The sequence below is a fragment of the Aricia agestis genome, chromosome Z, assembly GCF_905147365.1.
Source record: "Aricia agestis chromosome Z, ilAriAges1.1, whole genome shotgun sequence".
Taxonomy (NCBI): domain Eukaryota; kingdom Metazoa; phylum Arthropoda; class Insecta; order Lepidoptera; family Lycaenidae; genus Aricia; species Aricia agestis.
In genome coordinates this window covers 2,843,049-3,131,406 of record NC_056428.1, presented here as the reverse complement: position 1 = coordinate 3,131,406, position 288,358 = coordinate 2,843,049, and the positions used below count along the sequence as shown (strand labels likewise).

The 288,358-nt window shown below is 37.0% G+C and overlaps 3 protein-coding genes across 4 annotated transcripts; 1 reads left to right on the top strand and 2 right to left on the bottom strand.

Moving 5' to 3' along the window:
* Window positions 1-57,826: 57,826 nt before the first annotated feature.
* Window positions 57,827-225,037, bottom strand: LOC121739379 (mitochondrial cardiolipin hydrolase-like). Its single transcript, XM_042131817.1, has 8 exons — window positions 224,449-225,037; window positions 223,696-224,018; window positions 223,519-223,590; window positions 219,791-220,056; window positions 145,486-145,521; window positions 90,343-90,375; window positions 63,877-63,913; window positions 57,827-58,625 (listed from the first exon to the last, which is right to left on the bottom strand). Exons 1-3 carry the CDS (start codon window positions 224,894-224,896, stop codon window positions 223,570-223,572), a joined length of 792 nt encoding a protein of 263 aa, XP_041987751.1. The 5' UTR covers window positions 224,897-225,037; the 3' UTR covers window positions 57,827-58,625; window positions 63,877-63,913; window positions 90,343-90,375; window positions 145,486-145,521; window positions 219,791-220,056; window positions 223,519-223,569.
* A 478-nt stretch (window positions 225,038-225,515) lies between these two features.
* LOC121739381 lies at window positions 225,516-284,262 on the top strand. Its single transcript, XM_042131821.1, has 36 exons — window positions 225,516-225,649; window positions 225,681-226,105; window positions 231,099-231,266; window positions 231,622-231,679; window positions 232,222-232,444; window positions 233,225-233,433; window positions 234,600-234,748; window positions 235,132-235,303; window positions 236,018-236,108; window positions 237,195-237,363; window positions 238,094-238,163; window positions 238,978-239,110; window positions 239,560-239,669; window positions 241,321-241,437; window positions 241,792-241,991; window positions 243,007-243,140; window positions 244,037-244,188; window positions 245,148-245,296; window positions 245,946-246,156; window positions 249,146-249,308; window positions 250,936-251,131; window positions 260,795-260,903; window positions 262,724-262,855; window positions 263,158-263,345; window positions 264,813-264,966; window positions 269,339-269,513; window positions 270,141-270,324; window positions 271,655-271,748; window positions 271,956-272,017; window positions 272,890-273,091; window positions 274,960-275,138; window positions 275,783-276,064; window positions 276,370-276,575; window positions 276,889-277,053; window positions 277,361-277,527; window positions 283,954-284,262. Exons 2-36 carry the CDS (start codon window positions 225,741-225,743, stop codon window positions 284,032-284,034), a joined length of 5,619 nt encoding a protein of 1,872 aa, XP_041987755.1. The 5' UTR covers window positions 225,516-225,649; window positions 225,681-225,740; the 3' UTR covers window positions 284,035-284,262.
* Window positions 250,521-257,696, bottom strand: LOC121739380 (glycine cleavage system H protein-like). 2 transcript variants are annotated; one of them, XM_042131818.1, is made up of 2 exons: window positions 256,775-257,412; window positions 250,521-250,536 (listed from the first exon to the last, which is right to left on the bottom strand). In XM_042131818.1, the coding sequence occupies exon 1, from the start codon at window positions 257,285-257,287 to the stop codon at window positions 256,775-256,777; it is 513 nt and encodes a 170-aa protein (XP_041987752.1). In that variant the 5' UTR covers window positions 257,288-257,412; the 3' UTR covers window positions 250,521-250,536. The 2 variants fall into 2 exon arrangements, with proteins under 2 accessions (XP_041987752.1, XP_041987753.1); XM_042131819.1 differs by lacking the exon at window positions 250,521-250,536 and adding an exon at window positions 257,617-257,696 and having other exon boundaries at window positions 256,430-257,289.
* Window positions 284,263-288,358: the final 4,096 nt, after the last annotated feature.

Here is a 288,358-nt window from a genome sequence, read left to right as displayed (position 1 = left end):
ATTATTAATTTATTTCACTCCAACTTATAGCGTACTTATGAATTTTAATATAAGGTGTTAATATTTATACTTTTGAAGGGTCTTTTTCAGGGTCAATACTATCATCATCATCAATATAGCCCACTATAGGCTTTATCAGGGCGAGCGAAGCAAGCCCTAATAATTAGTACTTAACCTGAGCACTTTTGTGGTACACTTTACGGAAAAACTATTACGCTTACTGATTTGTTATTTAACATAGTATTTTTGTGTTGTGTTATCATCGGTCAGTCAAGGTTTGGTAACTATTAAAATATAAAAAAAAAACTGCTCGGCTTTTAGAGCTAATAATACAAATAAGGTTTTCAGAAGTCGTGGTTGTCAACTAAAAATCTTGATTTAATTTGATGATGTGTTTTAATTTTAATTTAATTTCTTCTTAGAAATGCGGCCAATAGGAGTTAAAAGGAAGATAGGCTACAACGTACATAATAATTATGTCAAACCTTAATTACTGTCCCAAATAACCCAAAACTAGAGCAGTACAGGACACGTCAAATAAATTATTGTAATGTTATAGCGTATACGAATCGTACAAAGCATTACATTTGAAATCATGAAACGTTCAGTGTTTACATCTTAATTTGGGTTTCTAGACGCTGTGAATATTTACTTAGTCTAGAATCTAGATATTGAGTTTTATCTTTGAAGGCCCATCTCCAGCCTACCTAGCATACACCAACGAGATATCTCACTCTCGAGATAATTAAATTTTGACTTAATTTTGACATAATGTCAAAATCTCGACATTATCTCGAACAAACTCTATAAAAATTTGTTATCTCGATGATAGATCTACGCGAGAAAAAATGTTTGTCATGCTAGGGTCAATAGAGATGAAGAGACAAACCATCAAACATCGAGAAAACATGTAGAGTGAGATATCTCGTTGGCGTATGCTAGGTGGGCAGGTCGGAAGAATATTCGACGTCGAATGTAGGCACTAGGCACTAGGCAATCGTAGGCGAATAGGCCCTTCTACAAGTTTCAAATGGTTTGTGTTTTTGGGGCCACGTGAGCCGCATTAGCTTTTCCCGTCATCTTTGATTGACGATTGTATTGTCAAAGTGCCATTGTCAATATTTAGATGACGCAGAGATAATCTTGTCAACATAATTTAAATAATGATGTACGGTTGTTACTCGTAAAAAATATTTTATGTAGCACACTGAAGTAGTTCATATTTAACGAGTTTGTATGTCTCATTGTTTCATATTTGATGACGACATAGTGTATGAAAAAAAAATCTCCAGCTGAACCTGCTTTTTTTTGGAAGTCGGTTAAAAAGTTCAGGCGAGGATTCGCTTAATTGCGTATAAAACGTCTGGCTTTTGAAGTTTTGACAAATCAAATCATAATTTATTAGAATACTATTTTATGGTTTAGTCATAAAGTTAATATACCTAGCGGAATAGAGCAACAATCTCCAGCTGTCAAACGAGACCGATATTGGTTTCATCTGTGTGTAAAAATATGTGTACGTATACACTTACACAAGCATGATTGAACATGATTTCTTTGAGACTAAATCGCCGACTGGACGTCAAAAAATGAGTGCAGCTGTCAATTCAATTCAATTCAATTCAATTCATTTATTTATTTGCTCTAAAAGTGTAATACAGTAGGTGGTAATGATGTTCTTATAGTCTAACACTTTTAGCTATATTATAAAATGTCATGTATCACACGTCTCTTTTTACCACGCAGTGTTACTGATAGTGACATCTCTCTTGCTCAGGCCTTTGTTTCTCTATTCCACTATCCGCTATCGATCCTGTTCTGAAACTGTATTAACCTATAGTAATAATATTAAAATAATCGATTAGTTAAATGGTAGTTAACTATAGAACTTTAATGTCCCTATCTGTTGCTAATGGCCAGTCTTGTACCGTAGCGAAATTTAACGCTCTATGACTACAAAATATATGAAATGGTTAGACTATTAAAAATGTGAAAGTAACAAAAAACATATTATGCCGACAATATAGGTACGGCTAGCAGACATGACTTATCCTTACAGCAGTATTGTTATGTCTCACTAATTTAAATTATATAAGTACGTAAAAATTATTGCATTCAAAATAATAATTATGTTTTGTCGCTATGTTAAAATGAATCCATGATCGACCAATAAAAGCGATTGCGAATTTATTCGTCTATGATCGCGCATAGTCGATGTGCTAGCGACAACTTCACAATCATGGTCAACCATTATAGCCGAACGTGGAGTCCTTTTAACATGATCTACATAAATAATTATACTATCAGAAAAGTTGATTCATAGGCAAATGGCGCGAGCGGACCTATGTAGTCAGTAGTTTGGTCGACTTAAGTGATGTGTCAAACCCAGCTGACAGATCACGGCTTACTTTGAATTGACACAATCCCATCCCATCAAATGACGTAGGACCGTCGACTGTCTAGTGCCTATGAATTATGAAACAACTTATTCGATGGTACATACCTGTATGCTAGTTTTTGCGACTCTACAACGGTAGTGTACCAAATGCCTACGCAAAAACTAAACCATCGCTCGGACTATGATAAGATCAGATCAGGTGGGCTTCAATCATCCAGCGCTTAGACTCATCTGTCAACGTCATTATCTAGAGAAAAAGCGACAGCAAAAAACATATAATATTTAACCGACTTTTTGCTTATTAAATCTGTAATAGTGTGTTTAGGCTGATTGAAAGTTTGCTCTCTTTTTATTATTAGTCGTGTTTTTTTTCCCTCACAAATACTTAAGTCGTAGGAGTGAAGCATTAAATTATAAAACACTTTTGCATTTTAGTTTATCAATAAAATAATTTATAATTAGGATAAGGAATGCATATGACTAAAAATATAATCCTACTCATCCTAATCCTAATGTATGATTTGAATATAATTTTACCATGATGCATCACTATGTATCATGGTAAAGTTATATTCAAATCATACATTAGAATTTGTTATTTATTTTTAAATGGTATTTCAAACATTTTCAGTGACAAAAAAAACTCGCGTACTTATGTAAGGAATTTTCCGGGACCTGTATATTTTCCCTCAAAAAAATTAACGTGCTTCCCCTGGCCTGCGCTATAACTGTTCCAAATCATAAAGAAATACGTTCAAACAAACTATTTCGATTTATAATACATATTATGTATACTTATATAAATTATACGTTTTACCTTATACATAAAGGTAATAGGCGCTTGTTAGCTGTTTTTGTTTACGCCTCATGAGAAGTATGTGCCGGAACGAATATATATTATTATTTGGGCTATTTTGTTGTACACGTATACAGGTATACGATTTAATTGAAATATATAAACAGTTTTGTTAATCCAAACTAATATTTTATCTTACGAGAGTTTTTCTGTGTTGATTTTCATCAACACAGAAAAACATATAACATACATACATATAAAAATCTTCATACCCTTTCGGGTATGAAGATTTTTATATGGAGAATGGCCGACCTACTGCCCGCCAATTGTGTTTTTCCGCGTTCACGAATATTTTTTCAAAAATGGATAGCTAACATCAATACAAACAAAAAATAATTTTGGACAAAACCGCGTAAAGTGTCACATTTCGAAGATTTAAGCTGCCAAAGTTACAATATCAATTGGTAGGTCGGCCAAAATCTTCATACCCCTTTGTTGAGATTACATAAACTCCCGTAAGCACCCGACAGTTCACATTGTGACTGATTGTGAAAAAAATATGGTTTTCTCAATACCTAGTCTAAAATCTTCCATAATATTAATTAAAGAGGAAGAGGCAAAGAGATAGACAGCAAAAAGGACAGATGGAGAGACATACACAAATATAAAATATTAGTAAATACTTGTCTTAAATTTTAAACCATATCATGCCATTTCAAAACATATCTACTTAAATGACTCAAGCAACTACCTGAAAAGTCCCTATCCCTTTCTCTCTTAAGTGAGAGTAGTTAATGAGATTGGACGTGACATACCAACATATTGCACCAGCTCATTAGGAGTGAGGTCTAATCCTTGCGACACGTCCATTACTCTAATCTAGCCGCTGACCTTTAAGTCTAAATTATAGTCTGAGCTAGAAAAACTAGTCTTTGTCTAAATCTAAAGATAAGGGTATCTTAAACCTTTTTTTTTGTTTATAAGTTGCAATAAATCTTGCTCTTTTTTAAGTGCAAAAAGTGCTTTCGGTTTCAGTTGTATATCACACAATAGTTTTGTGGCAACAGGCAAAGTGTCATAAGTATAATTGATGATGGATTCAAAAATCCTAATACAAAGAGTTTTTTTTCTTTTAATATAATTAAGTTCTAACTGCCACATATATCGCCTGATGGAAAGAGGTCTTGAAATGACTGAAATGAGCTCTAAATGCCGGGTAAATCTTGAAAGGAAAGCTTAAATTTAAATGTCAATTTGGGAGGTCTGTAGTGACTTCTAAATGAGAGCATTTTGATGTACGTATCCTACATCCCGAGCCTTAAGGCATCTTTACAGGCATGCAAAACGCATGGGGATTGGGGATGAAGGAGACATGGCTAAAAGTTAGTAACTGAACTCTTTCTTTTCGGTAGATAATTTATTATTATCAGGCTATTTCGTGGGGTATTTATTGTAAATAATTTATTTGGTATAATTAATAGAAACTGCCAAGCACCTGTCTAATAGTGTGTGTGCAATACAAAACTCTCCATTATTACTTTTATACGGACGTAATAGTCTAGTGGGGCGCATAATCCGACACGACTGGCGAGAGATCAGGCGCAGGGCCGACTATTTACATGCCCATCCGACGCATGGATCATATTCTCATCAAACAATCAGGTGATCAGCCTGACTAACTAGCGCCAAAACCTTATTAAAATTATTGGACTTCATGAACTCAATTTAAAATATTGATTACAGAGATATACCAGAATTACTACAAGGTATATTAAGTCTAATTTTAAATTAGTTCCGATCACTTATATATTAATATTAAATCGTCCTGTTTCGTCAGTGTCTTGTTAGTTATGCAAGGTTTTGAATTATCTATTTCTTAATAAATTGATTAACTACAATTTTAATGATCAACATTAATAATTATGATGCAGTATTTTATTAGTCACAAAGCGAAAAATAGACTTACCGCATTATACCACTTCGCAACAAATTATTATGTAACTTTTCGGTAAACTTATTAATAAATCTTCTTCTTCTTCTTTTTGATAATGGCTAAGGAGCCATTTTAATTTATTAATATCCTTAAATTATTAATATCACCAAGGGGTGATATTAATAAATTAAGGACTAACGGCGACCCATTTCTTTATTATATTATGTAACTATACAATCTAAAATATACAGATATATTATAAATACAAACTTTAAATATAAAACTATAAAAAGAAAAACTTGCCCAAGTCGTCCCCATCTGGCAGAGTGCCCAGCAAGCTGACAGCATTGCCACGTTGGATGGCAATTGCTATCCGCTGTGCTAGGTAGCTCCCAGCTCTGGGGTCTCGGGTGGCTTCAACAAGCTTCTTAGATATTCCTCTAAAAAGCTTATGTGCCCCCGGACCCCATGCGCCTAGAGTTTCCACCCCAAACGGTTCAAATATAAGATCTCCGCTGAGGTTCTCATATTTGCGCCGCTTGAAGTTCTCTGCTTGGTTTGCGGCTGCGCCCGCACAGCTCGAGGTGCTCTGAATATGGGACGAGGCGAGTGTGTCGACACAAGTAGCGTCCCACATAAGGGCTCGACCCACATTCTAGGGGACCAGGGTCATTCCATCGGGTCTCTTGTCGTCGTCACGCGCCAAACCGGAGGGCTTGTCACTGCCGGCGTGCCAGTATCGCTGGCACGCCGGCAGTGACAAGAGCCCGACGAATGAGGTCATTCATTTGTTTTTAGATGGTAGTGCCTGCAGCCAAGCTCCCGACTCCCACATCTCCACGGCCAAAAGTCGAGACCGTTCTACGGCGCTGGTAGACGTGTTAAACAGTTTATTACGCACCAGTTCGCAGATGGGCTCGTCCCAGAGCCTTTGGGAAGATGTGTTCTTGGGGAACTCGCTGCCGGCACTAGCAATGTCCCAGGCATCCTTGGTCTCGTCCGCAAAGGGAATGACGAATGGGCAAGATGAGGGCTCTAAAATTTTGGCTATTACTGCGCGATTTGCGTGGACCGAGGACAAGAACGCCGGTAAAGCTGTGTCTGATGTTTTTCGTATTCCCAGGCCACCGAACCTTACTGGTAGTGTAGCTTAGGTCCAGGAACGTTCATCAAATTTTATGTTTAAAATAATTGTGGAAAGCGTATGCTTTAGGGTGTCATCTAAGCTATGGAGAAGTTCTGGGAACTTCCAGAGCTGACAACACCGCAAAGCATACGTTTTTTTTTTTTTTTTTAATGTGACAAGGGGGCAAACGAGCAAACGGGTCACCTGATGGAAAGCAACTGCCGTCGCCCATGGACACTCGCAGCATCAGAAGAGCTACAGGTGCGTTGCCGGCCTTTTAAGAGGGAATAGGGTAATAGGGGAGGGTAGGGATGGGAAGGGAATAGGGGAGGGTAGGGAAGGGAATAGGGTAGGGGATTGGGCCTCAGGTAAACTCACTCATTCGGCGAAACACAACGCAAGCGCTGTTTCACGTCACGTTGGTATTTCTCCGGTCGAGCCGGAAATTTTGGAACGAATAAACAATATCGAATCAGAGTAAATGCCATGTGACTGTTAATTTGGAGAAGACGATCTAAACTTTCACTAAAATTTCGTGTTTTTTCATTTATATAGTCCGGAAAAGAATCGGCTAGAACAGGTGAACCCAAGAAAAAAAGTGCACTCTTCTCAATCACTGATAATTCTGGGGCGACGGCCTTGAAACTGGATATTATCTCATCTCTATCCCCACAATCATCAGGGACAAAAAGCTCACACTTCCCCAGGTTCAAATCTAGGCCTATAATTTTGAATTCGCGAATCAGAGTCTGAAAATCCGAAAGAACTGTAGATGCGTCGCTGGCAAGGGTCCCGTCATCTAGATACCACACGTTGAATTTGGAATTTAGGAGTTCGATGACCGGGTGAATAGCTACACTGAAAATTGCTGGACCTAGAGGGTCGCCCTGTTGACAGCCAACTTCAGACTGGATTAAATGGTTCTGGTAAATGAGTTTAGTGGGATCTCGGTAGCACTGTAACATGAAGGGTAAAATGGTGGGGGCTTTGGTTTTTATCTGTGTTAACATGGCGACCCTGTTTACAGAATTAAAAGCGTTTGTAACATCCACCTTTAAGTATATACTATTTTTTGAATTGAACATGAGTGCGAAAAGAGTGAACGGCTGCCTCACAGCCACCTTTGCAGGCGAAACCAAGTTGCTTGGGTTGGAAATATGATGACAGAGATTTTATGGACCTGCAGGCTATCTTGGCAGTGAGGCGCCGGTATGTTGAGCCGACAGCGATCGGTCGAATGCCACCATCTCTCTTCCTCAGCGCAAAGAGGTTTGCTCCATACAGGATGTCTACGATATCTGAAGCAACCTCACCACGAAGCATGAGGTTGCACAAATTCGTGACCTCCTGCAGGAGTTTCTCTCCGGCATCCCCACAGCAACCGCTGGTGAGGTCCTTCAGATGCTGAGAGGTGATACCGTGGAGACCACCTGCTGAACCCGGAGGAAAAGACATGATGGCTCCACGAACACTGTCGACTGTCGTTTGAAGAGGTGGTGTTCCGTCATGGGCGTCAGAAATGTGTTGAGAAGTCAGTTGATGGGGGTGTTTCTTTTGTAAGGCCGAAACGGTTTCTGGGGAGTTCGGAGCAATCGTGTCGCTGGAAAAGAGCAGCCGCGCAGCGCCCTTAATATCCCCCTCACTAATTTTATTTTCAACATTTTTAACAATATTATTTTTGGCTGAAGAACATAAAGGAAAATTTTGATTCAAATCAATATCAGAGGCGCAGTTCTTTTTAACACGGGAAGTGAGGGAGGTATTATTTTGGGGATCCCTAGTCACGTGAAGAGTGCGGTAGGGAAACGTCAAGAGGTTTTCCCAGGCTTGCCTCGAGTTTTCATTCACCGTTTTGTGGATAGTTTCGGCAAGCTTCTGGGCTACGGCTATTCTAGCACCCCTAGGGATCCGCCTAAGCACTGGGACAGATTGTTTTAATTTGGATATTGTTTGCCAAAAGGGTTCCCGTGCGGTAGAGTTCTGGGAAGGTGAAACTGAAGCATCCGAAGGAGAGGGGAGTAAAGGCTCCTTATGGATTTGCTTCCTTATTACCTCTGTGGATACGTAGGCCTCTCTCACTTCTGATTTAGATTTAGATTTCAAGCGGCACGATTGCATCATCAGTGGACGTCCCTGCATCTTGGCTATTGCTAAACATTTACAACTTAAAAAGAAAAACGTTCTAAAAATAGCCTGAATTAAAGCTAAAAAGAATAAAACTATACGATAATAATAGTTAAAAAACAATAAAACGATAAAACAATAAAACAAAAAAAACTAAGAAGATCAAAAGGAAACTTGAAACGGACGTCTCTTTAGGAGCGAATTTCACTTTCTGTGGCCGGACTATGAAGGGCTCCTCATGGTTTACTACTCCTGTCGAAGCAGCCAACGCGCTAATAATGTCTTGTTGCTTGAGCGTATACTTGTAAACATAATAGTTTTGTCGGTACATTTAATCTTAATACAGCTCCAAAATTTTGCTCTTCCAGCTTTCACGGAATATCCTGTCAATAGGCTCGGATAACAGCAGACTTCTTCTCGGAGTATATTATCACTTCGCAAATCGCAGTCCTTGTATTTGTATGGAGAAATTATATCGGTGCACAATGGGGTTCACATACTCACAATTTTCCCTCTTGGGGTTTGATCAATTATTATTATCGGCGGTGGAGAGAACACTTGGAAAAGTATTTTCTCCCGCTTTTATCTGAAACGTTTTGGATTTTATTAATTTATTTGAAAAGAAATTGTTGAGAAAATTTTGGTGACATGACAGGCATGACGGACTAAGTAATATTTATAATAATAATATATTTAGTACATGAATAAATGTTAATTGGATAAAAATTTTAGTGGCGTTGTGCAATTGTTTGGATGGGTAAAAACTGTTAAAGTCGCATTAGGGCACGTGACCTGAGCGAAAATTCAGTAGTTTAAAGGCAGAGTAGACCGCCAGCAGCGGAAATATAATATGTACTATGCCTCTCCTGCTATTTCCTTGTCACTTCCTTTGACACTTCAGGATTAAAATTTTCAATTAATTGAACTCAATTAAAATTTTAAAACACTTTACGTATTTTATTTTGACAGTTCTTAAAATCGATGAGCTTTTTTGTTTTCTTGTCTGTCAGTCAATGTTGCCACACTAATAAACTTTTTCAGTCCGACTCGTGAAGTCAAATTATTTTGGAAAGTGTAAAAATTATTGAAATTGCTTAATCGGTATGCGAAAACAAAATAATTGTGTTCTCTCACGGAGGTCTGGGTGCTTTCACACTTGAAGCGAGCTTACGATTGCTGTACGCATGAGTTGATTCCATTTAATAATTCGAATGCACGAAATCTAGTTAATTCGACGTCGTTAAAACATCGACGGTTCCGTACCCAAAGGGTAAAAACGGGACCCAGCTATTACTAAGACTTCGATGTCTGTCTGTCCGTCTGTCTGTCTTCAGGCTGTAACTCGATAACGGTAATCCGTAATAGCTAGAGAGTTGAAATTTTCACAGATTATGTATTTCAGTTGCCGCTATAACAACAAATACTAAAAAGAAAATAAAATAATATTCCCATAAACCAAACGTGATTTTTTTTGGGTTTTTTTGCTCTATATCAATAAAGGCAACAGGTAGGTACTTGATTTTTTTTCTAAGTCCTTAGTTATATGTGTACTTTAGTATTTAATAATAATACTAAAATAAAATAAAAAAATAAGGGGGGCTCCCATATAAAATTTTTGGCCTTATTTTGCTCTGTATCGCTAAGTAACCCTTAGTGCGTGAGTCCGACTCGCACTTGGCTGATTTTTTATTTAAATATAAACAGCGTTGAAAATTGCATTGAAAAACTTTTAAAAAGTTGAAGCTTGAAGCAACGAAACGTAATTATTGTTAATATTTTGTCTATCTTTTACTCAAAGTCAAAGTAATACGTCTCTTACTTTCATATTTATTTATAAAAATATGTCTGCTTATCTGGTTCATATTTTGAGTCCCGAGAAAATACAAAGGATAGTTCTTTCGCCGCAAAATACACTTTTTCCATTCAATAAACTATCGCGAAAAAATAAGTTTCAAGCATACATCTGGTTAACACTAAAACGCATCAAGTGTGAAGGTACATAAACGAGTTAAACGCTCTTATTACGTATCGGCTGTTGCTCCCAAATTGCCAAATTGTCTGATCATACGTTTACAAAGTCGAATTGTCTGTTTCATCATAATTACTTACTTATCAGTTAAAGTTTCATTGATTTTAACCATCGGAAACACGATAACGGCACGAATGGGCCATCACGATCAATACCACGGTCACGGTTCCTCAGAAAAAAATCGGAAAAGCATCGCAATCGGAGGAGCAAATCATAGGAGAAGGAGCAAATTATATTATTATGACGTCACAATACTGATTTTTAGGGAGCACCGAAAAAAACTTGAGATATACCATCTTAAAATAAAAGCATATACTTAATATATGCTTTTATTTTAAGATGTTGATCATCAGAGAGTCGATTTCAGGTCATTAATATTAAGGTATTATAATAATATTCGCCTGAGTTTTCAGATCAAACGATATTCAGTAATTTTTCATTGAATTTTGATCGGAACAAGCCAAGATGGCGCATATTAAACGGTACCTCGATTCTACTTTAAAAAGAAATGAAATGTTTCTGAATTAATTTGCAACAAATACTTGCAGAATGTCATATGTGTTGACTTACCACCGGTTCGGAAATTAACCCGGCGGGAATGCAACTTTGTGGTTTTGGATTAAGTACGCGTTAACCTTAAACATCATCAAAATTGTGTCATAAATCTTTTAATACCTCGATCGTGGGAATCGCAGACACAATAGATTTTCAATTGTTATGCGACAGCCGGGTGCCGCTTGGGGATTGATGGTTTGAGCGTTGATTTGAAAAGGGACTGTAGTTCTTAAGACTGAATCGACGAAGGACCAAAGCTGCATAACTACAGCATAATTCATCAAAATCGAGGTCCGGTGTCTGGACTCGGGACTGTGATACGATCGGGCGCATTATATAAATCATGTACTTGTACGAAATTTTGCGAGACGAAAACCTGTGCCTAATTACGCGGTACACAAAGATGTCTAGCTGCTGGAAGAGACACAAATTTTCGTTTTTTTTTTCGCGTATGTAATTTATGGACCCTCGAGCAATGGTTAAAGCCTTTATATCTCTATCTCTTACTCTGTCACGATAATCTTGGAGACTGAGTACATCTTTGACTAGATGACTTCAATAAACTTCATTGCGCCAAAATTCGTTAATTGCGCAGGAACCGTACATTTTTCCGGGATAAACAGTATCCTTGGATATTGTGCTTTCCCGGAATTCAAAGTGTCTCCATAAAAATTTCAGCAAAATCGGTTTGGCGGTTTGGGCGTGAAGAGGTAACATACAGACAGACACTTTCGTATTTATTATATTAGCATGGAAGTATGGATAGATAATGTCGCCATTTTTCGTCCTATATCCTGGTCGGCCACCAGCGGGCGAGCAATGCGGCCCGACCGCTCCAGATCAAATGCCCGCACAAAAAACGCATTACATCGACGATAACTGGACTGGGACGCAATTATGACATACAATTGACTTTTTACGTCGATACGTTTATGGTAAATATTGGGGTATGTGTCCAATTATCTGAAATTCATAATTTATACTGTACGTTGGTTAAAATTTATGTTTAACAGTAGTAAAAAACAGTCTTGCACTATTAATACAGTGAAAATAGCGGCAAGGTTTGTTAATGTTATTGTTATGTTTCCGCGGATTCTATCTACACTGCGCTGGTGGTTTAGGGTTAATTCAGACCGCTACGCGACGAGGCGAGGCGAGGCGCGGCGCGGCATAAATTTGTATGGACTTGACATATTTCACTTGCGTGAGACGTCTTGCGAATCTGTCAAATCCATATAAATTTAGAAATGCATATTCTACGCGTCGCGTTGCGGACTGACAGGACACCTGTTTGAATGATATGACACCTGACACGTTTTAACATTTTGAACCTCCCAAAACGGCTGAGTAATCGTTGAACATACATAAAAAAAAAGATAATACAGCCGAACGTATTACCTCCTCCTTTTTGAAGTATTCACTTCGATTACCGCTGAAAAGAACGCAAGGAATCAAGACTTTTTACAACATTCGCATAAACATGCGAAATCATATTCTCCTTACTTAAAACTAATGTTAACATGTTAACAGGTTATTGAGCTTGTTATTGTTGTGGAACCTACAACTTTTCGGTTTTATTAACCTCATAAAACTTAACTTAATCTAAAAATAAGTGAAATTCCTGGAAGCAAACCATTGAGGCCCCTTCGAATGTTTAGTTTTAACATATTATAATATAAATTATAATTAGTATTGCACCATACCGTCATGGCGTGTGCGCAATTAATAAGTCTTTCCAAAATACTTGTTCTTGGCTCGTTAAGTAGATAGAACCATATTCTAATTAAAAACTAGTTTTTCGCTATATTTTTAATATTTTGAGTTTTGTTATAAAATATTATTATCAGAAACGAAATTATTAACATATTATTGTATTTAAAGTATTCAAACAATGTTATTTCTAAAATTCACCTTTGAATATGTTTACCATAACTTTCTAATGTTTGTTCACAAATACAATAGGACACAGGATAATTTTTATCCCGGAAAAATGTACGGTAAATGAATTTGGCGCAACGGAGTTGCTGGCGTCAGCTAGTAATTTTATAAAAATACACTATACAGTACCATTTCAAAAATTAATACATTAAAGTTTTGTATTACGATAACGATGCGAGGCCATGATGAATAAATTCTATGAAAATTAAACAAATTACGTATCTTTACTTACTTTAAATACAGTTGTAGCTTGTAGCTACTACTAACTAAAAGCTTATAAGTACAATAAGCCTGTTATAAAACCTCGTAACTTTTCTCCATACATCCTTATCCCATAGTTCCAACATAGTCTAACCCAGCCTTTCCCAAAGTGGGCGATAACGCCCCATTGTGGGCGCTGAAGGTATAAAGGGCCCCCTTTATACCTTTGTGGGACCCATAAAAAATGGATGCATTTTAAATTGAAACAATGGGGGGGGCGCTCAAACATGAAAGTGGGTACCTAGTACAAAATAAGTTTGAGAAACCCCTGGTCTAGCCTTAATCGTAACAAAATATGTACGATGCGTTATGTGGAACGAGCTGTCGCCAGCAGTATTTTCGGACTAATACGACCAAACCTTCACGAAGAGAACGTATTCCCTCTTAACAGGGCTGCAACGCGCCTGCAGCTCTTCTGATGTTGCGAGTGTCCATGGGCGACGGTTGTAGTTTTCCATGGGATGACCCGGGTTTACTCATTTTCCATAATTAAAAAAAAAAGATTTCTGCAAGATTTGACCGTACTATCGGGGAAGTTGATTCCTAGGCAGATGGCGGACCTAAGTAAATTGGTCGCGTTACGCCAAACCCGTCCGACAGATCATACCACATAATCCGACCACATGACGTAGGCCCAACAACTGCCTATGAATAAACTTCGATGGTACAAAGTTGCACCAACATCTACATATTATACAGCTACCTCCAACCATAGCCTGCAGGTAATTTGCGCGATGGCGTTGCATTCCGGGGCCCCTGTCCCACGGAGCGGGGCCTTTTTTCGCGCCGGGACCAGTTTTGGGGCCGTTGACCTGGCCCCAGGAATTTGGGCTGATTTCGTTTCAGAAATCGCACTCCATTACTTTGTTTTTGCCCGCCGCATTAATAATAACTGGATCAGTGCAGACTGCAGGCGCGAACTTGAGTCAGATGCAGTGGGTTCCGTAGAGCCTTTTTTTAAGCTATTGCATAGCTTTATCGCGGGCTTTGGTGACCGAATCAAGAAATACCGTAACGTAAACAACCTAACACCTTCCACTCCGACCGTGCGGCATTGCCGCATGGTGTTTGTGTGATTAGACGGGAATGGAAAAATATCCACCGCGGCAGTTCCCGAGTATTTAATATTTTGTAGTATCGATTCAAAATTAAAATCATTTATTTTTGGTTAAATAAGAAATAACTATGGAAATAACAATATAATTAAATACATTCTATGGAAAAGTAATCTTACTTTTAGTTGGTTATTAAACTCGATTTGATCTTACAATCCTTGCCTTGTCACATTAATTTTATTCATTTATTAATGCCCGGTTTTTGAGGGTTTCTGACTGGAGTTTATCTACTCACTAACGATTTTAATTGGATAACGTTAAAAATGTTCACCAATCAACTGCTGAAAAAGCAAAAGCTGTGGAATATTTTAACTCTTATACAAAAGCCTCAGAAACCGGCAATTAGTCACCAAAAATGCTATTGTATCGTTATTTGTTAACCTACGAAATAAATATGCTTCACTGATCCATAAACAACATAAAATATTCTTACATAAACACGGAACACCCCTATCGAAATTGGTATAATGCTCGTAAATCGTGGAGTTCCCACGGCGGCGGCGCTCGCGCTGCGTCAGGGGCCCACTTAATTCAGTCGTGTAAACTTGTCAATCGCCCATACATTACAACACAATTTTGACTTCGACGGGTTATAAATTGTATCGAATCTTCTGTAGCATAAATAAAACAGTATATCAAGCGTGGTAAATCTTTCTTCTTTTTGGCTATAAAATACTTAATTACTTATTAGCTGTTGGTAATTCTTAGTGAATAGTGACATAAATGGAAAATTACTTTAGTCTTTAGAACAAAAGAAAGGCAAACGTAAGAACTAATCAAATTCATTTTTGCGTATATAAGAGCTATAGTGGAAATCGACGTATTTTTGCGAGAGGAAACCAATTTACAAGTGTTAGTTTTCTGATGATGTAAGTATGTATTTTTATTTTATAATAATACGATAATCACTGATCTGACAATAAAACATTTATTGACACCGATGGCTACAAAAACACCTTGGTGAAAGTATATTATTTTAATTGAGAAAAAAATACTTTCAACTGTACTTATTGCTATTTGCTAGTGCAACAATTTACTAGTCTTTAGAAAAAAACTGAATTGAGAACTTGCTTATGACTGCACTAAAATACTTATTTGACGTACCGCGTTTCTCTCCTGCGTCAGTTCTGCGAAATGCCCCCGGCGCAGCGCGGCGCGGCGCGGTACGTTTATATTATAGTGTAATGAGCGCCTTCACCGAAAACCGATGCACTCAGAACAAGTACGAAATATGGGAAGTAATTAAAAGTGCTGGTAACTGGGCAGGAGCCAGAGCAAAGGGTTTAAGTTCAAAAATGCTCTTTTACAGGCATTTATTTAGGTTAATTTACGTCCCATGTAGGCGGAGTTTTCTTGTATTGAAGATTTTGCTGTTAAACATACGAAACTTTAATTCTGAGTCTTTGTTTGTGATAGAGAAAGAAAAAAAAACAGAAATAATAATATTATTACTTAATTAATTTATTTCTAAAAATAATATTTTTCGTGTTTAGCCTTATAACCTGTTTTACAGGTAATGTTTTTAATACTAGTATTAAAAACACTACCTGTAAAACATTACAACCTGTTTCAAAAATCAACTTTGAATAACTTTCGCAAATTCTCACAATTTCATTCATAAAGTTCCCAAGCGTTACAAAAATATTTAATCGGTTTATCGAGACCGAAAAGTAAACGTCTGAGCCGATTATGTCATATTATCATAAGTCGATTCCTGCTAAAAAGAAATCTCGAAAATTTCTCGAGTGAAAGGACCTCTTACTTTATCGAGATCACAACTTTGCAACACGGTAATACATATTCTAAAACTATTTAATTAACGTATGAGTCATGTGTGCAAGTGACAGCGACATTATAATTAAATAAACTATTAGATAGCGCCCGTAGTACTACTAATATAATATATTCTGTGCCGTAACTCCGTTGTGCATGGGTCTGACAAAATTCGTCAATCGCGCGGGAACCTTTTCGCGCGGGAATATTTTCAACGCAAAAACTGTGCTATAAAGGGAAGAGACAATAGACATAGTCCTTTCCTAGGACTTAAAGTATCTGCATACTATTAATATGGATATGGATTTGTTGAAAAAAATCTATTGAAAAAGCTTTAGAATCTACCAGAGCAAATTTAAGAAAAGACTCAGATGGTGGGAACGTTGGAAACTGGAAAGGACATAGGCTACTTTTAGTTTTCGGGGCAAATGTACGGCTCCTGCGAGTAATTCTTTTGCTTGCAAAGTAAGAGGCAACATCTTTTATTTCAAATCAGCTTTTATAAAATCGATAACGTGTCTAATTAAATCAATAGCCTTTAGTAATTCGATTTTAAAAAAGTAAAACACCATAAACAAACAGTATTGACTTATGGCAGCAGCTTCTTCGATTTAAAATTTCAAATTTAGAATCGCTCGGGTGTAAAATCTGATGTTTTTTTTTAAATCGAATATGATAATGGCATTAACGGCAGCAGGCGGAGCGTGGCTTTACGGGTGATCGGGGCGCCGGGAAAAAAAACTGTTTATACCAGTGTCTAATGCACGCAACGTCTGTGCCTATGCCTAGTCTATGTTTTTTTGGGGTCCTGTCAAAAAAAGTAAAATAATACCAGATGCATTCGGTCAAAAAGTAAGATCAAGGTTTGAGCCAAGTTTCTCTACATTCCTCCAAATGCTAGTGCATGTCTACTTGTCTGTGTGCTCTACAATGTCAATTTTTATGAAGTCTACATCTTAGTCAAAATGTTATGGGTCAGGGGTCTTGTCATTTTTTTTGCATTCGCTACCACAGTTCGCTACCTTTCTGAGATTTATCTGGCTTAAATTAGAGCTTTTTTCTATGGCCGAGGAAAATGTTGTAAAGACGCTATTTCTTACTTGGTCGTGAGTCCAAAAATCGCACTTTAGAATCATGACATGACTCTAAAGTGCGATTTTTGGAGGAACTATTTTAAGCTCTACGTTACTCAAGAGTGAGAGGCATCTGTCGCATCGCGTCTCGCTTCAGCATTCCAAATTCGAAATTCAAACTTAATTACTGTGGGATGCAAATATATGGCGCCTTCTGTAATTAGTTTAGCCGCACCAACGGTTAATCTTAACAATTAATGGTTTAGCTATAGGAAAAGAAAAAACTTTGACATTACCTAATGGCGCGCCGGTTATGGTATTACCATGCTAATGTAAGGCAAAAAATAAATATAGTTTTAGATTAAGATATGTATCCAACCAGAAACGCTAAAAAGGTTACTCATTACGACATTAGTATGCAAGCGCATAATTTGTTTATTTTTTCATTTGCGCAGTCGGATAAACGTTAGATTATCGTTTATAGGTTTTTACGGTAACTGGAAATGTGATACAATGTTGTTTAGTGTTTACTGTGTAGCGATAAAATTGAAGTTATAATTTGTTATCTTAATAAATATGCTTATATGCTATCTAATGTTATTTTCAGTGAACAATTATTTTCTGACGCCTAATCCAGAAATCGTATTTGAAAGTATAATCACAAAAGACATACTTAATTCTGTCAACTCTGGTATAGTTGATTATAAAATATGCTCTCTCTAAGTATAGGATAGATATTGAGGGCTAGTAGATTTTAATTAATTAGAACTAAAACTAGTTTCTAAAGTTTTTTAAAAGGAGGTTACCTATGCAACAGCATTCTTGATTCAAAAACAGGGTATAAGATGTAACTTGTAAATCAATAATAAAGTAATAAAATTATATTATCTTGGAATATATTCCAATGTATTTTTGATTAAAACACGGTAAAAATAAAACTTGAGAGGTGTCAGGGACACCCGAATGGAACGAAGTTATTTCTTATGTTCAAAAAATTATTAAAAAACCCCATCTTCTGACGCCCAGGAATACTAATAACGAGTCGCTGTTTATTCACAAAAAACGCCATCTAGTTGACGCACAGGAATATTATCAACGCCCTCTGCTTCTACTGTGAAGGTACTAATAAAAAAGTGTCGTTACATCTTTTTCAGCCTAGCCCAAGGCTAGTTAAGGAACTACGTTCCAATCACGGACGTAGTTCCAATATAAAATGTGAAAATTGGTCTTAAGAGGATACACCAGGGGCTAGAGTAATGAAAAAGTACGTGTAATATCTATTATAGCTGTCTTTTTTTTATTATGAAAGAAGGGGGCAAACGGGTTACCTGATGGAAAGCAACTTCCGTCGCCCATGGACACTCGCAGCATCAGAAGAGCTGAAGGTGCGTTGCCGGCCTTTTAAAAGGGAATAGGGTAATAGGGGAGGGTAGGGATGGGAAGGGAAGGAAATAGGGGAGGATAGGGAAGGGAATTGGGCCTCCGGTAAACTCACTCACTCGGAGGAAACACAGCGCAAGCGCTGTTTCACGCCGCTTTTTTGTGAGAACGTGATATTTCTCCGGTCAAGCCGGCCCATTCGTGCCGAAGTATGGCTCTCCCACGTATTAACTTACGACTTACTTACGCCCTCCCTTCCTTACCTCAAGTCTATACCGCAGAACGCGATAGAGACAACTGCAGAAAATCAACGATTCGTTGTCCCCTGATTCCTTCTCCAAAACTTAACCGATTTAAGTACTTTTTTCATTAAAGATTAAAGAAAGGCTTGAGCTGTGTTCCTATGTTTTTTTTTTTTGTATAATCTAGCCAAATCTATTTTCTGGATGTTTGAACACAGCGGAAAATCTGGCCATTTTTTGGGTTTTTAAACGGTCATAGGTATCTTATTTAATAATTAAATTATGAAAAAAAAAGAAAACATAGGGACATTGTATTAGTGGCCGTAGATATTCAGGAAAAAAATCATAACTCTACTAGCATTATCCAGGGAGGAAACAGGGGACAACGTTTGTATGGAAAAAAGGGCGGCGTGGACTCCTTTTAATGAATGTAACAGTACTGACATGGCATATTATATTCAAGTGCCGGCCGAAACTTCGTAATGAGATGTAAAGGTGCGTTGCCATGGCAACGGTAAGGGCGAGTACACACTGAGTAGGGTCTAATAAGCCCGAATACAAAGGGTATATATTCTGTCTTCCTTTAAAACTCTTCATAGATGAAAATGTTACACAGTAGGTACAAACATACATCAGAACCGAATCTCAAAAATGAATTAAAATATTATCCATCGCTTTCAACAATTTTATCGAATTTTAGCATGCTACATAAAGATAAAGTAGTATTTTTTATTTTATTTCCATACTTTTTATAAAGCTGCTAAAAAACTAGAGTTCAAAGTTTAACGTCAACTTTGTACCCTGTACAGCTTTGTAATCTTTATAACATAATACTGACTACTAAAATGTACTGGCAACTAAAAATCATTGTAACCTCTTAGACCTCACAAGTAGCAATGTACCTTGTGGTTTGGTGATTTCTCTGCAACCACTACACCAATGACCACATTTCCCATGGATTTAATAGCCAATACCACGGCTCAATGTCTAGTAAAGTAAGGGATAGGAATGAAAGGGATAAGGAAGGATTTTAATATCTATGGACGCTTCACACCACGTCAGTCTGGCCCCGTGCTAAGTACCTAAAGGACTTGTGTTACAGGTACCAGACAACGCAAATATATTTAATACTTTTATACTATACATATATTTAAGATTTTTATTATATCATACACATATTTGGTCGCTGCTAAGCATTAGTTTCTTAACCCACTTTTTTTTTGTTGTAAAATTTTGAATGCAGTCTTGTTCTAAATCATCTACAGAACATAACTGCATTCATAACTCAATACGTAATTTTTGTGTGGGTTAGTACACGAATGCTTAACAGCGTCCATTATTTTAATACACATCCAGACTCGGGAACATTGAAAACTTTTTGTTCCGTCGGCGGGATTCGAACCCGCGACCTCCGGCTTGAGCTACCGACGCGCTCACCACAGAGCCACAGAGGATGCTTAAAGTGCATCTTATATGGCTCAAAATATAATAATATTTTATGTAAAGCAGCTTTAGTATATTTTGCAAATAATATTCGCTATTATATATTGTACTTATACGTCGACCCGGTGAACTTAGTAGTAGTTATGTCTATTGTGGTATAATACTTCCCTGGTCTTCCACGAATATTTCGAGCCTAAAATTAGTCAAATCGGAAACGGAGACTAAAAAGAAATAATTTTAATTGATAAGCCTTATTTTTCAATAAGTACTTGCTTTGTCTAGCCAAAAAAAAAACATTTTGTTCTTGAAAGTCTTCACCCGTTGTGAGTTGTATGAGTACTTTAGGGCAGGGGTCACCAATTAGTTTCGCTCGAGGTCCATTTTAAGGAATGAAATGACCTTCGCGGTCCGCACATTTTATAAAAAATATTTTTTAAACAAGGATAATTACAGAAATTACAAATGTATTTATTTACACAGCAATGAAAAAAGTGATAATTTTTGTTGCTAATTATCTGTCTGAAATTTGAAGTGAAATTGGTGCAATTAAACGAAGTTCATATTCGAAAATGTTTGGTCGGTGGTCCGCACACAATGGGTCGGCGGCCGCCATTTAGTGACCCCTGCTTGAGGATGTGTATGGGTCCCTTATGTAGAGTTAACTGTTAAAGTACCATCGCTGTAAGGGACTTTTTGTGATTAGTATGGACAAGCGTGAAGCGCCCGAGCGTCAGGAATTTCCCCATGTAACAACAGTTTAAAAAAGTTACTCTTTGAGCGCTACTACTTTCACAGTAAACTTTGATACGGGGGATACTTACAAACCCTTAAGTATTATGACTTAGTTTTGTTACACCTTGTATATATTATGCGGTGATAAATATTAATTCAAAACTAGCTAATGCTAAAGGCACATTTGGCAGAAAATTCTAACAAACGGAACACATTTTGCTAATACACAATTACAAAGCTTCATGTTTATAGGCCAAGATAGTTAAAAGACCTTATAACCATTAAGGACCCCAAACCACATACAAAATTATCGTTTACTTATCATAAAAATTTTCACGTTTTAACTTTTTATTTTAAGAATCCGATTAGAATTTGTGTAATTTTCGTAATGAAATTTTCCTGCTGGCGATATTTGAACCGTTGGCAGATAAGAACGAGGAAAACATAATTACATCTTAATATAGTATTACTCGTTAGTAAATAGTAGTACATAATATATTGTTCTTGTTACTATGCTGTATTCGACGAAACATGGCGGTAAAGGTCATGGACCTTAGAGTCTAGACTCTAGGCGCTAAATGAAAAACACTCTTATAAAGATGTCTTTAGCATATCACTTCGAACTCATAAAAAGTTGGAGATTATCATTCTAAGAGTTACTTAGAGAATTTCCGATAAATCTGCAATAATCTACATAGATTATTTCACATTTCAGTTCGAAATGATGTGCTTCATATCCAGGTCACATCGAGTATGAAAAAAAACTGTACGCCGCGGCGCTCTGGTGCGCCGTGGAAAGGCAAGAGGGGCGCCGTGAGTCGATCCTCCATCATTATCCGAAACCACAAATCCATACTAATATTATAAATGCGAAAGTATATCTGTCTGTCTGTCTGTCTATCTGTCTCGCTTTCACGCCAAAACTACTGAACCGATTGCAATGAAATTTTGTACACAGTTATTCTAGAGTCTGAGAAAGGACATAGGCTACATTTTGATGTGGGAAAATATCTTATTTCCATGAAAATATCGATGAAAATTAATTCGCATTGCGCGTGGCCAGCGCTCATCCCGGGGGTCCTGGGATCGAGTCCCGCAGGCGGAATAAAAAGTTTTCAATGATCCTGGGTCTTGGATGTGTATTAAAATAATATTTCAAAAATCTTAAATATATTTTATGTATAATATTATAAAAAATCCAGAAATATATCGATGCAATGAACATTTTAGTTCTAATACGATTCAACAGATGGCGTTTTATTTTTTACTTTATTGTAACATAGAACTAATCATACTTATTAGTTATTATGTTTTTGTTTATAGTTTTTAATACGTTAGAATATTATGTTTAATAATATTATCACTTGGTATAATAATAATCAATCTATCTTATCTTATAGAACTCCTACTGCATTTCTAATATATGTGACAAGTTGACAACAGAAGGCGCTCTAAAATAAAGGAGTTCGAGTGTACCGTGTTGGCCTATATTCCATCCAGAAAATATATCAATGCAATCAACATTTTAATTCTAATATATGAAAACAGATGGCGTATTATCTTTTACTTAAATATATTTTATGTATAATATTATAAAAAATCCAGAAATATATTGATGCAATGAACATTTTAGTTCTAATACGATTCAATAGATGGCGTTTTATTTTTTACTTCATTGTGACATAGAACTTATCATACTTATTAGTTACTAGCTGTTGCCCGCGACTTCTTCCGCGTGAACTTTAGTTTATAGCGCGCGGTGTCAACAAAACTTGTGTTAAATTTTAAAACTTTTTAAAACCCTGGTAAATGGTACCCCTCTTAGGGCCGTGCTACACCGGAATGGCAGCGCTGAAAGTGCTCGCCTCGCCGCTGCGATTTGATTAATTAAGGGCCGCGCTACATTCCGGTGTAGCGCGGCCCTTAATTAATCAAAATACCCAAAAACAGCTGTGCAGTGTGCACATAATCTATACTAATATTATAAATGCGAAAGTATCTCTGTCTGTCTGTCAGTCTCGCTTTCACGCCAAACGCCAAAACTACCGAACCGATTGTAATGAAATTTTGTATACAGATAGTCTAAAGCCTGATAAAGGACATAGGCTACTTTTTTACTGGAAAAAAGGGTTGTCAGGGGTTGAAAATGCGTAAATTTGTTCAAATTAAGTTAGTTCCAAAAATTCATAATAGATGGCACCGTGCGTCTTCTACATCGCGCTGACGCTTGCTCAAAAGTCTTTCTATAAGAGATGGTATCACCTTACATTTAAGTTTCAACCTGGGTTTGCCCTGCGATAACGCGGGGATTTACCCCCTAAAAATAGTCTCTTTCACGCACCAGGGCTGTAACCCGGTGCGTCTCTAATCACGGAACTTCACATGTAGAGGGGCTTAGCCCCTGGCCATGTTTCCCCACCCTGGCCCACATCTAGGGCCAGGTGTGAGATGACATACACGAATTTAAGTTTCGATTTTTTTCTATTGTTATATCTATTCTACGGTATTAAATAACTCAGTACTATATCTGTGCAGTGACGTAACCTTAAACCTATCAATGATAAATAGTTTATGGGTAAAGTTGTGTAATTGGGGGGCTAAATAAGCTTTAAAATTTGGCATAAAATATAAAGTTTAATATAAAAAATGAAATACTTATTGTGTGCACCACGGCCGTAGCTAGGGGAAGGGGGGCATTGTGGGGCAATGCCGGGACCTTAAAAATACCAAAACCAAAGAAAATCAATCAATTATGTTTTTTTTTTACTTCCGCCCTACCTGTAACCAATGCTGCCCCTACCTCAAATCTGACTTTAGCTACAGCCCTGGTGTGCACACTGCACAGCTGTATTTTTTTTAAAAAAGCTTTTTATAAAACCTTTTGACCAGGGTTTTTTTATAAAAGCTTTTGACACCAATTTTGTTGAAAAATATTGGGAAAGCCTGATTGTCAATCGCGGTTTATATAGAAAATGACAAGTTTTTTTGACAGGGAGTCAATGACCGCTACCGTCTCGATTCCCCGAGTACACCTTAATTACCCATTTGCACCTATTTGTTAAAATTATTTTATATTAAACTTATAAATACTTTCGTACCTTCGCGTATAATTATTAATACCACGACGTTGCCACATCTTTATGAATAAAACTATGTCGTCGTATATTCTAATAATTAAAAAATCGGTAACAATGCAGAAAACTATTTAAATGTATGTTATGCTTATAAAAAGAATATTTTTAAGAATATAATATTTAACGCAGTAACTCAAAATAAGAGCAAGATTTTCAAATGAATCCGAAATGCTTCCATTTTCAAAACATGCGTCAAAATCGGAGGCATGCATTTCACCATGATTTCACATGATTTCACCTGTACCTACTCAGTGCTCAAGAGTCAAGCCGCAAATTAAAAAAAAATCTTCCGTCCCTTTCTACAACGATCGAGGAAGCGAGACAGAGAATTTTGGCACGCTATCAGTCAAACTTGGTGTGAATTTTAAATATTGGGGTTTGATTTTTTTCCCGCCTTAATTATGGCAGACTGAATTATGTACGCGCGAATTTTATTATTAATCGTGTTTTTTGTTTTGTAATTAAGATTGGCCGATATAAGGAGGCAGGTAGATTTAATTTATTGTCTATGGTCTAAAAGAGTTTGAATGGTTGTAACAACATACAAATTGTTTCTATTTCTACACTACACTCATTTCCTAAATTGGCTACTTATTAATACCGACGTAATTATTTATTCACCATTCAAACGGAATTTAAATTAAAATGTAGAACGTACACTATACATAAAAGAACCCTTATAGTTTCGGTCTGTCCGTCTGACCGTCCGTCTGTCTATCCGCGGTTTTAGTCAGAGACTATAGGGCCTACAAAGCCGTAATTTGGCATAAATGCACATGGCATATATAATCTTAAAAAAATATATTTACGGTACCTCCCCTACACATACGAGGTTGATTTTTTTTTCGCGTCTACCTTTAAAAAAGGTTTTTTAAAAATTTTATGTGTATGTATTCAGAAATCATTTTCCGATTTAGGTATGCATTTGTGAAGTACATAATATTAAGTTTAAAAGTGGAAAAAATCGACCAGTCCTTCCTTCTACCAGCTAAATGGTTGCTTCTGAAAATGTGAGAAAAATCACGGAAGAAGCAAATATGCTGAATTTAAAAGGAAAACTACCACGGCTAAGAAGGCTTCATAAGTTATTGAGTAATAGTGGATCAAATAAAAAAAAAATGTATTCGTAGGAGTACTAAGGAACTTTTTCGTTCAAATTCCTTTGAACGTAACTGAGATGATGTTGTTAGTAACTGTAAAAAAACATTAAAAATGTGCATTCATTGACCATACAAAAATTATCAAAAACGTGGCCCGACACGCGCTTGGCCGGTTTTTTTTTACATTTTAATAATATGGTTAAGAATTACATTTAAGTTCTATTACATTGCAATCATGCCTCAATACAATTTTCAGTCATGTTTAAGTTACCTCCTAAAATCTGAAGTAATCAGTAGCAAATACCACTCGCTCGAACCCTCTTTTTGTGCGTCGGTCAATATAGTTTTTGTTAGTGGGTGGCTGGGTGAAAGAACTCCGAACTAAAATAAAACTAATCTTCTGATCTCATCACCTCACTATTTCTGTGAGGCTTCGGACTTTGACTAATCAATGGGTGACTATTTTCACAGATTAGGTCCGACCTATGCTTGGAAAAATCTAGATTCTAATGTTCAGATACGAGCTTAAGCGATAGAGCTTTTAATCATTTGAAGTGGCTTGCAAATTGCAATTAAAAATGATTTAAGAAAGCTGCTTTAGACCTTAGGATTTAATTTCATCATCATCATTTTTGACAGACTAATCCCCAATTTCACCAACGACTGTTAAAGTTAACGCTCGAATTAGTATCACGTTACCTCTTTCATTTTTCTTATGAATGAAAGAGAAGACATGACATTTTAACAAGCTGATAACACTAACAGACGTTGGTGAAATTGGGGCTAAATCTGATCTGCAATATTTATTTTAGCCATAGTGCGGACTGTGGATTGCGGAACCTAATAAAAAAAGTATGTACTAGCGCTAGCACGGCAACCAGTAGAAATGCGAAAGTATGGACAAACTTGTATGGTGCCGTTCCGATCTTTACTGCGGCTAATCACGACCGACAAAAATTCAATTAAAATGCCACTTTATGACAGACTATATGTCATAAAGTAGGATGTTATTTGAATTTTTAGTACTATATTCTGTCATAAAGTAGCATTTGAATTGAATTTTTCGGAACGAAAAAAGATCGGATCGGCACCTTAAGTTTATCTCCACAGTTTGTGACTATAGTTTATCATAAAGTGACATTTTAATTGAATTTTTCCGAACGATGTTCCACTTTAAGTTTATTTCCACCATAATATCTCCACAGTTTGTCTAAACTTTCGCATTTTCACTGGTCGTCGTGCTAGGACTACAGGAATGGGCATCCTTTTCTATGCCGCTCCGCGCCGGCGGTCTACCCGCTCTTTATTACGAGTTTTCGATCAGGTCACGTGTCCATTTTAACATTCTGCACCCATCCCTAGAAAGTAAACGACGCCGCTAAAGAACATTTTTGCTCCAAAAAAACGTTCGACTTTCGAAAATTTTTAAATATACTTAATCAAAAGAGATTGGCATTCGGGCCATGCCCAAACCAGATCACAAAAAGCGGATCATAAGAATCAAAATTTTAACGATGAAAAATCGGCCAAGTGCGAGACACGAAGAGTTCCGTACCGTTGTAGAGCGGAAGTAGGCGAAAAGTTGTGTTTTTGTATGAGAAACACAAAATATTATATACTTACTTACTTAATTAAGGATTTTGTGAATATGTCAAGTGCCTACACGTTGCCATTATTGATGACAAGCCAAAAAAAACATCACTGAACTAAGGAAAACAAATATACAAAAAAAAATGTAGCTTATTTAGTCCCCTGTACAAAGTGCTAAATATTTTACATAAAAATAAATAACATTTCCATTTGTGAGAAAAATAAAAAACGCTCTCAAATTTCTTCATACATTTTCACCCTATCAAGAACGCGACGAGCGTCGTAACCGCCACTGTACAAGGCGCACTGATATGAATGTTATCTTAATGTCATTAACGTCGATATTCGTACTGACAGACATCGACCTGCAAATTTTTATAATAATTTTTACGATAGCGTTTTTAAATACTTACCTACTTATTTTATTTAGTTTTTAGTATTTGTTGTTAAAGCGGCAACAGAAATGGAGAATTTATAAAAAGTTCAGAAGTCTATCTATAGCGGTTCTTGAGATACAGCCTGGAGACAGACAGACAGACAGCGAAGTCTTAGTTAATAGTTAGAGGGTTCCATTTTTACCCTTTGGGTACGGAACCCTAAAAAATGGAGTGCAGTAACGAGGTCCTTCGGCTGGTCCAATTACAGCCCGGTGAAGAATGGCCCGCGAATGTGCTCTCATTAAAATTAGCGCTCGTACGGTGTCCACTTACCGAGTGTTGTGCATACGATGGAGTTGGGTGCGCGTTAAAATTTTCTTAAATATGGCCGAATATCAAGCGGCTAGTAAAATGTGACAAGTATAATTATGTACTATCAGAGAAGTTGATTCATAGGACCTACGTATTTTAATCACGTTTATTAAACCCAACTGACAGATGACGACTTATATTAAGTTGACATAATTCGTACAAATGACGTAGTCCATCAACTGCCTCAATTTCTTCGATGGTACAAAAAATAGCAATTAGAATAATTGATGATAAAGATCTGCAGGGTGGTTTTATATCTTGAGAGTGTGACAGCGATGCAACAGGCGAAAATTGAATAAAAATTGTAAAAAAATCCATAAAATCGTCTTTTCTATCGGTCTAAAGAGAAATAATCCTTTGCATTGAATTGTGAAAACTATAGAAAAACTAATATTTTCTTTCAGTGGCGTAAAAATATTCGTCGAAGTTACAAATAAGAGAAATACTTTACTTATTACACATTTAACACAATACAGATTCACAACTTTACAAAACCGCTTATCATCACAACTCCAAATTCAAATCAATACACGCCATCTTGGAAAATGGGGAGTTTATCAAAGTAATAACCGTTCATTATCTAAAAATAATCCGACGACGCGTCCATTAACCGCGCCGACGAGTTTAGAGCTGTCACATGTCCCATACAGTAACGTTTAGAAGATTTAATGTTTGTATACTTAAGGGCTTTTTCTTGTCGAAAATTGCTCGCAACAGGTGATTTGGAATTAATTAAATGTGTCAGATTACTTCTAGAGGCGTACCTACTGGTTATCTTTGGATATCTATGGTTAGATTAGGAAATTTAGGTAGATTAAAGATATTATTAATAGATTATTGTATTTTAACTTTTCAACCAAATAATAAAGCATATTTACGTATTTCTAATATATATTAGTATAATACAATTTTCATCTAATCCATTATCAAAAATCTACCAGAAGTCATTAATATTAAATTTATAAGCTCACCGCTATATTTAGTGCACAGCCTGTGGTCCGCCGAAATACCTGCTCCGGTTATCGACCCTGTCCTTTAACGTGATTGATCTCTTTCGCGATACCCAGTACCTTGTACCTGGTACTCACTGCTTTGTACCTTGTATGTGGTGCCCATTGGGTACCTAGTGTCTTATAATACCTTGTACCTACCAAGTATAAAACCTACTTACTACAGTCTAAATGTAATTAATATCTTCTACACTGGTTTCAGTTTCATTGAAACCAGGCTACACAGGAGCGACTTTACAGTGCCCAAGAGTGTGCGCAGTACACTAGAGCGCACTCTTTCGTTTACTCCCATAGCCTAGTGGGACGGATGACCCGACCCGACGTGAGAACTTTCCGACGATCGTGAATCAGGGGGCAGGACATATTAGACCAGTAGATAGTACTTAGAACGATACAATGCAGCTTTCTAATTCTTATGACTCAAAGTATTTTGCATACTCGCTTAATTGTAGATGTTACTAAGTGTCACATACACTCTTACTCATGTCTTTGGGAGGCCTAAAAGCAATTAGAAATACTCTACAAAAGAAATTTTGAATTACTGGCTATCGCATATTGGTATCTAGACCAAAAATTGACCTGGTAGCGTAGCCAGAACATAGTTACATATTACTTATTAGTAATATTATTGATTTAAAAAACTAATGCCCAATATCTGATTTTTACAGGAGTTTTTTTAACGTCCAAATGTTAACCAATCTACAACACTATTAAAAGGATGTCCTCCCAATTTACCCCAAATAACGTTCCTTTATGACGTAATAACTTAAGTAAGTAGAAGATGCCTTTTGATAGGTCCTAACTCCTATCGTCATCAATCATCATTATTATGTTAAAGTATCTGTTTCATCAATCATCATACACATACACTAAATATTATAAAGTAGCCACAATAATTCTAATCCATTTAGAATTTCTGGTTTGTAAGAAATGATCAAAATATTTCGTAGAATCTCCCCGAAGCGGAAAAACATTCAAAATGGCGCACGAGTAGCCTAGTCGTCCAACAAAATCTCATCCTAGTGGGACGAGTTTAATAGATGAATAAAATTAAAAACATATCCAGAAACTCGTCCAACTGTTATTGCTTTCTAATAAAAAAACATTGAAATTGGGTTGCCAAAGAAATAAATAGCTTTAACAATTGGTCGCATTTACAGACTGAATGATATGTAGGTATGTTATCTTTATTGTAATACAATAAACTGCGATCATTTTAATTTTTCTGACATTTTCTATTTAATTAAAGTTAATCAATAATAATTAAAGGCCTCTGAGCACAGCTATTAGAATACTTGCTTAACTTTTCTTTTTTCTGAAAGATAATATTTTATGTATAATTATATGCGTCCGGAAACTCGTCCCACTAGGACAAAATTTAGTTGGACGAGCGACTACACTACTCGGGAGCACAATAACTATTTAAAACTTAAACAAACTATTTTAGACAAACTATTATCATGTACGTGTAACGACTTGTTAAATTTCTTCCCCATTTACAACTCTATTATTAAAGCACTAGAGTTCTAAATTAATGCCGCCCTAAATTAGTTCAAAGAACCTACTCCCACTGTTTTCGTTTTTTGCTGAGCATATTTTGATAATGATGTATCGCTATAATGAATACATCCTGTCAGTACAATTCGGCACAAAACGTAGGATTTGTGGCACGCGAAAGTAACATTAATAGAAATATCAAACGAAATCTGTACCCACTTTTTGTTCACTATAATCTGTTTTATATCAGCAATATTACTGTATGAATGTCTTAATTAATGTTCCTTAAGAGGGCGACTAATTAAAAAAATTTCGCCGACGACGAAAAGACGACGCGTATTCATCGCCAAATTAGTTTTTTCTCAATTACTCCATAAACATATACAACATTTTAAAAATCCGCTAGGTCAGTTTCTCAATGATAGAATTTTATACAATGTGTTACAATATTAACTTATTTCAATGCACGGTTATGGCAATAAATGAAAAATTCGTGAAAATTAGATGCATCTTTATGATTTTTTTCTGTCGACTATCGAGAAAATTTCAAGATATGGTTGTTTTGATCAGATCGAATTCTTGGAAATATTATAATGTAGTATCTAATTTTAGCAAATGAAACAATTCGGGGCTTATTTTCAAGTATAAGGGCCTGTTTCACCACTTCCTAATAAGGCTGAAACTTTTTAATCGGGACTTAACGCGACTTATTTAAGTAGTAATGTTAGTATTTCCTAATAAGGCTATCCACCAATTAACTTGACAGATCAAGTTATGGATAATCTGACAAAAAAGTTGTGAATAGCCTATTAGACACTTTATCAGAAAGTGGCGAAACCCTTAATAATAAAAATACATAATATTAGCATACTAGCTGCTATAATAATAACTATACTTACAATTGGAAATCGGAACATACATACTTAAAATTATAAACTAGATGTCCTGCGCGGCTTCGCCCGCGTATATTAGGAATTTATAAAAACCGTAAATTTTTCCATGAAAAATAGCTATACTCACTTCACGTGGTCTACTCTATATATGTACATATTATGTGCCAAATATTGCCATAAAAATTGCTCCAGTAGTTCGTGAGATAAACCCTCTCTAATATTTCCCCCGTTTTTCCCACATTTTCCTGAGTTTCTTCGGTCGTATTAGTCTTAGCGTGATATATAGCCTATAGCCTTACTCGATAAATGAGCTATGTAACACTGAAATTAGAAATAAGTTTTGAAATCGGATCTGTAGTTCCTGAGATAAGCGCGTTCAAGCAAACATACTCTTCAGGTTTATAATATTATTAACGCCTCCGTGGTCTAGTGGTACAGAGCGCGGCTCTTGACTCGGAGGTCGTGGGTTCGATTCCCGCGTTGGAAACATGTTATTTCCAAGTTTGGTTAGGACAATGCAGGCTGATTACCTGATTGTCTGACAAGTAAGATGATCCATGCGTCGGATGGGCATGTAAAAAGTCGGTCCCGCGCCTGATCTCTCGCCAGTCGTGTCGGTCGTCCGTCCCACTGGGTTATGAGAGTAAAAGGAATAGAGAGTGCTCTTGTATACTGCGCACACACTTGGGCACTATAAAATTACTCCTGCGTAGCTGGCCTGGCTTCAATGAAACCGGCCACCGTCACCGAAACCGGTGTGGGAGCTATTATTAAGTATAGATTTTTTTAAATTATCGCTTGACAAACTCGAGTCTCGATCTAAAAGACTATGAAAAGTACCAATAACAGGCTCATAATCGTGGGACGATGCATGGTATAATATGGTAGTGATGATGATGATGATGAATGTAATTTGCATAGTAGCATATGCTTTCCGTTCTTAAAACAACGCCGAAACTCCCAAACTTGTATCTATAAAGAATCAGGAGTTCTCTCAGCACCTTCTGAACCACGGTATACCAGGTATATCTCGGTGCAAAATCTTACTTGTTGGTAGCATATGCTTAGAATACTTTTCACGAAACCGAAGTCACCACATGTTTCCCTATAAATTTTGAGGAGTTCCCCCGATTACTTATGGATCCTTCATCAGATCACCACTTTTGTGAATATAATACCAAATTGGGATGATACCCTATATACCAAAAGAAAAATTTTGAAAATCGATTAACAAACGGCGGAGTAATCGTTGAACATAAGAAAATGAACATAACACCTCCCCCATTTTGAAAGTCGGTTAAAATTGTAGCCTATGTGTTATTCTGATGTATAAGCTATATTATTGTACAGTTTCATTTAAATCCGTTTAGTAGTTTTTGCGTGAAAGAGTAACAAACATCCATACATCCACACATCCACACATCCATACATCTATACATCCAAACAAACTTTCGCCTTTATAATATTAGTAGGATGCGAAAGTGTGTCTGTCTGTCTGTCCGTCTGTCAGTCTGTTACCTCTTCACGCTCAAAACGCTGAACCGATTTTGCTGAAATTTGGCGTGGAGATACTTTGAGTCCCGGGAAAGGATACAGGATACTTTTTATCCCGGTAAAATGTACCGTACATTTTACCGGGATAAAAAGTATCCTGCGCGATAAACGAATTGACGTAACGGAGTTGTGGGCGTCATCTAGTTAAAGATAACTCTGTTACGGCTTATGACTCTTATGAGTTTTGACTTAAAACTTAAAAATATATAAGTATCCACGCCAAATTTCAGCAAAATCAGTTCAGCGGCTTGAGCGTGAAGAGGTAATAATTAGATAATTAGATTAATTAATTATTTAAAAAAGTTATGAAGGAAAAGTCCGAAAAAGGTTGTAAAAAAAATCTAAATGATACTCTTCTAAGCCACACGAAGATCTAGATCGTGATCGATAAAAGATCGAAACGCAGACAAAAAACTAAAAGCTCTCTCGCCTACTCCAGGTATTTTTTATAGCCTAGCCTAGATGTGTCATACGGTTTTTATCCGAGATGAATAAATTAACTACATATTAGTTTGATGATTGAAATCCGTTATGACTGTGAAGTTAAGCGGCTGTTACATTCAATCTGCGTTAAGATTTAAGGCTCCGCATATTGGGAGGCCGATCCGATCGAACTGACCGCATGCTGAACTAGAATAATTTTGAGCACTTCTGACCGGTCTTTCTGACATGATGATTTACCCTCCCTCCGTCTTACGAATTTTTAATCTGGTCATAAATAAAAAAAAGAAAGTGTACAAACGCCACTCAAGAAATTTTACTTTGAAAGAAGCAATTACATTATAGTATGTGCTAAAAATATAGGCCATCTTATCTTAGGTATTATAATATATCTTATCTATGTGGAGTGCGGGAAATGGCGGAAAATCCTCTCACGTCAGAGATACCTAGAGTCAATAACTTCAGCATGACAAATTCTAGCCTACTTGGCTAAATTAACTTGGTTTTATCTTATCGTCTACCGAATTTTAGCCTACTTCACCTGAAGAACCGTACTAATTTATTACAACTGTCTAATATAAAATGATGAAAGAAAGCTATAATATTATGCCTACATACCTACTATCTACATAATCTTATAATAAATTATAGGATCTTTATTCATAATTAATTATTCATCGTAAGTGGGGATCTGAGCTTTGCTAGAAAAAAAAACTGAGGTGGTGGTTTCCCAGCAAAAAGACCTAGATAGATTTTTTTCTCCCTCAAAACTAATTATGTAAATAATAAATATACAAATTTTCTAGTTTATAACATAAATACTAAGCTGTTACTAGGGGCACAAATTTTTCTAACAAAGACAAATATGACGTATGCTAAGATAAAAATATACCTTTGGCTATATGAAAGACACGTACGGCCTCTTATTTTCGTATTTTTTTCACTTTTAAATTAACAGACAGCTCTAATATGCGTAAATAAATAGATAAAATTTTCATGAATAGAAGTTTCTTTGTTACCAAGAGCCGATGCCAAAAAGCTGACCGATAAGCAGGCAGTCACTCATCAGCTGCCAACGGCGGTCGGTGACCCCCAAAAGTAAATAAAAACCATGTCATGTCACAACTCCTTCGCTCTACGTCAAAAGATCAAAGATTAGGAGTTAATTACGACTACTTTTATCTGTGCGCTGAAAATAGTAATATATGATTTATTATGTTCTTCGCATTGAACGTAACACTGCATATTAGCAGTGATACAATAGGCTAGTAAAAAACCGGCCAAGTGCGAGTTGGACTCGCCCATGAAGGGTTCCGCAGAAGCAATAAGGTTTATTTCTATGAATTTAAAAGGTTTTTGATTTATTTTTATATTTCAGTTGATTTAATGGAAGTTAAATTAAGGTTTACCATTTATGAATTATGATGTATAAAAAAACTACTTGCTAGATCTCGTTCAAACCAATTTTCGTTGGTAGTTTTTATAGTAATGTATATCATATATTTTTTTTTGAATTATCATGCCACTCCTTTAGAAGTTAGAAAGGGGGGGGACACACATTTTACCACTTTGGAAGAGTCTCTCGCGCATACTATTTAGGTTACTAACTCAGTGATTAACTCACAAAATGTACGATACAGAATAGGCCAGTAGGTTAGAAGAAAATCAGGTTTGTAACGTGGGAGAGCCATGCTTCGGCACGAATCGTGGGCCGTGGTATTTTCTCGACCGGAAAAATACCACGGGCTTACAGAAAACCGGAGTGAAATAGCGTTAGCGCTGTGTTTCGCCGAGTGAGTGAGTTCACCGGAGGCCCAATCCCCTACCCTTTTCCCTTCCCTACCCTCCCCTAATCCCTTCCCTACCTTCCCCTAATACCCTATTCCCTCTTAAAAGGCCGGCAACGCACCTGCAGCTTTTCTAATGCTGCGAGTGTCCAAGGGCGACGGAAGTTGCTTTCCATCAGGTGACCCGCTTGCTCGTTTGCCCCCTTATTACATAAAAAAATGATATTAGAAACCTCAATATTATTTTTGAAAACCTATCCATAGATACCCACACGCATTGGTTAGATATTTTTTTATGTTTCAGTTGTATCTATGGGGATCCCTAAAATTTTTAATATTTTTTCCATTTTTGTATCAAATTCTTAATGCGGTTCACAGACTACATCTACTTACCAAGTTTCAATAGTATAGCTCTTATAGTTTCGGAGAAAAGTGGCTGTGACATACGGACGGACAGACAGACAGACAGACAGACATGACGAATCTATAAGGGTTCCGTTTTGGCTACGGAACCCTAAAAAAGCCTTATTTAATATGTCCCTTAAGCGGGACTCAAAGTATATCTATAGCAAATTTCAGCAAAATCGGTTCAGCGGTTTGGGCGTGAAGAGGTAACAGACAGACAGACACACTTTCGCGACAGTTCGTCGCAGTCTGCAGAGTTTTATAATATGGCGGCATAATATTATGTTCGAATGACGAACTGGCTAGGCTTGGGGCCGAGAGTCTCATATATGGTCCAGAACCAGTCTGTAGTATAACTCCCAGTACCACAAAGCAAGTGCTCAAGGAATGGGGTCACAGACTATGCAGGAAGCAATGAGCTGAGACTCCTGGCCTTGAACACTCCAAGGCACTAATTCCTGACTTCAACAAGAAACAATCAGAATTAATGCTCACCTTGGGTAGGAACCAATTAAGAATCCTTACCAGAAGCCTAACTGGGCACTGCAAACTCAACAAACACCTAAACAGAATGGGTATTTGTAGCATCACGACTTGCAGATTCTGTGAGGAGGAGGATGAACCTATTCACCTATTCACCTTCTCCTCGACTGCCCTGCTCTACTACAGAGCAGGAACAGGCACCTTGGTCGCCACGAATACTCCTCCACAGAGGAAATTCGTGAGACCAACTCCAACCAATTGTTCAATTTATGAGCAGTATTGGGTTGGGGATGATACTCTAGTGTGAAGGAGTCACAATAGATCCTCATGGGTCGCAGTTACGTCAGGGCTACAGCGACCTGCCTTCTTTTAAAAAAAAAATAATAATAATATGTTCTTGGCCAAGAGCAAAAGTAGTCTTGTCGGTCGGTTAAGGCATCAGCTAATTTAAGCGATTCAGAACGTTTTGAATAATTGTATGCTCATACATTGAGTTCATACAGCTATCCTCTATCGGTTGTATCACGGGGAGTGCTCTGAGAAATTGTTCGGAATCATAATCACCTGCAACTTTTCGCCATCGTCCCACTCGAAAAATATACCATCCTCATCACCTTGATAAGCGGCAGTCTTCCACCGTGCGTTTCTCGCGTAACTTTCTGACGAGCACTGTAAAACTCTGAAATAAGCTGTCACCAGCAGTATTCGACCTGCAAACCTTCAAGAAGAGAGCGTATTCATTCTTGAAAGGCCGGCAACGCACCTGCAGCTCTTCTGATGTTGCGAGTGCCCATGGGCAGTTGCTTTCCATCAGGTGACCCGTTAGCTCGTTTGCCCCCTTATTTCATTAAAAAAACTATTGATTTTGTATGTAATTTGTATGATTGTATTATTTATCGGCCGCCGTTAACGTGGCGTGACGAAACGCGGCACCGGCGAGGGAAAAATGTTGGTCTGTTTATCATTTTCTTTTATTTATAGTTTTGGGTTAGTCGTTTGTTTTACTAATTTCAGTTCATAATTTAATTTATTGAGTCATTATTTTCGGAGTTATGATGTATGATTCGTAACTTCTTGGAACTTTGTTGTTTTGTAACAGAACGAAATAGTTTTTTGTCTTTCCGCGAAGAACGTGCAATATTTGTATTTAATATTAGGATACACTGCACATTTTATAAATTTATCTTTAAATACAAGTCTGAAAGATTCCTTTAAGTATATGGTGTTGTGCATAATTGCGTACTATCAACGTCAGCCAGTAACGTGCAACACCGTCAAATAAGACGGGCACAAATTCACACGCGTATAAATTACGTAGTTCAGCTATCGATGTGGTCACCGCCAATGTGTCTAAGCACTTTCAGGCTTCCAGGCAGGCTAAGAAAGAGTCTAAAAAAAAGGATTTATTGCGCGAACTAAATCACAAGCAATAGCTCTATAATTTCTAGTACAGCTTTATGTCTATATCAACTAAAGGCTCAATGAAGTCGTTAGACGCAAGAAAAGCGTCCAAGTAGGGCGAAAACCTATCACACCCAAACCGGTACAGGGGAAAGCAGATAGAGCCCACAATGGCATTGTTACCAGTCATTATTAGTACCAGTCATTGGTACCAGTTACTGGTATGACTAATCCCATGTCGGATTTGGTGCGATCAAAAGCGCCGACTAGTAACAAGTTGCAGAAAGTTTCGATGGAAACAATAATTATTATTGGGATTCTCTCTAATATTGGAAATTGTTTAATTAATATGATTTAATTTTTTTACGTATTAGAATATACAGGGTGTAACAAAAACAAGTGATAATACTTTAGGGTGTTTACGTGTTCCTTGTAAAGAGTTCACTGTGAAAGTAGCAGCGCTGAAAGACCAAAATTTTTTTTCACTTTTGTATGGGGAAACTCGTGACGCTCGGGCCCTTGCCCATACAAAAGTGAAAAAAAATGTTCGTCTTTCAGAGCTGCTACTTTCACAGTGAACTCTCTACAAGGAACATGTACACACCCTAAAGTATTATCACTAGTTTTTGTTACACACTGTATAAGTGGAATCTCGGAATCGGCTTCAACGATTTCCATGAAATTTAGTATACATGGGGTTTCGGTTGGGGTGATAAATCGATCTAGCTAGGAATCATTTTTAGAAAAATGTCACTTTATTCGTGTTTTATCGAATACCGAGCAAAGCTCGGTCAAATAGCTAGTGTTATTTAATAAAAATACATAATAATTAGCTTCGCTTGAAATAAATTAACTGACAAAGTGAGTATAAAATAAACAATGGCATATAAAAATAAAGCTGATACATTTTTCTCCAAAATTTCATAAATAGAAATCTGTGTCTCGAATTTTATGTAAATTCAATGCCTGTTAAAATACATTTTTCATATTGCAACTGTTCTTTCATCTAACCATTTACACCAATATCAATATTATCTCAAACTTTTAATGTTTTTGCCTCAATGATATTCTATTGTTTTGCCTGACCTTTTGAATCATAATATTGTATAAACAATACCCACCTGATATTCTAATCATATTATTTGTATAACGTATACTTTATAAGACAAATAATTATAATGAGAATACCCTATTAGCCACAGCCCACAATAAAACGTGTAAATTTCCTTTCATCAGATAACGAAATCCCATAACTTTAAATATAATTACAATTATTATTAGTATCAGGAGGTTTATAGCTTCCTGCACATTTGAATAACTATTGAATTCCGTTAAAACCACTTTAATAAATTATTATGAATGTGGGGTTAATTTTATACAAGAAAATTTTCTTTCCGAATCAAGCGTTTTGCTTGGGTTGTTTCTTTAATTCTCGCTTGGTTTTGCTAGGTTGAAGTGTCTAAGAAAACTATTAGGTACACGCTTTAAAGTTTAAAGCATGATGTGAACGTTAAAGTTTTAACCAACCATGGTGAAAAGCGCGAAATTACACGGCTCCTTAGGAATGAGACGCTAGACCAAGGGTGGCCAACCTTTTCGACACTTGGGCCGAAATTCGAAAGTAGAATTTTACCCCGGGCCGCACTACCAAATTTTATGTGTACTCGTATTTTTCCTATTAGAACTTAGTTATAGAGCTTTGATTTTAAGAGTAAAAGAAAATAAGTATTTGTTTGCTTTTTATACTAGGTATAATAAGATGATTTTAGTATTAACTTTTTTTACTTTAAAAAAATGTGCTCGGCTCCGCGGGCCACAAGGTAACAAACGGCGCATTTGGCTTACGGGCCGCGTGTTGGCCACCCTTGCGCTAGACCGTCTCGCTTCCAAATCCTATAATACACTCAATGGAAACAAAAGCTATTGCCTACAAATTGATTATACAAGGTGTAACAAACTAAGGGATAATACTTTAGGGTGTGTACATGTGTTCCTAACATACAGTTCACTGTGAAAGTAGCAGCGCTGAAGGATGTGTATGAGCAAGCGCCTCCGCTTCATAAGTTTTGTTACACCTTGTAATATACAAGATTGTGTCGTTTAAAGTATAGGAAATTATCAATTGTTTTAGACGATAAACCTTAGGCCAACATCCCTTTAGATCCAGTTTCATAATGGCATATTATTATCAGCCGCTTTCAACATGTGATCTAGTTATCAGTTACATGGTAGGCTAGACCGGGCTAGACCCAGGCTGGACGCGGATAACATCTAGCCTAGCTCTCTAGTCTCTACATTCCAATTAAGCCAAATACGTATGTTAGAGCTTTATCTATATATTAATACGTGAGCCAAAAACTTTGTAACCCTTTTTACGAAAAACGGGGAAACGTAGGTGAATGAAATTTTGCACAGTTATAGTTTACATGGTGAAGGAGTGCATCGAGCTAATATTATTTTGAAATTATGCTTTTATCGTACATTTTTTTTAACAAATAAAACATTACACATACTACAACACACACACTAGGAAAAATGACAGATTTTTGAGTGTCAAGCCTATACATACGAATCATAATCTTTTATTTATGGTTGAAGTCTGTTGACAACAAGGTGACAAACTCAAAATGGATTATGGTTTTTTTTATTGAATCTTAGATACTATTAGACAATACTTACACGGCCAGTCTGAGATCAGCTGAGTCCCTAGAGACAAGAGTTGAAAAAATATGATGAAGTCAATATTTTTTTAATAAAATATAGATAGTAGTCCTAATAAATGTTGTTGAAACTAAGGTCGAATTCGACCATTGGGCGATCTCTAGTCATTATAGATGTATGTAGCAAAGTCGATCATCAAATTATAGCTTGTATAAAAAGTACTTTAAAGTTTAAACTATACTCCGCATAATTATATATATGTATATATATATATAGTATATATATATATATATATATATATATATATATATATATATATATATATATATATATATATATATATATATATATATATATATATATTATATATATATATATATATATATATATATATATATATATATATATATTTCCACCCCGGAGTTGATATTGCGTCCTACATGGCGGTTTTTACCGATGATATTGCGTCCGACTGACTTGTTGCATCCTGTATACGGACGCAAGATTGACCATCTCTCAAATTCAGCCAGAAGTAGTGTTAAGGTTAGTACAATGGCTGGGTGAAATATTGGCATGGACGTTGTTTTGTCACCGGAGTGCTTTTCGGCGTATTTCTTAGTTCCGCTATTTGGCGCGCGAATTTTGGAGGTCGCTACTGTGCGCCGTATATCGGTGGCGTATATTCGATACTTTGTTTACGTATAACACGCCGATAATGTGGATTCCTGTATATAATAAAGTTTTTATCAATTCTAATGTGTGATTTAATTACGTCCAACAAAACGACATCGTCCCAGAGGAGACGCGGGGGTGACAGAGGCGAGGGGGCGGAGTTCGCACGCGACATGCAAGGGCATGTTTTTGTTTATATTTTTTGCCGGCCAGCGCGGACGTAATGATGCTTGTGGTATAAATATTGTGTAGTGGGGCGAATATTTGAGAGAGACTAAATTCATGTCTTCAAAGTTGGGTTCACAACGCCTTCGTAAATTTGATGTAACATTACACATTTCAATGTCTAATTAACTTACAAAAATGCTGCTAAAACTATTTGAAAGTAGAGTTAATATTTCAAAAGTTATTATAAAAAAAAGTACCAAATTATGAAATTTTTGCGTGTCGTTTCGATACTGCCGCTTACAATTTATTATTTATAAAAAAAAATGAGCTAGAAAGGATTAAAAATTTAATGTTAATTTGAAGATAAAGAAGAGAAGAATCCGATACCAACAAATAACACATCAACTTACATTAAATAACTAAAAATTATATTTTTAAAATGTTCATAAAATTCGCGTCATTGTCCTGCGCATTGTTTGTTTTGAATGCCTTGCCGATATACTCAACGTGACGGGTTGAAACCTATTTTGCGATAAAATCTGCTGGCTCACTTTATTTGATCGCAGTGCTTTGGTGTGGATAGAGGTCTTCGTTTTATGCTCTCTCTCTCTCTTTGAAATACATTCTACAAAAATTTCCAAATAAGACGTCATTTACATTTCTCGACTGTGCCAACATTTGTCTGTTTTTCACTACTTTTTTTATACCAAGTTATAAAGGCCCGCAACATTTCTAAGTTCTTAATAATTTTCTTTATATCAATACTTAATTATAAACGAATTTAGTGAATTCCTCATTTTCCTGAACGTCTTTTTCCTGAATAGCCCTAAAAACATAATGACGATCATTCAGAATAATGATTAAATCTGTAACTGTATTTCAGGAAAACAGGAACAAATATATCGAATCGATGCAATGTCGATATTACAATTAGGTAGTTATTTGACACATTTTCGAAAAATAGTAGTAGAATAGTAAGAAAAGTAGTAAAAATGTTATCTACACTTCAATATTATAAAGCAGGAGAGGTTGTTTGTTTGTTTGAACGCGTTAATCTCAGGAACTACTAGTCCGATTTGAAAAATTCTTTCAGTGTTAGATAGCCCATTTATCGAGGAAGGCTATAAGCAATATTTTATCACGCTAAGAATAATAGAAGCGAAGAAATAGAGGAAAATGTGGAAAAAACAGAGGGAAATTATTTGAAAGGGCTTATTTGAACGCGCTTATCTCAGGAACTACTGGTCCGATTTGAAAAATTCTTTCAGTGTTAGATTGTCGTGTCAATGGTTGTCGTGATTGATGTAGATCGTTTTTTTTAAAAGAAGTGATTTTAAAAACTATTTTAAAGACAAAATAAAATGGCCTTGGCCGTCGACCCATTTTGTAATACAAAAAAATGTTTTAATTGTGGTGCAACGACCAAGAATAATATCAATATTATTACAAATAATTTTGTTCTACCTATGAAACGAAAGAACATAAAATCGCTTTATAAATCTTCATTTTTCTGGTGCAGCATATTTATTTACAAATAAATATGCAATTTACGATCATTATCCTGACGTCCAGTGTCCTGTTTGTTGTTGAACTGTTTATATACTTACCTGTCTAAAAGTATTTTGGATCGATTGTATTAACTACTATGTCCCTACCTACATACCTACCTGTATACCTACGTATATGATTTTCTTTGATAAGTACTTACCTATTGTATATTTTAAACAAAAGCCCATCAGTGAGTGAGTTTAGACTGCGAATTGGGTTGGGACTAATGTATTTTTAAATATCTATACTTACTAATATTGTAGAGACGAAATATTTAATCGTTTGCTTATTACTATTTAACTTACGAGTTACGAGACTACTGAACCAATTTAAATAATTCTTTCGCTATTAGAAAGCCACGGCAATGAGAAAATAGCCCAAAGTGCATCGAAACTCAACGTCAAGTGGTTACCGGGTCACGGGCTAGGCTGTACACTGTACAGTGTTCTGAGATTTTTTTTAAATCTTGACTTTGTTCATTCATAAATCGACACCCTTGACAAGATTTATAGTAACTGTGATGGCATACTTATAATAATAATAATGTACTTTTATTCAGCTCGATAACATAAAAACCTTAATCTAGACAATTACAACATGCAAATTATTTTATTTTCAATGGTTTTTTATATTAGAATGTTAAGATCGCAACCGGCAGCTTAGCTAGGTTACAGTATAACCTGTGTTAAAGCCACCGGACCCTTTCCCAACTACTGATCGCATATCGCTGATTTTACATTTCAGGCAATTAAAATTAGATTACAAATCAAATCAATGTTTAAAATTAATCAAACTTGATACAATAAACGGGGGCGGTGGTTACTCGCGTCCGTAGGAATTACCTTTTACTACCCTACACGTGTCCCCCGGGTGGTGCTAAACGAGTAACAACGCCGAGTCTCAGGCGGCGGATATGATAACCTGACTCCTAGGCAGTAGTGGCCTTGAGGACTAAATACCCTCAAAAAGTCTAGCGCGGAAAGCAACGGGAAACTACCGCGACTATAATCCCAAGAAAACCACCATGATTAAGAACGCCACCAGAGATAATATGATGTCATGCGACCCGACTAACGCTCGGCGCCAGCTTGGTTCCGGGCCGACTGGTGTGAAATTGGCTACCGGCTGCAGTTGGAAACATAACATCTTACTCTAGCAAACTAACACCCAAGGGAAGGGCAATAACAATAGGAACCTGGAATGTCCGTGGACTTTTAAGGCCAGGAAAAATCGAAGTTGTTGAAGCGGAGATGGAGCGCTATAATCTGGCTATACTAGGATTGAGTGAGACCCATGTCAAAGATAACGGATACCACATCACACCTGAAGGAAATATGGTAATCTACTCTGACATGCAAGACAATAGTTTTAGTGGTGTGGGCTTCATAGTTGTTAGCTGGCTACGAGACAAGGTATTGGGGTATAATACCATCAACAATAGAATTATATCCTTAAAAATTACAGCCCATCCACACCCAATTAACCTTGTACAGGTCTATGCGCCGACCACTGCAGCCACCGAAGAAGAGATGGAGGAATTTTACCACGAGCTAGAATTAACCTGCAAAGCGTTACCAAAGAAGGAATGTACTATCATCCTGGGAGACTTTAATGCTAAGATAGGGCACACTGATAATGATCAACACCTAAGGAATGTTATTGGGGAATACGGCTTAGGAGCCCGCAACAGTCGAGGTGAGATGTTGTTAGAGTTTTGCATTGAAAAAGGACTATTCGTAACTAACACGGCATATAAACAACATCCAAGACGCTTATGGACATGGCGATCGCCAACAGGTCATAAAAATCAGATTGACTTCATATTAATCAGCAGCAGATGGAAGTCGTGCATAACTCTCTCAAAGACTTTTCCGGGTGCAGATTGTGGCAGCGACCATCAGCTGTTAATAGCTCAATACAGAGTCCGCCTCAAAGTAGTTTCAAAGCCTCCACCATCCAAAAATATTCTTCTAACACAAGAAGCGAAAGCTTTTGAGGACACACTACAAACTCGACTGGACAGTGAAACGTATTGCCCATTTGACTCAGCCAATACATCATGGAATCAGCTTAAGGCCGCATTAGAAGAGACAACTAGAACAATCACAAATGGACGGAAAGTAAAACACCCTAGATCTGAGTGGATGACCACTTGGGAGGCAATCGCACAAAGAAAGGCTCTAAAGACTGGAGGAATTCGTTCAAAGGAAGAACAACAGCGATACTCTGAACTTGACTCACCAGTACAGCGTCTCTGTAGACATGACAAGAATGCATATATCAATTCTATATGTAGAGATATACAAACACACTCTGATACCCTACATCCAAGAGACATGTTCCAAAAGGTAAAAATTCTCACACGGGAACGAAAATCAAAATCTTGGAACATAGAAGATGAAAAGGGTAACCTGATTTTAGACAAGAACCAAGTGATGACAAGATGGAGGAACTACTGCCAAGACCTGTACAAATATGACGCTGATGAACCTGACACTAGATTAGATTTTACAGATAAAGAACCCGACATCGTTCTCCATGAAGTAGAAGCAGCTATAAATAAGCTCAAAACAAAAGCTTGCGGTGGAGATGGTATACAGGCACAAGTGCTTAAGAGCTTGTGTAAGTCTGGAATCAGAGTAATGCATTCAATATGTCTTAAAGTATGGAGAACAGGACAGTGGCCAGACGATTGGACAGAATCTCTCGTGATACCACTACATAAGAAAGGGTCGACTAAAAAGTGTGGAAATTATCGGACCATCTCACTAATTTCACACGCCAGTAAGATTCTTATCCATGTTATAAACAACAGATTGGCACACTATATAACTAGACAGATATCCAAAGAGCAGGCGGGATTCGTAAAGGGCAGGGGTACCCGAGAACAAATCCTAAACATCCGTCAGCTGATAGAAAAGAGCAGAGAATTCAATGTCCCAATAGTACTCTGTTTTGTGGATTACGCTAAGGCCTTTGACTGCATCGTCTGGTCCAAAATGCTGGAGGTGATGAGAGAGTTGGGCGTCCCCGATCATCTCATATTTTTGGTACAAAACCTCTATCTGGAAGGTCGATCAAGGGTGCGATTAGACAATGATCTGTCAGAGCCGTTTGCTACAGAACGTGGTGTCAGACAGGGTTGCATCCTCTCTCCACAGCTGTTCAACCTCGTAGGCGAATATATAATGCGTCGAGTGTTGGAAGATTGGGAGGATGGTATTAAAATTAACGGATACCTTCTCAACAACCTAAGGTTCGCTGACGACACCACGCTTATAAGTACTTGCGAAGTGAAACTTGCTGAACTTCTAGCGCGGCTCGAAAAGATTAGTCGAGACTTTGGCCTCCAAATCAATCGCAATAAAACCAAACTGATGTACGTCGATAAGCTGAACCAAATACAAAAGACATCCTTACTACAAGATCTGCAACCCGTAGAGGAGTTTGTCTACCTGGGATCGTTGATTAGCAACAATGGTAACTGCGAGAGGCTCAGTCCGACGGGCTCAGATGGCTAAATCTGCGGTTGGGCGCTTAGAAAAGATATGGAAGAATAAGAACATCTATAGTAGCACAAAAATAATACTAATGCGTTCCCTAATCTTTTCAATATTTTTATATGCCTCCGAGACATGGACACTAAAAGCACGTACTCGAGCTAAGATTGACGCTTTTGAAATGTGGTGCTGGCGTAAAATGCTCGACATCCCTTGGACCGCACACCGGACCAACACGTCTATACTTCAGCAACTCAAAATTACCACCAGCCTGTCCACGCTTTGTCTAGAACGATCACTTGCCTTTTTTGGCCACATAGCCCGCCGGGAGCCTAATAATCTTGAGAGTCTCATACTAGCTGGGCAATTAGAGGGGAAAAGAGGCAGAGGCAGAGTGGCTACACGATGGACAGACGCGATTGTCAAGGCTGCTGACTGCACGTTCCAGGAGGCATTTCATCAGGCCAAAAATAGAGACAAGTGGAGAGCCCTATCCCAAAAAGCAAATTTTGGTGGTCACGTCCCTCAGCCATGAGGAGACGACTAGGAAGAAGAAGATACAATAAACAATACAAAAAACGATCGAAACGATCTACATCAATCACGACAACCATGATTGACTATGACTATCATAGCACAGAACGCAACGTCGCGTCGTGTTTGTTTACGCGCGCGCGTTAACCAACTACTTACGAAAAAATTTATTATTATTGTGAACTTGTATTATAATCAAATACCGTCCTCTTTTTGTACAAAACAAATAAATAGAAATAATAGGTACTATTATAGATAATAACCATAATTTAAATTTACAAAGTATATATATTGTTGTGTAATTTTTGTGTAGTTGTGTAATTTTTTGAGATTTTGGACTGTTTTATCTTATTTTTGATAGGTACGTTAATAATTTTTTAAACGTTTTTATTTTTCTTTTCGACGCCTAAAGGGCCTTTTTTTGAGACTTTGTACTGATAGTATGTCTGATATGTGATTCTTCAGGTTAATATTTTTCTAAGCATTTTTGTTTTATTTTTTTAACGCCTAAACGGCTAATAACGAATTTCAATTTGTTAAATTTTATCAACTTGTCACGTGGGCAGAGCCACGATTGAAAACTAGTATTGCTTACATACACAAGTTAACTATAGTCAATGTCACAGTAAATTAGCCTCTCAACTGGTCGTTCTTAAAATTGTTAATTTCTTAAATTACTTTTATGTTCCTATTTCGGTGTATTTGATTTGTCCGACACTTTGATTATTATGACTATGGGTTTATTATTGTACCTACTTGATTTTAAACAATAAAACTTAAAAATACCTACTACCGAAACAATTGTTTTATTTTGTGTTCATACTTAAGTTCAGAAGAAACACGCTCACATGATGTCTGCTACAGTGACATAAACGAAAATCTTCTTTTTTCCCTTCAACGGCTTCAAAACTTATGTATTCGTTTTATTTTTGGCCTTCGAAAGTTTGACCATGTTTCTAATTAATATCGATCTCAGCTCGAATGGCTCCCGATCAAGTTGCGTCGAAACTCTCACATACTTCACTTACTGTACAACATCCTTTTTAGTCCTTCTACTCCTAACTACCTCAAAGTAAAATTCAATTTCCTCGGTCATGACAATCCTATACTTCGCTCTGCAAACAAACTGACTCTTGCGTTTCCTTCTCACAATACTTCATTCTACGATTCTTCTTTCACCATCTCCGCTATTCGTCTCTGGAATTCCTTGCCCGATTTTATAAAAAAAGTCCTTGTAAAACTCTTGGTGTTTTTTGTACAATTATTTTAATGTTCTTTTATTTTTTATAATGTAGGTTTTTAATGTAATGTAGGTAATTATATCAACATGTCTTTTTTAACCTTATTATATCTGTGTAAATTTGTGTAGTTCATTTGGCTATTTTATTATGTGTAATATATTGTATTTAGTGTATGTGTATATGTGTGTATATGTATGTATGTATGTGTGTATTTTTTTTTTCTTTGTTTAAGTTTAGTACTTTAACATTATTTTCTGCCACCATATTTTGGTTGCCTGGAAGAAACCGCTGAAAGCGGTAAGGCCGCCTATTTGCTATGTTCCTTGCCTAATGTTGTTTTTGTTATTTTATATAGTTTATAATGCAAATAAAGAATTTATAAATAAATAAATAAAATGATCATATCTATCATAATTATCCTTAATATTTTTTAGTTAGCCTAGCGGAGTTACCTAATTATAATTTAAAATTTAATTAATCTATGTAATATAGGGATAACTTGTTTTTAATGTCTGTTATGTACTCCAAGTTATAGAAATAAGTATTTCATTTTAATCGACTTCATAAAGAGGGATGATTCTCTATTTATACATACATATCGTCACTCCTGTCCTCATTGGGGTAGACAGAGACCACATCACGCAATGAATTTATTGGGATCTATTATATAGGTACCTATGTATGTATCGATATAACATATAAGGTTAGGAGGAAGCAACAAACTCAACAGTTTATGGCGTACATACAAAAATAATATACGGTACCGATATAATCTCAAATATAGTAAGGAGTCATTTAATTAGTAGAATGCATGGAATTAATATAGTACAATATACGGTATCAATATAACCATACATTTAAATGGATGTAGGAAAAACGATTAAATGCATGGAACGAATACAAAAATATACAATGTGTCACATGATTTCCATCGCGAACGGAAGCAAAAAACCAGCGAGAATTATTTCAAATTGAATATCTAATTTTCGTACGTAAACAAAATTTCTCGTCGACAATAGAATTCACATGACAGCAATGTAACTATATTCGCACGAATAACAATTAAAAAGTCATTGGAAATGGTAGACGCCATAGGGTTCGACTTTGAAAAGACGCAACAAGTCTTCGGCGATTTAAATATATATATATATATATATATATATATATATATATATATATATATATATATATATATATATATATATATATATATATATATATATATATATATATATATATATATATATATATATATATATATATATATATATATATTATTTTTTTTATGAAATAAGGGGGCAAACGAGCAAACGGGTCGCCTGATGGAAAGCAACTGCCGTCGCCCATGGACACTCGCAACATCAGAAGAGCTGCAGGTGCGTTGCCGGCCTTTTAAGAGGGAATACGCTCTTTTCTTGAAGGTTTGCAGGTCGTAGGTATAGGTCCGGAAATACTGCTGGTGACAGTTTGTTCTAGAGTTTTACAGACATGTGGTTAAAAGCAGCCTAAGTGTTTAAAGCTTAAACTCTGCTCGAATTCATTTTGATTTGATTAAATGCTAAATAAAAAATATGATACTTAATTTGGTAGGATTGTACCCGCTAATAATGGTCTTTCTTTACTTTAGATTAAATTAAATTAAAAGCTAAACTCTTGCCCACTTTAAGTAAGTATACAATTCCATCGAAAACTGTTTGGTAGTTTATGCTTATTAAGCTGTTAAGCTTTAAAAGTAATAGAAAATCGATACAGTTAAATAGCTATAATTATACTTACTTTCCCCACTAAAACAAACTCTCTCTTATATAATTAATAATTATCGCTTTTAAGAAACGACTCTGTCTTGTTAGTTGTTACATGATGGATTTTTAACCCCCGACAAAAAAGAGGGGTGTTAAAATAAGTTTGACGTGTCTGTCTGTCGATCTGTCTGTCTGCCTGTCTGTCTGTGGCATCGTAGCATCCAAACGGGTGGACCGATTTTGATCTAGTTTTTTTTTGTTTGAAAGCTGACTTAATTGAGAGTGTTCTTAGCTACAGTTCATCATCATTAGCCTGCTCCGTGCTGAAAAATCGCGGTTCATCTGGTTCGTGAAGGGCCGATTAGCAACTTGCAGTCGTTTGGTGGGCTTAATTGCATTCTAGTTCGTGACATTTATGAATAATTACACATTAATGGAAAGTTGACCTGCTGCTGCAGCATCACCTGGATTCTATAGGAGCCGAGCTCCATATGAACCCAAAGTGGAGGTTTCATGTTTGGACTCATATTGACGGCTTCATCCAAAAGGACATTCCTAGATGGTATTCATTGGGATATAATATGATCCTGTTGATAAGAATTATTCTGCACTATAAGTTATAACCAACACAAATTTAAAAAGCATGAAATAAAATTAAATTTAGAAATTAAAATTAAAAAACCCCCGCCAAACAACTTTAAAAAGTAATGAAATAATAATATATTTTACTGACTTTAAGTTTAAATAATTCCTAAGTGTAAAGTGATATTTTGGTCATAATAATTGTTGTCAAGGTGTGTCGGGGGACCGCTAATGTAGATGTTTGATTTCACATAACATTATAGTTAGTATAGGGTCAGTTTTCAGCGAACCAAATCGAGACAATCAGTGACATGGCGATACAAAATGCAAAAGACACTGTTGGCGGTCCCCCGACACACTGTGACAACAATTATGGACTAAAATATCACTTTACACTTAGGAATTATTTGAACTTAAAGTCAGATAAATATATTATTATTTCATTACGTTTTAAAGTTCTTTGGCGGGTTTTTTTTTTAATTTCTAAATTTAATTTTATACATAATAGTTGTTACATTACATTTCATTCTTTACACAATATTATCTATTTGTATAAGAAATGTTTAAGTATAGCAGGATGCAAAAAAGAGCTCACAGATCGCCTGATGGAGAAACGCAACATATGAGTCGCAAAGTCAAAAGCGTTGTCGATTTTCAAAGAGCAGTAAATTCTTGAAAGTCTCGTGTTGCTTATACAAGGTGTAACAAAACTAAGTGATAATACTAATTCAGGGTGTGTATGTGTTCCTAGTCTTTCAGCGCTGCTATATTTCACAGAGAACTTTTTACAAGGAACACGTACACACCCTGAAGTATTATCGCTTAGTTTTGTACAGCCTGTATATCTTTCTCCGTAGTCAATTAAGCAAACTTTGTCTAATCTACATCAAAATCTGATTAGTCCTTTCAAAAGTTAATTTAATCCAGAGATTGAAGCAAATATTTTCATTTTGTGTTATTTAGGTGGATTAAAATATAATCGAAAAGACCACCAACTTCTTAATATTTTATATCGACCATTAAATAAAATAATGTTAATTCCATTATCTTTATATGATAAATATATAATAAGGTGGTTTATAATGGTTTATAATTAAAGTTGTCCACCAGAGCGAATCAAAAGTAATTTATATTAAACCCTTTTAATCTTAAAATTATACACATTATACAAATCAAATTGAACCAAAACCATAATTTACACTTTAAATAAACAGACAAAAAATACAGGTTATAATACACAACATAATAAACTTTGTGGCTAAAATTGTGCGGTAACCGTACATTTTCCGGGATGAAAACTATACTTTCCTGGTGTTCAAAGTATCTTCAAAGTAAAAAGAGCCAACAGACGCACATCGCAATTTTAATAGTACGGATTTTTATGACTATTGTAAAAATCATAGTAAATTTGTAACCATATTATTTTAACTATTGACTAGACATTCTAAAAAGAAGTTTATAGCTATGTGATATGCAGCCCTTTGTCTGCCATCAGATAATAAAGTTATATTATGATCTGTACCAAATTACATTAAAATCGGTCCAATAGTTCATGAGATTAGGCATTAGGGCGTTCAAGCAAACAAACTGTACACTGTACAAATGTACAACTTTATATCTATAATATTAGTATAGATTATTACAGACAAACAATATCAGTGTCCACTTTCCCTTGTACAATATTATACGTAATTTGATACCAGCTAGACGGCAAATTGTGTATCAGTTTAGATAGTAGAAGGACCACTCCATACAAATTATTCAATGCACCGTATATTACCTACCTACTATTCCGTATATTTTCTACAGTTGAACACACATTATACATATCCCACACTTTTTACCTTGAGGCCAAAAAGTATTTTTTTTTCAGTAACATTAATTTATCCATTACAAGAAAATTTTTGCGGAGAGCTTGCGTTTACCATCATAAAGATAGCTTCAAAATTCCTTACCAGTTTCGGGGTTTTGACCCCTAAAATTTTGGGATTCTGGGGTAGACCGTAGATAATCATGCTAGGTCTTACCATAGAAACAACAAGCAAATAGCACAAAAACTCGTGATCTCAAGTTTTTTATGAATGCACAGATTTTATGTTTGAAGTATCGTTTCTGTTAGCTATCAACTAATCTATGTCCATTTAGTGCTTTGTTAGGCACTAACTAGTAATTACTTGATACATTAGGTTGTTATATGAAATAGTTTTGACAGTTCTTAGATTTGTAACCTAGCATTGCGTGCTTAAGTCTAGATCAGGGTTTCTCAAAGTGAAAAAGAACCCCTAGAGGTTCGCCATTTGGGGTTCGCGACAAAATTTACGTAATGGTGGCAACAGGGGTCATTATTAGAAATGTCCGTAGATGAAACTCTTCAATCTGATTTCAAAAGGATGTCTTTGATAGATTTTTGGGCAGTTAGACAGGCAGAGTATTTCGAACTGTCACGCAAAGCGGTGAATTACCTTTTACCTTTGCTACAACATACTTATATGAGAGTGGGTTTTCAAAGCTAATCATGATAAAAACTAATTATACAGAAATCGACTTTATACCGAGTCAGTATTAAGGTTGAAATTGACCAAAATACTCTTAAACTTGAATGCATTTTCGACAAGATATTTCTTGTCGCAAATGAATATGATCGGTGTGCTTATTAGCACACCAATCATATTCATGAAAGACATTTCTTTTGCCACTTTATGTGTTATCATTTATTCAAATAAAAACCTTATTTTCTTCAACAGTCTATTTTATGGGAGGATTTCATTACTTAGTAAGGGGTTCGTTGTCACCTGGAAATTTTAACAGAGGTTCGTGGAGCCGAAAGTTTGAGAAACCCTGGTCTAGATAATCTATTGCATTACTATTGTCTATAATAAGTACTTAAACCGGTATAAAAGACATGAGAAAGTTTGGCTAGACATTTGTTACTCAACTACAGCATAGCAATAACTTGTGCTAGCTGATGCCCGCAACTCCGTTGCGCCAAAATTCGTTTAACGCGCGGGAACCGTGCACTTTTACGAGATAAAAAGTATCCTATGTCCTTTGCCGAGACTCAAAGTATCTCCATACCAAATTTCAGCAAAATCGGTCCAGCGGTTTGGGTTTGAAGGTAACAGGTAGGCAGACACACTTTTTAATATTTATATGGATGGAAGAACGTACATGATTATTTATTTCTAGACAGCTTAATTTAAATCGCTACTGTTCACGCTTAAACTGCTGACCTGAGCTGAAATTCGTTATATAATGGGCGTATTTATAATACTTATAGCAAAATGTACGTTGCGATTCCCACGGGATAGATGAACCTCTACACAAATCAAGTTGCATGCAATATCTTGTTGCCTGATACAAAATACCACTTTACATAATGCTAGTATTATGTAGTTGGATGACGTAGAACAAAGTACGACCTTTCGTTTATGGCAATACTTCTTTTTCCCTAAAGGTCCTTCCAATAAGCCGATACTTGTTAAAGTCAATAATTTGGAGTCCAAAAGGAGAGGGAAGGTGCGCCGGCGCATAAAGCGGGTGATCGACCTACGAGCAAAATACGTCTGTAAGTAGTACATCATTGCAATACCATGAGTTATAATATGTCGTGAAAACAGAATTGGGGGTTCTCTATCTTCATTCAAACCCTCAATTAAGTAGAACTTACACACTTTTCGACAAGTCCAAAGCATTTTAGTGAGCAATTTGACGGTTTTATGGATGGACGTCATTGGGTGTTTTGAAACGCGCGTTAGGCGCGCGCTTTGCTTCAATAGAATCCGGGGTTCTCAAAACGTGCGATAGGAAAGCACGCGCCTAACGCGCGCTTGAAAACGCCCAATTTGTACCGGACTTAGGCTTTCAACATTTACACCAGTCGCCACAGTCCACGCATGCGAACTGTTTAAAGCTTATTATAAGTAGCCTTATAATGTTATTAAGATATAACTTCTATGCATCCTCATTCTTACCACGTCGTACTACACGCAGCGAACGTACATAAAGCCTGCAGCATCTCCGGAATATGAGATGCGAACATAAAGTTAATATACCTAGCGGAATAGAGCAACAATCTCGAACTGTCAAACGAAACCGTAATTAGTTTCATCTGTGTGTAAAAATATGTGTACGTATCAGCGTTGCCAGATTTTTTTTGTGCCAAGTCGGGACTTTGGAACTTTCTGAGTGAAAAAGCGGGATTCTTCAGTAAAAAGCGGGACAAAAAGTAATAAAAGGATAAGATCAAGAGTTTTTTGAATTTTTTATCTTTTTATTTGCGTTAAAATAACGTTTACGTGACAATAGCTAATGTAGCCAAAGAAAATCCACCCCTCTACCTCCCACACTCTTATCTTCGTACGTTCGGGCTTTCCCAGAAAAGCGGGACTGAGCCTGTCCCGCGCGGGACATTTAATTTTGATAAAAAAATGGGGATGTCCCGCCAAAATCGGGACGTGTGGCAACGCTGGTACGTATACACTTACACAAGCATGATTGAGCATGATTTCTATGAGATTAAATTGTCAACGTGCGGCACGTGCCGACTGAACGTCAAAAAAAAGAGTGCCGCTGCCATGTATCACACGTCTCTTTTTACCACACAGTGTTACTGATAGTGACATCTCTTTTGCTCAGGCCTTTGTTTCTCTATTCCGCTAGGTAACTTTATGGGTGCGAACCACACTGAACACTCACTAAACGACGACTGCGGCGCCGACAACAAAATGTATGAAATATCAGCGCAGACCGCAGCTCGCGTTGTTTATACATCTGGGTTTATCAGCGCTACACCGCACGCCGCCGACTGTGCGCGTACGGTCAGTGTAACACTGTGCTTATTCGCCAGTAGATCACCGTCTTTAGTCCCTCATCACAGTGTTCGCTAATTTCGCAACCGGCGGCGCAACTTTTATTTTACTTTCGCTTACGTGATAAATGATAATTTATTGGTTCATTTGACATTCCTATTTATACCCAAAATTAAACTAGGCGACGGAATATTTTGGGACATAGATTTGAGTCGTTAGATAAGCCTCGTTGAATGTTTGTTGATATGGGCGAAAATCTAAATACTTTATACGGCAAAACAACGTTTGCCGGGACAGCTAGTCTAATATATAAAATTCTCGTGTGTGTACCTATCTGTGCGCGAACTCCTCCAAAACGGCTCAACCGATTTTAATGAAACTATGTACATCGTTAGCCCTGAGAATAGGTTTTTATCTCTAGAAATAATTTATATGGCAAAACAACGTTTGGTTTGCAAGAGCGTTATGTCATTTTTTAAATCTACATTAAATCTTTACTCGCGTATTTTATATAAGCTACGTATTTATAATTATAATAATAATTAATAATGTAGGTATTGGGTAAGATAAGATTCTTTGCCATATCTAATTATTCAAATGGTAATTGCAAGTAGTAATACATTTCCTTCGCGAATAAATCACTTGTATAATTTGAGGTCACTATTGAGACTTTATCTTAACATGAATTAATATGTGTCGAGAGCGGTTACAAAATCAATCAAGTTGTTTGTGTGATGAAATTCTCTTAATAAGAACTTTCTGAAAGTTTTTAGGGTTCCGTACCCAAAGGGTAAAAACGGGACCCTATTACTAAGACTTTGTTGTCTGGCCGTCTGTCTGTCTGTCTGTCTTCAGGCTGTATCTCAAGAACTGCTATAGCTAGACTTCTGAAATTTTCACAGATTGTGTGTGCAAGAGGTAGGCACTTGAATTTTTCACACATTCTTTTGTTATGTTACATTCCTTAGTATTTAATAATAATAAAATAAAAATTTAAGGGGGGCTCCCATGCAAAAAACACCATTTTTTGCTCTGTATCGGTACGGAACCCTATGCGCCCGAGTCCGACTCGCACTTCACCGATTTTTTGTTTCTTTCTTGCGTCGACACAAAAAAGTAAAAAGCAACTGTAGGGACGATGAGAAAACGGGTCACCTGAATCCTGATGAAGAGCAAGTTCTACAGACGCTCATGGATACTCGCAACATCAGTTATAAGTGCGTTGTTGGCTTTTTAAGAGTGAATATTATGCTCTTTCTTGAAGGTTGGCAGAACGTCGTAATGATCCAAAAATACTGCAGGCGGCAGTTGATTCCAGAGTTTTATTGTGGTTAGATTCCTTTAAATCTTTCTGTTTGGCCATGATTACGAAGCTGACAAAAGCATCATATGCACTTTTAGCAGAGTTTTAGGGTCAATTCAGCAACGCGACGCGACGCGTAGATGCATTTCTAAATTTGAATGGATTTGACAGATTTGCAAGACGTCTCACGCAATTGAAATGAATCTGCGGTCTGAGTTCGTAATCGCTTAATATTGTCAGAGTAGACATAATGTTTAATTTTTTTAATTTGACGTATTATAAACGAAAATCGTCGCTAGGGTTGTTAACTTGTTACCTACGAATTTAAAACTATGACATATTCGCTGGACGTGTTCCTCTTTGATCGTATTGTTGTTTGTGTTTTGGAACATTCGATTAAAATTGTCAGAATCCAATTTTGGAATCTTTATTTTATATATTTAAAAATAAATTATATCAGCCAGCGCGAGGCACATTCCGTTCATAATCCTAGTGAAACCCGACGAATTTGACAGATATTGAAACCTGTCCCTTTCTTTGCAGTCGAACTACTGGTAGTTAAGTCTATTGTGATATTGTTTTAATCATGGGGCAAACGTAGAGTCTTAACGGCAGTTTATCATCTGCACTTTTGATTAGATCACGTCAAAACGTTAACCAACCAAAAACGCTATCGAAAAGATAAACTGCTGTCAAACTCTCAGAAAACGTGTTTATAGCAAGCGTTATTAACAGCGTCTTTGATCTAATACGTTTGACATACAATCTCTTGTAATTATATTTCATTACTTGTATATTGCTTAATCTTACCCAAAATAAATGCAACTCATTTCGCAAATCATTCAGATTAAACAGGATGCTGCATCCCCGCAACTTAAAAATCGATAATTGCGCAGGTTACAAACTATTCCATGGCGAGACCCAAAGTGTTTGCGGAGACGTTGTATATGGGTATAGACCCATCCCAATCAGTTTAGCGGTTTGAGCATCAAGAAGTAACAAACAGATTCATCAGGAAGGAATTAAAACATTAGAATTCTAAACAGTAGAACTCCCTCTATTGAACAGTCCCTTTACCTCAGATCTCACGGATATTATCGCCACGTCAGATTCGACAAACCCACGTGAGATTTCCTAAAGTAAATTTTTTAAATCAGAACAAAAATTTTAATTAAATTTAAATCAGTAATTCCAAAAATAGAATTGATGAACTATTGGAATCAGCTGTGTATTGTATTATGGGTTTGGTATTTTTATTGTTTGGCCTTTCAGTATTGTTTTAGTTTCCCTAAATGGATTAAGAAGGTGCATCACAGTCTGCACTCTGCAGTCTCTAGATTTTAGAACTTTTATTCGGATATCAACACGACGAACAAAGTCGATTTAGAGATTGCGTAGAATTCTATTGTTTGTTTTTATTAATTCCTAACACCTAGGCCCATCAACTAGATTCCTAGCAACAGATTATAAAATAATAAATAAAGAAACATTGGGAAACTCGTGATCAACAATGGTCCAACAACAAACACAGCTACGTGTGGCCGACTAGGTACATAAAACTCTATTTACTACCGACATAAACTAAAATCAGCTGCGCTCCACTGACACGACAAACGTGGCCCAATTTTAAAATACGAATAGCAACTGTACAAAGCCTAAGGATCATTCAAGTGTGACGTAAGTTCTAGAGATCTTTAAATAGGTAGATCTAAATCCCCTGTGTTGGTACTACTAATATATATTAGGCCCTGTGTATAAAAAACCGTAACATTTTTCAGTCCTATCTCGTATAAATTTTTTATTGACATTTTGGACCATGTTTGACTTGACTTTACAGTAAGTAAAGTCAATTTTACGTTGCGAAGATAAGGTACTTACCACCTAGTTTGCACCCTCCTTTCTCCAACGCATCGTAAGTTTCTTAAGACTCACGTTACGTAATACTTGAACGCTCCCAAATGTTAAGGATTAATTGGCTAGCAATAAGGAGCAATATGGCGAGGCATCTCAGCCGAACGTCTCGTCCTGGTGACAATGAACCAATTGAAAGATGACATTGGCCGACCTCACCCGCCGTGGGAATTCGGGATAATGAAACCACACTCTCGTAAGATAATATTTATTACGCACCAATCATAATTAAACATTGACAGATTGCATGATCAAATTTTTTACAACAAAAAAACTAGAATGCAATCCCGGGTATTGCCATGCAAAACTAAAACTCGAATTTAAGTGATCCGATTAAACCTAAAATCAAGTTTTATGGAGCAAGGCGCGATGATCTCTGGTACATCGTTGAAGTAAACATGATAATCAGAAATTACACAACAATAGAATCGATAACATACACATGTCAAAACTCGTCTCGCTATCAAACAAAATAAAAATATAGTCATGCACACCCGCGAGTTGATTTGATAAAATTAAATTAGGTCATGCGTTAGAAAATTTAGTAATTGTTAGTCAACATAATTCAAAATAAGTGAATAAATATAATAAAAAAAATTGAAATAGATCGCGTGAACGTATGAGGCCCCCGAAGGGAGGAGGAGCAACGACAAGCGTATTACCAGCGGTCAGAGTAGTTAAAGACTAGAGAAGCGCTCCTCCTCCTCCTTTCAAGACCTTACAAATAGTATAAATCATATATTCTTGAATATACACAAAAATCGCCCTCAATGTTACACAGTCACAGGGAAACTGTGAAATTTTAGCGTAACAACATCGTTGCGAGTAGATGATAAAACAGTATCGGCTTCAACGATAGTGTTGGCCGCAAATTTCACACATCCACTTCAAAAGGGCTAACTAAATCTACATCGTAACATAAAGGCGTGGTGGTAATTCATCAGGTGGATCGGAGACAGCGGGAGAAGCATCAGTAGAGGCTGTTGTTGAAATCTGAAACAAAGAAAACTAAATTACAAAAGTTGCTAGAAACTTTAAAATTACAAACAAAAACGTCGCAAGCTTAAGAAGTCTACCTAGGTAAAATACATTGCTGTACAATAGTTATAAATAAGCCGACAGACAAAAAATAACAATACTTAATGTACGATCATAAAAACGAAAAACTACTTTTGTTAGCCAAAAAAAATGCGAATATAGAGATCACGGCTTCGAGTACATTCAATGAGCAATTAAAAGTAAATGATATTGCAAATTTTGAAAAGCCTTTGTGGGGTCCATAATGGCGACTTGTGTTAGAGGAGATGAATATAGTCCATTCAGAGATATTTCACCTCGAAGTTCGTATGAGAGTGATCGGTATCTCGTCGGCACAAAGGTCCTGGGAGGGGTAATTTATCTCTGAATGGGCTGTAACGCGGCGCATACCGTGTACGGGCTGCGTACCAAATTCTATAATGAAATCAATGAAAGGGGAGTGTTTTATGATAAATGCTTTGACGATGACTCAGCAGAATCAGTTTTTGGGAAACGCGGAGTTGCCACGCGAACTCTTCCACTAATTATAACGTTATGGCAAACATTTCTTTAGCCTGTGGATTTGCCCGCATGAACTCTCTTTGGCGTATAATTTTGAATTATGCCAAATAATGTTAATAATAAGAAATAACCGATGCGAATATTTTAGCTCTAAAGATTTTTCAATCTGTTAATCTAACAATCAGCTTTTTAATATCTAGGGATGAAATAGACATTAAGAAGACACCTTTTTAGGGTTCCGTACCCAAAGGGTAAAAACGGGACCCTATTACTAAGACTTTGATAGACATAAATTCTGTCCGTCTGTCTGTCTCCAGGCTGTATCTCAAGAACGGTGATAGCTAGAGAGTTGAAATTTTCACGGAATATATTGTATTTTTGTTGCCGCTATAACAACAAATACTAAAATTAAAATAAAATAAATATTTAAAGTAAGTAAGTTTTTCCATATAAAAATACATTTTTTGCCTACTTTTGCTCTTAGATGGTACGGAACCCTACGTGCGCGAGTCCAACTTGAACTTAGCCAATTATTTAATATACGCTTGACTGTAGAACTTGAGACTTGCGTAGAAGGCAGTAACCAGCCAGTACCAGGTTGTTATATATTACTTATAAGTGCTTTGATTCACATTCCTTCGCTCATTACACAAAATACATAACGTCATGTAAATAAAGAAAATGAGGACGTGACAAAAATTTAATTGTTGGCACTTTATTTGAAATTATAATTACTAGATGGGGGCGTGGGAGGCGACGCGACGCGGGACGTGCTGTGAATGAGCAACGCACCGTCTCCCTGTGTACAAAATAATCGATTTTAGAACGCTCATCTAAAACGCCTCGGGGAAAGAATTAGGAATTGATTAGAACAGGGACTTGGGGTAAATATAAACCAAAGCCAAGACCACCATAATATTAACTATCCTCTTGAAATGGTACTGCTGAATTTCACATAATTTTGTGCTCAAACTGTAAGAAGGGTAAATAGTATATTATAATATGCAATATTCATGTCGATTCTACAAGCTCTGATGCCTACGCAGGAGGAAATTATTCTAATAAAATACTGTGAAAATGTTGAGACGTTCTATATTTGAAATGATTAAAAAAATTGAGGAGTAGCGACTACTATACAGCATAGATACGTTATCACAACAAATATAGAGTCGGTTATCAATCGACCTCGATTCGGCGGGCTACGATAGCGCAACAATCACTACCTTTTCTTAATCCTAGAGATATGTCGCACGTTTTCCACAAATTACGATAACGACGAACAATTTAAATTTAAAATGTAGGGGAGCTTCACACGGGAGCGGCGTACGACGCGTTTTACATTCCCATCACAAAGAAAAACTGAACATTATAATATGTATATCCAAAGACATGATAATGTAACAAGAAACGATGTTGAATAACTAGCTATGTGCAGTAAAACTTGAAAAAAAATGGTGCTTCAATAACAAGCTTTTAAATGGCAAGATGATTTTTGCTAACGTTACCGTGAAAAATGAACTTTTCCACAAAAGATTCCTTCTAGAATCTAGATAATATCTCCCAGACATTGTTCAGTCTCCAGGCTTACTTTCCAACATTTCTCAGTCAATACTGCCTGCCTGCGGACTATATCAACCGGTACATGCCTACGCGTGCAGTTTCAATGACTCGACTTTTTACTCCATCGCCCACATAATGTGAAAAACTTCTAACAGACAATGGAAGCGTTCTCAAATTGGACTGGATCAAATGCCAGTATGTAAAAACTGAACTCGTTCGACGCGACGAGGCCAAATCGAGAGATAAATTTGAAGGATTGTATTCCAATTACAAACCGTCATTAGATAATACATACAACGTTTAACAAATCCGACATGGTAAATTGATGAAAGAATTTTGTTATGATCTTGTTTGATAAAGATTTACTTGTTTAGTAATTGTAAGACGTGCCAAGAAAGCTCTTACAAATACAAGCTAAAAAAACCCTCTCAAATCGCAAACGCGTTTCGTATGAAACTCCTACTCATACAGCTAAATCCAAACGGAAAATTATGATTTTTTTCGTCAGTTTGTATACGTATATTACAAGTTTGTCCTCAATATCTGTTGATAGGGTTTTGAAACGCCGCGCGCCGCCCGCGCGTCGGAAACTTTAACAATATTCTAAAAACACTTTCAGCTTACCCAAATAGAACGAGAGACCGACTTTCGCAGCATTTTCGTTGTCGCAGAGAAAGAAATTAGTTAATCGCTTTGTAGTTTACAACTTCCAACTATAAGTAGATTGTCACATTTTAGATCACAATATGTGTACATATTAATACCAGATTGTTATTACCTTCATTTTCGTTCAACGAAGGTTACCAAATAATTATTTAGGTAACGTTTGTAAGCTAATCTAGATCAGCCTTACCAGACTATTTAAGACGAATCATTGGGGAACTGTATGACCTGACTTCTGACTCCTGACATGAGATAATAATATGAATTTTCATATATATCATTTATATTTTACAGGACTTAGAAAAGCCATAGACTGACCGTAAGTTGCAGTCGGTACCGACCGCTCAAGAACTGCTCGAGCCGTCCGTGTATTGCGATTTGCGGATAATATGAATTTAGTATGAAAACTGCAGATCGCCGTGAGGCGACCGCATTTTGCGGTCGGTTCCGACTGCAAATGCGGTCCGTCTATGGCTGGCCTTACACAAATCACAATTATTGAAATGTTACAGTCACATCATTCATACAATTAGGTAACTTCCAGTTTTTTTTACCGTGTCATTACCGCTAATAGTATATCGAAGCACCCCGTACTCAGTGGGACACGCTGTGACACAGTTTCTGGTGGCAGTACGGTCACGCGAGCGAACCTCATTATCTAGCCTATGTCAAGGACCCGTACATATTCTCATCATTTATCTGCGTCATCATCATCACTATCAAAGTCATCATGATTATCAAAATGAAAAGTAAAAAAAAATCAAATATAGAATTCTCTTTTAGCAGGTATAGTCTAAACTACCTAACATCATCATTATTATTTAATCATTATTTTGATCATCTTTATCATCATTCATCATCCTCATTATCACAAACAGCAAGGTGCAGAAAGCCTAACTTATTTTATGGAACAAAACTAAAAGGTTTACTCGAGTAAAAAACTCTACATGGACTAAAATCTAACCTAAAATAATTTAAGTTGTATTATCAAAAAGAGCGTTAAAGAAAATAGTATTTCATGAAAAGGCAGGAAAAGGAAATACAAAGCATACCGACTGGCGACTAGTTTTTCCTCCATTCATCAAACGCTTTCCATTTCCCTGGGCGTGTGATAACGGCTATCAGTGCAATAACTTAGAAAGCGTCGCAGACAGTCCGCTATATACTCGCTCTGTATGTACTCTTAGCAGTATTCAATATATTGTGTAATGTGTTCAATATATCCGACTTCCAAGAATGAAGAAGTTCTATATATAATAGTAAATAGACATTTTTTTTATTCGCACCTTTGGAAATACGCTTTTAATATTAATCGTTGTTATCATCCAAACTACAGTTTGACTTCACAATACAATGACGTTAGTCACTATTAAGTATCCTTCCTTCTCTTTCTATCAAAGTAAGAAAAGAAATCATACCTATGATTATTAAAATCATGAGATTAGAAAGTATCATTGCTTTGATTCAGATCTATATAATATTATAAATATAAATAATTTAAAGTTCTGTTAGTCTCGCTAAATCATGAGAACGGCTGAACCGATTTGGATAATTTTAGCCTTGAAATATGCGTGGAAGTCCAGGAAAGGTTTGTATTAGTAGGGAAGCGATACAAACTACATCGGGTCATCTAGTCTATTTTTAAAAAACATTCTAACGTAGAAGCTCTAAGGGCCTATTTCACTACTTCCTGATAAGTGCCGGATAGGCTATCCACAACTAGTGATGAGCAAAATCGGTCTTGCAGCCTTAGTCTTAGCAAAAAAGCAATGCAGAGACCATGACTACCCTAAAACTAATATCCTATATGTCAGATTAGTAGTGGATAGCCAGTAGATAGATAGATAGGTAGCTAGTGGTGAAGCAGGCTCTAAATCTATTAACCATTTTTCTGTTAACGTAACTTATATAAACTGTCACAATCGTTGCACATAGGAAATACGGCGGGGGCGCCAGAATTAATCTCTTATCACCGTTATCACACGCCACGATAAGATTGTCAGTGATTAGGTGAATTACCTACTCACTTTTTTTGGTGTCGTGTGTTCGTTATATTATCACACAATTTATCACTAAATGATAGTGAATCAATCAGAGTTTTTGGAACCTACCAAGAGGTCAAAATTTTAAAATTTAAAATGTAGGTCCTAAATTTTCCAATTCAGTACCTAATATAAAGCTAATATCCTAGTTAGTAGTGTCCTAGACCCTAGTACCTAAAGCCAAATATTTATATCAGCACAGTAGGTACTTTGCTAGTCTGTGACGCTCACATCACACATGGTTTCTTCTTCATTCTGATACCTCAAATCGCGAATAGATATCGTACGCGAGACCACGAGTAAGTTATGATAGCCTGTAAAATTACAATTGAAGGAAGATCGGAGATATGAATTGAACCCCGTGTTCGGAGTTGTTCCAATGACTAGATGCACTTTTTGTCTACAATGTTGATTGCATAATATAAAAATGATAAACTCACCATCATTGCGTGTGATGCCCGCCGATCCGACTCGTACCTGTAAAAATATAAAAAATATATGATCAATAAATAATAAAGATAACATAAAATATTAGGAGCCACTCAATTCTTTAGCGATTTAACGATTACCGCCAAAATATATGGCGCGTAAAATGCGCGGTTTAAAAATATTCCACGCACACACGCGTCCCATTCATTAATATTATGCACGACGCACACGCGCAAAGTGCATAATATACACGATCATTCACGCACACAAGCACACAGTGCATCGACACAGTACGCCCGAGTACTATAAACGGCGCTTCATTTTCCGACCTATATCGAGCTTGAGCGATCTCATAATCAACCGTAACAGCTTCTAATTAGTGATCAATTTCGTTTATTCATCAACTGGGTTATAGTGATAAGCGGCTTTTAATCTTAGTCTATGGTAATACAGTGTAAAATCGCGTGAAGGCGTGTTTTCAGCGCCGGGATAGCGTCCGGTCGCAGGCCGTCTACCGTGTCAGACGCGTCTATTTATAGATCACTATTAACTCGGCATTCCGCGGAGCACGGCAACAACAGACGCCGGCCGTTACTCACGACATTATTCTGTATTGTCACTATGCACATCAGACTTATCATCATCACGTCATGATCGACGTCTTTCGCTATTGAAACATTCTGTGCTATGAGAAGTAAAGTACCATCGAAGAAATTGCTTCCTAGGCAGTAAACGGACCTACGTCATTTGGTCGCCGTATGTCAATTCTGCACGGCAGTCCTGCCTTGCTACATATTATAGTATAGGGCCTTTTAAGCCGTTTTGAAGGAGTTCGCGCACAAACACTTTGACACGAGAATTTCATATGTTAGATTTTAGAAGATCTAGGTGTCCCACATAGGCGTTACGTAACGTGGCGCGAGCAGGCGCCGCGATAGCGCCATCAGCTTAGATCCAACAAGTGGGACAGTTTACATCTTTATCTATAATACCATCGAGTTAAAAACAACCTCGCGCAATACAACGCTCATGGAATAAGGCGCATCTTAAATATGTCGGGGTGTATCTTACATTACTTTATCTACAGCGCGACCGATTTAAATCCACCTCATTTGAATGACGTTTGTACGAAGATAGGCGCATATTAACACGGTCGCGTAGTAGTTACTCAACTGTGAAAACATGCCTCCCCGGCAATTCATCTTCGTTTTGGTGGGATTATGATTACTGTCTATGTAAATGTTGACTTGAGGAATGTAACATTTTGAAGCTGGAGAACATTTAACGTTTCTACTGTTACAGAACCAGGTTTAGTATTTGAACAATGACTCCTACACTAGTTTCGGTGCTCTTCCTTTTACTTACGTGACCTTTTTTACACATGGGGAAATGCTTTGCGCATCCCCGGCGGATCGGGGACATCCCGTAGGTTCTACCCACTAAAACCCCAACCCACCGCAACTACTTACGTAACCTAGTGGAATGGATGGTCGACGCGGCAGGCAAGAGATCAGGCACAGAACTGATTTTTTACATGCTCATCCGACATAATAGAAAAATGACACTTTCAAAGAAGACAAAATTAGCCTGCACTGCCCTAACCAAACTTGGAAAAAACTATTTTCCAACTGGAGAATCGAATCTACAACCACTTAATCAAGAGCCACGCTCGAAACAGTAGACCACAGAGGCATTATGCTTATCTTATATATTTAAACGAGCAATTCTTGTATCATCATCATCATCGGACTCTCGGTATCTCGGTAGGAATCTCGGTATCGGCTCCAACGATTTTCATGAAATTTAGTATATAGGGGGTTTCGGGGGCGATAAATCGATCTAGCTAGGAATCATTTTTAGAAAATGTCATTTTCATCGAATACCGAGCAAAGCTCGGTCAAATAGCTAGTTAAATTTATAGTAAGACTGGTGTATAACCCGCTTATATGCCAGGTGAAACATCACGTAAGTTATTATTAAAAATAAGTATGCAACTAGGTAAAAACAAGCTAGCAAGATCTGCCGAGTGACGATAAAGCAACACCATAACATTTACAAGATAATTATTATACAGTGCGTTTTCATAAAAAATAATTTACTTGAATAAATGACATAATACTTGTATTTCAGGTACCTATATCGTGCAACATATTATCATCGAAATCTTGCGCTAACATTTTGAGCGATGTTAAAAGTGTCTGTCTGTCTGCCGCCGCGGTCTTGAAATGGGCATGATGCTATTGTTTTGTATTATATTGTGCGAGTTTCTTACGCCGGTTCTTCTCGCCGGGTTAGTTCCCGAACCGGTGGTAGGCATCATGTAGGACTTTCTGAAAACATTTATTTTAAATTTATTCAGAAATAAAACAATTTTGATTTTGATTGCTAATTGCTATATTTATAATTGCCAAGTAAATACGACTCGTACTTTCTTTAGCGTGCAACCAAGTTACGGATTGACGACAGCGACCATTTCACAGGACCATCGTTGCGTACGTTCCCTAATGCAGTGTCAGCAGTGGAATCGCTGCCGCGCCTGTCCAAGCCGAATCGCCACAACATTTACACATTCTACAAAAATCGCCTGTGCCGTCCGAGGTCTGCGCTCGCTACAGTGCTGACAAACTATGTGTTCGCAGCTAGCGAGCATTGGCCCTCACGACTTTGAGGCTTGCGGCTTTAGCCGCATGCGGCGTAGTCAAATTGCCATTTAGACGGTCGATTTTCGCCGTGCGGCGTAAATCGTGCGGCTTCAGTAACTCGTGTAAATCCAGCATAAGAGCCAGTCCACCCGGCGCGTTGCGTCAGCGTTGTTTTACATACAACACGTTCATTGCAACAAGTCTTCGCGCAGTTAATTTTTTTTAAAGCCAAGAAGTCTAACTGTATTAATGGAAAAATCTCCATTTTTAGTGGGATTATTGCAATGCAGAGTGCAGAAACAGTTCTCGTCTCGTTAAGCTGTTCAAAAAACAACGCTTACGCTACTCCAAAACAGCATCAAACCAACACAGCCCCGGATTTTACAAAACCAACACCTATTATTTGTGATGCATTTACACCGTACAATAGGAAACAATTTTCCGAACGCCGCTGGAGCTCTCGCGGCATTTCGAACCCTATTCCCCCGTAACAAGGCACACCGGATCTGACGGTAAGTCACGGTGGTAGCCACACTAACTGTGGACATTGTCGGCGGTGGGCTGTTTATGAAATTATCAAATCAGTGTGTCTCTCATTGAGCGCGTACAATGTATTCTAATGCTTTTTATTTAGTAGCGTGTGAACTGTCTATTGAAAATCGGAACCGCAGTGGCTTAGTGGTTAAAACTTTGAGTTCTCAAGTGCAGGTTCGATAATGGATTTTTGCATAAATACTAAATGACAGTATTTTCTACTGATCCTATGCATTCGGATTTGTGAATACGGAAAACGAATTCGGAAATCGTACGCAGAAAACGTGTGTGAAACATTTTCCAAACGGAACGAATTCCGCACGTACGTTTCAAGTGCAGGCCGGCGGGTTCGCACGCGAAAAAATCGGACGATTGCACTAGTCTCACGGAATTTCAAATCCTAATTCCACATTAGGAAAACGTATACGGAAAACGTGTGCGGGCAGCCTAAGTAAATAAAAAGATTTAAAAGTAACTTTTACGTAAGTCTTACTTCCAAAAGTTAGGTCGCGGAGCAACTAGACATTCGTACATTGACCCGCCTCTACTTCCATCTCTACGTCTTGTCTCTTTCACTCGCATAATATATAATAATGCTATCGCATTTATAAATACTTAATTTAATACTGTGTAGTGTGTGTGCCTGCTTAGTGTTACTGTAACTTTTTTAACGCCCGTTTTAATTGTTTTTATATGATAAAACTGTATGGTTTATAAAAATTCCATCGGACATTTCATTGCTCGTTTTACGGTGGCAATAATATTATGTGAAAGTCTCATTTGTGCAAATCACACACACACACACACACACACACACACACACATGTACATGTTAGTAGGGTGTCGGGCAAAGTACTTGAAACGCAAAAGCAAGTAGTACTACATAATATATTATATATGTATAATGTATACATATATGTACATGTTTAGTAGGTATTGTTAAAAAAGCCCATAAACTTTGTTTCTAAACCCTTCACGTTATTGTTTGAAACCCAGAAAAAGTCTTAAGAAGTACAATATTTTGTTACGAAATTTCATCCAAATCGATTAAGCGTGAAGAGGTAAGACGTCTAGCTGACAGATTTACTCTCGAATTTATATCAGTAAGGATTACCGCATACGGCATAAAACCGACTACTTTACTAACTTCCTAGTTAACCTAGACTAGAGTTGGCCGTGCGCCCATTGCGACTTTTTGTAGCGATGCCGTCGCGAATCGCGATACTGTTGTATTTGCATCGATATAGTCGCGATGCAGTCGCTAGCTGCTAACGCGCGTTAGTAACTTATGCAGTCGTGCGCTTCATAGTCGCGCGACTGCATCGCTACTAAAAGTCGCAGTTTGCGAAGGCCCTTAAGGCTGACGTTTCACAAACTCCTAGGCAGAGTAGACAGAATGATATCCTAGGCGACCGCCTTTAGACAGTTTTTTCATCGGAATGTCGAATGTAACCCCGTCCGGTCCCACCGACCCCGCGACACGTATTACGTCAGACAATACACATTTACATAAGGGTCAATATTTTCGAGGCTGGCTGGAATGCGTGCATTCATTTACTTTAAGGTTTTGAGCCTACCCGTGTTTGGGTGTACCGTCAGTTGTTACACACACTAGAAAATACACAATCTGTGAAATTTTCAGAAGTCTAACTGTAGCGGTTCTTGAGATCTTGAGAGTTGAGATCTCGCCGATAAACCTTGGTTTGGCGAGGTTTAAATGTATTCGTTTTTAAGTTCCTTGAAATAAATAAATATAAAAAAAGATAGAGGCTGGAGACAGACAGACAGACAGAGAGATGGACGGACAGACGGGCGGACAAACAACGAAATCTTAGTAATAGGGTCCGGTTTTTACCCTTTGAGTACGGAACCCTAAAATTATACATAGAGAAACAACTATAATATTGTTAATTTGATGCACAGTTATCTTACCGTGTAGCTATTTATTTTTGAAGAGCCACCTCCTAAGTCCTAATTCAGTGATTATCAAAGTGTGCCCCGCGGAGCCCTGGGGCTCGAAAACGCCTTGTACTCCGCGAGCGATACATAAATTATTTCTACAAGTCATCAGAAGCACGAAGACAATTATTCGTTTAAAGGCTTCAATCTTTTTTTGGGATACGTCAAAAATTAACCATGAACCGTGTCCTTATTTCTAATGCTGAACTTATCATTAAGAGCCCTAAGGGCCGGGGCACAACACTGCGTTGCGACGTCGTATCGCAAAAACAACCTTCGAAAAGCAATGTTTTTTTTTTTGCGATGCGATGCCGCAACGCAGTGTTGTGGCCTGGCCCTTACCTATAAATCTTTTTACCTTGTAATACCCTAAACCTATATCTTAAACTGTCTTCTTTTCACAATAAATAGGCTCAGCAAATAATCAAAAACAAATAGAAAACGGTACCAGCTGTAAACACAAAATTAATTCAAGATCTCGTTTCGCGATCCAAAATTGACGTGAAATTGTAAACCTAGAATAATACGATTCTCGGAATAACTGTCATCAATGTACCCGGTAGACAATATAACGGTAGACAACTAGATAACAAGAAAACATCAAAATCGGTTAATTCATAACGACGATCCCTCTATCAACGTCCGTGTCGGCGCGGTGGTCTTAAAAAACGAATAAATCTCTCGATGTATAGAAAAAAACTACTTAACACTCGAGACGTCAAAATATCTCATTTGACTCATTAGAAGAGCGAGATTTACTCCCATCTTAAATACATGACTGGTTACGGACAAACAAGAAGAAAACTCTCCATACAAAACCCGCAATGTATCATCTACTTTTATATCATCAACACGATGATAAACAAAAACAGCATCACGACGCGATAGTTGTACAAAAAGTATTTGAAATCTTTGGAGCTCTTACATGTGAATATGTCAATTTGATTTGGTTACTGAGTGAGTGGTAACAGCTAGCCAATTAGCTAGTAATTGACTACATTAGTCGCTGAAAACTAAGGAAAGTGCTGTAAATGTTGTAAAATAGACTTAAAACCTCATTTAAAAGTTATAGCTCATTACAACTTGTGTAGAGTGGAGACAGACATTTGTTTAGAATTTAAATAAAGAATAAAAAAATTTGTTTAAATGCGAGGTTTTTTTAACTAAATATCTTGTTCGAAGAAACAAGAAAACATCCTACTTACTAGATTTTTTTACAGATTATTATTATTGCAGCCGACAGCCGTTGTCAAGAAACATCATGTAATGGAAGTTATTCCTTTTGTTCAACCAATTTGTTTGTCTGATGTTTTCGGCCATTGCAATTTGTGCTGCCCAGAAAGCTTTCAAGTATCCCTCGGGCACTCGTATCGGATCATTCATTATCAAAGGGTTTTATCGTTGGCAACTTTGGATCCTGGCAAGAGGCAACACAGGCTACATCCTAAGCCCTAACCTAAACCTGGATTAGGTCTTACCTCAAGATACCTTGTGACAGACAATACGGAGATATAAAACAGACCTTCTTCAATAGTTTGCATATTTTTTTTAAACGGGCAAATGGCCCACTACACATTCCCACCACTTCAACATTTGTGTCGCCAGGATCAACAGTGGTAACCAACCACGAAAACCCTTTGATATGATCTCAGGGACGCCCGAGGGACAAGCTAAATCTGTCTTGGGACCCGTTGTTAATCAGAAGAAAGGTAGGAGGAGTAGGAGAAATCCAATTTCCCTCCCCAAGCAAAGCGGGAGACAGACAAATTTCGTGACATTACTGTCCGAACAAAGGGGGAAGCACTACGGATAGTTTGCATATGATATTTGTATATTGCCAGTTTATAATAAATTTTATGCTTTCTCTACTTACTTTATAGCCATAATATCAGCTCATCGCAAACAGCCAAATAAAAACTCATACTAATTTGCTTTACAATTGCTAAAAAAACTTGGATGAGGGCTGCTCAAGATCGGGATGGTTGGCGCTCATTGGGGGTGCCTACGTTCAGTAGTGGACGGCAATAGGCTGATGATGATGATGATGATTTTCATCTTTTAAACACCGTTAAGACAAGAAGCTTACTCTGTTTAGTTCTTTAGACTTAAAGCTTGTTTTAAAATAAATTTTATTCAGTATGGAAAGGACCAGAACCAATGGAGAAATAAATATGTTTCTACATTATATACGTGGCCCCTCTTCGATGGCCTATCGACATGATTAATAAATATATAATATAATAAATAACCAATGGTGAGTGGCCTGTAGAATAGAAGTGCTGACAGATGCTAGCAACAAAATGACTTTGCTTTGACACTATCTAATTCTCTCTTATCTATTTCTAGGATGGTCCTACCAATTATAAATTTCACCAGGGGAACCATAGAAACGGTACCTCCGCACCGTCTTTTCGTGTGTAAAAAGTCTCGTTCTCGGAAGCGCTCGTGATTGAATCCCCGTCCATCGTCGGACAGATGGAAATAAAACCGATCTATTTTTTGTCAGCCGCCCGACTTATTAGTTTTTTGTCGACTATGTCCGAGACGTAATGTTATAATGTGTTCATTAAAGCTTGTTGTGACGGGCCGCATTTTTGGTACAAGTTCCCATCGCGCACTCGGTCATGAGTGTACAAGCTGTAACAAATCTAAGACTTTAGGGTGTGTAATGTGTATGACTATTTGACTCCTGTATTTAGTTCACTGTGAAAGTAGCAGAGCTGAAAGAGTATTTTTTTTAACTTTTGTATGGGAAAATTCCTGGCGCTAGGGCGCTTGAGCATACAAATCACAGAAAAATTTACTATTTCAACGCTGCTACCTTGACAGTGAACTCAATACAGTGAACTCAATACAGTGAACTCAATACAGTGAACTCAAATATACACATCCTGAAGCATTATCACTTAGTTTTGACTTTTGTTACACCCTGTATAAAATGCGGCCTTCCCCGCTGCACTTCGTCATAATGTGCGCCAAGCTTTACTCTCTCGGCGGATTTTGCGTCGATTACAAGTCTGCGGCACGATACATCACCATTCCTTATTTGGACATGGGCCATGTTTAAGTGTATTTCTTGGATTAATTCTTATAAAAGCAAGCTTTCTTAGACTTTTAACAAAATACGGACATAAAATTAAATGGAAAGCCCATCACAAATAAGTATGAAATTTATCAAAAAACGAACGAGCAAAACGCCAGATGATAAGCGATAGCCAAAGATATATAAGAAGCTTTTTTTTTTATGAAAAAAGGGGGCAAACGAGCAAACGGGTCACCTGATGGAAAGCAACTTCCGTCGCCCATGGAAACTCGCAGCATCAGAAGAGCTGCAGGTGCGTCGCCGGCCTTTTAAGAGGGAATAGGGTAATAGGGGAGGGTAGGGATGGGAAGGGAAGGGAATAGGGTAGGGGATTGGGCCCCCGGTAAACTCACTCACTCGGCGAAACACAGCTCAAGCGCTGTTTCACGCCGGTTTTCTGTGAGAACGTGGTATTTCTCCGGTCGAGCCGGCCCATTCATGCCGAAGAATGGTTCTCCCACGTATAAAATGTTCGTTACATTGAGCTAAACGTTGGATTGATTGAGCCAACCCATTCGTGCCGATGCAAAACGCTTTCATGCTTTATAAACAATATCGATTTAGTACTAAATAATAATAATCAAAAAAATCTTCCCACTCAAGATCCTCCACTTATCATAAGCATCCCCTATAAATCCTATAATTCAATAACATATCACACACACACACACAGCGCGCACTTAAAATTTAAAATCTTTAATGAGTAACCAGAGGCTCTTTTATTTGTTTTTCAAATATTATACCTGTTTTTTAAATTTAAATCTTAACTAAACTATATGTCTAAAAGAAGGAAAATATATTGGTGATCTGCAGGACAGGCTCAGCCTAGTGCAGCCGCCAAAGTTATACAATACGTGTAAAGTCTGTTATTTATTGTCTTCGTAAGTTCATATACAACTGTATTGTACTCCTAGGTCATATTATAACTACACTTTGTAACAGATGCTAAAAGTTTTAAATAAATATTATTATTATTATTATGTTGTAAACAATTCGAGTCTCGGCTATTAGCCGGATAAAAGATTCAGGTACGGGCTAATGCCAAGTAACCTGATTCTTAAGCACAGTTATGATTGTGATGAGGTGAAAGATGACGACGGGTTAAGAAATCGACGAACTATAGAGCATGTATCAATGACAATGGCTTTTTGCATTGGTATGTATGAATTTTTATGTAAATCTATTGTTTTCAGGGCAGAATGTAGAGTTTTAGGGATGACGCCGGTTGAGGATATGATAACAGGTACAATTTTAACAGTATTTTGACGCCACATTTGCTTAATCTCGTCTGCGAGGGGAATGTATTTTTGTATTTTTTCAGTATGCTTTTGTTTTAGGTTATTGGTGTTGGGGACGGCGATATCTATAAGGTATGTAGTCTTTTCAGATTTTATTGTGAGAGCTATGTCTGGCCTATTGCTGAGGATGGTTCGATCTGTGACAATGTCGCGATCCCAGTAAAGTTTAACAGAGCTGTTTTCAAGGATATTACTAGGTTTTTACTTATAGTATGGTGTATGTGTATCTATAAGGTTGTGTTTTATTGCTAGTAGTTGGTGTATTTGTTTGGCTACATTGTCATGACGATGTGTATATTCTTTGCTGGCTAAAGCGCTACATCCTCCAGTGATATGGTCTATGGTTTCGGTTGTTTGGTGACATAGTCTGCACTTATCGGTTTCTATATTTTCTTTTAGTATATATGTAGAGTAATTTCGTGTTTTGATTATTTGATCCTGTATTGCTATGAGAAAGCCTTCCGTTTCACTGTAAATATTACCTTTTGTTAGCCAGCTGAAGGATGCCTCTTGGTCTATGTGTTCTTGTTCTATCTGATGTGGGAACTTGCCATGGAGTGCTTTGCCTTTCCATTTTATTATTTTATCACTATCTTTTACTATTTTATGTTTTGGATCGAATTGGTTATTATTTAGTTTTAAAGGTGTACCTGAGTGGGGAATATTCATTAATGCATTGTGTAGTGGACTCGTATTGGCTTTAGTTAAAAAATAAGTTCTTAAGTTATGTATTTGATTATTATTATTATTATTATTATTATTATTATATAATGACAACATAAAAAGAGGTGTACTTATTATGAAACCACTCGAAAATGCGGCGATAATACGGTATCAATTTATCGACATTCGAACTGATCATTTGGAACTACCGTATCTCGCGCCGGATATCCGGGGTTCGGATCCCACGCCCGCACCACATAAAAACTTTTTTGATTCAATGTAACCTTAAAAAACCTTTCTTTGCAGTCATACACTTTTTTGGGTTATCAGATAGCAGGAACACAATGAAATTACCATAATCGACGGGCACCTACTGCCTACATACATTTTTTGCTTCGAATTTAGATCCTTCCGTCTTACGAAACCAATAAAAAGGTTACAAGTATCGCATTACTGTTTTTCGATCCGTTAAAAGGACTCGTACAGTGTCACTCCTTTTATTAACAGAGTAAACAGATAGGCTCGGTGGGATCAAATGCCAAATAATTATTTTGATTCATGCTGCCGACATTTAGTTTGATGATCTGATGACGATTATTATAATATGTATTTTTAATCACATTTAATTAAATCACATTTCCTATAAGAACTTTTATAATTTTTTTCACTTATCTACTTCAAATTATGCTCTACAATATTTACCCCCGACGAAGAAGAGAAGTTTGACGTGTCTGTCCGTCAGAAAACAAAACGGCAGCATCCAAACGGGTGGGCCGATTTTGATCTAGTTTATTTTATTTGAAAGCTGACATGATCCAAGCCTACGCGATCATGCGACTGCGAAGCGGGAGCGTCAATACAAAACACACATTTGACAAGTTGTCAAATGTGGGTTTTGTATTGACGCTCCCGCTTCGTAGTCGCGTGGTCGCGTAGGTTTGAACAAAGCATTATTCATTATCATCAGCTCGTTCACTATTAATTAATCCCTTGATAATTTATCCATTGTTATTAAGAAATAATAATATCTATGGACGCTTCACACCACGTCCGTCTGGCCCCGTGCTAAGTACCTGAAGGACTTGCGTTACGGGTACCAGATAACGGAAATATATTTAATACTTTTCAGTTTTCTGTGATACACATTATATTTAAGATTTATAACCATACACATCCATGACCCAGGAACATTAAAAACTTTTTGTTCCGTCGGCGGGATTCGATCCCGCAACTTCCGGCTAGCGTTACCAACGCGCCACCAACTGAGCCACAGAGGTCGTCTAAATATTTTATTAATTATAATATACAAATAATATAATTAATATAATAATTAATTAATAAAATAAGTAATTTATTTCTTTCAAATCATAATATTATGTAACATTCAAAAGCTTATAAATAAGAAATTGATTGAGTAAATAAAAATATCAGTCAATCAATATCTTTTAAGTATTTAAAGTTGGTATAAACATACTCTATCCTATAGCCTATCTAACAGTTTTAGTTTTGTTTTGATATTATAGAAGCAACATTACAAGCTCATTAATAACATGTATTTAGAGCGTCCCATCTATCTTCATTGTCACAACACACACCGCTGACCGCCTTCACTTCCGGTCCTAAGAAAACATCGGATATCGCCCGGCGATATTATTTACCGAACCATTATAATATAATATGACCTTTTCATTATATGCACTTTTTTCTGTTAATCTTTTGTCACTTGCTGTTTCCTCTCTATCATCTGCTAAAAAGTTTATGAAATTCGTTGCAGAAATAACAAGTAATAAAAACTTCAACACAGAAATAAATATTTAAAATTATTATCTGACGTTTCAGAACGGCATTATTCTTATTGCTTCATTTATTCATATTACTTGACTTGAAATCTCGTTTCTTTATATTCAAATTGATTCAACATTCGAGACGTAGCGTAGACGATTTCGACGGTCCGAGCCGGCTAATTTGATCAAATTACTCAAACGTGAGTGGCCGACATTAAGCGATGAGAACCTGTCAATGAGCTATCATTGTATTGATTGAAACGTCAGTGTTTTAACGATGAGAGCGAGATAGTACTTATCTTCTTTCTTTCCTTATCACACTAGCTGTTTGGAGGCGGAACGGCTGCGTATCGCCCATGCTGTATATCTAGGAGACGCCGCGAATCCGTCGCGAATCCGCCGCGTGTTCGCCACGGTTAAACCACCAATGATCTAGTGGCCACTGGCCGCTCGCAAACCGGCAGTCTGATAAAACCCAGGGGTAACAACTAACAATGACTGAATGACGCATGAAACAGCAATAGCCAGCATCTCTCTCCCTCGGAGACAAGAAAACCAAATTTCACGCTCATCAAGATCCGAGTACATGTGCCAGATACGTCGGTATTTGCCTCAATAAAATCTCAATAATCCTACCTACACGGAAACGAGTAGCGAGAAGTGAATGGTCTCAAAAAAATGGTCGCGAAGAAAGCCGATACATCTGAAATGCGCCAAACTGGTTGCGGGGCTTTCACACATGCGACGGATGCCGATTATCGTGCGTATTGTGCCTTCCCATCCTGGTGCATCCAATTTCGTAGTGCTCCCAAATTGAGAAGCACCAAGATAGTAGGACACGTCATACAATCGGATCTCGCGCTGCCCAGTCGGTTAGCAGCAGGTGAGGCACAAAAGGCCGGCCACCTGCGGCCTTCCTCCTGATTTACGAGCGCGGCGGAGAAAATCGCGCCTTTCTAAAGTACAAAAGCTCTCGGACTAGTTATGACATGTCTGCATCGGCATATTTGCGGGCAAACATCTGGTCAGTGATTTATATATGTATTTATAGAGTTTCCGCCGAGGGTAGGGGTCTTTTGGCAGTGATATTCGTCTTGATCGGTTCCGGAGTTGAAAGGACGCCGCCTGCCCAGCTGCTGGTAATAGGCATCGTCTTACAAGTCAAAGGGTTACAAAAATTTTATGCGGCAGATCAGTTGCGAGTGACGCACTGCTATGATAATATTTGGCAAACCTGGGATGCAATCAGAGAGCAAATCTTGTCAAAAAAAGGAAATACCACTGAGCATCGTCGTGTTGAACGTATGAGTATGAGGAAGCACTAAGCAGATACCTATCAGCCTCCCTACGGTTATATTTGCCTTTATCAAAATCGATTCAATAATTTTTTACAAAGACAAATACATAAGTATAAAGTTTGTGTTAGCATTGATAGCCCCAAATTACATTGTAGTGAAATGTCCTATTGTGTCATCACTCATCAAGTAAACCTAACACCCCCCACTCCAAACGGCACAGCGTTGCAGCCGTATAGTATGCGAATTACAATTGTATAAGTGGATTAAAACTGCTATGCAATAGCTTTACCGCGGCAGTCCCCGAGTGCCTCACGTATTTTATTTTTATTTATTAATTCAAAATTCGCGCAGGGACATAGTGTTTTATCTTTCGAAATGTACGGTTACCGCACTATTTGTGCTAGATGATTAGCGGTTAACATAATTCTTATGTGGTTCAGATTATTACTCGAATTACATGATATGTCATCCAAAGTGGTCGGTATTCGGGTAGTAACAGGTAGCGCGACCTTGCCGAGGACTCCCGAGTCCCGGGACACTCGACCTCGACCGTGACCTCAATCGAGGATCCCGCTCAAGTGCCTCCTTCGAGGACACCTCAAGAGCACTTTTGGGTACAATCGCGGTTTGTGCGTAGCTGTATTATGACTAAAACATTGGATGGTTATTAACGAGATAGCATGAATTTTGAAAAGGTTGTTTGTTACTCTTTCACGCAAAAACTACTAACGGATTTTAATGAAACTTTACAATAATATAGCTTATACATCAGAATAACACATAGACTACAATTTTAACCGACTTTCAAAATGGAGGAAGTGTTATGTTCGTTTTCTTATGTTTAACGACTACTCCGCCGTTTGTTAACCGATTTTCAAAATTTTTCTTTTGGTATGTAGGGTATCATTCCAATTTGGTATTATATTCACAAAAGTAATCGAGGGAATTTATGGGGAAACATGTGGTGACTTCGGTTTCGTGAGAAGTATTCTGAGCATATGCTACAAACAAGTAAGATTTTGCACCGAGGTATACCTGGTATACCGTGGTTCGGAAGGTGCTGAGAGAACTCCTGATTCTTTATAGATACTAGTTTGGGAGTTTCGGCGTTGTTTTAAGAACAGAAAGCATATCGTCGCTGCGCGTGCGATACCGCGTATGAGCAGTTGATAAATACCGCGTATCTGCTTTTTGATGATTTTACAGGAGGAAGAAAAAACTGAATATCTCAGCTATTTTGACTCGTATTATCGACTGAACTTAACAGCTAGTTCTTTGTACTTTCCTTTAGTGGTTAGTAACGTAAATTTGTTCGCAATTGGCTTAGGTTTTGTGTAAAGTCAAGTCAAAAACACTTACGCGTTTTTGTGTTAAGTAGTTACAAAATAAATAGGCTTAATATTAAAGATACGCGGTTTTGAAATCAAACAATTTAGTAAAAGGTTGCATTTTTTTATTAGAGAAATCAAATGTTTTATATTTTGTTCCACAGTAACTTAGCAAAAATATGACGTGTTAATTACCAAAATCATTTAACAATATTATCTATTCTTAATTTTTAATTGATATCCCAATTTAGGCTGATATGATGATGATGATGATCCCAATTTTTCATAGATTTTTTACTTTATCTGACAGAGATCATACTCGTAATAATCATTTAAAATAAAAAACATATATTGATATATTACATAAGTACATACTGAAGCCCTACTCTTCCATGGACCTGAAGAAAAGCACCCCCACCCGGAGCACTTGCTACTCTTCCATGGACCTGAAGAAAAGCACCCCCACCCGGAGCACTTGTTATCAGAGGGTCGAAGGTCAAAATGAGTCCGACGCTTAAATGTAGGGACCACAGCAGCTATACTCTCCAGAGTATAGCCGCCAGAATCCAGTCTATCGGAGCTTAGCTCTGTACGGTGGTTCAATATAGGCAGATTCCGTTAGTAATTTCGTAGTAATAAGGCGGACATTAGCTGGGCGGCAGCTACTCTTCACAATGTAGTGGTGAGGGTTACCAGGAGGTGCCGTACGGTCTCCTAGGCGGCAGCTACTGCCCTAGCGGGAGATCCATCGTGACAGCTGGTTACGAAGGTCTTCGCCAAGTTGCTCATCCTCGTTCCAGAGAGGACGTCACGGCCTGCAGTGGGAGTTCCGGAGGGCTTAAAGGCAAGGAAAGCAACGACGATATGCTACTATGCAAATTACATTCATCATCATCATCATCATCATCACCATATTATACCATTTCATAGTCTTTTAGATCGAGACTCGAGTATGTCAAGCGATAATTAAAAAAAATCTATACTTAATATTATAAACCTGAAGAGTATGTTTGCTTGAATGCGTTAATCTCAGAAACTACAGGTTCGATTTAAAAACTTATTTCAGTGTTAGATATCTCATTTATCGAGTAAGGCTATAGGCTATATTATATTATCACGCTAAGACTGATACGACCGAAGAAACTCAGGAAAATGTGGGAAAAACAGGGGAAATATTAGAAAGGGTTTATCTCACGAACTACTGGAGCAATTTTTATGGCAATATTTGGCACAGATATAGAGTAGACCACGTGAAAGGAGTATTTATAGCTATTTTTATTTGAAAATAGTACGGTTTCTGTGAAATTCCTAATTTACGCGGGCGAAGCCGCGCGGGACATCTAGTATCTTATATATAAAAATGGATTTTCAAATGTGTTAGTCGCGCTAAAACTCGAGAACGGCTGAACGGATTGGGCTGATTTTAGTCTCAAAATATTCGTAGAAGTCCAGGGAAGGTTTTAAACTGACACGAAGTTCACCGGGACAGCTAGTATATATATAAAAGTCTCGTGTCACAATGTTAGTCACCGTACTCCTCCGAAACGGCTTTACTGATTTTAACCAAATTTTATATGCATATTCAGTGGGTATGAGAATCGGCTACTGGGTACTTTTTATATTGATAAGTGCATTTGTTGAATAATAAAATATTACGACTCGAGACTGACGGCGACAATTCTTTGTGCGACAGGATAGCGATGGACGTTGCCATGGTGACATACTTATTAAGTCACTTCAATAAAATAATACGGGCGAAATACTTTATATGGCAAAGAAACGTTTACCGAGACAGCTAGTTTTTAGGGTTCCGTACCCAAAGGGTAAAAATTATTACCCTATTACTCTCATCAGACTGTATCTCAAGAACCGCTACAGCTACACTTTTTTCACAGATTTTCACAGATTGTGTATATCTGTTGCCGTTTTAACAAGAAATACTAAAAACAAAATAATATTAATATTTGAGGGGGGCACCCATTTTTTGGCCTTTTTTGCTCAATATCAATAATGGCAACAGGTAGGCACTTAAAAATTTCACAAAGACCTTAAATATATGTGTACTATAACAATTTATATTAATATTTAAATAAAATAAAATTTAAGGGCCTCCCATACAAAAAACACAATTTTTGGCCTATTTTTGCTCTATAACGGTACGGAAACCTTCGTGCGCGAGTACGACTCGCACTTGGCCGATTATTAAATAATAGTAAGCCATTTTGCCATTTCCACTCTTGTCTCCTTACAAACCTTTGAAGGAGTAAGGCACAAGATATTAAAGGGCCACCCATACTCGTAGTATTGGCCTACTATTGCTGCGTTAGGGTCTATAAAGATAAGACCTACGTCTATCGGCTGCCGCTTGGCGCTATAAAGATAAACTGCTAGGTACTCGGAGTCTGTCCAGTGTTAATTTACCTCGAAATCAGTACAAGAGTCAACCTTATGTCGTCGGAATAAAGGTCTTATAAGAGCTGAATTAACTCTGAACTGATGTAATGTTCTTCATATAAACATTGGCATTTCCTGTGACTATTTTCTAGACGCCTTTAAATTAGAACAGTTAACTCGACTACGAAGCGAAAAAGAAGGGTTAAGCATAAGTTAACGTTTATTTTACCGTAGACTCAAAAATTTGGTACCTTTTCGATTTAAATCGATTTATGATCGATCGATTTGACCAATCGCAAAAGATCTAGTATGGAGTATATGGACTGGTTCCTTGGAAGGCAAGCCACTATTAAAAGCCAGTTATTACCAGATAATTTACTATGGATGGAAACATTCGATCCCAGGGTAACTAAATTTTATACCACTAACCCAGTATTCCTCGACAATATCTCCCATATATATCACATCATATGTCATCGCTCATATGTCACATACGTATCATGACATGAGCGGTGTCAATAGCAGCGTCATCTGTCTGAGGTTTATTTAGGACAGTGACTTGGAGAATACGTTCTTAAGTGATTTGTTTTGTTTGAATTCATAGGGTTATTTCCATATTATGGATCTGTGGATGGATTTTTGATTCGCATTTGAGATGACGCAGGTTCGGTGCCAGGTGGTAGCGTGTTTAAATGAAACTTTTTCTACACGAACTGAGAATCTTAAGAATAATAAACATCATTGCTTGTAAAATAAAGGGAACGTTGTGAAGAAACTCTAACATGGTAAGCTGAAGATGACCTATTCATTACTTTTGGAAATAGGCGATTTTGTTAAGAAAAGTCAGTTATCAGAAAACTATGATTTAGCTTTGGTTTTGCTATTATTTTATTATAATTAAAGTTCATGTGTGAAGTCCCTGTCCTATGCACATGTCTGGCTGGCCGGTCCGTCCGGTCGCGCAGATGGCCTAAGGCCTAGGCCCTAGCGTATGCGCGTGCGCATTGCGAAGAGTACGCATACTACACATTAGTAGTTAAAGCTTGCAGATGGTAAGGTACATAGAATCTTGGAAATAAAAGATATGTAACAAAACAGGCTACCTTTGCATGCACGAAGTCCCGCGCAAGACATAGTACATAATATTGTGTAGGAATGAATTAATTACTATGTAGTATGTACAATATATTATTACTTATTAGTAAATTCCCTACCCTGTGAACTAAAATTATAACCCGTGAATATTAATAGTCGTTTCCATTCAAATATTTTAGTTAAGAGGGCGACTAACCCCAAAAATCAAACATCGTCCTTCACTCTTCACACTCACTCTTTCATATGCCAGGTGAAAAAGAACAACGCGGATTCATCGCCAAATTAGTTTTTTCTCAATAACTCGATAAATATATAACATTTTAAAAATCCGCTCGGTCGATCTCTCGACGATAGAATTTTACACAATGTGTTAAAATATTAACTTAGTTCAATGCACGGTTATGGCAGTGAATGAAAAATTCGTGAAAATTAGATGCATCTTTGTGTTTTTTTTCTATCGAGAAAATTTTAAGATATCGTGTTTTTGCTCAGATCGAATTCTCGGAAATATAATGTAGTATCTAATTTTAGAAAATGAAACAATTCAGAGCTTATTTTCAAGTACAAAAATGAATTATAAAATCGACACTTTAGGGTTAGTCGCCCCCTTAAAGCAAATGTAATTTAAATGGATTGATTGCTTGCCAACTCAATACTCGTACAACCACATAATATTTCGGTCGTATTGATCTCAGATTAGCAATATTCCGGGAACGAAACTTAATCATATTCTTAATCAGAATCTGCATCGTGTTATGAATGGGAAGTCCGTCCCGCGCAGCGATGACGTCACTTCCTAATACTTTATAGGTCTGGATGTATGACTCATACTGCGTAGTGCGTACTATATGACTAAAGGTCCCCTGTGACTTTATGTAATTTGTAATGAAAAGTCTAGACTTGAGACGCATGATAACTTAAAATTTATTATTTCAAATGATATTATTATACACAGTATACACTATACAGCATGTTTAGCTTGGTCAACATACCAAAGCGTTTATTTCTACAAGAGAACATAATAATTGAGAACATGCTAATTTCTGCATCATTAATTATGCTTCTAATTAAAAAAAAAAAACCCCGCCAAACAAATTTAAAAAGTAATGAAATAATAATATTTTACTGACTTTAAGTTTAAATAATTCCTAAGTGTAAAGTGATATTTTAGTCCATAATTGTTGTCACAGTGTGTCGGGGGACCGCCAACAGTGTCTTTTGCATTTTGTATCGCCATGTCACTGATTGTCTCGATACTATCTGGGGGCACGGGAGTGCCCCCGCCAAGATGAGCCAAGCGAAGTACGCAAGGGCACTACCTACCTTTTCTCGAAACGTTTCGTCGTATTTTTGACCCCTCGTAACTTTGGTTTGAATAATGCCAGATAGTTTAAATTTTTAAGATATAATGACATGGGTATAGTCATTAAATGCGCAAAGTTTGAATATCGTAGCTATTATACTTTAGATTTTATAGGTGTCCAAAAACCCACAATTTGGTCACTCACTCACCGATTATCAAAACTGTTAGGGTATTTCCTGAAGTCTTAGGAAGCTGAAATTTGGTATGTAACATAATATTAGTACTCAAACAACAAAAAAATTATCAAACCCAACTTAACCTATATTCGTACCATTATAGAACAAAATTAGGCAAAAATTTGTGTTTTTTGTATGGGATTTTTATTTTTAATAATTCCTTAAATATTAATTTTATTTTGCTTTTAGTATTTGTTGTTACAGCATTACATATACATAATCTGTGAAAATTTCAACTCTCAAGCTATTACCGTTCTTGAGTAACAGCCTGGAGACAGATAGACAGACAGACAGACGGACAGACAGACAGACAGACCGAAAGACAACAAAGTCTTAGTAAAATACGTTTTCACCCTTTCGGTACGTAAGATTTTGACTAATGAGTATCAGTTTTTAGATTCTCCTCGTGCGGCTGACACATTATATTATTATCAAATATTTTGCCGCGATTTAGTGTAAAATTAAGGTTTTTAGATTTAGGGCTGAGTATGTAAGGTTAGAAACTTGGCTCTACATGAGATCTCACTACTTTTTGACACGAACTATAATATTATGTTCTCATCTTGGCAACGTTTTTACATGAAAATGTTTTTGGTGGGATAATGTTTTGTGAAATCAAACATCTACATTAGCGGTCCCCCGACACACCTTGACAACAATTATGGACTAAAATATAACTTTACACTTAGGAATTATTTAAACTTAAAGTCAGTTAAATATTATTATTTCATTACTTTTTAAAGTTGTTTGGCGGGGTTTTTTTTAAATTTCTTAATTTAATTTTATTTCATGCTTTTTAAACTTGTGTTGGTTATAGTGCAAAATAATTCCTATCAACAGGATCATATTATATCCCAATGAATACCATCTAGGAATGTCCTTTTGGATGAGGCCGTCACGCGTCAATATGAGTCCAAACATGAAACCTCCACTTTGGGTTCATATGGAGCTCAGCTCCTATAGAATCCAGGTGATGCTGCAGCAGCAGCATGCAAAAATTTATTGGTTATCTACGTCTTACTAGTTGTCGCAATAAAAATGAGCCCAAACACGAAACCATTGCTCTTAGTTGGTGAGGAGCTGGGTATCCTATTGATTACCAGGTGATGCTGCAGCACCAGGTCAACTTTCTATTAATGTGTAAATATTCATGAATGTCACGACCTAGAATGCAATAAAGCCCACCAAACGACTGCAGGTTGCTAATCGGCCCTTCACGAACCAGATGAACTGCGATTTTTCAGCACGGAGCAAGCTGATGATGATGAACTAACTATAGCTAAGAACACTCTCAACTAAGTCAGCTTTCAAACAAAAAAAACTAGATCAAAATCGGTCCACCCGTTTGGATGCTACGATGCCTCAGACAGACAGACAGACAGACAGACAGACAGACAGACAGACAGACAGACAGACAGACAGACAGACAGACAGACAGACAGACAGACAGACAGACAGACAGACAGACAGACAGACAGACAGACAGACAGACAGACAGACAGACAGACAGACAGACAGACAGACAGACAGACAGACAGACAGACAGACAGACAGACAGACAGACAGACAGACAGACAGACAGACAGACAGACAGACAGACAGACAGACAGACAGACAGACAGACAGACAGACAGACAGACAGACAGACAGACAGACAGACAGACAGACAGACAGACAGACAGACAGACAGACAGACAGACAGACAGACAGACAGACAGACAGACAGACAGACAGACAGACAGACAGACAGACAGACAGACAGACAGACAGACAGACAGACAGACAGACAGACAGACAGACAGACAGACAGACAGACAGACAGACAGACAGACAGACAGACAGACAGACAGACAGACAGACAGACAGACAGACAGACAGACAGACAGACAGACAGACAGACAGACAGACAGACAGACAGACAGACAGACAGACAGACAGACAGACAGACAGACAGACAGACAGACAGACAGACAGACAGACAGACAGACAGACAGACAGACAGACAGACAGACAGACAGACAGACAGACAGACAGACAGACAGACAGACAGACAGACAGACAGACAGACAGACAGACAGACAGACAGACAGACAGACAGACAGACAGACAGACAGACAGACAGACAGACAGACAGACAGACAGACAGACAGACAGACAGACAGACAGACAGACAGACAGACAGACAGACAGACAGACAGACAGACAGACAGACAGACAGACAGACAGACAGACAGACAGACAGACAGACAGACAGACAGACAGACAGACAGACAGACAGACAGACAGACAGACAGACAGACAGACAGACAGACAGACAGACAGACAGACAGACAGACAGACAGACAGACAGACAGACAGACAGACAGACAGACAGACAGACAGACAGACAGACAGACAGACAGACAGACAGACAGACAGACAGACAGACAGACAGACAGACAGACAGACAGACAGACAGACAGACAGACAGACAGACAGACAGACAGACAGACAGACAGACAGACAGACAGACAGACAGACAGACAGACAGACAGACAGACAGACAGACAGACAGACAGACAGACAGACAGACAGACAGACAGACAGACAGACAGACAGACAGACAGACAGACAGACAGACAGACAGACAGACAGACAGACAGACAGACAGACAGACAGACAGACAGACAGACAGACAGACAGACAGACAGACAGACAGACAGACAGACAGACAGACAGACAGACAGACAGACAGACAGACAGACAGACAGACAGACAGACAGACAGACAGACAGACCGACAGACAGACCGACAGACAGACACGTCAAACTTATAACACCCCTCTTTTTTGTCGGGGGTTAAAAATAGGTCAAAAATTTTACAAGAACCGTAGCAAGAACCAATTAAATCCAACACCTTGCCTAAAGCCTAAATATCAAGCTCCTTTAAATAATAAATTAAACAAAATGAATACATAAACCAACAAAACCATAACGAAAAGACATAACCATCTGCACGCTTAAAGACAAAAATAATTATAAATCGGTCTTCTTGCATACAGGTGGCAAACTTTAAATATCAATAGTATTGCAAATTACAAGATAACTCGGAAAAAATTGATAGGCATCGCCTAATCAAGGTGCGGGTGCACCTGGTCTCTCTGCAAATCTTTTAATCTATGTTAATTACGATAACTATGGAATAAGTAATGAACAGTATGGCAATTATTTTAAAGGTATCATATAGAATTTTTATAAGCAATACATTATGCGGTCTTTTAACTTTTATCTCCATAATACAAGCGACTGGAAACGTGGAAACTGTAAAGGAACATGTCTATTGTCTATGGTTGGCCATGATCGATGCTATAGACAGATTCGTAATCATGGTAGCAATTACTGCTGTGCACCATGGCCCAATATGAATTCCCTTTAAGTCTAATGCAAATTTTAACGCAAAGCTTTCAAAAATAAGACTTATTTTAACCGAAGACTTTACATTTAAAAATATTTGTAATACACACATGAAAAAGACATCAACAAAACGAGCCCAAATCATTTCTAGCCTGTCGATAAGATATCTATTAGTCCCGTTGCCATGACAAAGTCGTAAAATGTCGTGAAAACGATTTGTATTGATACACGCTTATCGGGGCAGATAAGTCAACCCCGCGGTCACTAGATAACATAGGCTCTTCAGAATGTTTGTAAAGGGTTTGAGGATGAAGGGCCCTTCGAAGGGACAAATATGATTAGGATAGGCCAAGTATAGAGAGCTAAGGAGTTGCTATTCTGGACGCCTTTTTTGTAATTTCAATGAAAACAGTAGATTTTTATTCTATGTCAATTAAAACAGAACCTTAGGCTTGTAGTCTAGCACAGAGCGACAATTTTGTTCGAGATTGTTGGGCTGAATTGCCCTGGAAATTCCATCCTTTGCACGTGCTATGGCAATGAATGGAAGCATTTGATAATTTAACTAAATCTACCGTAGATTAATGTCACGATTAAAACTTGCCTACCTTCTTACTTCTTTCTGTTATTCCTAGTGTTCTAAAATATGTATACATCCAACAAATGCAGTCAGATACATTTAGAACTTATTCAATACAAACCTTCATACAAGCAGACAAATATCTGGGAATCCCCGCACTTTGAGATACTTATGTTCTATCTTTAAGGCGGGGATTAATCTCAATCAAAAACTATAACCTTGCACACAACCAAAGACCAAGCGTATACGCATCGCAATAAGATTCATTTTAACTTAGCATAAAACTGTAACTACTCGGGCGAATCTTCTCTATTTTTCATGTTTTTTTTAAATATGTTTGGAAATAAATATTAAGAGGAGTCCACACCGCCCTTTTTTCCATACAAACGTTGTCCCCTGTTACCTCCCTGGATAATGCTAGTAGAGTTATAATTTTTTTCCTGAATATCTACGGTCACTAATACAATGTCCCTATGTTTTCTTTTTTTTCATAATTTAATTATTAAATAAGATATGAACGTTCCAAAACCCAAATTAATGGCCAGATTTTCTGCTGTGTTTAAACGCCCAGAAAACAGATTTGGCTAGATTATACAAAAAAAAGCAAAACATAGGAACACAGCTCAAGCCTTTCTTTAATCCTTAGTGAAAAAAGTACTTTTAAGTTTTGGAGAAGGAATCAGGGGACAACGAATCGTTGATTTTCTGGATTTTCTGCAGTTGTCTCTATCGCGTTCTGCGGTATAGGCTTGAGGTAAGGGAGACAGCTATAGATATTACACGTACTTTTTATTCATTTCTCTAGCCCCTGGTGTGTCCTCTTAAGAAACAAAATTGTTCGGTTAAAGAAATTTTAATATAGATTTACTAACAATTTATTCAAATAAAATGTATAATTATCCTAGTTAATACTTATATTTCGATGAAATAGAGTTTTTTCGGAGGTGAGTTTGTAAATTAATTACAGCCAAAGTATTACGTTTTATTAAAATGTTTATAGTTTAAGGTATTTTGAATATTGTGCTTTATATCTCATATTTTTTAACACTTCGTTATTATATTGGAACTAGGTAAACCGGGAGTCACGGAATAACAAATTGGGGTTTATCCTCGCCATAAGCACTAAACACAGTATTCCTGGTTCTACTAGTAGTAGCAGAACGGAGTATAATGACCATAGTATATCCATACTTCCATACTAATACATAATATTATAAATGCGAAAGTGTGTCTGTCTGTAAGTATGTCTGTCTGTCACCTATTCACGCCCAAACGGCTGAACCAATTATGCTGAAATTTGATATGGAGATACTTTGAGCCCAGGGAAAGGACATAGGATACTTTTAATCCCGGAAAAATGTACGGTTACCATCGCGATAAACAAATTTTGGCGCAACGGAGTTGCGGGCGTCATCTAGTTTTGAGGAAGACTGCGTGTGATCCGTTAGTGATGATTTATCATTACATAGTTATTACAATATCAATTGGGAGTAACAATTTGTAGCGGGCGACGAGTTATCAGTCCAGAAGTGACAGGGTTCACCAGCTGGGTCAGTGTCGCGGTCTTATTTATGACGTACATGATACAGGGTGTTAACAAAATGCCAGAAGAGCTTGTGGCCCACTACGAGTATCACCACCACAGTTCTACATCGCGCTATCGAAGTTTTACAGGTGCGTTGATTTAAATATTACAGCTCAGCCTAAACGAAAAAACCACCTCGCTGAGTCGGCAGATCTTCCTTCATCACTCAACTCGTAGACAACTTGAATGATTCCATTGCAACCGATATTATGTGGGAATCGCAGAAAAGTAAAATATTGAATAACCTAAAAGATATGATATTGAATGTACTGTCCCTTCTTTGTGGAAATTCATGTTCAATTAAATAAATTATTTAATTAATTTAAAAATGCAAATGCCAAAGAACCATGGTTCATGACCTCAGAAAAAGCTAGAAGACTGTCGACTGAGCTGTAACTCATTCGTTTATATCCAGGGTATATAATAAGCTGGTCCTGCAGTAGTTACCATGCTGAAAAAGATTATTTTTCGTTTTTCCAGAAATGGCTCATTCCTCAAAAAATGCTCGTTTTATAAACAATGCCTTATAAACCAGCACCCTGCACTTTAAACAAGATTTGCAATTTTCACAAAAATTGCCCATTTCACAAATCTAGCCTCAATATCAGTAGTTCTTAACCGGTGGTCCGCGGATCACTGGTGGTCTCTGAAGCCATTCCATGTGGTCCGCGAAGCCATCCTAATAATACGTGAGTTGGTGAAGAGTATGCAGGCACAAAAATCACATAAAATTAAAATCTCTAACTTTTAGATTTTTGTCAAACGAAAAATGAGTAAGTACTAATTTTATAATTATTTATAGTTGTGCTTGCTTTCTTTATCAAATCACCCTTAATTTAGGTAAGATGGTCCCTCATGATTAGAAGGTTTAGAACCACCGCTCTATACCGTATATACCAGCACCCTGTATACATCTAAGCATGAAATCCTCTTCCTCATGGCCGCGATAACCCGGCTTCCTCGAACGCGGCCCCTCTGCCTGCGATATCGCGTAGATATCCCACACCCAAAACATGAATGGAAAAAACGTTATCAATGGAACAGTTGAGTCGAGGTTGGGATGTTCATCATCATTATCACCACTTAACATGTTATGTTATAGCAATGACTAGTGACACCTAGCAAGTTGTTATAAGTCCACATCTTATAGAAGAAATTTTGTAGTTCATTATATATTTTCTATAGATCAGCGGGTTTCAAACTTGTGTGGTGGAGCCCAAAAAAAAAAAGTGTCATGTACGAATTTCTGTTTCTGCGACCGAATATTTTATAGGTATTATAGAGTGAGAGCGAAATAAACTTACATTGACTCCTCGAATCGACGGCTGTTTGTTTACCTGTAAACATAACAATAATTAGGTGTCAACTTTTTCAAAACAATTAACAAACGTAGGTATACCTACGACTGGAGTCGTCAAAGACAAGGGAATGGTTCTGGCTACTTGGGGACGTGCTACGTCACAAGCTAGTGGCGAAGCATGGTTAACGAATTTAAAGCACGAGTTGGCAAGGGAAACGGATAAGAATGGAATTAAAGTAACCCCTTGCCTTTCCTTTGAAAGCTTGTTATAATGGGAGAGGCATGCATCGGCACGATTCACTTCTAGAACATAAGGTAATCTAACAATTAACTGATATAAACATACAAACAGATCAATATATCGGATATCCATTATCCACTTTCGCTACACATTCCTGCGGTAAAGGGGTCAACATATGAAACCATACATTACTGTCTCCGCCGCGTATATACTATATAATATTATGTACATAAGTCGCGAGTCGCGACACGCGGGCCCAGGATATAAACGCCTAATATAGTAATAGTAACAATAATGTGCGATTTAAACGGGACAATATTCTTCTGATTTATATAACACAGTACACAGTTTAGTCAAAAGTCGGTAACGTTCGCTTAAGTCCTAGATTCTAGGACTTTGGTTTACGAATATAGGACAAGTTTATGATATTGGCAATAACTATTAATATTGACTTCTATAGAGGACCGACTTTTGCGACTGATAAAGTTGAGTGGCCGCAACTTTATCAGTCGCAAAAGAACAGAGTTCAACTGGCTCTTAATAGACATTCGATTGCGATTGGCCGCCCTTATAACTGTCCCGAAAAGTTCCCACAAATCCTGGCATCATGGTCACCCTATCTCGGTGATATATTGCATAATTGATATGAACGACGACGCGACCCGACTCCGGACAAGGATCGGTTACGTCATCGTACGGAGGCGGGCAGTGGGTCCCCGACATCATCATCATCAGCCTTCCAACCTCTCGGGTATACCGAAATGGAAAATGGATGAAATTCAGAGAAAACAGAACTATTACAGAAGAACAAAGTACATTTTAGCTCTATAAACTTATAGCCCACGTACAACGAAGCGCAAAATAAAATAACACGAAAAAGTAGAGCTTTCCACCTTGCCCAATCTAACCTTTATCATTTGTACCATACAAAACCCATACTAATATTATAAATGCGAAAGTGTGTCTGTCTGTCTGTCTGTCTGTTACCTCTTTACGCGCGAACCGCTGAACCGATTTTGCTGAAATTTGGCATGGAGATATTTTGAGTCCCGAGAAAGGACATAGGATAGTTTTTATCTCGGAAAAATGTACGGTTCCCGCGCGATAAACGAATTTTGGCGCAACGGAGTTGCGGGCGTCATCTAGTTTAATATAAACTAGAGATCGCCCAATGGTCGAAATTCGACCTTAATTTCAACGACATCAGGACGACTACCTATATTTTGTAAGAAAATATTGACTTTATCATATTTTTTTCACACTTTCGCATTTATAATATTAGTATGGAGGAAGTATGGATTTTCATTTCGATAACGTTACGATTAAGTACTTCGCCGCCAATCACGTGCTGGAGCTCGTGATCTATATTTTCACTCCGCAAGATCTATTTCATCTGACGGCTATTACATGAATCAACGCTTCCACCATTCCACTTTACGACCAGCAGCCGCCAATTAGATACATCTAATGAATAATATGTTATATGTTGCACCAATGAGCAATCTATACGACACTTGTTAGAAATTAGATCAGACAAACTACTACACGATCATTTCAAAGAAAATGCATGTGTCGCATGTTATTGCATTCTATTTATAGGCAATTCGTACTAATATTACAAATACGGAAGTGTTTGTCTGTTACATATTGATACAGAGATAGTTTAGTTCCCGGAAAATGACATAGGATAGTTTTCATCGCGAAAATTGTACCACTACCGTGAAAAACGAATTGGCTAACAAAATGGCGACATCATGATGCATACTAAATGCACTCTAATAACAATCACAAACATCTGCAATGACTAAAACTTCCATGAACCCATTATACATCAGACATATAATTTACCGAGAACACCAGGACATATGGACCAAAAAGACATAAATGGTCCATAACTTTGTTCAAAAATAAAGATGACGCGATCAACTTATCAATGAAATCCCATGACGATTCTTCTTAGTGGCACAGACGCTCATTCATGTTACTCATGTCATGTGGATTGTTCGGCGGTGACTCACGGAGGCGCCTTATAATTACGACTATCGTGTGGCGTATCTGCTCAATTATCTATTCATTCTGAGTTGACAGTTTATGGAATAGTTTAAGGATCGAATATCTCATACACTGACTTCGTCCTTATCCTCTTTGCAACAAGTGAAACATTTTTCCGCAGTTTATTACTCCGTAAATTGTTACATCAAAATCACACTAACCTACAATAGAAACAAGGGCACCCCATAATCTTTGACACTCCCATCTATCTTAACATCTGCACTATCCTAGAGCCCAGTGTAGCTCATATTATTCTAACTTCAAAATTCCACAAAATGTGTAAATTCTAGTCCGTCTCCGTCTAAACTAACATAATAAGACACAGCACGGAGCACCACCTAGTGACCAACCTAACCTACATTCTAGCCTACTTCATCAATTCCACCACCAGAATTTCGACCATTCGGGAGAGGAACTCAACTGGCGGACAAGCGACACGTTAACTATATTAAACTGCCGTTATCCAACCTTTGGTACCGCCGGCAGTCATAAATATGCCACTTTTGGCCGTCAGCCGTAATTGGGTCTAGTACAAGGCCGCGAACTTGGCTAAACAGGGGCTAATTAGAGCTATGCGGCCTCCGTGGTCCAGTGGTTTGGAGCTGGGCTCTAGACTCGGAAATCGTGGGTTCGACACCCGTGGGAACGTATGTTTTCCAAGTTCGGTTAGGACAATGTAGGCAGATCACCTGATTGTCTGAGTAAGACGATCCATGTGTCGAATGATCAAGTAAATAGTCGATCCTGCACACGATCATTTAGCCAGTCGTGTCGGTCGTCCGTCCAATTTGGTTATAACATAAGAAGATACAGTGCTCTTGTGTACTGCGCACACACTTGGGCACTGTAAAATTACTCCTGCGTAACTGGCCATGGGCACTGATATCAATGAAATCGGCCACCGTCACCGAAACCGGTGTGGGAGTTATTATGCAGCCGATTTCGGTGAGCCACGCGCGGCGCATGTCAACACGATCCATTTATGTTAATTTACCTGCGAGATTTAGCCCTTATGCTGTCGATATAGGGTTGTATCAGGGGCAAAATAACAACGAACTATACTTACAACTATTTGTATGATAATGCCAGTACAAATGGTAGAACAATGACAACAGTTTGCTAATGACGTAGGGCCGGGCCAGATGACTTCATGACGCTATGTGTAGGCGGCATACTATGAACTCCGATAAACTTATCGAAAACTGCAAATTTCATTCTAATAAACACAATAAAATTAGCGAAGGGAAGGGAGAATTTTATCAAAGCACTACGCTTTCTGCAAGTAGGTACAGTCTTCATGATACGTGGTAACAGGTAACATTCAGGGAACTCTCTAAGGCTAGCCGCAAACGTACGACGATTTCCGAATCCGTATATTCGGAATTTCGTGAGACTTGCACAAACGTTCGTTTTATCACGCGCGAACGCGTCGCTTCGGCTTGCAAGTTGCACTTGAGAGTTGAGACGTATGTGCGGCAGTTAACTGCCTTAAGGTATTTGCTACTGATTCCATGCATTCGGATTTCCGAATACGTAAAACTAATTCGTATATATATATATATTCGCAATTCTTATATATATATATATATATATATACTAGATGTCCCGCGCGGCTTCGCCCGCGTAAATTAGAAATTTTACAGAATCCGTAGGTACATTTTCCCATAAAAAATATTTCCCCCGTTTTTCCCACATTTTCCTGAGTTTCTTCTGTCGTATTAGTCTTAGAGTAATAATATAATATAACCTTCTCGATAAATGATGAGTCTTACTCGATAAATGATCTATCTAACACTGAGATAAGTTTTTAAATCGGACCTGTAGTTTCTGAGATTGACGCGTTCAAGCAAACATACTCTTCAGGTTTATAATATTAGGTAGATATAGATTTTTTTTAATTATCGCTTGACAAACTCGAGTCTCGATCTAAAAGACTATGAAATGGTATAATATGGTAGTGATGATGATGATGATGATGATGAAGAATGTAATTTGCATAGTAGCATATGCTTTCTGTTCTTAAAACAACGCCGAAACTCCCAAACTATAAAGAATAAATAATAGTATCTATAAAGAATCAGGAATTCTCTCAGCACCTTCTGAACCACGGTATACCAGGTATATCTCGGTGCAAAATCTTACTTGTTGGTAGCATATGCTTAGAATACTTCTCACGAAACCGAAGTCACCATATGTTTCCCTATAAGTTTTGAGGAGTTCCCTCGATTACTTATGGATCCTTCATCAGATCACCACTTTTCTGAATATAATACCAAATTGGGATGATACCCTATATACCAAAAGAAAAATTTTGAAAATCGGTTAACAAACGGCGGAGTAATCGTTGAATATAAGAAAACGAACATAACACCTCCCCCATTTTGAAAGTCGGTTAAAATTGTAGCCTATGTGTTATTTATTTAATATTTTAATCAGCACATGAATTGAATAACAAATTTTTTTTTCAAATTAATCGTAGCACCATCTGTCAGGACAAACTAAAATTGAAATAGAATAATATTGAATGCGATGATAGCGCCGTCCGCCGGATCTAATGTAAAACATTCCAAAATCAACAACTCCTTATAAATAAGAAATTAATTGAAAAAACATTTTCCAGTAGACCAAACTGTAAATCTAAACCATTCTCGAATCTCCACGAACACACACAAAAAATTTCATCAAAATTGGTCCAGTCGTTTAGGAGGAGTTCAGTCACATACACACGCACACAAGAAATATATATATATTAAGATATATATAAGAGTTGCTCGAAATTTAGTATATAGGGGATTTCGGGGGCGATAAATCGATCTAGCTAGGAATCATTTTCAGAAAATGACTTTTTATTCGTTTTTAATCGATAATTTGGCAACTAATTGTTTTAACGACCAGTAGATGGCGTTATTAAGTAACACTTAATAACGCCATCTACTGTCTACTACAAGTCAATGAGTGTTTGCTATACCGAGCAAAGCTCGGTCATCCAGGTACTCTACTTATTAAAGTGTAATGTAGTTAATACAGTTTGTAATAAATAAATAGTAATCTAATGACTAATGATTCAAGCGAATGATTTAACTCGCCAATAATATAACGTTCAAGTAAAACAATAACACCCTATATTTGAAGGAAGGGCGGATCACTATCTAAAAATATAAAAATCTGCAGTCCTTTAACGGAAAACATCTTATTAAGCCCTACTAATACGTTAAGCTAAGACTTATGTATTCATAAAGTTCCAAAGTTTTACAATATTAATATAAAATTATCTAGAACATAACATAGCTGTACTAAAACATAAGTATTATGTATATTGTATTTAGTGTACAGTAGGCGAATACACACGTGTACATACAATTAACCTTAATCGATTTTACAACTATCAAAGCGGTTATCATTAATCAGAATTCCTAAGAAGTCCGAGCGTACGAATTCGCACGTTTTATCTGTTCATTACTAAAACGGAAATGCCAGAGGTACATTAAAAGGATTTCTCCCGAGAAATTGGCAATTCATCAAGGATTATGTTACCGAAACTGGTTTGTAATAAATTATTTAATGTTGAAAACAAATCAATCACGTAATGCTAATAAAAATTATTTGGAAATAATTAACTCTAAAATTTAAGCTCACTACGAAGCTTTATACGAAGAGCATTCATTTCCCAAAAACTATACTATATTTTACTCGGCGAAACATGGCGGTAGCGGTCATTGACCTCCTGTCAAAAACTTGTCATTTTCTATATAAACCGTGATTGACAATGACTTTGTCAGACGTTGTCAATCGCGGTTTACATAGAAAATGGCAAGTTTTAGACATTCGCCGAGTACAGTATACATAATATTATGTCATTCGTAGGACTCAAAGTATCTCCATGCCTCATTCATATCGGCTTGAGCGAGAAGACAACAGACACTAACAAACAGACAGTCAGACTTTTGTCGTGGCTGTCGTGCCCGTTCCTTTTGACTTCCCCGTCATTAGCCCCCCCGTTAGTCTTTCCCTTAGACTTCACTGTATTCAAACACCAGACTCTCCAATGTCCGAGCAACGCCAGTCCCCCTAGCAACAGTGAGCCATCCGCTAGAAAGTACGCGTGGAACTAGTATAACCCGTTCGGCGACGCGGCCCTACTGGGCCAAGGCCGGCGCCGCTTCACGAGAAACCACGTTATATCACACTGATATAATCTATACGGCGAACTCTGCTAGGAACATATAAAAATGATATAAAAATGTGTGTGATTATCCTGCTTATGCAGGGCTAAACAATGATAAGATAAGTTACTAAGTAGGTAGAATCGAGAGTACAAACGTTGTGAAGAGCCGCCACGTCATAAGCTAGTCATAAACTCATAACCATCAGACATATTCTCACTATGATATTATGTTACACAAAAATATACAAGGTGTAATAATACTTTAGGGTGAGTATGCGTTTCTTGTATTATGTATAGAGTTTGCCGTAAAAAAAGTTACTCTTTTTTATGGGCAAATACTAATTATGTTGGGATATTCCTTATCGAAACATGAGTCAAAAGTAACTTACTTCTGTAGACATTGTACTCAAACTCGTCTAAAGCTTGTACACATTGGGTACTTTAGTCGAGTTTTTAAATTTTAGTTTCAAATTTAGGAAGGAATTAAAATTCTCAACACCAGAATTTCGTCATAAAATTCATTATTATGTTGCTCGTAATATTCCATAAAATATCAATATAGGCCATTCTTTAATTAAATATTTTATTCAATTCAACCACACATAAAAAGCGGTAATAAAAATATAAATTAACATAATTTTGTATCTAGGTACATAAAAATGTACTTTATGAATTTAACATACAAAAAACTTACTTATCGATGACCAGATGCAACTCTGTTCTTTGTCGCGCGGTAACCCTACATTGTCCGGGTTAAAAACTACCCTATGTCCCTTCCGTAACTCAAAGTCTCCATACCAATTTTCACCTCAACCAGTTCAGCCAGAAGCGCACAGACAGTGTTCAGCGTGACACACAGAAAGGCAGACACACTTTCGCATTTATAATAATATTATTATCTATACATCTATACATATAAATAAAATTGGGGTGTCTGTTTGTAATATTTAAAGAACCGTTTTTTACTAAATGCATATGAATGTATATAGGGTACAGACACCAAAACAACATTTTTTTACAATTTTTGTCTGTATGTCTGTCTGTCTGTCTGTTTGTTCCGGCTAATCTCTGAAATGGCTGGAGCTATTTTGACGGGACTTTTTAGGCACATAGCTGATGTAGTAACGAATAACTTAGGCTACTTTTTAACCGACTTCCGAAAAGGAGTAGGATATATTCAACTTTTTTTATAAAGGAACCTTTTTTTATTATTATCTTTGTTATCACATTTTGCTGACGCGGACGAAGTCGCGGGCAACAGCTAGTAGTAATTAAATTATGATGCATATTGCATACGTTTTACAAGCGTAGGCGTGTTCACTACGAACGTAACTCACGTCGCCATGGGACAGTAGGCACAGGGATAGGTAGGCCCTTCTACCTTATTTAATCTTTGGTCATACTCATAAGTCATAAGCATAACTCATAACTTAGAGTTAACATGCCAATCGCTTGTGTATGGTAAAATTATTTACGACTCTGTCCGACGTGTATGATTAAAGCGCAGTTTACTAACCGAGTTATTAAGTCAACTTTACCTTGAGGACCTGAGAGAACGAGTTTTACTCAAAGAAAAAAAATCTCAAAAATGTTAGGTTTCTCAGCCCTATTGTTTTTTCTTTTTCTTAAAATTAAACGTACTTATGGAAAAACTGCCGATGCTCAAGAATTTAAAATAAGAATACACTGAACGTATAGTTTTGATGATTATAATATGTCTCTTTTATGGTAAGTATAGATTATTATGTACCTAACTCAAATTAAAAGGACGTAAGGCATTTAAGCGGTAGTCGTAACAATTCGTATAGTAAAACCACATAATATTGTTATCTTAAAAAATGTTCACAGATTGAACTGTACAAAACGTAGATAAGGATACAATAGTAGATACGCTATCTACATCACATGAGAAACACCCAAATACGACTTCTCATGATAGTTCCAGTGTAAACAGAGTTAGGATACTCCATACTAGTAATACCTAGACCAAAACCAGTTTTGTATTGTGAGAACTTTTTAATGTTGATTTGTAGGAAGTTCTCATGATGTTATAGAAATGGTGATAGCGCCAGATTGCTGCTAGTTACTGGACTCAAAACACGTTTACATATCAACATGTCCAGAATCCAGGAGCCATATACTGGAGTACGTTTACATTGACAGTGCTGATCAAGCGCGCAAACAAGTGGCACTGGCAGCCAACAGTGCATAATGTAATTTAGCAGTTTCGATGTATTATGACTGAGACTGATAATAGACACAGACGACGCCAGAGCACTTTTACGCCACCTATCGATCATTACTAGTGCAATAGACTTGACAAGCAGCGGCCAATAGCGTATCACTTAAAATCTCACATCTGGGGGCCATTGTGGGGCCATTGTGGGGCCATTAATTGAACATTGGAGGATTGAAGACGTGACTTTAAGTTGTGTAAAGATTTTTCTGTCAAATATTCTTTTCAACCTACATCATCATCGACAACTCTGCGAAATTCCACGTCCGTTTTCTTCGAGACCACTGTATCTCCTCCATTTAAGCTGCGGTTCTCCCACGGTACTAACATTAGCATGTTTCAAAGGAAGTCGGCTCCGCATATGGTCCGGACAAGCCGGAAGTCAGTATTTTTATTGGCCGCCATGTTGAGTGACTACTGTGACATCATCGCTTCTTATACATTAGGTTTAGGTACTATGGTCAAACCGTGTGACGAGATACAAGATGTCATACTGACATACAAAATTTACAAACTATAGGGCCCAGTTTCGTCAATCTTGAGTTAAAGTTAACTTTGTGTATCAAAGAAAATGTATGCCCTTTTCTTTCGCACATAATATGAGAGGCGAAGGAACAACACAATACTTAAACCAGACAGACGCAAGTGGAAAAAGGTATTTTGGCGCACTTTTTGGTAAAATACGACTTCAGAGACGGATGTTTCATACTCTATAGTCTCTACTCTGTCCTGTCATCCAAGTATCGTTTAATATCGATTACTCTTCTCTCATTCACACATAGACATAAAACCTTGTCAAACCTAAACAACCTTATCTAACCCCCCACGAAGTGTTTGTATACACAAGCCATGTAATAGTATTTGTATACGTTAACACTCAACAGTAAATACAACACTAGGTACCTAGACTACCAAGGACCTTTGACCCGGTGAGTCAGGCGGAGTGAGGCGGAGTCAGGCGGTGATTCCTCGAACGTTATTCACATCCCGCGTCGTCCGGTTACATAACAATACTCTCTATCGGCTGTTTCCCGCGACACAGCTCACTTGTAAGCCAGTGGTACTTGTAACAGACTTTGTTCTCCTCTATTCTGCCAAAGCAAAGGTTCGGATCCAAAGTCGACCCGATTAATCTGGATCCGATAAAGGCCACCTAAAGCGATCACACTCGATGTTGGACATGAGCTATCATAGACATAAATTATACCCCACTTTCGCAATCGCTTGTAATGGCAATATTCTGTGGTGATGGGTTTATTGGTCTATCATAGTCCGGGACAGCACACCAAAAGAGGAGCTGCACCATTTGGAAGTAGCTCTACTATAGCCAACTAAACAAGAGACTGTAAACTATAAAGTCTTAGCTTTGAGAACACTAAGGGCATGTTTCACCACCTTCTGATAAGTGCCGGATAGACTATCCAGTATCCACCACTTAATCAGGAAGTGGTGAAACAGGCCCTAAGTCTTATGGATTTTAACAAAAGGTGGATCCAACATCGTATACCACACGTTACGTTTCAAGAAGATTCGACAATCTGCCTAGCTTCCTGCTGATAATAATGAATAAACAATATGCTAACTCGTAAAAGGCGAATTTTCCCAGCCAACACAGCCGCGATATAATCGATTAGTATTGTGTTTGTACAGCACATTCCACCTTTATCGCGACGCTTGCCGCCAGGGCTGACACTTCATCATATGCTGTGGCTACCTCATTATAAATATCTCTGAAGCTACTCCTTAGTTCTTACTTTGGCCGTCGAAGGAAAAAACATAGTTCTTCCCTTTAACCCAAGGCTTTCCTTTATTACAGTTTCTAGGGAGAAACTAGGGTGTACCATTTTCCTCTTTAGGAACTATCCCACATTCCCAATATTACTACTCCCGAGTGTCGTTCAAGAAGTCAACTAAAACACCGACGCGATGACTGAAGCCACCTAAAACCAGTATGGACAATATTTTTTTCTGTTTCTTACCCAACGTGCGTAGTAGTCATCGTGTTTAGCATAACTTTAAATGCGTTAAATCAATAAACTAGAAATTGGCAGCCCTGCATCGGCAGCAAGTAGCAACCATAACCATCACGCTGCAGAACAATCGATTACGGCAACCGTGGCCGCCCTTGACAACGAGACGTTATGCACACGCACGTAACGAGCTATTTGGTATATATTTCGCCAACAACCTTTACCCATTTACCACAAAATTTTTACCGAGTTCCAAAAAAGGGAGGAAAAAATGAATAAGTGTATCAGACTGCGGTTTGGGGAGCACTGGGGAATCAACAAATTATTCTTTTAAATCTTAAAAAATATCAAGCAGAACATTCACCCTACCGGAAGGGATGGTCATTGGTCACGCTTATTGTTCTAAAAACTCCTACCTCGTAAGTGTATCGACTATCAAAACCTAAGCGCAAAATTTTCAGCAAAGCTCAATACTTGAGACACTTCTTCTACTTCTATTGAAAATCCCGTGCTCAGAAAGATTAAGTACAAAATCAATGTAAAGTACAATAAATTATATGAGTGAATTCAATCCATGAAGAATATGGTCATTGGCCACACAGCACGACGCCAAAGAGGCCATAATATGTTATCCTAAAACGTAGATCTAGGACAAGTATATAATTCACTCGTATATATAGGTGATAACTGTCAACACTAAATTGACGCTAGTGTTGAATGAAGGGCACAGAGTAACGACAGCAAAAATCATACACAGATAATAAATATATAATAGAGTATAATAATATTATTTTTAAATTTTGTTTGTTGCTGAGTTCGGCTTATACCTTGATGAACCCGGCTAAACAATATATGATATACAAACCAATGAGAATAAAAGACAGGAACGATAAAGTTCTAAGCCACATGGCGGGTAGATTCGACACAGAACGATGTCTTTTTAACAACCTAGAAACTCCACCCAGCTTGAGTGAGTGACAAATCGAACCTATCCGAATAGCAACACGAGCATTCTCCCACTACGCATTATGAATGAAGGGAACCAAGTACCAACAAAAACCTCACCCAACCATATACAGCCCTGCATCCTTGTGTGCGATATTAGCAAAATTGGCCAATAGCCATATTAAAATTCCAATACGGCAATTTATAGGTTCTCATAGTAACCTTGTGTCGTTTAGGAGCTGAGTCAGATAGCCTACGCCGCGCCATATAAGTTCAAATATTGGTGAACGGTACCGCTGCTTCAAATTCATTACGTCATAGTTGGTTTAAGGTAATTCGGTATGACATAATCGTGGAAAGAGTGTAGGTCCGGTGACACCCGCACAAAAGACAAGCAAGTAAATTGGCAAGCTGGCAAGCAACTCAGGGACGAGAATCATCAAGGTGCACCGGGTAACCAAAGGATTTACGTGCTTGTCAAGCTGCAGGCTCAGAATGGCCACATTAGAATAGAAATAGCTGACAGATTTTAGGAAGAACGTATTACGTAACAGATTTCCTCCTGTCACTCTGTCTATTCTACCGTGGGTAAGCGGAAAGAATTGAAATACTGGTAGATTTTAGAAACAAGTTAACAGATTTACTTTTGTCATTTTTTGTCTATTCTAGAACACACATTAATATTCAGAAAGGGATAGAAATGGTAGGTAGGGACTAGGGATGTGTGTACCTCCAGAGCTGGGGTCACCAAATGGCGGACCGCGGTCCTCATCTGGACCGCCGACCTATTGTGTGCGGACCAAGCATGTTCGAAGATGAACTTCGTCAAAAATTAATTTCGGTTTCGACGTACTTACTGATGAACATGTAGCAAAAAAGATTGTCTCTTGTCATTGATACAAACAAATACCTTTGTAATTTCCGTAATTACATTTGTTTAATATTTTTGAAAAGTGTAGACCGCGAAGGCCATTTTATTTCTTAAAACGGACCCCGAGCCAAACTAATTGGTGACCCCTGCTCTAGAGTGCTAGAGTCATCAGCGAACTAAACTATTCTCTTGCTTGCCAATCTGCTTCTTATAAATTTTGCATAAAAATGAGGCCAATAATAATATTATGCTTATGTCCTAGTATTTCTATCATGTGTTATTAATAGATTTAAAAGCACTAGTAGATTACATAAGAAAACGCCCCTGGCACATAATTTTGCTGTTTGAGGCTATTTTCGTCAAGATAACATTTCTTTCAGGCTTTTCCTTAGCTACTTTCACCTCGACTTACGTAAGCGCTAGGAGATATTGCTTAGGGAATTTATTTACGGATTTGTTATGAGTTAACTATTCTTAGTCTTTAGTTTAATAAAGGATGTAGGTTTCCTTTAATAAAGACGAAAATTTATAAATAAATACTCGGTATGCTTATCTTATGTTTTGTCTTTTTAGAACTTGTTCTAACACATGCCTCCGTTAACGGAACCTATGCCTGTCACAGCTAGCATGCATAATGCCCTTCAAGAATGCACAACAAAAAATCCAGCGAAGACGCAACGAGAAATCGGGCCATCTAGTCAGAATGATTAATGAGGTCTCGAATACCCGAGATCCTGGAATTCCTATCCGATTCCAGATTCCAGAGCTTTCCAGACATCCAGGCTCAGAATTTAGATGGAATCGTTTCCTCGTAAGCGGCAGGATGAATTTGACAAGATGAATTTCTATGCACTTTCGGTACAAGTATCGTTTAGAACAATGGATATTTAAAATACACTTTCGTATTATGAAGCTAAAGAGTTCGTATGTTAGTTTGGACAGGCTAACGTTAGGAACTACTAGTCAAAAATTTTTTTAGACTTATGTTTAAAATAACATCCCGTTGCGACCAATAAGAACAAAGAATCAGTGGAAAATGTGGAAAACAAAACAGGGAAAACCATTCTTTTTAAAATGTGGTGACGCGGACGAACTCGCGGGCAAGTCAGTAAGTATTAATTTATTATTATGTAGGTATTGTAATTTAAAGTCAGTTGGAGACAATAACAGGAGTCAGTACCAAGCAAGTGCAACATTGTAATCTGCAAATTGCAATAGCTTGGAGTAACTTTACATACTTTTTTTTTATTCTTATTTATTTTATAAGCCTTACATCCTGAAGATTAAGTCGGCTTAAGAGTTACATTTTAGTCGATTTTGAAATCAATAGTTCTGTTTATTGTTACAAAAGCGATTGACTAATATTGGTATAATAAATTAATGTGTAAATTTCGTAAAAGAATTAACATCTTTGAGCAACTCTCAAATCTGGATCTAGGTGAACTACCAAGAAGATCTATCATCTACATAACACATCCGATCTCGTCCTCGATCTCTACAAGAAAGCCTATTATGATTTACAGGTGACGAAACGTACAAACAGAACAGAAAAATAAAATTATTGTTCAAGATTTTCTGGACCTGTAACAAAGATGTAACATAGTCTAGATGCTAGACGTAAAAAGCTACGGTTAAACCCATAAGAGCTGCTTGATAACTTGACAATCGTCAAAGATAAAATGCATTTAGTCCCGTAAATATACGTGCTTGTAATCTCAGCACTGCGCTTGAGATCTAGCGAAAGCGAAACACGAGGGACTACGCTGAAAACTTTCCTGAGGAATCGTCAAAGATTTTTGCCCTAAAATGATCAAACGATATCTCTACCTCTAGATATATAGAAGACTAGATGACGCCCGCAACTCCGTTTCGTGTGGGAATTTCGTACATTTTACCGGGATAAAAAGTATCCTGTGTCCTTTCCCGGCACTCAAAGTATCTCCACGCCAAATTTGGGCAAAATCGGTTCAGCGGTTTGAGCGTGAAGAGGTAACAGACAGACAGACAGACGGACGGACGGACAGACGGACAGATGGACAGACGGACATACGGAGAGACAGACAGACAGACACACTTTCACATTTATAATATTAGTATGGATTGAGCGTTTAATTCCTCCCAATATAATGTCCCGGGTATTTCGGCCTTATCGTCAATCGTCGCGTCAAGGCGTCAGTAGTCACCCACACCGCGGCGCAAAAAGCCGGAGCGTTGCCCGCGTCGCCTTGAACTTACCACGTGCACGTACAGACAGCACCTGCACTGTGTGCCGTGTGGCTATGATAAAGTGGCTAAATTTTCCATAAAAAAGTAAATTCTCTCGGATAAGCCAGAAACTAGAAGTTACACCTTTCATGAAAGTCTCTAGAAGCATTTAGAAGTGGCACTTATCGTGGACGTCTCTGAAAGACGTAATACGCATGTTTACGCATAGCAAGCTGGTTGCTTGCCTGCAATGTGGATTGTAGAATAACAAACACCTCATCTGGAATTTTTGCGTGAAAGAAAAATAACAACAAAAATCACGTTTTTGATCAGGACGACCTTCAATCTTTTTAGGTTGTCAATAGCAAAGATTCTCACGTAAAATTTGTCGGCTTCTGACAAAACATCGTTGCTAACCGTACACCGCAAAAACACTACACCTTTGCGCGGCAAGGTGTATTAGAAATTACTGAAATTCCTATCAAGTCGGTTATAACTTATAAAAGAAACATCAATTATTATGGGTTTACATTTAATGCACCATCGATCATCTCCTAGTTAGTGCCATCGTGCTGTCAAATATCCTGACAAGATTAGCATTGCTAATCTCCGCTGGTATTGCAAACTACAATGTTGCATTCGCCCGTTTCTTGTTCTTAAGTCATTTCCATGTAGAACATCATGTTAATTCCTTAAAAGAAACATAGACAAGGAATGTTAGAGTTGGGATAAATATATAAGTAACTAGAGACCCGTGAACTTCGTATTACTTCCCCCCTTAATATAAACCTTCTCTGGACTTCCACGAAGACTTAAAGACTAGAAGTAGCCAAATCAGTTCAACAAAATTTAAATTCATTTTTATTTTACCAACGCCTTCACACCTTCTCTGTCTCTATTATTGTTATTATTAGCCGATGGCCAAAGGCCCATCTTTCCTTCTCTGTCATATGAATAAAAAAAGAAACAGCATATTTTAATCAAAGATTAACAGGCAATGAGCCCACTTTAGCTGACATTGAGTTAACTATTATGTAACCGGCCGCCAAGTTCAATGTAAACAACCAACACCATTAGCTGCACTCGGATCAATAAACCTATTATGTAAACAAACATCGAGAATCAATCATTAGAAAATGATACGCTTGCCCGGACACAGAGAAAGGAATATTCTGATAAATCACATCGTAAAAACTGGAAAGTGTGAATAGATCTCGCGTTTCGTATCACACGAAAAAAATACATTTAGGGTACTTAACTTAAGTATTGTAACTTTAGGGGAGATAATAAATATATATATATATATATCTCTATTATAATTTATAATGTGCACAGACTCCATAGTGAGACAATGTTACAAGAACAAATATTTGTTTATCAAGCAACTTTTCTAACGTATCATAGAAGGATTGTAACTAAAACTTGTGCGAGTAATTTTATTAATACAGAGGTTAGTATTTATTATTATCGTGACAAGTGTTACGCAATGATATCTGTGAAATATGCAATTGTCACGGCTAATAAGATACAGCTTAGTGACAAACGGGCAACAGGAAGAAAACACCTGTGTGAGTACCTTCTGTGAACTACCTCCCATTTTCACACTTTTGTTACGGAACCATAAAAAAGATAAGAAGAGAAACATACAGATAAATCACGTCATAAAAAATGTAAACTAGTTTTTGAATAAAACTAGTTATAATATGGGCAACATATTCTCAAGTCATTACTTTTGCTTTTCTAGAGCTTTCGGCCGAGCTTTTTGTATATTATGTATATATGTATGTTACGAGCAATTAATGTTTTAACAAGATGCCAAAAGTAGATATTTATAATTGGTTCCTAAAACATGTTTTTACGTAATTGTTATGGTTCTAGGGTTTTATGTGTGGGGGAGCAACGCACTTTTAGTTGTAGAAATTATTCTAATTCTTATTATAACCACTTGTCACGGTATGAGGGGAATCGGGGATTCGATAGAGCGTGTAACAGGTATTTAATGAACAAGGCGACGAGACGTGATGACGACGGCGACGCGACCAAACAGAAGGGTAAAGAAAAAGTTCTGCGAACCGTAAACTAAGGCCCACTACACCTCGCCACACACACACGTAACAAAACTACGCTTAACCTTATAAGTAGAGCTGTTTCTTGCATATAAGCATAGAACCAGCTTCACTTTTTTATTTGGTCTGTGAGGCGACGATTAAAATGCCTAGGTCCTTTAGAATATTCATGTTATTCCTGTACCCAACAGGTGTGTTTCGTACAAGGATGAAGGCTATTTATATCGAGGTAATAGTTACTACGATTCTTGTGGCAATTCGATAACGCTACATTACTTTTAGGGCGTCAACTCATTAAAGACAGGTCGTTTTCAAGTATTGATATTCAACGATATCAAAATACTTAGATACGACGTATGCCGTCAAAACTGTAGCTTTGGCTTTATTTGTATCCCTCGTGTTATTACTGCACTGTCGGAAGGCACACGACGGCATTCTGGAGCGAAATGTAGCGAAAAACAACGCGGTAATTAATGAATTAAACACGTCCGGCTGTTACCGTGTCCTAAGGCACACTGCTCTCAGATGAGTGACTATAGTGAGCTCACTCATTTCGAGGGTGACACATTTTCGCGCTGACGATTGTATGGAATGCCTTTTCTAACGTTCTAATTCTATGTTGATATTATAATAATTAATAACTAATAAGGTTACTTAGAAAGCAAATAATATAAGAAAACCCCAACTAGTAGCCCTGGTTAAGAACTATATGATATCTATAAGCATTAAGCAAAGATAAAAATGAATAATACATCGTATAATCTGTTATAATAGCCAAAAAACCCTTTTATATTTATCACACTTTTTTTGCAAGCTATAAGTTTCATCACATGTCAATAACACACTTATCCTGTTTCCTGCACACCTAAGCTCCTAAGCACATTTCAGCACTTTCATTTTCCCCCCTCACAGACGCGCGTGATCTAGACTGAGTCGGGCATCGAACCCGGAAGTCGGGGCAGACGCATCGCAAACACTACTAAGTACTAACACTTTTTGTGAGGCTTATCGCTCTGTCTAAACGAGATCGTAAAAGAAGTCTATGGAGATTTATATTATATTGTCCAAGTCCATCAATGCATTCAAAACCCAATAAAATAATCCGACGTAAAATCAAACAGGACAGGACCAACTTTTACCATACTCTCAGTTATTCTTTACTGTGGCCCACGTTGGCTCGAATATGTCAGCTCTACTGGATGCAATGATGTCAGGCAACATGGACTAGCCAAAAGCCTCAAGCCAATGCAAAAATGTTGATGTTTCTGACTGTGACATCATTGAGGCTCCTTAAAGCGATGGGAGAAGTTGCGGCAGAGCTGATGTGACAGGGACTTATTTTGCAACAATCTAAACCAAAATGGAAAACAAACTGAGAAGCCATTAATCATCGTATACTTGATCATGAGTCGATGAGTCAAGTAGATAATAGATCTATTATCTACTTGATGTCTCTACTTGATCTATTATCTATAGAACAGCTGACACCTATATTTGGTGGGCAGATCCCTTGGGACATGAAAGCCAACGACCCGGTTTTTTTTAACCGTTGGCCGCAGAAAATGTTGGCAAAACTTTATATTAAAACAGACGGTTCATTTCCAAGTTACCGAATATAAACAGCTACGCATTAATGCTCTGACTCATTACCAGAAATAAAAGTTCGTTTGGTATGCATCATAATTCTAGGGTTTTCAGAGCCCTAGAATCTCCAGTCCTAGCCCTAGAATACATAAAACAATAAAGTTGTTTTAATGATTTTTAGAATGAAGTATATATATATATATATATATATATATATATATATATATATATATATATATATATATATATATATATATATATATATATATATATATATATATATATATATATATATATATATAATATTCTGTGGATATACAAAAGTTTCTTGAATCTTTCGGTTCACGCATTCCATACAAACTCTGAAACTCCCAAATAAAGTTGGAACCTGGATTACCTTTTGCAAATCATCGTGACAAAAACAAAGCTGGAAAATGTTTATTTGTTTGGACATTAGAGTTTAGACATCGGCGGTACACGGTTCAGCGACTAACTTAATTAGCGTTAGGATAGGATTTACGACGCGCAAGTTTTTATGTAACACTGACAACCGAGTAATCGTATTGTCTGATCGTAAGCGATAATTCCCGATGGTCACAACCTTAATAAAATGTCTACCAAAACTGCGTTTCAGATCTTCTGATCTCACTTGGCAAATCTCAGCAATTTATAACACCAGTTTTCTAGAAAGCCATCTTTCTGCAAAGCAAAATTCGGTTATTAATTCTATTAATAACCGAACGAGACAAAGACACCAAAGTGGATTAAACTATGTCCTGTCTTATTCTTCCTTTAGGCCGATAAAGTAATACGATACTTTCCTAAAACGTGGACCTGCCGTCAATTTTGAGGATAATCTCTCAAAATCCTCGCGTGATTAATGGCCCGTGAGTAATGCTGCTAATTCCTCTAATCAGGTGGGCACCAGACACTTATAGTAGTTAACCTTGAGCGTCCACTGACTCCAGCCAGAGTATTTGTCATATCATTCCGAATAGTTCGCACATAAATTAAGGTACACGGCAAACTTTTGCCTTATCTTGGCTTTAATCGATCATTAGGTATACTCTGTGGGAGAAAAACTCAAGTTGAATCGGGGTATTCAGAGCCCCCAGAAAACCTGCCTAAAGAAGTGAAGTATCCAAGTGCCCAAAAATGATTGGAAGTACTGAAAGCCAAAAAACGCTAGGCATAACAATAAATCTATATCATAGACATAGGCCATAACTTGATGCTATGATATCGCTTAAGCACGTACTTCAGGAAGCGCAGCAACTTGCTACTAGCAAGCCAAACTTCGGAATTAGAATCATAGTCGGACGTAGTAAGTATCTCTTGGTGAAATGCAGCGTGCGGCAGTCTGGGAGGGTGCCAACGCTCAGTGCATAAAATGAGCCGTTACCTACTTGCCAGGCTTTGAAGTGCACGTTACATGAGTAGATGTTGAAAATTGTACTATATAATTTGTTTTAATTGGGTGATAGTATATCAGAGAACCCTAGCACTAAGAGGAAGAATCCAGAGGATATAATATTATTGCCTATGAGCATAGGGAATAAGGGATAAAATCAATTTGACGTCAATAACTTTTACCAACATTTTGGCTGATTGAAATTATAATCAAACTAGAGATCGCCCAATGGTCGAAATTCGACCTTGACATTAGGACTACTAGGTACCTATATTTTGTAAAAAAATATTGACTTTATAATATTTTTTTCAACTCTTGTCTCGGACTCAGCTGATCTCAGACTGGCCGTGTAAGCATTGTCTAAAAGTAGCTAAAATTCAATAAAAAAAAAACTATCCATTTTCAATTTGTCAACTTCTTGTCAACAGACTTCAACCATAAATAATGTATAGGCTTGTCATTCAAAAATCTGTCATTTTTCCTAGTGTGTGTGTTGTAGCAGGTTGTAGTGTGTGTAATGTTTTATTTGTTAAAAAATGTATAGTAAAAGCATAATTTCAAAATAATATTAGCTCGATGCACTCCTTCACCATGTAAACTATAACTGTGCAAAATTTAATTCACCGTGTCTACGTTTCCCCGTGTTTCGTCAAAAGGGATACAAAGTTTTTGGCTCACGTATTAATATATAGATATAAAACATTGAGATATAGATCACGTGAGACACATAATTAATTATAAATTATAATCCATTCAATAAATTGTAGAGCGGGTTTTATTCGATAAAGAATGTCGCAAAAGAGACAGGTTTCGTGGGACCGAACCTTTCAGAAAAGGTGAAGGGTCAAAGTGTGAACAAAACGATCCGTCTGACGTCTGACCTGTTGGCTGTTAACATCATGTTCAGTGCGCATGACTGTGCGTAGTTTCAGTCGCAGCATGACATTCCAAAACAAACTAATAACCCAGCCAAACAACCACACCAATTTGCACCCATATCACACGTTGATATTTCAAGAAAAATACCATAAGCATAAGATGCACTAAACGGGAAAAAATTAGGTAAAATAAAACGTTAAACATCGAATAGCTCGGAGTCCAGGCGCGTATTAAAACCTTAACGTAATTAACATTCGCATTACAGAAGGCAATGGAACTCTTCAAGGCTATATTTTGTGATATCTGCCTCGCGAACTCGGAACGGCCCATGTACGGATCCCGCCGAGCGAATACGGAGCCTATCGCATCGGAGTACGGTTCGGTTTCCGAAAGCGACGATCGTCAGTTGGGCCGGAGGGAGCTCCGTCGAAATTTGGGGCTCGGTCAAAGGCGCGACCTTCGCAAGGGACGCCCAGAATGCCCTTGACCGGGTCCCACGTGATGGTGCGAACTACGTACATGCACACAGCCAGCGCCCAGGTCGTTAACCGAAAAGGCAGCGCCCAATTATGACCCCTACACCATCGATCGTAGACGCGACATTCGCGTGAAAGGAAATCATAATATTCGATGAGGAAGTAGACTTCCCCTTTTACTAATGAATAGTTATCGTCACAAGGTGGTATAGGAGTGGACAGGTGAATTCGGTCCCCGGATAAGGTCACTAACTCCTAGGCCTTGGGCGAATGCGGCCACAGATCATTAATTATTACGCCGGTAACTTTGTACTCGAATTCGACAGTTTTCTTTTACTGTTTCCTGTTCCCACTGCCTACATATTTTATCGCTGAGCGTACGTAAAATTACGCAACAAACACAAATATTGATATTTATTTTATGAGTGTGGGCTCAACGAAAATTCTTTTTTCTTCAGCTTTTTCATTTTGCTTCAGCTTTTTTAAGTGGCCTCAGATGTTTTTCAAGATTAAAAATAATAAGTTAAGGTCATCTAATACTATTACCAATAGGCCACCAACCAATAGACCAATAGGCTGATTGTCCTGACCCCAAGATGTCAATATACTTAATCGGAACTTTGACATCATCATTTTTCTACTTTAACATTTTGCGTAACCCTAAAATTCGTATATTCTTTACGTTTTTGGCATCTTCAATTTCATTGTCTTCTCAACGTTAACAGACCATACTGATTACTGACACGGCGATACAATCCGACCAAACTGCGACACCTATTTTCTTCGTACTCCAACATATTGTCATATGTCCTTGGAGACCTTCGAAATTCGTGACATCATTAGGAGTCGGGCGGCGTAACTAGTCGGTGCTATCGACCGGCTCGGAATGCGCCTGCGCTGGTCTCGCGACGGTCATTTTTCAATCACCGAATCTACTTGTATATTAGGAATACGTGATCAATAAATTTACCTAAAGGTGAAGCCGGTTTGGGAGGCCGAGGAGGTCCACATGAGAAACGTCAGTTGAAGTTTGTGTCCATCTACATGTTGCGTAACAGATTCCCCTACACTAAGTACACAAGTGTTCTTAGTGTAGGGGTTGCGCATTTTGATTTGTAAACCTTGGTCCTATGATAATATTTGTGTTTAATTAGAGACAATAAAGTTTTATTTATTTATTATGAGGGAGGAGTAGGATCATAACAAATGTGATAATACATGTTACAGGTATTAAATAAACGTAATAGACGAGGGATTGGTTACAAAATCTAAATTTTGCGTGAAGTAACGCTGCCTTATGAAGATCTTGAGTCAAGTTGCAGATCCATCCAGTTGCAGACACGACCATGCCCATGACCGTGCCATTTAAAGAGCTTGCTAAAGTAATATACTATGTAGATTGTAGATGTACAACAGACAACACTGTAGTACGGGCTACAACATACAATGCTATATTTTGTGATATGACGACCTCTGTGGCTAAGTTGGTGGGCTGTTGGTAGCCTAAGCCGGGGGTAGCGGATTCGAATCCCGCCGACGGAACAAAAAAAAAAGTTTTCAAAAGTTTTTGGGTCATGGATGTGTATTAAATATGTGTATCATATAATAAAAATCTTAAATTTATATGCATATTATAAAAGTATTAAAGAATAAATATTTCCGTTGTCTGGTACCCGTAAGTCGTAACACAAGTCCTTCAGGTACTTAGCACGGGGTCAGACTGTCGTGGTGTGAAGCGTCCATAGATATTATTATTATTATTGTTAATGCATCTATCACAAGGTAATGTCAGAATCATGTTACCTGGACTCACCTTAGCAACTTTACTCCTAATTCAGTACCAACTCTCATCTCGGTCAAAGCATGACCATAACCTAACAGCCTGAACACAATTGCCCCAATCATATAAACATCGATAGTTAAACGCCATAACACAATAAATCAAATAACGAATTCCCATATAGGGAGTACGTTTAAACCACAGACGGTAAACAATTTTACCGTCCTCCGCCATATCCAACGATAATTTCCCAATTCTCTCCACTTCAATGAGCATCGACTTGACAGGGGGAGGAAAAAAGTACACAATAAAACGTCTGACACAAGCTTTACTAGGTAAGTACGGCTAGCAGAAGTTCTAGAACCGTAGGTGCTGTAACTGCTTTTATTTTAAATCAAATTCTAACGTAGCTTAGGTGTAATCTTTGACAATTAGGTAAACCCCTTTTTGTGCAGCAGTGACGAGGGTCAGATTTTCTATAGAGAGGATATTCAATACCAACCATCTTGAAAATTGAAGGCAAGCGAAGCCTTGTGGGTGTCTATAGGAATTGTAAATTGAATGCAACGCAGGAGTTACGTTTACAAGACTTTACACACAAGAGCATTCTCTCTTCTCTTGCTCAGCGTGTGAGACGGTGAACGGACACGACTGGCGAGATATCAGCCCCCGTAGACAAGTGGCAAAAAGCTAACGCTAACGCTACAAAATGTATGGATTTGACATTAGTATTCGCTAGCGAAGCGATGACTTATGTCAAATCACATACATTTTGTAGCGTTAGCGTTAGCGCTTTGCCACTTGTCTACAGGCCCTGGTATACGAGCGACTTTTCAGATCCATTAATTGTCACACAATAATGTGTAAACAGTAATACGTTTGCATCGTAACTGCAGCAACAAAATACGAGTAGGAGACTTCAGGCAGCGTTATGATCTTTTAGTATTTACTCCGTATAACAGCTAGTACATTGCCGACGTTACCTAGTGCAACAAAAACAGTAGTGTATAAAAAACCGTCTGCTTTACAATGAAGAGCGGGCAAGTATTAATTATTATCGTCGACGCGTGCGCAACAGTAAGCCGCGCGCCGCCGACACGGTTCGCCGCGTAACGACTTATACCAACATTGTTCTACTGTATCGAATGACAAAGTAACGAGTGTAATCATAGGGATAGACATACACATTGTAATTTGTAACAGGTATACGGCAGGAAATCTTCTAATGATGAAAATTGCTTAGGTTTTTTTATAAGGGGGCAAACGAGCAAACGGGTTACCTGATGGAAAGCAACTTCCGTCACCCATGGACGCTCGCAGCATCAGAAGAGCTGCAAGTGCGTGGCCGGCCTTTTAAGAGGGAATAGGGTAATAGGAGAGGGTAAGGTAGGGAAGGGAAGGGAATAGGGGAGAGTAGGGACGGGAATAGGATAGGGGATTGGGCCTCCGGTAAACTCACTCACTCGGCGAAACACAGCGCAAGCGCTGTTTCACGCCGGTTTTCTGTGAGAACTCATATGCTTTTCCTATAAGCCACTTGTATATAATTTTTTTGAAGCTATAGTTACTATAATATTTTTTTATTATTTTATTTTTAAGTAATTTATTATACACAACTGGTGCTAGTATGTTGTACTGTTGACGCATAAATGTCGTTCGTGCAAAAGGGACTGGGCACCGATCAATCCTCTTTGATGCATTAGGTGCTAGGAGAGGTACAGTAGTTTTGTGGTATCTTTTTAACATTTCATAGATGAAGATCTTTCTCACCGATAGCACATCCGCCTGCATATTATATAAGTCTGCAGATGGGTGTCTGAATAGCAAATGTAATAGAACTTTAAGAATTACCCGCTGGGCTACTTCAAGTTTTAGTAGGTGGGTTTTGCAAGCTACACCTCATGCGCATATGCAGTATCTAATGAGACACTCACACAAAGTTTGATAGGTTTGTAGAAGTAATTTTTTATTAGCAACTTGTCTTAGATTTTTAAAAATATAAACCATTTTCCTTATCCTAGTAACCATAGCATCAATATGTGAACGCCAATCAAGTTTTTCTTCTATAATTATACCTAAGTATTTAATTGAATTATTTCTAGTCAACAATGGACAATCACATGATTTTAATGAATCCACAGCAATGTTGCAAGGATATGTGTAAATAGTTAATTTAGTATTATCATTTGGCTTGGTTAGATGTGATTTGTGGAAACATAAGTATTTAGTTTTTGCAGTGTTCAGAGAAAGTAGATTGAGTTCAAGCCAATGCGTGATTCTAGCCATATTGGATTCAGCTAGCTGCAATTTGTCTGTCACCAGGCTGTATCTCAAGAACAGCGATGGCCAGATAGTTTTTATTTTCACAAATGACGTATAATTGTGTTGCAGCTATGACGAAAATACAAAAATAAAAACAAAATAAATATTTAAGAGGACAACTTAATTTTTGTGTCCTTTTTTGCTCAATGTCAATAATGCAAACCAGGTAATTTTTAATACTCTAGAAATACTCAATTTTGTTCTTACTTTAATAATAAACAATAAAATTATAACAAAATAAATATTTATGGGGTCTCCTATACAAAGAACATACTTTTTTGTCCTTTTTACTCAATGTCAATAATGGCACCAGGTGGGCAATTGAAATGTTCACAAAATACTATTTTTTTTTCTTCTTTAATAGTAGATATTAAAAAAAAATTAACACTTAAAATGAGCTCACATACGAAAATAGCAATTTTATGGCACGAAGGCTTCGTGCTCGAGACTGACTCGCACTTGACCAATTTTTTCAAGTTAACCGTTTGCTTTCGAGGTTTCTTTAACATTTTTTTCTTTGCGCTTTCTCCTTTTCTTAAGTACATTTTGTAATCTATGCTTATTTGAAGAGGTAGTTTGTTTCTCGGCAAGAAAGTCTTTTCAGTTTTTCTTTTCTTATTTAATATAAGTATTATCCTTCGGTCAAACTTGTCTTTTGTGGCAGGTGACATTATGTTTTACACTAAAATAAATAAACAAATGATTAACACACCTTAATTGTTCCCTGTTCCCTGTAAACCCTGTTGTGATAAGAGTAACGTTGCAATCAATTATTGCTTTCAGTATACCTAATTCTAAAATCACGCTTATCACAGACAGTCTAGTACTCAGATGGTATACTGTATATATATGTATATTTGGCTTTTAGTTACAGTTAGGTAATTGTATACTTAAATATAACATTTCTTATTTCACTAAGTGAGTTGAACATAATATGATAGTGCATATTTAGAGCATCGACCGTTAGATATTTGAATAAAGCGATAAGCGCCGGTTTGGAAGTCGTTTAAAAGCACTAAAACAGCTTTTAGCACTAAATTGTTGTTAAGCACTAAAAGGTGTTCAGTGTTTACTGTTTACCCTTATACAACCCCTGACTAATAAAAATATTTATACAGCAGAAACTACGAATAATAAAACTAAGCAGAAAGCATACATAGTTGTTGTTTTGTCTCAAACTTTTTAAGACAAATACCTACACCAATGCAATCTATATATTATTACGTGAGAGAAAAACTTTGTAACCCTTTTTACGAAAAATGGGGAAACGTAGGTGAATGAAATTTCGCACAGTTATAGTTTATATGGTGAAGGAGTGCATCGAGCTAATATTATTTTAAAATTATGCTTTTATCATATATATTTTAAACAAATAAAACGTTACACACACTACGACACTACTACTAGAAAAAATGACAGATTTGTGAGTGACAAGCCTATACATACGAATTATACTCTTTTATTTATGGTTGAAGTCTGTTGACAACAAGTTGACATATTGAAAATGGATTTTTTTTTTTATTAATTTAATTTTAGATACTTTTAGACAATGCTTAAACGGCCAGTCTGAGATCAGCTGAGTCCCAGAGACAAGAATTGCAAAAAAACTATGAAGAAGTCAATATTTTAACAAAATATAGGTAGTTGTCCTAATGAAGTTGCAAGTAAGGTCTAATTTCGACCATTGGGCGATCTCTAGTTTTATTAGTTATGTCAAAAAAAAGATGTAATAAAAAAGATATAATAATACGAATTTAATGGCATTGGCCTTTAAACATTGTTTAAAGTGGGCTCTAGCAAACAGCAAATACATCCGTCCTAAAAGTAGGAAATAATCAAAAAAGTTAAACGCAAGCTCTAACACCAGGGTCCCAATTCTAGTCCTTCAAATCTCGTCTCGATTCTCGCGCTGGTAAGACGGGACTCTATTAGACTGACCATTTACGTTTACCATAATAAAACGGGACGTTTTGCGTTGTTTGTATGTAAATCATATCACAAAAAACGTAGCGAAATGCATTCTCCTAATATGGACACCCTAACGGAGGTAGCCAGTATGAATATGTAGAAAGTTGCATTCCGTTCAGGTTTATTTTACTCCTGTAGAACCTTTGTGACGGGGACATAAGGATCAATTTGAGGAGGTAAAACACCCCTGAACACTGTGCACTTACGGTTGTTTACGTGCAAAGATCATCACCGGTAATTGAACTGCACTTATTAAAGAAGCAACAACCTTTAAAAACACTAAAGAGACGACAGTTGAGCCTTCTTATACCCTAAGTCTAAGACCCAGTTTCATCAAGCAATCTTAAATAAATAATGGCTTGTTAAAACAGTTAATGGCCTGTTAGAGCTATCGAGCGTTCCACCATGCCGTAATGTGGGAGAGCCATGCTTCGGCACGAATGGGCCGGCTCGACCGGAGAAATACCACGTTCTCACAGAAAACCGGCGTGAAACAGCGCTAGCGCTGTGTTTCGCCGAGTTTACCGGAGGCCCAATCCCCTACCCTATTCCCTTCCCTACCCTCCCCTATTCCCTTCCCATCCCTACCCTCCCCTATTAGTTATTACCCTATTCCCTCTTAAAAGGCCGGCAACGCACCTGCAGCTCTTCTGATGCTGCGAGTGTCCATGGGCGACGAAAGTTGCTTTCCATCAGGTGACCCGTTTGCTCGTTTGCCCCCTTATTTCATAATTAAAAAAAAATGTCATGTTAAATCACCTAACACGGTGTTAAATTTAGTTCCTGCTATGGAAGTCCGTTAAATATTTAAGAGGCTGTTATATGAGTCAAAATAACAACTTTCAAAGACAATAATATGCAATATCAATAAAAGAATCTGTTTTGACTTTCGAGTCTTTCCGCCATGTTTCCGCTACGTCCTTATTATTAATTATTTTCATAGTTATGAATAATTATTTATTTTCACTTTGTCAAAAATTCAGCCTTCGGATTTTCCTTGACATTGCAAATATACTAACTTGTATCAAAATTACCAAACCGAAATATGTAAATAAAAGTTTGTATTATGATTCATGTTTTCAGCTTTGACAGATAATAATTATTAACCTGGTAAATTAAGAAGAACTATTATAGCGTAACAAATGTATGCTATCAGTGATATTTTAATTTGGTCGCATTATCTACTATTATACTACTATGGAAAAAAGTGACACATTGCAGCAAACATGTCGTATTAATCTTGTACATTGCAATTTCGTCGCGTTATAACAAGAATGAACGAATTGATAGTTGTTCACTCGTTGTTCACTTAACATTGCATTTACTAAACCGCTGTTAATTTTTTACTGTGGGACATAAGTATTTTAACAGTCTGTTTAATTTTCTAAGCTCCGTTAAATAATGCCTCGTTAGGTATTAACAAACATAGGTTGGTGAAATTGGGTCTTAGGCTAATAGCTAGTATATGTGAGAACCTAAGTAAGACTTACTAGCCATAATCATTAGCCATTAATTAAAATTTATTATAATCATTAACATATCAGGAGCAAAATGCTCATCGAATCATACATAACATGAATATAATAAAAGAGCGCGTCACTCGAATTGAGATTCGAGGTATTCGAATTGGACTCTAGCATTTTTAAGGAAAATTTGTTATTACGATGAAAGCTTCGAAGGTTTTTCAGATTCTAGTTAGAATCTTTAGATCTTATTACCCTTAACAAAACAGTCTAAAAGTTTAACACCAACTTAATATACTTTGACTTGATGAGTTTAAAGTATAACTTTTAGACTTTTAGACAAAGCTTTGATCAATTTCAGAAAATGCCGACTTAAGAGTCCCGATGAATTTCGACAACATAACCGAGTCGTCCCGTACTAGTAACTTTGAAATGTTGTTGTACAGTTAACTTAATTCGTAACAAAAATTCACATCAAATCTATAAAACGTAAATATTATAATAAAAAATCGGCCAAGTGCGAGGTGCACTCGCGCTGCGCGCACGAGGGTTTTCGTACCATAGAGCAAAATTAGGCCAAAATTTGTATTTTCTGTATGGGGAGTCCCCCTTAATTTTTTATTTTATTTTAAAATTAGGTATTATTAAATATTAAAGTACACATATAAATAAGGACTTTGAGAAAAATTCAAGTACTTACCTACTTGTTGTCATTATTGATATAAAGTAAAAAAGGCTAAAAAAATCGCGTTTGTTGTATGGGAGCCCCCCTCAAAAATTAATTTTATTTTGATTTTAGTATTTGTTGTTATAGCAGCAACAGATATACATAATCTGTAAAATTTCAACTCTCTGGCTACTACCGTTCTTGAGTTACAGCCTGGAGACAGACAGACAGACAGACAGACAGGCGGACAGACAAAGAAGGGTCCCGTTTTTACCCTTTGGGTACGGAACCCTAAAAATGCATTTATGCACTCGCTGAACAATGTCACTCTCGAGACTAAAGCGAAGCTATTGAGAGACTATAAAATCTGAACTACTCTAGACTCTAGACCTATAACAATACATAATATTAACTAACATACGCCGCACTCAGAGACGAATATTAATAACTTAACAGTTATTAAAATATAAAGGTTTTGACATAAGCCTCATATAAATTATCTATCAAACTCTTCATCGAAGTTTAATAATTTTTAATTCATCAAGCCCCATACGGTCACCGGTGACCGAGACACAATATAAATTCTGTTGTGTCTCGTTTTTCCACGATCGAAGGGTTCCCATCAATCCCCAAGCGGCAGCCGGCTGCCGCATAACAATTGAAAATCTATTGTGTCTGCGCTACCCGCAAAGAAGGTACTACATGTGTCAATCTTAAAGCTCTCTGGCAATGCGGCTGATTGGCAGACGCTTTCCATCATACTTTCACCCCCAACCCCCTGTATGTTTCCAGTTTCCACACGTGTATGAATAACCACCCAAGTGTGAATAAGCCAGCACGTGTAGAGGGTCGGCGATGTCGTCACCCTTTGTTTGTTATACAGTTTGTTACACAGATCACCTTAATCGTTCCCGATAGGATCTGGTGATGACGGGTTTCCCGTGGACGTGATTTTGTGATAGCGTAAACACTGCAGACTGTCAAAGAAACCGCGATTTTAATCTTCGTCAATAAAACCAACTGACGAAGGAAAGAATACATTGTACCTTTAATGGAACCAAAGAGGAGTTACAATAGTAGGTGTGATGACATTAAGCAACAACAAGTCAATTTTGCAAGTCGTGTAAAAATGCTCCATATCAAATTGCCGTAGAGACAATATTTAGATAAACTACTTATATAATTAAATTATAAATTAACTCGTTTATTAAGTAATACTTTAACGATACATTTAATATAACTAGATACATATTTGCATATTAAGTACAATAATTTATTTTTCTTTTAAGAAATTAGTATCCCACCAAAACGTTAAATGTAAAAAGGAGCCAAGCAAAATATTGCATAGCCATGCAATATATCTATCGTTAAAAGTTTTCAGATCACATTCAAGCCAAGCCTTCAACTTATTTTGTAATTTAAATCAACATTCAGTGAATTTATCAATAGTTTTCTTTATTTTATAATTATTATAGTGGCTCGGCAATGAGCACAAGAAAAACAAATATAAAACTTCATATTTGGGGTAGTTCATACTCACACAAACGGCAAGCGTAAAGTGTTTTTTAGTATGTAACGACGCATGTGGACGATGGTACCCAATAAATCCAATCAGGCGCTGATTATTTCTCTAGTGCTCATTGCCAGCCACTATAATAATTATAAAATAAAGAAAACTATTGATAAATTCACTAAATGTTGATTTAAATTACAAAATAAGTTGAAGGCTTGGCTTGAATGTGATCTGAAAACTTTTAACGATACATATATTGCATGGCTATACAATATTTTGCTTGGCTCCTTTTTACATTTAATGTTTTGGTGGGATTTCATTTCTTTTTTTAATGTTTCTTTTTTTTTCAAGTCACGTTAAAACTTTTCTGTACTTAGCTTAGCAACCATTCTCTATCTCTAGGTATATATTCTAGGTCATAAAATTAATTGATAATAACAGGTAAGGTACTTCTACAAAGTACAAATTCTATGACGATAGCCCAACAACTTTTGAACTTTCAGTAGGTTATTCGCGCACCGACGATGTTACTTTCGATTGAGTATTACGACCTATTCCGGATTTTTTTAAACCATAATAATTATACTCCGCAAACAAGCGATACCGCGATATAAAGGGAGTGCTACACCCTCTATTGAGCGAGTATGGAGTGTGCATCGTAATTCGCAGTCCTGATTTCATTTATATTTTAATCGAATTTAATTATCATTGTTTCATTGTTAATTTTATTAACACTATTTTTCCTTTTGTACGTAAAATAATAATTATTAAGTCGAAATGAGAAATGAGTTAATGAGTCTAGACTTCGCTGTCTGTCTGTCGTCCGTCCGTGTGTCACGAGGCTAGATCTCGAGAACCGCAATAGCTAGATATTTTATTTTTTTTACAAATTATAAATTATGTACTTTTGTTGTCGCTATAAAAGCTAATAATGAAACAAAAGAAAATAAATGATTAATCGGGGGTCTCATACAACAAACAGGTTTTTTGCCCTTTTTTGCTCTATATCCATAATGGTAAAAGTAAGGTATTTGAAAATTTCAGAAAATACTTAATTGTATTTTCAGAAAATGTCTTTTTATTCGTGTTTTATCGATAATCGATAAACTGAAAAGTATGACTCTTCCTGACGTCTATTGGCGAATAATAATACTATTTTGTTAGCAACTAATTGTTTTATTGTTTTAACGACCAGCAGATGGCGTTATTAAGTAACACGAAGTCAATGAGTATTTGCTATACCGAGCAAAGCTCGGTCATCCAGGTACTTAGTAATAAAAAGTACATAAACTTGTGATTTAAGGGGGGCTCCCATACAAATTTACGGTACAGAACCCTATGTACGCCAGTCCGACTCGCACTTGGCCAGTTTCATAATTTTTCCTTTCATTGTGGATAACGACCTACCTTGTTGCCAAATTTCAAGGTTCTAAGTCTGCTAGAAGTATCTTAGAATTTGATGATCTGTCAGTCAGTGAGTGACAAAATGTAGTAACTTTGATCATCCGTAACTATTAAACTATTTATCGAAATGTTACATAATTTGGAGGTTAAGCTAGTTAGTTAATACTTGCTCCTAGTGACCGAAATTCTAAATCCCTAGCTTTGTTAACATCGAAGATAAAGGGGGTGTGAAAAAGCCGCGAACCGCTTCGAGAAATGTATGCTACGGCAGTGCCTTTGCTAAAAAGCTTGGCTGGAGCACTGCCGTGCTCCCAGATCGATTCTAAAAAAACTAAGTAGCTCACTTTTTCTAGAAACATTTTAGGATATGTAAGCAGTAAGCGCCATTATCAAATAACCAGTTTTCAACATTTTATTAATAGTAACGCTAACGGTACGATTTATAAACAAAAAAATGTTTAGTCAAATCAAAATTGATTTATTAAGTTATATTTAAATTTAAGACTCAATTCGAATCTTTTTATATCCGGCTAACTAATGGTTTAATCAGTGACAGTTTTATGTTTGTCCGCCTGTGTTAGATGTTCATAAAGTCATTATGGCGTTTTGTATGTTTTCTACAGCTGGTAATAATAAAAATTCGTTTATTTCAATGTCCGTTTCTAGCTTCTTCCGAAAATGTAGACATTATGAGCATAATAATAATATTATGACGAGTTGCACTTTGATTCCAAGTAAGCAAATTAAACATTGCAGTAACAAACTAAGGGTAATTTTTCCAAATTTTTGTCAAAGCGCAGAATAACTTTTTGTAGAGCTACTTTCGAACTAATTAAGAGGCTCTAATTCTATTCCTTTACAAATCATTATTCCCGTGAATAGCTTTACATCTGTACACTTATATGTTATTCAGTAAGTTAGTCATCAATAATAAGTGTTGTAATATGTTGCGCAAGCGCAGGAGGAAGTCAACGGAATTAGCCGGCGCCCGCTTTAGTCTGTCTGTATACTTGTCACAAAAAGACGACTCCACCAACTTGGAGCGCCGTCACACCGATACATACTTGTCTTGCATTTAATTGTTATTTGTTTGAGAAACAGACAGTCAGACACAAAGACAGACAAAGACGTGCATTTTTAACAGGTCTCTGTTTTCACTGAGGGTTAATAAATTATACTTTTAAAAAAAACGGTTAAAAAGCTAGAATTTGATAACAGTGTAAAGAAACTACGTGTAGATTCTTCAAAGGCGAGAATTTAGAACAATAGAGCCTACTGTTTGTATTTAACGTATTTTTATGTCTCTCTAGCGTTTGCTTCACTTGTCACAATTGACAGGTCCAGTAGACCACTTAGCAACGTCTACCACAGAGTATATTATAGAGTATGCCGACTTAGAACTGGTGTTGAAATTTTTAAATTTAACGTATTATGACGAAAATCGTCGCTAGGGTTGTTAAATTGTTACCTACGAATTTAAAACTATGACATATTCGCTGGACGTGTTCCTCTTTGGTCGTATTGTTGTTTGTGTTTTGGCACATGCGATTAAAATTATCAGAATCCAATTTTGAAATCTTTATTTTAAATATTTAAAAATAAATTATATCGGCCAGCTCGAGGCACATTCCGTCAATAATCCTAGTGAAACCCGACGAATTTGACAGACATTAAAACCTGTCCGTTTCTTTGCAGTCGAACTACTGGTAGTTATGTCTATTGTGTCTACCATCAGCAAAATGTCACTGAAAACCGCCGCAGCAAAAAAAACCTACTTACTAGGTAACTGTCTGAGTAGTGTAGGTGCCGCTGGCCGCATTTTCATATTACGGTGATTTTTAGTGAAAACGGCGATGGTCAAACGGCATTACGCGCCGGTGTAATACATACCCCGGTATAATATTTCGAGACGCAGCAACAAACACCTCCCGCTCTGTCCAAAAGCGGCGACGGCTTTAGCGCGATGTAACTGGAGATTGAACGCCATCAATTAAGACGCTCGATGTTGTTACGTAATGGAATTACTTTGTGGAATCAAGAAGGGAATCAAATACCTTTTGATGAGAACGGATGAGAAAACTTTAAGGGTGCGTTCAGAATAGCGTGACTGTGACCGGACAATTGCTTGGAAACATCTACAGAACTGAATATCTGAAATGTCACGCTCATAGTCTTAATACCTGGATACAGCTTTAGGTTCTACAGTATTTAGGCAATGTGTGGCGAGGTAGGTAATGATCTTTGAAGACAATTCATTTTAAATTGTATCAGATTTACTAATAAATCTGATGTCAAGACATTCATAATATTGATTGTACCACAAAACGTTAACCGGTCATATTATGTTCCATTTTTTAACGCAACCAATTGTTTGCGTGTCTCGACTGGCGACCAACTATTTTTCCAGATATCGAGGGTGGCCCTTAATTTGCTTTGTTAAGTTGACAACTTTTATTATTTGGCACATCTACGGAAGCCTTTTGTGAAACTGCCATAAAATTTTACAAATGGGACACAAAACGGAAGTAAATTCCGTAAGCTCTGAACATAATTGGGGGTTGACAACGACCATTATAGTTAAAGATAGGGATCACTATCCAAGGACAGGTGATAGCAAATGTCACATAAATCAGTCAGAGATGCGCATACGCATAATTGCCGTGATAAAACTATGAAGATGGTTAGATAGTCAATTATATTTGGTCCTTTTTTGTGATTATTGGACAGACGATATTCTTAATTAGTAGCAAGGGTTTTAAGTACCTTTTAATTATCTCTCCTGACAATAAAGTGATTTAGAATCACCTGTTCTGAGATTTTTTATAGAGAGTTGAAGTTCAGAGTTATTCTGAGTATTTAAAGATATTGTCACTCAAATATAATTCGGTCTAGGGGATTGGTAAGTCTCAATGTGTTGGGACTTGGGTATCTTTTAAGCCTCTAGATTCTAAATTGGTTTTTGAAGCTTTGGGCTCATGGCCTGTAGACAAGTGACAAAGCGCTAACGCTAACGCTAGCGCTACAAAATGTATGCGATTTGACATAAGTCATCGCTTCGCTAGCGAACACTAATGTCAAATCCATACATTTTGTAGCGCTAGCGTTAGCGTTAGCGTTAGCGTCAGCGTTTTGCCACTTGTCTACGGGGGCAGGTCGATTCTACTGTTTCTTAATAAGTGCCACAATTTTTAAAGTCGGTTAGAATTTCAACTCAAAGGGAAGAGGCTAGCCAAAAAACTACCTAATGTCTTTCAATCTATATACGTATTCTTTATACGTGGGAGAGCCATGCTTCGGCACGAATGGGCTGGCTCGACCGGAGAAATACCACGTTCTCACAGAAAACCGGCGTGAAACAGCGCTAGCGCTGTGTTTCGCCGGGTGAGTGAGTTTACCGGAAGCCCAATCCCCTACCCTATTCCCTTCCCATCCCTACCCTCACCTATTACCCTATTCCCTCTTAAAAGGCCGGCAACGCACCTGCAGCTCTTGTGATGCTGCGAGTGTCCATGGGCGACGGAAGTTGCTTTCCATCAGGTGACCCGTTTGCTCGTTTGCCCCCTTAATTCATAAAAAAAATCTTGCCAATTAATTGAAGTCAGAGTTCACGTTAACGTCTAAATCTCCAGCGCTAGCCTACATCGCTGTACTGGTATTCAATGAGCGTACAGTTTTTACATCTCGGCCGGCTGATCTAAATACTTCACATAATGAAGCATATCACTTTCTCTCCGATAAAAATTAAACGACAAAAGATCCGTGATAAGGCGCAGTTGTAAAGGAATAATTACCATGTCACTGTGACAGTCGGAGATGTAATGATAGGCCCGGGGCTAACGATGGTTGGACCGAGAATTTTTCGAAACGAGCAGACGGTAGGCATTAGGCAATACATCGCTTGGACACTCGCAACACAAAATAAATACTTAATTTTGAGTAGGTACTTACCTGCGTAAGTATTGTACATACGTGAGAAATTTTCGAATGTATCATCTAAGAATTTCAGAAGATAATAGGGGACTGTTAAACTTTGCAATCATCGATAATGACGCTCAGTGCATATTTAGTATTTACTAGAGATCGCCCAATGGTCGAGATTCGACCTTACTTGCAACGACATTAGGACTACTACCTATATTTTGTAAAAAATATTGACTTCATCATAGTTTTTTCAATTCTTGTCTCTGGGACTCAGCTGATCTCAGACTGGCCATTTAAGCATTATCAAAATGAAATAAAACAATAATCCATTTTCAATTTGTCAACTTGTTGTCAACAGACTTCAACCATAAATTAAAGAGTATAATTCGTTTGTATAGGCTTGTCACTCAAAAATCTGTCATTTTTCCTAGTAGTAGTGTCGTAGTGTGTGTACCGTTTTATTTGTTAAAAATATATATGATAAAAGCATAATTTTAAAATAATATTAGCTCGATGCACTCCTTCACCATATAAACTATAACTGTGCGAAATTTCATGCACCTACGTTTCCCCATTTCTCGTAAAAAGGGTTACAAAGTTTTTCTCTCACGTATTAATATATAGAATTACCGAGCATCTTGCACTTGAATTCTTTGGGAGTTCAAGGGCCAAGCTACAACCGCGAAACGGGTTCAAAGTTCTATCACACGAACTTCGAACCCCAGTTTCACGGCCTCAGATTTCAGCCGTAACATCGCGAATCCACGGCGGTGTGAAGGACGGCCGTTACCCGTCTGGTTTAGGGTCGGGTCACGGTCAACCCCCACCTCCCCCGTCTAAACCCCCCAGCCCCCTCTACAACCCCCACCCCCCCGCAGCACCCGAAGGCCCTAATCGGGTTAGAGGAAGCCTCAAAGAGCTCGCACTATACCATCACTGAGTAGATACAGTAGTAACGGCCATACTAAGGGTCCAATTTAACATTATTTAGCTTTAATTTAACGAAGTATTTCACAGAAAGTGGACGGAGTGTGAGTCAAAATATTTAAATTGCATTAAAGTTAATTAATCATTAAGTTGCCGCGAGTCAAATTATAATAATCGATAGTTTTGACAGCAAAGAAGAAATAAAAAATGAATGCAATACGAACTTATTTTTTTACATTAAACATTGAATTCAAGGTAAAAAACGTTGAATTCAAGTTAAAAGAGATTATTGGTTTTAGCATGCTTGTATATCGTAAAGTAATATTAAAAGCGTTTACAACTGAATTCAATTTCAATGTAAAAGATGTAAAAAACTTTAATTATAATAATATCTATGGACGCTTCACACCGCGTCAGTCTGGCCCCGCGCTAAGTACCTGAAGGACTTGTGTTACGGGTGCCAGACAACGGAAATATATTTAATACTTTTATACTATACATATTTAAGATTTTTTATATGATACACATGTCTTGTTTTAAAGTACCTATGTAAATCTGTATCATTAATGTAGTTGCAAATAAACTTTATTATTATTATTATATTTAATAAGCATCCATGACACAGGAACACTGAAAACTTTTATTGTTCCGTCGGTGGGATTCGAACCCACGACGCCGAAGGCTTGAGCACTGACCAAGCCCTCAACCACTGAGCCACAGAGGTCGTCGTTTGTATCTTTAGTGTTCGAGTTATAGCTTTTTGATTATTTCCACTAACAGTCTATTAATGTTATAGCATTAATAACCTAATAAATACCTTACTATAGGCAATTAGGTACCATCGAGTAGAGCGGTGGAATGTGACAGGTGTGAGAGCCACTCGTACCGCGTACGCCGACTGGCAGTAAAACCTGATGCGTCCTTTCACTCTCTGAGAGTTCAAGCTAAAAGGTATAATATAGTCGTGCTATGGAAATTGCCTTAAAACAATTAAGAGCCAGGACAGTAGGCAACTCGAAAACATGACAGCGAAATAAGAAATTAAAATTGTATTTGATTTGACACAACACATTTTGACGTGTCAATTGCGCAGTATAAAAAGTTGAAACCTACATATGACTACATTCTTGACTTGTAATAGCTGTCAATATCATCGAATCCAAGCTATCTAGAAATGTTTTGTTTCATAAATGCGCAATCTTCTCAAAAGTAACAAATACTTACCTTATTCCATTGAGATGTATAATACATATTATGTACTACCTTATTCACATGTTTCATCTCTCTCACAAAACTTCTGCAGCAATCCAACGAAACTAAAATCAAGGGACATACAAGCAAAACAGATGACACAACTATAACGGTATAGTTCAGGTTGTCCCGGTTGTTTTTTCTACCCGAATGCAACCCATCTAGTAATTTACGGTCACATTTTTTGTGTGCGACTATACCGTTACGACACACGATCCTAAAATGGGATAAAAACCCCAAATACGAGTATGAACCACCTATTAATACTGATATGTTAAAACTTTAAAGTGATAATGTCTTTTATTAGTTTACTAATCGTTGTAAAGACCGTGATACATTCTTGAGATAATATTATTTAAGTAAATTTTGGTGTGTAGTATTTTCGTTGTGTAATCTCAGGAATCATGACCACTATTGACGACCTCTGTGGCTCAGTGGTGAGCGGTAGCTCAAGCCGGGGGTCGCTGGTTCGAATCCCGCCGACGGAACAAAAAGTTTTCAATGTTCCCGGGTCTGGATGTATATTAAATATGTGTATGATATAATAAAAATCTTACATAGTATAAAAGTATTAAATATATTTCCGTTGCCTGGTACCTGTAACACAAGTCCTTTAGGTACTTAGCACGGGGCCAGACTGACGTGGTGAGAAGCGTCCATAGATATTATTATATTATAAAAAAAAATAAAAAAACTATAATATTATAGTGTGTGGGCATAAGATGATACCCGTTACTCGCGTCCAAAGTATGATACTCGACGGGCTACGGTATAGAGTAGATATATACGCTGAAATCAAGCTGAAATCATACAAATTAATAAGAATGTACTCATAATATGGACCCGAGCCACATATCACATATTAGTTCAAGTACCCGAGCCATCAAAACAGAGAGTCACCAGTAGTCCCCGTCATAGTTACTGTTATGACTTATGAGTTTGAAATGTAGTACAACGTATGTAATGTAAGCGAAGATCAGATGCTGAAGACTGCATGGCAGACTAATGCCTAGTTTTATATGCCTTTTTTGAATGAAGTTTATCTATTTACTAGCCCCTTTTGATTGGCTAACGTCAAAATATTAACCAATAAACATTGCTGTTGAAAAGTTAAACTAATCTCAAAAAGCCACAGAAACCGTGCTTTTTAGGGTTCCGTATTCCGTAGGGGTATTCATAGATCATTTTTACGATTAAGGGATCCATTTGTGAAATATGAAGTTTCAAAGCGGAAAAATATTGTTAGAGTCCAGTGTCCCCAGCTTAACGGTTGCTTCTAGAAATGTGAAAAAATTCACGGGAGTGGGAAATATGCTGAATTTAAAAGGAAAACTATCACGGCTTAGAAGTCTTCATAAGTTTTTGAGCGAATACGGCGAAGTATAAAGGAACATTTCGTTCAAATTCCTTTGAACGAAACTAAAGTGATGTTGTTACACACGTTGTAAATGTACATTCATTGACCATACAAAAATTATCAAAAACTAGCGGTATTACGGAACCCTATGTTGGGCGTGGCCCGACACACACTTGGCCGGTTTTTGATATTAATAACCTGGACGATTTTTCACAAAATATATCTTATATCTTTAAACGAGCAATTCTTGTATATATATATATATATATATATATATATATATATATATATATATAATTGGAATCTCGGAATCGGCTCCAACGATTTTCATGAAATTTAGTATATTTCGGGGGCGATAAATCGATCTAGCTAGGAATCATTTTAGGAAAATGTTATTTTATTCGTGTTTTATCGAATACCGAGCAAAGCTCGGTTACAACTTACAGCTAGTTATTTATTATCTTACCAACTGCACTTTTTATGATCCCATAAGGTAACTATTTTTAGTCGGTCTTTGCCTTAAGTTATAATATAACATGTTGGCGGAGGCGCCGCGCTTCTCAGAAGGGATTCCAATCAGGTGAATCAAATTCGCGATATCGTTGGGACGTAGAAGCTGTTATTATTTGCATATTTTCCTCCGTCCAAAGTCTCGGCTTATTCTAAGACGTAGGTGTCAACTCCGGTCTAGATTATTCGAGTTAAAATGTCTAGGTATTAGAAAAGAAAAAGTTTTCAACGGGTAATTATAATTTTAAATCTGAACTATAATTTATAGGTATTACGTAGATATCGTATTGACTGATTTTCTATGGAAATTCTTGTATCGTGCGGTACCGTAAACTGTTCCCTAATTGAAAACTTCTGTTGCCGGGATACAAAGTAGGTACTAATCGACGGATAGACAAACATACTTTCGCATTTATAATAGTAGGTATCTATTGCTTTTTAAAACTGACCCGTCGGTATCAATTATTGTACATACCATCATTGACAAGCTTTATGCTTTATTGCGTTATTTTCAAATCCATTATCCAAATACTGCCTTCTTGCCGCTGGCCATTAGGTGGTATCTCCATCAATTATTTGCGTTTCGGCGAAACATTTACGCTATCCATTAACAAATTCGTGGCTTAATACGAAATGCGCTCGGCGTTCACGACCAAAACACAATTTGGTTGCGTCCAAACCTGCAATAAAAAGTGCAACAAAAAACGCAGCAAAAAATGCGATACGAAGGCGCCAAAAAGCCGCCGCCATTCTCGGAAAAGGAATGAATGAAAAAAGTACCTCACAACAGTTCGAAGAGCCGATAACTAAAATTGTTTGAGATTTGAGCGCACCGCGTACCGGCGTACCTTTTTTGTATCGCCTATCGCTATGCAAACTGCTGAAGAAGTGGTGACTGGTGATATTCATAATATAATTTAAACGGGACAGTTTGTGAGAAAGGACAAAGTTTAACTTTAAGTTTTAACTATCAGTATGTGTGTATCAAGAAAAATTGAACGAATTTTGTTTTAGGGATTATAATATTATTCCGATTAAAGTCAACTTTTTGCCATAGCATAATATTGCTTATAATTTTCATATTCGACATTTCGGCAGAATATCATTCCATAGATGGTAAAATTAATGTTTAAATTAAATTAATCATAAAAATATAATATTAATGAACTGTTTAAGACCAGCTGGGCCATAGGGCTTTATAATTCACATCGCGTTCTCTAATCACTTTTACCCCCAAACCCGTAGATGGGACAGATGGACAGATAAGTCACATAATTAAGTCGTAACGTGTCGGATCTGTCACTACAATTAATATAGACCGCGATACGATCATAAAGTACCCCCACAAAAACTTGGGGTAAAATGATGGTCGAACTGGGAGATAGGCAGTATACTGTATACACGTCATTAAATGAATAGACTCTACACAGAACAATACCATACAGTAGTTAACTCTAGCATACTAGTTACTACCTTCCTAGTTCCTAGTCTTTCTACCATTCTATTGAGTATTTTCCAAGACAGATGTAGCTCAGAAAGTCCATGAGATCACATCAAGGGGTTTACGTGGAAATCACTGTTGATCCTGGTGAGGTCGCGATGCTTAATGTCTTTTTTTATTATTTGAAAGCAAATGACTGGGAGTTATTGTACCGTATGATACCATAGTATTGTGGTCTCTACAATCTGCTTTACATAATCTATGTCATTAATATTATTACAATAATATTATTACACACAATACAATACATTAATATCACTTCATTACAAAGAATTCGTTTGTCGCGCAGGAACCGCACATTTACCACACAAAAACTATGTCTTTTCCTGGGACTCGGAGCATCTCCTTTTTAAATTTCATCCAAATCGATTTAGACAGTTCACTGTTAACAGACAGACACATCTTCGCATAAGATATTAATATGGATTGGCACCCAAGAAACCCATAGTTAATTTTATAGGTAAGTACAGTATAATATAAAGGGCTAAAGTAGTAGGTATTTCTCGTAAAAATAAACTTCAGTAACGCGACGCCCAAGTCATTTCAAGGCCAATTATATGAATCAAGAATGCGCACAAGGAAATGTCAAAACTTTTCCACATACCCATAAAAATGTTAATTCCACACTAATTCCACATAATGTTTTATAATTTTTCGGAAATATACCTACATGTAAGTGTTAAGCGGAAAGTTTAGGACAAGTACTAGGTATGTTATGCAATAGATTATTTTGAAGTTTAATGAATGAATGATAGGTTGCTTGGAAGAAATCGCTTTATAGCGACTAGAGATCGCCCAATGGTCGAAATTCGACCTTAGTTTCAACGACATTAGGACTACTACCTATATTTTGTAAAAAATATTGACTTTATCATATTTTTTTTTCAACTCTTGTCTCTGGGACTCAGCTGATCTCAGACTGGCCGTGTAAGCATTGTCTAATAGTATCTTAGATTTAATAAAAAAAACTATAATCCATGTTGTCAACTTGTTGTCAACAGACTTCAACCATAAATAAAAGAGTATAATTCGTATGTATAGGCTTGTCACTCAAAAATCTGTCATTTCTCATGTGTGTGTGTTGTAGTGTGTGTAATGTTTTATTTGTTAAAAAATGTATGATAAAAGCATAATTTCAAAATAATATTAGTTCGATGCACTCCTTCACCATATAAACTATAACTGTGCAAAATTTCATGCACCTACGTTTCCTCATTTTTCGTAAAAAGGGTTACAAAGTTTTAAGTTCGCGTATTAATAGTATGATAAAGCCGCCTTTGTGCTCATGCTGAGTTCATGTAACTTCTTTATTATGTTTGTACATTTTGAGCACAATAAAGCATATTCATTCATTCATTCAATGAGTATGAAAGTCCTAGACCTAGAGTCTAGACTCTAGAAGATATAAAAAAAATCTGCCATTACTTTTTAGTCGGGTAAACGTTTCTCCGACACTTTCTCCTCCCGTCTCACCAAAATATATCCAGTCATTCACATGGTACCGTGCCTGAAGGAAACAGGAAGGAAACAGGGATGCACTGTAATATACTGATTACAATTCTAGACATCCTATTCAATTTCAAATCAATCTACAAAGTCTCACTCAGGTGTATTACTATTGCATAGACGTCCAGGCATTCATACCTGCATTACGGCACAACAAAAGATCACCAAATCAACTCTTATTCTTGGAATATCCAGTATGAATAGTGCATTGTCGTCTTTGTTGGTAGTCACTTTACAATGTGGCGTTTTTTTCGTCCCAATCTGGAGTCTTTTGTCGTGTAAAACAAATGCACCTGGCCCTAAAGGTGTTAGGCTTTTGTTTACTATAATTATATTACCACCTGCTCTCCCTAGGTCCTTGATGTGTACTTACGCATGCTTACTGCTTATAGTATTTCAATAGTATTAAAGTTACTTCACTTGTTCGAAGTAGGTACTATTACTACTTTAGAACAGTGTTTTTCAACATGTGGGTCGTAAGCCCCTGTGTCTCGAAGCTTCTGTAGGGTCGCCGGAGGTCGAGACTATTTCAGTAAGAACACAGTTAAGATTAAAAATATTAAGGAAATTTTTAACAGAAAAATATTATATTTTAATAAATAAAAACACACTGTAATCTGCATAGTGTGTACCCTATACACGATGAGAAAACGAAGGGTCTCGTAATATATTTTCATACCAGGTTGCAAAAAAGGTTTAAAAATACTGGAAGAAGCATTCAGTTTGAAACTAAAATTAAGGCTTTCGTACTAAGATTACATTTATTTTAATCTAAATTTTGAATCATTGGTTTTAATAAAACTTTGATACGCAAGTAAATCAAGCAGTGTCAATAATATTTAAAGGCAAATTATAAAACTTAGGTATAATAGTTTATTGTGGAACGCTTCTATTGCAAATTACAATAGCCTACCTGTATATAATATATATTATGCACCGGTAGATACGTTTAATATTCAATAAATTTAATTTTTATCTGAATATAAATAAAGCTCAATACAAGCGGTTATAATGCAACCAATTCAAAAATCACATATAAACCGCGCAATTAAAGAAAAAAATCCTTAATTTAGTCGATTATAATTTTATGTAAATCAATATTAATAGAATGCTTACATTAATGAATGAAAAATGTATAGCATGTCCGGTTCTCAGCCAAACCCTTGAGTGAATATGGGTATCTAGGTATCTAGGTACAAGGTTCTAGCCCTGTGTCAGTTTTACTTTCACCCATTACGAAATCTGAACTTAGGCACTATGATTCATTCAGGTATCCTAGGGCTAGTCATGCGTATTTTCTGAAGTTAGGTAATCGAACTAGGTTCTAAGATCTAGGTAATCACGCTAATATAACAAACGCGATAGTATGTAGGTACGTCCAGTTAAGGCTCTGTATTACCATCCATATTACTAATATTATAAACGAAAAAGTGTGTATGTCTGTGACCTCTTCACGCTAAAAACAGCTGATCCGGGAACCTCGAAATTTGAGTCTCGGACACAACATAGAATACTTTACCGGAGGCCCAATCCCCTACCCTATTCCGTTCCCTACCCTCCCCTATTCCCTTCCCTTCCCATCCCTACCCTCCCCTATTACCCTATTCTCTCTTAAAAGGACGGCAACGCACCTGCGGCTCTTCTGATGCTGCGAGTGTCCATGGGCGACGGAAGTTGCTTTCCATCAGGTGACCCGTTTGCTCGTTTGCCCCCTTATTTCATAAAAAAAAACTCTAATTTTTATCCCGGAAATATGTTCGGTTCCAGCGCCATAAACGAATTTTGGCGCAACGGAGTTGCAACTTGCAGGCGTCATCTAGTATTACTATATTAAGGGCCTGTTTCACCACTTTCTGATAAAGTGCCGAATAGGCTATTCAAAGCTTTTTTGACAGGTTCACCATACTCTATCTGTCAAGTTACGTGGTGGATAGCTGTCACTTATCAGGAAGTGGTGAAACAGGCCCTAAATCAAATACCTACTCTTCCCAAAAAATTTACGGTTCATGTAGGACACGATTAGGTTATTATACCAAAGGGTAAAACGTTATATCGTGCGAAGTTTCTAGACTTAAAATGATCCATCGATCATCGTTAAACTTGGGGTCACTACTCCACTATCACAAAATCTCAGACACTTTTTACAACATTTAAAAAAAGGTAATTTAAAACATTTAAATTAAAACATAAACGAAATCAGCACAGCTATGGGCGAGTCGTGCCATGCAACAACGGGTTCCTTAGGGTGCAAAGAAAACGAACATTTTTCTACAAAAAGTAGTCTATCCACGGAAGAGGCTATATCTGTACCAAATAACACAAAAATCGGTTCAATAGTGAAATTAGAGCATTTGAACAGACTCCTTAGCTTTATATAGTATTAGAGATAGTATATCTTAGAGGTTTTTGAGAAACCAACTTTTAGGCCACATAGAAATTTCGTACCCCATGTAAAGTCTGAATCAAATCTCATAATTATAATATCTGTGCCAAATATTATAAAAATCAATCCAGTAGTTAACGAGATAAGAGATTAGCGCGTTCAAACAAACTCTTTGAATTATAAGAGGCCTTTGAGAAACCATATTTTAAAGCCAAATAGAAATTTTGTATATCCCATGTAAAGTGTCTGTCAAATCCCATGTATGAAACGAAGGCTCGGATTTTAAGGGGTTCCGCGACAGCGGAGCCCTAAAACCTTTTAAATTTTACGCCCAAGATAAAATCAGAACGATGTTTATGATAATATGGAACATAAAATTCCTGACAGACTAAAGTACAACGTTAAAACATTTTAGTATGGCGTTATAACGAACGAACATTTGTTAGGTAAATCGGCAACTCTTAATTACCACCCGTTCAAAGTTAATTTACCTCGCAGTAAAATCAACCTGTAAAAGTACCTGTAAAATCAACCTTAGGTTTACACCATAAAGGTGCTGTTACAGGTATTATAACTTTGAACTGATAGTAAGTACGTACTTAACTCGTACACTCGGGTCTTTAAACTTGAGATTCATTCATGTCGTTTTGATTTACGTCATATTGTCATTATATGGAGTCATTGAGTCACCCAGGCTTTTTTACCCAATTTTCTATTACTTTTATTTAATTTTCTATTAATTTGTTTTGTTGTAGGTATTGTGTGTTTACAGAATGTTATCAAATTGTATCGAGTTATAAAATCTTCTAGTTCTAGTAGGTACTACACTTTTTTTGTTAAGTACATTTAAAATTTTAATTTTAATTTCACAAGGACTTTCTTTGTGTATGTTTAACTGTATGAAACTGTGAATTTTTAACTAGACACATAATTACCACATACACTATGCCGCCGCCGCCGGCAGGCTATTAGTACTTATTTAGAAAATTACTTGGTTTTTCAATAAAGATTTATTATAATAATAATAATAATTTATTGAAAGCAACAATACATCTGCTACAAAATATTTTTACAGGTACATTATATTAATTTAAGATTACAGACGTTTTAGTGCCGAGTTTCTTTGATGTCTGCACTAGGCTGAGCCTGTCCTGCAGATCACCAGAATAGTATCTTAATTAAAAATAAAAGCAAAGTTACTAAAATTATTAAATATCATTACCGCGCTGTGTTGTGTGTGTGTGTGTGTGTGTGTGTGTTTATGTGATTATTTCTATCTATTATATCTATCTTAATATTTGTTCTTTTTCGTCATAATCTAAAGCTTTCAGCCATCGCGTTACTTTTTCTTTTACTTCTTTTAATGAGCTGTTTTGTATAGTGCATTTCCTGTTTACTTTATTATATTATTATTATTTTTCGTTTTCTATTCGTAGACGAAAAACACAATTTTTTTTCATTTACTTTTTTGTCTCACTATATTAAATGTCAAAACACGCGTAAAATATTTTCACCTGCAGGCTGCACTAAATTTCTTTCAATATTTTTCAGTCATCATCATCATCAGCCTATTGCCGTCCACTGCTGAACGTAGGTTTCCCCCAATGAGCGCCAACCATCCCGATCTTGTGCAGCCCTCATCCATCCGCTGCCAGCCACTTTCTTCAAATAGTCGCGTCGGTCCACCGTGCTGCGGGACGTCCTACACTACGTTTGCCTAAGCGTGGTCTCCACTCTAACACTTGTCTGCTCCATCTACCGTCTTCCAGTCTGCAGACATGACCAGCCCACTTCAACTTCAGCGTGCTAATTCTATGAGCGATGTCGGTGACTTAAGTTCTCTGCCGAATGAATATTAGGAATTTTGTCTACCAGAGATCTATCTGATCCAGTAATAACCATGAAAAACCTAATTTACACAATGCCCAGTAAACAAGCAGGTAATAGATCTATACATAATAATATTATAAATGCGAAAGTGTACCTATCTGCCTGTCTGTCTGTTACCTCTTCACGCCCAAACCGCTTAACCGATTTTGCTGAAACTTCATATGGAGATATTTTGAGTCCCGAGAAAGGACGTAAAATACTTTTAATCCCGGTAAATGTACGCGATAAACGAATTTTGACGCAACGGGTAGCCGCGGGTGTCATCTAGTATAATATTATCTTTATCTTCTTATGTATAAAATTCTCGTGTCACAATGTTAGTTACCGTACTCCTCCGAAACGGCTTCACTGATTTTTACCAAATTTTATATGCACATTCAGTAGGTCTGAGAATTGGCTACTGGCTACTTCTACTTTTTATATTGATAAGTGCGTTAATAATTGATGAATAAATAATACCGAAATTATTACAACTCGAGACTGACGGCGACCATTGTTTGTGCGACGGGATAGCGATGGATGTTGCCATGGTTCCATACTTATTTAGTCACTTTAATAAAATAATATCCAGGGCGAAAAACTTTATATGGCAAAACAACGTTTGCCGGGACAGCCAGTATTCTATAGATTTACAACCCTGTCATCGGTCCAGTGCCTATTACTATTTCGATTATTTTTTGTGTCATTTGTGTCACTACTTGGAAGTGATATATCAGGGGTTTATGTCAGCGCAGTCGGGTGCACCGTTACCTGCGGCGTCATTGTACGTCATCGTGACGTAAGTTATGGCATGAGTCATGACTCATGACGTTTTCACGTAGATGCAGAATTTTTGAAAAATGCTTACCTACGGTGACGGGCGACGGATATAATAATATGTGTTCTACGGAAGAGTAAATCAGTCAAATTGTAAGTCAAGACTCATGACGTACGTGTACATACGACATACGTACGTCAAATGTGACGAACATCAGAAAACTACAAAAAATAAGGCATATTACTAAGAGACCGAACCAAGATTATAGATGCTCTCCGCTTCGCCAAACAACTAAAGTGGAAATGGGCAGGACATGTTGCGACATTAAATGACCAGCGCTGGACCTCAATAGTAACATCTTGGAAAGGACCTGAAGAAGATCCCCTTTTCAGAAAAAGAAAGTATGCAAACCTTACATAACTAATTGCACAAAATTATCTAATCTACTGCCACAGTCCACAGAATAGATAGTACAAGCTACTGCCAAGTTAAAAACTTGGCTTCCCAAAACCGTCTAGTATCTTAATTACCCGACAGGTGGCGTCTTGATTCCCTTAATGAGGTCTTAAATATTTGTTAATGTACCCGCAATGTGTTTTTAATACCCCGCTGCCATCTTGGGGTATTTTTTTACCCCGTTGTCCCTCGCAGGGGTCTATTAGACAGTAAATTATAGGGCCAAGGACCAGGGCAGGTGTCTTTGTGCTCTCCGCGAAGACAAAAACAAAATAAAATTTACATTAAATGACGATTTAAAGATCTCGTTGGATTTTGACAGATACAAGATGGCGCCGAGGTTATGACGTTTGCACCTATTTAAATTTGGAACGTGTTAAATAGATTTTGTTCTTAAATTAAATTCAGATTTGACAACGTTTTAAATCTTTAAAAGTTGTTTTAAGTATATGACTATGATTTGAAAATTGTCATTTTTACATTGTTTTAAATACTTGTACTTATAAGATTATTTCGTGTCAATTTTCATGTCAAACAGGCTCTGTAATCTGTTACTTGCCACGAACTTTTAAGAATGCTTAATTTGAAACAAATTCTTAATATGCTTTTAAACAGATTTTTTAAATTTTTTTAAGAAATACTGAAAATGCATTTAGTCATTAATATCGTAAGAAAGAAAGCCTAAACACCCTTTAAAACTATTTGTCCACAAAGGCCTACCTGTCGTAACTGTAACTTTTGTAAGCCGGAAATAAACCGAATGTACCTTTATAATAATCTAACACCTATCGGTCCAGTTAATAAAATGTCAAGTTACCATTATTATAGGGTTTATAGCACGTGTCCTTATAATTGATTCTGTAGATAATACGAATAAGCACCTTATGTTTAACCTAATAGAGTTCAAAATCCAACCTAAAATATTCGTATGCCCACTTGAATTAATTGCGGACTTTGTATCGATAGTAATAAAGTCTAATTCGCAGTGTTTAACAAACATTGGGGCGATCCAAATAACTGAAACCAGTAATTTATTGTAATTCGGGTCCTCATTATTTCAAAATTCGAACGCCAAACATGTTGTTTCATTATACACCGTTCAGTGTTCTTTTACGTTTGATGTGACCTTTCTTCCGTGTGTTTTAGGATCATTTTCGCATAAATCCAGTGGCATTGTCCGGATTATGTCCAATTTTTGTTTTCTACATAGGTGGTAGGGCACGTCGACATTCTATAGACTATAAGTTTGTTTAAAAACCAGTCACTTATTAATATTAACAATTAGGGATCCATAAGTTACGTGATGCACAAAAAAATCGTAACTAGACGTAATCTATAAATTTTAAATAAGAATGGAAGATGGGAGCAAGTATTTAGGCCAACACGCCGTTATTATAGGTCGATAATATCGCATGCGGTATTGCGATAATGCGTCCCGATTCCTTGCACATAGGGTTGCCATCACCCAAATTCCCTTCGCCGGTCAGGCACGACAAAATTCCCGGACGTTTGGCCGAAATGTGGTTATTTCCCCGGACACCCCGGACGACACAGTATTTACGATAATGTCTTGCCAATTTTTGCTTTTCCAACAAGAATTTGTAAAAATCTGACTAACTCAAGTCCGTGCTAGAAACCCACGTATGCTTAGCGAGTTTTTATCTTTCTTTATTGCTGCATGACTTAAAAATTAAATTTCTCTCATTAAAAGTGACTTTTCAAAAACCCGACCGGACGCACCCCGGATGCTCTTCAAATTAGGACAAATCCGGGGAAATCCGGACGGATGGCAACCCTACTTGCACACAGCTGCGTTTTTATCGTCCGATATTTTACCATTGCATCTCTCTCAGGTTACATGCAAAAAAGTCAACGCAGCGCACGCACATGCAAGGAAGACTCCAACAAGTCGTCGCGCATTCATATCCATATTATAGAAGAGTTTTTAGGACACTCTGAATACATGATACAGTCATGTAACCAGTCTCAAACTGTCGATAAAACCAAACGTCCTACAAGTTCTTTAACGTTATTGTCGCAGGTGTGTTTTTTTTTTTTTTTTTTTTTATGAGATAAGGGGGAAAACGAGCAAACGGGTCACCTGATGGAAAGCAACTTCCGTCGCCCATGGACACTCGCAGCATCAGAAGAGCTGCAGGTGCGTTGCCGGCCTTATAAGTGGGAATAGGGTAATAGGGGAGGGTAGGGATGGGAATGGAATATGGTAGGGGATTGGGCTTCCGGTAAACTCACTCACTCGGCGAAACACAGCGCAAGCGCTGTTTCACGCCGGTTTTCTGCGAGAACGTGGTATTTCTCCGGTCGAGCCAGCCCATTCGTGCCGAAGCATGGCTCTCCCAAAGTGTGTGTACGATCGTTTGCGTCCTGGATACAAAACATTCTAGAACTCATATCGGAATATCGCAGGACGGAGAAACGCAACGTCCTACTTCCATTTCGCCGTTATTATCGCAGCAGTGTGTAACTATATGGCCATCCTAATACAAAATGTACTGAAAACAGATATCGCAATAACAAATGCTATCTCAGACCAAATAAATCATTATTTTATTATCGACCTATAATAACGCGTCTGTGTGGCCTGTCTTCTCATGTGATTTACAAAATGGCTGCCTTACAAAAAAAAATCTACAACTACCCACATTTTTGTTTCAACACAAATGTCACATCATAATCAGCTCAACTTAATTAATTTTTTTTTTACTCTAAATTTAAGTTAAGAAGCCTTAAATTTTAAAAAGAAGTACTTACCAAAAAGCACTTACCGCGTACAATACTAATATTAATATTAAATGCACTATAAAGTATAATCAAGTTTACGACGTACTTAACTTTTATGGTCGAGTCTTGAACCCCGTTTGATATTAAAAATTAACAAAATTATTTGTTACTTCTCGCAGGGGTAAGTAACCCTTTCGGTAAGTCGTTACACTAGTAAATTAGGTGTGATAAATATTGTAAAAATGTATGGTTGATAAAATGTTCATTATCAATGTCCTTTGTGTTAGAAGCATTAAAATCTGTTTATTCCTGAGCCCTGGGCGTGTGATCGAATGAACAAGCAAACCTTCAAGAAGAGAGCGAATTATGTATATTATAAAATAATAACATTTGTTATGTTAGTGTTACGTTTATCATGCTATACGCAAAATAATAATTAGTATACTATACCTTATATTGTACATTTCTTTCCCTATCACTTGAACAGATTAAGTATTAAAATTAAATATGTTACTTATTCGAATACTCTATATCCAACAATAACACGCCTAATTAGTTCAAACCCCGATAAAATAGTTTTCGTGTTATTTCCCTTCCCTCATTAAAACACGAATATTAGTTATAATATAGATTAAGATTTTATGGGCATTGAAATATAATGTAATAGAACGGTAACTCATATACATTTGACTGCCCAAATATGAGTCCAGTTATGGACATAAATACGCCGTTTGGGCAACGATACGACCGACCCGAGATTGACAACAAGCTGAAAGTCCAAAGTTAAAAAAGCTCCACGAAACGCAAATGTAGTTTTTGTGGAATTCCGGTCGCTTATACTATGAGCTAAACAGGCCGGTCGCGGAGGGTGGGCCTGTGTTAGACAGATCCTGAAAACTCTCCGTTCAACGGCTGATAAGTGATGGCAAACCCGCAGGTGGTTTTAGTGGGTCGGCTGGCGCTCTCGTGATAACCATTTGATCCTCGACAAGGAATGCAGTGGTGAGGTGCCATTTGGTTGGGAAAAAAATGGCACTTCTGGTCGGCCAGTCCCACATATCCCCGGGGTGCTTCAACTTAACTGAGGCACATCCCCAACCCAGGGCACTTGTAATAAAAAAAACAAAGGTCTGCATTTCATGGCACCATTTTTTTACTGACTTACTCTTCCATAGCAGTTATTACTCGTTGATATAATATTATGGTATAATATTATTATTGAAGGTCTCGTTACGTTAATCTACTACTTATCTAATGTGCAAGGTTACAACAGTTTAACTTTAATAGTAATTGGTCCGTTAATTATATTGACTATAATATTATATTTTACTCATTATGCCATATTTTATTATAATGTGTTATACATGGTTATACGTAACGTTAAGTTTACTTAGTTATTTAAAAGTAACGGCGAAAAAATTACTTGTTATTTGCGGGGGGTAATATTATTTCCCGAAATACATATACATAATAAATACATATACGTATTAAAAATTAAACTTGACAAAGATGTAAAATTATATTACTAGATGACTTCCGCTCATTATTCAGGGATAAAAACCATCGTGTGTCCTTTCCCGGGACTCACAGTATCTTAATTCCCAGCAAAATTGGTTCAGCCTTTTGGGCGTGAAGAGGTAACAGACAGACAGATGTCGGACAGACGGACACACTTGCGCATTTATAATATTAGTATGTATTTAATAACTATTCCTACCTTGCACTTGTATACATAAGAATCCATACAAATATTATAAATGCGAAAGTGTGTCCGTGTCCGTCTGTCTGTCTTGTTACCTCTTCACGCTCAAACCGCTGTCCGATTTTGCTGAAATTTGGAATGGGGATACTTTGAGTCCCGGGAAAGGACATAGGATACCTTTTATCCCGGAAAATGTACGGTTCCCGCGCGATAAACGAGTTTTTGGCGCAACAGAGTTGCGGGCTTCATCTAGTTTAAGATAAGTCCAACAACTTAGTATGGTTAATTTTCATTAACCATTGCATTGTATAGTTAATTCTATTCTAAGTAACATTGTAATAAAATAACCTAAACTGTAAGAGACCGATAAGAGGTCGTAACACCAATAAGTATCCAAAACAATTTACTGATAAAATATGCAAGAGTTATCAGATAGGCTACGAATTCGCGTAGCAACTAACATTCTTGCAGATTTCAATGATTTGCCGAGTACAGATAGGTCGCTTCGAACATTATTGTGTGATATCTGTAGAGTTTCTACATTTCTCGATGTTTTGTTGTAGGTCTGCTGGTAGAGATCTCTTCTAGAGTGTATTCTATGTACTTTATTAATATATTATCTATCTACTTTAAGCTTGTTTAAAAAAATGTACATAATATTGTATAAATAAATAAACATTTCTCACCTTCTTTGCATTAAAAAAAATACATAATAATTTATCTTGTAAGCGTATAAGATTGAGAGCAGATGTCTTCTTATCACACTAGGCAATACTATTAGTAACGAGTGCTCAATAGCGAGTGGTCTTCATTAGCCATTAAAGCCTGTGTTACTACACAGGCTTTAATGGCTAAGCGCTCTTACAGACGAACGGCACGTGTCGGCGGCACGTGTCGGCGGCACGTGTCGGCGGCAGTCGACGGCAGTTGACGGCACGTGTCGGCGGCAGTTGACGGCAGTTGACGGCAGTTGACGGCAGTTGACGGCAGTCGACGGCAGCCGTTGACAATTTATGACGCTAGCAGGGGACCTACCACGACCTTTCCTAAAACGATCATTTGCTTTGTTGTAAGATTATAATAACATTACCGTACTCACTTTTCAAATATAATTTTACTAAGAAACAGTAAAAAATGCAAAATATTGTTAAATCCGCTGTGAAATATCAACTTTTTTGACGTTAAAGTAATTATTGCTTATCTGACAAACGGTGTCGTTAATAGAGGTGGTGGCCCCCAGTTGTGACGTACCGCCTAAAGGTAAGCGGCCACAGGTCGGTATCATACGCAACGGACGTCTCGCATCAAACGTATAATTTTTTCACAGTACTTCCGCTGAATCGGCAGCGTACGGATTATTGAATAGCCTAGTAAATAAATGCTCAAAAGGGGGTGTGAATGGAATAGTCGAAAGCAGAAATTTTGACTTAGAAACTTTGTTTGGACTACTTTGAAGATAAACATACTGTCTAGTCGGTAATCCGTACGCTGCCGATACAGTGGACGTACTGTAAAAAAAATATCCGTTTGATGGAGACGTCCGTTGCGTACGATACCGACCTGTAGACCTTTACCTTTACGTGCTACGTCACAACTGCAAGGTCGACGGCTGCCGTCGACTGCCGCCGACTGCCGCCGACACGTGCTGCCGACTGCCGTCGACTGCCGCCGACACGTGCCGTCGTCTGCCGTCAACTGCCGCCGACGCGTGCCGCCGACACGTGTTCGTTTGTAAGCGCTCTAATGGTGTTCCTAGAGTCTAGACATTCTCAGTAGTTTTATTTTAACGAGTAACGTTTAACATCGGCCCCAGTGGGACACAAGCGTTGAAGACAAGACATTCAACGCTTGCAACATCCTGTACTTACGCCAACGATTACCGTATGGCAGCGAAAAAATGTACATGCGTAGCAACATACCATTCAAAGTCTGTACGAAAATGCATCTTATATCGTCGACATAAAGGTTTCTTAAGAGGTAATATAACTGTGAATGGTCTGTAGCATCAAAAATGTCACATACTCACGTTATCAACGGTTATCGGCTACTGAACCCGGCGAACCTGAAACAGACGGAAAATCACTGAGTAAGGAGTTGAAGGGTCACGTGATAATATGGAGGTCGTCGTCAATCGAGATTTGGGGCCAATATTGTTGCACTTGAAGATAATAACATAAAAAAATTGGTTATTTAAGATATTGTTACTAAACTTCATGCGTATTATGATAAATCTATACTAATATTATAAAGCGGAAGAGTTTGTTTGTTTTAACGCGCTAATCTCAGGAACTACTGGTCCGATTAGAAAAATTCTTTCAGTGTTAGATACCTCATTTATCGAGGAAGGCTATATTTATAGGCTATATTTTGTCACGCTAAGACTAATAGGAGCGAAGAAACAGAGGAAAATGTGGAAAAAGGAGGAAAAATTATTTAAAAGAGCTTATCTCACGAACTACTGGAGCAATTTTTATGTTACATATTTGGCACAGATAAAAAGTAGACCACGTAATTCTTTACGTGGGCTATTTTTGTGGACTAATTTGTCTGCGAAATTCCTAATTTACGCGGGCGAAGCCGCATGAAACGTCTAGTAATAACATAAATAAATAAAAATAAAAATTTCTTTCTTTGTACATTTTTTTTGTACATTCTAAACAGGTCAGTATTAAAAAATAAGCATGTTATTTAAAAAAACTTGTCAGCATATCAAATTACAATCGAACCTAATTATGGATTCCTAAATTTTTCATTTCATTCATAGATTCAATCCAAAGCAAGGTTATAAATGCGAAAGGGTTTATCTTAAGAGGGCGACTAACCCCAAAAATCAAACATCGTTCTTCTCTCTTCACACTCACGCCCGTCTTTCATTTGCCAGGTGAAAAAGGACGACGCGGATTCATCGCCAAATTAGTTTTTTCTCAATAACTCGATAAATATACAACATTTTAAAAATCCGCTAGGTCGATCTCTCAATGATAGAATTTTATACAATGTGTTAAAATATTAACTTAGTTCAATACACGGTTATGGCAATAAATGAAAAATTCGTGAAAATTAGATGCATCTTTGTGATTTTTTTCTATCGAGAAAATTTTAAGATATCGTGTTTTTGCTCAGATCGAATTCTCGGAATTATATCTAATTTTAGAAAATGAAACAATTCGGGGCTTATTTTCAAGTATAAAAATGAATTATAAAATCGGCACTTTAAGGTTAGTCGCCCCCTTAATTATCTGGCGTGAATTTTAATGAAATTCGGTACACTTTGGATCACAAGAAAGATCATAGAATACTTTTAATCCTAGAAAATTGTACGATTCTCGAGCAAATTCGTTTTTTTGGCAACATTTAGTTCGAAATTAATTAGTATCGATAATACATTCCCACCGACACATCAAAACCAACGAACTCCTTTGCATAAAAACGCACAAAAAACGGCCACCGGCGAGCCCGCCGTCATCTTGGTTCAACGACCGATACAAAAACCCGACGGCCGATTGAATCGTGATGGATGGATCGGGAACCCGCTGACAATGACCCGCTGAATGGAATCTATGTGCGCAGTAGATCTGTCGATACGTGTGTCACATCTGTAACATCGGCATAAAGTTAATATACCTAGCGGAATAGAACAACAATCTCGAGCTGTCAAACGTAACCAAAATTGGTTTTCATCTGTGTGAAAAATATGTGTACGTATACACTTACACAAGCATGATTGAACATAAATTCTATGAGATTAAATTGTCAACGTGCGGCACGTGCCGACTGGACGTCAAAAAAAGAGTGCAGCTGTCATGTATCACACGTCTCTTTTTACCACGCAGTGTTACTGATAGTGACATCTCTCTTGCTCAGGTCTTTGTTTCTCTATTCCGCTAGGTATATTAACTTTATGAACACCGGTGACCGGTTCCAACCACTGAAACGGATCTTAAATAACTTCTACTAGCCCCCTAAGTTTCCAAGGTTTGGCGTTGAAGCTTCGTTGGGTTGATTTGACTTGGGTCAAAAAAATCCAACAACCTTTTTAAAGGTATGAGGTACGGAGAGTAAGAAAGTTATCCAACATTTTTGGAAGGAGTAACAGCCATTGTTAATGTGCTGTCATAACCAAAAAGTCAAAGAACTAACGTGCTAAGCTACCACGGGAACAACATTTAGGAAATGCGCAAAGCCTTATACAAAAGTTACGTCTTTAGATAATATGAAAAGAATGATACACATTTAACGATGTCTTCCGTTCACAAACCCAGCATGGGAAATAACAAAATAAAACCCAAAATGTTAATCACATTCACAATTAGACAAATATTTGGTGTTTGGACTGATAAGCCCAAAAATGGCCGGATTCGACCATGACTAATGACTGAGCAAGGAATTCGATATATTCCTTATCCTTAATAATAAATATAATATAAAAAACATCAAAACATGTTTATATGTAGGTAGTTGATATTGCCGAGTAAAGTATTTTTAGGCGCAATATAAAGTGTAAACTACCCTATGTTCCATTCCCGGAGTCAAAGTATCCATACCAAATTGGAGAAGTTTACGCTCGAAGAGGTAACAGATTAAACAGACAGACACACATTCGTATTTGTAATACTTAGGGCCTGTTTCACCACTTCCTAATAAAGTGCCGGATAGGCTATCTACCACTCTGTCTGTCGAGTTAAGTTAAGTTGTGGATAGACTATCCGGCACTAGGAAGTAGTGAAACAGGCCCTTAGCATACTTACCTTACTTAAAGTAAGTAGGTACTAGTTTTAGAAATAATTTTAGTCGGAGCTCAAAAAAGTATACCACTGTCCACTTTAAATAAGAATAAAAATTATTGCACTATAACGAAAATGGTTCGTGACAAAATTGCAACAAACAAATTAGCAAGAAACAAATGAAAATTCAAAACTAACTTAAAATAATTCTCATGCTAATTTCCCTACTTAGCTAATAATAAAGTAGCCACTTATTTAACTTCAACTTTTAGGCAAAAGTTTGAGTCAATCCATAGTTTCTATGGTTCAGTAGATAAATTACTTGCAAATTCTGTACTTTGATCGTCTGTTTCAAAATTGCCTAAAAAATAAATAATATTCGGAAAAAAATGCACCCAGTAATATAATGTAAGCAAAACTTCCAAAGCTCTGAGTTGTACTTTTTATGTGACTGTGAAAGCTTGAAAAATAATCAGGACTATAACCTCTATCATACGAAACCCTAAAATATTATCAGACGCCGAGTTCGCCGACCCGACGCGATTCGTGCCGATAATTGGCACAGGGGTGGAACGTACAAAAAGGGTTAAAAGTCCGCCAAATCGCTCCAAAATATACCTCCAAGTGATATAACGCCGATAATGGGGATATCCTCGACATCCAATGTCTCTGGATGTAGCACTTCATTTTAAAAATTTTTTAGGACACTTTGATTTCGATCAATTTTATCTTTTTGAAAACTCGGGATTTCGAAACAGGTAACACTACTCAACAAACTTTTTTTTTTCTGAGTTCTTACTATGTAATTATAATTCCTTGTTATTGGTATAATATAAATATGTAAATAAAATTTTTGGATCACATCTCATTTCCGAGATAAAGGAAATTATTCAAACATATGATTTTCTAGTAAAATCAAGCTCATCCGTTAGGTTTTTTTGATGTTTTGATTAAAAAGGGGAAGATTTCTTGGTGCAGCTGGCTTTACGCTTGTATTAAGATCCTGGAGATTCACTAATAAGGCTCCAACAGTAATCTGCTAGCATAACAGGCCCCCATCTTGGAAAAAAATTCAGCCGTATCTTCATGAAAGCGGTTCCCATGTTCATGGCTAACTGATCCCATATTTTCGGGTAAAAAGTCTAAATGCGAAGTAAGTAAATGACATAATATATGATATAACATTCCTTTTTAAGGACACAGTCCAACATCAGTTGTATTTTTGGCGAAAGTCAGCGGATTTGTTGTCACCGAGAAAATTCTTTGTCACATCAATAAAAGCTTCCCCTGCTTGTTTTTTAGTATGATTAAGAGTAAGTTGATGTAAAAGATGTATCTTCGATCAGCTTTCTTACGCCCTACCTACGAATAAGATTCGATTTTGACTTCAATTTTCACCTTACCATAGAGAAAATGGCCTAACAAAACTTTGGAAACTTGCAAGAGAAATTGTAATGCAGGACTATCTTTGTTCAAGTGTTTTACGAAAATATTCATAAAGCCTAATTTTATGTGTTACGGCAGCAAAATAATTTAATCGGACTCAACCAATTAACCAAATTTATCAATCTTATGTCTCGGTACGAGTGACTTTCGTGATGGCCAGATTTTGGCGTAAGTTCGCCAAAAATGTAACAAAATAAGTTAGGACTGCTAACATTCACGCCTATCAAATAAAAGTTCATCAAATAAACTAAAGTATAAAGTAAGTTTTGTTTGTAAAATAATCTTATTTTCGAAATACCAGCTACATAAGCATCAAAGTTACGTCTATATTACAGAAAGTTTGAATTCATATTTCTCAGTTTCTAGATGTGATATCAAAATAAAATGCCTACATATATTTATTAGTAGTCAACCTCGATATGAAATTATATGTACCAAATCAGATTTTTTTTTAGTGTTGAGTAGTGTAATTAAAAGTAAGTGTGCCTTTGCGTTTTGTAGATTTAAAGCTGTATAGCTTAGTAGCTACAATCTTAGCTCAAAAAGTTGGATATGTGTTCTGAAGTTTCAGAAAGCAATCATTAATATAATATAAATATTAATACGCGAGCGAAAAACAAACCAAAAAGTGTTGCACAATACCTATTGCTCAAACTTACAACAAAAGCTAAAGATGGTTCTGGAAGTTTTTAAAGTATGTAATAATCCTCTGTACCTATCAACTTGTAAATTGCATTTAGTAGACTGCCTGAGGACCGTGTTACATATTATTTAATGATATGCAATGACAGTCGACATTTCTAACGTGTTTTGTTGATAGAGGAGTGTGCATAAATATTATTTTGAACGCTCCCAAAATTTTCATACAAATAATACAATTTCTATAACGTCTCTATAAGTGCGACGTCCCTGTATGATACGTCGACGTCAATAAACAACGATCGCCTGCAGACCTGCATTGCGGGCGGCTTGCGGTGCGAAGTCGAATGCCGCAGACCGACATTTTAAGGACGCAGCACTCGCTTTTGAATATAACATGATAGAGCTGTTGAGAATTCATTTTGGAATGATAAAGTTCCTTTTTTGAAACAGGAAAACTGAAATTTAAAACATGGGAGCCAGAAGCTGGCAGTGTGCTCACACAGTATTACGTACACACATGTAACCAAACTACGCCTAATGTTGTCAGTATAGTCTGTATAGCTGTCACAGTGTGTTTCATGTACTAATGAACTGTTGTTTTCAGAACATATAAAAACACGATTTAAACGGTGTTTTCTATTACACACATGAACGAAACTACGCCACTTCTCCGTTTTGTACATTTATTGGTTAACTGAGTGCAGTAGCTTAGTGTGACTCACACATAAAAAAACTCACCTTATTGTGAACAATTTAATTCAATTCAATTAAAAATGTAATTATACGTTCTATGAATAGAACGTATAATTACATTTTTAATTCCGTCTGTGAGGTAGGTAGAAACATTTGACCGACGTATATGCCAATTCCCTTTCGGTCATTTACACATGGTAATGTTTGCTTTGGCTTTGTCACAGTCTGCACTGACGCAGAAGGTAACTATACACCTCGCAGTATGCAAATTAACCGTACTGACGTTAAAGGAGCACTTTATTTTTATGTACTCCGACTCTTTTTTATATTGTAAGGCTGAGAATAATGAATGGAGACTGGAGTTGACATTTGGCCATGGGGGACGACTTGGGTAACTTTGAATCGCAGGAAAATATACGGTTTCCTTAGAAGACCGTAGCGACACGGCGACGGAGTCGCAGGCAAAATATCCTAGAAGATGTGAAGCAGAGAGCTGAGCCAAAATTGAGCATTGTTTTCCCGCTCCAGTGCGATGCACCCTTCTAAATCCGTTTATTAAACATCAGAACATCATTACCATTCAAGAGTGGCAATAAAATTAAATTTTTTATGTAGAAGCCGCATCGTAAGGCCGAGGGCGAAAGGAGAGCGCATTGAACTCCGCTTCCGAGAAAAGCTAGGAGAAAAAAACAGTTTGGCAGAGGCGGCCGCCTCGAATTAGCACGGAGTTCGTGGCCGATTCGTGTGACTGTCACGTCACATTTTATGGGAAAACTATATGGCACACCATATACTGATACATTTACTGATCTTGGACGCGACTTCAAAATGGCAAAGTGGCGATGATGCTGATTATTTCGTTATAAATAGTATAACGAAATAATGTTAACATCGAATTACTGGTCTGATCAGTTTTCTATATTCTACCGATGGTCTACGCACAGCTACTCCGCGCGCGAGCTTAAGTATTCGGATGCTGGGGATCGGGAAGGGACTACCTTCGACTACCCCTTAAATGATTATTGTTAATTATATCACGAGCGATGTAAAGTGATGTGATTTTCTACTCTTGTAAGGTTTAACCTGTATACCTTACTAAAAATAACCTAAACCGAATGCGCAGATGGCTAGTGACATAAAAATTCCGACTCGCGCAGGCAGTTTTCATGCTAAGCAGCGTTTTCCACAAAATAATGCAATGACGCACGGAATACATTAGCGGAACCTGACTAACAGTTGCCACATGCCGCTCTTATTAAGGTCGCGGTAGGTTTTTGAAACGAGCGTTAGAGTTAGGTAGAACCAGTAGCACCTACTCTGGTTTTACTAGAGCTAATTCACGAAGGAAGCTTAAAACTATGCATTTATTTTATTTGTCCAGTAATGTTCTCTAATGTCAGGGAATAACTCGGTTAAGATAACAGCATTACCGTCAACTGCGAGGCAGTCCGTCAGCTGTGTTGTGGTGGTCCCAATTGCCAACATTTCCCAAGGCCATACCAGAGGCGCGGAGATCGGAAGCAAAACTGACGCCCCCCGATTTTCACCCCCGATGTTGTTGGTACTTATAGGCAGTCTAACATAACTCCCCGGGAAAGCTGGTAATGGAAAACGCTGTTACCCCCAAAAAAGTTAACATTTACCTGGTATTAATAAACATAACCAGATACAAGTACAAAAATTTGAACCCACGACTATAATTTCATTGGACGAATTAGAAAAGCAAAGCTAAACTGAAAGTGTCATTGACGTCGCTATGCGAATATTTGATAGGTTTAGGCCCGATTCGACCAAACTTGAAGTTACACGAGTATAACTAACATGAGAATAATTTTACTCCTTTAATTTACTCTAGGGTATTATCGTTTGCATTTTACCAAGTTACTCAAAGAGTATGAAATAAAATGTCAATTATAGTTAACAATGACACCGACCGTGACAGTTGAACCCTGTTGAGCAACTATTCTCAGTTTAATATTTACTCCACCAAAATAGCCCGTGCAAATATTTACTCCCGTGTAATTACCTCATTTTTGGATTAGAAGTTGGAAAAACGCAAAACCAGCTTACCCTTAGATTAGGAGACAGTTATACTCGAGTAAAATTTTACTCCAGTTTGGTCGAATCCGCCCTTAGGGTTCAGGGTCTCTGAACCCTGAGTTAGTACGTGTGTCCTTACCTTAGTGACGTCACCACCTAAATTGGCTTACCGCTGACCGATTAGTACCCCTAATCGCCTTACTAAGTTCACCAATCGGTCAAAACGATTTCGTCCAACGTTTTAGGAACACTAGTTACACTATAAATAGAATATAACAGTAGACCATCTTCATATATATGTCGTAGGATGATTTGATAAATCCGTGTTTTCGCGAAATCCCCAGAATTTTCGCGAAAATTCGATTTATCAAATCATCCTACGATGTCGTAGGATGATTTGATAAATCGAATTTTCGCGAAAATTCTAGGGATTTCGCGAAAACACGGATTTATCAAATCATCCTACGACATATACAAACATAGGCCTTGTTATAGGTTGGTAAACACATTTTGAGCGTTTATCTATCTGTATGTACTGTATGGGAAAATGCCTGGGCTCTTTGGCCATTGATGGGCATTTTGTTCATCTCTAGTCTCTACCCTGTTCTCTCTCCCCATCCAAAGGCTCTTTTTGGGCTTGGTATGAGACGACATACCTCGGCGACATACTAACCGCAACACCTCAAATTGAGCGCACGCACATATTCGCTTGATTTCAGATAATAATTAACATGGAATACCACGAGCGCGGTGCAGTAAATACATCATAAAACTTGTCTCAGTATGCTAGTTCTCAAGGACTCTGCTGAGATACTCTACTGTATGTAATTTTAACTGTTCTAGTTACACGGCTTCTCTTAGTGGTTGACCTTCGAAATTGTAGGCACGTAATAATTACATGTATGTACGGACAATGACTCTTTAAGCCTCCTACAGACAAGATCATTAACATGAATAACATACAATATGCAAAGTAATGTAAACAGCAAATTTTAACCCGGTTAAAAGAGACTTCTGTGGACCATATTATGTCCTGGTATCAAAAGCTCTGAAATAAACATTTGGTCCAAGCCCAAAAAAAAAACAAAACCGATTAATTTTAGTTGACAAAGGTGACTCGCTAAACTACAATTTTAAACCATAGGATATTTTGAGTGGATTTATTATTATTCAGAATTAAGGTGTTTCTACCTAGATCTTTAGAAGTGATTCAATCGCCTACTACTTAAAACTTTCTACTCTGTATTCCACCTTGTTTGTAAACAAGCGAACAGCAGTTTTTAGCGTGCCACAAATGTTTTATGCGTCTGGAGGTGTCGTTGCGTAAACATGTGAAATATAATGTATACGCTGACCCATTATAAGCGCTGAAACGCGTGCGAGGTCAATATTATGCGTCTTCCTCGGAGGATATATAATACTGGTGACACACAGACCCACACAATATAAATTTTTGAATAGTTAAGGTGCCCAAGGACGAACAATTTGACTGATGGCAAACCGCTAAGCTTGTTCATAGCTCCAATATCGGCTAAGTAACACTAGTAATAAGATAATTAGACTACTCGATGTAACACCGGGGCCCGGGACCCTTGGCCATAAACTAGCTATATGTCTTAAAATGTCAAAACTAGCCCAAAAAGTTCTTAGTGTAAAATACCTAATATAACCTTAACATCAACTCATCAACATTGTGTCAGTGTAAAACCAAAGTCCAAATATTAGCAAGCCCTTGTCAGACAAGCACATGCACTTAGCTTAGGGTTTTTAAAAACAAATGAACCGTTTGCCCTTTACGGCGATGAAAATAAAAGAAATGGAGCCCTCAACTTGAACCCCTAGCCCTTCCCACTGGGATTTACTCTCCTTCGTTATTGTAATTTTATCGAGTTAATTTTAGAGGTACAGACTTATCCTAAATAAATAATGTACCTAAAATAATATACAACTCGACCAAATTTTTAAGTTTTCATTAATCATTGTCGGTTGAAAAACTGAATGGAACGATTTGTGCCATAACAATGGATTTAGATAAATTGTTTCTAGGAATTGTCTTCGCTCGTGCGTTATCTATATTGGTGCAAACGCTAGTCAAGCAGATTAGCAATTACAGATCTATGAGAGGTTTCTAAAGGCAGATGACTCCGGGAAGTAGCTTGCTTGTCATGTTTCTTATCATTTGGTCCCCAATTTCGTTTTACGGCAATTCATTAACGAAATGAACAAAATCATCTATATATCCTCCGAGACTCGTTTATTAACACCAAATTGGTTCAGCGTTACGTGTAGTTGTGCCATACAGAGACACTTTCGCATTTATTAGTATGTAGTATACAGTACATTCCAAGAAAATATGATAACCATCATTAGAATTATCTTAGAACCCTCTCGCATCCTAATTCCGATCCGGTTTGTATTGTGGCCCCAATTCTAAGGCTCCAACCTTGGGGCCAGTGTGTAGCCCGCCTGAGCCGGCAAGGTCAATGTCGACAGATTGAATAATGTAATGTAGACGAAAGCGCGTCATACCGAGGCCCACTTTCTGTTTTGTTGCTTTTGTGGCAGACATCATAGCCGACAGCCGTAGGCAAATTTGCATAAAAGGTACCTAATTGGTAAGTGCGTCTCATACTAATATTATAAATGCTAAAGTGTGTTCGTCTGTCTGTCTATTGCCTCTTAACGTCGAGACCGCTGAAACGATTTTGCTGAAATGTAGTATGTAGATACTTAGGCCATTATAAATAGCCAGTACTCAAGATGCTTCTCGGTCTCAAGACACGGTTCAGGCTCTGTGATTGGTTGGCTGTCAAAATTTGGACCAATCATAGAGCCGAACCGCGTCTTGAGACCGAGAATATGCATCTTGAGTGCTGACTATTTATATCGGCCTTTGAGTCTCGGGAAAGTGTACTGTTGACGCGATAAACGAATTTTGGTGCAACGGAGTTGCGGCCGTCATCTAGTCAAAATATAAGTTTAACACTGTTGGTCCTTTAGAGCCATCTGACAATGGGAAGCAATTGTCAAAAAGTGTCAAGCAGTAGAAGACGAGATAGCAGTTATCCCGAATAGAGATGGGCACGTACCTGGGTATTTACCCATCTACCCGGTATTTACCCTCACGTACCCGGTAAATACCCGTATCTACCCAAAAGGGCGGGTAGATAAAATTCAATACTTAAGTCACAACCACCTCAAGAACGGTAATAGCTAGAGAGTTGAAATTTTCACAGATTGTGTATATCCGTTGCCACTATAAAAACAAATACTAAAATCAAAATAAAATTAATATTTAAGGGGGGCTCCCATACAACGGACGTGTTTTTTTTGGCCTTTTCTGCTATCTTATCAATAATAGCAAAATGTAGGTACTTGAATTTTTACACAGTCTTTAGATGGATGTTAACTTTAATATTTAATAATAATATTAGTATAAAATAAAAAAATTAAGAGGGGCTGCCATACAAAAAACACAAATTTTGTCCTAATTTTTCTCTATAATGGTACGGAACCCTACGTGCGCGAGTCCGACTCGCACTTGGCCGATTTTTTTTATTTACATTCTATTATTTTATTAATAATTTAAAATATTTGAAAAACCTTTAAAATATTTAAAAAATATATTAGAAAAAATATTAGAAGACCCTTGAAAATTACTTTTAAAATAGACAATGTATAAGTACCTGGTTAAAGAAATTATATAAAAAATATGTAGGTATAATTTTTTATTATTTATACATATAACACGTCCTATTTTATATAAAATCTGATTTGCTTTGATTTGCTTCTGATTTTTTTAACTTCTCATTCTGCTAGCGATCTGACTTCTAGACATTGAACTAGTCGTTTTGAATTTCTTCTTTGTACGGCACGCATCCATTGATGCGTCTATATATTTACTATTTATCTTTATTTACAGAAGATTTTGTGGGGCTCGTCTTTTTAATCTTTTGAATGTTTGGTTTGGTAGAGTTTTTATCAATTTTTTTGCCAATATATTGGGATGTCATTTTATCCTTTTACAATAGTTTTGAATGGAGTTTTTATTCGTAACATAATATGGGGCTCCAGTTATTGAACGCAGGGTTTTAGATTGGAATCGTTGTAGAATTTCTGTATTTGATGTGGAGGTTGTGCCCCACAACTGCATCCCATAGGTCCAGATGGGTTTGAGTATGCTTTTATACAAAATAAGTTTATTTTATCAGCCAGTAAAGCTTTCGTAGCTGCTTGTCTAAAGCCTTTCTTTTGTTCCATATATGTGTTCTCCATGTTAATCACCTGTCGAGATAAATTCCTAGGTATCTAACATCGTTTGACTGTGGTATTTTTATCCAATTAAGTTCTACTTCTGGACATGTTTCGTGTCTTAATGTGAAAGTTACATGGACAGATTTATTCTCGTTGGCTTTTATCCTCCAATCTTTTAACCACTATGATATTTCGTTTAAGGTTCTTTGCAATTTTGCCGATGCTCCATGGGCTGTTTGGTCTACTGCGAGGATTGCTGTGTCATCTGCGTATGTATATGTCAGAGCTTCATCAGTACTTTGAAGGTCTAATGTGTTTAGAAGGTAGAGATAAGGGCCCAATATACTGCCTTGCGGCACTCCTGCTTCGATTTCATGGAGACATGTGACACTATCTCCGTACTCAACATAGAAATATCTATAGCTGAGGTATGCGTTTAAAAAGAGGTAGAAGTTTAAGGGTGGCTTTTTACGAACTTTATACAACAGTCCAAGATGCCATAATCGATCAAAGGCCTGTGATATGTCCAGAAAAATAGTAAGATTTGCTTTCAAAAGCTTTTTGAATTTCTTCTACCAGTCTGTGTACCTGCTCCACGGTCCCATGCGCTTGGCGAAAACCGAATTGGTGATTGGGTAACAGTTTACTCGCTCTGATTTCTGGCATCATGCGTTTCAGGAAGAGTATTTCTAAGACCTTGGAGGGCACTGGCAGAAGACTTATAGGCCGGTGAGATTTTTCATCCTATGGATCTTTTTCGGGTTTGGGGATTAATATTATAATCTCTACTTTACATTGCGTGGGGACAATTTTTTTTAAATACACGCGGATTTGTGTGAGATATTTGATTCTACTTTCTGGTAGCTCTTTTAGTATTTTTGGTAAAATGTTTACGCCAATTTTCATGCTGGGGAAGATTGTTAAAGTGGTTCCCTTAAACGAGGATATACCATTGGTGACTTTTTTGTGGTGAACGCGCTGACTTGTGTTTTGGTGCGGTTAAATTAAACTGAGTTCCGTCTACTCCATTCCACCCCGAGAAATATGCGAGAAGTCACATTATCTGTACTATCATCTGCATAGAAATGAATGCCGTTGGTCTGTAACATGTCATTGATATGCTGTATGAATAGGGTAGGCGATAGCACACAGCCCTGAGGGATACCAGCGTCAACAGATAGAGTATCAGAGCATTTACCATCAACTACGACTGCTAAGAAACTTGTGACCCTCTTGCATTATTTCTTGGATGTATGGAATCTTGGATAATAGTGAAATTGTATATATCCAAACTGACAGCTAATACCCATAGTTTCAATCGCCTGAGCCAACGATGAGTTAGGTACGCCAAGAGAGCCGAGCCGAGTCTTAGTAATCCCTGAGCGTCCAAGTGTCGAAGGGGCTGGCTATTGATGATGGACTCCATCATCTTCGAGAAGGTTATAGCGATTGATCTGCTGTTGGAAGAATTGGAACGGTCACAGTTTTTAAGTATCGGGTTCTCAAAAAGCTGTCTTTCAAGAAGCCGAAACTATGTGAGTAGGATAGTTGAGCCAAAAAAGACGCGTAAAGACCGGAGCCAACTCTGAAGCACTCACTGGAGCTACTTGCACTGAGCGCTGATAAAACCGAATATCCGACATGACGCTCATACTTCGTAACCATAACCAACCATACCGGTTGGCGGTTTCCGCCCTCATCATAAAGGGTCGAGTTGGACGACATGAGGACATGTCATAAGATCGGCATTCTCTTTTGCGTTTTGAAGGAAACACAGTGCAAGCGCTGTTTCAAGCCGGTTTTTTCGGAGTCGACCCATTCGTACCGAAGAATTGCTCTCCCACGGTTAAAAGGGAAATTTTTTCTTTTAAGTAACGCACAGGCCAAGAACTTTTTATATTTGATCATTAGTTGCGTTTATACAAAAACAGTACTCATTTACATAATACATTAATTTGCATGTACATAATATATAGGTGTCAAGACTGTAAAGATGCCTCTTCACAATTGACCATACTGGCCCACTACTAGCCATCGCCATTGTGTAAACGGAGTAATGGTGTATGATGGCGGACGATTTTCAGGCGTGGCGGGCAATGGCGTGGCCTGCAGTGGGTCATCGTGACATTGTGTACTGGTGATATAAGAGACAAGATTTTGCACACGTGTTCCTCTAATAAAGTAGGCATCCACTATAATTGTATTTCACAAAATTCTTACCTCAAAGAGGTTTTATACCTTGAGGTTGTAATAGTATAGGCTCAAGGTTAGTTAGTGGAACCTTATAATTTCTTAGACACAATTACACAACAATATTTCGTATTAAGTGCCTACAATTACTAACAAATATTGAATTACGAGTACCTATGTATTTTAGAATTTTTCAAAGTTTAGCCTAAAGGAGGGATGAATGTTTTGAAATTTCGCACGCGTGTTTCCCTTAACGATGAAGGCGTCCACTAAGACGATTTACTCAATTCCCAAAACTTTATCACCATTAAAAGGCAGTATACTTTAAAGAATATTAATATCACACATACAAAACCAAAATTTAGGAAAAAAGTTCAAAAACACACCGTTACTCTTTGACATGCGGCCGGAATTCATGAAAAACATGGTTTTGTATTGCAAACATACATTAGTTTAAGACTTAAAGGGGCTTATTCGAACAGTTACGGGCTAGTGACCAAATTTGCATTATTTAATGGAGGTTTTACTAAGGATTTACTAAAAAAAAATATGTGAAAACGTACGCTGAATTATAAATACCCACCATTTTTGGGTATTTACCCAATCTACCCGGTAAATACCCAATCTACCCGGTAAATACCCAGGTGGGTACATTGGGTATTTACCCATCGCCCATCTCTAATCCCGAAGAATAAAAGTAACATAAAAAATTGAGCTTTATAATTTATCGAAGGTTAGGTAGAGCTACAGAACTGAGTGCTTAGTCAAGTTGAATTCGCAAGTTTCGATTAACGAAGTTGGATGTCAAAAATGTATGGGATTTAATGTAACGCAACCGAGATTTATAGGAAAACTTTCAGCTTTTATAAAATGACGAAAGAATTACTGCCGCAAGCTCTTAGGTTATATGTAAAGAACTTTGTGACATAAAACTCTAAACACCAAAAATACAGCGAATAATATAAACAATCCGACGCAGAACGCCATACATCAAAATGTTATCTTGCAAAAAACCACTCACAAGTACAGACCTCGTAGCATTGTGCTGAGGACGATTGTAAGTGACATTGTCTAACCTCAGCGCCAGAACAGCGATGAATATTATTACAATAAATGTTTACGACTCAATAGACGTATCATCAGGGAGGAGTTTGTGGTCTGGAGGTTAGAAGCCAAAAACCTTATTCTTATCTTTGGTTAAAAGTACGCCGAATTCTAGTCTAATAATAACTCCCACACCGGTATCGGTGACGGTGGCCGGTTTCATTGAAACCAGGCCAGTTACGCAGGAGTAATTTTATAGTGCCCAAGTGTGTGCGCAGTACACAAGAGCACTCTCTATTCCTTTTACTCTCATAACCATAAGTGGGATGCAAGACTGACACGACTGGCGAGAGATCAGGCGCAGGACCGACTTTTTACATGCCCATCCGACGCATGGATCATCTTACTCGTCAGAAAATCAGGTGATCAGCCTGCATTGTCTTAACCAAACATAGAAATAACATGTTTCCAACGCGGGAATCGAACCCACGACCTACGAGTCAGGAGCCACGCTCTTATGCACTGGACCACGGAGGCGTTCAAAATATTCTAGTCAACTACGAAGTAGAAGAAAAACCTGGGATCTCAGTTGGCTGAGGTATTATTATTATATGAACTAATGAATGATAGCGTGATTTAGAACTATGGCGCCCAAAACTTGTGCTATTACCAAAAAAAAGGATCTCCATTCCGCAACAAGCCACAAGCAAATAAACGCACACCGCCCGTTGGCATTTCCACCAGGAATGTTGCCAATAGCGGAATTGCCAAATGCAAGATGTCGGCTAGTTTTAGCTTAACCGGGCCAAGAACACCTGAAGCTATTAGCTGGCAAAGATTGATTGATGTTATTCCACCAGAGCAAGTGCAATATTTCTTGGCGAAATGCTAAAACGTGGTGATGTGGTTTTAATTTAAATGACTCTGATATGCAAGTTATGGCATACGAGCTGTTGAATGCGACTTCGTCCACTATTATAATAGCTGTACATTTTTTAACATTTAATGATTATTTCATTTTAATTTAATGATTTAACTAAAAATTAATGCAGATTACGCAATAAAAAAATATTAAAATCTTTATTTAATTGAAGTAAATTAATCATTTAACCAAGTGCTGTCATTAGACATTTTCCTAGCTTAGATAAAATCGCTAACATCGGAAATACGTGAAGCAATTTTTAAATGTCCGCCCACAAACTAAAAGTGTTGAAAGAAGCCCATTCATAACAGTTGAAAGCGGCGGCGCTCACGTTTCCGTACTTCCTAATCTTGTTAGCTTACTCGTATCCTCTTCTTTTTGATTTTCCTGTTTTGTGGCTTTGATGTATCATTTTCGGAGATCCATCATCACACAAGTCCACCTACCCACTTATTCTCGCGTAAAATATATCCAAGGGCACGATTCTTATACCTCGAAAGTCACTGTGATTTCCGAATATCTTATTAGCGTCACTTGCTGCTCGCAATACAAATGAGATTCAGGCTAATGTAAATCTATACTAATATTATAAAGAGGTAAACTTTGTTTGTTTGTTTGTTTAATTGTAATGAATAGGCTCAAAAACTACTGGACCGATTTTAAAAATTCTTTCACCATTCGAAAGCTACATTATTTACGAGTAACATCGGCTACTTTTTATTTTGGGAAATATAGGTTTCCGTAAGATATTTGAGTTTTTCGGAAACAACCAGAAAATTTACTTATTTTGCGTACGCTGCCTAAACTATAAAAGAAAGAACTTTAAAATGTTCTTAGTAAATGTAGATCTTACAAATATCTACAAAAATGTCCGCAACACACTATACCTATCTATGTCAAGTGAGGCACAACAACCATTTTTTTATTTAAAAAATCTTGATTTTTTTTTGGACTACATTTAAACGCATTTATTTCACCTATGCTAATAATCCTAATCAAAATAAATTATTTCATCGTTAAGTACGTAAGTAAGTTTATTTAAATTATATTTGGTCTTTGAATGATTAAAATTGGACGTTTGGTTTAGAAGTTATGGCGAAATTAAAATATTGCGATTTACGCCCGTTTCGAAGTGGGCGCTACCAATGCGGGGGTGCGCTCGCGGGAGAGGTATTACTTAGTATTTTTAGGGTTCCGTAGCCAAATGGCAAAAAACGTAACCCTTATAGATTCGTCATGTACATCTGTCTGTCTGTCTGTCAGTCCGTCCGTATGTCACAGCCACTTTTCTCCGAACCAATAAGAGCTATTATACTATTGAAACTTGGTGGGTAGATGTAGTCTGTGAACCGCTTTACGATTTTGATACGAAAATGGCAAAATTATTAAAAATTTTAGGGGTCCCCATAGATACAACTGAAACAAAAAAAAATATCTAATCTATGCGTGTGGGGTATCTCCATATAGGTCTTCAAAAATCATACTGAGGTTTTTAACATCATTTTTTTCTAACCTCCAAAGTGGTAAAATCTCCCCCCAGGGGGAGGTAGGGGCATGATAAGTCTAAAAAATATATATTCAATGTACATTACTACAAAAACTACCAACGAAAATTGGTTTGAACGTGATCTAGCAAGTAGTTTTTTTATACGTCATAAATGGTAAACCTTAATTTAATATAAAAATAAATCAAAAACCTCTTAATTTCATAAAAATATACCTTATTGCTGCTGCGGAACCCTTCATGGGTGAGTCCAACTCGCACTTGGCCGGTTTTTTTAATCATTTTTTTAGTGACATAGGCTATAATATATTTTATACCCGTGCGAAGCCGGGGCGGGTCGCTAGTACATATATATAATATTCAAAATGCGTGATATTAAAAACGCCCAGCCATATTTCTACTTTCTATCTACAAAGACGGATTAAAGCCCGTAAACGTCAAAAATGCCCAGATGTGCAGCATGCAAATCTATTTGTGCCACTGGTGAGTCATCGGAGTAATATTCGAAGTATGAGAATCGGGCTCCATATTATAGATCCCCGTTCCCCTTTAGTATGGGATGTTTTGGAGCTTTGCTTTTATCGGGATGGTGGAATCCTCAGAATTAGCTATCATCCGATATCTCGCCAGAGATAAGGGTGTTGTGATAGAACATTGATATGAGATATTGACTAGATAAACGCAAGTTTCATATTTTATATTTCACTCAAAAGCCATTACAGGCTGATGTCCCTGGAACGCCCGTAAGAAGAAACCGCTAAAATCATACTATAATAATATTACCTATCGTTGCGCGCGTATTTCTTATTAAATTTAAATATCCTATATTTTTCATATTAATATTAGATTAGTGCTGAATTTCATTAAATTAGTTAAACTTTAATAAAATAGTTAATTAATATTGAAAATAATAATAAAATACTTACAATTAAAGTAGTTGGAAAGTCAAACAGCAAAAAATTTGTGTCACACAAGTTGCGTGACGATTTGTTTTACAGGAATACCAACCGTAACTTAGAGCTCTTTCTGGGTTTGATTTTTTTTCGTTCAAATTTTAAACTGAAAGTACACAAATAAGGTTTAGGTACATAACCCATCTCCATTCTCCATGTCACACAGAACAAGATATTAAAAACTTTACGACGAGGAAACTTTATGACAACAAATACTTTTTAACGAATCTAATATTAAACATCGATGTGAATCTAGCACATTCGGGGCAATGTAATACAATGTTCTCGGAAGGTCGTGTTTACGCTCCCCATTTCCGCCATATCCTTTTTTTCACCCAAAACATCCGTGTATTCGCATACAAATGTACATTACAGTGAAAGGATTAACAAGTTTTTGTTGTACTCAGATCGTATCGAAGTTTTAAACCGGAACTACTTAGAATTCTTGGAATTAAGGATTATTAAAACTGTTAACAAATAATTTTGTTAGTTCAGGTGGATCGAGCGAATCCATCGAGAGAAAAGCTCCGAGGAATGGCTAAAACATACTTAAAAATCATCTTCTTTTTTAATTTGGGCCTCTATCATGAGCTCTTAAATCCATTCTCTTTACGTCCTTATACTGACTGTATAAGGACGTAAAGTGAATGGATTTAAGAGCTCATAATAGGCCCCCTGGTTAGATAATTGTACAGGATGCAAACGCTTTTTTCTTAGCGTTTAGGACGTAGTACTACATTTACTAGCTACCTTTACCGTACCTAACTACATCAAAGACGTGGATTAAGTATTCATATATTTGTATACAAATCTAAAGATAGTTAAACCTACGGTAGCCGTACATTTTCCCGCGGCCCTTCCCGAAGTAATAATAGTTTATGTCTGTGCCACTATCAAATTGTATTTTAAAAGTTGTCGTAGTAACTACCAAGTTTCCAAGGCCATACTGTATACAAACAAACAGTTATTTTACAATACTAATACAGATCATTATCGAAAATAATAATAAACGATTTAACAAGTTTTTTTATCAATAGCACCATATTGAGACAATTAAGGGTATGATTCACATGCGAGTGGAATGGGGTTTTTAATGCGTACATGTTAATTGATACACCGAATTATGATTCACCCAGTCACCCTAAAACCATAAACACTTAACATGCTAACTCAAAACATAATAATACTTAGCTTTACGCTTATTTGAAGTTTAAAAGACTTTTTTTGTATTAAAATATATTATGAATAAATAAAAAAACAAGATCGGTAACCTCTCATGGGTATTTATTGTGTTTTTATTAAGAAAGCATTTCATACCAGTTCGAAATCTATCACAATCGTAACGTCGCAGAAGAGAAGATCTTCAAAAGCTCACCAGCCATCAAAAAAATGTGATTCGGATTGCATTGCATTCAATACAATCCGTTTTATTTTCTCAATAATATTATATTACGGAGGAAATACCATATTGTACTAAAACATACATGATATTATTAGTATTTTTGATTGTACTTCTATAATATAATAATATTATATTGTAATTCACACGTTATACCATATTAAACAATAAATCCTCTAAATAAAACTCTAAACACGAGTTCATACCCATAATTGCTTCATTCAAAGACCATTAAAGCGCAAACATTTAGTTGTAAATCTGACTTGTTACAAAATATTACTTGTGCATCCGAAATTTTATTACTTACCCCTGACATGATCATAATTCCAACAACATAAGGCTTACATTCCCAGGAAAAATGACTGCTGTATTATAGTAGGGGAGCCCACAATCCTATTCGAATAGATGTTCGAGCGTCTATGTGACCTAGATTTGTAGGCTGAGTATTGGGGAAAAAATTCATCCTAAGCGCTTTTAATTTTAGCGGTTGGATAAAAAAAGAAATGCTTAAACCAGTAGTAGATAAAAATTACAATAACAAAACCCTTTTTTGAGATGAGTCCAACATAAAGTATCTGGAAAGCTTAGTTAAGAAAATATTGCGTTTTTATTTTAAAATGTCCCTCTCCATAGTTAGGGAGGGGAATAGGGGATTTCGAAACAAGCTCGAGCGTGTCAGATTAAGCTTGTATAGGCTTCCGACATGTGTCTAGTTATCATGATATATTTAAAATCTGATTTGTCAAGTCGTGGTGGGTTAAAAAAAATTATTTTCGAATATTGAAATGTCATCGGATCTGTCAGATGGGGATGTTTATTATACCCCAAAGAAGCTTCCACTGACGATTCAAATTTAAAATACATTTTATAATACATATAAAAAAATAAAGCATCATATTCCTTACTAACCTTCGCAGATATTTTATGTTGCACTAAACTAAATGATTTACTCCTTGTTGTCTAAAATCTTGTTATAATTTACCTAAATAAGCAATTTTCTGAATATATCTTCTTTTTCGTAACTTTAACATTGCTGCAATTTCTACCTATACTAGGTATTACAATTTTGTCTTTTTGTTAGCCCACTAACCAGAATAATATTATGTCATTTTGAGAAGATGATAACCGCTATTACAACACCGGCTACATAGATAAAACGAGCGCGCATGATATGACGAAATCGCATCTTGGGCTCCCCTATGTGCAAGGGCGGAGCGGTCACAAGCGAGGCGATCGACAGAGGAACATGCGGGCAGGAATTATTGTGTATTATAACAATAATAACTTCATAATGCACTGTTAATATCCCCTATTCGTTATGCTTTTAAGCTGGTGGGGTTTCGGGAGTATTCCACACGAGTTAACTGCACCAACAGTATCCAAATATTACATATTTAGTAGATAGTTAAAAATATTATCTGACATAATTCCCATTAACTAGAGATCGCTCAATGGTTGAAATTCGACCTTAGTTGCAACGACATTAGGACTACTACCTATATTTTGTAAAAATATTGACTTCATCATAGTTTTTTCAATTCTTGTCTCTGGGACTCAGCTGATCTCAGACTGGCCGTTTAAGCATTGTCTAATAGTATCTAAAATTAAATAAAAAAAAAAAACAATAATCCATTTTCAATTTGTCAACTTGTTGTCAACAGACTTCAACCATAAATAAAAGAGTATAATTCGTATGTATAGGCTTGTCACTCAAAAATCTGTCATTTTTCCTAGTAGTAGTGCCGTAGTGTATGTAACGTTTTATTTGTTAAAAATATATATGATAAAAGCATAATTTTAAAATAATATTAGCTCGATGCACTTCTTCACTATATAAACTATAACTGTGCGAAATTTCATGCACCTACATTTCCCCATTTTTCGTAAAAAGGGTTACAAAGTTTTTCTCTCACGTAATTATATATAGATTAATAGCTCATTTCATTGAAACCAGGCCAGCTACGCAGGAGTAATTTTATAGTGCCCAAGTGTGTGCGCAGTACACAAGAGCACTCTCTATTATTCCTTTACTCTCATAACCCAGTGGGACGGAAGACCGACACGACCGGCGAGAGATCAGGCGCAGGACCGACTTTTTACATGCTCATCCGACTAATGGATCATCTTACTTGTCAGACAATCAGGTGATCAGCCTGCATCGTCCTAACCAAACTTGGAAATAACAGGTTTCCAACGCGGGAATCGAACCCACGACCTCCGAGTCAAGAGCCGCGCTTTATACCACTAGACCACGGAGGCGTTCCCATTAAGACAGAACTCGAAGACCTGTATTAAGTAGGAACTTAAAAATATATTAATATGAAACGTTAATATTGTATATTCATACGAAACGTATGAATATACAAAATTAATTATAATTTTAAGCTCGAAATCACCAAAATATATTATCGATTTCGATGGCAAAATAGCACACGAGTCAAACAATAAATTATTAGATATTAATATCGTTATGGGAATGAATAACATTTAATCAAATCCCAGAAACTATAATCACAATATAAATATTATATACAGTAGACCACTTTCATAATAGACAGTGCACGCGCATTATTATTATAATGTCCTTTTCTAGGACTCAAAGAATCACCATACCAAACAGCAAAATCGGACAGACAGACAGGCAGGCAGACAGACAGACAAACAGACAGACACACTTTCGCATATTTATAATAGTAAGTATGGATTTCAGATAATTTTAAGTAACAAACATGGTATAGTATAACGAAGCGCGCACGAAACTCGAAAGATATCGCACTCATTTAATACACGACCGTTTTAAGACAGTTTTATTATTATTATTGCTGTAACAAAATACACATGCGGATGCGCACACACAAATAAATATTTTCTATTGCAATAGCCTAGTTACTAGTATCTTAAGATTATTTTCTATTTTGTCTTCAATGAGCACGAGCCCTTACTCAGTGCAGTCACAGGATAGATAATAGTACAAGGTGTAGTGCGTTTTTGACTTCAAGGACTAAGTTTCTCTACTGCATGCTATTTATATTGTGCGCATAAAAAATGCGGAACCATTTTTCCTTACCTCAATTAGGATTATTAAATTACAAATGACCCCAGATCGGGTCTACAGCAGACCCATCTGGCATCCCATACAAGACAGATGGGTGATATCGTTAGAAATCCCAAACCCCGATGTCTTTACAAATTAAAACCCATATTTTTGCGTTTTTATCACTTTTGTTTCGAACGATACTGCGTTGGGGCTTTAAACGGATTTAAAGTAAGATTTTTACCTCGGCATTTGTGAGATTCAATTACGGGTTTCTGTAAAAAATACGTTTAAATAAGCCCACCCAACACGGAAAAAGTAAGTACATACTTTTACATAAGAGTCATATATTGTCGCTCAATATTCGTCCACACTAAAGGTACAAGTTGGAAGCCGGTTGCATGAAGCGGCAGCAGACGACGTGACGTCGCGACACTACTGGTTTCTATGTATTTCTATGAATAGTGTCTCTAGCTTCGTGCCGCTAGCTGCGGAGGGTGTTTCATAGATATATTTATACATTTTTTTTTAAAACGGGCAAATGGTCCACCACACATTCCCACCACTGCAACTCCTGTGTCGCCAGGATCAACAGTGGTAGCCCGCGCGGGGGGCAGCAACCCCCCACCGGACGTCGTACGTCGGTGGAGGAATGATGCTAGAGAGACGGCTAGAGAACCCGCAAGTCAGCGTAGACTTGGTGCCGGCGATCCACCCGGTGCTCAAGGAATGGCTCGACAGGAAGACAGGAGCACTCTCGTTCCGCCTCACGCAGGTGCTGACCGGGCATGGGTGCTTCGGTCGGAACCTGTGCGAGATCGTCGGATAGGAGGAGAATACACGCTGTCACCATTGTAACGCGGACAGGGATACGGCCGATCACACCGTGACGGCCTGTTCCTCCTGGATTGAACAACGCGCGGCCCTGACGGCCGCAATCGGACCTGACATCACGCTGCCAGCATTGGTGCGAGCCTTGCTGCGCGGCGACCCGGACTGGAAAGCGGTTGAAGACTTCGCCGAATAAGTTATCTCCGCCAAAGAGGAGCCGAACGCATAAGAGAAAGGGAGGCGCTCGACCCCAGAAGACGGCCAAGGCGAAGACGTCGTGCCAACAATGGCGACCACAACGTCCCGCCATAACCGGGGTGCTCAGGGCGGCGGTATGGGGATGCCGTCGCCCATTGCACTGAGTCCCCGAGAGGGTCGCGATGCGCAGTATGCTCCTGCGCATCGCGACAAAACGCAGTGGAATGGCCTAGATTCTAGAAGCAAGCCCCCATTGGGGCCTATGCTTGGCCTGGGGAGCGAGTCAAACGCTCCCATCGAGAAGAGTCTGCAGCCCACTAAGCAGACGTCCGCTGATGAAGTGGTGGTGTCGTACAGTTCCCGCGACTTCGTCAGGAAGCGGTGGATAGGAGCACCGTAGAGTTTTAGTGGGTAGGGCCGCGGCACACACCATCTTCGCCCGCGGCGACTCCCACATATCCGCAGTGGGAGTCCCCCATCCCATGCGGAATGCGTCACAGCATTTCTCTACGTAAAAAAAAAAAGGATCAACAGTGGTAACCAACCACGAAAACCCTTTAATATATGTATATAATATGTATGTAACATAGAAACCAATAGTGTCGCTGCGACACGTCGTCTGCGGTTCCTTCATGTCGCCCGCTGCCAACCGGCACCTTCAAGCACTTTAGACAGAGCAGCTATAATATTTCCATTGAAATAGTCATGACACCCGACAGCTACAAGGTATATATTTCGACATTATGACGATTTCTGTGGAATAAAACTGCTGCAATCCATTTTTAGGTCGCATTTTAGTCAAAACAAATTTACATAAGTTACCGTAGGTACATAAAAACATAATTAGTACATATGAATAACGGTAAATCTCTTAGTATTTAAAAATAAATATAAAATCCAGGTTTATAGGCATTAGCATTTTACCTGTTTATTTTCAAACCTAACCGTTCAACTTTCATTTTATATCGTGCTGATAGTAAACCAACTTTTGATACTCGTATAATATGCAAAAAATAAAATAGCAGATGTTGCTATGGCAACACAGAAGATGCCGTGGTTAGAATAGGTAGAGGTGCAAATGCCCTAAAGATAAGACGTATTAGAAGAAAATTATATTTTCGAAGCGCGTCGCGTTGTCTAGACCTTTTAAGTAACCCTCTACAAAAACCGTGGGGTACTATAATACCCCAGACTGAAAATAATACCTTTATATAAATTACCACAAAACACACCAAAAGTAATAAAATATAATCACTCTCATTAACGGATTATCCAGTTATACGAATTCACAGAAGGCGAAATATTCGTACATTGTGGCGAACAGTCATTGAGCTAAAACAAAAATAATTGGCCACTTCCTCCCGTAATAACGTGGCAGATACCATCTACTGTCTTATTACAGGATAATTAAGTGCTGCAAACTGACTCATACACATTCACACACAAATTATGTAACGTACTCACAATACAAGTTGCATTGTAAATGAAATTAATATTTTGGAAAGAAAGTTTTAAAGTATAAACTTTGCGAAGGAACAATTTTAAACGAGCCATATCAATAACATACCTATTGAAAAGAAGACACGTAAAAATGTCTCAAAACAAATAGGAAATAATATCAGTTTCTGGCACGATATTAATACACGAGGAACCTTAAAAATTAACGAATTTTTAATTAAACAGGCTACACATGCACATTAAATTTAGCATTACGTTCACGGAGGTTATGAGTTATGACACTAATAAAAATAATTAATAAACAAAGAGGCCAATGAATTTAGGCCCACGATTTCACTAATCCAGAAAAAAAACAAAATATTACCCACAAGGGTTGGCAGCGGGGATTTTATTGACTTTTGCAAATATATTGGGGGTAAGAAATACCCCGGAGACCCTGCCGGCTCACCCCCTGTGTAATGTGGTTCAACCGGTGTAAAATACGGTTGTGCGATTATGCACCCGGGGCGTGCATAATGACGCATGGTGTTATATCGATTTATGTCATTATGCAGTGTGCATTTTATTAATATGGCGGTTAAGTATCATTTACAGCGTGTTATGACGGGGTTGTTTTATTAATTGCTTCTTTTGATTCTTCCGCACGATATCACAATATAAATAATACAGTAGTCCATCTTCGCATCAGACCGGCGGAATCAAGTGCACGCACACAATATGAGCGCGATTCGAAATAAATAGAAATATCAAAACTATGCTGGACATTGCTCGCGTGTAATTCTGTTGACCAAATTTAATTACAAGGACACGCTTGAGTTACTTTAATTTATATAAGTATTACTATGAATACAATACAAGAAAATAAATAATATTTGTAGCAATCCACCACTTTCACTGAGCTCTATAATATGTTTGTTAATTTGAACTTTGTCGTATCCATATTCCATGTAACCTATATATTATACAGTTATATTTATACAGTTTACACGTGCATGAAACTATGTACTACTGTAATTGAGCGAATTTAATTTTAAGAACACGCCTGAATTACTCTACCTACCGTACATATTTTATACTATGACATATTTAGGGGAATAAAGAATATTTAGAGCAATCCATCACCTTTACAGCACTAATATTTGTTCAAATGGAACAAAACGATCACGGCGCAATGAATTATATCAGACGGTTTACAAACGATGTACAAAGGCGAACTATTAGCGGACTAGCAGTACCCGAAGGGACGAGAAGGGAATGTGAAATCATCACACGGCCCTAAAGACTTTTACTGCGAAACACTCATCTCTTTTGGGGGAGGAGCAAGTCATTTTATACTCAAACCACCTATGACACCTTTAGGAATTTTGAACGCTCCTGACAAATAACATTTTAAACTTTATATACGTACAGTACTGAAAACAACTGCTATCTAGTGTCAAGTGTTTGTCGAAATAACAAACGCCATCACTTCTCTATTTGTTATAAGTGGAAAACTAACGTAGCATATTGTACTGTAAATACGAAAGAGGCGCAATATTTTATGTTGGACAAGCTATACTAGCGTATTTAAAGTAGGAGAGAGAGAGGGGGGGGACCCCTTCGGCACAAGTGGGTTAGCACGAGAGGTAGCCAGAGGCCTAAAATGTGTAGACTGTAGAGATTTCAGGGAGCAGGAACTGGCAAGGTTAGCTAACTTTTCTGATATTGCCTGGTAGTTTGTGCAGCCACTGATGCGACTAAAAACCGCTACTGTTCTACAATTGTTTCGATTCATCGCGACTTAAGGTGGCGCCGCATTAAAGTTTTTACTTTAATGCGATGCAATCTAAAACATATTTTGGAAGCTTAAATCACTCTCCTCTGTTGGCAAAATAGGAATCCCTTTTTTACAGATATCTTTTTGATTGATTATTCTGTGTTATAAAAGTTGACCAATCGTGTTATGCCATGAGTAATTCAAAGACAAAGACATGATAAATACTGACAATGAACTTTAATTTCTTAGCTTTAGCATTGCTGAGAAAAATCGACATCGCCACAGCCAAATTATCAAGGCGTCGCCTTAACGGGTCTATTGGTCATTAAATGCAAAAAACCCAATAACTAACACGAGTTGGACCGAAACGATCGATCGCAAATGAGCAATAAGGAAATCCACATAACTTAGTCGAAATTCTTCAAAACAGATTTAAAGTGAATCGGTCCTAAGCAGCATGATGCTTTCAAGTTGCAATTTCATTAAAACTAAACCGAGTTAACAGCATAAAGTGAATAATTTACGTCCAATATCAGGCGAATTTTGCTCATTATTGTTTATGATAATTAACTGAATAGGATGTTTTTGCAAAGGTTTAATGAAACTTGAGGAAAATGAAACGATACTGATTAAGGCGGTTAGCGCTGCGTTTATTGGAATTTATTTTCATAAATAATCGTAAAGTTTTTGAAATCATTATTATTTTGTCTGCTGTTAGCCAAAAATGGCATAGTAATCATACTTAGTTACTTATTATTAAAAGAAACCAAGAAAATGTGTTTTACTTTTTTCGAGGGTTAATGGAAGGGTTGCCGTTTCCACTTTGGCCTTCTGTGTCGAACCCTTTTCGTAAGGAATAAACATGATTAAAACTTTGTTTAAGAAAAAAATATATTTAGTTTAAATAATAATAATATAATAATATCTATGGACGCTTCACACCACGTCAGTCTGGCCCCGTGGTAAGTACCTAAAGGACTTGTGTTACGGGTACCAGACAACGGAAATATATTTAAAACTTGTATACTATACATATATATTTAAGATTTTTTTATTATATTTTTTATTTATTATATTATATATTTAAGATTATTACTATATATTATAGATATAATCCTTTTTAAGAATCACGGTTCCTGCTTTTCAAAGAAAAGTGCAATAAATGAATGATTAACTATTTTGTTCTATGATAGGCGCTAGATCTGAAGTTGTGTTAATGTTTGACATAATAACATAATCGGTTAGAACCTTTGTAGTTCCTTGCCCTTTATTTCCATAATGGATCCTGTTATCGGCAAAGTACTTTGTCATCACAAAATTGCCATAAAGGGCACCTTATCGGTCCAAATCAGCTCTTAGTGGTATTTTATGTGTAGACTGTAGCGTATTGAGCTGAGTAATCGAATTAAGGATGGTGGACGTGACTAATCATGTCCGTCATCTGCTTAAGAATCAATTTCCCTGACAGTTCAATGTCTTTTAAATTTGGAAATCCTACTACTTACTCTTTTTCGATAGTCAAAGACAGCCCTTAGAGCTTCGTTAGAGAATCGCCGATGAAAATGTATGGAATTGACATAAGCGTTCGTTAATATGAGGTTGACGTTCGACTCGTCTTATGTCAATTCCATACATTTTGATCGGCGATTCTATAACGAAGCGAAAACGAAAAAGTTTCGGCTAAATGGCCTGATTATGAAAAACCAAGAAACGATCAGACACATATCCTGATGGTACCAACATTCATTTAAAATGCTCCACCGGACTAAGCCGGAAACAATTTTTATTGTGCAGTTTTGGGACCATTATGAGACAGGGGAATTTGGTGGGTAGTTTAATAAAAAATGAGACCCTCAAGTGAGGACGCTGCAATAAAGTCCGCGACGTATTGCCCGGGGTGGGACGGACCCGGGACAGACGGACGGACGGACGAAAATGACATTGGTACCGACAGCAGAAGTGGGGATTTTGAACACATTTGATATCAGTAGAGAATAGGGGACTACTACATAAAATGTAAAATTAAGAAATTTAATAAAAAAAAACACGCTGCTCTTTTTTTTTAATTTTTGCATTGTTATTGGCTCTTAATACGTATGCTAAGTTTCAAATTAATTAGACTGGTGGAGATAGGTAAAAACCATGCTCAAAGATTCCGTTACGTACCACATGACAATTGACAGCCCAACCAAGCCCAACCTGACGTTTGAAACACGTCAAAGTTATAACTCACAAAATTTTTGTCGGGGGTATGTGGGAGAGCCATGCTTCGGCACGAATGGGCCGGCTCGACCGGAGAAATACCACGTCCTCACAGAAAACCGGCGTGAAACAGCGCTTGCACTGTGTTTCGCCGAGTGAGTGAGTTTACCGGAGGCCCAATCCCCTACCCTATTCCCTTCCCTACCCTCCCTTATTCCGTTCCCTTTCCATCCAACCTTCCCCTATTACCCTATTCCCTCTTGAAAGGCCGGCAACGCACCTGCAGCTCTTCTGATGCTGCGAGTGTCCATGGGCGACGGAAGTTGCTTTCCATCAGGTGACCTGTTTGCTCGTTTGCCCCCTTATTTCATTAAAAAAAATGGAGCAGACCATACAGCTCACAATAATTATGTATATAAATTAAAATTTATTTTAATTAATAAAACCTTACTACATACTTACTATGAATAAAAGATTATAGGTACTCGTAGGTATTTAACGTACCTACTCTTATGAGATTAGCATAATAATAAAATTTACTATATTGTGTAATCGTTGGAATAATATATGTCAGTAATATCTGACCCATTAACATACAGAAATCTGATAATTTTGTAGATAATAAGATTAAAATTACACGATTAATGTAAGTCGAAAATACTGTATGTTACATAAACATTTAAGGAATCTTTTTTACGTAACAATCTTTTTTTTTTTATGAAATAAGGGGGCAAACGAGCAAACGGGTCACCTGATGGAAAGCAACTTCCGTCGCCCATGGACACTCGCAGCATCAGAAGAGCTGCAAGTGCGTTGCCGGCCTTTTAAGAGGGAACAGGGTAATAGGGGAGGGTAAGGATGGGAAGGGAAGTGAAGGAAATAGGGGAGGGTAGGGAAGGGAATAGGGTAGGGGATTGGGCCTCCGGTAAACTCACTCACTCGGCGAAACACAGCGCAAGCGCTGTTTCACGCCGGTTTTCTGTGAGAACGTGATATTTCTCCGGTCGAGCCGGCCCATTCGTGCCGAAACATGGCTCTCCCACGTATATCTAAATTAGTATTGTTAGTACTACACTAAAATTCCAAGATTATTACCAATTCTGTAACATAGCATTTGATTTTATCTTTTTTTAAGCAACAGCTTATATCTTATATTTCTGAAAAAAAAAAGATGCAACCTTAACTTCGTTGGCGTAGGAATTTGTTTTTCGGCAAAACATTTTCCGCGGCAAAAACAACTATGTCCATTCTCGAGACTAAAAGTATCTCCAATCTCCATTCGATTTTTAAGCGTCAGGAGACAGACAGACATACTGTCGTATTAATATTACTATAGAATGTTTTGTTTACATTTCATTGAGCACGCACATGACAACCGACAAGTCGTTTCTTTTCACTGCGAAGGGTATCAGAAATTCCTAAGCCGGGGAAACCTTTATAGCTCAGTCTCCAAGGGCCCATAAAATGTTTAACAGCTCGGCCACTAGCTTAGTGGATTTTTAAAACGTTGCCACGTCAATCATTTCACCCCTTATTTTCACCCCCGGCAAGGGTTGAGGGTGAAATATTGGCGACCAATAATTGGAAAACGTACCCTTCACTTTCTCATTATGCTGTATTATTTTTTAACGTTGGAAACAATTTGGGAAGATTGAACGTCTCGTTAATATATTTTGGAATGTTTTTTAGGCTAAACAATACAAAATATAGTATGTATTGCGGCCTCGTGACCCTTGGCCTATGATGGACCAATACAAGCGATTAGGAACTTGTATAGGGGCCTATTTGTCTATGATAGTCCAAGATTGACGTCGATTGTGCATGCAATAGACAGCCAGACAAGCAAACTTTGTCATTATAATATTATTTTAAAACTTTAGTTACAAGTTTCAAATATGGAATGTGTAATTCAATGTTTCTTAGATAAGCTAATATAATACGAGCTCTAATTTTAGATAACCGTAGGTAAACAGTTTTATTAGATTCTTGTTTACGCGAGTATCATGTGATATGACATTGTGGGTCATCGTAGCATTAGGTCACCGTGACACTGTGTCCTAAAGTCTAGACATGATGATGCTAAAACCTATATTTAGATAAGTAAGTCAGTTATCCATACTAACATTATAAATGCGAAAGTGTGTCTGTCCGTCACTTCTCCACGCCCAAATGGGCATACTTTGAGTCCCGTAAAAGGGTTTGCTCTTTTCCGGAACTTTTCCGGGTCTCGGGGATAGATACTTTTAATCCCGTGAAAAGGTACGGTTCCCGTGCGATAAACGAGTTTTGGCGCAACGGAGTTACAGGCGACATCTAATAAACTGAAAAGTTGACTAAACCACACTGCACTGTGCGCTTTGCCGGACTCGAGTTACGAACTACGCCAGTTTAAAACTATAGTTTAACTTAAATCAAGATCAGTTTATCATTTTTTTAAACATAACATCCTCTATAATAAACTAAGATTCCCGGACTAATACAAATTATTATGTTGTACCTCTAAAAACGCAAAATAGTGAAAACTACAATTATTCTTCCGCTGTACACTGTACAGTGTAAAGCCAAGTTTGAAGGGCCTTTTCGACATAATCCGAATACACAGACATAGAAAATACTATTTCCCGTCCAGGCTACATTATATTAATCTCGGTTTTACTATTTAAAAAAACTACCGATGTTACACAGCATGACAAATGGTTTAATTTCCAAACGTTACGTGATTAACTTAATAATAACAGATAAAACGCCAAGAAATCAAAACTAATAATCCGAATGGTTATTTTTAATTAATAATCAGTTAACGCCCAAAAATAATAATTAAACAATGTAATAGAATAATAGACTTTGAGGATAAAAACTAGTAGCTATGGCCGAACTGAGAAAACAAACCACATAATATTATTTATAAAACACTACTACTTTTACTTTCATAAAATATAATATATATTATACTGTAGCAAAACAAAGTATTTATGGTGGAGATGAAAGAGTTTTTCTTTTGACTTCTATATTATATTTCTATGAAAATACCCCTAAGTTATAAATTAAAAACAAGTTACTCTTTCACTACTTTAACAGGGAACTCTATATTATAATCTATTTTAGATAAATTAAGTTTTGTTATACCCTCAACCTGTATAATATACGAGCTTACAAACACATGCATGAAACTACGCTACTTTGCGTTATCTATATAATACTATATACTTACTTACTATTGAGATAATGGTCTATCAACGCACAGCCCAAACCACTGGACGGATCGGGCTGAAATTTGGCATGCAGGTAGATGTTATGACGTAGGCATCCGCTAAGAAAGGATTTTGATAAATTCCAACCCTAAGGGGTTCAAATAGGGGATGAAAGTTTGTATATAATAATACTTCTTAGCGCGAGCGTAGCCGCGGGCAAAAGCTCGTAAAATATATAATCAATGTGACACAAAAAGCAAAGTATTTGAAGAATAGAAAAACCCATGGCACATAAATTTATTTTTAGCTTTAGTTTAGTTTCCTTATTATGTGTTATTACTTATGAGTTATGACAGAAAATACAGCATTATCCTCATACCTCTTAGGTGCTCATAACCTCAAAATAACTTAACACGTTTTTGAAGATTTTTGACCCCATGTTGACATAAATTATGTTACCTCTTCATATCAATTTAAGCTTTTTAGACGAAGATTTTGGAAAGGTTGTAAAACTTTTCTATGCGAATTCTGATTCAGGTAACGATATATAACTAGCAAGAAATGTTTCTATTTTTTGGCATTATTTTTGTTTGTTGAGTAGTTAATTGTATGAGTGTCTTCACTTAATTGATCTTTACACTGATGTTATTTTTTTTACTTAAATCAAGATACTGTTTTAGTATTTACCCATTGACTACAGTGTTAATCTTAGATATCACATTGTACTCGTGATTCCTTTTTTTTACATCGTCCACAAAATCAAGATTAAGGCCATTAACCTATAGATTTAATAGAACGACCGATAGACAATACATTCGCTTTAAACTGAAATAGATGCGTGCGCAAATAGCCCGTGCCTTCAACTTCAAGCGGGCACAAATTTAGACTGACATTTCGACTTCCATGAGTGAATGCACTAGGGACATGATAGGTACAAAACTGCCACTGTCACTCGTCACCTCTGCACGTTACTAGATCTCTTAACCTATGAGATTTAGATTTTTTAAATTACAATGAATTGATGGCCACCGCAATGATTGAAAATATGTACGTAGATTTTATCCAATTTGCGCAATAGGCTGTCTGCCTATTAGCTTAAGAGCCTCCGCAGACTGCAGACTTTTAGTCGGCCGATAGTTTGACCAAATTAGAGTTTCAGTAAATTATTATCGGCCGATACGAATCGTTTATATAGTGTGCGCACCTTCATATCTTCGAGCTTCGTGAGTACTGATAAATCTTTGATCAAACTATCGGCCTACTAAAAGTCTGCAGTCTGCGGGGACTCTAATGGTTATATCACTGAGACGATCAAAGACCATAGGAGTTTTTATCCCAGAAAAATGTTTAGTACTTACTGCGCGATAAAAAAATCCTACACAACTTTTTTGCGGGCAACATCTAGTCTTATAACAGAACAGTACTACCTAAGTACCTACTACTAAGTACTACCTACTTACAATTGAACAAATTTGACGCGTGTCTACCCCTCGATAGTAAATCGTTTATTTAACGTACCTACTTTAAAGGATATCGTAAAATTTTTATTGGGACAGTAACTCTGGATTTACGTTATTCACCCAACCGAACGTAATTTTATACGGTGCTTTTGAGTTACATGGAAATACAGTACTTACCGTCAACATGCTTTATGATTTTTTTACCGACTTTCAAAAAGAAAAGTAAGGTCATTCTATGCAAATGGATATAATGGATTTTTTGGCGGAATTAGGCTTTAGGAGCTGCATGTAGTAAATGTGATTTTAAGTTAATAAAATATATACAAATTGATGTAACTTACACATTATAGAATGTGCATCGCTTAATGATCATCATATACCATTAAAATTAAAAAAACACTTCATGCAGCCTCCCAACAAATATCTAGGAAAAAGAACTTTGTTAAAATCTAAACACATTTACCTCCTTGGACGTTACTACAATAAACACAAAATATTCTCATAAGTCATAAACCAAAAATGAGATCTCAACCAACTTTTCAAAATTTAAAAAAATAATCGTCTTAATCGATCAAGCGAACGCCGCCAAATTACGTGGTGGGCGAGTGGCATTTCGTGGAAGCGGAGATATTAGATCTGCAAATTGGCCGCGTTATCTTCATCCTTGTTTGTAGGGTGACCATGAGATACTTAATAATAGTTAAGACATATCTTTACTAAAGTTATTATTAAAAGCACGTATTTTGTATTTATTATGTATTGTATTTACACATAATATTTAAGCGAACGAACAAAATATCCTGCCGCAAAAACTTCCTAGAGTTTGCATTGATAAGGTTTCGTAATTGTCGCATAGGTTTTGATGAAGTCGCATTGGTTTAGATAGGTACAGAGAAGACGGGAAAGGCTACTTTTATCGCTGTCGAAGGCACGGCTCCTTCATTTTGTTTTGCGTAATACCGAACATCTAAAAAAAATCTTCAAGTTGCAACCTTCCTTTACGTATAAAAAAGTTTCAGTGCTAAGCAGAAACGGATAAAGTCGTTTCTTCCGAAATAATTAAATATTGCCCTCATGATAATATTACTTACTTATATTAAACTATTCTATATCAATTTGACATTTAATTATTATTAATGTAAAAAGTCAGTCCTGTGCCTGATCTCTCGCCATTGGTATCGGTCATCCCTTCCACTGGGCTATAAGAATAAAGGAAGAGAGATTGCACTTGTGCGCACACACTTGAACACTATATTAAGGAATAATTAACACGTAGCAGGTTTTGTTTTAATGAAATCAACCACGGTCACCAAAACCAGCGTGAGGTCCATTATTATTCCATAGTAACTACAGCAACAAACACAGCCTTATAATAATCTAGATCCAGACCATGGTCACTCCCTATTCCCTTCCGATTGTATCGCAGTATCGACCCCCCTTATCTATCACGTGCGATCGCTATACATTAGCTGTCGTCCGCAGACCGCAGGTAAACCTGGTCACCCTAGCTTGCGCCAAATTTAAAAATATATTTCCTTAAATTTCCGTAAAGACAATAAATGTCAATATTACGCGTGTACGGCAGAATGGCTTACTGTTAAACAATATAATGTCTCTCACGACGGTTTCGGAGGTGACTAATAATTTTATTGCCGAAGAATGCGCGCAGATCATAAGAGCACTCCCTTTCTTTATTTTCGTGACGCGACAAGACTAGCGAGAGATCAGGAATGACATGGATCTTACTCGTCAAGCAAGCAGGCGATCAGCTAACTGAACTAGAATTAGTCATTTTTCAACGCGGGTATCGAAACCACGTTAGTACTCGAGAGTCACTCTACCACCGTACCACAAAATCCTTGGCTTATTGGCGTATGTGATCACGGCATATGATAACTATATATATATATATACTAACTCCATGCCAAATATTATCAAAATTGCTCCAGCCGTTTAAACGTGAAGAAATCACAAACATACACACTCACAAACTCACAAACTTTCGCCTTCGTAATATTAGTATGAACATAGGTTATACGTGGGAGAGCCATGCTTCCGCACGAATGGGCCGGCTCGACCGGAGAAATACCACGTTCTCACAGAAAACCGACGTGAAACAGTGCTTGCGCTGTGTTTCGCCGAGTGAGTGAGTTTACCGGAGGCCCAATCCCCTACACTAATCCCTTCCCTACCCTCCCTTATTCCCTTCCCTTCCCATCCCTACCCTCCCCTATTACCCTATTCCCTCTCAAAAGGCCGGCAACGCACCTGCAGCTCTTATGATGCTGCGAGTGTCCATGGGCGACGGAAGTTGCTTTCCATCAGGTGACCCGTTTGCTCGTTTGCCCCCGTATTTCATTAAAAAAAAAAAACTATAGCGCAAATTACAATTTGTCTGACATCCCACTTTTTAACGTCGACTACATTAAAACTTGGTTAAGCTGAATGAATACATTTCTGTTAAGTTTGGTCGTAAAGCCTAATGTTGACTCATGGTAGCCGCTGCCAAGTTTTAGGCGTTTTAGTTTTACTTCTAAAATTAGCAGCACTATGATCAGTAAAATTGAGATCACTACGACGTAATTTAGTCGGATTAAACCCATCCAAACGTTACGATTCTAAATTCTAATGCAATAAAGCAACTTCTTTTCTTCGATTTCACCAGTTTCCTAACAAACTACAAAATGTAATTTCCCTTGAATTGTATTGAATAGTTAGAATCGGAATTCTGGTTTCATTAAAACCGGGCCAGCTAAGTAGGAGTAATTATATAGTGTCCAAGTGTGTGCGCAGTACACAAAGGCACTCCTTTTTCCGGTACTCGTGTAGCGACACGATTAGCGAGAGATGAGGCGCAGGACCATACATACGCATACTTTACACACTATTGTGACCACAAACTTACGCAAGTTTCATAGGCAATGTTGATGATTTCTGGGAAAACTCGCCACAAGATAGCTACAACATTAAGCGGCTAAAATTAGAGATGACTGATGATGCTCGCTAATTACTAGGCGCCGGCGTTTCGTAGAGGAAAATGTAAAGTCAGTGTTGCCAGCGTAACGAAAATTCCACTGAAACGAGAAGCTTATTCGCGTATCAAGCAAAAACTATTGTATTATCACGGTTATGTCCCATTAAATGAGATTAAAATACCTATATGGAACAGATATCTAGAGAACAAGCTTTTACGATGCCTACTTGATAGAAATTCTTCACTAGTTCTTAAATAAATTATGCACACTACTACCTACTACAGTGTACCTTATTTCTGCAAATAAACGATTTCTATTTCTATTTCTACGATAAAATAAAACGTTTGTTTTATTAAAATCTAAAATATCCATATTCTGATGTTAATACTCTACGTTACATTCACATGTTAGTAAGTTATATATTTATTGTATCGAAACTTATTTACCAACATTTTGGGAGACTGGTAAATGTTAGTCTGGCAACATTTTTCTAGACATCCCGCGCCCCAGTGGCCGAGATGCGCAAGCGCCGGTGTCGCAACCACGTGACGCACCCACGTGGTCACGTGACACAAGCAAACGAGCAGCGGAATCCCCTGATGATAAGACACCCAAAGTGGTCGGCTTTTTAAAATATCGCAAGACCTACAACCACTATTACTAGTCCAAGAATACAAGTATTATTATAATACTCGTACCATGTTTGCCCAAGATAAATACTTTAGTCCTCACTATAAAGACTAAGTATATAAATATATGCTGTAATCCTGAGTAATCTAGACTAAAGCCATAGAAATAGCTTAATCAAGACTTCAATATCTCAATCAAGATGAATCACAGACTGCATTGCCACTAAGTCTTAGATGTTAATTATTTTAATAACAGAGACAATATTAAAACACTCGAACAAAATCAAAATTAATCGACACAATGGGTTGGTACTAATTTAGTACCTATTTACTAATCAATTGCATTATATTCGATAATTTCGGCAATGTCAAAAATGTACGGTATTTCATATAATATCACAACGCATCGTAAGCGCCATGCCACTTAACTAATTAACTATGCGGTCCGTCAATAACTTCGCTGAAACTTGGCCTTTGCATCCGTAGTGGATGATTTATATACAGTATTTTCAGAGCGAAGTAACCACTCCTCAAATACTGTAGTGCCTGCGACAAGATTTAAATGTCCGTATGGTTGCCCAAGCATATACGGCATTCTCGCATCATAGTCGGCCTAGTCCAGAGGAAAGAACTAGTCAATGCGTCTGGAAACAACCTGCATGTGCGGGTTTCCTCACGATGTTTTCCTTCACCGTACGAGCTTCCGTATGATGTACTTGAGATCAGAAAATGTCTCATTGGTACACGCCTTTACCCGGGATCGAACCTGCACCGAAATTACCGAGTACTTAGCCATTACCCAGTTTACTAAGTACTTACACATAATTACAATAATTATGATCTCATAACGGGTATGATAATAGGAAAACTAACTTTCCGCCGCGGCGCCGCCCGTATATGCGTATAATGACCCGCATCCACAATAATTATACCCTCGCTAAATATGTTCAAGTGATTGCTGCATTAGCGTCGAGATAGGGAAATACTGTCGATTTCTGTGAACGGTAAAATATGGAAATTGGTGCAGTTTTGCTGTAGTTTACTCGCGTTTAACTTACAGGCTTGAGTCGAGTCATATCTACAATTATGTAATATCCAATTTCTGAGTTTTTACACGACAGCGTTGTTGATGGGTTTATATTTTGGCGCAAGACAATTAAAAGCCCTACTGAATAGATTAGCTTAGATCAATCCCCAGAAAACCTTAGGAATCGGGCGTAAGTTAATCAGAATCGCGATGTACGTCTGACAAGTTCATTACTTAAATTCAGTGTACCCACTCCAATTTTACCGACCTTTTATATTATTCAACTCAGAACAACTCGAATTTCAACTATATAAAACAAGATATCGTGAAAAAAAATTACAAACTTCTCGTTTTAAACAAGATGCTATTTTCGATTTGATTTTTAAGAGGATTCCACACCGCCCTTTTTTCCATACAAACGTTGTCCCCTGTTTCCTCCCTGGATAATGCTAGTAGAGTTATAATTTTTTTCCTGAATATCTACGGCCACTAATACAATGTCCCTATGTTTTCTTTTTTTTCATAATTTAATTATTAAATAAGATATGAACGTTTAAAAACCCAAAAAAATGGCCAGATTTTCCACTGTGTTCAAACGTCCAGAAAACAGATTTGGCTAGATTATACAAAAAAAGCAAAACATAGGAACACAGCTCAAGCCTTTTTTTAATCTTTAATGAAAAAAGTACTTAAATCGGTTAAGTTTTGGAGAAGGAATCAGGGGACAACGAATCGTTGATTTTCTGGATTTTCTGCAGTTGTCTCTATCGCGTTCTGCGGTATAGGCTTGAGGTAAGGGAGACAGCTATAGATATTACACGTACTTTTTTTTCATTTCTCTAGCCGCTGTTGTATCCTCTTAACAAGCAAGATAAATCGCTCGACACGATAATGAAATCTACCGTAACATAGCAATATTTCAACGAAAATAAAAAGTAGTTCAAAGCGCGAATTTAACTATACAATCTTATTTTGAACTATGGGCGATTTTCCGTAAAAACGCCTAGTTGAAAAAATATTATTATTTACATAATATTTAAATTCAAACTTTTCTTTAATATATTACAGGAAACAGGAAAATACTAAAGTTTACTGATAAAGTTTATCTATATAATATGCAAAAAACATTACCTACCGAAACTTTCAGAAACTTTGAGTTCGAGACTTAGTTGCTTACTTTGTATTTGTAAATTGTCGATGTACGGGTTCAGAAATTTGAATTTTCCAAAGGAAAAGTAACATCTGGCTTAGTATGGCTACCATAGAAATTCGTTTTGTCTACAAAAAAAAATAAACAGGGAGATAATAATAGAGATAATATAATAGTTCAACAGATTTCCTTAAATCTGTCTCTTTATCTAGAGCTTCTGTAGAAGCAGTAATTTATCTCAAGTCCCAAAAACATCATAACCCCAATAAATAAAGAAAATACTAGTACTAAATCAATTATTATACTGGCAGATAATAGAGACAAAACAACAGATTTCCTAAAAAATATGTAGTTATCTTTATCTAAAATTCTGTAGAAAGAATTATATTTAATGTAGAGTTCCACTAATATTTTGATTACAATTTACAACCCTATCGAATTAAAAAAGACGGCAAACTACTTTAATTCTCTAAAATGTAGCCTTTCAAACCCTACCGAATTAAGAAGACGGCCTAAAACATTCTACCATTTTCTCCACAACTCAGTTCTAACTACTGTTTTCCCTAAAACTTCACTTGAGTTTTCGCTACCATTATCCTCATGTCAAACGGGGATTCCTGTATAATTCGCATTTAGTATTCCGATGGGCTCCACACACGTAACCCGGTGAATTATAATCCGCTCGGTACCAGGTACTGACCACTTTCTGACTTCCTAAATATTATTAAGGATGCCAAAAAACTGACTCATTGCGCGTAAACAAAACTTTTTTTATAGAGGAAATACTATACGTGGGAGAGCCATGCCGAAATGGGCCGAAGCATGAGTCTCCCGAACCGGAGAAATACCACGTTCTCCCAGAAAACCGGCGTGAAACAGTGCTTGCGCTATGTTTTGCCGAGTGAGTGAGTTTACCGGAGGCCCAATCCCCTACCCTATTCCCTACCCTACCCTCCCCTATTACCCTATTCCCTCTTAAAAGGCCGGCAACGCACCTGCAGCTCTTCTGATGCTGCGAGTGTCCATGGGCGACAGAAGTTGCTTTCCATCAGGTGACCTGTTTGCTCGTTTGCCCCCTTATTTTATTTAAAAAAAAAGAAGTACGTAAGTTTATCAGATTATAAAAGTACATGATACAATAATAATATATACTAATAAGTAATAACTATTATAAATGCAAAAATGTGAGTCTGTCTGTTATTTCTTTACGCTTAAACTGCTGTACCGATTGAGATGAAGTTTTTGAGAGAAACGGACATAGGAGATTCGTTGATAAACGAATTTCGGGCATACAATCTCCATCTGCTTTCTGCAATGAATCCATCTGTCTATTACTATCTGTCCGAATTAAAATTTTGTGTCTCGTTTTGTGGCTTGGACCATAGTGTAATAAATCTAAATAGAGGGAACTAGCATTGCTTAGTATCTACTGACACTCATATATTACTACAAATATACGAAGAAGAATTATACTAAGTTGAAAAAATAAGAATATAATATTATTGTGTGTTTAAATAGTTTATACATAACTAGCATTAACTAACGACCCGCCCCGGCGTCGCACGGGTATAAAACATATAGCCACTGAAAAAATGATTGCAATCGATAGCCCTTTATATATTGCAATCGATAGCCCTTTTTGATAGAATTTTTATGTTATTTGGCACAGATAAAAAGTAGACCACGTGAAGGATCATACTTCACGTGGTCTACTTTTTATCTGTGCCAAATAACATAAAAATTGCTCCAGTAGTTCGAGAGAGTTCCCTTTCAAATAATTTCCGCCTTTTTTTTTCCATATTCTCCTATTAGTCTTATATAGCGTGATAAAATATAGCTTATAGACTTTCTCAATAAATAAGCTTATCTGACACTGAAAATTTTTTTACAAATCGGATCAGTAGTCCCTGAGATTAGCGCGTTCAAGTTAGCCCTTTCAAATAATTTTCCTCGTTTTTTCCACATTTTCCTCTATTTCTTCGCTCCTATTAGAATATAAATGGGCTATCTAACACTGAAAGAATCATCAAAATCCGTGGCGTAGTTTTAAATATTAAAGGGAACAAAGGGACATGAGGGAAAAAAAGCGACTTTGTTTTATAATATGTATAAATATTATATTATTATGGACTAAACTAGATGACCTGGTGAACTTCGTAATTCGTTTCACTCCCCTTAGTTCACGAATATTTCTAGGCTAAAATAAAATTAGCGAAAGCCGCTCTCGAGTTTTAGCGAAACTAAAAAAATATATTCATGTTTATTTAATTCATTTTATTTTAAATATTATACTGTATTTTATTAAAGTACCAACTCACCTGATGCAATTTAGATCTGGCAAATATAGGTATATGTGGCAAATATTATATTTCTAACTTCGCTGTCCAAATTACAATATGCTTACGTCCCTGTCCCTGACGGTCGTCATTATTTCGTCTACATACATCAGAAGATTTAGTGCAAAATGAATCATGAATTCATGACTGTTTAAAAAATTCGCTCTACTTTCAACCAAGGTTATGTACCAGTTATTGTTTTATAAACACGAAAAAACGCGTTTTGATTGTTCTTTAATCCATTTGGTGGTGGGTGATTGATGAGAGATTTTTCTGGGCTATTTTGACCTCTATTTCTATTAACAAAAGTAAGAATTCCGCCTGGCATGGAACAGGGAAAGTGACGCAACATTGTATCAGACTTGACTGGATGCCATAATATTACTCTCATGTGTGTCAATAAAAATAAAGGCATGTATTTAAATCAATATCTGTATATTCCCTTCGATCAAAATATTTGAAAGTTTCACCAAAAATACTGACTTGCACACTAATTATGCACCCTAAATAATGCGAATTCAGTATACTATTTAAAGTTATTTGCATAACTGTTTTACTGAACGAATAACTATTATTAAAATAGTATATCTAAAAATTCCTTACTTCAACAAACATACTACAACTTTTTAAAGGAAACCATCACCTAAATTACTTTTAGGAACATCATTTATTCTAAATAAAACCCAATTTAATCTGTTATGTTCATATAATAATTATGAACACATAAAAATCATCTCTTCCGCTTTATAATATTAGTATAGATTAAAAAGAGACAGGCTATAGCTGCTGTATGGTTTCGTAAGTTCAACGGCCAAATTTCTGTCTATCCGGCGATCATGTCTACTCACTATTCAGTCTTTTTGAATTAGTGATGACTGACTCATGAGGCGGCTATTGCCGACCACGCTACACCAGTTAAGGCGAGGCACCACCGCCGCGTACCGGTAGCAAATTGCCATTATCCTTTCTCAAGTCTATGTCGTTTCCTAGTCCTAGTTTTTGAGACGATGTTCGAAAATTGCACTGAAGTGATAATGTCGTCTGGTTTGGGTCGCCACAAAAACAAGGTTTGCAAGATTGCAAGTTAAGGCATATTTTTACGACGCATTTTTTATTTAGTAAATAAATTCTGATAACTCAATATCGTTTTCTAAAGAAAATAACTACAAAAACCAGTTTTTGGACTATCAAAGATTAGAAATAATCGTAGATCAAACGTAAATAATTTTATAACCGCTCGCTTTTACGATACGCGTAAAATAAGCTACATCTTAGCCATCTATTGTAAACTTAAATGAAGCAATAAAACTTTAAATTTACGTCAACTTAAACGTTATTTAAACAAACAACGTAAAGTCATTAAAATTGAAAACTTAAACATTATTTATACAAATAACATCGAGACATTAATATTGAAAGCGTGTAAAGGTACAAGTTGGAACCGAGCGACACGCGACAACTGCAGACGACGTGTCGTCGTGACAATACCTACTGGTTTCTGTGTATTTCCATGAAATACCCTCCGCAGCTAGCGACACGAAACTAGCGACATTCATAGAAATTAGAGATGTGCCGTCTAGTCGCCGAATAGTCGGTAAAGCCGACTATCCGGCCACTTTTGTAGTCGGCGATTAGTCGGCGAATAGTCGGCAAAAAGCGTTAACTATCCGGTTTTTTTATTATTTTACTATTATTAAAATTACATTTAAGAAAAACCTTCATGATTTTGAAATTAAATACATTGAGTCTGAAATTACTTGCTGAATGCTGGTAAAGAAATATCTACGACATATTTTATGAAATAATAAAAAACCGGCCAAGTGCGAGTCGGACTCGCGCACCGAGGGTTCCGACAGCTTAAAGGTATTATAGACCTGAGTATTTGGTATGAATTTCAATTTAATACCTCTACGCGTTTATGAGGAAATGGGTAGTAAGTTTAAAATTATTAAAAAAAAATATATTATGTGATGTAACTAAAAATTTATGGTTTTCGTAATTTTTCCTTTATCTATGCTATAAGACGTTGCTTCGTACCAAATTTCAAGATTCTGAGTTCACGGGAAGCACCCTGTAGGTTTTGATTCCCTTGCAAGTGTCGAAAATTTGCGGCATAAACGGCTGTATCTTTTGATTGCGTTGGCTTAGAAGTTTGATTTTTTCACAGCTTCAAGGGACAGTAGACCTGAGTAATTGATATAAATTTCAGCTTCATACCTCCACGCGTTCCTGAGAAAAAGGGTCTTGACAGACGGACAGACGGACAACAAAGTGATCCTATAAGGGTTCCGTTTTTTCCTTTTGAGGTACGGAACCCTAAAAATTGTACCAAAGTCAGAGTAGACAGAATTATAGAGTATACCGACTTAGAACTGGATGTTGAAATTTTTAAATTTGTCGTTTTATGACGAAAATCGTCGCTAGGGTTGTTAAATTGTTACCTACGAATTTAAAACTATGACATATTATTCGCTGGACGTGTTCCTCTTTGGTCGTATAGTATTGTTGTTTGTGTTTTGTCAGAATCCAATTTTGAAATCTTTATTTTAAATATTTAAAAATAAATTATATCAGCCAGCGCGAGGCACATTCCGTTCATAATCCTAGTGAAACCCGACGAATTTGACACATATTGAAACCTGTGCGTTTGTTTGCAGTCGAACTACTGATAGTTATGTCTATTGTGCCAAAGTATTATAATACTTTGGTACAGAACAACATAATCTCTACTTCAATAAACATAATATTATAAAGAAATTTATTCTTATTTGAAATTAAAATAATATAAAAGACTCGGATTTTGTATTAACAAATTAGGTAATTATTAAAGTATGATTGATGTTACATAATTGTGAATCATGATGCACAGTAAAAAATATAATATCCTGAAAACCATCAACTGTATCATGACGATCACAGGATTCGTCATCCGACACGTTTGCAGGCTGCGGCCTGCGTATACTGAGCCACCCGCGAATCAGTTGAAACCATGATCGGTTTGGCCTATTCGGCTTCTTTGCAATCGACTAAGTCGGCCAAAGTCATGATCGGCACATCTCTAATAGAAAAACATAGAAACCAGTAGTATCACGAAGACACGTCGTCTGCTGCCGCTTCATGTAGCCGGCTTCAAACTTGTACCTTTATACTCTCACATAAAGTATTGTAATCAACGTTAGACGTTATCTTAAAATAAACGTCTGTTACATAGGTTATATCTGGGAGCGTTCACCTTAATATCACTTAAGGGCCCGCCCTCGCTACCATAACTTTTATCAAACGGTCGTTGATATACCATATTTTTAGATACCCCATTTTTTATTTCAAGTAGCCTATAACCTATTTGGACGTCGTATTCTTTCTTTATAGTCATACAGATAACAGAATAAACGTAGATTGAACCTCGACATAAATAGTAATTATCTTAGTTGGCCGTTAACAATAATTGACATTTTAATCTGTAGCTTTGTAGCAGCTAATAATACTTAAGCTTTGCTTATTATGTATTTGGATCAAAAGGAATCGAAAAGTAGTATTAAAAAATTAACAGTCGCGGATTGGTCTAATATTATATTTGCCAATATAATATTATGTTCCCGAGTTTGTCAACGACTATTCCATTTAACTCTACTCAAATAATTTTATTGCAGTGCCTACAGTTTTTGTCACTCCTAGCTGTGAGAATGTTAAGGAACATTTGTATGGCGTTGACTTAGTTACCATTATTTTCCAAGTGAGGCGCTGTTTCAATCCCATAAAAATCGACAAAAAAGTGACAGTACGCCTTCAAATATTAAATGAGATCTCTCAATTTGGTACATCAATGCTCGCTGACTACTGTTTTATGGTACATGTAAAATATTAACATTCTTAATTTTTTTTAAAGATAAGTCAAACACAAAACAATACAAAGATACCTTCATATTAATTATCACATTAGAATAAGCAGTTCTTATTTAAATACTACGATATTTTAAACTTATGTTAATTAACGTTTTATGTATTAATTTAATTAAAGTAAATGATTACCTCGATTATAATAGTACCGTATTACATAATTCATATAGGGAAATAAATGAAACTATGAAATCTGATTAGCTTAAAACGCAATAAGGAAAAAGTGGAAATTGAATGAAATAAAAAATGCCATAAAAAAAGTTGAAATGAAAATTAACTTTTAATACCTAATTAAAAATTAAAAGTACACACACATAGACAATATTAATTTTTAATGGAATACAATTTGTCAATGAGTGTAAAATATTTTATTTTCTAATATTAAATTCAAAAATGTAGGTCTGTCATTCTGTTTTATTACCAATTTTGATAAAATTTCCTATTGAGATAGGTACTTAAATGCCAGGAAGGCTAGTAAGATATACTTATACTGAAAAATGTATAGAGTTCCCACAAAACTCGTAAAAGTCGTTGTTCACTCTTAAAAGACCGACAGCGTACCTCCATCTCTTCTAATGTTGCGACTTGCGAGCGTCCATGGGCGACGGTAGTTGCCTTCCATCAGGTGACCCGTTTGCTCGTTTGCCCCGTTATTTTTATTAAAAAAAATGTACGATTTCCATCCAGTATAAAATGACGACTCCCCCTTAACATCACGTAAGACGACACGGAGACGACCCGACTATTTTATTTGGAGCAAATCGCGGAATGCGGAATACCGTCGCGGTCGGAGATAGGCTATTCTCAGATAGGCTATTTATACGTCCACACGTGTAGGCCACTGTTTATCGGGGCTGAAGGTAATGATAACACCTAGGTAAGTCAAAATAGATGGGACCTTCGTATGGTAGAAACCTCAAGGCTAGTCATTAACTCACAACTCACAGATCATTTTAAGCGTGTTATAAGTCAAAGATATTTAATCAGCGGGGCTAAAATGGTCACATTTACCAATTCCTCTCAATCAATTCAGCAAATGAATCGTCAAAACTATCAAACTGGCGAATGTCAAATTAGTACGAATTGACCATTTTGAAGATTTGAAGACAGAGTGACCATTTTGCGATTAAAAAAATATGAATCATATTATGATTCGTAATTTAATTCTCCAAAGCGATCATTTCAGCCCCACTGATCATAGACATTTAATGATAACTTAATTTTAATGTAATAAACAGTTTGGACAAAAATGTACATAATATTATGTAGAGCTAGATGAGCCCACAACTATGTTGCGCCAAAATTCGTTACATCTCGGGAACCGTACAGTTTAATAAAAGTATCCTAGAGCTCGACAAGGCTTTAAATTCAAGTGGCGAAAAAAGGAACTAACGCTGCTATCATACAAAAACGTCATTTTTGACAGTTCGCCTTTACCAGCAGCGCCTCCGCCTACGTTTATTTAACGTGTTTTCCCGAGACTCAAAGTATATTATCCCCATGCAGCCGTAAATATTCTTATATTTTTTCTTTTTAAAACACTGCTACGTTGTTCCTATTTCTCTCGTTGCGAAATAATAATTTACATTGAGTAGGACGTACCGTACCTACATTCTTGTGACAAATACGAAGTGTAGTTCAAAAGTTTTAATCTAATTTCTAATGATTTGATTTGAATTGACGTCAAAGCACCTTCCGGCAAACAAACAAAAAATCGGCCAAGTGTGAGTCGGACTCGTGCATGAAGGGTTCTGTACCTCTATAGAGCGAAAGTATGCAAAAATTGTGTTTTATTTTTATTTTTTCCCTTCTATATTTATTTTATTTTTAGAATTTGTTGTTATAGCGGCAATAGAAATACACAATCTGTGAAAATTTTAGAAGTCTAGCTATAGCGGTGATTTAGTTACAGCTTGGAGACAGACAGACGGACAGACGTCGATGTCTCAGTAATAATTAAGGTCCCGTTTTTAACTTTTGGGTACGGAACGCTAAAAATTAAGTTGTTTATTACGTAATAAATTAACATTTAAGTTGCATCATACACGTTGCATTATAATTAAATAAGCAAAATTAAAGTTCAACGACACTAAATACTGCAAACTCAACTGCAGTGTAAGCGATTTAAGAAATATAAAAACAACAGTCAAGAAAATATGCAGGTAAGTATACAATTTTACTTACTGATTTGTTGATTTTGATGACGTAGTTACATAGGCTATTAAAATAATTAAGTTCCTTTTGCTACCACTACTTCTGATAAAACCAAGCAGCCCGTGTGCCGTTTAGCCATGGCCACCAACAAGCAACACCCCCAGTAAAATCACCACAAAAAGGTTCTTTCTACAGAAAAAAACATAAAGCGACAGGTAGATTGACAGAGGAAATCTGTCAATTTGTCCAATCCATCAGTATTTCTATTCCTTAGCGTCATTACAGCGGCCACGCCTTATCGCCTTACGGCCGTTCCCAATATTTGATAGCTCACATTAGACATTAGAGACATATATTTTATGTCAATTATGAGCGATTCCTATCTCTAGTAGGGCAAAACCAGAGATAGATCAAATATTGGGAATGGCCGTTATAAACCATCAAGTTAAACAAAGGACTGAGCAAGAGATGTCACTATCAGTAACACTGCGTGGTAAAAAGAGACGTGTGATACATGACAGCAGCATTTTTTTTGATCAATTTACATTGTACCCACTCAAAGATCTATAATTTACTTATCATTCAGCAACTCTTCAAATCCACTACTTAAATATTCAAGTTAAACAATAGTTTCGCTGAATAGTCTATCTTAATCACTACCTGTATTTTCCGATCTCAAACAATCGGGAAAAATCTATCCTCTGGGAGGGAATCGCTTTTCGTTATCACTTATCGTGCACTTTATTCTGTTTACCTTTTCAATTACCTGAGAGCGTTGAGGTAATTTATGTTTCAGAATATAGATAGAACCCTCTTATATTAAGTACGAAGATTTTGTTTGAATAGGCTCCTAAAGACTAAGTCTGGATTGATTACACTTTTATTAAAAATCTTTTTAATAAGAGTTTTTTGCGATTCTGTTTTCAATAAAGACGAATGTTCCATTCTGTCTTCACGTTTAGACCAGTAAATTACTTCACATGTGCCTAGTGCCTACTGACTATAGAAACTATAGCTCGTAAACGTTTCCTATAATAGTGCATCTTCACTAGTGATTTAGTTAGTATGACGCAATTACTCGAGTGTTAGGGAGTTGTTTTAGAGCAGACATTAGCACCGCAGTTAGCGCCAACAGAAAACTAAACCGTAAGCCCGTCGTTAAACGTCTTTACAATATAAATTGCTTACTAAATCCTAACACCCACCATAGTAGCTTTCCATCTGATTGATTTCGTTACTAAACTTGTGAATTTCAGGGATTTGAGAATCAAGCAAGTGAATAAAATGGATGCTAGAGGTCTTTCGAATCCGTCGATTGCGTCGAAATTTCCCAATATCCCATAAGATTAAAGCTATAATTCTTAACTTTGAACATTGTACATACGTCATATTATTATAGCTTCTCTGCTCTTCTGCTTCGTAGATAGAAAAATATGCCTGTGCGAGGCCTGTGCTGGCTGCCGAATTTAACAATCCTTAGAAAAATTCGTGTAATCGCTTTCTTAACTTTATACTTTGATGATATTGTGTTTTAGACTTTTCTTCGTGACGTAGGTACCGTATTGTTCGTGTCTGCTCTATTATGTTATTCTTATTGTATAGCAGGCACGAACTATAGTATTTTTTTGATGATGTATATGTATTTATAAAAATATATCAATTTAAGAGCCTGTTTCCCCGCTTCCTGATAAAGCTATCCACCACTTAACTTGACACATAGAATATAGAAAATCTGTCAAATAAACCTATCCGGTACCTTATCAGAAAGTGGTGAAACAGGCCTTAAAACTTTAGAATTTAAATTCAGATAGTTTTCGCCAAACACTATTTCGGCCAATCAAAACCTAAGTTCCGGTCAGATACTACATGATAATGTAAAATATTTATAACCTACAAACTTACAAATGGATCACAAATTAGAATATCCACAACAACGGATGCAGGTAGGAGGCAGGTAGACGCCAGGAAGCGGGATAACATCCGGGGTACTACGTGATCATCCACCTTAATACTTTACTATCTGTGGTTTGTCTGTCAAATATTAATTAAAATGAAGAAAGTTAGTACAAGTTTTACAAGGACAATACGGCTGGCAATATCGATTTCGAGATAAGCCTTTTTTAAATACAAGGATTCGTAAAATTTTTTAATGCTTATAAATAGGCATTAATTAACTTAGACATTTATGCGTACGGACTGCGTAGCCAATAGCCATGCTCTGTTTAAATCAATTTTGAACTAAATGTAAAAAAGCTAGATCATTAAATATATGTAGGTACAGGTAATGTAAAATACAATTACAAACATTTTTGGTTTTTTTTAATAAGTACCTAACTTTATTATTAGTTAGTAAAAAACCTATTGCTTGTAGATACCTATTTCTTGAATTAAAAAAGCCCATGCGCTTATGAATGATAAAACTTTCATTTTAAATATAAATAAAAACAAACTCATAACATTTTTAATCTTAAACTGCTCAGCCGTAATACAGACCTAAGACCGATATATCAGGCCCATAAAAAGGTTAAAAAAGACAATGCGACAACATTAGTACGTCTAGACCTATTTCTGTAATCTGCTGGGTAGTTTACGAGATTTACAGCGGGACAGAAGGTGAAAAGTATGAAAATGTTTCGCGAATCGTGGGGGAGAATGATTTAGTGCGGCATTGTCGAGTCTGAGTGGGGAATTACCTTTATTTATACACTTATTTTACTTTATTAGGGCGTATTAAAGGGGCTTAGGTTTAAGAGCTTGACGTATTTGTAAGAAATTTTGACGCCAGTTTGAACCCTCCTATACCAAATACCTGATTGATAAATTATTGTAAGTTACATATTATATTACGTAACTATAATCCTATCTTTTAACGAACAAACCCTCTATAATAAATGAAGAAAAAAAATCCTATATTTCCTACACAAAAGTTTTTAGGCGCCACCCGACACGTTTGTTAGGAACTGTTGCTTCTTCTACCGTATGGCCTAAATCTATGCTATCAAGTATAATTTTATATGTCACATGAATTCATTCCTACTGTGTCGTATTCTTGTGTACATACCAGTCAGTATTTTTAGTATCTCGATTAGTTTTTAAAATGCCTAGTAGTTTTACTTACATTAGTATAGGCCTGTTTCACCACTTCCTGATAAGTGCCGAACAGGCTATCCACCGCTTAACTTGACAGATGAAGTATTTAGAATCTGTCAAAAATGGTGTGAATAGCCTATTAGGAACTTTATCAGAAAGTGGTGAAACAGGCCCTAAATATTTCTGCTTGCCTGACTGATCTTTATTTAAAATCAAAATGAAAAGTTGTGAAAACGTAAAATACAAACTAATTCGGCCAAGCTGCGACACAGCAACGATTCGATTACAATGGGCTCCGAAAATCTCATATCGCGATTCGCGTCCCCTCGCCGGAAAAACTTTGGGACACTCTCATAACTATTTTAACTCCCTTATAAGTGTTCATAAAGCCATTTCGACGGTTATAACTTATAACATACGTAGCTCGGAACTATTAGGGTCTCGGACTATTATAGCGAAGCCACAGCGTCCCGTTGCATTGCGTCAACGCAAACGCTACGACGTTTATGTTCATAATATTTTATGATATTATGCGTTGGTCGTTGAGTCGTCTGATGCATTGTTTTGGCGTACGTAATGACAAAAATGTACACCTGATCTTGAGGCTTTTTGAAAAGAGTTTCTCTTTTCACGAGCGATTCTGATTGGCCATTGTCAGAACGTTAAGATATCAACAACGCTACTGCAATGATGATCTCCCATATAATCATTAGAAAGTGCGCAGAAGTTGTAAAGGGTGAAAGACGCTTTGCACTATTTTGTATTGTGTTGTCGCACGTCACATCAGTTCCATGTAGCATGTAACACTGCGTTATTCTGTAATAACGCACCGCACCAGCGCATTGTGGCCTCAGGACCAAGGGATACCGACCTATTAGGGTTGACTCAGACAATATTGTCGAGAATGACATTACAGCTCCCCTATCGATGTCTAGACTGAGCTTAGTCCTTGAAATTATCTTTATTGTGTATTTATTGTGTCTTACAAGCTAATGGGAACATAAATAATTAGAATACGCTATTGGGTTGAAGTATATACCATAAAAGGTAATTGGTTCGTACTTCGTATCTTATACAAGTACCTAAAAAGCTAATGTCTAATGGAATTTGTCTGATATTTGACGACCTCTGTGGCTCAATTGGTTGAGTGTGTGGCAACTCAAGCCGGGAATCGCGGGTTCTAATCCCGCCGACGGAACAAAAAGTTTTCAATGTTCCCGGGTCTGGATGTGTATTAAATATGTGTATGATATAATAAAAATTAAATATATGTATAGTATAAAAGTACTAAATATATTTCCATTGTCGCTTACCTGTAACACAAGTCCTTTAGGTACTTAGCACGGGGCTAGACTGACGTGGTGTGAAGCGTCCATAGATATTATTATTATTATTATTATAGCTTTTGCGGCAAAATAATAGTTGTGAAGCGATAACTGTAATAAAATGTTAGAATGTTTAGGAATAAAGTAAGACATTTAAACTATAGTTTTTAATTCTCAGGCCAAACCTTAGACGTAGACTCAATTGCCTAGATTTACTAGGCAGCCAAAACCACAGGAACCATCTACTTCTTGATGTGATAAAGCAGACAGAACATTACACACCCCGATCACGTCCCGTGCACAATTTTTGACGGATTTGGCGGGACGTTATTAATGATCGCGGTATGCGGGGGATCGTAAAACTTCCCCACTTTGCGTTGCGGCGCCGGCGATCCGGCTGCTGGGAGATTATAGTATATTGAGTAGGTACTATAATATAACTATATACAATTGACTCAACAAATAGGTATAATGCCAGGTTTTTCGACAGCAGTTTAACTATTGAATTGCATCTTTGATTGCCGATTGGTTAATGTTTCGGGGTAAGGCAAACCGAATTCGATACGTATAAACTATAATGGCCGTTTTCTGCGGTTTGACATAAGTTTATCTATTAAACAACATCGTTTTTTGGTTCATGTTTGAGCCAATAAAAGCGTTGGTGAATAGATAAATTTTTGTCAGAAACTTTAGAAATATAGGGCATAAGTCACGTAGGGTTTCTATACCATTCCCATTGGTTTCTTTTACCTCCTATACAGGCTTTTTTCTCTGAAAAAGGAACAGTATTCGCTGGCTTTGAAGATTTGAATAATATTCGCCGCTGCAGAATACAAGCAATACAAGTTGTATTAAATTTCAAGTTGGACTCTAAGAAACTGTCATTTCTAAATTTATAACCTTTAATGAAACCTTGCATTGTTCTGAGTACATAGTTGAAACTGTACAGTTTAGTCACATCGGATAACACTACTAATACATCTTTAATAAGTTTCCCTAATAACTCTTTGCCAAACGCGTACCTACCAGCTCCAAAAATCACATAAATTGGTACCAACAAGGCACCAATCAGAAAATCAGGTACGATTGTCTTCGGTAATCCCAACAAAAAGTTCCCACAAACGGGGATTACATCTCGTGAAATTGCGATCAGAAACTAACAGAAAACGTTCGAAATCTTAGAATTCCTCCACAATACAACAATACGTGCTACAATGGGAGATTGAAATCAGTTTTGGTGCAAAAAATTGTAAGAAGGGCAATTGTGTAGGGTACATCTGCCGCAGCCGGCGGGCGCATCGTGACCATACAGGCGAATGTTGGAGGACAATGTAGGACTTGTGAATAAACTAGATCTAGTGTTGTCGCAATTTCGTTTTAAGTACCTAGTTTGTGCTGCGAGGAGCGTTACTTATTCCATACTCAAAATTCCAGAAAAAAGTCCTTTTTCGTCGATCGAAGTATGTCCATTGTCTATACCAAATTACTTCATTATTCAGCGTTTCACAGTATTTGCATTCGGTGATGGTTTCGAGACTCAAACATCGGCAAGCGTTGGTTCTTTTCTGGATTGTTACAGAGACCCCAAACCAAAAGTGACGAAATCATAACGAGTTACTTTTATTCGTGTACTTCACCGTAAGGAGGTGTTCCATGTTCATCATGGAACACCTCCTTACGGTGTTTGGCACCAAGCAAACGTGGAATTTATGTACCAGGCATTGAAAAGTATATTTTAACTTCCTAACTTTTATTATACTACATTTTTTTCAATTATGGGATTTCATCAACTGAAGCAATGAGAATATAACTATATATCCGCTAAACCCCTAAATCATGGGCACTTCCCCAAGTTTCCTCAAGTATCGGAACTCCGTAGTCCGTGATACCGTCAGAGAGCACGTGTGTAGCGCAATTTATGTCGGACCCTCGCGATTAATACTTCATTGCTGCAAAAAACGATCTAAATCTTATGACATCCATAGAAATACGTGGCAGGATGATCGGCGAAATGAATCTTGTCTCTTGACATGTCTTCCATCTTACTGAAAATATCTAAGACTAAATACGGTAGAGCAGCTAGTCAAAAAATGCTTCCACGAAATCCACAAGACATTGCCCGAAACTTTATTGGGCTAAAATAAGTTTAAATCCGCACCAAAAATCTTATGACCTTTTTTAGGACTCAAAGTTACATTCTCTCTACACCAAACATTTAAATCGGTTGATAGGCGTGAAGAGGTTTTTACGGTTACGTTTTCGCATTTAAATATTTCTACAAATTACTAGGCTTAACTAATTCAATATACATTCCTATTATGCCATTAATTAATTGCTTAATCCCCATCATTAATAAATAATATCCTATCCGGACACCAAAACACAGGATACAATCAGAATAGAAGCGTTGCATAACTCTCAAATCACTGGCGCCTGTGCCCATACGGTCTACGAACCAAATTCTATAGAACGCGGAAGAAACTATGGGGTGTATAATATTATCACTTTTTTAACCCCTAAGCTGTCAAAAACATGCTTTATGGCCTATTCGTAGGAACCTTATCAAAGTTATCTAATTTACGACCCCAGATAAAAATGACTTGTGTATCGAAATCGAAAATGGAGTCAGTGACATTTTTTTCCAACGCAACTGATTCTATTTATATATCCTTCGGCTAACTAGCGTGACGCGTCTGTCAAGAATCCGTTGCCTAAAACGAACAGGAAAAAGTGGAAAAATAAAAGGAAAACGTAAAGACGAACGACCGCCGAATATAGCCGGTAGTATAATATAATATATAACAAACATTATGTAGCAATCAGTCAACGACCGTTGCGTGCATCCGAACGTTCCGGTTTTGACGTGCGATCTGACAAGTCGGGTTCGCGCCCAAATTCGAAAAGGGAACGCGTGAGAAGTCGCCCGCGGCATACTTTTTTTTTTGACGTAGGTACGTTCGGATACCTATAATGAAGTCCGTTTCGAGAAATACAAAATATTTCGCCGGGCGAATTGACTTCGGGTTAACTTCGAGAAACGATTAGCGGTCGAGTTTTTAAACACCGTGCTTGTGACATTGACGTTAATTAAGTAAATTGCCGGTTGGCAACATCAAATGTACCGCAATTTCGGACTAATTTCGCCCAAATCGAGAGCATATAATAAGTTTTAAACGTGCGCGTTTACCTCGAGTGAAGCGTACGTCGATCGTTAGAATCGGATATAATTGTTATTCAGAAAACATACCACCCACAGATAACACAAGCTAAAATTTGACAAAAATGCTTTAATACTACCATAGATTCCCCTCCACTAGATACTGCTACTAAATTGTAATGGCCCGGGACGCGGCGGTTTACTATAAATATATTATTATTTAAACCGTGTTAATATCGATTCTGACACTGACCTAAATAGCCACTTTAATCGGTATTGGATTCTAAAATAATTATCGTGTACATTAAACAATCGGCCCAAATCGATTCCGAGTTGATTCGATTAATCGCGTCAAACAGATTTAATATTGCGTTAATCGTGTCGCGCGGACAGCTGATTCAGAATAAACGCGGTGTGAAGGCTGAGCCAAACATTAGGGTTATCAACTGTGATAAATTGATCGAGTATTTTATGGTTTTTAGTTTTTTTAACCCTGACTTACTTCTAAGAATATTTTTAGGGAGCAGATATAAAAATCACGACTGGTCGTTTCATTTAGAAATAAAGTAGGTACCTGGTACACATACTATTTTAAATAACATACGTGACACTTGACTAGGGTTGCCAACTTTATTTTTTTTTCAAATAAAGTACATCGGTTACTTTAGGTAAGAAAAAACCGTACAAAGTATGTATAATAAATAATAAAACAGTACAAAGTAAATAAAATTAGAGATTCAGTCAGTCAGTCAGAAATCTTTAAAAACAAGTGCTTTAAAACTTATGAGGAGAGTGCCAGTATCGATTCAGCACTCAGCAGAATTTTATAAAAGTCGTTCAGCGAAAAAACTTACGACTAAATACGAAATTCGAAATCCCGAAATTAAAAAATATATTTATATAATACATGAATTCTGGAGTTTGTTAGTCTGTGTGTAGTGCAACACATATCTGGTGGAAACGCAGCATTATGACCCAATTTGCTCCATAACTTATGATTAACATTTTGGAATGAATTGACGTAACCAGTTAGAATGTAGGCCGATAAATCTTCTTCACAATAGACATAACGACCAGTAGTTCGACTGCAAAGAGACGGACAGGTTTCAATATCTGTCAAATTCGTCGGGTTTCACTAGGATTATGAACGGAATGTGCCTCGCGCTGGCTGATATAATAAATTTTTAAATATTAAAAATAAAGTTTTCAAAATTGGATTCCGACAATTTTAATCGCATGTGCCAAAACACAAACAACAATACGACCAAAGAGGAACACGTCCATCGAATAGGTATGTCATAGTTTTAAATTCGTACGTAACAAGTTAACAACCCTAGCGACGATTTTCGTCACAATACGTCAAATTTAAAAATTTCAACATCAGTTCTAAGTCGGCATACTCTATCATTCTGTCTACTCTGTCTTCTTTACAACTCAGCGTCACTAATTTGTTATTATTTACTTATGTCACTTCTCTTGTTGCCTATTTGAATTGGCTTATTAGAGTGGCCATACACGGGACAATTATCGTAACGATTTATCTCCTCGATGTTAAAATCGAACGACAAATTGTACGTGTGTAGCAATATCGCAAACGATTTTACGTTCAAAAGATCGATTGGACGATTTTCTTGACGATCGATCGAAACGACAAATTGTCCCGTGTATCTTTTGATGCTTTTAAAGGGATGACAGGCGTGCGAGAAAGTACGCGGCTCGACGATCTTAATCTGTGTGTCAGCAAAGACGCGCGAGCCGCGAGCTTGGGGGCATGGTAATCCAGTGTGAGCGATTCTCGTGCTTTAATTTCGTATTTCTATCAGACCTATAGGCTTATATAGCGTGTTTTAAAAAGCATAAATGTCAACGGGGGTACTGTTAGCCAATCTGCGACTACTATTTGAAAGGAAAGACGACGGCTTTGTATTTTGATGGGATACACCGGAAAACGAGCATGCGAATCGCCTGATGTTATGCGATTATGTCAAGCATCGATAATGGCAGCACTAGAGGAGTGAGACATGGGTACCATGTCATGTACATGTCTTTTTAACCCTAACTCCTTGGTGTAACTGATGAATTATGTTATTTCATAATAACTTAAGAGAAAGGTAATAACTAATAAGTAATAACTAGCTAATAAGATACAATAATATTTATAAGTATATTATACCTTTGATCTTTGAGGCGCCGGAGTTCTGGCCGATGGATGTAGTCTACCGGAGGTTCTGAGGGAGACTCCGGAACGAAGCGCGTCACGTAGCCGTCAACACGTGACAAATAATTTGTGTTACAATTATTGTAGTTTTTAATAATATTATGTTACATGTTAGTCTGTAAGGTATTATTGGCCTTGATGCCTGAAATAAATGGTCAAATAATTAAATGAATAAATAAATAAATAATATACTGAATGACCCTGAGAACTTTGTATCACTTTCCTACTAATATAAACCTTCCTTCAGGGAAGTTCCCTGGGCTTCCACAAATATTTCAAGACTAAAATTAGAAAAATCAGCTCAGCCGCTCGAGTTGTAGCGAGACTTACAACATTTAAAATTCATTTTTATATTATAGATCACTGTTTACAGTTTACACAAATATAAAAATTGTTCACAGGTCATGAGTAAATTTGACCCGCTACCGTATTTCTCATGAGAACCGACTCCGACCAGTGAGCACAAAAGTATCAAATTTTATTCCACAATGGACTTGTTAATTTTACTATTCTCATTATCTCATTAACTCGTAATTGTTTGAACAATTACATTAAGGAACAATGCTAAATTATATTAAGCGAAATGAGCAGTGTTTCAGTATTAAGACTTAATCTTCTGGCTAATTATTGTGTGTAGAGTCGGAGAACTTTTAATGTAGCGGCTTAAACACTTTTAACACACTACATTAAAAGACCTAGAATTATTATAATCTTTCTAGTACTTTCAAAACTTACTTCAAAAAGAATTAGTAATATATCAATATTACTTTTAAGCGATTTTAAGCATGGTTTTAGGTTTTTAGCGCTTGTCAATAGCGCTTTAAATGATCAGTTGCTAACGTCTAAAGTTTAAACATTAACTTATCTAAAACCGTGCTCAGTATCTATTAAAACATCTGACAAAAAACCTCAAAAAAACCTTGCATTAATAGCACCTACTTAGGTAATATTCTATACAATGTAGTGACTATACCTACAGCATGACTGGTGAGACATATTCAATACTCGAGGACGTGATATTTGGCTATTATATTAGTTGAAAAAAAATCAAAAGTTGGAGAAAAAAGAATTTGGCATTGTTTTGTGACAAATTGGCTTTCAAACTTTTCTTTTCTCCAACTTCAGAAAAAAAAAATCTCCGGATTCATACTAATCTGACCTACACTTCATAAGAAAATCGTTAAAACTTCAAATTCAAATACTTTTACAAACCAAGTACCTATACAAACAAATTTAATGTAATTGTACAAACTAAACTTATTCTAAACTACTTGACTTAGAGCATTGAAGTAAAGAATGTATATAAGATGAAAACTTCCTCTTTTTAAAATAAAAAAGAACCAGTTTAATGCGCTAGATTCTTCACAAAAAGCCATCAATTAAAAAATACACATTTTTTTTCTTAAACTTTGGTTTTTCTTTATTTCATTCCACGAAATTTATAACATATTGCCTGTGTAAGCGTAGTCCACAAGCTTAGCTATCAAATGAGACCTTTTTTATCTTCATAGGATATTTACATGAGAAGGACTGGTCAGATTAGTGTGAAAGCCCGAGAAAAACTAAAATGGCTGCCATTTTACAACCGTGATGCTCGGGCCACACTAATGAGAAACGCCGTTAATTATCGCGTTAATTCTAAAACATGTTATAGCATTATCGCCTTTACATGCCACTAATTAAAGGCGATAATGCTATAACAAGTTTTACCATTATCGCGATAATTAACGGCATTTCTCATTAGTGTGGCCCGAGCATTAGAGAGAGAAAAAATTTGAGAGTCAATTTGTCGATAAAATATGCCATAGATCATGACATTAAAGGATCAGACACCGGTGTCGGGACACAATGTATATACAGTATATCTATCTAAACTCATAAACAATCTATCCACCACCTCACCACTACCGTCACACGATAGTTATAAAGCAAGACCAGTAGCATGGGTATCGAATGACCAAACATCGTGGGTGCACTAGACCGCGACGGGTTAACCCGTAACCAGTTCCCACCCCGACTCACGAGGGGTTAAAAACAGACTTCCCGTCTAGACTTCGCGTGATCATCTGTCGTAGATAACACAGACATATAAAGTAGATGTGTGCAATTTTACGCAAAAACGTCTCAAGAACCGTACGGTCTACATATTAATTCTCTATGTAACTATGTACCTAATATGATAAAAATTATTGTTCTCTTTTCTTTCTCGGGACTAAATCTTCTAAATCTGTAAATTTCTGTTTAGGCATGTTTTGGCAATACTTGCAGTTTACGTACACATAGTATTAGTTAGTAGATACGTCAGTTTCCAAACTCATACTAATAAGTGGCTTTCCTCTGGCCAAACTTGTCAAAAATGTTACCTTCATTGAACTACAGTAGCAAAGATTTAAATAATATGAGTAGTTTAGAGAACAAAACTTGTCTCTATATTGCACGAATTTCATTTCAAGACAGCTGCCTTACGCTATAGGTAGCGTATAAAATATAAATATAGATTATAGACTATTTAACCAAAACGACGATAATGTAGACAGAATTTCATACAATTTGTGTTAAGTTTTGTGCCTCGCCGTGTGGACCTAATGCTATTTCGCTTGCAGTCCTTATCATTGCCCTCATTAAAACCTCAAACCCTTTTTCCTACTTAATGAATATGTAAGACGTCGGCGCGTGTGGTGTGGTGTGGTCGGGTGTTGCACGCGAGATTAATGTGCCGAAACGAATTATCCCTGCTGCAGCTACTGCTGATTAAGGCTGTGACCATGTTGGACGAGAGACTGAGCGACTAAAGTAGTCGCTTGAACGACAAACCCTGTCGATACTTGCGACATGGTCGATCTGTTAATTTCATAAATAAATATGTCAAAAAACGAGTTCTACACTGTTACGCACAGTGTAGGGTTTCTGAAATTATATTATTTCTGGCAGGGCCCGAAGGTCTATTAAAAAGACTGAAGTAACTAGTAATTATTAAGGGAGTAGACCTACATTATCCTTAAGAGTCCGGGTGCAAACCCCACCTTAATACCAAGGTCATTTCCTATACAAGAATATTTACCATATAATTGAATTATTACTCAGCTTGAGATAGTAAATTACTACCTAGGTTCCTGTACAAAAATATGAATGATTGCAATTTAGTATGTAAATATTGTAATCGTTCATATTTTTGGTATGTAAATATTTTGCAGTGAATCTTTGTAATTGAACCTAATATTCGTGTATGGGATATGATCTTGGTAATATTACGTTTTTATGAGAATTGCGATGGCACCCGGAATCTTAAGTTCTGCAACAACTTGGTGCACTCAAATGGTATCAAAGCTGGTATAAAATATAGCTTGGAATAAAAAATATACGGTCTTACTGTAAACGTTCAACACCCGTACAAAATTTTTCTGTAATCAACTGGATTAGAGAAAAATGTTGTACAAAATGATCTCAAAACAACTGTTCAACAGATGTTTAGTTTTTTGTGGTAAGAGTTAAGACCGATAATGTCTTTAAATGCTGACTTTGGGATACGGCTAAGTAGATGTACTAGTAATTCAAGATCATGTTTTAATACATTGCTAGATATTACTTACATTAAGTATATTAATAGAGCTCGCTTTTCTTAAAACCATAAACCACTAGATCCTATCCTAATCTTAACAATATGTCGATAAAATATTCGCGCGACTAACTCAAGTCCTCCCTTAACCGCCATTACTTTAGCAACAGGTATGTTTTGTTTTTTGAAGAATATTTAATGATCTTGTGGCAAAAAGCTCAAAACATTCTGTCTATTTTTAACCGTGCTCTACATTATTTTTCTTGCGCTTTGCAGTAATCGTTAATGATCAGTAATGAACCTAGGAAGACAATATAAAGGTTACCAAAATAAAAACAACAGGATATAAAATAGTTAACGATGAACGTACTATCTTCTTGAAAAAGCTGTTTTATTTCAGAATACCAAAGCATCGCATTTCATCACGTTTTGGGGGGGAAGTGGACATTGAAAGATTAGTTATTCGTAACAAAGACCCGTAGGTAAAGAGTAGATAGGTTTGTGGAGGAGGATTAGGATTAAGGTATAGGACTACGTAACAAAGTTCCGTAGGTAAAGAGTAGATAGGTTTGTGGAGGTCTCTAAAAATCGGCCGAGCGCGAGACCGTTTCGTCCACGAATTCTAAATGTTTAATTCCACAGAATACGTGTAAAATTACGTTCGTGTGGCTTAGTTTTTTTAATAAACACGATTGTATTTTTTATGTGTAGCCCAACTATGATTTTGTGTACAGACATTTTAATCAATCAATCAAATATTCTTCATTGTGCAACAATACAGAGAGAATATAATAACCTCGCTGGCGGCCGTCTCGCAAGCCTGATACCAGAGTCAGCTGATACGTTGGCCGTTAATTATTGATGTAAATTACGAAGTTTGACGGAGTATGGATTTTATCTCAAAACCTTCATTTGCTTCATTGCTGCGGCCGTTATCATTATCAAATGAAAACCTTTAAAATCCACTTCACCGTACCCCTAACATACCAGTATCACATAATCCAATATCATTAGTAACACTGGCTAGCCACCGTATTAGGTCTTACAAGGCGGTGGAATGTGCGCTATGCTATAGGCATGGCATTCGAAGATCTGTGGTGCCGACTGTTACACGGAAATGGGTGTTAAGGCTCTGTTAGTCTTAATGGGTGAGTCTTACGGATTACGAGATGAAAGAGCAATCATCTAATTGCTTGGTTAGCAAGTATAATATGGAGAGGCCATAAGATATACGTGGGAGAGCCATGCTTCGGCACGAATGGGCCGGCTCGACCGGATAAATACCACGTTCTCACAGAAAACCGGCGTGAAACAGCGCTTGCGCTGTGTTTCGCCGAGTGAGTGAGTTTACCGGAGGCCCAATCCCCTAACCCCTACCCTATTCCCTTCCCTACCCTCAACTATTCCCTTCCCTTCCCTTCCCTACCCTCCCCTATTACTCTATTCCCTCTTAAAAGGTCGGCAACGCACTTGCAGCTCTTCTGATGCTGCGAGTGTCCATGGGCGATGGAAGTTGCTTTCCATCAGGTGACCCGTTTGCTCGTTTGCCCCCTTATTTCATAAAAAAAAAAGATATTAACCAAGCATTAGATGTGTTGGATCTACTCTACTTCACGTTGGCTTAAAAGATGAATGAGTATCTGTTGCTTGGTTGAGGATTAAGGAGGATTAGGATTTAGCAGGATTAGGATAGGACTACGAATATCTAGATTCTAGAGGCTCCTATTTGTATGGACCACATTCAATGCAATCGACATCGATCACGGGTTGTAGACGAATATCCATGTCTTCACTTTTTTAATAGTTGGTATTGGTCAGTCATTGGCCAACGTGAGGGGATCCTATTTCGCCATCATAATATATTAATGATGTTAAGCTATCACTCTTAAAACTTACCCAACATGTATATCATGTAGTGCCCCAATAGTAAACGTACTTCTTGGGTTTTTTCGCGCGTACCGTTTCTTATTTTTTTAGTTTCTTAAAAAAAGTCAAGTTATAAAGGGACAGGATAATATTTTAAATCAAAAATTTCTTTCAAAATTCATCACACTGTGTGATAAACAAAAATCCTGCAAATCATGCCCATGTAGCGGACACTACGTAATTGCGGGCTATCATAACATTACCTGTTGGTCGTTAATTGTTAGGAAACCGTACGTGTTGCGTCGCGCATCGTTAACGCCAGCCTGGATAAACCAGTGCATCTAGATTTAGACAGTCTAGACTTAAAGCTGTCTAGGTTTTATTACATAGTAATTATTTTAGCATTGATGTCTGTCTGTCTGTTGTCCACTTGGGTAGATATTTAAGTATTAAAGTCTTCGAGAATCTGTCTGTTAATTATTGTTTACGCACGGAGCCATTTTTATTGAAATTTGAAGATACTTTGTTTCCGGGAAAGGACTAAGCATTGTTCATGTGACGAAAATTGTGGAACGGTAGTGAAAGCAATTTTTAGAAAGTAATTTCAATTAATACAATTGCCATTATAATATAAAAGTACCTGATGACCGAGCTTTGCTCGATAGCAACACTAACAAATTTAAAAATGTATCCAAAAATTTTAGCAAAAACATTAAATTTAACTATTCAACTTTAATAGGACGTCTATTGGGCTCCTATTAATATAGTTTACTGCAGATCTCTCAATAAAAGGACAAAGGATTCCCTCGTTTTAATTAGCAGTCAAACAAAACGGCCGACAGACGTCATAGTTATCTGTCGTGATCTCGGGTGGCCAGTGGCTTTTTAAAATGGCCATAAATAACCTGCTGGGCCGTAAATCGTGGCCAAACCCTACGATAAAACATTGAAATCAATTAAAAAGACATCGCGTAAATCAACATCGAAAAGGTTTCTGATAAGGCATAATTAAGGGTAGGTCACAACTTCCGTTGGGGGCAGGTGATGTGATGGTGTAAAAAGGGCTTTACAAGACAAAAAAATATTAGCAAAAAATAAGGATCATGCAAGTCAATGGTGCAATGATCAAAGACTTTTGCGCCTTAAAGAGTAAGTGGTATTAAGTTATAGCTGTCAGGTAAGAGTAGGTACATAAGTTTAAATTTAAGACTTAAGAACCAGGACGATAACACTACTATTTTAAATTTTAATGCAGATTTGTTTCTTCGATACTGTCGGTTCCCTATCACTATAGACTATAGTTAATCAGGGTAAGTTCGGATACAGGGTAAGTCCGGATAATTCAAGTTAACGCTATAAATTAAATATTTTGTTCACCTCGCACAATTTGCGGTTGCATTGCAGACTGCAGTATATGGTGTACATACAGTATGTAACATGCACTGTAGAGGCAAAAAAAACACTAATTATTTAGTGTTATTATACAATGTATCACTACAAAATAGCATTTTAATGACAATAAACTATTAGAATATAAGAATATCATTTTATAGTTTATCAGAATATGACGAACTGGATCGAACTAGGAGCGAAGCTGCATCGACGTTAGACTGGTAAAGTAGTAGTGGATACAGCGGGGCTAAAATTGTCGCTTTGGAGAATCATAATATGAATCATAATACATATTATGATTCAATTTTTAAAGATCGCAAAATGGTCACTGCTTGCAATTCGTTTGTCTAGTAACTAGTTCCACAGAATATTATATTAGTAGTACCAACTAGTCCGTAGTTCGTACTATACTCCACTCGGGCTAACTTGTCGCTAGCGGTCATTGACTCCCTGTCAAAAACTTGTCATTCTCTATATAAAACCTCGATAAACAATATTTGACACTTCATTGTCAATCGCGGTTTATATGGAAAATGACAAGTTTTTGACAGGGAGTCAATGACCGCTAGCGACAAGTTAGCCCGAGTGGAGTATAATTTGACATTTTTTTAATTGATTTGAGATAAATTGCAAAATGTGACCATTTTAGGTCCGCAGGAATGCAAGTCGCAACACTAGAGGAGCTACACGTGTAGCTCTGTCTACTCTACTTAAGTCGTAGATCCAATTTGATTAAATAATTAATAAATTATCAGCTAATTATTTTGGCTAATTATTCGAATTTACGACTTTGTCCGGGCAATGTAACGTTATTCACTAATGAGCCCTGTGAATATTTAAAAATCGAATTCCGAATTCACTTCCGACCGGACTCTGTTTTATGTGTTCCGACTTCCGGTTGACCGGCACCAAAACCTTCCGGCCACAATTCTGAGGAATGTAATTAGATCTATAGATGTTAACCGTGACTATGCTTTGTTTCAATAGATTTATAATTTTCTACCTTAATGTTAAAAAAAAACTAAAAATTTTACCTACCCCGTCAGGCAAAGAAAATCTTACAGGACTTTAGCTTATGTCCCATCCGTAATTTACTCTACAACCCATGATCGATGTCGAATGTGATCCATACAAATAAGAGCCTCTAGGTATTCGTAGTCATAGTACCTTAATCCTAATCCTCCTTAATCCATCCCCTGAGCAAATGACCATACATTTGCCGCGGTGCCGAGATCGCACTGAAACCTTTTTTTTTTACTTATCATAGTTCAAAATTGACCCAAAAAAATTCAAACGGCAAATATGCATTGACTTTAATGAAATTGTCTTCTATTGGCGGGTATTTCAAATAAACGTAATTTGTAAATACTAGGGAGATACTGAATGTATGCTTGAATTTAAATAAATTGGTATTATTTTGGAAGCTGATATCATGAGTATAATAAACAAAAATAGTAAATTAATAACTATGAAAGGAACGTTCATATGTAGACGTACTGAAAATTATAACCATATTCCTAACCTAACCTAACCTAACCATTACTATTGTCGAAGCTTATTGTTCAATAATTTTATTATTCAATAAATTAATATAAGTAAAGAAATTAGTAAGGGACGAGTGCCGACTGCCGACATGTTGTATGTAGGTAGGTATAACTTATATGAATAGCCCATGGTTCGTGCAAAATTGGAGCACATAAAGCATTTTTAAAAATATTTTTGCGAATAAAAGGCAGCCATACTGGAGTCATTGAACAATGACGCAACTTCCGTTGGCGAATTGTCTAGTCCTCTGTTGCGAAAAAAAATAAATTGTTCCATTTTCAAAATTTTCACTTCTGCATTGTGTATGCCTCAGGTGTTTTTAAGACACCGGGCACAAAAAAAACCTGCCGAATTCATTCAACTCGGCGAAATCGTTCAAAGGACAATGGATGACTTACAAAAAGCGATTGACTAACTTTGTTGTGAAGTTATTCAATCAACTTTGAAAGAACACCTTGAAAGAATGTCAAACAATGAAGTCCCGAAGCCAATATTATTTTAGGATTAGATCTGTCATTTCAAAGAAACTTGCGCCGTGGTTACTAGACAATGTCTTGTTATTCATGAAAATAATACAATATACATCTTATGCAATCTGACATTTCCGCTTTGCCTATCCCAATATTCATATTATAATATTATGAATGCGAAATCGTCTGTCTATTTCCTCTTCAAACTTAAGTCGCAAGAGGTGTGCATGTTCTTTGGGCCGGGAAAGAATACATGACGTAACAATATTTTTGTTGCAAATATACTTACGGATCCTGCCGCAAAAATACATTTGCTGTGAAATAGAGTTGCAGGCAACATATTGTAATGATACAGTTTCGTAATAAAAAATATAGTAAAAGTCGCAAGTAAAACAATATTTTTATAACATGCATAAGCAAATTACGTACCCTTTGGGTACGGAACCCTAAAAAGTAAGCAATATTTAATTATTGCAATTATTTAGAATGTAACACATTACCTACTAATAAACATTTAAATTCAAACATCTGAGATAATTCGAGACATAATATGCAATTTAGGATATTATCAGACATTTTAGATAAAATTAAAAAGTCCAAGGAATTTACTTAAATCCGTTTCGGTAATTAACTGTGTAAGTATGCGCCAGTTGCAAGTTGTTATGTGCAATAAGTACTAAAAACGCTGAAAAATCTCTCCGTTCCGTAACAACAAAGATGCAACCATATTGTTAAACAATCGGCCAAGTGCGAGTTGCACTCGCGCACGAAGGGTTCCGTACATACTGGGTTAGTACTTAAAGTAATATAATAGTGCCTAGCACTACTCTTTCCATTTGATATATCCCTGCATTCGGCCCGAGACGGGAGACCTCAGTTCCTGTCCATCTTTCTACATCCGCGCGCGGCATTTTCCTGGCTGTATTTTAAAGTCTATTTTTAATTCTAATTGTGAATTAATCCAAGTGCGTTTAAAATCCTTTTTTTTTAAAGAGGTTTACAATTGACCGTCTAACAGTACCATTTAAATAGAACAAAAATTTTGTTTTTTTGTATGGGAGCCCACCTTAATTATATATTTTAATTTCATTATTAATTATTGATGTTTTTTATGAACATTTCAGGTGCAGGATCCTTAAATCCAGGATTCCAGGATCGACAGCGCTATCCAACCACGAAAACTCTTTGATATGATCTCAGCGACTAGCGAGCCCGAGGGAAATGCTAAAGCCCCCCTTAAATATATTTAATTTATTTTGTTTATAGTATATTTTGTTGTTATAGCGGTAACAAAAATATATAATCTGTGAAAATTTCAACTCTCATAGCTATTACCGTTCTTGAGTTACAGCCTGGAGACAGACAGACAGACGGACAGACATCGAAGTCTTAATAATGGGGTCCCGTTTTTACCGTTTAGGTACGGTACCCTAAAAAGTATAATACAGTTTTTGTGTAAAAAATAATTGGCTGGTTCCACAACCCTTTGCAAATGTTTAGAAATAGACAATATGTAGATAATCCTGTCAAAATAGGTTTAAAAAAAGTTGTGAGCATAAAAAAAAGCGCGCGCAAATAAGCAATCGAAATTGAAGCCGGCACGCGACCGAGAGACCGCCGACCGTTGGCGCTACAAAACATTTTAAAATTCGAATCACATTTTTTTTATACTCTGCACGGGCCGCGCCGCCAGCGGCCGAAATGAAAATCTGACAGCTGAACATCTAATGCATATGCACCAGTTCTTGGCCCCTTTTCGCAAGACGTTTTGTGCAAATCCTGCATTGTACAATGAAACCTTACCTCACCGAGATCGCACCTGGCCGAGCTCGGGGCGCGAAGAGCGCTAACCGCCACGGCCGTTCAAACATAAATCACCTCTGTCCTACTATAAATAAGAGCTTAATTGCTTAATACGGAGGTCGAAGAAAAAACGAACAATCGTCTCGCGAGACATTGAGCTCTATGGGGTCCTATTTTGAGACCGTATGCAGGTGATGTTACTGTTGTTGAAAAAAAAAAGGAAAAATTCAATTATTTGCCTATTGACAGCGTTCGGGGCTTTAATCCAGTCGCCGAGGGTACATACATTACCACCGTCTACCCATAAACGGGGCACTTCTACAAATTGGTCGTAAATTTTACGACTTACACAATAATAGATGGAGTATCTTAGAGTTACTGCGTTTTTAAGTATCGAAAACTATCGGTAACGAGAATTTGATTTACAATATATGCGTTTAACAAATAACAATGCCACCCGAAAACCGTTAATACTTTATGGGATCATAAGCAGACGGTTTACCTGATGTAGAGTAGCTATTATACTTCTTGTAGTGGATAAAATTAATGTATCAATTCGAAAAAAAACTAAAGCACAAGAAGGGAAAAAGTGCTACTCCTGACTCGTCTACTCAGTATTTGCTTGAAGCTTCAACGACAATTTAAAAATTTGTAATTCGAATACTTACATTCAAATTTCGAACTGTACTACTTACCAAACATCACAAAACCAATAGATAGATAATACAAGGAAAATCTCGATTTTTTAATTATCTCGACTTTACATAGCGACATAATATTATCATATTGCGAAGACATGACTTATCAACTTCCTTTTTCGATAAAAGTACAAAGTCGAGTTAAATTTTTAGCTACTGCTGACTTTGTTTGCTGATAAGAACTATATCAATAACGAATGAACCTTGTATAACAAGGCTACATTTTATAATGAAATAAAATATATAATTACCTAGTTGAAATAGGAAATTCGGGATTCCGTAATAACTATCAATCTATAGTCTGTCAAGAAAGTCATGACAGGCGGGAAAATTTTTAAATGAAATAAAAAATATGAGCACTTTATTAATTCTAAATAAAAATGTGCAAGGTGACAATATTTAAAATGTAATAAGCGTTCTCTGTGAAAATAAAAAGAAAAAATAACACCTTTAAAGCGTGATTACGTTTAGAAAATTTTCCCGCCTGTCATGACTTTCTTGACAGACTATAGGTTTAGTTTGTCCATCTCACTGCTTAAGCCGCTTTAGGCATAACTCATAAGGGCGGAAGTCGAAACACCAAAAACAATTTTTAGAAGCAATTCGCTACTAAAAAAATAGTTTTATGGAAAGTCAAACGTACTCTTAAGCTTTTTAATAGCTACTAGACGTCTCAATCAAAAGATCCTAAGTCGTAACTTGTGACTACAACTAAAATGTTCGTTCACCACTACATTAATATTTAAGTATTCCAATTACAAAAACCATAAACCATGGCCTACTGGACAACAGGTTGATGACTTTATAAAATGTAAGGAACATTATGATTTTTAAGTACTTATAATCATTATGACGCAAAAAGCTTATTAATAATGACGCGTCACATTAAAATATGTTTGTATGTACTTTGTAACTATACTGGTAAAGTGTGAAATTCGCCGTACTTAAGGTCCATAAGTTACGTAAGAAAACTAGGAAGAGAGAAAAATTCTTAAATCATCAGCACAAGTCTTATTTACATTGCAAGCAGACTTGCATTTTGCGATTTTAAAAGACTGAATCATGACATGATTCATAATATGATTCTTCAAAGCGACCATTTTAGCCTCGCAGGGCGTAACATTATATTATGCACTTTCCATGCATCATTTTGAAATTCGCCATCAAAATTGTCAAATGCATGTGGGCCTGGAAACCTATTAATAAAAATGATTAGACCTGGCCACCGAATTTCATACAAAATGTAATTTGTTTGAAGTTTTGTGCCTTGATTTGGAGTTCGGACTTTAGGAAACATCTACGAAGTTATAAATTATTATGAAATACGTGTATCAAATGAGTCTTTACTAAGGGGCTAGTTTATTAAACGATTTCTAAATTCTAATGTAGAAAATCAAACTATTTTAATTGAATTTTAAATAGTAATAAAACTATTGAAAACGGCAAACATAACCCCTCTCAGTTGGGCTTGGGTATATTTAACGACTTCACAACGATCATAATAATAATAAATTACAATTAAAACGTAATAAAAGTCACAAAAATATGGGTAAGTAATGTAATAGCGATGGGTGATTTTATGAAAACACTTCCGGTACAAAAGTTATAATTGAAACTAAAAAAAAAAATGTTACATAATATTATATTAATTTTTTTATTTATTCATTTATTAAACAAACTTATCTACTATTACAGGATAACCCAATACAGAAGATATTTGTAGGAACTTAAACATTACAACACAAATTTAATTACAACTTATCGCTAATAGCACAATAAGTATAATTAGGATACATTTTACACTATGTCAGAAGACAAAATGCAGCTCTTGTGAATTCACTCAGTGAACAAGAAAATAAGTCTATTTTTAAAGACAACATGTTAAGCGCTCGTAGCGCACACGTGTTAGCGGCGCTCGTTGCAGTAAATTGGTGCGCGCACGAGGCACCAGCAACAGAGGTGGCCGGCGCCGGCGCTGCGCATACCCATCCGGGACACACAACACAAGGACTGCTTTCAGAACTGCACGATTATTTATCTTACCTCTAAGTAACTTAAACAAGTGCGTAGCGAGTGCAACCTCCCTACGTACTTCGAGTTTGTAATATCCCGTCATACCGAGTAGAAATAAGGACGGATACAACAACGGATACCCAGGGTAAACACCGTGTAGTCTCGAGTACAAGTACCTGATACATTTATTTTGTATCCGCTCTATCATTAATTTATATTTCGTTTCATGTGGCGACCATATAACCGAGTTGCACTCCAAGTGACTCTTTACTAGAGCTTCATATAATGTTCTTACAGCTCCCATGTTGGTAAATTTATTTGTCATACGTAACACCAGCCCAAGTTTCGGTACGCTTTCTTACACACAGTAGTGACGTGCTTGCTGAAGTTTACGTCAGAGGTAAAATGCACTCCTAAGTCCCTAACCTCAGTGACTACTTATTATGTTATAAAATTTAGATGTTTCCGGGCCATATATCACGAATCTATTGACATCTTTAAATGCTTTACTAAGTACCTTCGTCAGAGTTTGCCAAACTTTTTTCAATTCAAAACATGATTAAGAAACAGCCTCTCTTCTTCACAATTCTCTCTCAACTTCAAGTAACACCACTTGTACTATATGTATTCTGTGGTATCACTTTGACAGCTGAGTGCCGAGTTTCGTTTTTTTTTTTCTTTTTCTGAAATAACCCCGGGGGCAAACGAGCAAACGGGTCACCTGATGGAAAGCAACTTCCGTCGCCCGTGGACACTCGCAGCATCAGAAGAGATGCAGGTGCGTTGCCGGCCTTTTAAGAGGGAATAGGGTAATAAGGGAGGGTAGGGATGGGAAGGAAGGGAATCCCTGGGAGGGTAGGGAAGGGAATAGGGTAGGGGATTAGGCCTCCGGTAAACTTACTCACTCGGCGAAACACAGCGCAAGCACTCTTTCACGCCGGTTTTCTGTGAGAACGTGGTATTTCTCCGGTCGAGCCGGCTCATTCGTGCTGAAGCATGGCTCACCCACGTCTAAAATTTATTATATTTTCGCTCTCAGTTCATACGCCTCACACGAGTTCGGTACCTAACTCCTAAGTACGATCTTTTAATTAAAACAGCACCCTAAAGATTTCAAATTTTTGCGCAAAAGCGGTTTAAACGGATCATGAAAATAATAGTACCGATACAAGATAATCCAGAACTATAGTGGCATCTGGTAACCCTTTTTGTTTGTAAATAACACTGACTCACTGGGTGATGGAGAGTTCTGAGTTCATACAATAATAAACAATCGTTTATTTCGGGGTGACTTATTGAAACGGAATATTATTAGTGATCATGATGATTGAGTGCGTTGACCCATAACTTCACTGTAATTCGCGAATATTTCGCTATCCCGTTCCCACAGATAAGTACGCGGTAGGACTTAGGAGCTACGATTTGTTTGCTCTCTGTGACCATACTATAGATAGCTTTTGCAATACATTTTTAACATCGTTCTTCCATAACCAGCAACGACAGTAGATACCTATAGTAAATGTAAACCCATCAATCCCCAAGCGGCATCCAATAGCATCGCCGCGCTGAGCGATGTCATGGCAAGCTCACGTCAATGAAGCGATTCTATTGGTTCTCAAAAACACATTCCTCGCAACACATCTCTGGTGGAAACGCAGCCTAACAATTGATAATCTAATGTGTCCGCGATACCCACGATGAAGGTGTTAATTTAAACCACAGATTTAAACACTGATCTAATAATGATATTGTTAGTTCGTAGGAGTAGGTGAATGCCTCCTTACATAGCCGTCAAGATATTTTTAAGGTGGCCGCGGCCCGCGACTGTTCTCAATTAGGTACTATTATTAATTTACTGTCTGTTATCGTCATCATAAATTTAATCGCATATTATATGCGAAAGTTTTAGTTACGACTAGCTGATTCCCGCAACTCCGTTGCGCCTAAATTCGTTTTAAATCGCTTCGGAACCGTATATTTTTCTGGGATAAAAAGTATCCTATGTCCTTTCCCGCGATTCTATGTCTCTCCTTATCCCTATACCAAACAGCATTAAACCTCCGCCAAAACAACTTTAAAAAGTAATGAAATAATATTTACTGCCTTTAAGTTCAAATGATTCCTAACTTGTGTAAAGTAATATTTTAGTTCATAATTGTTGTCACGGTGTATCGGTAAAATAAATAAAACAGGATAACTAACTAACCGTAAGCCACACACACGGCTTCTTCAATACATATTTTTTAGAGAAAATAATAACCTCCTATTCGGACTCGGATAAACATCACGCTTCACTCTCTTGCGGTCTAGAGCACTTTTACAACTTCCTACGGAGGCGCATGAATATAAAATATGACATTACATAATATTTAAATGGACGGCTTTTTATATATATTTTTTAACAATATCCCGCGATTCCCGGTATCGGGGCACCTGACATGATACGATAATGAGCTTGTTTACATACAATCCTACATAGTTGTTTCGGCGCGTGGACGTAGCATGTTACGATGTGCCTAATCCTATAGGATCACTGAGGTAGTATAACTGAGAACCCGTCGCAAAAATTAGTACGAGACTCGAGAGGAAGGCAGCTCGCAGCTCGCAGGAATTGAGTACCTACCGGTAATAGCACAGAATATATATTAGTAGTACCAAGTAATAGCAAAAGTGCTATTTTAAACTATTAAAAAGTATAAAAATACTCAATTCAATATAGGTCGGTATTCTAATATCTAGCCCAGGTATACAGGAGTATCCTAGGACCTAGTCCCTAGATAATATAATATAACTAATTATTATCAAAATAACGAAATTATTATGGATGTAATTTTATTCATTCTCACGTAGTTATTGTTTTAATTATTTAAAATATGCTGTGTCAGAATGCATGTTATTCTAACGGTATTGAATAATATTATGAAATTACGGTAAAACAATAAAATATATATTATAATGATTATATTAAACATTCACAATCTAAAAATTATACACGTCGCGCCATCTAGCGAAATGACGGAACAATAATACTTTTCCTACTCAACGTTAGATGGCGCTAAGCGGGTTTAAAATTTTGTTCTATCACTTACCAGCGCCACCTAGTGGCCAGTAGCGAAACTCGCTCGTCACCTCGCCAGCAATGGTTTCAACAACGCTATCTATTGAGGAACACTGCATCCAAAAGCGCACTTTTCAAAATCACAAATTCTTGCATACACTTTTACACACATATATATTATATACATCACGTTTTTGAGCCATCGTTTCCATGTTGGATATATTTTGGCACTAAATGAACAATTGTCGCACTGATATCACACTGGCACACTTGGTGTTGCATCATTGCTGCAATATTCTGAAACAAACAGAAAAGTCTGAGATTTAAACAATAATGTATTCAATTTTTAGTTTTTTTTTCTAGATTTCTCTGAGCGATTGTGAGATATACATATTCGGAATCAGGGGATTTTCCCGCATCGTAAGAGCTGAGCACTTTTTTGGTGCTTGATACAATGATGAAAGTTTGTATATCAATTATAAATTTTACCTACTTAAAAAGACTAACATGTATGCAATGTCCGTATGTATAATATTTTTTTATTACAGGCCATATGAGTCAGCGCAGAGTGCAGACAGAGAGGAATAATCCTCATGTGGCCTCCGCTAAAGGATGGAAAAAAGATAGCCCATATTTTCTTATCTCTACTGATTATTAACATAATATTATATTGCTGTAGTATTCATGTTTTTATGAAACTGACAAACAGAGTGTCTCAAAGTTAGTGTTTAAACACACTAGGCCAAAACGCGGCCTAAGTTCAGCATGATTATGCCTGCAATTTATTTTAAATTGCTGATGACACACCATGCCAAAATTTCGTCATGTCATATTGTATGTGTAGCACATTGCAAGTGTAATCATGCCTAGTGTGTTTAGACACTAATTATGAATTAGTGTCTAAACACACTAGGCATGATTACACTGGCAAAGACTGTTACAGTGGTATTATGATATTATTATTGAATCAACAATTAATTTTAACAGATGATGGAAATGACACTAAGCTCAACTGAAAACAGATTTGGTCACAAAATTACCATAAGAAATCCTTTAACTACTGAATAAGTAATAACTAAAATGTTGCTCTTATGCTTAACACACTACTTAACTTGATTTCATAGTAAACACCATGCATTTCATAAGCATAACTATTATTTAAAAGCATAACTCTTATTTGAAATAACTCAAGGTTTCCTTTTACTATGTTCAAATGAAGTTTAAATTTTGTTAGTCTTGCTAAAACTCGAGAACGGCTGAACCAATTTAAGACTATTTTTAGTCTTGAAATGTTTGTGAAAGTCTATGGAAGGTTTATACTAGGAGGAAAGTGATACAAAGTTTACCAAGTCATCTAGTTGTTAATATATTATTTTATTCATACTATATTCATACCACAGAAGAATACCACCATGTGTTATTAGATTTTGCTATAATACTAAATAGAACATGATAATTAATATGTAAAGGAATTTTTACAAATTGAGAAAATACGTCACATGAAGCACATGTGATTTTCTTGTCAACATTTAATTTATAAAAAATTGCATGGTTTTTATTTGTTTGTCTTAAGTTATTATTATAGTTTTAATTATAAGATATTAACAGTATAGTTGAATCCAAGAATAAGGTTAGTACAAACAATATTTTAACCATAACATACTAACCATTCTACGTAAATCAGAAATAGGTTTAGGTGTTCTTTATGGAGATAGAATAATGAGACAGTAACTTTTGTCAACTAATGGCAAAAAATTATATTGTAATAAATTTAGGTTATATGAAGTTTATGCAAGTTTTAAGCTTAATTTGCCTTCAAAATCTTAAATTTACAGCAAAAATATAATTCAAAATAGAAACGATTCTTATAATGTCCTTCAGCATGACATACTATAATCACCACAATGATTATATTTCAATAAATGGCACTTTATAATCTTAAAAATAATAAATTATACGTACCACTATCACTTTATCCTTCGTTTTGGAAACACGAAAGCAATTTTCCATACACCAAGTTGAAAAAAACATAACCAAAGTGCAGTTGTGCACTTAACTTAGAACATAGTTTAAAACACGTTTTTCGGCCAATAAATATCTACATAGGGCTTTTAAATTGATAAGGACCGTAGATAAAACAGTTACTTTTAGACCTAACACGAACAAAGGTCTTATAAATGACTGAAACTTCAGAACTAGCCTGAAAAGTGCAAGCACGTGCATTCATAAATGCATCTAAAGAAACCTTCAATTTTGTTACTGAAATAGACTTCTACACACCGTTAGCACTGCCGTTACGATTTACTACGAAGATTATACTACTAATCTAGAATATAATAGATTACTGAAAATCCTAATTCGAATATCAGCGGCTGAAAAAACTATACAAAGAAAACATATGATCGATCGAAATAATTTGAAGTGCACATTGTAATTGTCTATGGAATTCTCGCAGCTGTCAACTCAAAACATCAAAATAAGGCTATAGATATTTTTTTTTAATTCGTCCCGGTCGGGACAGGCAAAGGGAGCGTTGCCCATAGGCGGGCGCCAGACATGTGATCAAATACGCAAATTCGCCACGTGTGGCACTGACATTTGCCTATTTGTGCAAAGTTATTGCTGGCATTTTCCTATTTGTGCAAAGTTTGCTCAAACCCATGTCTGGCGCCGGCTTATACAGCCAAATGGCTATAGACAATTAATGAATCGAGAGTTTTTTTGCTTGGTTCCGTTTCAAGTTCTGGCTCCTTATGCTGCGGTCGCACATGCGTCTATCGTACGAAGCTTCGTGCAATGTTTATTGATGACGATACCATTGTCCATTGGACGATACGCGCAGATCGTAAATCGTTTTAAGCACGAAGCACTGCGCAGGTGCGGCCCGGGCATTACCGATATTAATCTTTGTTAATATTCTAGGCACAAAGTTTTTTTAATTCTTATCTGCAGGCAAGTCAGTGCGTAGCAGTGCCATTATAGTCCACTGACCTCTATTTAATGCACTGGACAGGCGATCGCTATCAATAAAATGTTCCTATTTTAAAGTCGCCACATTGGCGCTGATTGCTATGTGAAAGCAGTACGGTAGTGAGTGTACTTGTAAGTTTGTAACTACTATTGTGCAAATGGTGGTTGCAATTTTCCATTAATTTTCTATGTAATTAGTTCACAGTATGCTCACCGCGGTGCTTCAAATCGGCACAAAAAATAGCTGTCATTTTGCACGGCATTAGCCTGTCCAGTGTATTCATTATTCACTGACCTCTATTTAAATACACGGGACAGGCTATGCCGTTCAAACTGACAACTATTTTTTTGTGCCGAATTGAAGCGCCGTGGTGGGCGTATCGTGAACTAGTTATATATTACTATATTAGAGATAGGTATATAATATATTATAGAAAATTACAACCGCCATTTGCAAAATAGTAGTTCCAAGTACACTCACTACTGCTTTCACATAGCAATCAGCGCCAATATGGCGACTTTCAAATAGGAACATTTTATTGATAGCCATCGCCTGTCCAGTGTGTTATAGAGGTCAGTGAGTGTATTATAGAGGTCAGTGGCCATAGTCATTAAATTATCTATTTCTACCTAGAATTTAGATTAGAAATTAGGATAGAATTTAACAGTTTTGATAATTGAAATGGATTACTTATGTTTGTGTCTAACTCCCAAAATGAAACAGTAGATGAATGATATATTGTACTAGGGTTTAAAACGATTTGATATTTATAATAATTTTTAACTTACCATTCGTTTTGTGGTGATGGCTCAAACATGGTAATACTGGATCATTCGTCATTATTTTGGTGCCAGCAATGCCTGAAAACATTAATTCTTTGAATTGCATTCTTCAATGAACATACATTAACTAATTTTTTATTTAAGTAGTACTTATTAGAATATATATTATAATGACAAACTTACTGGCTCATCTTCTACCCACAAACTTTCAAATTCTCTCTCGAATTTCTCCACTATCGTTGGATGAGAGGTTACAATAACACTTTCGTGGTTAGCAGCCATCGCTTGCGTTGACCAATTCAATGATCCCGACATGACAAAACCTTTAACTTGCTTTATTTTCGTTTGATGATTGTCGTCAAGTCTTGTGTATTTTGCATGTATATTTAGTTTCTCTGCGTATTGTTTTAAAATAGCTTTCCGTTTTAGAGCCTTTGGGCCGTCAATTATACAAAACTTGTGATGCATCAGTATTGGCTTTTTATTCGTTTGCACTCTTATAAAACCTGTAAATTAAATAACTCTATGTAAAAACCCCTAATTTGACAAAAAAATTACTTAATTATTACACATAATCAGAGCGAGCGAAGCGAGCCCTAGTATATCCCACAACCTGTACGTTTTGTGGTACACTTTACGGAAAAACTATCACGTGGCACGCCTATTGATTTGTGCTATATAATACATAGTAATTTTTATTTATATGTAGATCATCAGTGTTATCATCAGTCAGTCGAGGTGTGACGACGCGAGGCCTCACATAGCTCGGCTTTTAGCTAGTATAATATTTCGACGCAAATGGACCACATAGCATAGCTCATCTACATGTCCTTTTGTAAGGCATATTGTCCTATAATATAACTTCGGTAAATCTTGCTGGCTCTTCATGGCCTTAACTTAACATAATACATAAAGTAAAAATAACTGAATACTTACTATATTCTTGTAACTTCTTTATTTGTGACGGTGGTGTGAACGCCATATCACTGTCCACTACTATCCTTACGACAACGTGTCGTTGTCCCAAACGAATTATATGTTCGACTATTTCTTTGCTTGTTATTAAGTACATACATACGTCTAACGTTTCTCGTGCAGACTTGATATATTTGATCAATTTGAAACAATTTATTTCCCTGCTTTCACAAATTTTCAAACCCTTGTTCGGCATTACTCTAAGATGGTGGGAAGCTTCATCGGAAAATAATATGACGTCGTTTATTTCACGATTTCTTAAATTCATGATATCATTACATGAATCATGAATGTCCTGGTCTTCTGCATATTTCAAATTGTAAAAGTACTTGCACATTTTCTTCACCACTGCCGAAGCTACTACGGCAGCCGTCGAAGCCAAAAGAATCTTGGCGTATTTCCAATCCATTATGATGAATAAAGACGACTTATCTAAATGTATAATACTTGTTTCACAAAAATTACTAATTATTAATAATATGAAACTACTCGTTCCACCTTATTCAGTCCACGCGTTTGTTACAAGATCAAGTGTATGGTCGCTTTTTTGTTGAACTACCCACATGTTATATTTTCAATTCACCAACTGTTACGTAGTTTAATATCCTCTTTGTCACCATTTCACCAATCATTTGATCAAATATAAATTGATGATTAACCCGTTAAAAACAATTATTCTTGCTCAATAAACTATTAAAAACTATTTTCAAACAATTTGTACAGTTATGGATTTTGGGTTTTTACTTTTTGATCTGTTTTTATAGTCAGACCACAACCCCAATAACTTAAATCCATAAACCTATAATATATATTAAGTCTATGCTTAAATCAATGGCATTTGGCACTACTGACTGCATCTCACTAGTGACCATCTAGTGACTGCTGAGCTCTGGAAAAAAAATTAACTTCAAATTGTTGTCTATGGTGATCTTTATGGCTGTATGGGCAACGCTCCCTTTGCCTGTCCCAACCGGGACGAATTAAAAAAAAGAAAAAATGTCTATGGTAAAAATTAAAAATGCAAATTTGCATTGTTGAATTTCTCGTTTGTTTGTTTATTTATTTATTGCCATTACTAAACACTTGAAAAGGAAAAAGATTGCATGTAAGCTATAAAAGTGATGGTTGCAGACATTATTTCTAAAGATAAATAAAATCATATCCCCTATACAGCGGCTGTCAAATATATATTTGAAAGGTAATAAAAGTCTATAAAAAGATCTTGTTGGCGCATTAGGTAATTAGGCAATAAAATGCCTAAAGTACCGTATAAAGCTGAACCGACCAAAGAAGATGATGACGATTACGAAATTGTATCGTTTGAAGATTTTTGTGACAAGTCGCCTAGTACAAAAACAGATTTGCTCACATTAAATGATAATATCAATTATCGTGTTCACTACGAGGGCGACAAGGATTTTAAATATGCAGAGGAGGGAGAGCCCTCCAGTAAGAATGTGGGAACTCATACTGAGACTTCCTTGAATGGACCCAAGAATGCTACATACAAAAGAAAATTATCTTTCGCTCCATTTGGGCGGACAGATAAAATATCTCATGGCTCCTTGTTCAGTGGTGTGATACCAAAGCCTAATGGGGAATCTTCAAGAGAACACAGGTTTGTATTTAGAATTAGATACATTTTTAGGGTTCTGTACCCAAAGGCCCTATTACAGAGACTTCGATGTCTGTCCGTTTGTCTGTCTATCTCCAGGCTGTATCTCAAGAACAGCTATAGCTAGACTTCTGAAATTATCACAGATTGTGTATTTTTGGTGCTGCTATAACAACAAAATATAGGTACTAACACTATTTTTGCCATACTTTCACTCTATAATGGTACTGAACCCTTCATACGTGAGTCCGACTCGCACTAGGCCGATTTTTTTGTACAAAGTAGGTGATCTATCACCAAACTAAATGCTAATCTTGTTTAGTTTTTTCCTGGTGATAACTGGATGCTGTTAAGCATTCAAGTACTAACCCACAAAAAATATGTATTGAGTTATGAATGCAGTTATGTTCTCTAGATGATTTATAACAAGACAGCATTCAAAATTTAACAACAAAAAAATTTGTGCAACCATTACTATTAACTAAGTTTATTAAAATTTTACTTAAACTTATATTAACTACCTATTTTTAACTTGCCATGAATAGTGAATGCTCTTTTTATAACCAAAAAATATTTTAATTCTGTCTGTAGCGCAAAATCCAGGACAGGTTTGATTTTTAGCATCTTATTGGTTTCTCACACATTTCTTTTTAAAAATATGATACAATATAATAATCCTTCAATTGTGGATTCTTGGAAATCTAATGTTATTCTATTGTGTCTCGCTCATCGGTGAGCTTATGGGGCTTGATGAGTTAAAATAAAACACTTTCCTTAAGTTTGCCATATACAATTACATTCCAGAAGTTATTCCTTACTTGCAACAATATAAAGTATAAATTGTTGCAATAATACAGAGTGTTGTTCTTTAATAATAAAAGCTGTAAGTTTTCTGCAGAAAAAATAATTACATTTAAAAAAAAATGTAATTTGCTTATTACGTCAAACATAAGGATAAAATGTTGAATACTAGATGTGTATAAAATAATTATTTAGCTAGTTGAATATCAACATAATCTAACAATTTAGATACATAAAATATAGCAGAACTAGTTTCAAGGCATATTACTTCGTGGAAAAGTTATCTAGTTTGACCTTTGTGTTCATATTTGTGTATGCATACATAATATAATATTAAGTTAAATATAATATGACACTATGAGTATTAGTGTTCTAAAGTGCAGACAAAGCAGTTCCTTTGTTTTCTAACACAAAACTGGGGTACATTTGCCGAGTTCAATAACACCAAGGTAATTGAAGAAGTGAGTGGAAGAACCAGGTAAATAACAGTTTAAAAAATGCTGTTTTTTGACAATCTCTGTGGCTCAGTTGGTGAGTAAGTTGGTAGCTTAAGCCGGAGGGTGTGGGTTCGAATCCCGCCGACGGAACAAAAAGTTTTCAATGTTCCTGGGTCTTGGATGTGTATTAAATATATTATGTACAAGAGCATTTCTCAAAAAAACGTGTACTTTCTATCGAAATCTTTGTCCCACATTTTAAAATATGTTTTTCTATAAATAAAATAGACCATTACCCGTTTCTATTAAATTGTATATGTAGTAAGTTAAATAAATTCAGTAAAAAACATTTACAAATTAGAATTATATTAATAAATTATTAACTATAAAAATATTTTGAAAATCGGTCTAATCTAGTTGTATGAAAAGTGAAAAAAGTGTCCCAATTTCATACCTTCCCAAACAATTGATTGTATTTGTAAGGTCTTGCGGAAATTTTTGAAACAACTTATGTATTTATTTAGGGCTGCAAGACCATAAATCATTTAAAAAGAATATTTGGACGTGTTAGAACAAATTTATTTATTAAATAATGTTTTTATTGTATAGCGGAAAAAGTTTCTCTTTGAAATTCCTTTTTTGTGACCATATTTTTTAAAATTTTGGAGTCTATTTTGGTATAAATATGTTTTAGTATAATGGCAAAATTGTTAAGCTCGATATCCATCGTATTTTCGTTTTGATATTTCTTTTACGTTCCACACACTCGAACAGAAGGTTGTCTATTAGTGTAGTGGTCCAGAAAATTTCCAGTCTTTGTTACCCAAGAAACGCAGGTAAGCTCTAATATTATTATTATTTCGCTTTAAGATCCCAATTTTGTTTTCGTAAGTCAAATCATAAACGAGTATTAGTTTTAGTTGTACGCGTATACAAGTTGAAAAATTTATTTAACTTTATTCATTACTTCCTTTTTTGTTACTTTTGAGTGGTAATGTATATAAGGAAAAGAAGGTAACAAAATAGGAAATTTTAAGGCAGAGTGTTGACTTTGTGATTTTTATTATAATAATTATGAAAATTACATTAGTCGTAGCCAAGCTTTTAAAGATTATATTATTTGCACATCTTGTTTTGGCATATAATTTTAACATTGATATTTTTGATTATTATGTAATAAGATTAGATAAACAATATTTTTATTCAGATACTGATTTATTAACCAAAGGATCGTAAAGAAACAGAGAAATGATACTCTTAAATATAACAGATTTTTTTATTTGTACTACTGTGTAGACTAGGTTTAAGAAATCCTATTTTGTTAGCAGAATTATATTTTGGTTACTGTCCCATAAAAGCGGGCGCACATTTCTTTGTTTTTTTTTTTTATATTTTATTAGGATATTATTATGTTTTTGTGATGAAGACAAAAATAAATACTTGGTTTTTGCATTATAATTGTATAAAAAAATTATACAAGATAAAATAGACTCAATATTGTAAAGATGAGAAAAAGTTGTGGCCGAATAGTAACGTAAAGGAAATATTACCGCCCATATTTTAAGATTTTACTGTTAAAAATAGACAGATATTTTTAAAACAAATTAAATTTTGTTTATTATCCCATTTAATCAAATAAAATTTCTAACAACACAATTCAACATTGAATTTACGTAATCTAGTAAAGGTAACAAAATAGGAAATTTTCTGCACCTCGGGTTTGTTTTAATTATAAACTTATAATATACTGGTTTTAATAGATTTTGCTATTTATTAACATTTTATATCTGAAAACAACCCCTATTCCAAATTTTGTAGACATTTACCCATACCTTAAAATAAAAAAATCGGTAATATTTAAACATTTTTATTTTATCACATTTTCTAAAAAATGTTACAATTTTTTTGAGAATTGCTCATAATATAATAAAAATCTTAAATGTATGTTGTCTGGTACCCGTAACACATATTCAAATCAAATTATTTATTAAGCATACAATATATAAACTAGTATAAAAGCTAGGTAGTGTACATCACGTAGTCTAATCCCATGCTAAGTAAAAACTTGTGTTATGGCAATCAGACAACGGATGCACGCCGAACAATTTTCATAATATTATATATAGACTCACAACATTATAATATATAACTTAAATAAATAAATAAAATAAAGGGCTATTTTATTTAATATATTACTTAACTCATTCACAAGTCCTTAAGGTACTTACCATGGGGCCAGAATAGAAAGAAGCGTCCATGTATATTATTCTTATTATTATTATTTTTTAAATTTATTTTCTCCCTTGCGGGGTGACTACTGCAGTTGCGGGCTTGTGGCCAAACAACTGCATCGGGTAATTGTGAAATTAGGTGATTATTATTATTGGAACGAAGTTCCTTAAAGCGCGTTCGGCGTTGCGAAAGGAGGCTAGACAGAACGATATATTTTGACCTCGACACTTTTTTATTAGTACCTGCATTTGATAGTATTCCTGTGCGTCAACTAGATGGCGTTTTTGAGAATAAATAGCGACGCGTGGTTAGTATTTCTGGGCGTCAATAAATGGCGTGTTTTTCATAATTTTTTTGAGTGTATAAAATGTCATACAGGTTTTTTGAACATAAGAAATAACTTCGTTCCATTCAGGTGTCCCTTCACACCTCTCAAGTTTTTTTTGCATAATTAATGGAGGCTTTAGGCCCGGAAAAAGATTTGAATTAAAAAAACGATGGATTTTATGTATAGCCAGATAAATCTATCTATATAGCCTATAAACTATGGAGCAAACTATGGATTTTATGTGTAGCCAACACATAAAATCCATAGTTTGCTAATGAGCCAAATGATAAAGTAGATAAGTTACAAGGTTTGTTCAAATTATAAGGCAAATGAGTACTTATCAAATGTTTGTTAAGTTGTTCTTCCACTCACATCCTCAATAATCATTTATATACCTAATTGCTTACTTATCTGTTGGTCCTTAGTAAGGATTATAATAATTTATTGTTAATGTTGTGTTGCAAGAAGGTGGAAGGATGAATAAGTAAGGAAAATAATTTGATACTTTTGTGCTTTAATTACTTAATTAAAATTAGTTTTCAATTATTTCTTAAGTTTAAACAAAATCTAGTTTATTAATTTTGATTATCTGTGTAAAGATATTTGTGTGTAAATTACAATCGTGCTAGATGGCCAAAATACTTTTTAGTAAATGCTATACTTAAAGCAGTTAGGATTGTTAGGAATCATTTCATGGCTATTTTTTATACATGGTGTAACAAAACCAAGTGATAATGCTTTATGATGTGTATGAGACCCCTGTATTGATTTTACTGTGAAAGTAGCAAACAACAAAACAAAATTTTGAAATGAACAATTTTGTATTTCTCTGCTAAAAAGTGGGCCTGAGGAAACGTCATAGAATACCAGTTCTTCTCCAGGTTTTCCTGAAATGGTGGTAGGTCAACATGTTAGGATTCAATCGGATTTTCTGAAAGTATTTACTTAAAATTTATTAAGAAACTAGATGATGCCCGCAACTCCGTTGCGCCAAAATTGGTATATCGCGCGGGAACCATACATTTTTCCGGGATAAAAACTTATTTCCTTTCCCGGGACTGTAAGTATCTTCATACATATTAAATTTCAGCAAAATCGTTTGAACAGCGGTTTGGGCGTGAAGAGTTAACAGACAGACAAACACACTTTCGCATTTACAATATTAGTATGGATAAAACTATTTTATTCTTATTTACAGGTACGAGCGTTTCTCCCCTCGCCGTGGCTGGTTTAGCGGTGTATGGGAGAAAATAGTGTATACCTTTCCCGGTATATTGGCTATAATGCTACTGTGTGCGCTCTGCGTGGCCGCCTGGTGGGCGGCGGCCGGTGCGCTGGGTGGCGGGTGGGGTGATGACCATTATAGGTAGGTTGATGACCTATGATGATGTATGACCCAAAGGATCCAGTCACAAAATTTCAAACAAATTTTATTATGAAAGGGGCCGTCCGTCGTTGTTGTCATCATTTTCCGTCATCGGTCATACAAAATTTTGATGTTTTGATTTTTATATAATATTATCCCCCTATGTCACTCGTTTTCTAAATACCTTTACCATGCATGGAAGTGTAAGGAGTATGAAGCCAAAGTAGAATAGAAGGCTGAAGGAATAAAATTTTATCAAGTTGTTTCATGGGCTACTAATTTTCCTAAAACAATAGTGTTTCTTGATATTTTATTTAAGTATATAGCAGTGTGAAAGTAATGTTGTATTTTTCAGAAAACTTTGGGAGCGCGTACATCCGGAGGAGGTGAAGAAATTGGAAGTTGTTGATAAGGTGAAGACTAAAGAGAGATTCATATTAGTTATCTTGTGTAAATATTGTTACGTACCGTTATCATTTCAGACTGTGGATGCGTTGTTTATGTCACGCACATCTTCGAAAAACTTCGATAGCCTGATTTAGAATAGAACACTGTTTTTTTCTGTTTAATTATGCCACAACTTTATTTCGAGAATGAGCGCACAAAGTTTTAGCACAATCGGTCCGGCCGTTTCGGCCGATTTTGGCAACAAACAACGCGACACATCACACAATTTTCTTTTATACATAAAACCAGATGAGGCCCACAAATCTGTTGCGCTTAAATTAGTTTATCGCGCGGGAACCGTACATTTTACCGGGATAAAAAGTATCCTATGTCCTTTCCCGGGGCTCAAAGTTTCTCCATACCTACTAACAAAAACGGTTCAGCGGCTTGGACGTGAAGAGGTTACAGACAGACACACTTTCGCATTTATAATATTAAGTAGGTATTGATATTCGTATTACGAGCAAGTTTTCAGGAATAAATAAATTGTTTATCTTCTATATTCTAGACTCCACCAACTGAATACCGCTATCATGACCACAACAACCTCTCCACTAAGAACAAGAGTAACGCTACTGACATCACAAGGAAGAAGGATACAAAGAAAAATATATACACAGAGAGACCGGCAGAGATTGTGAAGGAACTGTGTGCTCATATAACCAACGACAGCATGCGTTTCGACTGTTACCCACAAAATGGCGCTAATGAAAATGGATGTATTGAGCGAGGTGAGTTTATATTCTGCTATTTTAATTGAATTAATTGTTACACCCCCGATAATACCATGAAATCGATGGAGTTCTGGTATAATAATAATACAAGTATAATTGAAAGTTGGATAAGTGTTGGATTGAAATAGCTAGCAATGGGATACTTCTGTTGAAAATCCCATTATCTACTCTATTCCCCTTATGAATTTTAACACAGCATACAACCATACAACGTATGCTTGTCTTTGGCTGAAAAAGTCACACGACTGACAAATACAACGGACCTTGAACTATACGCTGCGTTAATATTTTTATTAGTAATTTAAAAAATTCCTGCTTAGGGTGGGTTGCACCAACTTACTTTAACTATAACTGTAACTTTAACTATAACTTTAACTACAATGCAAAATGTCAAATCTTTGGTTAAAGTTAAAAACGGACGCCATCAATACGCCATATTTAACCATAACCAAAGAGCTCGACAAGGCTTTAAATTCAAGTGGCGAGAAAAGGAACTAACACTGTCATCATACAAAATCGCCATTTTTGACAGTTCTCCTTTACCAGCAGCGCCCCCGCCCACGTTCTTATAAAGCCTTGTCGGACCAGCAACGTCTTCTGTCAAAGTTAAGGTTAAAGTTAAATTAGCTTGCCTGCAACTTTTTGCGTGGCAAAATTGTTCCCACGGGAACCATATACATACTTTCTTGCGGAAAAATGATTTATTTCTTCCTCTATGATGTATTTTTTTAGTCCTTCCGAAAGCAGTTCACCAAAACATTCTCCGTTATTTTTCAGGGTGTTGCTGGAACGCATCCGCTACACCGGGCGCCCCCATGTGCTTCTACCCGCCTCAGTATGACTCGTACCGCTTTGACAACAGTACGGAGAACAAACACGGGTTGACTGTGTACTACGCCAGACTAAGGGATACAAAGTACCCCGGACAGTTCAATAGCGTCAGGGTTGATTTCTACTATCTGTCTGAGGATATGCTGCAGATTAAGGTTAGTCTGCTATACCTTAAGCTCATGTGCCTTACAGGTTAAACCTAACGGAAAATTTACACTGCAACAGCACCTTTAGAGACAAACAAATACAATGTAAACCAAATTGATGACATGCAACTTGTAGTTAGATGTTTCACTTTGCTATGCTCACATTTAGCATCTTAAAACCAAATAATCCTACGCGAGCTCGGGCTCTAAGTATCATTCGGATGAGTCTGTTAGAAGCTAAAAAAAATGTACCCTCTAGCCAGTCGGCTAATTAGATACAGTAAGGGATTAAAATTAACTCATCCTTTTGTTTAACAAGCTAATTAACTTTTTGTTTTAACCAGCCAAATCGTAGGTACAGCTTTAATAGCATCATACATTAGCTTTGTTCACACTGTGCCTCTTTCTGTTCATCAAGGGCATGCGTCATAGCGCATTCAACAGCGCAAGTGAGGCATGCCCGCGACTCATGCGCTCTGACCGTATCCAAAACTTTCGCTTAGTTCTAATTTTTCTGGAATTGGATAGTTAATGGAATCAGGCGTTACTTTGCGGAAATCCATAGTTTAAATTTAGTTTGTTATTATTTTTAGCAATATTCCGCGAAAACAACTTCCACCTTTAAGTAAATGAGTGAGTGTACGCATAGGCATGCGTACAGCACCTCCCTCCTCCCACACTGCCTATGCGTACACTCGCATGCAAGAACCTGCAAACACCACCACCACACAAGCAATAATATTGGCAAATCCGTGCAAGGCCCCTCACCACCATGCATTTTTTTTTTGGAATTTCTTATGATCAAATAAGCCGCACATATTCCACCCAGTAAAACGTTCTCGTCGCACATGTTACAAAGCTGACAGACACTGCAACTGAACAAAAATGACAATGTTGGCGTTGCGTTCGTTAACGCATTCAATTATTGAAAGCGCCAAACGAAAGTTGAATACAAAGAAGATGACGAAAGCGCATAGTGTGGACATAGCTATTGTATTATCGGAAAAGTTGACTCCTAGGCAGATGGCAGACCTAAATAATTTGGTTGCGTTAAGTCAAACTCAGCCAACCGATCACATTGAATTGACATAAGCCGACCAAATGACCAATTTCCTTGATGGTACATAAATTTTCATATTTATTTTGTGTGTAACATAACCTCAATGTCATTACAGATTTCAGACGCCGACAACCGCCGATTCGAGCCCCCGTACCCCGAAATACCGACAGTAGCGGGGCCACTAGTACACATGCAGTACAGGGTTGTGGCGGACAGCGCGCGAGTAGGGTACAGGGTGGTGCGGACTGCCGACAACGTGACCATGTGAGTGATGATGATGATTAACATCGAGTTGATTACTCCACTAGGTGGCCCAGTGAACTTCGTATCACTTTCCTCCTAGTAATAACCTTCCCTGGACTTCCACGTGTATGTGACAATGTACGTAACATGAAAAATATAGTTAATGTAGTACCATTAACTATATTTTTCATACAATCAGATACATTGATCCCTAGACTGACAGCAGCATCTACGTAATTTGGTTGGGTTAAGTCAATTCCAGACAGCGTCTGTTATAACCCAACCAAATAAATTTTGCCCCGCCATCTACAAATCAATTTCTATGACAGATGGTACTAATTTTTTTATTGACTTCCAAAAAAGGAGGAGGTTATAATAATTATGTTCAACTATGTATTTTCCAGTGTGGACACAACCGTCGGTGGATGGATACTATCGGACAAGTTTCTGCAGCATTCGTCACTACTGCCGACACCGCACGTGTACGGCCTCGGGGAAAAGCGGAGCAGATTACACAACGACATGAACTGGAATACCTTCACGCTGTTCAACAGTGACCAGCCGCCGGAAAATAATGTGAGTACCGTAGACCGTACATTTTGCCAAATGTGGTGTGATTATTTAAATAGCTCTAAGTCATAATATTGTTACAGTTCGACAAGGCTTTAAATGAACGTGGCGAGAAAAGGAACTAACGCTGTTTTCATACAAAAACGTCAATTGACAGTTCTCCTTTACCAGCAGCGCCCATTGACATATTCATTTAAAGCCTTGGTTCACTATAAATGTTTTAAATTGTAATTTCCATCTTTTTAGTAAAAGATGGCCCCGTGCAAGTTTTGTTACGCCGGTTCTTCTCGCCGGGTTAGTTCCCGAACCGGTGGTAGGCCCCTTAGTATCGACGTTCGGAAATGTTTTTGTAAAAAAATTACTCTGAATAAAAAATATTTTGATTTTGATTTTTGATTTTGCTGATCTATATGATAGCGAAATAGAGAAGTAATAATAAGTCATATCAGGTCATATCAAACTTCTAAGCTATATATAAATAAAGAGCCTAGCATGGCAGTCAATGGTAAGGGTTTCTTTATCTGGTAGAATAGAGATACTGACAGATTGACAAAAATGTATCAGTTTGTCGCTTAGTGTCTGTCAGTGTTTTTACGCAATTCTACTGTGGGCGTACTAAGTCTGATGTTTTTATAGCTTATCGTCATAATATTGTATTTAAATTTACATTACCTATTACCAAAGGCAATAAAAATGTTGACAAAACCCTTGGCATTTCAGCGGCCGCTATACGGCTCCCATCCATTCTACTTGGCGCTAGAGAAGAACGGCAACAGTCACGGGATGCTACTACTCAACTCCAATGCCATGGGTAGGTTCACTTTCAAACCTGACATGATCAAGAGTGTTCTTGTTAATAGTTCATCATGATGAGTCAGTATGCCTACTACGAAACCGTTTTGAGACTCAAACAATCGGACGAGAATGCCGCGTCCTGCTCTAACAACTTCATTTCACGTTTGTAAGAGCAGGACGCAACATTCTCGTACGATTGTTTGAGTCTCAAAACCGTTTCGTGGTACGGGCCCTGCTCCGTGCTGTAGCGGTCTCATCGTGATGATTTCATTGACGATTGTATGCAAATCCAATATAGTATTGTATTCTCTTATTAGAGACTAGATGAAGCCCGTAATTCGTGTTCATGGCGCCGAAATTCGTTTCTGGAACTCAAGGTATCTCTATACAAAATTTCAGCAAAATCGGTTCAGCGGTTTGGGCGTGAAGAGGTAACAGACAGACAGACATACTATTGAATTTTATTAGGGTAGTTTTTTTAAATTTCTTAATTTCACAAAAAATATAGTTTGAGAGGTATCTTTAGATCTGTGTTTATTGTAACACTGGGTATATCAAAATGCAGTAGGGTTTAATGGCCGCGCCACACCGGTTAAAGTTTAAAATCATGTGAAACTGAAAGTGCTAGCCTCGCCGCTGCCATTCCGGTGTAGCGCGGCCCTTATAGTATTTTAGGGCTCTTCCACACGACGTTTTTTTACGCTCGTTTGTATCTACAAACGCAAGTTGAACGCTCAGCAAACGGAAGGAAGCCTAAAGTCTTAAACTTTATATGTGCCAAAACGCGCAGAAGATTAGCGCATCAGAAACGCACGTCGTCAGTGCGCAAAAAATACGTCATGTGGAAAGGCCCTTCATAGCTATGTCCACACTATGAGCTTTCGTCTTCAATTTTCGTCATCTTCTTTTTAATCAACTTTCGTTTGGCGCTTTCAATAATTGAATGCGTTAACGAACGCAACGCCAACATTGTCATTTTTGTTCAGTTGCAGTGTCTGTCAGCTTTGTAACATGTGCGACGAGAACGTTTTACTGGGTGGAATATGTGTGGCTTATTGGGTCATGATTGCTCATTTATTAATATTTTTTTCTTTATCAACAGACATAGTCCTCCAGCCAACCCCGGCTATCACGTACCGAACGCTCGGCGGAGTTCTAGACTACTACATATTCCTCGGGCCTTCACCCCAGGCCGTGGTCTCCCAATACACCAGCCTCATCGGCCGACCCGTCATGCCGCCGTATTGGTCGCTCGGATTCCATTTGTGCAAGTGAGTATTTAGCTTATTATAGTGTTACTTTTTTTATGAAATAAGGGAGCAAGCGAGCAAACGTTTCACCTGATGGAAAGCAACTTCCGTCGCCCATGGACACTCGCAGCATCAGAAGAACTGCAGGTGCGTTGCCGGCCTTTTAAGAGGTAATAGGGGGGGGGGGTAGGGAAGGAAATAGGAGAGGGTAGGGGATTGGGCCTCCGGCAAACTCACTCACACGGCGAAACATAGCGCAAGCGCTGTTTCACGCCGGTTTTCTGTGATCCCGTGGTATTTCTCCGGTCGAGCCGGCCCATTCGTGCTGAAGCATGGCTCTCCCACGTCAGATGTTATACTTATACAGCATTGTAGTGTCAATAAACTATTTGTATTAACAATAAAAATGTATAGTGGATACTTCAACTTATGGGGGCTATTATAGTTTATATACCTTCTTACTTCTTAGTTCTTATCCATACTTCCATACTAATATTATAAATGTCAAATGTGTCTGTCTGTCTGTTACTTCTTCACTCCTAAACCGCTTAACCGGTTTTGCTGAAGTTTAGTATGGAGATTGGAGATATCAGAGTCCTGGGAAAAAGTACGGTTACTGGTGGTACCCGGTAGCGCGACAGAATTGCGGGCGTCATCTGGTAACTAATAAAAATATTTGTCCACTGTCTTTTTGTCTCATGTGTGGTTTCCAATATGCCAGACAAAGACATAAATTGATTTAATGTTTCAGATACAATTATGGCAGCCTCAATGCAACAAAAGAAGTGTGGCAGAGGAACAGAGATGCTGGCATACCTTTTGTGAGTTTAGAGTTTAGAATTTTAGATAATGTTTTACCGATGTGAATGGCTGCCGAAAAGGAAGATCTTCCGATTGAGCGAGATAGCATGCTCGGTCAGGCCGAAGCCCTCTCACCTCTGATGTCATTTCAGACGTTGTATATTATATAATCGTGTCGTTCTCCGAAACTTCGATAGCTCGATGCAGGATTGCGAGGCGAATTATGGGTACCGCCACAATGTATTTAATTATGTAAATATTAAGAGGATTCCACACCGCCCTTTTTTCCATACAAACGTTGTCCCCTGTTTCCTCCCTGGATAAGGCTATTAGAGTTATAATTTTTTTCCTGAATATCTACGGCCACTAATACAATGTCCCTATGTTTTCTTTTATTTCATAATTTAATTATTAAATAAGATATGAACGTTCAAAAACCCAAAAAAATGGCCAGATTTTCCACTGTATTCATACGTCCAGAAAACAGATTTGGCTAGATTATACAGAAAAAGCAGAACATAGGAACACAGCTCAAGCCTTTTTTTAATCTTTAATGAAAAAAGTACTTAAATCGGTTAAGTTTTGGAGAAGGAATCAGGGGACAACGAATCGTTGATTTTCTGGATTTTCTGCAGTTGTCTCTATCGCGTTCTGCGGTATAGGCTTGAGGTAAGGGAGACAGCTATAGATATTACACGTACTTTTTTTTCATTTCTCTAGCCCCTGTTGTATCCTCTTAAATGGGTACATTTGGCACAAAGAAACTATCGCGCGTAAACGTAAATCATAAAAATTGTAAAGTTTATGGTGCAAAGTAATTTAATATCTTTATAGGACGTGCAATGGAACGACCTGGATTATATGAGTACGGCCAACGATTTTACATACGATAAAGAGAAATTTGCTGGACTACCGCAATTCGTCGATCAGCTACACAAGTATGGGATGAAGTATGTTATATTGTTTGGTGAGTAAAAATTAAAATAATATCTTATATCTTCAAACGAGCAATTCTTGTATATATATATATTTCGGGGGCGATAAATCGATCTAGCTAGGAATCATTTTCAGAAAATGTCTTTTTATTCGTGTTTTATCGATAATCGATAAACTGAAAAATATGACTCTTCCTGACATCTATTGGCGAATAATAATACTATTTTGTTAGCAACTAATTGTTTTAACGACCAGCAGATGGCGTTATTAAGTAACACGAAGTCAATGAGTGTTTGCTATACCGAGCTAAGCTCGGTCATCCAGGTACTAATGTTGATACTTATAAGTACAATTGCAAAATTAATTTTAGTTAATTATTAAAATTGAGTGATGTAATAAAAGCAAAGATCAGTCCTTATATCCTCTTTATTTGCCTCGAGGCTATTGTTAGCAAAGAGTTACATTTTTTCCACATTTCAGACCCTGGTGTTAGTGCTGCAGAGAAACCCGGGACTTATCCACCCTACGACCGCGGTTTGGAATTGAATGTGTTTATCAAGAACTCTACAGATCAACCGTTTATTGGCAAGGTAGTTTTATTAAGATACTAGCTGTTGCCCGCGACTTCGTCCGCGTGGACTTCAGTTTATAGTTGTTCTCGTACATCGATTGAGTCGTTTACGGTCAAATCAGAAAAGTATAATATTTTGTGGGAACCGCACATTTTTCCGGGACAATACTGCATCTATTGTCCCGGAAATTAGTGTCTCTAATCTGAAATCTCCATGCCAAATTTCATCAAAATAGTTAAAATAGTTCATAGGCGAGAATCATAAAAGTTTATTGTGCGGGAATCGTATATTTTCCGGGATAAAAAGTATCCCTTGTCCTTTCCCGAGATTGAAAGTATTGCCATACCAAATTTCATCAAAATAGATTGAATAGTTTAGGCGATAATCATAAAAGTTTATTGTGCGGGAACCGTACATTTTCCGGGATAATTTTTTTTTAATATCTTTGGATGCCACACACCACGTCAGTCTGGCCCCGTGCTTAGTACCTGAAGGACTTGTGTTACGGGTGCCAGACAACGGAAATATATTTTTATAGTACTACTTTTATACTATACATATTATATTTAAGATTTTTATCATAATATGTTACACATATTTAATACACATCCATGACCCAGGAACTTTGAAAACTTTTTGTTCCGTCGGCGGGATTCGAAACCGCGATCCCCGGCTCGAGCTACCAACAGCCTACCAACTGCGCCACAGAAATCGTCAAAATTAGTATTCCTTGTCCTTTCTCGAGACTCAAGGTATCTCCATACCAAATTCCATCAAAATAAATTGAATAGTTTATGCGCAAATCATAAAAGTATATTGTGCAGTAACCGTACATATTTCCGGGACAAAATGTATCCAATTTCAGCAAAATGGGTTCAGCGTGATGTCATGACCACGCGAAATATAACGTTCTGCGAGCTTCGCCCGCGTAAATTAGATATTTCACAGACAAATTAGTCCTCAAAAAATAGCCTATGATCCTTCAAGTGGTCTACTTCTTATCTGTGCCAAATAACAGAAAAATTGCTCCAGTAGGTCGTGAGATAAGTCCTTTCAAATAATTTCCTCCTTTTTTTTACATTTTCCTCTATTTCTTCGACGTAATAAAATATAGCCTATAGCCTTCCTCAATAAATGAGCTATCTAACTCATTTATTGAGCAGTTCCTGAGATTAGCGCGTTCAAATAAGACCTTTCAAATAATTTCTCCCCGTTTCTTCCACACTTTCCTCTATTTCTTCGCTCCTATTAGTATTAGCGTGATAAAATATAGCCTATAGCCTTCCTCGATAAATGGGCTATCCAACACTGAAATAATTTTTCAAATCGGACCAGTAGTTCCGGAGATTAGCGCGTTCAAACAAAGAAACTAACAAACTCTTCCGCTTTATAATATTAAGTATAGATTCATAATTATTGTGCAAGTGATTTCTTAGCTTTTGTAGGACTTCTGACTATTGTAGAGTATCAGAATATAATATCAATTGTTTATCTATATAAATAAAAAATATTTTTAAATTTTGTTAGTCTCGCTAAATCTGGAGAACGGCTGAACCGACTTGGCTAATTTTAGTGTTGAAATATTCGTGGGAGTCCAGGGAAAATTTATGTTAGGGGGAAAGGAAACAAAGTTCACCGGGACATCTAGTAATAAAATAAAATTGTACAGGTATGGAACCCAGTGTCGACAGTATACCCGGACTTTACTCATCCCAACGCAAGCGTCTACTGGAGAGAGATGTTTGCAGACTTCCATCAGAAACTAAAGTTCGATGGCGCTTGGATTGTGAGTATTTTCTTCTTAAATTGATGAATGCTGTTGCCAAACATTTCAGAAGTAAGATGTGGTATAATGTAGTGTATGCTTGAGAAAAAATTACAGTTGCAGTATAGTAAACTTATACCTCTAGCTATAATAGACTGGTTCATATTTAAAGATGTTTAGATAGAATTAGTAAACTAAAAAATATATTCAATTAAAGTTAATTGCACTAAGAAGAAAGAAAAAACTTTGCCTTTGACTACCTTGAAAGAAATAATTTTAAATTTTTAAATGTAGTTTTTAATTTTTTAACTAAACGTCTGTGTCAAATTAAAGAGACAGATATTAGACAGTCACACTTTCTCTATCTATTTTCAGGATATGAACGAGCCATCCAACTTCCTCTCCGGGCCGATTAACGGGTCGTGTGCCCCACTCAACCTACCCTACACCCCCAAGAATCTGTACCCGGAGAGCCTAAACCACAAAACGGTCTGTGCGGACGCCTCGCACGCGGCCGGCGCTCATTATGACGTGCACAACCTGTATGGGTTGACTGAGGCTGTGCATACGCATAAGTGAGTATACATTTGTATAAGCTACAAAGCTGTCTCTACAGTGACACTAAGGCTGGTATAAATAGTCAGTACTCAAGATGCATCTCGGTCTCAAGACATGGTTCAGGCTCTGTGATTAGTTGGCTCTCAAAATTTGGACCAATCACAGAGCCGAATCGCGTCTTGAGACGTCGCATCTTAAGTACTGACTATTAAAACCGGCCTTAATATTGTAGCATGTCCTAAGTGTCTAAACACACTAGGCCTAAAATACACGGCCGAAGTTCGGCCTGCAATGTATTTTAAATTACCGATGACACACCATGCCGAAATTATGTCGCGTTATATTGTATGCGTAGCGCATTGCAAGCGTAATCATGTTATTTTCGGCCTAGTGTTTTTAGACACTAACGGTCACACACCGAACGGCTCGAGATAATACGGTGCTGGCCATTTAGCCGAAACTTTTTCGTTTTCGCTTCGTTATAGAATCGCCGAAAACGCCGATGAAAATTCCGTACATTTTCATCGGCGATTCTATAACGAAGCGAAAACAAAATGATTTTGACTCACCCACCTGATCTGTTACCGAATTGTTGTTGAAGAGTGCTGCTAAGCCTGAAAATAACTAAAAGTGCTTCGTTGGGTTGTTGTGTTTCATCGCAGCCGATTTTTTTTATGGGTCATCGGATCAGGTATTTTGAAGCAGCGACTAAGAGCCAGTCCACACGGCGCGTTGCGTCGTTTTACGCATAGCCGGCCACACCGGCGCGGTGCTGCGTCATCGCAGCGTTATTACGAAGCAGTCTTAACGTCAACACCCTCCCGCTTCGTCTCGGGGGCTACCGTCCGTCATGTGTGCGTTGCGACGACGCAGCGCGCCGTGTGATCACCTTGGTTATTTGTATGTAAAACAACGCAACGCAACACAACGCGCCGTGTGGACTGGCTGACGAGATGAAATGTGAGGCTGAATCATGTGTTTCGCTATACATACAATGTTAGATCTACTCCTAAATAAACCTTTTTTTTCCAGCGCCCTGTCGGAAATCCGCGGTAAGCGTCCATTCGTGATATCCCGCGCGTCGTTCCCCGGGCTGGGGCGGTACGCGGGACACTGGAGCGGCGACATCGACTCCTCCTGGGACGATATGAGGATGTCCATACCGGGTAACAACTATGTGAAATAATAGTGTAGGCCAGGCATAAATTTAAGATCGCTCAGGGAAACTGGAGGCAATGGGCGCATGTATATTATATCTGCCAATAAGTGCAATAGCTACTAATAAGGTGTCACCGTTTAATCGCTAATCTACCAATAGCATGTCAACGTGTACGTACAGCCACGCCCGTTTACGTTTACGCACCTCCCCTTTTATATTTGCCGAAACAGACTTAAAGGTGAGTCGTCGATGATTTAGAATCTATGTAATCGATGATAAAGTTTTGAACATTATAACCCGAAAATAAACGGAAAATGGTTTAGGGGGGTATTACATTATCATTTATATATGATCATATATAGGATCCAATATATATGATCATTTGATCATATCTGCATATTACATATTTTCCTATTTTACGTCATATGTGGTTTCAATAGCCAATGGAGAGCGCTAACGCTGACAGGTATTAACGTCAGGGTTACTAGATCTCAGAGAATTCGATTTGTCAAAAGACATCGTCATTTTTAATATGGCTTGTTTTTTGTTATTTCAGCAAGATTATCCAAGTATATAATTAGAAAAATAATTACATTACATTATTTGAAACATATTAACGAACAAGAAATTAAAAACTCTTTTTTATATTAAATAACTAAATATTTTTTATATAAAATAACACCTATTTCTATGACCATATTGGATCCATCCATCAAAAATCTATGATCAAGGAAGAAATGAATCATATGTCTATATTACATTATCCAATATCATTGACTCAATGATCTCGAATCCAATATATATGATAATCTAATATCCCCCTTAAACACTTGCACCATCTATTTTCACAAATTATTGCTGTATTTTTGGTGTCTTAATTAACTATATCCTACTATGTTACAGACATACTGACGTTCAGTTTATTCGGCGTGTCTATGATGGGTGCGGACATCTGCGGGTTCCGTAACGATGCGACCCCTGAGCTGTGCCGTCGGTGGATGCAGTTGGGGGCTTTCTACCCCTTCTCGAGGAACCATAATTCGGATTCGTCCAAGGTAATTGATACCGTTTTATGGGCTGTCCAAAAATTTTATATCGCTTGGCGTAACTGAGTGCTAAGTCAAAAAGGCGCCGGATTTCATGTAACGTCTCATGAGTCATGAGGCTTCTTCTTCTTCTTTAATGGCAGTTTCCTGGATTGCCAATGTCAGAGTGTATTGACAGATAGACTTTGCTCTATAATTGTAGGTCTGGTGAAGCAACAAGGGTATGGTTAATTAATTATATTAGTACATATTTACAAGTTGATTCACCTAAAACAAAAACAAGTGTTAGTAATGACATCACAATTTAATATTGTTAACATGTATATAGGTACACAAAATCTCAATAAAAGGGGTATTTACATAACTTAAAACCGATTTAAAATTGATACGACGAGGGATGAAATTGGGAAGACAGTCATATAGGGATGATTGGTTTCTAGGACAGCAAGAGAAGATGTGATCTAAGGTACCCTCATCTAAACCACACTCACAAAGATAATTATCCCTAATCCGAATGTTAGCGAGAAAAACTGGTGAACAGCAATGCCCAAGTCTAAGACGACAAATTGTTGAGCATATTGGTTTGCTACATTGTAAGTATTTAAAAAACCAGGGTCTAACAGGTACACTACCATGAATATCAAAATAGTGTTTACCTTTGGTGGTACTTGAGCTGGCCCCTTTCTGAATTCCACCTGCTAGAAATCTGAGATTTTGCTACTCATGAGGCTTTTATGCGTGCATTTTATTTTATATTATGACAGCTTATTGACACGACGATTGACACGAAAGATTCTACGGCTAAATAACTCCACCTTGTGACAAATGAAATTTATTATCGAAAACTCTAATTGCTCACGATTTGGCGACGCCAGCCACGCCCGCAAATTTACATATCTATCTCTCTTCCTTATATTTACATATCTATATCTCTTTCTTATTTCTAAAACTTGTGGTTGTGTGTTCAGCCGCAAGATCCGGCGTACTTCGGCGGCGCAGTGGCCGCGGCGTCGGCGCGCGCGCTCCGCCTGCGCTACAAGCTGCTGCCCTACTACTACACGCTGTTCTGGCGGGCTCACCTCTTCGGCGAGACCGTGGCCCGACCTCTGTTCCTGGAGTGAGTAAACTGCTGAGTGCTGAAGCGTACCAATTTTCATAAAATTCGGTAGGGAGATTCTTCGAGTTCCGCGAAAGGACATAGCATACTTTTATTCCGCAAAAATTGTACTGTTCCCGCGCGATAAACGAATTTTTTCGCAAGGGCGTTGCGGTCGTCATCTGTTTCCATAAACAACCAAAATGCTTGGGCGCTCACACCTGACATATTACTATTTTAGTACATTGTTAAAGAATCCTAAGAACACAGCCCCTTTATTATGTAACATTTAACATTAACTTCCTTGATTACGGTCACAATTTTGACGTTTCAACTTCTTAAAAGTCAATTTGAAAAGTGCAAATGCCAGAATATGTTTTTTGTTTTTGGTTTGTTGAGTTTTGTGTAGCTCAGATGCATTTGCAACAAAGACCTAGGAACCTATTCTTATGTCAATAATTTGTAACTTGGAATACAGCCCGACAAGGCTTTATATGAACGTGGGTGACATTGACGGGAGTCGGGAGCTACTGGTAAAGGAGAACTGTCAAACACAATATGTCAAAAATGACGTTTTTGTATGATAGAAGCGTTTAGTTCCTTTTCTCGCCACGTTCATATAAAGCCTTGTCGAACTGTACGTAACAATTGGAAATATCTTTTTTTTCAGGTTCCCGCACTGCGACAAAGTCCACGAGATCGACACTCAATTCCTCATAGGTCCTTACATTATGATATCCCCCATATTGGAGCAGGGGAAGAATACTACCAAGTCTTTCTACCCGTGTGGTAGACCATGGTACAACGTGAATACTGGTCAGCAAATCAGTAGCGGGGGAACGTGGCTGGAGATAAGTGATAAGGATATGGTCGCTGTGCGGGTGAGTTGAAACGAGTAAACAAATTGATTTTCAAGGTTACACGCGGGGATAAAAGTTTATGTCACCCGCTGTTACTCATTAATCATTATATGTATCGACTTTTAACGTTAGATCTAAAATAGAGACTAAGACCCAATTTCACCAACCTCTGTTTGTTAAATCCTAACAAGGCATTACATAACGGACCTTGGAAAATTAAACAGACTGTTAAAATACTTATGTCCCACAGTAAAAATTTTACAGCGGATTAGTAAATGCAATGTTAAGTGAACAACGAGTGAACAACTATCAATTCATTTATTCTTGTTATAAGGCGACGAAATTGCAATGTACAAGTTTAATACGACATGTTGGCTGCAATGTGTCATTTTCACCTTATTCGTATAATACGTTATCTGGTAGATAATGCGACCAAATTAAAATATCACTGATCGCATACATTTGTTACACTACAATAATTCTTTTTAATTTACCAGGTTAATAATTATGATCTGTCAAAGCTGAAAACATGAATCATGATACAAACTTTTATTTACTTATTTCGGCTTGGTAATTTTGATACAAGTCAGTATATTTGCAATGTCAAGGAAAATCCGAGGCACAGTATAGCAATATTAGTCCCTACAGTAACGAAACGCCTTTGATGTCGCACGATGCCGCCACCGATGACAGGTACCGAGCAGATATGCCAGGGTTGCCACGAAACGGGAAATGAAATAAAATAAAATATTGTGCTTGTAATGCAAATGTTATCATTTAATCTGTTTAATCAGCGTGTTATATTTACAAATTTATTTATTTTAAAAACTTTATGCACATATAGGTACAAAGGTGGACTTAATGCATTATGTACCAGTCAACCTTTGGGCGATACAAGGACAAAGTTGTATAGGCCAGTCGAGTTGAAAGAGAAAAAGACAGAAAAAATAATAAATATATATTATACTTATAAAATATATATAATATTATACTATACATAATATCACACATAAAATTATATATAGATAAAACCAATAACCATACGTAATATATTATTATATAATAACTATATTATAATAATATATAGTTGATCAATGATGATGCTAAAAATATTATAAATATTAATTTATGCCATAAATTATGAAAACTAAGAGTCATGCCAACTGTTTCAAGTAAAACTCACGTACCCTGCGCTTAAAAGTATCTCTGGTTTTTGACATCCTGATTTCCGGAGGAAGAGCGTTCCAGAGGAGAATAGCTTGGATATTAAAAGAAGAATGGACGGAACTTGACTTGTAAGAAGGGTAACTTAAAAGCTGATTTGAAGTGGATCGGAGGTTTTTATCGTGCCTGCTGCAACGGTATTGAAAGTGAGGGGCGAGATATTCGGGAGTATGGGGATGATACAGCAGTGAATATAGCACACACAGTGCCTGCACAGAGCGGCGCTGACGTACTGGTAACCAGTGTAGCTTGGAGCGATACGATGAAACATAGTCGTATTTTCGAAGGTTGAATATGAATCGGAGGCAATTATTAAACAATCGGTCGAGTTTATCGAGTTTGTCGGCATTAAGATCTAAACAGCACAGGTCACCATAGTTAATTATAGGAAAGATAAGGGAATGGACCAGCAAGGTCTTGACCGGAGTGGAAAGGAAATTTTTGAGCCGGTAGATGAATCGTACATATTATGTCGTACTGCCAGATATTTACGTGAAACTTTATTTTTAGATGATTTTAGTTCTCTATTTTAAAAATTAATTAACCCATCTTACCCATCAAGCCCCATAAGCTCACTGGTGAGCGAGACACAATAGAATAACAATAGATCCAAGGATCCACGAATCACGATCGAAGGATTAAAATAATGAAGACGCATTCGAAATTTCGAATATATAAAATATTTAATAATTAATCACACGTCAGGTGTAACAGAAGCACTTCAAAACTTATTATGTGCGCGGTAAGGGCGCGGTATGTTACACTTGATATGTGTACCTGGGTAAATAGGTACTAATTAGTATGTAACAGGGTATTTGACAGATTTTTAATTTATTCTATATTGTTTCTCTCCTTGTTACACTTATTACAACGTAAACAATAAAACAGAGATGCAAATACATGCCGATAAGGCCAACACAATATTAGTGTAAACTGTGAGCCGATATTTATGAAAATTTAAATCCTTTTTGTTTTTTGAATCAGATTTACATCCGTACACTGAACATTTATTATAATATCCCATTGTTTATAAGATAAGTTATCGTTTTACAACACAAAATTCGTAGACAACGCGCCAACGTCACCCCTGTGGGCGCAGGTACACAAACTCGCGGGTACACAAACTCCGCGAGTTTGTGTACGCGGGCCCGCGCCGCCCGCTTCCCCGCGGGTACCCCTCCGTTGCTCTGCGCAAGTACATTCGTTTCACTACTGTAGGGATATGTCATATTGCTATACTGTGTCCGAGGGCTGAATTTTTGACGAAAATGAAAATAAATAATTATGCATAACATGAAAAATAATAAATAATATGTAAGGATGTGGCGAAACATGGCGGCAACACTCAAAAGTCAAAACAGATTCTTTTATTGATATTGGATATTGTCTTTAAAAAGTTGTTGTTTTGACTATTATAACGGCCGGTTATATATTTAACGGACCTCCCCAGCAGGAATTAAAATTTAACACCGTGTTAGGCGATTTGACATGACATTAGCGTATGGTGGAACGCTCGATAGCTCTAACAGGCCGTTAAATGATTTAACAAGCCGTTATTTATTTAACATTGCTTGATGAAACTGGGTTAAGACACAGAAGATTAAGATCTTCTCTCTGCTACGAGTGCTACACTGCGATTTGGTCAGCCATGCCATTTCCATTTTCCTTTCAGTTCTGTTGCAGGCTTTTCTAGACAGATAATTGAAAATCCACGTTTGCGGTTCACTAACAGCAGAATTATTTTACTGTAATTTTAAGAGCATATAATTAAAACAACATTTTCTAGGAGGGTGCAATACTCCCCCTGCAAACGGCGCGCGGGCCCGCACCGGTCAACACGGAGCGCGTTCGCAGCGGCCCGCTGCAGCTGCTAGCGGCCGCCGGGGTGACGGTCGCCGGGGACACCGCCGCTACAGGCGAACTGTACTGGGACGATGGGGATAGCATCAGTAAGTGTTGTTTAGTAATATGTAGTATTAGTATATAGGCTAGCCACAATAAGCGACACTACGCGGCAGCTGCTAGCGGCCGCCGGGCTGACGGTCGCCGGCGACACTGAATTTAGGCGAAGAAAAAAATATAGGCGAAGACTTAAGCTAAGCAACAAGTTGTGTACTGATTGTACCATCGAGGAAATTGATTTATAGGCAGTTGACAAACCCACGTCATTTGGTCGAATCATGTCAATTCAATGTTAATAATTGTGATCCGTCGGCTGGGTTTAAAAAAACGCGACCAAATGACGTAGGTCTCGCATCTGCCTATGAATCAACTTCTCAGATAGTACTATCAAAGATGTTTCCAGCCGACAAACCACAACTAAGGCCTCGGACAAGAAGTCAGCGAGTACGAGTGCGTCGCAGCTCTGCTGCCCGCTTAGTTCGTGTCCGTGGCGTAAATTCAAATAACCCGACCATATGACGTAGGTCCTCCATCTTATCTATGAATCAATTTCTTTGATGGTACAATCAGTACACAACTAGTTGCTTATTTATTTATTTATTTACTTTAATAAGGTTCACCAACAGTACATACATTGATACACATATAAAATAATTAAGCAAAGTATGATGTATGTACAAATCATTACAAATTGAGTGACAAATTATTACACTTAAATAAATGATATTAGACAAAGATAACAAAGATAAAGTTATTAACAGAGATAACAATATGAATAATATTTGAGTTACAGGAGAGAGTGCTAAGTGGTTTGAAGGGCATTCATTAAAGAGTTTTTAAATTTATTTATGTTATGGATAAATTTGTCTATATCTTTACTGTCAGCTTTTAAGAGCTCGTTATAATGACGAGCCACTCCAGTAATGGGGTTAAAATATGAAATATTGTTTTTATAAACTTGTAACAGAAATAGATTAGTTTTATTAGCTCTGCGTGCACTGTACTTAAGGGGGCGACTAACCCTAAAGTGTCGATTTTATAATTGATTTTTATACTTGAAAATAAGCCCCGAATAGTTTTATTTTCTAAAATTAGATACTACATTATATTTCCGAGAATTCGATCTGAGCAAAAACACGATATCTTAAAATTTTCTCGATAGAAAAAAATCACAAAGATGCATCTAATTTTCACGAATTTTTCACTTATTGCCATAACCGTGCATTGAACTAAGTTAATATTTTAACACATTGTATAAAATTATATCATTGAGAAACTGACCTAGCGGATTTTTAAAATGTTCTATATTTATCGAGTTATTGAGAAAAAACTAATTTGGCGATGAATCCGCGTCGTTATTTTTCATCTGGCATATGAAAGACGGGCGTGAGTGTGAAGAGAGAAGGACGATGTTTGATCTTTGGGGTTAGTCGCCCTCTTTATACAAGCTTAGCCTAGGTCTTCGCCTATTTTTTTTTCTTCGCCTAAATTCAAGTATTTACTTCACGAGATGACGCCTATTCCGTTTTGTCGTTCCGTTGCGTCGAAATTTGTTATTTCACCTTTGTAGGTCTGCATTATCCTCCGAACATTTTTTTTTAAATTATGATTACTATTGCATGTTAACTTGCCAAATTTTTCGAATTTAAAATATAAATTATTTTACCCCAACAGATAGCTACGAGGAGAAGAAGTACAGTCACATCGAGTTTGAGGTTGTGGACAACGAGCTCCGGAGTACGGTGAAATGGTGGGGGTACGGAGTACCATCGATTGATACCATCACAGTGCTCGGACTACCCAAGGTCAAATCCGTTACCGTTAATGGTGAAGCAGCCAACTTCACATATGGCGCCAAGACGCAAATACTCAACATACCCAATATAAACTTGGCGTTGGATAAAAACTTTACTGTGAAGTGGATGTAGGTTTAACCGACTTCCAAAGAGGTGTTTTTATATAAGTGTCGTGTCCCAGGTTACCACTATCTCTAGGTTTTATGTATCACATCATGTTTTTAATTGTAAAGTGTTTTTAAATATTTTGTATTAACAGGATAGGATAGAATTCGACCAATACAGTCACTTTTTACGTAACGTAAAACTTAGTACGCAACCTATATTCATATTTGATAAGGGTTGCATACAACTTTAAGATCGCTAGGCAATAACGGAAGGACAATCCGCAGTGTTCGATTTTTAAGTCTCTTTGGTGGAGTGAGGAGTGAGTGGGGCGCGGCGACACGCTATTGGTATATCGGTGATCAGACGGGTCGTTATTGGTAGATATTGCTACGAATAATAAAAACTAAGGAAGAATAACTGTGTCAAAAAAGTTCCATGAGCTACAAAAAGAGACTCGAATACATGCATACTTTATGCAAAAAGGGACCCGACACATGCAAGAATTTTGAGTAATTATAGAAGTGACAATTATTTTCAACGGCTTTGTTTCGTAAATTTGAGTGTTATAGCGTTATAGCGGCAGGCAGAGCGGGCCGAACGGATACTAAAGTAACCGAAGTTTAAATTAAGAAGTTAACACTGCAGTACACGCGCGGACTACCATGGTAGACCAGGGTCACTTTTTCAGCGATACTTTTTCAGTAAAGCTCGCTAGAAACTTGCCTTTCCAGGTAATCCTCGTTTGATAAATTTGACAAAACCTCAGTACCTCCTGTAACCTTATAGTCAATGGAAATTATAGATATTTAGCATCAAAAACGCTGGACTACCATAGTAGTCCGCGCGTGTATTGGTGTACTAAAGTCAACCAAGTATGTTTTTTTTAATTATCGATTTATAACGTTTTTATTGTTGATGATTGCATATTTTATGCATTCACACTAAAATACATTTATGATAATTAGATTACAAACACTAAAACTTAATTTTTAATCAGAGATAGTGACCTGTACAGATTGACGCCGTAACTATATTATGACTAACCAGAAACATAGGAAATCTCATCAAATTGCAAAAATATAATAAAAAAAAATATTAAAAAATGACATATTTAACTAGTGTTAAGTATTTAATTAATCAATAAATAAGCTATTTTGTAGTTTTCACAATAAAAACTTAGCGCCATTAGTGCCGGTTGTCTAATTTCCTCGTCAGATTTTGATGTGAATTTTGAAATGGAAAATTGTGATCTAAGTTGGCTGCTGTAACAAAATAAGCTATCAAGAGTTAGTACAAGTGACAAATATTGACCACTTTGTAAACACCAGTCTAGGAGTCACACTTGTATGAAAATGAGCTAATCCGGTAAGTTATGAAGCTTTGGGTCGTTTATTCTTAAAAAAAAAAACCTAAATATATGGGCTAATATGCAGCATTGACATTGCCCTGTACGTCATATCAGTGGGGCTAAATCGTGTTGATTCTTAAAAAAATCTGAAATTTACTACATAAAATACTTATAAAATATTTCTTCTGTTTAAAACTCAATTATTTTTATATTTTGATTATTTATATATTTATATACAGTGTGTACCAAAAATAAGTGATAATACTTTAGGGTGTGTACGTGTTCCTTGTAGAGAGTTCACTGTGAAAGTAGCAGCGCTGAAAGACCAAAATTTTTTTTTACTTTTGTATGGGGAAACTCGTGACGCTCGGGCCCTTGCCCATACAAAAGTGAAAAAATTTTTTCGTCTTTCAGAGCTGCTACTTTCACAGTAAACTCTCTACAAGGAACACGTACACACCCTAAAATATTATCACTTATTTTTGGTACACACTGTATATAAATATATAAATAATCAAAATATAAAAATAATTGAGTTTTAAACAGAAGAAATATTTTATAAGTATTTTATGTAGTAAATTTCAGATTTTTTTAAGAATCCAACACGATTTAGCCCCACTGATATGACGTACAGGGCAATGTCAATGCTGCATATTAGCCCAAATTTGATCGCCAAGAAAGTGGTGATAGATTTGTCATTTTTGGTTTTATTCTAACCTGTAAGTAGGATCGAATCCTGAATAACATAAAACAAACAAAAGTGTAACTTATTTTAGTTTCACATAAGGAATACACATGTTTGATTTCACCAGTAGGATTTTTGACACATTTTCATAGATATTCACAAATTTGTTGATTTTTCAGTAATTTAATAATTAATTACTTAAATAGTTTTTGATTACAAAAGTAAGTTAATTATTATATTTTTGATTTTATTTGTCATTTTAATTTAATAATAATTATTATGAATACAATTAAATTTTTTAGATGGCCTACCATGGTAGGTCACGCGAGTACTCGTGTAAAAAAAAGGGGCGCGTGTACTGCAGTGTTAAACTACGTATTGCAGTCTAGTACTAAGTCTACGTGCTTCGTGGATCATCGGTTTTTTTTGGCTTTTTGGCATGCCGAAAACGCTATTAGTGTTTCGTAGCTATTGTCATATATTTTAGTGTGCGAAAAGGAACCAAATTCAAAACGGTTGAAGTATGGGAGTTACATTTCCTTAGTTTTTATTATTCGTAGAGATATTGTGTGATATTATGTTATAGCTGGTTATAGATATACATGGTTAAGGGGGTATTACATTATCATTTATATATGATCATTTCTATGATCATATATAGGATCCAATATACATGTATATGATCATTTGATCATATCTGCATATTACATTATCATATTTCATTGATCCTATTTTACTGGAGAGCGCTAACGCTGACAGGTATTGACGTCAGGGTTACTAGATCTCAGAGAATTCGATTTGTCAAAAGACATCGTCATTTTTAATATGGCTTGTTTTTTTTTTGTTATTTCAGCAAGATTATCCAAGTATATAATTAGAAAAATAATTACATTACATTATTTGAAACATATTAACGGACAAGAAATTAAAAACTCTTTTTTATATTAAATAACTGGCAACACCTATTTCTATGACCTGTATTGGATCCAATCTCTCAGCAAATGTCAAAAATCTATGATCAAGGAAGAAATGAATCATATGTCTATATTACATTATCCAATATCATTGACTCAATGATCTCGGATCCAATATATATGATAATCTAATATCCCCCTAAGGCTGCGTTTCCACTGAAGCGGAGCGGCGCTTAGCGGTGCCCGAATTGACCAATCGTGCTATTCCAGCGAACGTTCCCCGAATGCGGGCCCCTTTGGCACGCGTTCCAGAAATCTCCCACACCCCGCATGCGGGCCCTATCGACTAATGAAAACGGTTCCCCGAATGCGGGCCCTGTGGCACGCTTTCCAGAAATCTCTCACACCCCGCATGCGGGCCCTATCTACTAATGAAAACGGTTCCCCGAATGCGGGCCCTGTGGCATGCGTTTCAGAAATCTCCCACACCCCGCATGCGGGCCCTATCGACTAATGAAAACGGTTCCCCGAATGCGGGCCCTGTGGCACGCTTTCCAGAAATCTCTCACACCCCGCATGCGGGCCCTATCTACTAATGAAAACGGTTCCCCGAATGCGGGCCCTGTGGCATGCGTTTCAGAAATCTCCCGCACCCCGCATATCGACCAATGAAAATGAGCCATAATATTTTGCGCGACTATACTTTCATGTTAGTAATCTAGATGGGGTATTACATTATTGCAATAGAAATAATCGATATTTAAGTAGGTAAGATAACAGATTATAACTTATGAAAGATTTTGTTACAAAGAGAGTGATTGAAGTCACACAAACATTTATTAATTGTACCTATTGGACATTAGTTGTATGACAACGGTAGTTATATTTATCTTGTCAACAGAAGAAAGCTTTTTTATATTATATATTATGTAAAAGATTATTAGAGAAAACTAATAAGGTGTGTATGTTTATGTATCATGTAGAAAATATAAATATTAAAAGCAGAAAGTTTAATTAATAAATATGTTTATAATAATTTTATATAGCAAATTAATAGATTCCGAATTAGTTTATAAAGGATTTGAATGTCAATTTAGAAAATATCTCTGATACTGTGTACTTAGCATTTTACGCAGTAGTACTCAAGAAATAAGAACTTGGACAATGAACGACAACTAGATAATATTTAAATGTTTTTAAAAATAGAGCAATATTTCTTATTTAGAATCACAAAACCAACATGCTTAGAGCAAACCTATACCTTAGGTTAAGTCATAGAAGTATACAAAAGATCCTATACCGAAAAAGTTTAGAAAATATTAATAATCTTTTCTTTGGCAAAGTTAAAATTTATGTAAATTTTTAATTGATGCTTTTGTTAACTAGTTACTAGTCTATCATGTTCTTCCAAGTTAGTTAACAATGTTCCTAATTTAATGAATAATTAAATATTTAATTATGATTTTATTGTTGTGATTTTAACAAGTGATCTCAATAATTTGACTGTACTAATTAAATCACATCAACAGGGCTATGCACGATCCCCGTTCTACTCCAATTCGAATACTAACTGCACAGTGATTTGAACTTCCTTGCACAACATTGGCTGTTGTGCAAGGAAGGCAATTCAAGCATTGTGAATTAGGTCCAGGAGAATATTGTAGTTAAGCCAAATATAATAGATGTATAAGAAATACTTTGCAATCATGAAAGAAACTTTTTTTACAAAAAGAAAATGTGATATGATTTTTTATTTAGTCATTAAGTAATAAATATTATGTGCCATAAACAAAAATATTTATGCAAAAACTTGTTCATTGTACCGTTACTAGTAACAGTACCACTCTTTATATTATGCAGATGTTTTAACTAATAGTGTTTTGTCCTTCTCTAAAAAATTACACAAAAGAAAAGAACTAAACATTGTTTAACTATCATAACGGTACTCATAGTATGGACCCGTTTTACTTGTAAGAGAATAAGTATTGATAAATAGAGATATTCAAACATTGATTAAACCACTTATCTTAGCAAAATATTACATGATGTGTATATCCTAATGGATATACACATCATGTATCCATCTGTGTAAATGTTAGTTGTTTAACAGTGTGTTTAGAGTTATTTTACCTTTAAAAACCAACATGGTCATATTGATACACACATAGGTAAAGTAACTCTTAGCAAAACTAGAATGACCATTATAAGACTGGCTTCACATTAAGTCACCAGTAGTGCGGCAGCAGCGCAACCTCTATACTCAAAAGAGTGCGAGAGCCACCTAATGATAAACCTAATGTGAAGGCACTGTTAATAATTTACTGACCCATTTATAGGAATTGAGTTGTGATAAAAATATACAAGTTAAACATGACAATTTTATTGTTTTAACCTTTCGAAATATTTTTGTTTACAATATACTACTTAGACACTATTTCAAATGCACTAATAAATACATATTGCACAAATTGTGTTTAATTTGACTTTGTAGTCTCATCTTTTATGACTACTGAGTAAAACAGTGTTATTTACAAAACTTAGGTATTTTCCACAAAAGATTGGTCAATACCACACTTCTTATCAAAAAATTCCTTAACTTTTTTAAATGTTGAATGACTTTAAGTTAATACTTGAAAAGCAACTAATTTTACTTTAAAACAAATCAATGGTCCTTATCTGCATCTGTCTTTAAAAATGTTTCATATTCAGCCTCTGACATCAGATCATTTAATTCTTCAGCCTTTGTTATTTTAATTTTAAACAGCCATCCTTTATCATAACATGAGGAGTTTATAAGACCCGGTTTCTTCTCTAGTTCACTATTCTTGTCAACGACTACTCCACTGACTGGCGAGTATATTTCACTAGCTGCCTTCACACTTTCTAATGCTCCACACTCATCACCTGCACTGATTTTAGTGTCTACATCTGGAAGTTGGGCAAACACAATGTCTCCCAGAGATTCTTGTGCATATTTTGTGATCCCCACCGTGCCTATATCCTTTTCGGTTGTAACCCATTCATGTTGATCTGTATATTTTCTCATCTTTACTTCACTACTGTATTTTTGTCTTATTTCACAAAAACTTAAACGATTTTTCAATGTAGACTGTAAGATGCATTGCCTGGATAAATAGTTTCTTGTTTGAAGTAGAACTAATCTTTGGATAGCCATTTCTAAAAAGCAAAAAGGGTGATGAGTGATGACTGCAGTGAAGCAACTTTTTAAATTTTAACAGAAGCAAGCTGTAATGATGCAGAATAATACTATCTCAGGGTAAGTAAACTTTATATCGTTTGAGATATAATGTGACCTATGAACTGAATAGAGATAGGAAAACGTAGTACTTACTACCTCAGTGTAATTATATTACATTAGTTGTGTAAACTATGTACTTGATACTTCATACTTGATAAGGTTAATTATGTACGGATTATAATCAAACTTAAAACCAATAGTAACAACACCAAAATACGAATATTGAAACATGTAGTAGAACTAACCTTTTTAAATATAAAATAAGCTACGAAACTTTAAATTTTTAGATTTTTTGCGGAGAAACTACTATTTTTGTTCTTCTTCCTCTTTGACAATTTTTAAATGACATGTGACAGTGACATTCCATTTTTAAAGTCATCCAAAGACAATTGTTGTTTTTTTTAACTGTTAAAAAAACTAGCTAAAAGCATATTTTTTACGTACAGACCGACAATTTGGGTTTTTAGGGTTCCGTAGTCAACAAGGTACCATTATAGTTTCGGTCTGTCCATCCGTCTGTCTGTCTGCCCATGGTTTTGTTCAGAGACTATAGGACCTACAATTTACAAAGCTGTAATTTGACATGAATGCACATAATATAACGACAGCCCTGGGCGGCCCAGGGGTGTCGTTATATTATGTGGGATCAGGGCCCAGGCTGGGCCCTGACCCCACACGATGGGGACAGCGCGAAAAAAAAATCAAAATGGTAAATGTACCATTGACCGAACCAAACTAAGTTCTTGCTGTTTTAAATTTTAAGAAAATAAAAAAAATTTTTATCATTAACTCATTGTTATAAACGTAGTATCCAATGATAATCTATGTTACTAAGTAGGTATTTTAGAAACTCATTGGTAGTATCCATAAGTAGTCTGTGATTGTTTTATTAACCATGACTGAAAGATGTCATGCTAAGTTTATAGATAAAATAAATAATCAAAATTATATTATTTACACAGGAATTGTAGGGTCTTTTGTTGCTGTTCTATATTTCTACAGGTAAAACCTAACAACTTTTATATCAGGCATCAAAGCATCCTAAACAAGTGTCTGACCTATAGCACTGTTTTCAGATTTCACCTTATTACAATAATATTTAGCTATGTGTTGGGATGTTTGGCTTGTTATTATGGCCTAAACCTACGAATATTTCAAAGTTGTCTGGAACAAATTGCGTGCCATTTTATAATAAAGCCTTTGGAAAAGGATGAAGTCACTACCACTGTCAAAGTAAGTTCTATAAAATAATAGAAGTTTATTGACATTATTTAATATTCTTTGCTACAAAATAAATGGGCTATTGTAATTATCACTTAATTGCTTGCCCTGTGAAGTGTGGCAAGATAAATCCTACTAATTATTGTTAATATTACCTATAGTTTATTTTGATGTAGCACTTATCATGCTTGTTTTGGTATTTATTTCTTAACCGTGCGAAAATTGGTCTCAAAACGTTTTGGTCACAGGCTTCTGTGTCCACAATGTTTTTTTTATAAGTTTTAATAAAGAAACTTGAAGCATATAGACCTTTGTTAAGTGCTGCAATGACTGACATACAGATTAGATAGCCTTGCATTATAATATGTAAGTGACACAGTTAAGGCTCTTGTAAATGATTTTATTTACTTACATGGACACATTCTGGCCTGAGTTCATTTATGGGCGATTCCATTATCGCGGGTGCAACAGTTTTGTACACTTAAAGCTACAGGCAAAATGAAGCATATTTATTAATAAAATATCCCTTGAAGGGATAATTTTAACTAGTTTAACAATGATTTATAAATAAAAACCAAATCAAATGTCCACAAAACAGGTTTGAAGTGCCATCGTGGGTGCAACCAATTTGACCCTCCATTAAGAACAGGGATGATGACAAGGTCAAAGATTAGCGAATTTTGTTAATAAAATAAAGAAATCACGGTAAAAAATAAGTGTTCCCAAAATTTCAGCTTGATAGCATTTGTATTTTTTTTGTTACTTATGCGCCTTTAAAGTTGGATATTCAAGTTGAATTTTTTTTTCAATTAAATTTCTTAATATTTGTATGCAATTCGATAACTTATGCAATGCAAAGCAACTTTTGTTATGAAACATTTGTATTTTTTTTGTTATGCGCCTTTAAAGTTGGATATTCAAGTTGAATTTTTTTTCAATTAAATTTCTTAATATTTGTATGCAATTCGATAACTTATGCAATGAAAAGCAACTTTTGTTATGAAACCACTTTCATAAACGCAATATTTAATATATCTGTCGAACAAAGTTGTCTCCCGATGCGTACAAACTACGAAAGACTGACGTCAATCTTTCGTAGCACTTTGTATGGAGCGTTTCGGGCAGGTCTTTTTTATGAGATATTTGAATTGTCATATCTTGGTGAATTTTTAAGCTATCAGAGTCATTCTTTCAACGATGTTTCTATTTTTTAAGTGTCCTTCAATTACATATAAGAAAAAAAAATAGTCATCATGCCTACTGTAATGAGTTCATATGTGAATACTGGTTATTGCGAAACTTTTACAAAATAACTTGCCCATATTTCAGAATAGCATAAAACAAAGAAACTTTGTAACTAGATAAAAGTAATTTTAGTAAAAAGTACTAGAAATTATTAACCATTTCTACGATTGCGGGTGCAACATCAAAATTCTCAAATCTGTAGGTGAATTAAATCGTAATTCTCTAACAAATTTTAAGATTTTCGATATGGAATATAATATAAATATACTAGTAAGTTTGTAATAAAACTGCTCCAAATTGTAGTTTTTTTTTCTTAATTTTCAGTTTTTTGGCCTGACAAAATTAATTGTTGTCTAAATCACTAAACTGATTGAATTGTGTAATTTATACAAAATATTTCGACGTATTGCTATATAACTATACTACAACTAAACATTTATTTGAAATATATGCTATTTTAATTTAATAATATGGGAAAAAAACATTGTGTCCCTTAGATGATATTGCTTAAAAACACTCTAAATTATTTGATGTCCATTTTTTACCGATAAAAGTTGTTTTGTTAGTATTTACTGACAAAACACATCTTCTTACGTATATAATTCCAATTAGAAAATGTAACTAATGCCACATTTTTAAAATTCTCGTTGAGGGCCATTTCTAGCGGAATTGCCCTTATGATATTATATCTACTGTGAGATTTTACATTCAGGCCCTTAATGGAGATCGCAGACAGCACACTTTTGTATGTCCATGTTTTCTCAGTTGCAAGTCAAATAACTTTTTCCCATAATATACTATGTAATACAAACAAGGCTAAGCCATATTATGCAAAGAGTTAATATTTTTTTAAGCATGTTGAATTAAATTTCTATTTGTTCTGGATATTTTTTTCAGAATACAATTATTTAAGGATATTGATTTAAATTTCAATATGTTCTGTCTCTTTTTTCAGGGTTGTAATGCATGTGGGGCGAAGGGCTGTGATCGCCATGACCCAGACATGGCAGCAGAGCCCTGGAATGGGCTACAGATACACAAACAGTTGGATCAAGCAATAGAAGATGTGAGTTTCTATTTTTTTAAAGGAGGCAAATCATCTGATGGAAAGCAACTGCTCATGGACACTCGCAACAACGGTGCATTGCCGGGCTTTTTGGAAGAAATACACTCTTGAAAATGAAATGAAATGAAAAATATTTATTTCTCAGTAGGTTAACAAAGTTAACACTTGTAGAACGTCGTGTCTACATGAGGCCTACCACCGGTTCGGGAACTTGTTGATGGTTTCCAGGTCATATTGGTCTGGAAATACTGCTGGTGACAGTTCATTCCAGAGTTTACAGCGTGTGTTAGATTCTATGTTTCATGTTATGTGAGACATGTTCAATACTCGAGGACGTGATATTAGGCTATTATCTTAGTTGAAAAAAAAAATTATACAAAAATGATATCAATTTATCACTGAGTAAATGTAGCTTAAAGTTAAAGAATTATTTACCCAATGTATGGACACCTCACACCGCGCGCGGAAGGGGTCGAGAAGTAATTGATTTTTTCATGATTCATTTATTTAAAGGGAAATTTGGTCATAAATTAAGTACCTAATTTTATTACATAATTATAATGAGAATCGAGTACCGAGTACTCGATTCTCATTATATGGGCCTCATATGGAATATTGTTCTCATCTCTGGGCAGGGGCGCCAAAATACCAACTGCTCCCTCTGGATCGCATCCAACGAAGGGACGCTCGAATTGTTGACTGCCATAGTGTTTCAAACAGCTTGGACCCCTTGGAATTACGCCGAGATGTAGCTTCACTCTGCATCCTCTATCGGTTGTATCACGGGGAGTGCTCTGAGGAATTGTTCGGAATCATACCACCTGCAACTTTTCGCTATCGTCCCACGCGAAAAACATACCTACCATCCACATCACCTTGATGAGTGGCAGTCTTCCACAGTGCGTTTTTCGCGTAACTTTCTGCCGCGCACTGTAAAACTCTGGAACGAACTGTTACCAGCAGTATTTCTGGACCTATACGACCTGCAAACCTTCAAGAAAAGAGCGTATTCCCTCTTAAAAGGCCGGCAACGCACCTGCAGCTCTTCTGATGTTGCGAGTGTCCATGGGCGACGGTAGTTGCTTACCATCAGGTGACCCGTTTGCTCGTTTGCCCCCTTATTTAATATATATTTTTTTTATGAAATAAGGGGACAAACGAGCAAACGGGTCACCTGATGGAAAGCAACTTCCGTCGCCCATGGACACTCGCAGCATCACAAGAGCTGCAGGTGCGTTGCCGGCCTTTTAAGAGGGAATAGGGTAATAGGGGAGGGTAGGGATGGGAAGGGAAGGGAATCGGGCCTCCGGTAAACTCACTCACTCGGCGAAACACAGCGCAAGCGCTGTTTCACGCCGGTTTTCTGTGAGAACGTGGTATTTCTCCGGTCGAGCCGGCCCATTTGTGCCGAAGCATGGCTCTCCCACGTGTATATATATATATATATATATATATATACAGGGTGTAACAAAAATTAGTGATAATACTTTAGGGTGTGTACGTGTTCCTTGTAGAGAGTTCACTGTGAAAGTGGCAGCGCTGAAAGACCAAAAAAAACTTCACTTTTGTATGGGGAAACTCGTGACGCTCGGGCCCTTGCCCATACAAAAGTGAAAAAAAAATTTCGTCTTTCAGAGCTGCTACTTTCACAGTGAAGTCTCCACAAGGAACACGTACACACCCTAAAGTATTATCACTTATTTTTGTTACACACTGTATATATATATATATAGAATTCAAGCCACTTGAATTATGTGAGGATAGGAAACTAAAGACATGGGTAGTTATGTTTATTTTGTAACTGTGCCTATTTGTTGCAGTTTTATAATACAATTTTGGAACAATTTATAAACACATGGTATAGTAAAATTACGCTGCAGCCATTTTTTGTGGATGAGTTAAGACATCAGCTCCGATATGCTTCTGCATCTCTTGTGAGAAGAGCATTGAAGGTTTGTAACAAACAAATACATTATTTTTTTTAAAATGTGCTAGTTATATGCTAATGGATAATTTCCTCAATGAATTTTTGCTCTTAGCTTTTAATTTAAAATTCTAATAATTCTTATTATATCATTACTATTGAAGAAATCATATAATTGCAATAATTTTTAGCCAATTCATGTCATCACGCTTTTTGTCGTACCTAACCAAAAGCCTATGAATGTTTTTGTAGGTATGACAAAAGCTTATTAAATTTACAGCAAATTCCTTTAAGCAATAATAATTTTTAACTCACCAACTTGTGTGACAGATAAACTACGCGCGTTTGATTATCGATAGACTGGTGCCGTGTGCGTTGCGGCACGTCACACTTAGTGCGGAGTGCGTGCGACCGGTGCACGTCGCAGCGAGCAATAGAGACGCGGAACTCCGGTATTTGCGGTGTCTGACGGAAACTGTGTTGCCGTATCTGTTGAGGAACAGTGAAGTTCATAATCCGTAAGTTTTTGTAATGTCTACTACTCTAATAAGTTCAGTAATAATACAAAATATAATATACAGGGTTATTGGTGTTTCAACTTATACTCTAATTTATTGTATAGGCTATAGGGTATATGAATCCTATCATTAGATGACCATGTTTGTGAACTTAGCATCAAATTCGATTATACCGTATACAACAACAAAAGAAAAATGGTCCACAAATGGCGGAGTTCTCCGCAAATAAGCGGATGAATTAACCCTCAATTCACTAGGTGAAATTTACTGACGTAAATACCTTCTATGAGTCCCTGGGACTCACATATTTTAAATGTATGTTTTTATGGAATAGTTCTCCGCAAATAAGCGGATGAATTAACCCTCAATTCACTAGGTGAAATTTACTGACGTAAATACCTTCTATGAGTCCCTGGGACTCACATATTTTAAATGTATGTTTTTATGAAATAAAACAAATTTCATCAACATTTTGTTCAGTAATCTTCTAAAGTACTTAGTCAATTATAAGAATAAATAACAAACTTCTGCGATCCTCTTGAAAATTAAAGAAAAGGCACTTAACAGTCTTTTAAAACCATGATATTTTTAAGGTTTCTCTAAACTAGCAAATATTCTAAAAATTAAAAAGAACTTAACGTTTTTAAACCAATAAAGGCACACAAAATAAAATAAAATAAACTTTAATGTATGCTTCTATACAAAGAAAAAAAACGTGCAGTGGGTTGCTACCACTATCTAAAAGATACGTCGGCATATCTTTTTTGAGCAAGTAAAACATATCGGCTTCAGACATTTTGTGCACAGATGAGCAGTTTTTGATCTCTTTTTGCAGTGGCATAAATAGTAATACTTTCCCTTCTAGCTAACTTGTTTCAGGGTGGCTCACATCTTCAGGAATCTCATTTTTTCGTCCAAATCTTCTTGAAGCCAGGCTTCCAGAATGGAATCTGCTTCGTCTTCTCTTAGATTGATAGTCATGTTTTTTAGAGCCATTTTACAATTGTACAACATAAAAATAAAGCATACATAATTTATAATAACGGCGAAAAATCAACATTTCAAAACTTTAATGTATAAAAATAATCATAACGTAATTCACTAGTATGAGTCCCTGGGACTCACTCGGCGTCATAACTCACCAAATATGGTACGTACGCACTCATCCTCTCGGCACCATGTCGCCCGCGTCACTACATGAAGGACGAAGGTACTGAGACGTGGGGGGAACTAGCTGCTAAGACTTTTGAATTATGGCCGTTTAAAATTTTGATGTGAGTCCCTGGGACTCAGGAAGTGAATTAAGGGTTAAGATCCTTTTTTTGGAAGTTGGTTAAGAAAAGAATAGTGATGCGTCAGCAGACAAATTACTCACAGTTCTAATAATATTTTAACCCAATTAAAATATTAAACAACCTTAATTAATTTTTGTTATAAAGACTCTAATATGAATGTATTCTGTTTCAGGATATTCAAAGTGTTAGTACGCGAGATATTCTCTGGCTGGGTGCTGCTACCGCTGACAGACATTTTGGCAGACCCGTACATACTCAACACCCTCACTATACTCGCTACTAGCGATGAGAAAATGGCGCCTCTGCCTGCCACACCTAACTACGAGGTATAAAACTTGCCTAATTACAATATCAAATATCGCACGAAAACCATTTTCTGTTTATCCATAGTAGGGTTGCTGAGGATTCCTCATTATGTGGAAGTTCCGCAATATTTTGGATTCCTCAACCGTTACCGCATCCTGATAAATAAAAATAAAAAAATCCTCTTCCGCTATCGCTTCCTCAAAATTTAAGAGGAATTTATGAGGAATTTCACTGCGCATGCGCGTCGCGTATCCAATCATGGCAACGCACACGCCAGAGCGCGAGAATTGTATCATTCACTATCTTTTTAGGGTTGCGTACCCAAAGGGTAAAAACGGGACCCTATTACTGAGACTTCGATGTCTGTCCGTCTGTCTGTCTGTCGCCAGGCTGTATCTCAATAACGGCTATAGCTAGCCTTCTGAAAATTTCACAGATTGTGTATTTTTGTTGCCGCTATAACAACAAATACTAAAAACAAAATTAAATTAATATTTAATATTAATATTCCCATACAACAAACTTGATTTTTTTGGCCTTTTTTGCTCGTAATCAATAATGGCAACAGGTAGGTACGCACTTAAATTTTCACAAAGTCCTTAATTGTATTTGCACTTTAATGATTAATAATAATATTAAAATAAAAAATTACCATACAAAAAACACAATTTTTGACCTATTTTTTCTATTTCGTAACCCTGCGTGCGTGAGTGCGCGTTCCGATTATTTTTGTGTGCGTGGGTTGTGTATGTTATTGAGCTCCTCCTTAACTGCTGGACCGATTTTGATGATTCTTTATTGTGTGTGTTTTGAGAATGGTTTAGATTCATAGTTTGGTCCACTGGAAAATGCTCTTTTAATTCTTTTTTTGTGTAATGTATGTGTCGCAGGCACATTGTATAATTAGCCGTATTACATTACGGCTAGCCGTTTTAAAAAACGGCGCTGTTTTGTAATGCGGCGTGTCGACGTTTAGCCGGATTGTAATCGCGATACGTTCTTCAATAAGGCGGCCCACGTTTAGCCGCATCGTAGTCCTATGTAAGTTGTAGGGTGACCATGATTGCAAAATAAAACAATGCTGCATTGAGTGGCCTTCATTAAATTTTGGTAAGCACTCAGAGAATAAGCAAAAAATTCTGGATTTATCTTTTGTTTTATGACGGTCGCCGGCTGCTGCCGCAGCACGCTCGCTTCGCTCGCTCGGCTCCCTCTGCGTTGTGGTCTAAGTTCTAACCTAACCTAACCTACTTTTGAACTTTCTGGATTGTGTTTGTTTTGGCGGGGAGCTGCGCCCCTTTCGGGGGGGGGGCTTCGGTATCTTTATTAATTAATAATACTGAAATGTTTTCTCTGCTGACCGAATGTATAATCTTGGCGACCAAGTAATTATTCTGCCGAGTGACTGTTTATTTTGCATATACATAATAAAACTCGCTGCCAGTTATGTGTTTAAATTGCTGACCATTGTCATGATTGTTTACAGAACACGAATTGCAGCCTGATTTTAATTATTGGTAACAAAATCTTTGTATGCTGACAAAATGATTTATTTGCTGTTATTTCTTGCAAACCAATTTTTTAAATGGCATACACAAAATTTAATTACTTCTCATAATATATTAATCTGTGACACGAGCAGCGCCACGAGTGTTAAGAAACGAATTACGAAACTAAAACTGTCAAAAAGGCGACTAGTCTCTAACCAATTACATAAGAAACACTTCATACGGCGGCTCTCGACATAGGCGAACGCGTTGGCCAACGCGTCTGCAGACGCGTTGGCCCAATGTGTAGAACAGGCGTTCGCGCGTTGGCCAACGTCTAAATACCTACGGCCAACGCGCGAACGCCCGTTCTACACATTGGGCCAACGCGTCTGCAGACGCGTTGGCCCAATGTGTAGAACGGGCGTTCGCGCGTTGGCCGTAGGTATTTAGACGTTGGCCGACGCGTCTGCGAGCTTGCCGCGCGGGTCGGAAATGTCGGCAAAAGATCAAAGGACATTTGTCGCAAGCTTCGCGCTCCATCCACACATAGGCCGCGCGATCAGTTCGCCCGGAGTGGCGATGAAGAGTGCACGTTTCCTTCTTGTGGCCAATTTAACATCTAACTTGACGAAATGGCGAACAATATGAGTATCGAGAAAACATTTAAATTTATTGGGCCCTATGGGTCTATACAGACGGACCGCATTTCAACTGCAATCCAACCGCAAATTGCAGTTGAAGTGCAGTTTGAATGCAGTTGACACGACTGCAATAGAACTGCAAACCGAACGCGCAGTCGGATTGCAGTTGACTGCAGTCGTGTGAACTTCATACCGACTGCATACAAACTGCACTATCCCACCCACCCGCACGCTCCGCTCTCCCGCGCTTGGAATCAGTAGCAGTGCAGTTTGGATGCAGTCGGTATGCGGTTCACACGACTGCACGCCAACTGCAACTGAACTGCAATTCGACTGTGCATTTGGTTTGCAGTTCTATTGCAGTCATGTCAACTGCATTCAAACTGCACTTGAACTGCAATTTGCGGTGGGATTGCAGTTGAAATGCGGTCCGTCTGTATAGACCCTATCAGAGTAAAAACTGCCTGTGGAACCAAAAATCATATCAAAAGTTGCAAAAAAAAATAAGGTTATTGGACATTCTATTTTCCTCACGATGTTTTTAGGGTTCCGTAGCCAACGGGTAAAAACGGGACCCTATTACTAAGACTTCAACGTCTGTCTGCATTTCTGTCTGTCCGTCTGTCTGTCCTGTCTCCAGGCTGTATCTCAAGAACCGCTATACTTAGCTAGATTTCTGAAATTTTCACAGATTATGTACCTATATTTGTTGTCGCTATAACAACAAAATATACTAAAAACAAAATAAATTAAATATTTAATAAATAATAAATATATATTATTTATTATTAATCATGATAATTATAATAAGTAATAAGTAATAATTTTTATATAAGTATAATAAATAATAAGTAATAAAAAAAATATATTTTAATATTATAAAATATGTAAAAGTGAGTTTATTTCTTTGTTTGTTACGTTTTCTCGCCTTTTACTTATTTATTTCGAGAATACCCTTTAAAAACTTTTTCTTGTCCACATTTACAAAGTAATTATAAGCTGTGAATAAATATACAGCTGCAGCTGTTAGCGACTCAACATCAATTTTGAATCCGTCCGCACATTGGCGCGATCCAAAGCATACTGAACGACCTTCCTATGTGTGGATTACTCACAAACGCCGTTGCAAGCGCACTGCCAACGCGTCTGCAGACGCGTTGGCCAACGCGTTCGCCTATGTCGAGAGCCGCCATAAGTCGAGAGCCGCCATTATGTCATTGTCTGTAGCCTTATTACATTATGGCTAGCCGTATTGAATAAGTAATAACGTATAGCGCCGAATGCATTCCGGCGGTTTGTTATTCAGCCGCATTCAATCCGGCTAAACGTCGACACGCCGCATTACAAAACCGCGCCGTTTTTTAAAACGGCTAGGCGTAATGTAATACGGCTAAATATACAATCCGCCTGCGACATATGTACTATCAGAGAAGTTGATTCCTATGCAAATCGGGGACCTAAGTAGTTTGGTTGCGTTACGTCAAACCTAGCTGACAGATTAACATTGAATTGACATATTCGACCAAATAACGTTGGTCTGTCAATTGCATAGGAATCAACTTCCTCGATGGTACTTACTCAACCTAGTTGTGTACAGACTGCACGAAGGCTTTTGGTTTGGGTCCGCTAGTATTTATAATTTCCTATCATCCCATTCCTCATCCGCTTCTTCATCCGCATCCTCTAAATTTGCGCGCGACAATTCCTCTTCCTCCTCTTCCTCATAATCACATCCTCAACAACCCTAATCCATAGCTTAAAATCTAAATGCATTTGTGTATTAACTGACTTTTTTTTTTGTTGAGTTATGAATGCAGACTTGTTCTAAAATATGATCTAAATAACATGACTGCATTCATAACTCAATACATTATTTTTCGTGGGATGATACGCAAGCTTAACAGCGTCCAAATAACCTAAACTGCTTCCATACGAAAAGCCTTTAGAATTCTTACAAACTTTCATAAATTATTTTGTCATACTTTGCTTTGATTAATTTTGTTCCAAATATAAATGAATCTGATATTTGCGGGCTGGCTACAAAGTAACTTAAAATGTCACATATGAACCTTACAGTGAAGAAAATTTTAGTGTGTCAACGATATCAAAATTACATTAATTAAGTAAGTACATAGATGTTTTCATTTAAGATCAAAATGAATGGAAACATAATGCCTTCGAAATATAGTATGTACTACTTTAAGTGAGGCTGTGGTCTGGCACAAAGCTATAATTAAAATATATGTCCCTCGGAATTGCAGGTGGAGTTTTTAGAGAACTTTATCCGTCAGACCGACTCGGTATACAGTCAGAGGCCCAGGCTGCTCCGGATTGACCTGGAACTGCTCATCTCCAGCCAAGACTACTTCTACACTTTCATGCAGCATCTCAAGACAACAAATAATATATATTTGCTGCAATTCTATAAAGATATCAGTAAGTAATTTCCTCTAAACTATGGCCTAATTGCTAAAAAGGAAAGTCGTTATGGAAATATCTAAGTACCTACAAATAATAATAATAATATCTATGGACGCTTCACACCACGTCAGTCTGGCCCCGTGCTAAGTACCTAAAGGACTTGTGTTACAGGTACCAGACAACGGAAATATATTTAATACTTTTATACTATTCATATATTTAAGATTTTTATTATATCATACACATATTTATACATCCAGACTCGGGAACATTGAAAACTTTTTGTTCCGTCGGCGGGATTCGAACCCGCGACCCCCGGCTTGAGCTACCAACGCGCTCACCACTGAGCCACAGAGGTCGTCGAAATGTTTAAGTTAATAAAGAAGTGTGTGTTTATTTTTTTAAATAGTCTATTTTACTTTTGTACGGATATACACAAGCAAGTTTTTTTTTAAATAAACTACAAACAAAACAAAAAATTAAAACACAAACTAAATAGTTTATCTTTTAAGGCCAGATTTAAATATGACCAAAAGTAGTATTGCCCGATTTGTCTTTGTTTTGCGATACCTCAAAACAGAGCTGTTTCCAATGGAGCTATGATAATGGTTCTAATCTATACAATAAAAAATATCTTTCCAGAATCATTCCAAAGCCAAATCCTTAACCCAGATCTCAGTGAGTCGGAGCAAAAGAGTTTGCATGCCGAAGCAAAGCGTTTGTACAAACATTACTTATCCACTGATGTGCCCCGAGTCAACCTACCACCGAGTTTGCTGCAGGAACTACAGGAGTTGTTGGATGGAGGTCCCGAGTGTGTTAAGAGGTAAATAACTTGTTACTATATTAGTGTCAACCATAATAAATGAAAATAAAATAAGTCTTTATTCATTGCAGACACTTACATTTTGTTTCTTTTACATAATATATTTAACTTTATACATTAGTTATTTATTATTATCTAGATCTGATTGCCTTAGTGCAAAGGCCTCCCCTAAACTCTGTAGTGTACAGTGCTCCCAAAGTGATAATGCGCATAGAAATTTTCGTAATTTTTCGGCAACGATCGTATTTCTCGAGCGTCGGAAGACGTCGACGTAGAGCCTGACGTTGCTTGGACGTTATCATGGTAACGCCGCGATGGCTTCCCGGTGAGTTATAGCACTTATTGACGGACCGGCGACAGCGGACAACTACCGGCTATATGATATTAACTTCTATTTCCTTTGAACAAGGTGCAAAATGCAAGTGCATTGCTTGGGGCTCTTACGTTTAATAGATTCGGTTGTTTTCGTGATTACGACAATTAGCGAAGATTTGTATGAGCATTATTAATTTGGGAGTACTGTAAGTGCCATGCCACACGATGCGGTGCGGCGGCCCTGTCCGGTGGCGCCTGACTGGTGCCGCTCCGGTGTCCTACATATAAAAACGGATGGTATGACACACGGCGCCTTCAGGTGCGCTCCGGCGCCGCACCGCACGCGCACTGGAATCGAGATGAGGCTGTCCGTCGCTGCTACAGTACCGCAACACGTTGTGGTGCCGCACTCACCGTGTGGCCGGTAGTCCGGTGAGACGGACACCGGTGCGGTGCCGCGCCGCGTCGTGTGGCATGGCCATAATCCATACTTGCTAACTAATATTATAAATGCTTAAGTGTGTCTGTGACCTCAGCACGGTTATTATACAGTGTGTAACAAAAATAAGTGATAATACTTTAGGGTGTGTACGTGTTCCTTGTAAAGAGTTCACTGTGAAAGTAGAAGCGCTGAAAGACGATTTTTTTTTTTCACTTTTGTATGGACAAGGGCCCGAGTGTCACGAGTTTCCCCATACAAAAGTGAAAAAAAATGTTGGTCTTTCAGCGCTGCTACTTTCACAGTGAACTCTCTACAAGGAACACGTACACACCCTAAAGTATTATCACTTATTTTTGTTACACCCTGTATATGACTGAACTGATTTAGATGAAATTTGGTATGGAGATACGGTAAAAGACGGGATAGTTTGATCCCGAAAATATTTACGATTCTTGGGCGACATAGATAATTTTTTCCTTTTTCCAACCCACATTTTACCAAATCGAGTGGTTGAAGTATGAGAAGGTGTAAGTCATAAGCTTGTCTTTGAAATATTTTAATGTTTATTTCCAGATTGCAGACCAGTAGAGCATTGTATCAGGCCGCTAGGCAGTCACATTCCGCGTTAGAAAAGTTTATGCTGCCTAAATTTTTGCATAGTGAGGAGGTAAGATAATCATTTTTACACTGACATAATTTACAAAAGCGTAAATTTTAAGATAAAGTACGGTCGCCGGATAGAGAAAAGTTGAAAAAGGTCAAACACTACTTGCCTCTTTCACCCGCATTTTGTTTTCACAAGGCGACAAAAGATCGACAGCATTATTTCAAAGTTAATGATTATAATGACTTACAATTTTTTTTTCTTTTCCAGTTCTATAAACTTTTTATTGGACCAAGGATTCCTACAGGATATCAAAAACAAATGACAAAGAGGTATCTACGCACAATATACTTTTTAATTACCATACAATGAAGTACAAAAAAATTACAATAATAAATGAGCAAATTAAATAATAAAAACGAAATTTAATTTAATTGAGATAATATTGTACCATCGAAGAAATTGATTCCTAGGCAGTTGACAGACCTAGTATGTCATGTGGTCCGCTTATGTCAATTCAGTGTTAGCTGTGAATTGTGATCGGTCGGATGGGTTTGACTTAACATGACCAAATTACTTAGGTCCGCTATCGGCCTAGGAATCAATTTCTCCTATAGTACATCAGATCTTTGGCTGGGGTGAGAGGAAAATAGTTACTTGAAACTTTTTATTGATAATATTAAATGTAATACTTCTAAATCATTGTTTTTAACGTGTTTTGCCTATATTATATATATTTTCATTTTATTTAAGTAGGTACAGTTTATGTAAGTATACAAATTATTTGAGCATATCTATTTTATCTAATTATTATGCATTTACTTATAAAGATTGTTTGTATACTATTTTATTATAATTAGTTTGCACGCCAGTGTGCATCTGTCGAGCGGACGACAACAAGGCTCCACAGAATACCAGGGATCGCGGTGTAGGTACTATACCGCGATCACCACCTGAGTGGGGTCCTTTTCGGCAGCATTCGCATTACACTACATTGTGTTTTGTACCCAGATAGATATTAAAAATGTGTATTATAATGTCCGTCTGATTGTTTTTTTTCTTTGTTTTTTGTTTTGCTATGTTCTGTTTTGTAATGTGGTGTAATGTGTTTACATGTTGAATAAATGTTTATTATTATTATTATTATTACATTGCCTGTGACATGAATTTATTTTGCTGCAAACATTTTTCAATTTTCACACAGACCACACGACAAAAACATATCCAAAGTGTCAAGCCGTGTTCGAAGCACACGGAAAGACCTGGACGGCCAAGTTTTGGAGACGGACGAGCCAGATATAGATGTGGATATACTGAAGTATCTAGACTCGTTGGCTTCCGATGATGTGGGGGGACAGGATCTGAGTTCCTTCAAGGTCGTGCTGACCAATGTGGAGTGTAGGATGGTATGTTTTTTTTACTTACTAAGATTTTTATCCGACTGCCAGGAGGGTTATGTGTTTTTAAAAGCTTTTATTTAACTTGCTCTGTATGTATGTAAGTATGTATGTTCGGGTGAAATCTTGGAACACAATTTTGAAGTAGATATATTTAACCGATCGAGCTGAAATTTTGCAGGCACGTTTAGTTTGGATGATACAATACATGATATTGTATGTGACATCACTCTAAATCCAATATGGCCGACCATCCAAGATGGCGAAATAGTTATTTTCTATGCAGTACTACAATATGGATATTAAATGAAAGGGCTTTTTGAGAGTAACTCGAAAACGAATTTAACGTCCTACTACATCCAATATGGCGTATCATTCAAGGTAGGGGGGTATAGTTATTTTTAATGCACTTCTGCAATATGGGTATCAAATGAAAGGGTTCATTGAGAGTAACTCGGAAACGAATGTAATGTCATTCTATATCCAATATGGCGGCTCATAATTTTGAAAGCACTTCTGCAATATGGGTATCAAACAAAAAGGCTTATTGAGAGTAAATTAAAAAGTCACGTCGTGTCGTGTCGTGTCGTGTCGTGTCGTGTCGTGTCGTGTCGCGCCGCGCCGCGCCGTGCCGTGCCGTGCCCTATCGTGACGTGACGTGACGCGTTGCGTCGCGTCGATTTGTGTCGTGTCGTGTCTTGTTATGTCAAGTCATAACCAGTCGGGCATTAGAAAATGCCTGGTTGAATCCGGTTATTTTTGTTAAGTGATGTTTAATTTTTTAGTCGTAAAATTAAGATTTCTTAAAAGACTTAAATTAATTTAATCAGATTTTAACAAATTCTTGAAACAAAACAAACTACAATCAAGCAGACTTAAGAAATCTAGTCAGAGATTTAACTAAAAAACAAAAAATAAATTATAAGAAAAAAACTTTTTGAAAAGAAGCTTTTATTTAAATACTTACTTTAAAAAGAAGAAAATAAATTTCCCCTTAAAAATTCTAATTATTAAGTTATAACCTCAAGATATTATACAATTTGCATTATAATAAAAGCTTGTCGCGAGACTTAACAATCTGTCAATATTCAGTTTTCTCAGTTAAATTGGCACTTACTAGTTTATTATTAACAAATCACGCCGCACGCGACAAGCTTTTATTATCATGCAAATTGTATAATATATTGAGGTTATAACTTAATATTTAGAATTTTTAAGGGGAAATTTATTTTCTTCTTTTTAAAGTAAGTATTTAAATAAAAGCTTTTTTTCAAAAAGTTTTTTGCTTATAATTTTTGTTTATGGTCTTCATAATTGAAGTATGATTTTTAATGTCTTTTTATTTATTATGTCTACATACTGTTATATGAGTCATTACAATAAGACACCACCAGATTTTGCCCCCTACTTAGTTGCATTTATTGTCTCGGAAACCGTACATTTTTCGCGGTAAAGACTATCTTTCCTCGGGGCTCAAAGAAATTTCATCACAAAGGTATGGAGATACCATACCCTGATGTACTTAGCTTGTAACTTCCTTGCGCAATAAATCGTAGCAATGCGTTTGCCGTTGATTTAATGTATTTAATAAGTATATTATTTCAGCTTTAAGTTAAATACTGCATCGAAACCACATCGAAACTGTATTATTATAAGATATTTAGCTGGGTACTAAGCAGGGCCGGATTTATATTTTTATGAGTAATGGCCACTTTAATTTTGCCGCTCTATGTACGAACTCTGTCATCCTATGACTCTGCCGCCCACCCTAGGACGCTATAGGACGCTGTCGCCCATGGCCTATACTGCCTATACATGAATCCCATAATAAAGACTTGAAGAGCTGGTACTAAGGGTTTCTATTAAATATTATTCAGCAAGCGCCTCCCCGCCGCGGCACCGTCCGAGTGTTCACTCTGGGCGTCCACCGCGTCTGCCCCCACCCCCAGCTGTGGGCGTGTGAGCGCTCCGAGCATGACTTCCACCTGCTGCGGAGCAAGCTGCTGGAGTTCCACGGAGATGGGCTGATGGCCGACCTGCCGCTGCCGTCCAGGAGGTAGGTCCAGCCCCCTAAGAGCCAGCAACGCACACATGACGGACGGTAGCCCCCGAGACGAAGCGGGAGGGTATTGACGTTAAGACTGCTTCGTAATGACACTGCGATGACGCAGCGCCCGTGTGGCCGGCTATGCGCCAAACGGCAGCGCTGCGACGACGCACCGTGTGGACAGGCTTTTAGGACACTTTTTGGTAAAAGTTTAGAATAAAACCCCACGATTTTGGGGGTGAGGGAGGGAGACGAGCGGTAAACCCCCCCCCGTACCACACCCACCTTCAGGAATCCCACTGTGATGACAGGAGAAAGCCGCTTTTCCTGTCATGATGACAACATGCTCCTAGCCTGGCGCGTCTTGCCCGCATGACAGTAAAAACGTTTATGACATGAGTCATGACTCATGACTCATGACACATATTTTATGTAGTTTTCACACATTTCATATAGACATTTGCAAGTAAGTAGTTAGTAGTAACCATGAAAACCTAGATTCTAGAATATTTTAGCGCGTGGATGACATCGCATTGTTAATATCCAAAGTGGTTTCTTAAATGATATTTTACAATATGGCGGCGTTAGTTCTGATTTTGCCTAAATATCCTTCTTGGTGTTATCATATAATTCTGATTATTCAATAATTTCAGAGACAACAGTCCACTAGAAACGCTGAGATACAAATACGAAGACTTCATACAGCGGCTACTCAAGATAAGTCTACTTCAAACTAGCGAGCTGGTCTACTCATTTCTGACGGTGGACGGGGATTTTTCGCTGGCTGTCCAGGCGACCACTCTAGCTACGGGGCCGGATCTAGGCAATATTTACCAGTCAGTAGCCCACAAATTGAGGAAGGAAAAGGGTCAACATTTGGAGAGTTTCCTAAGGAATTTACTAGTATCATCCGATAAGGAGAGATATCAAGCATTGTGAGTTTCTTTTTGTATTAACTGTGTAGTGCTATTTAAAAAAAAGATGACGTTGTGGGGATATGCGTGGTGGCCGCAAAGGAAGATCTTCCGACCGAGCGAGGTGTTATGCTTGGTCAGGCCGGAGCCCACGTGATACATCTCAGCTGTCTTATATATACCGACGCGCACAGAAAACTTCGATAGCGCGATGCAGGAATGTTAGGCGAATTGTGGGTACCGCCACAACGTTGTTTTTTTTTTTTGGCTTCATTGTCTTCTTTTTTATTCACAATCATTGACGCTTTTGCCAATTTTTTTTTTAGAAAGCAGGGCACCGTGCGTGATGTAGAAGAAGCGCAAGAGGTGAACGAAGATGAGTTCATACACCAGAGCAAAAGAGAGAAACACGCGAGAAATATACATAATACAATATATCAGAACAATTTCGATATCGACCCAGTGGTTATGGACATAGACAGGGATTATCAAACCACTGTGGTTGGGTTTACACAGTGTGTTATGTTTATGTGTAAGTCCTTTGACTTTATTCTTTGATGATAGCTTTTGTTATCTTTTGAAGAAGATATATTATATAAGATTGGCACTGCCTTGATCCCATAAAAAGTAATAAGCTGATTTGTAGTAAAAATGTGTCTTGTAGTTTGTGGCCCTGGATATATAAATCGACCTAGGGGCGACAGCGTCTTAGGATTCCGTAAATGAGGCGGCGGAAATAAAGTGCCCTACACTTACAAAACATTTGAAATCAGCACTGCTAGTTTGGACCATAGTAATTTTGTATTGAACATCGCTGTTTAATTAAAAGTTATATTTTGTTTCAGTGGTTAAATTAGCGAAAGCGCCCGCTTTTATAACGGGAGTCATTGGAACGTTGCTGAGTATAACAAGACTTCTAGTGGACGAGGTTTTCAACATGTTACTTAACAATACACTACGAGACTTACTTAACGAGAGGCGGCTAGCACACCTCATACGTCTAGGGCATAGTAAGTTCATATTCTTGTGTAAACAAGTTTATATTCAACGATCACATTTTTCCTCTGGCAAAATATTCTTCTTTCTTTGCAAAAAAAGGAGCAGAATTATTTAAAAATATTACATAAGCGAAACTAAAGATCAAAGCTACATAATAACTAAGTAATTTAGTCGCATAAGAAATGATTTGTTAATAAGTGTGACTTTTTACGATTTGCCTTATTTTATATTTTATATCGAGATAAGACAAAACATGCAATTTAGCTATACGAAGCTTATCGAATACTTAATCGAGCCCTCACTATTTTTGTCTCCCAGGCCTACTATTCGGCAAGAAGTCCACACCACGTTCAGACGCGGAGTCACAGCGGCAACGCGCATTACAGCACCTGACCGCGCTACCGGCCGCTACGCGCGTGTTCGGCCTGCAAGCTGCTGTTGTCACCACACACGAACATCTACAGAACCCGACGCTTAATAAACAGGTAAATCTAGACTGTTTAGAAACCCCTTTATTTATATTATTATTTATTACCATACTTAACCGCTAAAAATAGCGGACATTCATTACAATTTACACATGGGCGTAGCCACACTGGGGCAAGCTGGGGCGCTTGCCCCACCCTGGCTCTGATCTATAAGGTGCCTAACTAAACAAAAAAATTGTTTTCAACTAACTACAATCATAATATCCGTACAGCTCGACAAGGCTTTAAATGAACGTGGCGAATAAAGGAACTAACGCTGCCATCATACAAAAACGTCATTTTTTACAGTACTCCTATACCAGCAGCGCTCCCGCCGCTTTGGTAGGTTGACTGCTGCCCCACCCTGAGCCTAAGCCTCGCTACGCCCATGAATTTACAGCTGCCAAAAATTTAAGTCGAGTCCGGAGAACGTTAATAAACAGAGCATAAGCATCATTAAAAACTACTGGACCGCTTTTGGTTAGGCCGCAGTTTCAGAGCTAACTAGTACTATAATCAAAATGACGAACCCAGGCGCAGAATTGAAAAAAAAGAAGAAAATAATTTCTCCTTAAAATTTTTAACTATTAAGTTATAATCCTTAATATATACAATTTGAATGATAATAAAAGCTTGTCGCGCGATTTGTAAATAAACTAAGTAAGTAGTACAATTTAACTGAGTAAATTAATATTATATTTTTATTTTAATAAATATTTATCAAGTACTGATAGCGACTTGACTATTACTTTTCAATTTACTCCCAATGAGCCCTTTAATTTGATACCCATATTACAGAAGTGCTTTAAAATAAGTATTCCCCTATCTTGGCTAAGCTGCCATATTGGATGTAGCATGACATTATGACATTCGTTTTCGAGTTACTTTCAATGAGCCCTTTCATTTGATATCCATATTGCTGAAGTGCATAAAAAATAACTATTCCCCAATCTTGGACGAGCCGCCATGTTGGATGTAGAATGAAATTACATTCGTTTTCGAGTTACTCTCAAAAAACCCTTTCATTTAATATCCATATTGTAGCACTGCCATAGGAAATAATTATTTCGCCATTTTGGATGGTCGGCCATATTGGATTTAGAGTGATGTCACATACCATATCGTGCATGGTCATCCAAACTAAAAGTGCATACAAAATTTCAGCACAATCGGTTAAATATATCTACTTCAAAATTGAGTTCCAAAATTCCAACGTAACATACATACAGAGCAAGTTAAATAAAAGCTTTTAAAAATACGTTTATTTTTATTTTTAACAAGGATCAATGTATCAAAATTTGGCAGGAAGGTTTAATTGCACCCTGTATAAGTGTCTGGACTTTAGTAATTTACTAGCGATCCGCCCCGGCGTCGCACGGGTATAAAATATATAGCCACTGAAAAAATGACTAAAATCGATAGTCTATGATCCTTCACGTGGTCTACTTCTTATCTGTGCCAAATAACATAAAAATTGCTCCAGCAGTTCGCGAGATAAGCCCTTTCAAATAATTTCCCCCGTTTTTTCCTCATTCTCCTATTATTTTTTAGCGTGATAAAAATATAGCCTATAGTAGTGGTCACCAATTAGTTTCGCTCGGGGTCCGTTTTGAGACATGAAAATACATTCGTGGTCCACACATTTTATTTAATTTTTTTTAAAGGAAATTACAAAAGATAACAATAAGAAAAGTAACCATTTTTGTAGTTAATTATCTCTCTGAAGTTTGGAGTGAAATATTGGTGCAAGCTATAGATATTGACATTAAATCCTGAAGATGTTGAAATCCTAAGATGAACGAAGATCATCTTCGAACATGCTTGGTCCGCACACAATGGGTCGGCGGTCCGCCATTTGGTGACCGCTGGCCTATAGCCTTCCTCAATGCGACCTATGCGTAGAACAGAGTTCTATGTGATTATAGGATAAAAATGATTTTATTGTATAAATGAAATAGGAAATCAAAGCTCTACAGACTCTCATTTTCAGAATTTTTATATCTTCCTTATTTTCCGAGATACAGAATCGTAAAACGTCCTATTTGAAGTAAGCTCCGTCTTAAAATGCACCAAGCGCACATTGGACGAGGAGAGGGGAGCGCTCGTGGCGCACCATCGCCACTTCGAGCGTTGTTGTGCGGAGACAACGTTGTTGTTGCGTCTAATCTATATTGATATCAGACGTTGTTTTATGGAGGGTTAGAAAAATACGTTTCTAAGTGTAAAAAGTGAGATTTGTTTAATATTTGTTATAATATTTAAGGTGTGTCGGGGGACCGCCAACAGTGTCTTTTGCATTTTGTATCGCCATGTCAATGATTATCTCGATTCGGTTCGCTGTGAACTGACCCTTAAACTATAATGTTATGTGAAATCAAACATATCTACATATTTAGCGGTCCCCCGACACACCTTGACAACAATTATGTACTAAAATATCACTTTACACTTAGGAATTATTTAAAGTTAAAGTCAGTAAAATATATTATTTCATTACTTTTTAAAGTTGTTTGGCTGGGGTTTTTTTTTAATTTCTTAATTTAATTTTATTTCATACTTTTTAAACTTGTGTTGGTTATAGTGCAGAATAATTCTGTTCTGTTGATAGAACAGGATCATAATATTATATCCCAATAAATACCATCTAGGAATGTCCTTTTGGATGAGGCCGTCAATATGAGTCCAAACATGAAACCTCCACTTTGGGTTCATATGGAGCTCGGCTCCTATAGAATCCAGGTGATGCTGCAGCAGCAGCATGCAAAAATTTATTGGTTATCTACATCTTACTAGTTGTCGCAATAAAAATGAGCCCAAACACGAAACCATTGCTCTTAGTTGGTGAGGAGCTGGGTATCCTATTGATTACCAGGTGATGCTGCAGCACCAGGTCAACTTTCCATTAATGTGTAAATATTCATAAATGCGTGACATTTATGAACTAGAATGCAATAAAGCCCACCAAACGACTGCAAGTTGCTAATCGGCCCTTCACGAACCAGATGAACCGCGATTTTTCAGCACGGAGCAGGCTGATGATGATGAACTATAGCTAAGAACACTCTTACTTAAGTCAGCTTTCAAACAAAAAAAAACTAGATCAAAATCGGTCCACCTGTTTGGATGCTACGATGCCACAGACAGACAGACAGACAGACAGACAGACAGACAGACAGACAGACACGTCAAACTTATAACATCCCTCTTTTTTGTCGGGGGTTAAAAATAAAATGAGCCCAAACACGAAACCATTGCTCTTAGTTGGTAAGGAGCTGGGTATCCTATTGATTACCAGGTGATGCTGCAGCACCAGGTCAACTTCCCATTAATGTGTAAATATTCATAAATGCATGACATTTATGAACTAGTATGCAATAGAGCCCACCAAACGACTGCAAGTTGCTAATCGACCCTTCACGAACCAGATGAACCGCGATTTTTCAGCACGGAGCAGGCTGATGATGATGAACTATAGCTAAGAACACTCTCAATTAAGTCAGCTTTCAAACAAAAGAAACTAGATCAAAATCGGTCCACCCGTTTGGATGCTACGATGCCACAGACAGACAGACAGACCGACAGACAGACACGTCAAACTTATAACACCCCTCTTTTTTGTCGGGGGTTAAAAATGCGCCTTTCATGGACTGCTTTCAGAAGCAACACATCCATTCTGGCTAAGCTGAACATAAAAACAAGGCTCTGTACCACATGCCTCAAATAAATGTATCTTAGAATACCTACTATGGACATGTGTCCATTTTGGATATGTAGCCAAAAAGGAAGGAGGCAATATTAAAATAGGCACTGGCAAGTTTCGGGCGAAGAACTGAGGGGCCACGTCCAATTCGTTAGTCCGATCAAATGTAGGTACACCACTATTATTGAGTCAATCGTCTACGACGCTCTTCGAATAGACGAAGACAGGAAAAGCTTAACATCATTAGCAGGAACTAGGAAGGTTATGAAAGGGGAGGTCACGACCCTCTGACTTGAGGAATACGACTTAGATAGGAATAGGAACACTTAGGTTACTTATTACTAGTGTTCCTGACGTGGGAGAGCCATGCTTCGGCACGAATGGGCCGGCTCGACCGGAGAGATACCACGTCCTCACAGAAAACCGGCGTGAAACAGCGCTTCCGCTGTGTTTCGCCGTGTAAGTGAGTTTACCGGAGGCCCAATCCCCTACCATTTTCCTTTCCCTACCCTCCCCTATTTCCTTCCGTACCCTCCCCTATTCCCTTCCCTACCCTCCCCTATTACCCCTTAGAAGGCCGGCAACGCACCTGCAGCTCTTCTGATGCTGCGAGTGTCCATGGGCGACGGAAGTTGCTTTCCATCAGGTGACCCGTTTGCTCGTTTGCCCCCTTATTTCATAAAAAAAAAAAACTAGTTCCTAAGTTTCCTGGACGAAAGAAGAGATATTGAAATATACTTACATTATTGTAAATGCAAAGGTGTGTTTATCTATCTGTTTATTCGCCTGTTACCTCCTCACGCCCAAACCGATTAACGGATTTTTCTGATATTTAAAATGGGGATACTTTAAATCAAGGGAAAGGACATGGGATACTTTTCATGTCAATGTTCAGTTCTCGGGCGATAAACGGGTAAGGCCAAGTTAGCCTTGAATAAGCTTAGTATTCTTAACAGAGCGAGACAGTATTTCAGTCCGATGCAACGCCTAAAACTCTACAAGGTGAAGATTCGGCCTCACGTGGAATACTGTTCTCATCTTTGGGCAGGGGCCAAAGATGAGGACAAAATACCAACTATTCCCTCTGGATAATAACCAACGAAGGGCTGCTTGGATTGTAGACAGCCATTGTGTTTCAAACATACTAGAGTCTAGACCCCTCGGAATTACGCTGAGATGTGTCTACGCTCTGCATCTTCTATCTGCTGAATCACGGGGAGTATAATTGTTCGCTATTACACCTCCTGCAACATTTCATCATTCCACGGGAATATATACCATTCTCATGACCTTGATGAGTCTTTCACAGTAAAACTGAAACAATCTGCCGCCATCTGTAATTTTCCGTACCTATACGACCTACAAACCTTCAAGAAGAGAGCCTCTTAAAAGGCCGGCCACGCACCTGCAGCTCCCCTGATGATGCAAGTGTCCATGAGCGACGGTGGTTGCTTTCCACGCGTTTGCTCGTTCGCCCCCTTTTTAAAAAAAACCAAGGAGCAGTCGAAATATACAGTTGACACTAACAAAATATCTGTAAGATTTGTTTTTTTTTTAAGAAAAAAAAAACTTTTTTGTGTAAGTATATGAAGTAATAAGGAAAATTACATAGGACATAAAAATGACAGATAACTCCAACAAAAAACGAGTGATATGAATATAAAACGTAATTTCATTCAGAAGTTTCCATAAAACAATGTCTGGTGTTCAATACGTACCCTCGTCTTTCCGCTATAAAATGTCTTAAGTTGACATCGGACCCGCTATCATGGTAAATATAATGAATTATTAAAAATAATATATACCACGTAAATAAAGAGGAATTTCTTAATAACATAACAAAAAAATCAAAAATATAAGTCTTACAGTTTTAAAGCTATTCAAGTTTTTCAACTTGCAAATCTTCTGATTGCTCTACAGAAAAGTAGTGATTTTGCAGATCGGACTTTGTTCTACGCATAGGTCGAATGGGCTATCTAACACTGAAAGAATTTTTCAAATCGGATCAATAGTTCCTGAGATTAACGCGTTCAAGTTAGCCATTTCAAATAATTTTCCCCGTTTTTTCCACATTTTCCTCTCTTTCTTCGCTCCTATAGTCTTACCGTGATAAAATATATCCTATAGCCATTCCTCGATAAATGGGCTATCTAACACTGAAAGAATCATCAAAATCCGGTGGGGTGGTTCAAAGATTAAAGGGAACAAAGGGACATGAGGGAAAAAAAGCGACTTTCTTTTATAATATGTATATGTCGCAACCGACTGGTTTAAATAGCCACAAGAAGAAAAACAACCACAAACACCAACAAACACCTGCTAGTTGACGCCATATTGTAAATAAAATGCACCTAGCGCCGCAGCGGTGCGCGCTAAACTACTTCAATTAGACGGCGGCTTTTGAATCAGCTGTAGTGTTGAACGTTTTGAGCGACTAAAATATTCAATATAAAAGCTATATGTGTAATTGAATGGCGTTGTTCAGTCAAAGGGCTAGCTGTTTGATTGAACGGCTATTTAAACCAGTCGGCTGCGACATTTAGATATAGATAAAACTCGTCGAAGTGTTTAGTATCTCTGTAGTTAGTCTTTAGTAAGTGGTTATAGAAAACGCAGATAATAAAGTCGCCTGCCTGAGCCTACCACTATACTTTAACTATTTGTATTAAATGCGGCTTTATTGTTGCCTTAATTAATATAAAATACAAAATGATATGGAGGTGATAAAATTATTATTTTTTCAGTTGGTGTACAATTTGCTGGACCTTTGCGTTTTGGAGTTATTCCCCGAACTAGCGAACAATGCGAGTAGAGGCCGAAGATGATTTCCTCTGAAGAGATTAACTTAGTTATAACATAGGTGTTATTTATTTAGCAACTATTTTTGTAAATCACGAGTGATATCAGGTATTAGCATTCTTATTTATTTTACACATTTCAAAAGATTCATTTGTAATAAAATGTAAATAATATTAATTAAAATATTTTTATATTAGTTTAACTGAGAATAGCAACTTTATTATCTCGAAATAAGACATCAAAATAAATTATTTTTTGTAATAACATTGTTTTATTTGTGATCACTTCACCAAAACTTCGTCGGTAGCTATTGTATATGGTACTCAACCATACTATAATCTATATGTCGCAGCCGTTCAATCAAACACCTAGCCCTTTGACTGAACAACGCCATTCAATCACACGGCTATACGTCGTTTACCCGACTTGTTGATTACAACGTTCAACACTACAGGCTACAGCCAGACGACGCTTAGCCAACTGGTTTGTTTTTGTTTTGGCGGGGGGCTGCGCCCCCCGATGCCCCCTTTTATTTGACGGCGGTCGCCGGCTGCTGCCGCAGCACGCTCGCTACGCTCGCTCGGCTCCCTCTGAGTTGTGGTCTAAGTTCTAACCTAACCTAACCAACTTTTGGACTTTCTGGATTGTGTTTGTTTTTGTTTTGACGGGGGGCTGTGCCCCCCCGAACCCCCCTTTCGAGGGAGGCTGCGTCCATCTATTTCATAATCCCGTAATTTCTCCTCGAATATTTGTTGAAATTTTAATTCACTCGTATGTGCCTCCACAATTTTTGTCTCTTTAATAACACTTGCAATAAAACTTTCTTTCCGAAAAACAACCACAAACACCTGCTAGTTGACGCCATATTGTAAATAAAACGCACCTAGCGCCGCACGGTGCGCGCTGAACTACTTCAATTAGACGGCGGCTTTTGAATCAGCTGTAGTGTTGAACTTTTTGGGCGACTAAAATATTCAATATAAAAGCTAGACGTGTGATTGAATGGCGTTGTTCACTCAAAGGGCTAGCTGTTTGATTGAACGGCTATTTAAACCAGTCGGCTGCGACATTATATATTAATACGTGAGCCAAAAACTTTGTATCCCTCTTGACGAAAAATGGGGAAACGTAGGTGAATGAAATTTTGCACAGTTATAGTTTATATGGTAAAGGAGTGCATCGAGCTAAGATTATTTTGAAATTATGCTTTTATCATAATTTTTTTAACAAATAAAACATTACACACACTAGGGAAAATGACAGATTTTTGAGTGACAAGCCTATACATACGAATTATACTCTTTTATTTATGGTTGAAGTCTGTTGACAACTTATAAAAGTCAATGGTTGACAACAAGGTGACAAATTGAAATTGGATTATAGTTTTTTTTATTGAATGACTATTTGACACATCTGTGGGCGCCATTAAATAAGAAGAAGAAGAAGAAGACTATTAGACAATGCTTACAGGGCCAGTCTGAGATCAGCTGAGTCCCAGAGACAAGAGTTGAAAAAAATATGATAAAGTCAATATTGTTTTACAAAATATAGGTACGTCCTAATGTTGTTGAAACTAAGGTCGAATTTCGACCATTGGGCGATCTCTATTATATATAACCGTACCATACTTTACGTTATACATTAAAGTATAAACAATAATTTATGACCTCTATGATGGCTCCATAAACTTATAATTGCATTACTTATAAGTTTATGGATGGCTCAATGGATGAGTGCGACTGCGTGACTCTCAAGTCTCAGGAGTCGCGGGTTCTATTCCTGCCGTCGGAAAAATGATTACAAACTTACAAACAAACAATGCTGAAGGCTTTATAATATTACTAGCTGTTGCCCGCGACTTCGTCCGCGTGGACTTTAGTTTATAGCGCGCGGTGTCAACAAAATTTGTGTCAAATTTAAAAACTTTTTAAAACCCTGGTAAGTGGTACCCCTCTTAGGGCGCGATGTAGAAGACGCACGGCGCCATCTATTATGAATTTTTGGAACTAACTTAATTTGAACAAATTTACGCATTTTCACCCCCTGACAACCCTTTTTTCCAGTAAAAAAGTAGCCTATGTCCTTTCTCAGGCTTTAGACTATCTGTATACAAAATTTCATTACAATCGGTTCGGTAGTTTTGGCGTTTGGCGTGAAAGCGAGACTGACAGACAGACAGACAGACAGAGATACTTTCGCATTTATAATATTAGTATAGATTATGTGCACACTGCACAGCTGTTTTTGGGTATTTTGATTAATTAAGGGCCGCGCTACGCCGGAATGGCAGCGACGAGGCTGCTCGCCTCGCCGCTGCCAGTGCTGCCATTCCGGTGTAGCGCGGCCCTTAATTAATCAAAATACCCAAAAACAGCTGTGCAGTGTGCACATAATCTATACTAAGACATAGGCTACTTTTTTACTGGAAAAAAGGGTTGTCAGGGGGTGAAAATGCGTAAATTTGTTCAAATTAAGTTAGTTCCAAAAATTCATAATAGATGGCGCCGTGCGTCTTCTACATCGCGCTGACGCTTGCTCAAAAGTCTTTCTATAAAAGGTGGTATCATCTTACATTTAAGTTTCGATTTTTTTCGATTGTTATATCTATTCTACGGTATTAAATAACTTTATCTGTGCAGTGACGTAACCTTAAACTTATCAATGATAAATAGTTTATGGGTAAAGTTGTGTAATTGGGGGGGTAAATAAGCTTTAAAATTTGGCATAAAATATAAAGTTTAATATAAAAAAATTAAATATTTATTGTGTGCACACTGTACAGCTGTATTGATTTAAGGGGTACCAGGGTTTTTTTATAAAAGCTTTTGACACCAATTTTGTTGACATCGCGCTTTATAAACTGAAGTCCACGCGGACAAAGTCGCGGGCCACAGCTAGTAACTAATAAGTATGATTAGTTCTACAATGAAGTAAAAAATAAAACGCCATCTGTTGAATCGTATTAGAACTAAAATGTTCATTGCATAGATATATTTCTGGATTTTTTATAATAATAAACATAAAATATATTTAAGTAAAAAAATAAAACGCCATCTGTTTTCATATATTAGAATTAAAACGTTGATTGCATTTATATATTTTCTGGATGGTATATAGGCCAACACGGTACACTTGAACTCCTTTATTTTAGAGCGCCTTCTGTTGTCAACTTGTCACATATATTAGAAATGAAGTAGGAGTTCTATAAGATAAGATAGATTGATTATTATTATACCAAGTGATTATATTATTAAACATAATATTCTAACGTATTAAAAACTATAAACAAAAACATACTAACTAATAAGTATGATTAGTTCTATGTTACAATAAAGTAAAAAATAAAACGCCATCTGTTGAATCGTATTAGAACTAAAATGTTCATTGCATCGATATATTTCTGGATTTTTTATAATAATATACATAAAATATATTTAAGATTTTTGAAATATTATTTTAATACACATCCAAGACCCAGGAACATTGAAAACCCAGGACCCCCGGGATGAGCGCTGGCCAGGCGCAATGCGAATTAATTTTCATCGATATTTCTATGGAAATAAGATATTTTCCCACATCAAAATGTAGCCTATGTCCTTCCTCAGACTCTAGAATAACTGTGTACACAATTTCATTGCAATCGGTTCAGTAGTTTTGGCGTGAAAGTGAGACAGACAGACAGACAGACAGAGATACTTTCGCATTTATAATATTAGTATGGATTAGTACAGTTCGACAAGGCTTTATTTGAAGGTGGGTGACATTGACGGGAGCGCTGCTGGTAAAGAAGAACTGTCAAACATATGTCAAAAATGACGTTTTTCTACGTTAGAAGCGTTTAGTTCCTTTTCTCGCCACATTCAAATAAAGCCTTGTCGAACTGTATAACAAATATTTCTGTTGTCTGGTACCTGTAATAAGTCTTAGCGCCTGTTTCACCACTTCCTGATAAGGTGGCGGATAGGCTTATTTGACAGATTCTGTATACTCTATCTGTCAAGTTAAGTGGTGGATAGCCTTATCAGGAAGAAGTGAACTGTCAAAAAAGTTGTGAATAGCACTGTGCCTTTTTCTGTTCGTCAAGGGCATGCGGTATAATTCGACAGTATATATTAAGTCTATGGGTTTAATAGCGCAGTCAACAGCGAACGTGAGGCATGCCCACGACGCATGCCCTCTGACCGTATCCAAAACTTCAAAAATGACAATATTGGCGTTGCGTTTCTTGACGCATTCAATTATTGAATGCGCCAATATGAAAGTTGATGACGAAAATTGAAGATGAAAATGGACATAGCTATTAATAGGCACTTTATCAGAAAGTCTTAGCAAGGGTGACGAGATCAAGTG

Coding starts and splice junctions, on each gene's coding strand:
- LOC121739379 (XM_042131817.1), bottom strand. CDS start 224,896: ATGGATTGGAAATACGCCAAGATTCTTTTGGCTTCGACGGCTGCCGTA. Junction 224,019..224,448: donor AAAGAAGTTACAAGAATATA/GTAAGTATTCAG, acceptor TTTAATTTACAG/GTTTTATAAGAGTGCAAACG. Junction 223,591..223,695: donor TGTGGGTAGAAGATGAGCCA/GTAAGTTTGTCA, acceptor TAATGTTTTCAG/GCATTGCTGGCACCAAAATA.
- LOC121739381 (XM_042131821.1), top strand. CDS start 225,741: ATGCCTAAAGTACCGTATAAAGCTGAACCGACCAAAGAAGATGATGAC. Junction 239,670..241,320: donor ATCAACCGTTTATTGGCAAG/GTAGTTTTATTA, acceptor AAAATTGTACAG/GTATGGAACCCAGTGTCGAC. Junction 243,141..244,036: donor TATGAGGATGTCCATACCGG/GTAACAACTATG, acceptor ACTATGTTACAG/ACATACTGACGTTCAGTTTA.
- LOC121739380 (XM_042131819.1), bottom strand. CDS start 257,287: ATGGCTATCCAAAGATTAGTTCTACTTCAAACAAGAAACTATTTATCC.